Raw genomic sequence first — 243,793 nt, 5'->3', positions numbered from 1 at the left:
GCATTTATATTTAAATATAAATATAAAATGAATGTAATGTCATAATGTTATAGGCCTACAGCTTTATTAAAGTTCTGAAAACGATTAATCAACATTGAGAAATTTACGTTTCAGACAAAAAGTGGACGGTTCGTATATTTTTGACCAACAAAAATAGTTTCTAAAAGAAACTAGAACATAAAGTTTGGCAAACACACACACACACACACTAAAAGCCGCTTTGAAACAACGTAGCCTAAAAGTGGAGCGTAGCCACTGAGATTTCCCATCCCCACTCTGCTCTCTCTTCGCATTACTCGCAAACTCAAGTGTAATATTTATATAATAAATAGCAGCACTATTTTTTGAATGCCATAAATTGTAATATTTAAGGGCTATAGCCTATCATTTAAATGATCTGTGCCTTTATATCTTAATTTATATTGAGCAGCAACTGACTCTCAACTAATTCACCAGCGTTTGTATGTTTGCAAATAATTAACACATACAAAAAGTCGATAATGTACAGCAAAAATATTGTAACCCCTCATAAAAGTAATGAATCTGAAATGTTACCCTCACCCACCCTCTACATGGGTGAACGTAATGACTAGTCTAGTCTTTCCACTCTGTTTTAGTGGACGGAGTAGAACCAGAGTAGTAGTACCAGAGTAGTAATACTGACAGTAGTACAGTAACGGTAGTACAGTTATAGTAACAGAACAGTACGTATTGCCAAAGACTACAGAAATATCATTGAAAGAAATATCATTGCTAACAGCGTGTCAGCGTGCCAAGAGCTAACAAAATAACAGAACCAATCAGAGGCGCGAATGCACAGCACGTGATCGAACATTGGGCTTCCACTAGAGTGGCTTGAGTCGCGTCTGTTAGAGCATTCTTTCTTTGTCGTTGCTGTACTTGTAGCTGCTTGCCGTTTGCTTCAATAACAACACCCGCCGCTGTAACAGCGTGGTTTACCTCTAAGGTCAGCCTGGATTGTCTTGAAATTTCTTCTGACAACGTAACTATTAAGGTAATAAACGCCGATATGTTCTGTAGGTATCGTCTGTTTTTCGAGAATGTGACGTTTTCAGGGGATTTTTTAATGAGAAATAGATACGCCGCTAGATAACGGGTCTCGTCTAGTCTAGAGGTATCGTTCTATTCCAACGCAGAATGTCTTGAAAACTGTATTTAAAGTCTTTTGTCATATAGTGTTGTGTTTATAAGGGGGTTTGTCTAGAGGTATATCAAAATGTGTGTGTTTAAGTAATGGAAGTCCTTTAAGCTTTGTTAGTGTTGGGTTAACTTCTGCTCACTTTAAAATGGTAACGTTAATGATGCTCTTTGTCACCATATAAAGTTACCTTTTATACATTAAACTGGTATGAAATGCATCTGAAATATGTTGATAACATTTTGTTGATTATGTAAATGTCAATTCTACACATTAAGTTTTGGTTTGATTTGGTCCATTTGTCTTCTGGGTTTCAGCTAACGTTACATTTATAACGTTCACGTGCAGCTATACGACAGACATATCAACAGATATTCACAAAATGTTTTAGTCAATTTTGGGCAATTTGAACAAATTACCTAAAGTAAATAATCCCACAAGGCTGTGTCCCATAACATAGTATGCTGTAACATTTGTGGGCATTATTGACACGTGCAGCACTTTTAAGCTGACTAGTAGGCAGCACATTTGGGTTTTGAGACACAACCACAGTGTCTTGTTCTTAGTTTATGCAGTTTAAACACTTTCATAATCAGATGAAGTTCAACATGAAGTTCCCACTTGACACAGCTTTGAACTGTTCCGTTTCATCTGTCTGTGGTATAAACAAAGAAATATTTGATCTAAAGGAAACAATGTTAAAAAAGAAGCTTCTTTTTAGCTTGTTTGGACCTGTTGCAAAAAATGATACATTTGTTTATATAGGCTTACCAAAGTAAGGGAAAATACCAGACAACTGTAAATCCTTGGGAAAAGTCATGGGAAGTAATCAAATCCTAAAAGTCAAAGAAATGTCTATAGTAAATGTAATTATTATTTTCTAGTAGGGCTGTCAAAAGATTAATGGCATCCAAAATAAAAGTTTGTGTTTACAGAATATGTGTGTGTGTACTGTGTTTAATTATTTTGTATATAAATGCACACATGTATATATTTCAGAAAAATATGTTATTTATATATAAAATGTTTATATTTATATAAAATATACATTATATATAGGCTACATTCAGTCTATATACAGTATATACATGGAAATATTTCTTAAATACACATGCATGTGTGGGTATTTATGTATTAAAAATAATTATACACAGTACACACACATTATGTAAACACAAACTTTTATTTTGGATGCGATTAATCGTGATTAGTTGTTTGACAGCCCTAGTTTCTAGTTATGCCATGTTAATCCTCTAAAATATTAAATTGGAAAAAATATTACTGTAATGTAGACTAAAACTTGCTTGTAAGTCATTGTGAGCTTATAATTTTTTTTTGTCTGTATTTTCAATGAAACAAAAAGGATTTTCTTTATCCAATATTCGCAGAGGACTGGAAAGGTCATTGGATAAAAAGAGTGGTATATATCTATACATATATATATACATTTTATTTTTGTATTGTTTTGGAATTGTTTACAGTATGATATGATTATGAAATAGTTTTATGCAATAGCAGACAGTGGGTTGGCTGTGATGGACAGACAGAGTCATGATTATCTCCAGATTGTAACCAAATTTATCCACTCAACAGGCTGTGACATTCTGGAAGGAGGCTTTATGTAAGGCTTGAGCAAAGGTAATTTAGTTGTGTGTAAACACTGAACACTAGAGTCCTTTGGCTTCACAGGAATCCAAGTGGCCCCCATGAAAGAGACTGTTGTAAAACTGTCCATAATAAATTACAGAAGCACAGCGACTTCCAACGTCCGCTGTGTTCTGAATGTTTGCTTATCTGTCTTGTTAATATGATTGCGTCTCTGTGTGTGTGTTTCTTTTACCTTATCTTGATATTGCATTATGTTTATATGGGTCAAAAAAATTCTCTTCATTCTTGCTCATCTGTTGGCCTGTTCCTGAGACCTGAATGTGAGGAGCAAATTTTACGATTAAGGGACCTGGGTAGTAGCGATTGTCCACAGCATGTTTTATGCATCAATCTCAAAAGGCACTAAAGTGAGATTAAATGTATTGAATAACTGTTTTTGTTCTGTTTGCTTTGCAGAGGCATCATGGAGGAAGAGGAGCACTTTGTGAACATAGACCTGAACGATGACAACATCTGCAGCATCTGTAAACTAGAAACGGACACAGGAACGCTTTCCTTCTGCCATGTGTGCTTTGAACTGAGCATTGAGGGTAAGAATAGTTTTTGATAAAAGCATTTTAATGTCCTCAACTTGCCAGTTCTGGGTCAGATTATGCTAATTATAAATGAGTAAAAACTTCTTTCTTCATCCGCCCATGCATATCCCCCTCATTCATGTATTAGCGAGCCTTTTGTTCCGCTGCTTCGTGTGCTGCTCAAAAAAGTGAACTGGAGTGTTTGAAGTGCCACTTTGGCATCTAATTAACGTTCAGCTTATTAAGGGTTGACTAGTGTTTCCTGAGGGGCCTCATTGGAGTGGCACCTTTGTTCACTGCAGCTGTAATTTTTTGCTCTGAACCTTCCCCAAAAGAGCACTTAGTGTTTCAAATAGTATTACATCGTCATGGCAGGATGTAGGCATCTTGGGTATAAATAATTTTCTCTGGAATTGCATGCCTTTGTTTGGAATTTTCTGCCGGTAGTTTCTGTAATGTGATTCTCAGGTTTCAGTTATGAAGTTATGAAGGAATTGCTAAACAGGAAGTTTTTACTTGTAGATGTGGATTCTGAGGTTTGGGAGCATGATTAGACATTAAGGTAAAGTGTCTTTTTTTTTTGTTGATGCTCAATATATCGAGACCATATCTGGTTTTGTCTGTATAGGTCAGGATTGGATGTTTATTTGTGCAATATAATTGTTTTATACTCACTTAAAGTAAATAATAATGATAAAGAATTGTTAAATATAATCTTTAGAAAACTCAAAATGAATGTCAATTTTCCATACTCTGTGTAATAATGTTGTGATGAATTAAATTTTTGCTGTTAAAACAAATTTTTTTTTTCATTGCTAATTTTGCTGCTTTGTGGCTTTTTTTTATGTGGTGTCAGTTAGAGCTGCACAATTCTGGAGAAATTGAGAAAAAACATTTTTACAAACGGATCACGATTCTGAACAGACAACTAAACAAAATAACATGTAATTGACTAGAGGTTCTGACAAAATGTTATTTGCTGCAGTCTTTCAAATGTTTAATTAATCTAAACAAATTATTTTAATAAATGGTTTGAATGAATGATTCAATGATTCACATATAAACACTTTACTTGTTTCATTACTGGATGAATTAGCGAGTGAATTTTGAGCAAATCTCTTGAATGAATGATTCAATGATTCAATGACAAATTACATTTTTAACAGTCACTTGTCGCCACCTGGTTGCATGAAGATGTAATGATGCAAACGTTATTTGAAGTGCCAAGTTACTTTCAAAAGATGATTTTTGATCTCTACCGTAGAGTGTTTATATCCAAACTAAACTTTTATCCCAGTACTGCTGTGATGATATTGCGATTACCAATTAATCGTGCAGCTCTAGCGTCAGTTTCAGTTACTTACATGATTATCAGGTTTCACAGTTGGGACTTGGGACTAGGGACTAAATCTCTAAACAGGAATTTTTTCAGTTTTAGGAAAGGATTCCCAGGTTTGTGCCTAAGAGGACATGGGATGGGAAGAAAAATTGTTTCAGTATTGCATTTGCTCCCAAAAAAGTATTACATTCCACCGAGAAATTTTGTATTTGCTCACAAAACCACTGAAATATAGTTTTTCCTCCCATCTCATATTATTTCCATCTACAGTTTTGTGAGAGAACTCAACAGTTTTGCAAGTGAATAGACGGAATGCTTTCAAACGTTCTCGTTCATGTTTGTTTTTGCGCTCTCTTAGCGTCAAAGGTTTCTATTTATAGCGTGTTTTTACAAGCATTTGTAGCCAATCACAATCTGTTGAGCGCATGAACCCAGTGGCCTATCAGATGTACTAGTCAGAAAGTTAGTCAGCATCTACTTAACACTGCTAAAAATTCATGAGGTTTTGTTTTGTTCAACGCGAGCCAAATGCTCATGAAACCTTTGATTTTAACCAACACGGTGTAAAGATTCATTGTACAATTAAGACAGCTTTTTATTATTATAAATATAATGGGATTTTTCACGAGTGCAGAATTCAGTGAGCTTGCGCTTTAGAGATTGACAACCTTTCGTGCTCTTCTATTTATATGTGCGATTGAATAAAAAAAACTGCGACGACTGCTGACCAACAGACGAGACAAAATGGGACACATTTTTAAAAAGTTCTTAATTCAACAGTTTTTGCTCTGGTACTGAAATGGATATTGAGAACTGCGGAATTTTACTGGTATTGAACATTCTGGAACCGTGAAAACCCTAGTTAAAATATGATGATTATTGGTTAATCAACTATTACATTAAAATGATAGTTGCATAGGTATCGGCCAGAATTTTCTCCAGTGTTTCTCTAGTTTTGTTTTTATTGTGGCTTTATTTTCTAGCATTGATTCAATGTGTCACGTCCTGCCAGTAAAGGCCTGTACGTTCATTCTGTGGTTGTGTTGGGTCAATGGCCAATCTAGGTCAGGTTGTCAAAGTATGACTAGTGGATTCTATTACATACCTGGGAACTATGCATAATGACCGTTGCATTTGTAATGTCAGATGTTTGTCTGCTGGAAGCCTTGTTGTATTGTGTAACAGTGTGGTGTACTAACAATGTCTCCTGAGAATCTCACTTGAAAAATAAACATCATCATCAGTCTTTTTTTTGTACCTCCCTTCCTGTATTTATTCTGTTTATTTTTGTATTCTTCTACCTTGAAATTTCATTTTCAATCCAGACCATCTAAAAAATTAGGGATCATTCAGACAGGCTGTCACTTTTGCAAATGCTTTTCTGTGATTTATCTGCTTATCTGTGACATGCATAATCCCAGTTTATGAGGCGTCAGGATTTGAGCTGGAGAAGAAATCATCTGTGACTCCGTTGAAGGGCTGGGTCCACTCACAGCACTGAGCTCACGAATTAGACACACTGAATATTCATGCCTGCGATAGAAGGTTACCGCTCTTGAATATTTAATAAAAGAGTGCATGAGTGATCTGGCCAGGCAGCCCACAATCACCCAGCCATGATGGTGAACTGCAGGCAGTGGTGTGTGTCATGAGTGATTCACCACAGAATGGCAGAGTGTTGCACAACAGCACTTGTGGACCCATGAGAGGGTACTGACAGGCCTGACAGTACTCGCTCACAGCCAGGTTATTCCTATTCTGATTGGCTGTTTGCCACTGAGTTGCATTCTCTTCCCACTAACAATACGTTCCAACATTCCCATCGTGGGTAAACAAGCACAAGCTGACTGTGCATGTTTAGACCTGAATGCTCATTTGCCCACACCTGCTCTGCTCGCACACCTGCATACCCTCAATAAAACATTCTGGCTTCCGAAGTAACCAAACTTGTTTGTTCTTCATCCCCGCATTTTTTTCCAAATATGGGGTAATTGTTTTTGGTTGAAATGTTTTGTTTGTAGCAGAAGAGGTACTTTCAGTGGCTAATTTTAACATATGGCGCACATGTTGTGCAGTTCTCCTTTTCTGTTTCCTCAGAGCTGGTTCTCCAAGCACAGAGAGAAAGAAATTACGACACAAACAGTTATATTATAACGGTTATATCTGTGCTAGGGATGCACCGATTTGAACATTTTTGCCAGTACCGATAATTCTTTATATTTGAAAGCTGATAACCGATATATTGGCCGCTAAATCTAAATCCAAATTTTATGTAATTTTTAACCCTTTCACGCGTACGATCACACCGGTGTGATCAGTCTTGGCTGGTCCCTGGAGCGTATGATCACACCGGTGTGATTAGAACGGTCAGTGCATCACGTGATCAACTGCTAAATTCAAACGTGCTTTCGCGCGTTGGCTGGCGCTGAGCCAGAGACGGACGCACTCAGTGCTGTCATATATCACAACTATTGAGTGTTTTCAACCACATAATGTTTATTTTAGGTTTCAGACATTTAAATACAAATAAGTACTAGCAAAACAATGATTTTGAGTTTGTAAAATACACACTGATGTCTATGGAAGCGGCAATATTAATCCTTTCTATTATAATAAGACGACACATTTTATTCATATCAGATACACATTGTGAAAGTAGCTTTACATTCGACCCTATTCTTCTCCCAGTTCACCGGCCACTTACTTTCATGTATTTCGTGAGAAGTGGAGGAATTGACGTGTTGTAATCCAACAGATCCGATTCTCTGAACTGTAAAACAAACTAAAATGGCGCCGCCCATTGTGCATACAGCTCCACTAACGCGATCGTTATAAAGATGTTTAAACAACAAAAACCATCCACTTGCACATATTTGACAATCGGAATATCAGTGTTTCATGCTATAGCTAATACATCTGTGAATATTTTTAATAAAAAAGGAAAAATGACATAAAAGCAGATCATCACTCATTCAGCGCTGTGTTGTGGTTGTGCTGTCACGTGACAAGCAATGACGCGTCACCATGGAAACATTAAAGTGACAAATTCTAAATAACTGTCGCCTTGAAAAACTCACGCTGGGGGGTCAGTTAGAATATTTTTAAACATAAGAGCCTGATTAGAAAAACAAAGTCTGACCATTAAAAGCCATGTCCTAAGCACTTCTACATATATATTAGTAGACTGCTTTGTTAGCGGTCTAATTAACTCAAAAGAAACGGATCCTTTATGAGATGAATCAGATATTTATAAAACATAAACATAATATTACAGCTTATATCTGCACAAAATGACACGAATGCACAAGTGAACTTGAACTAAGTTACATGCTAGTCAAAAGGTGTAACTCCTGTTGTGGATGCACTGTTCCCGTAACAACGCACTGAAACACGGCAACTAAACCCAAAGAATTCACAGCGTTTTATTACTATAGTGTTTTCATTATAATGTTCTGTAGGCTATTTGACAGTCCCAATCATAGTCATTAATGTCGTGCATTGCTGTTTGAGCTGCATTCGCTGAAGCTAAAGATGATTGCCGGTGTTGTACCAAATTTTAACTCACTCAAAGTTATTTCCCCCTCGTTGATGCCGTTACCTGGTTGCCTAATCCTAACCCCATTCCCACACCTGATCCTAAACCTACCAATACTGGGGACTCAGGGGGGGTAATAATCTAGCGGGGGTTAGAATTCGGCACAACACCAAATTTAACACAAGCAAACTTAACTGTGCTTGTCATGAAGGTGTAACTCTGTTGTTGATGAATAGAATGTTCAAAAGAACAGCATTTAATTTAAATATTTTGATCAATTTAATGCTTTCTTGCTGAATTAAAGTATTAATTTCTGTATTCTGTCATTTTAGCTTATATGTTTCAGAGACGGAGAATTGGCTCTGACAGATGCAAGCCTGGCAATAGAAATATTATAGAATACGATTTCTAACATTGCTTCCTTATGCAAAGCTCGTTGCCATGATGCTAGTGTGTTCTGGGTGGTTGCTAGGGGTCAAAGGAGCCTAAGATCCCAACCAAAGTCCCTTTAAGGCAAGTCATTTCACTCAGCGTCGGCGGCCATCTTTGAAACGCCTCTCTGGAGCTATTTCAGTCATGCATGTACAGCTCATATCTCTTTGAATGGGGAAACATAAAATTCTCCAAAGCTATTCACCAAGCTTATGAATAAATTCCGTATTTGAAATCGCCAGTGATATCTGACAACAACTGTCTCATAAATTTTGTTTCCAAATGCTCAAATCATGACAAAAAAACATAATTTTTTTTAGGCTTGACCAGCCAATGCGCAGAACACTGACTGTTTCTATAGCAAGCTTCTAACGGCAGCTGTGATGCAATTACTTTATCAATTGGCGCGGTTAGCTCTTTTATTTAGAAGGCGAGACTTATTCCACCATACCGCGCATTGCACTTTCTCCCATTCATAGTCATATGAGTGCACAGTCTTTCTATACTTAAGTCTTTGTCCCAACTCTCTTGATATTCTTGTCCTTAGATCAGGCTCTGGTCCCACCGTTAATGAGAGTCTATGGGATTTTTCCCCCCCTCACCAAGTCTATTGTCGGATTGTGTAGACAAGTAACACACCTCTCCTCACCAAACTGCAAGATTTAAGGTATCATGTTCGTCTTTGTTTTTTCAAGGCCATTCTATTTAATGGTTTTATTCTCATCACACTGTAGTGTCAGACTCTGCCCGCTCTTCTTTTCCACTGGCCCTGAAAGACCTTGAAGGCTGGCTGGTTTCTTGCTCTGCCCACTCACTCAGGACTAACAGTTTCCCCGCAGCAGACACAGGCCGTCTCTCTCATCCTCTTACGTAAGAGCAGTGGAATGTGAGCTTGCGTACATCAGCCCGGTGAATGGCTGGATAACTGAATATTCCAGACACTTGGATCACAGCACAGATACAATGCTGAAACTCAATGTGTCGTTTGTTTGCTTGTACTTGTGTGCTCGAGATGTTTCTAGTTTTTCCTATGCTCGCATATGTATATTGACTATCCGAACTGATGGATGTAAGTGATAGTACTCTAATTTGACCTCTTGACACTAAAGTTACATGCAGTCTGCATGGTGGATGAGAGCTGATTTGCTGACTGCGCTTTTCTTGCTCGGCAAGCTTTCCATTTAAGTAATGCTTCTCCATGCTCCATAGTAATCGGAGGCTTTCAGCAATATTTCTGCCCTTTGAAATGGAGGCATTAGGGAAAACACATCCTCATAGGTAATGTAGGATGACAGTATTACCTTCATAAATTGCCTCACAGCAGGTTTATTCCAGGATATGCACATGGGAAATGTTTTACACTGTTCTTGTTTTCAGCATTTGGATGCTGCGTGGTCTACTTTCCTAAAATAATGCATCAATGTTCAGTTCACTATTATACTCAACCTTTGTGCTCTTTATCTTTTATGTAAGCAAACGCTGTACATTGTAATGCCTTTTTTTGTTTTAATGTTTATTGCATGAACAGACCTTTATGTAGGGCTTATGAAATCAGTTTTATTTTTTCCCAAATTCCTTTTTCAGTTTTATATTTTATGGATTCAGTTTTACATTTTAGTAATAAAAATGGACGTCTTATGAATTTCATTCATGAAACATATTTAATACACATTTATTATCAAAACAATGGTAATTAAATCTAGGCATAAACCATCCTTTAAAATGTAGGGAGGGGGGAGGGGGGGGGGGGGGAGCAAAGTGTTGCACAAAAAAGGTTTACTGTTTGTTTTTATTATTATTACATTAGTACATTCTACTGTACAATAGTGATATATTTTTTTCACAATTTCTTCAAGTTAAACCAAACATTTATTTTGATGGTTTGTCATAAAGACCTTTGAGTTTCTATGTCTTTATGATATGACAATAGTTTTACAAATGAAATGGTGAAATGTTGGTGAAGTGACTCAGAGCAGCTCTGGAGATAAAGTTCATGTGTTCATGTCCTCATATAGTGAGTCACCAGACGCTGTTAACACCACCAGCGTTAGTAGACTTTTTGCGCTTTAATATTTACAGTAATGTCATTTGATTAATTGTACTGTCCTACTTTTAATTTATTCATCCAAAAGTTGCCTAATTCCGTGACATTATACTGTAGATTCCATTTATTATTGGTTTCTGCATTTTCAGCATCCTTGCCTTTATGGTTCTACTCGTGCCTTGAAGAGCTTTTTAATCCTTACTCTGGTCTGTAGTGATTGATTGCTTCTGTAGGAGCAGTATATATGATTTATGAACAGCTATATTTATTCTGTTGTGGGTGACGTGACTCCTCCATGTCAATCACTGCAGCTGTTGACTGCGCTCCAGTTTTGACCATGAGGTGCTGTTTTGGGCATGGCGGTTTCACTATTACCCCACGTGCCCATTCCCTGCATATAATCAACACACACACACACACACACACACACACACACACACACACACACACACACACACACACACACACACACACACACACACACTGAAGTGTGTCAAGGATCCAGTGTCCTTTCTTTATAAAGCAGAAGCAGCCCACATGATTGTGAATTAACCCACATGAGACAGAAAGAACAGGCTGATTCAGTGGCTGAATCATTTCATTTGAAGAATTGAAACATTTCTCAATATATGAACGACAGATTGAGAACACATTTGTAATTTTTTGCAGCGCACAATCATTATTTTTGAAAATACTGAACAAGAACAGTTATAACTGTACATTGGATTGGGGAGTACATGGTGTATTTGAAGGTTGTTTATGATTTAATTGAATGCTCTGTTTATCTAAAGTGAGAAATAACTGAGTGAAATGGTGATTTAATGGAACAATGAAAAGTCAAATGACAGGTTGCGCTTGATAAGATTACCGTTTCCATGACAGCGACCCCCACCTTCACCCTTGGTAAATCGGCTAATCTCGTTGGTGCTGTTTCTAAGTAGTAACACGGATTACAATGCCTCCTTTCTTTTCTCTTGTCTCAATCTCCGTTCCTGTCGTTCTTAGCGAGACCCTCTTGCTTGTTGTAGTTGTTGTTGTTGTTGTTGAGGCCAGAGTATTGCACAAGCACCATTGAGTATTTCATCACTAAAGGGTTTGATTCAGAACACTTCTTCTGTCTGCTTTCAGACACCAGCTAGATATGGAAATCAGTTATTTGCAAGTTGACACAGATTTTGTGTTTCGACTACATGCCTTTTTTAGAGGTTCTTGCTGAGGCGAGCAACACTTTCGCTTTTCCCAGCAAGTGTTTATGAATGTATAGCTGTATACTACTGTAGTATATGTGTGTGTATGTATGTGTGCATCACAAACAATAATAATAAATATTCTAATAGTAATATTCTAAAATTATCATTCTTGTCTATAAACAACAACAACAAATGCATATTTGAATATAAAAAAATAACTTAAATGTAACTCCATGACATTTAAGTTATTTTTTTATATTCAAATATGCATTTGTTGTTGTTGTTTATAGAAAAGAATGATAATATTAGAATATTACTATTAGAATATTTATTATTATTGTTTGTGATGCACACATACATACACACACATATACTACAGTAGTCAACATTTGAAGTGGATCAAAACCTTTCATCAAAGTTATACATGAATTTTGAACAATACCCGTTCTTGTCAAAGGACAACTTTGATTAACTTTTTTTGATCCACTTCAAATGTTGACTACTGTGTATACACACACACATGCCGGTATATATAATCCTTTTTGTTGAGCCTTGAATCAGTCAGTGATGGTGATAGAGGAAATTAAATATGAAAGTTGCATTTAAAATCTTATGCATCACATACTTTTTCAGGGTCTTGTTTGCTAGGCTCATGACTCATGACAGTAATGATTTTGGGGTTGTACTGGCTTATGGTGAAAGTGTAGTTAAAACGCTCAGAACTCCTTGTGCTCATGTTTTCTGTCAGCCAGTCGTGTGTGTGTGTGTGTTCTAACCTTCAGTACCTCTATTTATAATCGCACTCTACAGTGTTCTTTCCTGTTATTCAGACTTCGCTGTGAAGTGCAGGAAATTGGTTTATTGTAAGACGGTGAATGAATTTGGCTTTTGCCTCCTCTCAGCTGTGAGCTGCTCTGCTTAAGAAAAGCACAGCGAGTCAAGCTAAAGCAAGAAACCCAAAGTCTTGAGTTTAGTGGTACATTGTGCGTTGACATTACTGGAACCGTGTATGTGGTGAGGGCTCCTCAGCTCACAGTTATCTTGAAGCAAATGAAACCACCGGTTATGACTAATCTACTGTTTAATGCTGCTTCATATCGGTTTATTCTTAAAGGGATAGTTCAGCCAAAAATGAAAATTCGGTCATCATTTTCTCACCCTCATTTAGTTCCAAACTTGTATGACTTTCTTGGGAACACAAAAGATGATATTTTAAAGAATGTTTCTACTGTTTTTGTCCACACAGTAAAAGTCAGTGGACTCCCTACACTTGACCTTTTTTCTAAAAAAGAAATCGAAATCGTCCCGGATTAGATGAAGTCAGTGAGGTGAATTATAGAACCAGATCCATGTAAACTAGATCAAATGATTCATTGAAAGATCTGACGCATCAGAATCATTTTGTTCATGAATAAGATGTCGCTGCTGCTCTTATGAAGTAAAGATAGGGCAGATTATTAGGTTTTCAGTGGAAAAAGTTACAGTTTTCATTGATTTTGACTCTTGTATCCTTTTGTTATGACAGCAAAATTTTAAGACACCATTGGCATTCACAAATCTTGATTCCAAAATGAAAACTTGAATCGAAAACCACACCAAAAAAATACTAACCTATAACTAATATGTTCAAACATTACTAAAAGACCAGTAAACAGTCAGTTATAAAATAAGAACAAAGCACAAATAAATACTAGAACAATTCTACAAATGAGATAAATAGTGCTTTAAGTTTTTTGGGGCCTGGCCATTGGGCTTTCGTCGTGTTCCACAAAAGAAAGAAAGTTATATGGAAAACATAAGAGAGTAGCCTAAATAATGGCAGAATTTTCAGCTTTTCTTTTTAAAAGCAAATGAGTGTGTGTCTGTCTTTGTGCATCCCACAACAGTCTCTGCTGACATGATTACAACTCAAAACATGTTTGAACAAAACTAAGCTCTGACACAAATGGCACATCCTAACGCAAAACCGACACATAAAGGCGCCCAGCAGCACTCGTTCTGTGCCTCTGTGTTTTACTTGTTCTTGGCCTACTTTAAGTGTTTTTACTCTGCTTATCAAGGACCCAAAACAGGAAGTGATGTTTTCAGGTGCTGATTTGCTCAAAGATGTATAGATGCTTCTGTTTCAAGCTTGAGTTTTACAGTGTTTAAAGGGCGTTAAGATGTGTACCTCTTTTAATCTAGCAAAATGGGCACAGTTGTTGTCATGTGACTATATTTAGAGAGGCCCATCATATACACCTGATAAGCATTTTGATATACTATGTTTAGCCCATGACAAGCAGTGGATTGCAAATATCTAAGTGTGTCCTCCTTTGTGTTTTATACTAGGTATATCCAGCGCCACCCTGCTGCACTCCAAGTCATTACGTGGGCATAGGGACTGCTTCGAGAAGTACCATCTCATCGCCAACCAGAAGCTCTCCCGTGCCAAGGCCTCTCACAGCGCATACGAGGGCGTGAAACGGGCTCTGAGCCAGCGGATCAACCGCATTATACAGTACACCCAGAACAGAGACTCCTTAACCGCAGAGACACCTGGGCGCTGGGGGGCCAAACAGATTCTGTGTCACTCCCAGCAGGGCGGTAGGAAGCTCGTGCCCCAGTCGGATGCTCAAGTTCCCCGCTATGCACCGCGATGGGCGGATGAGGCGTCAATGGCAGTTTCGGAGTATGGGAAATCCATGCTGAACTGCCACTCTGCAGAGGAGCTCGGCCTCGACCTGCTGCAGGGACCACGCCAAGGATTATGGGCTGGAGAACAGCAGAACCGAGAGCAGAGGAGACACAAAGGACACAGCCGAGAAGAACGTGAGTATTTATGATATATACGCTATCGTTCAAAGATAACAGTAGAGATGTTGCAGAACATTTCTATTTCAAATAAATGCTGTTTTTTTTTTTTACTTTCTATTCATCAAAGAATCCTTAAAAAAAATGATCACGGTTGCGACAAAAATATTAAGAAGCACAATTGTTTTTAACATTATATGAAAATGCCTCTTGTGCACCATACCATATTAGAATGATTCCTGAAGGATCATGTGACACTGAAGACTGGAGTAATAATGCTGAAAATATAGCTTTTCTATCATAGGAATAAATTACATTTGCAAATATATTCAAATAAAAAAGTTACTTTAAACTGTAATAACATTTCACAATATTTTTACTGTATTTTTGATAAAATAATAGTGCATTTGCTATGCTTTTGTTGGCATTACAAAATCAAGCAACATAGTGAATGGTTTTGGGCTCGCTTAAATTCTCTCAGTAACGTCTTTGACAAAGTGAAGGAGAGAAATCGATATCCTCACCATTAGGCTTTTATCTGACGCTTTGTATCTCTGCATCTTTCCCGTCAGTACAGTCCACAAAACACCAATAAAGGGCAGAGGTCACAATCTAGACCTTGATTTCTCTCTCCGTTCTTCAATGTTTGTCTCCTTTTTATCTCACCCAAAGAAATGGCTTCAGTTAAAAACAGATATGTCATCAGGGTCACAGCACATGCTTTCAGGGTCACAGCACATGCTTTTCAGAGCCGCACATCTGATTAGAATGCTTCTCAAGGACTGTTATAAAGTCATCTGCCTTCAGCTGTGAAAGGAGATGTTTGTCAGTTAGCGAGAGAATGATTTTCATACCCACTTTATTGTTTGTGTTTCTGTTTCAGTGGTGATGATGAGTGTGGAGGAGCTTCACCAGCTGAACGAGCAGCTGCTGTTACAGATACAAAGTGAGTTTGATCTTAAAACCCAAAGCTCACCCAAATAAGGAAAATATGACAGTTTTAATTTTTGGGGTGAACTGCTCCATTTAACCTAAACGCATACTGTATGGAAGAGTGACTTGATATTAGTAATAAAAAAAATTAAAAAATTGTTTTATCCCTTTGCAAAATATGGTATGTCATGACAAAAAATGATGTGGTAGATAATTTATTCATCTTGTCAAGGCTCAACAGTATCGCTTTCCTCCCGCCCAGTTTGCACTGAACCTGCCAACAGTTTATCTAGCCCCAACACTTACTTACTTGCCTATTTATTTGTTTGTTTATTGACTTTAACAGGTCATTATTTACTTTCACATTTCATTAAAAAAAAAGTTTTTACATTTAATTAATTATTTAATTAATTATTTCTTTTTTTATTTACTTTATTTTATTTATATTTTCATTATATATACACTACCGTTCAAAAGTTTGGGGTCAGTGAGAATTTTATTTTTATTTTTTGGAGGAAAGAAATCAATACTTTTATTTATCAAGGACAGTAAAGACATTTATAATGTTACAAAAGATTCTATTTCAAACAAATGCTGTTCTTTTGAACTTCTTATTCATCAAAGAATCCAAAAAAAAAAAAAAAAAAAAACTGTACAACTGACAGACCAACAACTGTTTCAACATTGATGATAATAATAAATGTTTCTTGAGCATCAAATCCTCATATTATACTGATTTGTGAAGGACCATTTGACACTGAAGACACTGACACTGGTGATGCTGAAAATTCAGCTTTGATCACAGGAATAAATTACACTTTACTATATATTCACACAGAAAACAGCTGATTTACACTGGAATAATATTTAATACTATAACTGATTTTTGTTTTATTTTTAATCAAATAAGCGCAGCCATGGTTAGCAGAAGAGAATTCTTTTAAAAGTATTTAAAATCGTACCGACCCCAAACTTTTGAACGGTAGTGTATATATATATATATATATATATATAATATTTTTTATTTATTTCCTATAAATTAATAAAAAGATTAAATGTTACTTTTAACATTTTTCTTTACAAAGATAATTTGCAATAATAGAAGTAAATTCTGCAATTTTTATAATTATTCAAGGTACTCATTCATAAACACTTTTTCTGGAAAATGATGGCATACATTACTGATTGGTGTGTAATTTTCAACTCATTCTTACTGATGCCAACAAGACTATTACAAGTTCTGTAACTTTGATAAAACCTCCCTCTGTATCGGTCGGATTTAAAGTTGAAACATTTGTCTTTTTGTGACATTTGGTAGCAAAATGTCTGTTTAAAAACTAGTTTATGTAAACAGTTCAAGTCAATTCTGTATAGTTTTAAATTGTTTTATGCACGTTTTTCACATTGACAAGTTTGAGGTTGACATTTATCCATTTTTTGTATTGAATAAAATATGTAAAAAATAAATAATTAAAATTGTTTTTCTTTTTGCTTATTGCACTTTTGAGATATTTATCTAGTTAGTTACTATTGATTTTTTACAAACATAGCCTTCAAATTGGGAGAGTAAGGATTATTTTGATGTATGGCATATGAAAATGCTCAAAAGAATGACAGCACAGCATGTAAAAATACAAAGATATACTCTGGTGGAATTGTTCTATGGCAGGTCATAAAGGGTTAAAGTCCCCCTGCAGTCAATAATTGTATCCCTTAAAACTAATCTTTGATGATCAAAATGACATTTAAATGTTTCTCCTGTGAAAATAATTTCTTCATGCCTTAAAATAGCTTAAATGTAACTACACCCTTGCTTCATTTAGTATAGATGGATTCATGAATATGCATATTAGCCACGCCTCCATTCACTCACAGCAGCTCAGAATGCCTGATCCACTCAATCCAGTCAACTTTACTGTAGTAAACGCCTGGTGTAAAATGGCAAGGTTTAATTCAGCCATGCATGTTTGAACCTGAAACTGATTCAGAAGAAGAAGATTTTACAGGCTTGTCTACAAGTCGATGGATTAGAATGGTAATAATGCGTTTTATGTATCGCTCTCTACAGCGTCGGACATATAACGGTAATCGATATGATTAGCCTTTGGCTTGACTGTTATTAAACAGCTAATAATGTGTTGCTAATGTTACCACGTTCCCGTTCACATCTGAGAGTCAGACGGCTGCCTTCTAAAAATCAGCATCCTTTGAACATCATAGAAAGTCACTGGAGAAAAGCCATGTTGACGGGATTGGTCACATGTTTGTGACGGTAGGAAACGGGGGTGGTTTCCAACTGTGTTTTTGAGACTGTCTCAGCAATGGTGTTGACTGGTGAATTTGCTTAAAGACAAAAACTTAAAGAAAAAAATCATTCAAAACAATAAAAATTGTAAGAGACAGTTCTGCACTCTGGCCAGCTGGCTATCCTTATTATTGAGCCCTGCTTATGTATATTTCAAGTTGTTTATGTAGGTTACCATTATTCTTGAACTAATACACACTCTTTGTTTGTCCCTCAGATGTGTTTGAGGAGCTCTCTGTAGCTGTGCAGGAGAAGGACTCTCTTTCATCAGAGCTTCATGTACGGCACATAGCCATTGAGCAGCTCTTCAAAAACTGTGCCAAGCTGCCGTGGCTCCAGATCGGGCGAGCCGGGGTCAAAGCTAGCAACAACCCAGTGGAATGAGACCTTTTTTGGGACAACTGAGTCCCCCAAAGACCAAAAAGAAACCGCAGCTCCAAGCAGACTCTTGCGGAAGCTCAAAGCTAAAAAAAACGCACGGAAACGCACACACTGTGCTAATGAGTTTAATGTCACCTCGCTGAATCTTCAGCTGGACTTTAAAAAGCGAAAGGGTTTTGCAGGCCTGTTCAAAGTGTTTCTATGCAGAATGAGGTGTTTTTAAAACCTTACAAAGACTCTTTTTTTTCTTTTCCATTCATTTTCATATGTTGCTTTTTCCTCCTCATATCACTGTTTACTCTCTACACTTGATCATGGGTGGTTAATAGACTTGGATCAGTCTGACAATGTTCCTCCTGCACATTCGGGCTTGCTGATTGGTTGTGGTGTTGCTGTGGTAACTGTTGCTTAGTTAACAGTTTTTCCCTCCCTATGCTCATTGCAGTGGAACTTGTTAATGACTATGGTTGTTCTGTTACTCTTTATTTCTCCTGTTGTGCTAAGATACGACATAAACGCTTTAGAGGAAGTTTACATTTCTTTTATTGCACTCTTAAAGCTGTGTTCTTCAAATTGACATTTCATAGGTGCATCACAACATTTCATGGGTTATTATGATTAAGAAAATAGCAGTTTGGACATGAACGTTTCAGCTGGAATGGTTAGTTCACACATGTTAAGCACAGACCTAACTTTGATTTAGGCTTAATTTAGTGCTGGGATTAATATTGGAACGATACGAATGCTTAACCAAAGCCTTTGTAACCTCAAGGTAACTATTTCAGTATTTATTTTATGACAATTATTTGCTTGCTACAAATATTTAAAACCAAATTTGACTTTTTTGAATGGTTTTCCTTTCCGTAGTGTTGTTTTCTTGTGGTATTAATAGTATAGTTTCTTACATTTAGAGAGTGTGCATAAAGTGAAAGTACAGTCAGGGGAAAGCTGCCTTGATTTTATTCAGACTGTGTCACCATCTGGTGGCCATTCAGAGAATCCTGTCCACTTGCCGCCCTGAAGTGTGTGCATGGTTCTGTGTCTATTATTATTGTTCTATGAAGTCTATTATCTCTAGAATCTTTTAAAAAAATGTAAATCTCAACATTGTTTTAAGGAATCAGCTAGGTATTTTGAATTATCCGTTCTCTTTATAAGAGATACACATTCGACTGACCCCTCTGGGGTTTCTAAGAATATTTTAGTTTCTATGAGTGAGTTATCTATCATTCTGGTTATGCTCTGAAAGGTAAAGTCAGAAAACTATAGCTGTGAGTTATTATGGATGAGTTGTGGAAAAGAAGCAATATGTGTCTGAAGTGTCAGGTTTGGTTTCTTTGTGCAGTTTAAAAGCTTTCTTGAGCTTTCTTATGATTCACTCTGTGATTTGTCACAGGAGGTTGGAGTAAATGAAATGAAATGAAATGAAGCACACTGTCCAAATCGTTGTGTGCTGTGGAGATACTGAATGAACTACGTGAGCTGGATGAGATTCATGTTTGTCTTGAGTGTGTTGCATATGTAGGCCATATGTTAAACTTATGTTGGCGTTAATGATGTCTTGTTCTTTTTCTCTTAATTCATTATTGTGCTATTATTTTGCTTTTTGTTTTTCCAGTGGTCTGTGTTATGTGACATTTAAAGTGGTTTATGCAATACTGTTTTGTTAGCGGATCTTCCCATCAGTGTGGACGATTTCTGGATGCTTTTGTTTGGAGTGATGTGTACATTTTCTTTAAGGGAATGAATTAATAAAAATATTTTTCCTAAACCTGTGTGATTATTTGCCTTTAATTCACTGGGTTCACCAGCAGCTGATATGGTTGTTTCTAAAATGTGCCCTGGACTATCCGATACCTGGTCTTAAAGCTCTTTAAGTAAAGTGAATGGTGAAGTAAATTCATTATGCTTGCATTTTAAATGGTTTGCTGAAAAAAGTATTCTTGAAATATTGTGCTGAACACAACCAGATGGTTATTGCTTGAATGACAAAATATGTATACATTGATAAACATCTTTCAGTTTGAACTGACATTATATTTACATGCATACATAGTTTGAACATCAAACAATGCCTACAATGTGTTTCTAGGCAATTTCTGGCCAGGTTTAATTCATTCTCTACTTTTGCATACCCCATTAAAGTGATATTTCACCCCAAAATAAAAATTATGTTATCACTTACTCCCCCCTCATTTTGTTCCAAGCCTGTATGAGTTTCTTTCTTCTGTTGAACACAAAAGATGATATTTTGAAGAATGTTGGTATTTACTTTCATAGTTCTTTTTTTTGGGTGTCAGTTTGGCTACCGTCAACTGTTTGATTACCAACATTCTTTAAAATATCTTCTTTTGTGTCCAACAGAAGAAAGAAACACACGGGTTTGGAACAAAATGAGGGTAAGTGATGACAGAATTTTCATTTTTAGATTAACTAACTAAACCCTTTAATAACAATAAGAATTAAATTGTTGTTCATAATAATGTATTATTTAGATCATTTAAATGTTTGCTGATTTGTTAATAAGATAGACATTCAAAACCTAGCTCTGCATTTTGCCATATTTTTTTTACTGTAACCCATAATTTATTACTGATCCCCCCACAGAATGTTTGTGTCATTTTGTTTGCCATTTCTCTATTTTCTGATGACATGGGTGGCTTGACCAAGTTACCGACGTTTTAATGTAGGAACAACATCTGTAACTTTCGTATTTGCGGAGAGAACTATGTTTGTTTACCAGAGTGAATTTTTTATATCGTGAACAGAAATTATTTTTTGTTTTACGTTTTTGAGCGGTTCCGCGGTGCACCTCTTTGGTTCCGCCTTCAACACGCGCGCACACCGGAAGTTTGGATTTTGTTGTTACACTGGAACAAAATGGCTGCTGTGAGTTTTTTTCATTGAAGGCACTGGAACATTTATTCCGCTTCTTGCTTTGGATTTCCTACCTGTGGTGATGCAACTCGATTGGCAAGTCAGTTTCAATGTTTGTCGCCATTGTCACGTTATGCCCCGCTCTGTCAGGTGGTCGTGTTGTGTGGGTTTGTGCATTTTAAGTGAGCTGTTAGCTGTGGTTAGCCAGTCTGTCGTTTGCTGGAGCTCCAGTGCTGAAGTTTGTCTTCTTCTTCTGGCATAATATTCCTCTGCATTTCATAAATGAATGATATGTATTGCCATTGCATCCTTTAACACATACTTTGTCATCATCCTGCTGAATTTCACCACATTTGTTTCCCAGATGTTGTGATTGCATATATACACACAGATGCATAACTGTCTTAATGAGCTGAGTTCATGTCTCATACTTTATTTATTCGCATTCATACACTTGTCATTGGATGTCTGGGGTTAAGTTCTTAATGGCAACTGTCAGCTGACAGATAAATGCACGCGTGGAGTGTGTTTCTGAACTGTCTCTCTCTGATCTCAGGGCTTGAATGGTGTGTTTGTGGAGGTGACAGTGTTGGTGTAACACATCATCGCCTCCTGTCACACAACAACCACGATGGTAAGAACTTCAGATTTGTTTTAATTATGTATTTATAACAGGATTGGATTTTATTCAACATTATGGCATTGATTTGATAATATTTGACATTTTCACTGATTTGTTTGGACAATATGAGAGATTTGCCCTGCCTCTAATGTTATGCATTTTCATTTATCTTTCTTCCACAGCAACAAGTCCTAGAATATGCATTGGATCGGGCTGAGGTATACTTTGAACTTATTTCTGTGTTGTTTTATACTGTACAATTTGGTGTTTATTTTGTATCCATAATATCTGTTCATATGGCAATAATGTATTCTTCTACTCTCCTATGACATTATGTCTTGTTTAGTACATTGTTGAAAGTGCTCGTCAGCGACCAGCAAAGAGACGATCGTCCTCGAGTGGAAGGAAATCCTTATATCAGAAACTTTATGAATTGTACATTGAAGAGTGTGAAAAAGAACCAGAGTTGAAGGTAATCTTCACCAGCTATAACACACAAACACATTTATGTTTTACAGTAACTTCAAGACTAGCATTTCAATGAAGTAGCATTTCAATTTTATTTCCATTTTAGCTTAGTAAAACCAGATACTTAATGAGAAAACTATGGTGTGATTTTATACATTTTTATCGAGTCGTGTTATGGAATATAATAGTGAAAATCGCGGAATGATATTACGGATTGAATATGTGTGTGTGTTGTAAATAACAAAGTCCTTACTGCCCTCTTTTTGTAGGAACTGAGGAGAAATGTGAATCTACTTGAGAAACTGGTCTCACAGGAGTCAGTCTCATGTCTGGTGGTCAACCTGTACCCTGCCAATGAAGGATATTCGCTTATGCTTAGAGGAAAAAATGGATCTGGTACTGTCTGCTTTTTATTTGTTTATTATGCTTAGCTCATCATGCTGCTTGTTATTAAAGTCTTGCCCGAGCTGATGTTTTTATCCCGACCTATAAGATTCAGAAACAATCCGACTTCGCTATGAAGAAGGAGAGTTACTGGAGTACCTGGATGCTGAGGAGCTGCCGCCCATCCTTGTAGACCTTCTAGAAAAATCACAGGTTAGTAGCATCACTGAACTATTTTTTTTTAATGTGTAATTTCTTCATGTATTTTTCCATTTCATTTTATGCACTTGAAAAATCTGCCCTGACATTTTTTTTTATTTATTATTATTTAAAAATATTTATATTTAATTTACCATTACCATTACCGACCCCATAAAGTTCAGAACAGTGTTGTTATTGTTAACTAAAACTATTATTAAATAGTTTTTCTTAATTAGAATAAAGCTGAAATAATGTAAAACATAAATATTGTGTACACTTAAAAAACGTAAACTAAATTAAAATGTTTCAGTTGAAGAACTATAATTACATTAAAATAATTTAAAGCTTAATAGAAATATTAAGAAAGTCCAAAAACAAATAAAATATGACAAAAAGCACATAACAAATCTCAAAATATAAAAAAATGGAAAAAAAACAATACTATTATAGTATATAAATAATGCTAAAATAACACTGGTGCAGAATTGATTCAATGTGTAATTTTATTTTCATTAACCTCCATTAGTTTTTTTATTACATGCAGTGTTACTGATGCATAAACCAGTGGCTTAGTTTTGTTTTTCTGCTTTTGTTCTGTCAGGTGAACATATTTCACTGTGGCTGTGTCATCGCTGAGGTCAGGGACTACAGACAGTCTGGAAATGCAAAGATGCCGACCTACCAGAGCCGGCACATCCTGCTGAGACCCACTATGCAGGTCAGTAACAGTCCTGATCCATGACCAGCAGTCTCTGAGAAACTTGAGCTGAGTATTTTTATTAAGCTGTGTCTCTTCTCTTCTCCAGACCCTGATCTGTGACGTTCATGCTATGACAAGTGATCACCACAAGTGGACGCAGGTGATGCGACTGCATAGAGCATTAAAAGTGACAGATTCACAGCTCAGTATGGAGGAGGCATCAATTCTCATGTGTTTTGAATGTGTTTATAGGATGATAAACTTCAGCTGGAGAGTCAGTTGATTCTGGCAACAGCAGAGCCTCTGTGTCTGGACCCTTCCATCTCTGTCAGCTGCACTACCAACCGTCTGCTCTACAACAAACAGAAGATGAACACACGATCCATGAAACGGTGACGCAGCTTTTCATTCAAATGCATTCTGCTTTTTGTATACAGTACTGTTCAAAAGTCTCCTGTTCTCACCAGGGGTGCATTCATATTTGAGTATATTTTATTCCTTTAATGGCAAAGCTGAATTTTTAGCATCATTACTTCAGTCTTCAGTGTCACATGATCCTTTAGATATCATTCCAATATGCTGATTTGGTGCTCAAGAAACATTTCTTATTATCAGTGTTGAAAACTGGTTTAAAATATTTGTCGAAACCACAAAATTTTTTTTTAGGATTCTTTAATGAATATAAAGTTCAAAAGAACAGCATTTGAAATAGAAATCTTTTGTAACATTATAAGTGATTTTACTGTCACTTTTGATTTAATTTAATGCGTCCTTAATAAAAGTATCAATTTCTTAAACAAAAAAAAACATTTTTCCAAGACTTTTGAATGGTAGTGTATATTTGCATGTTCCTTTCATCTGCTGTTCAGTGTACAGCATGAACTGCATTTTGCATTCAAGGAATTGCACATACCCACAGAGCTTATGTAGATTTGCACAGAGTAGATTTTTTATTGTGTGTTTGTGGTTAGTCACCACCTGTGAACTGAAAACCCACTGCTGTTATGATCTCTCATTGTATTGTTGAGACTTAAAGGAATGTGAGTGGGGTTTTTTTCACCAACATGTGCTTTTGTCCTCGCTCTGTGGAGCCAACAAAAACGGTAAAGTTGCAGTTCTTTTAGCTGCTTGAGTTGAGTGCAAGAACCTCACGAGAATCCGCCCCTCTGTACTGACAAGAGCTAAATAAGAGGGTCATTTCATGTAGTTTTACCAAAGTTAAAGGCTTCAGAATGTTGTAAGAGATCCTGAAAACTTAAAAGCAAAATATCAAATCCATCATATGTCAGTTATGCATCATTCCATGCTAATGGAAGTCATGTTTCTCCCCTCCGCAGGTGTTTTAGGAGGCATTCACGAGCAGCTCTGAACAGACAGCAGGAGATGATGAGCCACTGCCCCGCACTGCCACAGCTCCGACTCCTGGACTACCTGCAGAGGAGGAAAGAGAGGAAACCTGCTCCCTCCATAGACCTGAAGATCTCCAAAGCTGGGAATGTGAGTCAAAGACGCAGACATGTTTTCATTTCTGTGCTGATTTTGGGGAAATTAATTTAAACCTGGTAAAATATGTACACTACTGTTCAAAAGTTTCGGGTCAGTTACAATTGTTTAAAATTACTTTTATTCAGCAAGGATTCATTAAATTGATCAAAAGTGACAGTAAATACGTTTATAAACAAAATATTTCTATTTCAAATAAATGTTCCTTTCGTTAAAAAAATCCTGACGTTTTTTTCACAGAAATATTAAGCATAATAATAACAAGAAATGTTTCTTGAGCACCAAATCAGCATATTAGAATAATTTCTGAATGATCATGTGACACTGAAGACTGGATTAATGATGCTGAAAATTCAGCTTTGCCATTACATGAATAAATTACATTTTAAAATTCTTTTAAATGAATCAACAGCTATTTTAAATTGTAATAATGTTTCACAGTTACTGTATTTTTGATCAAATTAATGCAGCCTTGGTGAGAATTAAGAGACATCTTTCAAAAGCGTTAACTCTTTTGAACGGTAGTGTATTTATTATTAATCAAATGTCCTGTTTAAATAAATACTTAATATTCATTCCGAGTTTTGGTTTGGTCTTTATCACTAGAGTGGGTGTTTTAGGTGTTTAAATCACTCTTGTTTCTCTTGTAGTGTGTGGACATGTGGAAACAGAACAGTTGTCAGCTGACCGTCCCAGCAGAAATTGACGTGAGTTGCTGACTGTAATGCAGTTAAATGAACATACAGTATCACTCTCACTTCAGAAAAATGACTTGAAATCTATAAATTTTACTGTCTTGTGGCCTTCAGTGTTCTGTTGTGGGATGTTTGGAGGTTTTGTCCTGTAGCCAAGTCTGTGAACATGAGTTTTTCTCTCTGCCTTCAGGTAGAGAAATATGCAGTGGCAGAAAACTCAGTCAAAATAGAAGACAATCTGCCCACTGTTTGGCCTGCACAGGTAACAAAATTGTGTGAAAATTACATAGGAACTAGACTGTACATGAACCCTGTAAAATGTTGTTTTATCTTTGTGACATGTTGTCTTTGTCTCTGAACAGGACGTGAGGGACGACTACATTTTCGAGTGTGAGATGGGAGGCCAGTCTCAAAGAACAAAAGTCACTATCTTCCAGTCTATGGGCGACCCGCTGGTGTACGGGAAAATCTACAGCGCCAAAGAGTCCAAATCAGAGGAGGAAGTCACAGACCTACACCTCATTCACCCACCGTAAGAAAAATTTATAAATTTTCTTATATTATACATTACATTTATATGCGACCAATGGGAGATGGGGAAGTGTCCAGGAAAATTACTTTTACTCTCCGATGAGAGTAGGTTTGCCTGCTCACGTACCTGATCTTTTTTTCTTTTTCTTTTTTCTGTGATTTGTAGATTTCTCATAGGTTCAAAGACAGACGGTGATCGGTAAGTATGGGAGCTTCATTTTGTCGTTTGGTGTTGTTGGGTTTCTGGTCTTAATAATAATAATAATAAACTTTATTTTCTATAGCGCCTTTAAAAGTTACATCTCAAAGCACTTCACAAAAATAAGAAAAAAGAAAAGAAAAATACAACAATATAAAAGAAAAGCATTCATAAAGAAGTACATTCAAATATAAAATACACATATAAAATATAATTGATATGTTATCAAAACAATGTGAACATTCCTGTGCTGCAGGTTTCTGACGCAGTATAAAGAGGTGTATGAACGGGACGTGAAGTGTCAGGTGAAGATGTTGCACAACTCGCAAAGCCAGCTCTCCCCTACCAGGGAGAACGAGGTGAGACACTTTGTATAATGTATATATCTTACTGTTTCGACTGGTTATAATCTGATTTGGATCAGGTTTGTAATCATCTAATGTAACTATTTATTTTGCAGTTCATGCTATAGAAAAATAGATATGAGGCAGATATGCTCTTTTTCTGCCTATCTAAACCAATCCCAAAAGTGATTGATTATAGATTTATGTGCTAGATATAAAAAATGGGTACCAAAACAATTGCATGTGGCTAAAAAAAAACAAAAAACAACGTAAATTTTATGACATCCATGCATCATCCAAGATCAGACCATTTTGATGGCTGTTTGTTGTTGATACAGGCTGATGGTTTCTCAGCGCTGGTCCAGTCTTCGGTTTTAGGAAAGGGTGTCAAACACAGACCTCCTCCTATCAAACTGCCAGCCGGCTCAGCCTGCGCCTCCTCAGGTGAGACAGACTTAATGTATGATGTATGATTATTTTATATGTTCATGTATGTGTATAAATGTCCAAAAACATTTTCCCTGAAAGTCCGAGTTATAATCGTTTGCAAGAGCGTGATTATAAACACAACGGGGCTGTGAAAGTGGACGAGGGAGTAGATGAGTTTGCCTGTTTGGCTGACGACGTTTAATGTCCCCCACAACCTCTGTAGTCCCATTTAGCCACTTGTTACACAAGTAAAACACCTTTTAAAACACCACAAGAGGATATTACTGATGTACTTTATATCATAGAATAAAAAGTGAAAATATCTTGAGCATGTTCACCACAGACCTTATTTCAAGCATTCAACCAAAAGCCCATAAAAAAAAAAACCTTGACATGAGAACGATGAAATCGGTTATGCTAAAATGCTAATTCATTTCTGGGTTTTGGCCCACAAAAAATGTCATCTCAGGCACCCCTTTATAAAAGACCTTAGTCAGATTAGATGACGACATACAGAATTGAACACGGATAAAAACGAGGCTGTGAGGAATAGACATCTTTACAATGTCATGCACTGTATAAAGGTTCTGGATCACGTGATTTTCACAAATCACAACTTTGACAGCTGTTTTATGGAGTTTTTGTCCACTGAAAGTTTTTTTTCGCAGAGATATTTCGTCGGCTGAACAATCGGAATGTTGTTAAAGGGTTACTTAGTTCACCCAAAAATGAAAATTCATAAAACATTTAACATTCATCACACATCAGTTATGGTAAATTGAACCTCAAGCATGATAGTTTGACATGCGAGAACCAATGAGGTTCATTCTCGTGTTATGCAGCATGTTGGAGCTTTCACAAGAACCAGTCTATAGATTGATGAAAGTCAAAATTGCCTGGTCAGGTCTTGATCTCATTCCCCTCCTTCTGTCTGTCACAATATGTTTTTGTCTCTCCACTTTAAAAAGTGTACAAACAAACACTCCGTCCTGTTGTCTAGGAAACCTGTACAGTACACAGGCCTCCAGCGGCCATCTCAAGTGCCCGACTCCTCCACCCTCGAAGAATCAGTCGCTCTCCCGGAAACACTCCATGGAGCTTAGCCTGCTGTCCCCTGCTACTCTCTCGCCCATGCAGAGTGAGTAACTTGAGTATCCCTCCATCCACAACCACAAAGCTGTTACTGACTAGGGCTGCGTGATATATATCCAAATAAAATTGATTTGGCAATATGGCTTAGTGTGATTGTCAAATCCAGCAGGCTGTGATAAAATATTAAATAAATATATATGCCCCGCCACCTCGTCAAAATAGAAGCTCAATGGTTGACGTTTCAAAAAGAAGAAATTAAGATGTAAATATTGGTATTGAAATTTAATAAAAACTTACTCCAATAATCTTCGTTTTATATAACTTTTTCTATAAAAACTTTTTGTTACAGTGAATCTTTTCCTAAATCATTCTGGCAAAAACGGATTTTGCCATTAAAAACTCTTGAGTAAAAAGTAATTTTTAAGCTTTAAAAAATAAATAAATAATATGCAGAAAACAACAAAATTACCCCCATTCAACTCTAGAATGATTCATTCTTTCCAAATTTTGCCATTTAAGCCACCTGGTGAAAATTTGTAGCCTGTAATTTTTTTATACATGCAGTCCTATCACTGCTTGTAGCCATATATTTGTTTATTAATTTTTCAACCTTCTTTTTCCTCTGATTGTCATCCATAGGATCAGGTACTCCCAAGCCCGCTACACCCACACCCACCAACACGCCGTGTTCTACGCCACACCCTGCCGATGTTCAGAGTGCCACGCCCTCATTAACGCCCACCCCTCAGGACCCCACCCTCCCACAGCAACCTACCCTGCTGACTCCCTTCACCCAGCAGCAGATGGCCCTGCCCGTCATGACTATTCCCCTGCCCACGTCCAGCACCACATCTTCACAGGTCATGACCAACCCTGCAGGGCTGAACTTCATCAATGTGGTGGGCCCAGTTTGGTAAGTGACATGAAAAAAGGATTTTATATGACTAAAGCCGGGTGCACACTGTATGATTTTATCCACAATTTGGCCGTCTGAGACAAATTTTACAAATCCTAAAATATTCCTCTGATCCTAGGCTAAAATCTGTAATCTTAGGCTACAATCGAACGTGTCATGGTTTGATGATGTTAAACTCGATGAGTTTTCGTGCGTTTGTCCATTTTTGACTGTCGTACAGTCCGACGTTGACAACTGAGATCCTACTGTGGGACATGGCTTACTGCAGGGATCATGTTCATACAGTCTGACAAGCAACAATTGTAAAGGACTATTATATTCACCCGGCTGAACCTCTCTTACACACAGCAGTCCACAGACCCTGATGAGCGGTTCTAACCCGATGCTGGGTTGTAGTCCTGGGACCCTGGCGTCTGGTATACCCCTGAGTGGACTTCTGCCCTCTGGTGGTCTCATGTCTGGAGCTCTGCCTGCCATGCAGCCTGCAGCTCCAGCAGGTAAACTTCTCCGTCATTTGCTCCCTGCATGGTCAGATGTTCATCAGTGACTTTTACAAGTTATCCGTCACTATTGTGAAGATTAAAATGTAGGAGTGTAACGATACCCTCATGTCACGAATCGAAAAATATCACGATACTGAACTCATGATACAATATTATTGCGATACTCCAAGATATATGATTAAAGGTTAAAACGCTAAATTTGGTTCAATTGTGGGAGTAAATGAATAGGCTTGGACTTGGTGCTGGTAACCCAATGCACAGGACAATGGTGACACCAGAATAAAAATATTCATGATTCTGAAGCTGAAAATACAGAGTTATTTTAGATGAATATGCTTGCACAGTAATTTTTATTTTTGGTGAACTATACACAATACATATTGTCACTATCCATGATACATATTGTTGCATTTTTGTATTGCGATATATTGTGACACGATATATTGTTACACCCATATTAAAATGATTACACCCCTATTAAGATGTTAATGTTGTCCCAGCAGGTGGGCCTTTTGGCCTGAACAACAGCCAGGGACTGCGACCGCTCAACCTTCTTCAGGTGAGGGAGCTTTTCCTGTAATGTAATGGGTTTTGTGGAGATGATTCTCTCATTCCCTCCCATTTATATTTGTGTTTCCCTTTCTTTCAGCTCCCTACGGGACCACTGATTTTTAACTCTCTGCAGCAGCAGCAGTTGTCTCAGTTCTCCCCTCAACAGCAGAGCAGCCAGTCGGCCACATCCAGCCCCCAGCAGCAGGGGGAGGCCGTGAGTTAGACACAGTGTCCATCATTTTACACTGCTTTCATTATTCTAGTAATCTTGTGATGTGGAGGATTAACTAAGAGTGTGACAATCTGAATAGTAATTGAGTTGTCCTGTTTGCATCAGGCTGACCCGGGTCTGACGACAGAACAGGGACTGACCGCACAACAGACGGCAGTCATCAATCTCACCGGAGTGGGGGGATTCATGTCCCCTCAGGCAGCAGGTACAGACTCATGCACCGGATACATGCATTTCACTTCTCTGCTACTCCCCTTACTGTTATTCAAGTCCATCTCTAGTCCAGACATCTCTAACAGACACTAACACAACGAGTAGACATACTAATGGATTTAGATTTTTGTAGTGTGTCATACTAATCTCAACGTAGATCAGTCGAAGTTAATCAGACCTGTTTTTTTGACTATTTGGTTTGTCATTTGATTAACATGATGGTGGATGCCACTTTTCCTTTTTGCTACATTCTACCTTTTATTTCCTGTTACCTCCCTCCCCACCCTATTCTTTCTCTCTCCCCTCCTCCTCCACCCCCACCCCTCTGTCCGTGGTAGTGCTGTCCCAGCTGGGTTGTGGTCTGGAGGGGTCCGGGCCCAGCATACCGTCCCCGAGGCTCCAGCAACAGCACCAGCCACAGATCCAAGTAATGCAGCAACTTTGACCTCATCCACCCATAGACATGTGTATATCAGACTGACCTTTGACCTCTTGACATGAATTCAAAACCGACCCTATTTACTTTCTTAAAACACCTTTCTGGTCTTATTGTGCATGATTTGTCAGTTTATATTATTCCAACGTGATTCATAATCCTTCATCAAATTATAATAACTTGTTCCAGCTCTGAAACACCTTCTCTTTTTGGCTGACATCACTTACGCACATTGTACGCACCTACTTTTTATGAACCAATCCGTTCTCAATGGATTAAATAAGGTGCCGCCCTACTTTTTTCCCCTTGTTGAATATTGTTACACTCTGAAATACGTTACATTACACAATTATAAAACGTATAATTATCACCCTAAAATCAAAGGTTGAAAAAATATTAAAAAAAAATTTTTTTTATTATTTTTTTTTTTTTAAGTTTGGGGTCGGTAATTATTGTTTTTGAAAGAAGTCTCTTCTCACCAAGGCTGCATTTATTTGATCAAAAATACAGTAATATTGTGAAATATGTTTTCAATTGAAAATAACTGATTTCTATTCTAATATAATTTAAAATGTAATTTATTCCTGTGGTGGCAAAAATGAATTTTCAGCATCATTACTCCAGTCTTCAGTGTCGCATGATCTTTCAGAAATCATTCTAATATGCTGATTTGGTGCTCAGGAAACATTTCTTATTATTATCAGTGTTGAAAGCAAGGTTTCCACAAAAACATTAAGTATCACTATGATTTTTAACAATGTGTCTTTAGACTCTTTACCCTCACTTTTGATCAATTTATTTGTCCTTGCTGAATAAAAGTGTTAATTTCTTTAAAAAACAATTTACTACCCCCAAACATAGAGTTTTTTTTTTAAACATAGAGTTCAAAGGTCTGGTGCAAGACTGTGGATCAGTCTGTTATATGATGTCTATGCATTCATTCTTTAGATTAAATGCTCAAGACTACACAGCTAAACACTGTTTATCACATCAATAGTTTCTTTCCGGGCTTCTTCTGTTCTGACCAATGTGTAAAGCTTGCCGTGTTTGAGTAACCACTCTTGTCTAAGCCTTTACCAACATCTTTGCATATAATGTTGAGCTTGTGGCATATCTCTTAACAGCAGCTTGAAGCATGTTTTTATAGCAATTGAGATATATTTCAAAAAGGATTCATCAGATTTAATTTGTTTCATTGATAAGCATGACTCATTTGTGTTGTGCTTGTGTTATCCATCACACACATCTGACCAGTAACAAGCCAAACCCTTGCACTAGTCCCAGCTGAGATGCGAGTTGAAGTTGCTGTCTTACTGACACCAAACAAGAGCATGGCTGTGTGTGTGTGTGTGTGTGTGTGTGTGTGTGACAAAACAACAGCTGCATTGCACTTTTACTTTTACTGCCTTCCTTTTCCATCGCTACTGCTTGATCCTTTCCTGTTCTTCACAGTTTGTCGTTCCCATTATTTCCCCATTGAATATACCATCCCTCCCTCTTTCTGCCTCACTCAGCTTCTGCAAACACTTTGATGTCTGTCCAGCGTGTTGCTTCCAGAATGGTGGTTTCCCTTCAGCAGTTCTGCTTTAGTTGAAACTCTTCCATTATCTGAGCCAACAGGAGGGGCGACACAAACACGTTAAGCATGTAATATTGTATACAATGTACATTACTAGCTAAAGGTATTTTGCGAGATATTTGAACCAAATCAGTTATCAGATGACGGTAGAGATGTTTTTATCAGTATCTGTCGATATTGGATAAATGTTTGTGCATGCTCATTTCCCATTAGATTACCTTTGCTGTCCATCTTTAAAAACATGACTAATTTAGTTACTGTTAAATGTCATCTTTAGCAAATCTCAAAATTAATATAACTTTTTTGAATACTGTACACTTATAATGATGTGATGCCTAAATTTACTTGTAGCATTTAATATGATTTAAGTTGATAGTGTTTTATTTTTTTATTTTAGACCTAATAGAATTAATCTGTCTTTCGCCATTTGTCTGTTATCACTACAGAACTTGAAAATAATTATTAGCTTATCGATTAGATTTTTAATATTGTTGCATCCCAAATTTTGCAATAATAGTAAAGGCATTAACTCATCTTTTTAAAAGAAAATTCATATGCAAGCACAATATACACTGCTGTTTAAAAGTTTAAGGTGAGATTTTTGTAAATGTTTTGATCTCTTATTCTCACAAATACATTTATTTGATAAAAATACAGTAAGAACAGTAGTATTGTGAATTTTTTTTCTCATTTTAAAATGTAATTTATTCCTGTGATGGCGAAGCTGAATTTTCAGCATATTTTCTCCAGTCTTCAGTGTCACATGATCCTTCAGAGATCATTCTAATATGATGATTTGGTGCTCAATACATTTTTTTTTAATCAATATTCAAAACAGTCATGCTGCTTAATTTTTTTATGGAAACTGAGACATTTTTTTCAGGATTATTTGAATATGAAGTTCAAATGAATAGCATTTATTTGCAATATATATATTTTTTTGGTAACATTTTAAATTTCTTTACTCTCACTTTTTGGTCAATTTAATGTGTGCTTGCTGAATCAAAGTATTAATTCCTTTCAAGAAAACAAACAAACATTTAAACAGGAGTGTATATCTCTTTAAAACAATTAAATAATTATTTAATATTTGATTTAAAAAAATTCCACATTAAGTTATTTAAATTGTACTATTTAGAGGGTGTGTTTGATGATCGTCATAACGTTGAACTCCTTGGCTACATGTAGGAAATGCTTCTGAGACACAGCTGCTGTGAGAGGGGACTCTTGGTACGTTTTTAACTGCACAAATTCATTATCCGTTACTTTCCCTTTCGCACAGTTGCAATTCTTGCAGCACCAAATGCAACAGCAGCAAATGGGTATGGCAGTGGGGGCGGCACAGTCGGCGCTGCCACGGCAACATTCCGTCAACCAGCCAAGAAGTAAAAGGAAACGCAGCACGCCACAGCCCCTCCCCAAATCATGACCTCCGGCCCACCGTGAGGACGTCAACAAACGGCACTGTGCTTGATCCGCAGCATTTTATGGACTGACTGTGGCTCAACCGGACTAAAGTTAAAAAAAATTTAACGTACATAGGGGTGCAGGAGTTACCCACCTGACCTCAGGCCAGAGGACTATTCGTATTACATCGAGGACATTTAGAGCAGGGGACCTTAGAGTATTACCATATTTTTTAAAGAAATACAAGACATGAAATGAGACAATTCTTCTTGTTGGGTTCCCTACGGCATGCTGTCTTTATTCTCCTTCCAAATGGCCCTTTCAACGAGAGCCTGTTCGGCTCGAGAGGGTGGACCCTACGCACACTAATAAGGGCCGTACAGATGTGCCTCAACTTTACCATTATGAGAAAACCTTCTCTCTACTGCTGGATGTCAGATTGATGGGCTGCCTTGTCCCAGCATGCAATTACATGTGCGGTTTTTATATGGCACATTTTAAAATGGCATTTTGTTATACTGAGGGGGGAGTTGATGTATATTCTTATTGAGAAAAAAATCTAAACCATGTGAGTGGATGACATTTCTGAACACTGAGGCAGAATTTTTGTAAATGATCTTTGTCGGCAGTTTTATTGTGATAAAAAAGAAAGTATATATTGACAGTGAAAAATACAACTTTTAGATAAAAATGTCACGACTGTGTGTGTGTTTATTTCGTCGTCTTCATGCTCCCAATGACTTTGTCCACTAGTTTGCTGATCTCTTTGTTTCTCGTTATGGCTCGATTGATGCAGTGTTGTAGTTTCTCACCGGATAACGACGTCCCACCTAAAGCAAAACATTTATATTTAGTTTTTAAATCTACAAATAATATTCAACCAAATCTACAGACCACAAAAATTCAATCTGACGATGCTCATCTACAATCTTGACACCTTTGACAAAGTGACACTTTGGATCCAAAATAGGTCATTTATGTGATCTGTGTAGATTTGATGATTTTTGTTTTAAATTGATATGAGAATCGTTTATAAGTCAACTAAAGAGAAGCTTTGAGGTCTCAGCAATTTTTCCGCCAAAATAAAAGCTCTATGGTTTAGTGTTTGAAAGCAAAGAAATTAAGACATTAATTAAATAAAATTCTATTATTATGAATTACTCATTATTTTACAGTACAATAGCATTTCATTTATATTAACGCATTTGGCAGACGCTTTTATCCAAAGCGACTTTTTATAATTTAACTAAATATAGTCAAGGGGGAGCTATGCTCTCTCTTTGTCATATGGAAGCTTGTCATATGGAATCTTGTAATTCTAAGTTTATATCTCGCAATTCTGACTGCTCACATTTCTGACTGATTTCTGACTGACTGATTTATCTCAAAATTCGAACTTTTTTCTTACAATTCCTTGTTTTATATCTCGCAATCCTGATTTTATTTTTAGCAAATCCGATATTCACACAATTTCAAATTTGTCTTGCAATTCTGACTTTATTTCTAGTAGCAACCCAAGATTCTCAATTAATTCTGATCTAGCAACCCAAAATTCTCATATTCTAACTTTTTTTCTTGAAATTCCATGTTTATATATCTCACAATTTTATTTTGAACAATTCTGAGATTCTCACAATTCTAACTTTTTTCTCACAGTTCTGACTTTATTTTTAGCAATTCCAAGATTCTCACAATTCTGACTTTTTTCTCGCAATTTCGAGTTTAGATAGATACTCACAATTGCAAGTTATAAAGTATGAATTGTGAGAGATGAACTCACAATTCTAAGAATAAAAGCCTGGATTTGTGAGAGAAACTCACAATTGCAGGAAAAAGTCAGATTTGTGAGAGTCACAATTACCTTTTTTTTATTCCATGGTGGAAACAAGCTTCTATAATGTTGCCTTTTTCACCCTGATGATATTGCATCCCTGGATGCTGTAAATAACCTGCAGTTTTGTGTCAAATGTCTTGATGTTCACCTGGTTTGTGGACGGCACAGAGTCGATCCTCCTCATCTGTTACCACAGTCATTAATGCTGTAGACAAGCTTTCCTCTTCCGCTGTGGGGTCGACGATGATGATGGAACTGCGAAAGGAAAAAGTGTCCGTGAACTCATTCTTGTCATTTCTAAAGAATTTTATATTGATCTGAGACCAGTGTTCTCGTTTTTAATTATTATTAAGTTAATTTGGCTAAACTAAATAGCGTATTGTGTAATAGAGAAATATGTTAATTACTCATCAAATACTGCAAACGATGAGCCAACTGGGTGCCTGCTGATCTTCAAGTGTCTCTTCTTCTGGATGTCAACTTCTGCTAAATCTGTCTCTTTGTTTACAGTGACTTCAGGAAGTTGGGCTGAGAAATTGGAAGTGTGTTTATTAGTCATCATAACAGCAGGAGGATAATATATTCAGATGGAGTGCTCACCGTTCTTTAAAGCTGCCAGCAAAACTATGATGCAGGCGTCAAGTAAGTTCCCATCGTAATCCAAACACATAATATCACAGTACAGCACCCAACAAAGCTAGAAAATAAGTGATAAATGATATTTTTAGAGTATATTTATTAAAGATTCTATTATAAACACACACATACATACATTTTATATATACATATTATATCTTACCTTAGCTTTTTCAATGCACAATTCCTCCATATTTATTAAGTCTGAACTGCAGAGCAGAAGAGAATAAACAAGAATTAAGTAATAATAACAATCATAATGTTTTGGCTTGACCAACATTATTTGCAGGCTTGCAGCTAAGATTTATAAGAAAAACATTTTTCCTCTTTTTTGACAACCAATCAAGTTGCTTTTACCCACAAAGAAATGGTATTCTTGAGTTGTACCTCTCAATGACATCTGCGATAAATTGGCTGGCTGCCTGAGCCTGTTCTCCTGGTGGTCCGGGTCTGAATCTAGACGAGCACAGTGGAGGCAGGTCTACATTTGGGACTTGGAGACCAAAGAGGAACTTCATTCAAAATTTCATTCAACACCCCAATGTATAACATTTGTCAGTTACCCAGTTATAATTTACCAATATATCCTTTATTTGGAGCATCAGAGGGTGGCGTAGTTAATTCCTGCGAGAACAAAATGCTGTAACTTCATTATCCACAACCATATCATAGCTTTTAGGAAAATAAAAATGATTCTTACAGCTTTTATCCCACAGATTACTGTGGTGTTTCCAATTTTCACCATTGCTGATCCATCGGCTGTAGATATGGAGCCTAGAAAGACACGTTTATCCAATATTATATTTAATGACACCACTGTACTTCTAAAGCATTGAAAATTATTCTGATCATTTTAATGTGTTATTCTACAATATGCATCTAATACTTACTAATATTTAAGGTTGTGGGTCTAAACTCTCCCAATTCTCTTCCATCTGGACGACAGTTTTCTTTCTGTTGAATATTAGATTAAGATAATTGATTATTAGATCAACATTATTACCTGCTGTGTTATAAGTTATAACACTGAATCAACTTCATAGCTGACAGAAATCAAAACGTTGATTAACTCACCAAAAAGCTCCTGTGATATTCAAGAGGCTCTGCGGTTCTAAAAAAACAAAACACACACTCAATATTTACGTTAAATACAGCGAAATCACAATCTCACTGTCCTGAAAACCTCAAGTATATTAAATAATTATTAGTTATTCAGATAAAATCTACATATGTAATTCACGCTGTATTGTAATTGACTTACTTGAAACCAGCCGCCATGATGTTTAGAAGCACCACGTGAAACCTGCAGTGACGTAAAGAGTTGAATCTCCCGTCCTCCGCTCCAGTGGGGGGCGCTAGTGCTGTTTTCAACCTCCCGCTCTGCTCTTTCTTCGCCCGCTGTGATGATGTGGTTTGTCCAGGACGACTTCCGCGTAGGTGTTTCTCAGTGACTGGAAGTAAAGTTCAACAACAGAGATTGAACTATTTATTCCGTAAATTAGTACGACACCCATTCATATATGTCCCGCCTCACGGAGTCTCAATTTAAGGCTGCTCTGTATGAAACTGTAGGGTAGTTTAGCTGTGAACTGGTGAGCTTCCCTGCAGTGATATGTTGACTGGGAAATGGATGATGGATTTCTGTGTATGTGAATTATTGCAGTTTTCGATGGTCCTGGCTCTGATCGTCTTACTTTTGGTAAATTTATATCTTATCATTTTTATATTATTTTGAAAGTTTTTATAATTTTAATATTATTGTGGATTTGTTGGTTTGTTACTGATGTATGTATGCTCTTAGTGACCTATCCATGCTGTTGTTCTTATTATTTGTTAATGAAAATGAATTTGCAATGAAATTGTTCTTTTGAAATACTTCTGTCACACTTCTGTTGAGCTACACCGATTCATCCAGTTGAACTAGTTACTCCTTTGTGTCACACCTGTTTGTTCTTGTCTTTAGGTTGTTGTGATTGCTCATGTCAGTGCTCAGGTGGTAGATCAGACTCGCCATGAGAAGGAGAAGCACTATTTGACTGCAAAGGGCAAAAAAGAGCCTTTTCCCAGTCTGATGGACCCTCCCTCATTGGAGCTGTCTGTGGTTGTCCCTTCCTATAATGAGGAACTCAGATGTGAGTTATGGTGATGATATATATAGTTTGAGTTAAAAACCTCACTGAATCCCTATGGCTCAAAATCATTAACCTCCTCTTGGCAATAAGAGGATTTATATTGGTAATGTTTGTCTCTTGTTTTATCACACAGTGCCTGCTATGATGGATGAAGCCATGGAATACCTGGAGAAAAGACAGGTGCTTTATTAATTATTTTTTACATTTCTATTATGAAACAACAGGCTTATTAGTTCTGTTTTTCTGACTAAAATGTTTGTGATAATGATTGTATTATAACATGTGTACTTTAAATACACCTTTAAAAAAAAGGCATACATTTATAAATAAAAGTGTAAACATATCTGAGTTCACCTATGAATCCAGGAATGATGCCACACGTTTTTTTTAATCCTTATGGATGTTACTGCAGACTGGTTGTTTTTCCAGCATCTTTGAATGTTTCACCACTAGATGGCATTGCTGTAACTAAAGTGACTGTTTAACCCAATTTGTCCTCTTGTTGATTTTACAGAATGAGAATCCATTATTCACATATGAAGTTATTTTAGTAGATGATGGCAGCAAAGACAAAACTACAGAGGTAGTTTTACGTCTTATTGTTATTATTAATTATAATATATCAAATGAATAATATATAACGATCAAACTGAATGCTTGATCATATGTATCCTCAGGTTGCCATGAAATACACAAAAAAGTATGGAGCACAAAAAGTGAGAGTTCTGACGTTGATGAAGAACCGTGGAAAAGGCGGTGCAGTTAAAATGGTAATAATGCAAAAAGCACCCAGTCCTCCTTGTGCATTGTCAAGCTCAGCTAAAAGTCTTATTTTGCACACACTAAGTTCAACAGTTGCTATAATGTTGTTGTATTTGTCTCTGCTCAGGGAGCACTAAGCTGTCGCGGGAAGCTCATTCTTATGGCTGATGCTGACGGAGCCACTAAATTTGCTGACATTGAAAAGGTGGAAGAAGCTCTTGAGAGCATCAGTGAGAAGCCTGTGAGACACCACTTTTTGTAAATATAAATAGACATGCAGCAAATAATCTCAGAATAGTTGGTATGTGGATTACATATTTGTTTGAAGCTTAACCAGGAGCTGGAGTTATCAAATTACTTGCAGACCTTTCCTTGCCAAAAGATCTCAGAGCATCTAAAAATGTTTTCCTCTTATGTCAATGCAGGATAACATGGCGATCTCCTGTGGATCCAGAGCTCACATGGAAGAAGAATCAGTGGCTCAGGTATTCAGCGTTTCTCAAATATATTGAAGCATAATAGCTAATGTTCATGAGGAAATTGCCAGTACGTTTGCATTTTCAGTCTTCTGTTTCTTCTTGTTGCAGCGGTCAATGTTCCGAACGTTTCTGATGTATGGATTCCACTTCTTGGTGTGGTTCTTTTGTGTGAGGGGGATTAAAGACACACAATGTGGATTTAAGCTCTTCACTCGTGAGGCTGCCTTGAAAACTTTCTCCAGCCTGCATGTGGAACGCTGGTAAGGACGCTTAAAAGTTGAAGAGCTTTATAATAAAATTCCCCAATTATGATTAAAAAAAATATATATATATATTACCTTTGATGTAGTGTAATATATAGCTGTTTGTGAATGTAAAACGTCTGCAAAGTTTCAAAGATCGAAGTGCACGAAAATTGGAGTTATTGTCTCCCAAAAGAAAGAACAGATTGGGAACTGCCCAAACGAGTCCTCAGTAATTCCGGTCTTACTTCCTGCTCGAACCTATGTAGGTTTGTAACAAATTTGCATAATGCCAGCCTTTTGTCTTTATTGTCTGCCTGCAGTTGTCTACTACTTTGACCCTCCCTCAAACACTGTAGCTGTAACTGAGGCCTGGAAGTGTTTGATTTGTGTTGTCGACATGTCGATGCGCTGCAAATTCTTTTTGCATGCACTTCAAAAGAATGAGGACTTGGGCTCGACACCAACTTTACTGTTCGTATCACCTATGTATCAAGTGTTGAGGAAGCCCGGAGGCCTCTGGGCTGTTTCGTTTCCAACCGTGCTTGTAAGCGGTAGGCCAATCATAACAGACTGAGTCATCTGACCAATCAGAGCAGAGTAGGCTCTCGGAAAGGAGGGGTTAAAAGACAGAATCTATTATCAAACCGTTCAGACACTGTGATAAAAAAGAGGTCATGCTGCAGTGTATATTATGAGAAAATTGTGTTGTTTTTTTGGCCTCGGATGCATAATTGTAGACTCCAAAACTAAATTAGGAACCTTTAAAATATCATAATAGGGGTGCTTTAAGGCATCTGCAACTTTTGCAAATATAGCATCAAATTCCAAAAAGTACTTTGTTTACTTTTATAAGAACCTTTTATTATTATTTTTTTATTTAAATTTAAATTTTAACCTCTTAATTAAAATTAAAAAATGTGTCCTACAGGGCATTTGATGTGGAACTTCTCTACATTGCTCAGTGTTTGGACATCCCTGTATCAGAAGTGGCTGTTAACTGGACAGAGATTGAAGGTTTGTGCTGTCAGTTTTGAAATATAATACACTTAAAGCATAGGCAATTAAAATAATTAATACTCTGTCTTTTTTCTAGCAGTATGTGTCTCAAAAATGAAGGTTATTTCCACTATGAGCTAATGAAGACTTGTTTTATTGCTCATTTAGGGTCAAAGTTGGTGCCGATCTGGAGTTGGCTACAGATGGGCCGGGATCTAGTCTTTATCAAACTGCGTTACTTAACTGGTGCCTGGAGGCTGGAGTCTGAGAGAAAAACTCAGTAGCTGTTGTTACTGCCAGTGTGCTGCTCGTGAGCTAACAGGGGCCGATGGTTAAACGCAGTCCTTTGCCACAAATGAGTGCACTGCGTACGCAATCAGTGAACAGCATTAGCATTTCATTATCACTGACCGTGCCGTGACCACATAAGGGGATTGTCCTTGTATTTTTATTTTTTTAATGTAATATCGCTGTTTTTCATGTTTTTCTTTTACATACTATTGGTTTAGAAATGGGGCAGATGGTTCTTGGCCAAATAAAGAAAAATTATAATCAGTTAGCGTTTCTGCATTTACAAATAATTTGAAAATGTTGCACAGAACCAGATGAAGACAAAATGATGCAGTTTTTACAACACTTTAAAACATTTTTTTATTATTAAACAAGCTTATTTGAAAAACACATTGATTTATGCAGAACATCAAAGTATAATTTCTGGGCTTGATTTGTAGTTTTTTTTTTTTTATATATATATATGTGGTGTGCTGTGTGCTTAAAATCAGTGCCAACCAAATCCATTTTTAACACACTCATCCACACATATAAAGTTTAAAAACACAGTTGACCGACTGAAATGGTCCATGGCAGGGCCACAGCTAGGGTATCCGGGGCCCAGGTGTGGGTTGTTCCTGTGGGGCCCCCCTCATTTGACATTGCGGGGCCCCCTAAAAGCCCGGGGGCCTAGAATCTTCACCTCCTTTCGCCCCTCTAGCGACAGCCCTGGTCCATGGTCTGGCGTGTACTCAGTCCTTTTTAATGTGGTTTACACAATGGGTTGGCTCTGCACCCTGGAGAGAATATCCTGTTTATCCTCCCTTTCTCTCCACCAGGAAGGCATTTGTTCTTAGTCAGCCACTCTATCTTGTCAGCCACTCTAAAAGATGGTGTATTTCAATATTTTCACTGATAAATTATTTTTCAAATCAGTTATTTACGCAGCTATATATGTATTGTATTTCTCCCTTCTGCTAAGCCCTAAATATAGAGGCTCGTCAGTAATTTATATTATGTACACGTTATGATCCTGTGCACCTTGATTGAAGAGGATCATTTTGCGGTGTCCTTTTATTGGAAGCGAATTCCCCCTGCCAAACTCATTTGATCAAAGAGAGCACTAAATATGCGAGCTGTCATTATCGGGAGTATTGTTACGTTCCCCTGCAGTTGTTGTAAACTGAAAATGTCAAACTTCTAGACTCTCTGTCGCCATCCTGGCTTGCGTCATTAACTGGACAAGTCACTCTACGCACACAATCGACGTGTATCCATCCGCGCCGAGGAGCGCACGAGAAGTAGGGCTATCGATAAGCGCTGGCGATCCGCCAGTCTGTCACTAAATATTCTACTACTTTCTACTTTAACTTTATCAATATTCTGCTTCCAATTTCTAAATATATAACAGGTAAATGTTTAGAGAGAATAGAGCTTTTTTTATTTTTATTAACAACTGTTTTTTTCGTTTCACCTAAAATGATTTAATTCGAAAACGGTTAGTTTTAATCACAGTGTACCGTTGTAATGACTAGGTTGTGAGTTGGGTTGACCTAAAACAATTCTAAACACCCCTTAAATGTAAAAAGGTTGGACGGTGTCTTAAATGTACGTATTTTAACGTTACACCGACAAACGTTTCTGTCGCCATTAAAATATTAGAATTTTAGTGAGAAGGCGCTCGTGATCAGACGTTGCGTTCCCTGTAACCATAGCAACATTTGGCTGCTCGAGCATCCCAATCTCTATTGGGATCGATATCCGACGGCACATCGACAAAACGTAATACTGACACCATTTATCACCAATTTTGATACAAAAACGTTATAATAGTAATTTTTGTTTGAAGCGTTTTTGAATTTTAAAGCGCGCGAATTCCTCACAAATTCCTTTGAAACGTAATGTTAGACCGCTTAAAAGTCACTGAATAATCGCACACTGGGAATGATTAAAAATTAAAGTCATGAAAACATCAATAAAAAAAAGAAATACTTTGACACAATCACTTTCCCTTTACAAAGTAGGCTATGCCAAAAAAGGTGCATTCACTTCCTGTAAAAGAAAAAAACAGCTGTCTGCGCTTGTCATCTGTCACTGAAAGCAAATTAAAAGTGAAACGCTGCTGCCCACAATAAGCTGTTTTCCCTCAATAATTGGCCTGTGAGTGAGTCTCAGGCTGTTCTTTTGAACGGGATGATCCCTCTGTGTGTCTGACGTCCTGGGAGAGTTCCAGGAGCAGCGGATGAATTCCGCACGAAGGCGCTGAGGCTCCAGTCAGACTGACGCCGCGGCTCTCGCTCCATCCAAACACACGCGCTGAGCTACACCTCCAATCGGCGCGAGATTCAGCATTCGGCTATTTTGCGGAACTACGCGGATTGTTATTCGACTTGTCACAAGAACAAGGTAATGGATGAAACGTGTTATATATATACCACTTCTGATATTATCTAGAATTTATTTCAGGACTTAGCTAAAAAGTAAAAGTTTTATAAATGATGAAAAATTAAGGCACGTGTCTTTTTTCTTTTTTAACTTTATTTTGTCTTGACGCTGTATTTTTTATTTTTCACGTTAACTTGTTGCTTCTCACATGTTAGTCCATATCACGCGAGGCTGTGTAAACAGACATTATGCCACTTGCTGCTTAATGATGCTGCTCCCGTGATACGTTTGTGACAGTTGTGTATACCTGGAATACTTTAAAAAAAAAAAAATAAGTGCCAAATGTAGCATTTAAACGTTTCTTAAAGCAAACAAACAAAGTGAAGTTGAGGGAAAGGATGTGTATGTGCGTTTGCGGGGGAGTTAGGTGATTAAGCCTATCTCAGCACTCAGACTGCCAGACGCCAGTTTCATAAGGACACACTGCCTTTGAGAACAGAGCAGATGTATTCACCCTCAATTGATCTGCCTGCCTGTGCCTATTTGAAACTGAGCCATGATTTCATACGCTGCTATTAGTCCTATATGGCCTCATTAATCTCATACGATTATTTGATTTAGTTAGGGGTGTGTTAACACCTCTGGTATTGCATGCAATAATATTTTCAGAAGCTATTATTTGAATAGACTTGGCCAAAGATGGAAGCAAGCCTCTCTGGTTTCAAATGCTCAAACAACGGGATTGATTTTTAGCAGATCATTTTCTGCATCAGAAAGCCTTGACAGGAAAGGGAGAGGACGAATAGGTGAGGTCCAGCGAGAGACAGAAGGACCTGTTGACTCAGAAATCTCTGCATGCACTGTGAAGCATGATGTAAAAGATCTCGAGATCTGCACATGAATGTGTTGTGATTACGCCCTAATAGGGTGAATCTCACAAAACATGTCAAGAATATGTTCATATCATATTTCACCCCAAAATCATAAGGAAGAAGTGTTATATTTTGCTTACAGAAAATGGTGCCCTTTAGCTTAAAATTTGATTTGATTTGGACATTGTTTGACATTATTTTTCATAACAATAAATGCACATTTTCTTCCCTAATTAATTGTTATTACTGTAATGCAAAAGGTAGGCTATGTTTTACTAAATGCTTAAATAAAAAATAATAATAATAAAGATAAAAAATAAATTGTAAGTGTTTTATGTCAGTTTTAAAAAAAAATATTTGTTAAATATTTTTTATTTTATTTTATTTTTAAAAATAATTTAAAATAAAATAATGATTTCTATTAATTTAATCACACACACATCCACATACATACAATTCTGTGTGCATATATATATATATATATATATATATATATATATATATATACATACACACAAATCATTTTTGTATTCTTAAAAAATCATTATTTTAAATTCTTTAAAAATTAAATAACTAAAAAACATTTAACAATTATTTGAAAAATACTGACATAAATAATTTTGTTTATTATCTTTATTATACAGTATATAGCCTATAATTATTTATGTTTATTTTAATAAATACAAATTAAAGGCAGTTAAAAATACTGACACAAACAATTTACAATTTACTTATTAACATTAAATCTGACATTCTTTTTTGTTACTTTCACCAGATAAAAACTGTTGACAGCCTGACGAAAACATCCCTGTCTGGTGGGTTTATTTTACACCCAGCTGTATCTTGGCTGTAAAGTAATAAACTAAGGCTCCTGGCTTGAAGTGATATAAGACAGATCTGCCTTGCTTTTAGGAAAAAATCCGGTCCCCAGTGTCGCCCCATCCCACGATGCACTCCACCACATCCATCACTTCCCTCTTCTCCTTCACCAGTCCAGCTGTGAAAAGGCTGCTGGGCTGGAAACAAGGAGACGAGGAGGAAAAGTGGGCGGAAAAGGCTGTCGATTCCCTTGTGAAGAAGCTCAAGAAGAAGAAAGGGGCCATGGAGGAGCTGGAAAAGGCTCTGAGCTGTCCTGGCCAGCCCAGTAAATGTGTGACCATCCCTCGATCCCTGGACGGAAGGCTCCAGGTGTCCCACCGTAAAGGTCTGCCACACGTCATCTACTGCAGGGTGTGGCGCTGGCCGGATCTTCAGTCCCACCACGAGCTCAAAGCGCTGGATTGCTGCGAGTTTCCTTTCGGCTCCAAGCAGAAGGATATCTGCATCAATCCATATCATTACCGCCGTGTGGAGACGCCAGGTGGAAATCAATACGCAAACCACTTTTTCTTGTTTTCTTCCATATTGATTATAGCTTTATGCATTAGTGAAAAATCTGTTAGTAATCTTCTTTCTCTTTTTTTTCCAAACAGTTCTACCCCCAGTCCTTGTGCCACGTCACAGTGAGTTCAACCCCCAGCACAGCTTGTTAGCAAAGTTCCGGAATGCTTCCCTACACAACGAGCCTCTAATGCCTCAAAATGCCACTTACCCAGACTCCTTCCCTGCAATGCCCTGTAGCTCGTTTTCTTCATCTCCTTCCAGCTCTTTAAACCAGTCCCCCACTGCACACAGCTACCCAAACTCTCCCAGCAGTGGAACCGACCCTGGGAGCCCCTACCAAATCACAGGTCATTATTAGCAAGGATTTCTCAAGCATTGATGATTTTGTATATTAGCTCTCTTATAACTTCCTTGCATGAAATGTAATGCGATTGAATTGCATACATTCATACATCTTTGTCATTCAAAAACATTGTTCTCATTGCACAGCAGAGACACCTCCTCCACCCTACAGTATGATGGAGACCCCTCCGTCTGAGGATGTGAAACCAGAAGAGTCCTCCAACCCCAATAAACTCATTCTGTCAGCCCCTCATAGAGGTGACACTAGACTTGCTGTGCATTATGTATGTACTTTGAAATGTGCAGTACCAGTTAAATGTTGTGAACACACCTACTCATTTGTTGTTATTATTAACTGAAACTAATAAAAATACATTTTGTTAAGTGAAATAATGCTAAAATAAAATATAAATATTAGATAAAAAATGTAAACATAAATGGGAAATATTGATTGAAATAAAGTCATTAAAAATGATAAATGATTAAAATTGAAATAAAAAAGCTAAATAGATAAAAAGAAAATGACAAAATTCTAAATAATAAAAACTATAATAGTATATACATAATACTAAAATAACACTGCTCATTTAATAATATTACTTTTTTAATTTTAAAGAAGTTTGAATAATTATTATAATTCTATGAGAGTGGAAGTCCACATCACAGCAATAATGACACCGAAACAGAGAAACGATATCATTGGAAGCATTTTCAGAACAATGTTTTTTTCCAGCTAATGAACCATAAAAACATTGACAGCCAATCAGAATACAGAAGCCTTAAACCCCAAGCTAATGCAGTTATAAATGAACGACCTAACCATTGTTTTTATTTTGAAAATAGAAATTATCAGACTATATAGATGTCAAATTGGTCACACAAGACTTTTTTGAAAGTGGAAGATTTACCTTTATGTGATTTTTGTTGTTGTTGTAAGTCTTCCTTCACTATAAAGCATTTTTGGAATGTCCTGCTTTAAATGGTATTAGGCAACGTTCTTATACAGAGAGTTCATTAATGGATCTAAGATTTTTAAAATCAGGTGAAACATTAATCTAGTCTGGTGTTTCCAAACAATGAAAGTGTTGAATCACAATGCATTTTATATTAAAATGCATCATAAATATGGAATGAGACCTATGAGGTATAATATTACATGGTTTTATGAATGCCTTTTTTTTCTTCAGACTTGAGGCCAGTGTGTTATGAGGAACCAGAATACTGGTGTTCAGTGGCATATTACGAACTGAACAACAGGGTGGGTGAGACATTCCACGCCTCTTCCCGAAGCATCCTCGTGGACGGCTTCACAGATCCCTCCAACAACAAGAACCGATTCTGTCTCGGATTACTATCCAACGTCAACCGGAATTCTACCATTGAACACACTCGCAGACACATAGGCAAAGGTTTGTTTAAAGTTTTACATTTTTTGCATTCCTGTCTTTGTTGAGGGTTTTTGGATCTGAAATTGTTGCTTTGAGAAGATCAAGCTGATAATGGTCTTCCATCAGTTGATGCAATTCCAAGAGAAAGTAATAAAATAAAATAAAAACACTGTTTTTATTGCGCCAGATAGTGCTGGTCAGTCAACACTTTAGAAACCCAGCGAGAAAGATAAAGTCCAGACTATCCAAATGTTGGTTTTTCTCAGGGTGCTGGATGAACGTCACTGTGCCAGTGTTGAAAAGACATTAAGCGTTGCCATAGGTTACAGCAGTGAGAGAGAGAAGTATGCAGACACACACACACACACACACACACTAGTAGGCACAGAGTTCCATCTACTTGTGTGAGAGATCCTAGTTGGAAGAGCGCCAAGGACAACGACATAATCCAGATCAGGATGCTTCAGGAGAATGGAGATTATTAAAGTTTCCGCTTGGCACGTGATAAAACATGATGAATGCTGGGTTTATGGATAATGATTTCTGGGATTTACCAAGTTCGAAGGTGGTGATATACTGTTTTTGTGTGGACTTTGAAGTAGTTCACAGTTGTGTTATAAAAGCCACTTTAGAATTGTTGTTATACTGTATGTTATTTTTTATTCTTTTTGTGGACCTGTAAGTGTATTTAGTCTCAGTTAAATGTGCGACTAGAAACATGCTTTAAAGCCTTTTCTCTCTTCTGTTGTAGGTGTGCACTTGTATTACGTCGGAGGGGAGGTGTACGCAGAGTGTCTGAGTGACAGCAGTATTTTCGTTCAGAGTCGGAACTGTAACTACCAGCATGGTTTCCACCCCACCACCGTCTGCAAGATCCCGAGTGGATGCAGCCTCAAGATCTTCAACAACCAGCTGTTTGCCCAGCTGCTGTCGCAGTCGGTAAATCATGGCTTCGAGGTGGTGTATGAACTCACCAAGATGTGCACCATCAGGATGAGTTTTGTCAAGGTAAAAAGATTTATATATATGTGGCATATAATGGCATATACAGTAGCATGTACAGCCATATAAACCCTATTGGGCTGCTAATAAAGGTTATGTAAATCCATTACTATTGATTCACTAGAAAGAATCGACTCATTAGAGTCTTTCCTTTGGAAACCAGTCTACACTGGTTGTCCTGAATGCGTTTGATTCACTTAAAAGAACCAGCTCATAAAAGTCCTTTGTTTACACCTGCCCCTTTTCCACCAAAGCATTTTGAGAGCCGGTTCGGAGCCGGTGCCTACTCGCGAACCAGTTCTTTGTGTTTCGACAGCCAAAAAAACGGTTCTCGGCCAGGAAAATTGGTTCCAAAGCGGCACCAACTCTTTGCTGGACTAGAACCATTCTTTTACCACGTCATGCTTACGTTGGGGGCTGGGGGCGGGTTACTGTGAACAACAACACGACGGGAATGGGAAAGCTAAGACGTATGGCGACGTACACAGTGACGTAACGACGTCGTTCGCTGGGCTCTCTAGTCAGTGGAAAAACAAACAGGTTCTGAGAAGGTTCGCAAGTTGAACCAACTTTGAACCAGCACCAGTTCCGAACCAGTTCTTTTTTGGTGGAAACGAGGTAACCGAGAATCAGTCTACACTGGTTGCGCCGGATGCGTTTGATTCACTTTAAAGAACAGGCTCATAAAAGTCATTCGATTTGGGAATGAGTCTACACTGGTTGCGCTGTATGCTTTTGATTCACTAAAAAGTATTGAATCATAAGAGTCTTTCCTTCGAGAATCTGACTACACTGGTTGTGCTATATGCTTTTGCTTTTGATTCACTAAAAAGTATTGAATAATTAGTCTTTCCTTCGGGAATCTGACTACACTGGTTGTGCTGTATGCTTTTGCTTTTTGATTCACTAAAAAGCTTATAAATCTTATTAGATTTATTTGTTCAGAAATCAGTCTACACTGGTTGCGCTTTCAATAGTGGTGCCATGTCGATTAAGTAGGCTAGTGTATAACTATGAAACTCTGTCAGGGAATTTTAGAAAGGTGTTTTAGTAACGTTTTTAGAAAGAATTTTAGTACCAAACGGTTCTACGTGCGAGAATTTTAAATAGAACCAAATAAGTACCTGTTCTCGATACCCAAACCTAAACTCTATTCTCTTTTTCTTCAGAAAATGCAAAAATCTGCTTGATTTTAGTTTATTCTAAATATAAATATAATAATATACAGTATTTTATATAAGACTGTTGTCAAGTTTATTACCTCCAACAACAAGGTTACAAAGTTGCTGTTTAGGACTATCGCAAATACAGAGAGTTCATAAACGTCAATCACAAGCCAACAGCTCTCTAGGTGGTTAGCAGTTTCAAATAGAAAATCTTCTAAGTGTTGCTATGCAAATGTAATATGTAGATATTCTAATCTTTGGCTTTCTGTTGGATGTTGCTCTGCCAAAACACTGCAATCCCATAGCTCTGGAGTTCTTCGGTTACCGACTGATACGACATGCGCTATATTCCCTGCTTGATTTGTATGTATGCGGACACATAACAAATTGTTTGTTATTATTTCTGTTAAAATACTTTATGAATGCAATTGCAAATTAGTTTTTGGAAAACTAGTATGCATTTATTTTCCCCAACTCCTTTTGGTGCTGCTAGTGGATCACAAATACTTGTATTATTGTAGTTTTTAAAAACATATTTCGTGCTTAAGATGTTTTGTAAAGATGCTCAAGTATTGAGGCTCAAATGTCTCCTCTTCTCAGGGCTGGGGAGCCGAGTACCACCGTCAGGATGTCACCAGCACCCCCTGCTGGATAGAAATCCACCTGCACGGGCCCCTGCAGTGGCTGGACAAAGTTCTGACCCAAATGGGCTCTCCGCACAATCCTATTTCCTCTGTGTCCTAATGCATTACAGGACAAGGGGAATATAGTTCCCCAAAAGACTTTTATAGCAGCCCAAGACACATAAAGCTCTCTCTCTGTCTTTTCAGTGGATGTTTATGGTACTGGTATAGAATCAGCCAGGAAATATCATGCTGTTAAATAAGCAGCTGTGTGGTTAGATAAGTGTTGCATTGTTTAAAAAAAAAAAAAAAAAACTTGCTATTTCACAGTATGTAGTAGCTGAGATCAATTCAGATAGAATTGCTGTATTAGGAAGCCAAAGAAGTATGTTAGTAGACAGGTACTTGTTCTGGAAAAGTTTTATTTGTGTCATATTTGTGCCTTCTATAACATTTCATGTTGTTTTGTTTTTTTCCACTCGCGTTAGCTTTCTTGTTTTTGTAATACAGAAACCTCTCTTATATTTGTGCCTGATTGTTTTATGGCCATAACACAAAAATGAAATTTAAAAACAAAACACCAGAAGTCGAAAAATCCAACTACTTTGTATTAATGCAAAAGCTTTAAAACTACAGGTTATCAATTTTCACAAGATCAATACAAACTTCCTTTGCTTATTGAGCTTACCCCGTCTTTAAAATAATAAAGCTGATTGAACAATTCTGTGTGTATGCTGTGTCTTTCAGCTACACTGTCAAGATGTGGCTAAAAAGGTCAAACTAAATTGTAGCTTTCACTGACGACATTATGATGACATTAACAAACATTACAGATTAGATTAAGATCTCTAAAAAATGAATTTCTACAGCTGCCGATTCATATTTTCTATCATTAATTTAAAAATACTAAATGATACAAATGAGGCTAGGATGGCTAGTCAAACGCATTATTGATATACAGTAGATTTAGCTGCCAATTAGTTTCATGATATCAACGAGCTTGATGATGACAGCAGTATTTTAGATCGATCGGGTCCTTGTCAAACATCCCAGTTTTCAGAATGCAGTGTTGATAGTCTTCACACCATCAAGGACAGCTGCAGGTCCCACACATAGAATATTCCCCATTGAAAATTTCGGTGACATTGTGACCGCATTAAATCCTCAACAGGATGAGTAAAGCATCTTCAGACTTCAGAAGTTGTGCTGTGTTTGAGCCCGATTCTGTGTGGTCAGTAAACGCTGCTGTTGCTGAAGGAAGCTGATGACTTCTGGACTCCTCAGAAGAGACTGAAACCCCAAAACAACATAACATCAGCTAATGCTAAGTCACTTTGCTAAGAAAGAATATTCAGTTAAAATAAATATTAATGACATTTGTCACATATAAAATATGCATATATATGCAGAATAATTGATATACAAATCAATCAATTAAAAGTAAAAAAAAAAGGAAGCTAGGAGGAAAACATCAAATGAAACTTCACAGTATATACGTATATGTATATACACACACAGACGTATAATATATATAAATATAATAATATATATACACAGTATGTAAACAAAAACTTCGTTAGATTCGATTTGAAAGCACACACACATATATATATATATATATATATATATAAACAAACATATATATATATACATATATAAATATAATAATATATATATATATACATACACATATATATTACGTAAACAAAAACTTTTGTTAGATTCAATTTGACAGGACTAATATATATATATTTTTTTTATTGCACATAATTTTACATTAACCTTTTTGATTCTGAATCCCCCCCCCCCCCCCCCCTGTATAATATGTGGATGATATACATTTATTAATATTAAGAAAAAGAAACTTCATTCAAATTTCATTTTCCATTTTTTTGCATGGCTACATGAATGATGCATTATCTACTCTAATACCCACACACCTCTGCACCCACTGCATTAGGTTACCAGGGGGTGTACAAGTAAAAATCCTCTAGCTCAATAAAGTGTTTTAATGCACTCACCAGTCTCTTCTGGTTCAGCACCTGCTCAATGAGGGAGGGTCTGGCTGGCCTGTCTCCTATGGTACCCAGCCGTTGCTTAGTAACGGACACAGGCCTCTCCTCCGTACCCTCCTACACATCACGAAAGACAAAACAGTTTGAAATTAAGCTTATAAAGTTGGGACCTTAAGTTCAAGCTTAAACTGAGACTGTTGTTTGTCCAAACGTTTCTTACGTCTAGTTTTCCAGTTGACATGGCCTGGTCGCTTTTCTTCTTCTTATACTTGTCCTTGTACATTTTATTCCGGTGTTTTTTGCACATCCAGGGTTTCCTGGCTTTGGCCACCTGAGTCGTGGTCTCCGTGCAGCCGTCATAGATGCAGGTCTTGGACACGTTCTCGCTCTCTCCGGACGTCTCGTCGTCGTTGAGCTCGTCGTCTCTCGCCTCCGGCACGTCGCTCTCGTCGCCCGGGTCTTCCGCGTCGTACGGGAAGTTCTCCTGGTCTGACGGGGTGGTGGCGCTGCTCTCCGCGGGTGCGGGGGTTTGGCTGTCTTTACCCGTGTTTGCTAAACTAATATGAACGCTGTCGTTCATGTTGTCTTTATTAGAGTCCCACCTGTCATTCAACCATACGGACCAGACTTGGCACAGAATACCTTAGTTTAAAACGGATTTTATCTGTCTGTTATTAAAATACCGCATTGTAAATTGCAGTGACCCAATAAATATAATCTACCTGCATAAAAACGGAGGAAAGGAATATGAGCTTTAAAGGAGGTCACAACAAAAACAAAACAGTCATGGCCGCTGCAGAAAGAGACTCGCCTCTGTGTGTGTGTGTGTGTGTGTGTGTGTGTGTGTGTGAATCAAATGGATGTTTCGCCCTCTACCGGCACCAAACTGCGATGCAGACTCACAGACACTCCCAAAACACTGGCCCTAAACTACATTTTCATATGTAGGCGACACTTAAATATATGAATGTCATTGCATTATATAACAAAATATCAAACTAAATTGCAGACGATAGCGCAAAAAGCCAACATGTCTACTCCGCTTATGGAGAGCATTCTGACATACCTGTATGGCAATCTGTCCCCAACAAAAATACATCTCAAGTTCATGTTGTTCATCCAACATGTTACAGGCATGTTAAAGATACCACCAAGGAACCATCTAACCCAGCACATAACTGCTGAGATCTCTAAAGTGTTGGGATCTCAGCTCTAGTTTCTTTCCAACAGCTGTCAGACAGCTTTGTAAACATTCCTAGAATAACCATATCACTCCTCAGGACCACTTTATGATTTCTCCTTATTTATCTGTGTTGGATCTCAGTTTGGGTTTTGTATTATATTGGAGATTACATGTTTATATTGTATGCATCGTCCATTGAAAATAGTAGCTATTAGTTCAAATGGTTTTATTGTGTTTTACATAAAAGCCCCTTTCCGCCACATACGGAAAAAAAAGTAATGACATGAAAACTTGATTTCTTTATCATAATTGACTTTTTAATGTAACAATTAGACTTTACCTCAATTCCGACTGTCAGTTTCGACATTAGCTCATAATTACAACTTAGTTTGTCATAATTTCGACTTATCTCATAATTATACAGTATCTTATCATTTTTACTTTTATGTCATAATTATGAATTTACCAAAGCATGATTTTTTTTCAAGGTATTTTATTGTCATTACATGTTGACACATGAGAACAAAATATGTACTCAGGACCAGCACTGTAATAAAAAAATATAAATAATATAGGCCTACCTACAATAAGTTTAAAATAGTTTAATAGACTACATTTAGAAATAACTTAGTAAACTAAAAATACCTGAAAAGTAAAACCTATATAATAAATAACTAAGCACCAAGTTTTTAAAAGCAGTGCATCAAATTCACATATAAACCAGAGCATCATTATGACAAGGCACAATGAATAAGAGGGATACATGATAAGGAGAGATCAGTCACTATAAGGCAGGGATTTCATGAGTCTCACAGCCTCTATAGTAAATGCAAATAGTATTCTTATGTGGCAGACATGCGGTTCCATAGTTTTATTCTGTTCTGTTTTGTCCTAAAAAAAAAAAGAGCCAATATAACAATAAATATTTTGCTTTTAAAAAATTAAGACAAAGTATTTGGACATTGTCTGGTTATCAAACATTAGTGGACCCTGTCCATAGTTAGTGTGACCTGTGTGAACTTGTGAAACTGGCTTCATAAAAATCACTATAAGAGCTTAAGTTGGTCAAAAGTGCATGCAAAAGTGAAGATCTATTTCTGCTATATTTTATTAATTTCTAATACAATGACATTTATAAGAGTGCCTGAAGTTTCCAACTAGCACTAAAATAAAAACGGACTGCATAATTGTTATTATGCTAATATAAAATATATTTGTATTGCACTGTTTTCAATGCATTTTTACTAATGATTTTTCTGTTCTGTAACTTTTTTGCATGGTGAATGAAAGACATGTTTCTTATGCATATTTTATGAGCAAATCAGATTTTATTCAAGCCTTCCAAGAGATGACATGTTGTATTATATTATAAAGGATATAATACTTATGTATATGTAGGCTAAGTGTAATCATATTGTCAAATATATATATTTTTAAATATGAGAGACAGTATCATGGCAGCTTTTCTATTTACAGTTCATTATGTACGTTAACATTTTTCCAAAATACAAGGCCTTTATGTCAATGCTTCAATTCAGTCCATCTGGAGGATCTTCTGTGGGTCTCAATTGTTACACAGTTGTTTTATACTGTTGACAGAATTATTTAATGTAAAACCTTAACTTAATAATGAAGCTGATAATGAAATTTATAATACGGATAAATATTTAATTATACATCAAAATGACCTCTAAAATATCTCTAAATTTCTAGTTTATCAGTACATTCAGACATGTGTGTGATCCTTCTCTCTCTCTCTCTGCTAGGACAGCGAGGACACTGTTGATCTCTGTGAGGAAACACTGCAGATCTCCATGTTCGTGAAGGAGCTCCCGGCCTCACTGCTGCATTCTGGGTATGAAGAACTAGAGGATATGATGTTTTTCAGCCTGTGGAGAGCAATGATCAACAGGGTGAGCAGGAAAAGCAGCAAGCTGAGGAAGATGGAGACATAGACATAAACATTGGCAGTTCGTCCATATGAAGCAGCGGCCGCCCCGGTAGAAACAGATGTAGGGCTGAACCTCAGGAAACTCTCGCTGTTTACTCCCGTACCATTCATCTCCTCCACCGACCCATCCATCCCAGACATATCTGATGGATTTGGGAATCTGTTGGGAAGATAGGATAAGGATAGATCAATTATTTAAGTCTTATTATTGCTGACTTAATTTGCTATTTTGTAATTGAAATGATTACTATTATTATTTATTATATAGGATTGTGTGATCATATGATCATACAGAAGGTATTTGAAAGTATTACTGGACACATTAATGTTGTTCCATTCACACTAATTGTAATCATAATAGTTAATATAGCTAATTGTAATTAATAATTTTTTTAATCATTATATTATATTATGTTACAATATTAAAATATATTATAATACCTATTTTTATCATTTGTTTATTATTTAATAATTCATTTTAATTTTAAATAATATTTATAATTAAATAATATATTAGACTATATAAAATAATATACAATTTTTTTTAATATATGTATATTAGGATTAGGATTGTGTGATTACATGATTGGGATCTTAGATTAGATATTTGAAAGTATTACTGGACATTTTAATTTTCCATTCACACTAATGGCCTACTGGACCATTGATAGGTCAAACTTTAATATGTTTATTGCATTTATGAAATATTTAATAATTTATAAATGTGAACAAACAACCATTTATTAAATAGGCCTATTGAATTTTTTTTAATAAAATGTATTTATTATGATTACATTATATTATAATTAAACAAAATATTCTAATATAATATCAAAATTATTTTACTATATAATATAATAATTAGTGCTGTCAAATCGATTAATTGCCATTAATCACATCTAACATAAAAGTTTGTATGTGTGTGTGTGTGTGTGTGTGTGTGTGTGCAAATACACACATATATTATATATTTTATGAATTACAAATATTTGATTAAAAAAATTATTTAACGGCACTCTAACAATAGTGATTGTTTAGCATGTGGGACTGTGCTATGCATGTTCAAGAGTATATTGCTCAATAAACCACCACCCGTTGGGTGATAAACAAGATATTCTGGAGTCTGTGAGTATAAAGACCAGAATATAACAGGCACTAATAATAATATAATTTTAATAAATACTTAACATATATTATAATATTGTTTTTTGAGAATACCTTACAGCCGTCAAACTATTTTTTCCCAAGACAATTTCCAAAGTGCAACAGTGCACAATCTGTTGTCTTACACTTCATTTTATTAATCTAACAGGCCAGTCATATTTAATGAGTTGAGCCACCAGAGTTCACTGACTATTTCCTTTTCTGACCTCTGTCTTTGATGAATGTTGAATTTTTACTGTTCAGAAAAAACAACAACAACAACCAGAACACTTAAATACTTCAGATTGAATGTGAAGAGGATGATAATCACATTTAATTATGCTTTTTGTATCCAGGCAACCTGCATATCAGTGGGCTCATAAGCTGGTGCAGCTTGTTGTTAGGCCATCGCCGGTCCATTAGGACTTTGGGGTTGGTCACACCGGCTCAGTGGTGCACACAGAAGGTCAGTCTGTTGTTTACACAGCCTTCATACTCACACCTCATGAATAATTGATTGAGAGGTGCCTGAGCAGGAAAATGTCACAGAGTTTCCGAATTTAAAGAGAACAACATGCCAAATCATTTGTTTGACAGGCTGTCGGTATCAACAGTGCTGTTTTACAAAGCTGGTTTATTTGTGGTCTACAGTACATTCTAAATCTGATCTATAATTGGAAGCTTACCAACAAACATTCAGCATTGAGCATAAAAGTCTTTCATATTTATAAGCTCATATGACAGACAGCGTTACATGATTCACATTTAGTTCTTCCCCTGAGACGAGCACAATTTAGTGGAGGTCACCTCAGCTGTGCGAGAATCCTTTTCATATCAATTCATAAGAGAGCATGTGTGCATTAGTGTGTAAATGAGCTGCAAATGAGCTGTCACCATCTGATTTCAAGACACAATGTGACTTTTTATTATGTGTTCTTTCACATTTGTAGTTCTTAATCATTGGATGATTCAAGAATATGATTCATGGAATCTTTTTTTATTAACACTTGAATGTAGGTAAGTTTCATTAAAAAAAGCTGAACAAAAAGTTGAAGAAAAAAAAACCCCACGGAAAGCCAGGAAATTCGATCAATGGCCGGGAAGCATATTCTCATAAATAACAGAAAATTCCGTCAATGGCAGGAAAGAGTTCAAATTGATGGTAAAACTAGTTCTGTTTCATTCCTCCTGACCACCAGAGATGGTGCTATATTAGTGGATAATCACAGCGCCAGCCAGATAGGTCGAAAAACATGTGACTTCATTGGTATGAGGGAATATTATGCCACTGCAGCTCAGAGCCCCACCTCTTTCGCTTTCTCGCATTTGGATTAGGTCATAGTGTTATCAATTCTCATCGTCAAGCAGCTAATTTTTCGTCCTCCCAAGCTGTGATGATGCGTTTTGCATTGGAGTGAATTCATACTGGATTTTCTCTTTACAATTTTTGGTGAGTTCTCGCACGGTGGAACTTGCTTCACCGTTCTATTCGGTTGCCCGTGCTTGTTTAGATATATCTGACCATTATTCTGAGTTGCTCTACGTGCTGTCGGATTATGAGCCGTCTGGGGACCGATTGTGTGTGTTCTTTCCACCGCAACAGCACAGTCGCTGTTTTTATTTTATTTTGCTTATGGGCTGTTACTGTATGGTGTCAGTTACCTCACGGTTCTAGGCGTGTCACCGTGCTGTTGACTAGCTTTTTTGAGCGTTTTGCATTTTACTTTGTCTTGTACTATCTGCCCGATGATCTTAACCGTGGGTGTTGGTCGAATTTGGAGACCAAACTCTATTTTCTCTGTTCCTTGCAGTTCATCCAGAGAGATTTTGCTATCACTCTTCGTGGTTGTATCAAGAGGGTTTCTAATTATCACAGTTCAAATGGCGTATCAGTCAATTTCTATTGCCTTCCCACTGAATTGCAAGCTGAATTTTCCTAATGAGCTTCTTCCTGACGATAGGCATGATCTCTGGCCATCATGCCTGGGTGTTCAGCATCTGAAGGAAGCACTTACGGACCCATGCCTGCATAGTAGCTTACTGTCTATGTCGGATAGACAGTTGTGTTTGGCGGGACTGGACCACAACCAGGAACCAGGATGCTAGTGTTTTGCAAGCAGATCTGAATTTGCGGCAGAGAGCTCAAAAGTGCCGTGCCTCAGCAGCTGGTGCTCCTCAGGCTAAGAAAAAATCTAGTGTTAGTGGTAGTCATTTGGGTGGGCACCTGTTATCAAGGAAAGTTGCTTGCCTTTCTTTAGACATGAAACGTCTCTTGCAAAACCTCCAACCAGCAGACTCAGTTCCTACTGCTGCTGTGGCTTCCAAAGAGGACGCTCACTCACAATCATCTAGCGAAGAGCCTACCTGAGACCCTATACTCCACATAGCCCCCACCTTGATGCTATGCCTGCATGTGCTTCCGACCGACACACATTTCCAGGATCATCTTTCCACTAAAGTTTCTGAGCTGCAGGACAAGCCAGTGGGATCTATGGTAGCTGGTGGTTCTAGTAAGGGCTCTCTTCATTCTTCAGGCACTGCTCCACCCCAGGTGGATGACACATTGGAAGTGCTTCTGGTGGCAGTGACCCATCTTGGTCTTGATGACTGCCCTACACATACTCTTCAGTTTATAGCCAAAAGGCGTTCCAAGACTGCTCGCACTCTGGCTTCAATGGCAGAAGCTGAATCCATTGGAGTGCGGAGTGTACCTGAAGTCGAACAGCTGGGACGTACTGGCTATGGGGAATGTGACAGAGAACTGGGATCTCTCACGGCAACGCTCTTGACTGCTCGCTGGCAGGTATGGCTTGCTCAGGCCAGATCGCCAGAGGATTGTAAAAAGACCTTGAGGGATCTACCCATCGTTCCTGGACTTCTTTTTGGTCCCGATGTATCTGAGGTGTTGAAAAGACTCATGAAGATGTCTTTGACCACTCAGCAGATTTTAGAATGCCATCCCAAATTTTAGAATGCCAACAGCACCTGCTCATCGGCGTTACATGCCTGTGCAACCATGTTTTCGCCATGACTGACTTCAGGGCCAGCAGAGATTTCCGAGTTCTGGTGATTTTGATGATGCATCTCCCCCATAGTAGTCCAGCCCCCACCGTTCTCCAGAGGGGTCCATGTCAGCTGCCCCCCAACAACTTCAAAAGGCCGAAACTTCAAGGCCTGAGATACTAGGGCTGGTGGTCGGACGTTATACGACACATCATCTGAGTTGCTGGGAGAGCACAGTGTCAGACCCTTGAATCTTGGCGACATTGCGCAACGGTTATACTCTGCAGTTCCACCGACAGCCCCCCAAGTTTTCGGGTTGCGTTCCATCAGTTGTGGTAGACCCGATTCATTCAGTAGCTCTCTCTCTCAAGAAATTCTTTCCTTGTTGGAGAAGAGAGCAACCAAGGAGGTTCGTCCCCTATTTCAGAGGGAGGGGTTTTACTCAACATATTTTCTGGTTCCAATCCAAAGCGAGACAGGGGTTTTCGTCCAATTTTAGATTTTGAGGTGACTCAACAAGTTCTTAAATAAGCTCCCATTTCGCATGACCGATGCTCTTCGGTCAGTGGCAGAAAGAGATTGGTTCACAAGTGTTGACCTTGCGGATGCATATTTCCATGTTCTGATTGCCATGCATCACAGGAAGTTTCTATGCTTCAGTTTCAGAAACAAGAGTTACCAGTTCAGCGTTCTACCATTTAGACCCATACTTATAGAGGTATCAGTGGAAAATGGTCAAGGGACCCGTTGATGGATCACATCAACCTTTGGGAGATGCGTGCATTTTTTCTGGCCTTAAGACATTTCCTTCTGGGTCTGGCGGGCTGCCACATGCTTGTACATTCGGACAACATGTCAACGGTTTTCAATCTGAACCACCAAGGGGGAACAAAGTCGGAGAGCTTGTTGCGGCTCACTCACAATATCCTCATCTGATCACTTCCACGGTTTGCATCACAAAGGGCTGCCTATCTGCCAGAGGTAGTCAATCAGGCTGTAGAAAGCTCTGTCCAGGAATTGGATAGATCAGGGTGAGTGGAGGCTCCACCCGAATGTATTTCAGGACATTTGGCAGGAGTTTGGATCCGTTTGCTTTAGAAAACACAACTCACTCCCTGTTGTGGTTTGCCCAGATGGAAGCGTCCAGTCCATTGGGGCAGGAAGCACTGTCACACAATTGGCCAGATTGTCTTCTGTATGCTTTTCCTCCAATTCCTCTGTAATGGGAGACACTTCACAGGATTGCTCAGGGCAGACACAGGGTACTTCTATCAAAGCAGAGGCTGTCATGATGGGTTGTTGAGGTTATTGTTTTGACCTATAATAAGGCTAAAACGAGTCGTCATTAATTCCATTCTCACTTCCTGTTATATACCTACATAACAATGTAATAAATTTGCATAATGCCAGCCTATGGTCTTCATTAGCTTCCAACATCTACTTTGATCCGCCCTAAAACACTGTAGTTGTCTCTTAGACTGGAAGAGTTTGGTTCGTCAAGAAGACTGTTTTCTGCGCTGCAAATCTACTTTGTGTGCACTTCCAAAGGATGAGGACTTGCTCTGGAATTGATATTGAAACACAGATGCCATCGTTCCTATCACTGTGTATCGAGTGCTGAGGAAGCCTCCGAAGCTGAATTTCAGATTTTTCCGTTTCCGACACGCACTGTAAGCGATATACCAATCACAACAGACTGTGCCATCTGACCAGTCAGAAAGGGTGGGATTAGAGAGACAGAATCTTCGAACAAACCGTTTTCAGACTCTTTGAGAAATGAGATGATGTGCATTGTATATTATGAGAAAATTAAAGTGATCTTGGATGCATATTGTAGGAGACCCCCAAAACAAAATTAGGAACCTTTAAAATAGCATAATAAGGGCACTTTAATGCATTTGACCAAATGAGACCTTATTGTAAAGTGTTGCCATATTAATTTTAAGAGTTGCAATTTTGCAAATCACTGTAACATTTATCACGGTGTTCAGAATTTGTTTTTGAGAACCCTAAAAATTATACACATATGCTGGACAAAACAAGTGAAGTATTTTTAGGCTGCGGTTCAGCTCACAACACTAAAACTTGCTATTTGTTTGTCCGCTGGCATTTTTCAGTCCCCTAAGCTTCATTGTGTGGGACGACAGTCGTCTGAGCCACAGCAAGCCCTAAGAGCCTGTGGTTAGAGTCTCATAAAGAGTCATGACTTATGACCACTTTCTTTTTTCTGAGTTGTGAGATGAATTCGTCTGCAGAAGCAAACGCTAGAAGACATGCAGCAACAAAGGGGAATCACACTTATTTTCCTGGACGTTTTCTCAGTCAACTTTATCGTTCCCCTAACCCGCTTTTCAGTTTATGAGTGAGATGCGATTCCCTGCGGCAATATAAATCATTCAATCCCTCTTGTGCTTTGCATGCAATTTCAGGAGAAGTTCAGTGGGTCATTTCAGTGTGCGGCTCTAATCTCTGTTTATGGATTTCTGTTGAGGGAAGCTTGTGGAAGGAGAATTTGGCTATTAAGAAAATAACTCAAAACATAAAACACCACAGAGGATGTCAATGAACGAGGGGAGCGGGGGATGGCAAAATACAGAGGGATTTAGAAAAAGACATTTGCACTGACTGGAATGGCTGATGACTATCCATTGTGATTTACCACAGGCAGATTTATCTCTTTAAATCACTTACTATACGATTACATAAGATAATTTCAATTAAGCATGATGACACATTTAAGTCAGTTTGAATATTAAATATTCCATGGCATCCCAGACACTTGAGTTTTTTGACATTCAAATTAAAAATAACTTCAACTTTTATCTTTTTTCTAAGTAATGAACATTGACAAGGAGAAATTCTGACCTTTCTGATGCAAAAAAGAGTCGTCGGCACTAAATCACAGAGCTGCCCGTCACGCTCATCTCGTGGTCCAGGAGAGAATTCCTTATGGGATTCCTTAAGCTATAGCACACACACGCTGAAATAGATGCCACTCGTGTTTGCACTGAGAGTGAGAGGAAGCAGGGTATTTGAATGCGCTCGGTCTGGTGGGCTGGTTCTCAACAGTGGGCTGGATATCGACTGTCCAGCTGTTTTACTCTGAATCCCCCTCCCTCTCCGTTTCATTCCTATCATCTCTCTCCCTTTCTTGCCACCCTCTCATCTCATTGACGTCTTTTCGGTTTCTTTAGCAGCTGATTTATGTTTCAATTAAAGACGAAAAAGATGTCTCGCTTAACTCATAAAAGATGGTACGATCGTTCTCGCTTTAATTGCTGTGATTGGGATTTGATTATCTCAGTGATATTACTCAGCTCAGCAGCTTAGACTAGATGACAGGCTTCTGTCTTGTCTTCTCCCATGGTGCCGTGCTCAGTCATTCATATCTGACAGAGCTAATCACCGCTCTCATCAGCATCATGAGCCGAGAGGCCTCTTGTAGACGTCTTTGTGGCGTTACTCTCAGATGTAATGAACACTCAATGAGACCTTTACCCAGGCGACATCACGCTCATATATTGTATGAAAGGGCTGTTCTGCTTTGTGAATTAAGCATGAAGGTTTTTGTTGAATTTATAAATGATTTAGTCAAGCTTAATCTTAAAAATGAAGGTTCTAAAAATGGCTTTTAACACTATGTCATAGAAGAATGTAACATGTAACAAGCACACTACAACATAAAGTGTCACCATTATAAAGTGTTACACATTTAAAAAATCTAAAGAACTTGTTCTGTATTTGTTAAAATCTCTTTGTTATCTCCTCAGTAACTGAATTTGTGACGTGTCGGTATGTCTGTCTACAGAGAGTCTGGCGCAGGCTGGCATATGGATGGAGCTTTGGATGCAAGCAGTGGGGCAGAGCTATGCATGTCAATAGGACAGAGGCGTCATGCCTCCTGGGAAGGTCTTATCTCTTCTGCTCTGTGCACTAAAGACACGCAACACAGATTATGGATCTGCGCAAAGCAAAGCATGACTCTCTGGCGCAGCTCGCTTTTGCTATTGTTTTGTGAATCATGAATGGGAATTCTGTTTCGGTAATAACAAAAGCTTGTGTTCTTAAGGCTCAAAAATCTGTCATCATTTACTCACTCTCATTTTATTCCAAACCTGTCGTTCAACTGTTTTTGTCAAGTCAATCTTTATTTGTATAGTGCTATATTGTTTCAAAGCAGCTTCACAGTGATGAACAGGAAAATAACGATCAGTGATCGTTCATCAAAAATAAGACGATTTCAAATTCTGCTTTAAAGCAGCTCAAAATAGACAATAGTGTCATTATTCAACTCAAGTCAGTTGATTGAGTTAAAGGCAGGGTAGGTCAATTTGAGAGAGAAAGCCATACAATATGAGGGTTTGGAACAACATGAGGGTGAGTAAATGATGACAGAATGTTCATTTTGGGCTTTTTCACATTCATCTGAGTATTCGCTCGCGGCTCGCATCATGAAATGTGCAAGGACGGGAGTTAGAGGGTAATATCTGCCTCTAGACATATTTTGGCGGCATTCCACTGCAGTTCAGATGCCCGCTGGGGATTGTGGGTACCCTTCCTGAGTCCTGCTGTGTCTGTCCTGTCTCTTGGGTCATTATAATTGTTCCAGCTAATGCCAGCGCTGAGGCACATGAGTGAATGCTGTTGGATTTTGATAAGAGCAGTGCCTTGGCTGATTTTTCCTCTAATCCATAAAACTAAAAATCGGAGAAGGTTTGTTATTCCCCTGATACAAGCGATTCAGCACAGCTTTGGTGCATCTGTTCCCATTGCACGCGAGTGTAGTTCGAATGTTAACACACGGCATTCGACGACAGGGTCGCCTGAAGGGTTTTTGATTAGACTGTGTGCTAACTTCAGGAGGAAAGGGTCGAATTGACAATGAATCATCCTCTCACCCCCGGTCTGCTCTACTGGTTTTGACAAGAATGGCATGTTTGAAGAACCTTTGTGGCAGACAACGGCAATGTGTCAATCAGGATTATCCTGTGGAATACTCTAGGCACTATGGGGAGGTTTACACAGTGGAGCATGTCAGAGGAATACTTTGTGGAGATGGCGCTCTCTCTTTCTATTTCCCGTTTTCTCCCAACTGAGATGATGCTCTTTGCATAGTAATCAAAGTCTCAGAGGTCTCTGTGTTGCTCAGACAGTATCATCTTTGAGTGGACTAACTTCCACCCTGTCATACAGGCACATACATGCTATGGTCATTTACATAGACAGATATGGATAAAAACGAACTAAAAAAGCAATAATTATAACTTCCAATTTAATTGAATTAAAAACTTAAGTGACTTAAATGGGTCTTTTTATTAGAGAAGTTGTAGAGTTATAAAACATTCAATAGAGAAATATATCATTTTCAACATTTATTAACTAAGATTTTGAAACAAAAAGACTAAAAATAGCAGTAATTACATGTTCCTATTTAATTGTATTTATTTTACACACAAATACTGTATGTTCAGGAATTTACATTTATGGATGTATACAGTAGTGGCCTAAAGTTGTGCCCGAAATTTGTTTTTATTGACCCTATACAAGTTCGATTTAAACCATCAAAATTTTTAATGTTTTTAAATATTTTAAATATGAAGGAAGAATAAAACACTAAGCTTGGTTAAGGTATTTATCTGACAAAATTATTTGGCAAAAAAGGCAAACTACAGCTACAGGTTTTATATGAAAAAAAAAAATGCATAGATGAGCTCAAGCATACATCAACAACAACATAATATTTTGTTGGTTCTCTCTTGTTTTTGCACGTGTTCATAATTTCTTTGGATGACAGCCTGGCCAAAAATTATTTCCGCACAATTTGCCTTATCACAAATAAAACAGTTGACTCCAAGCAAAACTATGTAACATTACTAAATCTTTAACAAATGTTTAATTTTTGTAATAAAGGATGAAGGCCGGACATCACTTTTGGCCACTACTGTGGATAAAAAACAAAAAATAGCTAAATCGTTAAAATAGTTCAATCAGATTTAATTTAATTTAAAAACTAAATTAACATTAAGTAAAAGGGCCTTACAAGCAATGCTTTTAATAATAAACTTTTTTTTTATTGCGCCTTTCCAAAACCCATGGGTCGCTTTACAAAGTTAGGTTAGGAATACAGTCTAATAAACATCCATAACAAAGTGCAGTTTACAGACCAAGAGCTGAAGAGTAATATTCAGAGAGAAAAAAAAAAGATTTTATGAGGTTTTTGAAAGAAAGAAGGGAGGATGCTTGACAGATGTCTTGAGGAAAAACATTGCACAACCTGGGAGCCACAACACTAAAAGACCTGAAAATTGTAATTTCTCCTAAGTTGTAGATCTATATAAAATAAATGCTTATTTAATCACTTATTTCTTTCTTTACACATTTGTGCAGACAACTTTAACCAAAGCAACTAGCACCATACAAGAATATGTTAAACTCCATTATATCTGCCTGCAGAGGTTTGGCACAGGAAAATTTGGTCTTAGCTGTGAACTGGCATCAACATTTCACAGCATATACGAGAACTGGAAATTTATCGCTATAACTCAGCTGTCGGTGGGCTGTCAGATGCAATACATCAAGATAATAGAATGGCAGGGATCCAATTCAATCTGCCTTACAGCATGCAGAACACTTCTGAAATTTACAGTCAAACTTCAGAAAATGTCCATATGGGTTATCAAATGAATCACTTCTTAGGGTGATTCCTTTCACAAACGCTGATTTTTGGCTAACACACGTCAGAACCCCAAGTTACATACGTCAGTACCGTGAGTGTTCATGGGCTACTGCATTCTCTGAATATTTTAGTGTTGATGTCATGTGTTTACTTGAGTGGGAAAAGAATCCTTCTGAAGTGTATATCCTCCTGAACTATAAGCACAAACCTAATCTCCAGCTCTGGGTTTACTGCTTGTTTATACATCACCTGATTCAAATCTCAGCATATCTTGCTCTGTAACACAGTTTACCCTGGGTGTCAGCACTCTGTTATTGTTGAAATTTCTCTCTCTGCAAGACAAAGACAAAATAACAGCGCCAGGGATGGAAAGAAAGAATTCATCATTTCCAGACAGAGCCTGTTTCTAAGAATAAACTCAACAATTGACAGCCATGTCGAGAGAGCCATGTTCATCTTATTCTCTGTGTCACAAATGAATGTAGACATTCAACCTGTAACTACTTATATATTGTCACTTGAAATGCAGAGTAAGCAGTTCTCCTCAGAGATAAAGGTTTACATTTGCACTAAATTCTCTGCTTGTGTTTGTTCTCAGAACAGGTCCGGTGGGTTTTGAATGCCTCTTTTCATGTGATCTCGTGGTGAGATATTTGTGCTTGAGATATTGAATTGAGCCCTGCTGTAGTTTATTGTAATGAGTTCTTTAATTGGATTTCTAGAGCCTTTGTATTGTGACACCTGCAGAGACTCGCATTTCTCAAAAGGTTCCTGGTCAAGGCCCATGCAGTGAATTGTTCAGTCTTACATCACATATTCAGAGCGATCTTCGCAGGAGTCAGACTTAAATGAGAGCCCACGCTGGTGTAAACATCCCCAATAGCGAGAAATGTGAAGCACATCTACAGCATTACTCAGCTTTGAATCTGGGTTGTTAAGAAATATCAAGCAGTGACAGCTGTGTCCTGCAGTGAGAAATGCTGCTATACTTCCTAATACACACACACACACACACACACATTTACAAACTTTCATGATAGATGCGATTAATCACGATTTACATGAAATGTACAAAATAAAAATAAAAGAATTATGAAATGTGATGTGTAAAAAAAAAAAAAAAAAAAATCGAGTTAGGCCCTAAATATCAGGATTGAATACAATATTTTATTTTGCATAATTTCCAATCAAGCTGTAATTTTTTTTCAAATTAGGCAAAAACATGTTTTTTTTTTACTGTGTGTATTTAGATAGAATAAAATAACCTACTAGAGCAAGACAAAAATGACCACAACATAAAGTTATCAAACATCTATTTTTTTATGTTATGGCAATGTTCATAGCTAGTGAAAATGAGATTTCATCTTAAATGTCATTGTGACAATAATTCAAACCTGTGTATAAATTCTTTACGTCGAAATTTTTTGTGTGTTATTTGTCAAATACGCATCATCAATACTGTCACTGAACAGCCAAGAAACGCGTTTCCATGGTTACCCAGCCATGTGACGAATCCTCAAGAAGATGCGAGTTTAATTAGCTTTTATTTGCTACACCTGGGGAAAGCAGCGGATCTAAATTAAGCCAAATATTTTAACTAGCCGCATGTCGATTGGTCATGTATATCGACATGCACGTATAAAGGGGTTAGAGAGACAGTCACAGTCAAAATACTGTGATCCATTTACTGAGAGTTTATTGGCTTTTTAGAGTTTGACGCAGTGGTAAAAAGGTTGGTTTCGACCGGTTTAGTTTTTAATGTCTTTTATTCAAATAGTTGTTTATAATTTGAAGTGTTGAACGGACTCTTCTTTTCAGAAGTGATAAAAATGGCTTCCCGTAGCTTCGCTCCTCTCTCCAGTCGTCAGGAAAACACGATAGGCCTGGGAAGAGCGGATGGCCTGCGCGCTCACAAGCCCGGGCAAAGGCTTGTACTCGGTGTTTTGACAGAGAATGATCAGCATAATCGAGTATTTGGCCAGGTTAGTGTCTGTCAAGGGTTTACATTTCTTACTCCAAAAGCGTAAGAAAGTGACGTTGTTTGTGTTTTTAAGATTTCATCCAAATATGAGTCAGCTTTTCATGCTGCATCTACTCGTGACGTCAACACAAACAGTGCTACACTTGGTGGCGATGAGCTTGAGCCAGTCGTGCAGTCAGCTGAACAGTCCACCTCATTCTTGATGCCTTCAGAGCTTCTCCTTGTAGATGATGTTATCCAAGATCTTGGCTCAGGTATGACAATCTATAAAAGTGTGAATATCACGATTATGAAACTGTTTATTGTTTTTAATATATATATTTTCCATAGTCACTTTAAAGCAGTGACTTTGCAGTCACAGCTATAACATAGTATATAATGCAATATTTATAACACTGAACCCAAGATATGTTTCTTTCTGTCGCTTCCAAGGCAGATCCTTATGGATATGGCTTAACTGTACTTCCTAAATATTTAGGGTCTTGCATGGATGCTTCTATGTGTTCATTGTCGGTGGATGCTTCCTCTGAGGACGTCTTGTGTGTTCCTGAGTATGCTGAGGACATCCACAGATACCTGCGTGAATGCGAAGTTGGTGTATTTACTCTTATCTGTGGCCGGTTGCATAAACCGTTTAGTCTAGTCTTAAAAGTTAGTCTCCTAAGTTTCTTCAAGTTAGTTACATAAGATTGCAGATTGGTCTAATTTCAATTGGAAAAGCTTGATTAGCCATTGTTAACTGCAAGTTGGTCAAACTAGTTCTTAAGACAGTCTTAACATGGTTGCTAAGTTTATGCAACTTGCCCCTGTATCTAATGCACTTTGCTTCTCAGGTTAAGTACAGGCCGAAGGCCAGCTATATGAGAAGGCAACCCGACATAACCAACTGTATGAGAATCATCCTTGTCGACTGGCTGGTTGAAGTTGGCGAGGAATACAAGCTGTGCTCGGAGACTCTCTACCTGGCTGTCAATTACCTGGACCGCTTCCTTTCGTGCATGTCTGTCCTGAGAGGGAAATTGCAGCTTGTGGGAACAGCTGCTGTACTCCTGGCTGCGTAAGTGATGAGCTATTGTCTTTAAGTGTTACCTAGTGACGTAACCGCATGGCCTGTTTCTGATTAGGAAATACGAGGAGGTGTATCCTCCCGAAGTGGATGAGTTTGTGTACATCACGGATGATAGCTACACAAAGAAACAGCTGCTTCGGATGGAGCAGCACTTGCTCCGAGTGCTTGCTTTTGACATGACTGTACCCACAGTGCACCAGTTTTTGATGCAGTACACTTTGGAGGAGCAGATCTGTGCCAGGACCGTCAACCTTGCTTTGGTGAGGAGAGGGGGGTATTTTTGTAGTTTTTTTTTTTTTCTAAATTGGATATTGATTTTCTTTTCTCCCTGCCCCATAGTTTCTTTCAGAGTTGAGCCTGCTAGAAGTGGATCCCTTTGTGCAGTATCTGCCTTCCAAGATTGCTGCAGCTGCATATTGTCTGGCCAACTACACTCTAAATGGGGCTCTGTGGGTGAGTCTAGCCTTTTTAATGGTTACGCTGTTTTATTCAGACAAACCAATTAAGAGTCTTCATGCTTAAACCACTATAGGTCAGGTGGTTTGTATTTTTAGTAAACCCCAAATACTTTCTCAAATTGTGTGCAATATGTCTAATCTAATAAAATGTCTTGTTTCTTACAGCCTGAGAACCTGTATGCCTTCACTGGTTACTCACTGGGAGTGATCAGCCCATGTCTGAAGGAGCTTCATAAGCTCCATCTAGGGGCTGCAAGTCGCCCTCAACAGGCTATCCAAGAGAAGTACAAGAGCTCAAAGTGAGTGGGCATTTGTAACATGGCTGTCTTGGTTTTTGCCCTAGCCCTAATGACTAATCCTGTCTTTCAGAAATTGTGGCGTGTCCCTTATTGAGCCTGTGGAGTCTCTGCCACTCCCTTGATGTTTTGGTGACCACATGGATTCCTTGGCCCACAAATGAACTGTAGCGCTTAAGTCTCTTGTAAATATTGAATGAAATTGATTTTTAAATGTTTTTTTTAAGACTTTTTAAAACGTGATTTTTATCATAGGTCGCTTAATACATAATGTAATCAAAGTTGTGACTTGTTTCTCTGTAAATCCAACATTATGTTGGTCTGAAGGCTGTACGCTCCCATTTCTGTAAAGATTTTAGATGAACGAATGGTTTTGTACCACTTTGTCTACCTTTCCTTCCTTAGGGTCTCATTACTGGTATACCATGTGTTTTACGTGTATACTGCATGCAATATCATGTACTCCATACTGTATTTCAATAAACAAAACAAGTTGCAGTGCTGCTTCCTTGGAGTCTTTTGACCAGTGTGGTACACTTAACCCTCTAAAGGACATTTATAAATGTGAGGGGAAAATTGCCTGTAAGACAATATTGTTCAGCCTAAATTAAGTTTTAGTAATGTATGATGTCCACCTTCAGCCAAAAATGTATATTTGCCATGTGCTGGTTTTTGGCAAAAGTGGAGACATTAGCAGCACCAGTTAGGTCACATGCTGTCAAGGCTCCATATAGAGTTCATTTTTAAACTAGAAAATGCACAAGTTCCTTTTGAAGAAATCTTGTTCAGTTCTAGCAGGCAGCACAATAGCCTTTTTGCCTGTTTTATAGAAGATCGAGGAAAAGCTGTACCTTTTCTACAAAGTAGTGGTTGGCAGTGCATCAGAAAATAAGGCCATAGTAAGTTTAAGATTGAGGATAGAAGCAGTGAGGGTGATGGCAGAGATTTAAGTCAGGCTTTTGGGTACATTTATCCTACACCAGTTTGAAGATGTGATCCGTACAACTATCCACTGCAAATTGGCCTCATTACACTGGCAAGCAGGGATGCTCCAAAAGTGATAGTCAAAACCAAGTTTTGTGTGGGGTACACAGAAAGAGTCTTGTTAATTTTCACTTGTGCTACAATCATTGATTTGGGATTCCAAGAGAAACTTTTCCTCTTTGAAACTAAGAATTATTTTCGTTATCCAGGCATTGAATTCAAGTTTTTGACCCCCCATTTGTGAGTTCCAAATGAAATATAGTAGCACAATATGAAATGTAATGTTAATAAAAATTTTTTTTAAGTAGTTAGTTTTTTTTAAAGACCCTTTCACTATTTTTCAGATAGTGAAAATGCACTTGAATGTGTGTGAAATTTCAGACAATTTGTCACAAATAATATACCCTGACAAAGTCAGTTCTAAATGACGGCAATTTAAAAAAAGGTCAAAGATCACATGTAGAAAAATGATTTCAGTCTTAAATATATGTAAATTTATAAAGTCTTTTTTTTTCTAGCTGTGATTACATAGTCCCGTATAAAGGGTTGATTTCCATGCGGCATTGTTTTATGGTAAACAACGACCTCTAGCGCTTACTGTGCGAATCCCGTCCCGAAAAGCAGGTTTAACTCAGTTTTATCCTTGCTGGTCAGTTTTTTTATTTTATTTTTTTATGGTTCCATCGTTTATTTAATCATTTAGGCTGTCTTATTTAGGCTTATATGACGTGCTTCACTTTAGAACGCTAAAATCTGTTTGGGTATGGATAGAGAAGAAAAGGTTTCGCCCTGTGATATTCACTTTATTCTTTCAGGTGTTTTTAAGTATTACACATCCAGTTTTTTCGCGCCTTGGAGCGCTATGACCAGAAGCGCTATGAACATTGTTTTAGTTTTTTCCCCCGTAATCTGGTTAAACCTGCTTGGTCACAAAAGCTGGTGGACTATTAATTGTACTTTCGAGCAGCCCGGCTGTCACGCTTTTCCTAAGTAGCTATCTCGTAGAGTAGACAACTTTAATAGTAACTCTTTTAGTTTTCAACCGCAAAGTCATAGCACAGTCATTTCTCTAAAGTGTCCTGGCATTGGAATGGAGTCATCAGATCCGGCTGAAATTCGAGCCATTCGCGAGAGCTATGCGAAAGCTCTGGAGTGTCTGAACACAGGGCTTCAGTGTGATGATGCTGGGAATAAGGAGCAAGCTCTTCTTCAGTACAGACTGGGCAGGCGGCATCTTCTCAGAGGGCTAGAGGTGAACACACAGGGCGAGCGCTGCGTCGGACGCGGCTGGGACGTCGCGCGACAGACGCAGCTGAGGATGAACGAGACTCTGAGCATTATCACCTCTCGTCTAGGGGTGCTAGAGTCCACTGCGACCCCGGGTCAGCGCCTTTACCCGACCCTTCCTGTCCTCCAGGACCCCCAGCCACCTAACACCAGAACACATCTCTCAGCTTCAGGAGGGGCCCCTGCTCGTCCTGCCTCCCCTATGGTGGGCTTCACTGTACCCAGTGAGCTTCCACCAGCCTACACTCCACAACCAACAGATGGGCACCTGTCACTCTCTCATGGAGGCAACAGGCCATTTCAAGCTGCTCAGCCCCAGCGTCAGGCATTCGCCCCAGTCAATCTCAGAGAGGTTGGCATGGAGGTTATGTTCTTGCCCAGTGGGGTCCAGATGTTCTTTGTGTCTGCTGAGGGTCATGTCAGCGCCCCTTCTTATCCAGGATACCTACGAATAATAAACAGCAGCCAAAACTCTGACAGGAGTGCTGGCTATGCCCCAGCCTACCTACAGGTAAATATTGTGTTTGGACAATATTTCTATATTCATTTGTATACTTTTTTTGGTCTTATTCACCAGCTGTGTTATTGTTAACTAAAACTAAAAATTGGGTAACACTTTACAATAAGGTAACTGTTCGTATACAGCATTTATTAATCTTTGTTAATGTTATTTTCAACATTTACTAATACTTTATTAAAATCTTGTTAACATTAGTAAATGCACTGTGAAGTAACATGAACAAACAATGTTGAGCACCTGTATTTTTTATTAACTAACGTTAACAAAGATTAACAAATACAGCAACAAATGAATTGCTCATTGAGTTCATGTCAGTTAATACATTAACTAATGTTAACTGTTACCAAAATTGTTTTAAAAAATCTGAAATAAAATAAAATATAAATCTTAAGTGAAAAACCTAAACAACTTAAACGAAAATGAGAAATGAAATAAATATTGAAGTAGCCTACTACAATTAATTAAATTAAAAATAAATATGGGAATATAAAAAAAAACGAATAAAAATGACAAGATTAATCAATCTAAAATTAAAATGAAAACTGGAAATAAAATATAATAATTAACTAAATATAATAATTGTGACTTCTCCTTGTTTTAAGCAGAAAATGCTTTGAATTCTGTTTGATTTATGCTTAAAATAAAAAAATGCAGTACGAAAACAAACTTATAAACTTAAGTCTTAAGCAATCTTTTGCAAAAAAAGATTGTAACTTTTTAATATATTTTTACTGGCAAACAAGACAAAAATATTTTTTGTGTGTATGAACTGTTAATATATTCAGTTCAAAGTTTCATCTTCATTTTTTTAAACTAGCATCACATCATATATTATCCACCCTGTAATTTTGCTGTATGTTTACCTTGCACACAAGAGAGGTCTTGTGATGATCACATGAAACTGGGCGTTTTTTTATTATTAAGAATTACGTCTATGTAGGGTTTGGTTATTCTTGAACGTCAACTCATGGCTGACAGCAAAATAACTGAAATTACTGTCATGCTCATCATGTTATACAATTACAGGCACACACTTTCTTGTGTGGGAGAGCAGAGAGAAGTAGAAACCTTGTGTTTTATTAAGAGAAGGATTGAGATTCATTAGGAATAGATCATTCGATATGTAGTATTTGTGACAACTTTTAAACTCAGGGTAGTTTTACTTTCAGTTGGTTTTTTATAGTAATTTATATCTGACATGGTTTAAACATGATTCACTTTCAAACGTCAAAAGGGTGGTTTTACTGCTCCACCTCTTCTTTCAAACCCGCAAAAGCCAGCCCAACAGGACTCTGTGGAGGTTATATCAAATGCTTTAGGTCTGTTTGGTTTATGCAGTGCTAGAAACAGTCTTGTTACAGATGAAGCCAGGGCTCTTTGTACAGAGTCAGTCTGCACGCTGTTTCAGCACATAGAAATCTCATTGAATAGCTGACTGTCGGCTCTGTGCAGTATTGGCAGATTTCCAGTTTGAGGGCTGATAGCTGTCCAGTGCTCTCTTTGCTCTGGGGCTTGATGTAGGACACGTGCAGTCCACTCTCTAACATAACTGCTGCGTGTGTCCCACTGTGGTCTTTTGTCCCACTTTAGCTGTCCAGAACAAAGGCTGGCATTCTGAATGGTTGCACAGCGCCCAAAAATATGCAATAAAATTCCAGTCTCATTTGACCCCAGTTTTCCCTCATATGCACAGTGACATCCAAATACACAAAATTAATCTTTATTGTAGTTTAAAGCAGGGTTTTCAAACGTTTTGTCGCTCAAGACTAAAAAATATGGCTGTCAATACAATAAATGAACCATGATAAATTATTTCTGATGACAGAATGATGATCATATTCTCATATTTTCTGTTCTTGCAGGCTCCTGGGGGTCCTTGAACCTCAGTTTCAAATGTTTTGGTTTAAAAAGATAAGGGAAAGATCATGTACAGCAAAAGAGACTCTTCATTTTGTGCTTGCAGGTTTGTGATCGGATCTACCCACTGTACCCTGACTCCCCAATCTTACTTAGCAACAAAGGTGTGTTCACATTTCCTGACACCACAGCAGCAGTGCCAGGGTCCTACGTCGGGGTTGTGCTGTCCTCAGAGCTGCCTGCAGCCGACCGGGATCGGTTCCAGCAACAGCTGTCAGTGTTGGCACAGCTCAGGGTCCAGGTAATCAAACTCAGAGAAGAAAAGTTATGATGAAAAAAAGACAAAATTAATTGTTTTATAGCTGTTTCTGAATCTATACATTTACTTTTGTATTACTTATAATGGTGCAGTTGTGTTTAACATTGCTTGGCAAAATCCAGTCATTTCAATAGGAATCCATGTGATCCGGAGTATTGTGTGAGGGCGAAACATTTTCCCGCATAGTTTTCTCTTTGGGTTTGAGGCGGTCACACAAATATGCTGCACTGATGAACAATAAGCTCTTGGTTTAAAGGGGTCATATAATGGTACATACATGATTTTACTGAAATGTGTGTTGGCAGTGCCTGTACACAACCATCATAAAATGATAAAAATCCATCCAGTGTTTTTTTTTTAAATCTCCTTATGTTTTCCCCTGCCTCAAATCAAGCCAGTTCGACCGTGTGACGTCACACGGTCGGAAGCCCCTCCCACGATTGTTGATTGACAGCAGCGTTTCAACACAGACCCAATCATAGTCTGCGCGGACCGGCGCGGTCATTGTTGATACGCTGGAGCACTGTCTATGAGCAGAATGGCGTCTAAGCGATTGTGGTGTTCTGTTCTTGGGTGTAATAACGAACACAGCAGTCATTTTAATGTTCCTAAATCCGAACCGCTGAAGACGCAGTGGCTGAGTTTGTTTTCGAAGGGAATATTCCCCACGAGCAACGTCAATGCTTTCATGTTGGCGCGAATCATTTCTCACCAGACTGCTTTATAAAGGAGGGTCAGTATAAAGCTGGTTTTGCTAAGAAGCTGCTCATGAAAAAAGGATCGGTACCAGCTATTCGTGTTCCTGCTGAACCTCCAGAAGAACTGAAGTGAGTGTAACGTTTTATTAACCTTTATATTAATATTTATATTAATCTTTGCAAAACGCTAGCTGGACGCTTCACAATGAATGCGTCTAAGGTTTACACTCAGGGTACATTACGGCATGTTTTCTATGTACGACGTTCTCAATATAATTCATAATCCCACGTCTATAATGAACAACGCGTTATGGTTATTGTGTTATTGTGTTACGAACGGTGTACGCACAGAACAGAGAGGCGGGCTGAGCAAAGCTCATTATCATTTAAAGGCATATGCACTGAAACGGCGTGCTGAAAACAGAGCTGTTTTTGACCAGGTAAAATAAGTGTTTTCTTACAATACTAATGAGAATTTTTTATTAAAGTATATTACAAACTTTCTAATTTAGACCCTAAAGAATCATATTAGCTTGTACAAAAATGGCATTATATGGACCCTTTAAAAGTGACTTCTGTGTGAGTCATGCTTCATGCATTACTACACTATTGATAATGGACAATGGACCTTTTTTTCTTGTCCTCCAAATTTCACAGTTTATGTGAGATTTGTAACAATACAAAGCTAATTGAAAATCGGCAAAGTTATCCTTTAAGTTTACTACCTCATACTGGTTATAACTGAGGCCTTTTTATTTAAGGTAGATGAAGAGAAAGGTGGTGCTACAGGAAAAGACACAAACCTGAGTGAGAAGGTTCCTCCTTCAGAAACATCTCTAACACAATCACCAGGAGGGGAGGAGAAACCTGTTCCTGTGTGGAGTGAAAAAATGTCAGAGAGCATTCTAGCAGGTCTGAACTTCACGATCAGAGTAAAGTAACCAAAACCTGGAATGTTTATAGGTATCTCATTGGATAACTGGGATTTTTTTTTTTTATTGAAGTAGAAATTGAGTAAAGTTGTTTGTCGTGTTATATTTTGTAGAATTGTTTAAAGTTCATACTTCTTATACCGTAGTATGCACACATTGAACACCTTATTGGTACATTTTAAAACTTGCCACTAGAGGCCACTCTAATACACTCTAAAAGAAAAACAAGTGATGGCGGTATTGTGATTTTTCCCCTACAGGGACCTCCTGGCTGGGTCGGGGGCTTGTGCGAGGAGCTGAAGTTACCGGTAAAGCAATCCAGAGAGGAGCAACTAAGCTACGAGAAAACATCACCCCAGAGGAGACGCCAGCAGAGGTCAGCCCCAAGGTCACCAAGGGCCTAAATGCAGCCAAGCAGGCCACTGGGGGTGCTGTGAAAGTCAGCCAGTTTCTAGGTAAAACAATGGCGTATTTAGTTTTATCACGAAATATTTAAAGCCTATTTTTTTTTAAGATGTATAACATATTTTGTTCTATTCGACAGTGGATGGTGTCGCTGCTGTAGCAGATAGAGTTGGGAAAGAACTCGCTCCACACGTGAAAAAACACGGAAGCAAACTCATCCCAGAATCCCTCAAGAAAAGCAAAGACGGCTGCTCCAAAATGGATGGAGCCAAGCTGGTGGCTGGAAGCAGCATACAAGGTAACCGAATAAATCGTTCAAATGTCCTGAAAGGCTTTTGCCATTTTACTTTTGTCCTGCTAAATAGTAGCTTGACTTAGTATATCAAATTTGTAGATTTTCATTTGAACTCGTGTTAAAAAAGCTAATTGTGTTATAAACTGCAGGTTTATCAACTCTCTGGTCAAGTCTGGAGACAGCAGCAAAAACTATTGGCAAAAGTATAACTTCAGAGACGGTGACTACTGTGAGGCATAAGTAGGTGTTTTTTATTTATTGCTCTTCAGGATTCAGGGTTTCTCTTCTGCTTTCCTATTATTCTTTCCCCCAGCCAAAAGCCTGCTACTCTTGTTTTTTGCTATACCTATTTAAACTTCATTGCTTTGGGAAATGGTTTAATTTACTATTTCCTGTTGCTTTTTCAGATTTAGGGGTCTAGGAAACCTCTTGGACCCCCCTAGCAGAATATAAATGGTGGCGGGTAAAAACACACTGCGTTTTCTTTGACTAATGCCAAGTTCTAACATACCCAAAGTGCCTTATTTTCCTGAGTTATTGACGATTCAGAAGTTGCTGAGAAGGCTCTTGTTCTTATTAACGGTCTGTCAGTGTGCTTTCTGAATTAAAACTGAGGTGAATGCAACATTTTGTCTGCTTACTGTGTTCTGTTCATTTTCAAATGTTTCACTTTTTTTTTTTAGAATCAATAGTCAGACAATGTTTAAACTTAACTGAATCACTCCTGTCAGGTCTTATAGCTCAGAATACCTCCATGTTTTGATCAGGTATGGAGACGAGGCAGGACAAGCTGCAAACACTGCAGTACAGTCTGCTGTCAATGTAGGTGTCACAGCATTTAATGTGGACAATCTGGGCATCAAGGGTGTACTGAAGAGCGCAGGCAAGCAAACTGCAAAAGCAATGGTGAAGGATGAGTCAGGAAGTGACGGAACTAAGGAGAAAGAAAAGCCACCTAAGAAAGGGCAGGATGAGAAAAAATAAGGAAATATTTTTTGTTATGAATTACCCTTTTTTGTGTATGTTCTTGTAGCACATATGATAATTTTGTATTGATAATGAGATTGATATTATACTGTGTAATGTTTACAGAAAGATGCACTTTACAAGATGCACTTTAATTCACATTAGTGAAATGTTCTACCTTTGTTACAGCCTTACTTACAGATAATATATTTATATTTTCTTAAAATATTCAGAGGGTTATATTTTTAGAAGGAAACAATTGCATGTAATTTAGGAAGTACATTTAGGATTTAGCACTTTGCACCCTTCAGATGCACATGAGTCTGTGCTCTTGCTGTTTTGGGCCATTCTTGTATAGCTCAAGTTAATCTTCAAGCAAGTGCCTCATTAAAGTTTACTACAAAAAAAAAATCATAGTAACCTTTCTTTTTTTTTTTTTACTGTAGCTGTATCTAACTGAAAAATCTAACTGGTACTTTTTGTAACTTTTGTGTACAACTGCCATAGTTGTAGGCTGATAAGATTGAGTAGATTCTTCATGCATACCTTCTATTTGATATGAATGTACATTTGTCAAACATCAACGTTACAGTGTTGTTGAAAATAGTAAAACCAGGTTAAAGGTTATTTAGGTAAGGTAACAGCATAGAGAATAGGGGCCAAAAGTAATGTCTGAGGGGCATGGGCGTAGGTTTGGTCTCAGCTTTGGTGGGGACATCCCATCTGACCCCCCCCCCCCCCCCCATCTCATCTCATCTCATCTCATCTCATCATATTGTATCCTGACCCCCGATACACCATCCTGTATACTGTCAATAAAGAGCTAGTATAACTGTATAATCTCAAAAATGCACTCTCAAAAAATAAAAACATGAGACTGTAATGCTGAACAACCAAACATTTTATTTAACATAAATTATTATGTATCTTCTATTCTATATCAAATTCTATTGATATATTCTATCCTTAAAAAAAAGCAAGTTTAACCCTCCTACCAGATATTGTTATTTGGATATTATCAAACAAATAATGATTCATTATATTTGAATAACCAACAGTGTTTACTTTTGCCTTTTTAACATTGCCAACATGTTTTTCCAGACATGTGTCTAGCAAGTAGGCTACACTCACAAATACATTACATAAACAGAATGTAGAAACGAAAAATGTCTGAGATGATCCACTGTTTATGACTGCAAGATTCTAAGTTAAGGTAGGCTAATTAACATTCAGTGACTTGCTAACGTCTATCATGATAGCGCGACTTCTATGAGTCTATCCGTGCTGCACACCCCTAATTAATGCTCCTAACCTTGAAAGATTGCAGAAGCTAGGTTTAACTGTAACAATATCCTGGGTAACCAGGATCAACAGTTAAAACTATTTTCCACAGTAGAATCTGCATTTGAAAGCATGGTCAGTCACTCACTACTACTGCTAGTTATTTGTGTGGCTATATTTTGCCTACTTACACTCTGCTTTATGAAAAAGCTTCGTATGTCCCCTTTCTTCTTCTTGGGTGACATAGCTGATCTACAAAGTACAAAAAGGGGCAAAAAACGGAATATTAAAATGTTTTACCCTGGCCTTTGTATTTGGCATGCAGAGAGACAGACAGCCCAGGTAACTTACCGTCGGCGTCGTCACGCGCGCACACACACACAAACACACACACGCACACACCACCCGCTCGCTGCCAGTGAGTGCAAGCACAAAAAGTAGTCCCGGCCCGCGCGTGTAGCCTGCCTGTCAGATACCCCGCCGCCAATCAAATTACGGCGTATCTTGTACTGTCGTCGTCCTGGCCGTTGGAATCGATCCAAATAGCAGCGCAAATATCAAAATAGCAGTTCAAAGGAGCTTGCTAAATATTGGTGGGGACAAATTTGTCATCTCAAAATATTGATTGGGACTAGTACCTAGCGTCCCCCCCTAAACCTACGCCCTTGCTGAGGGGGATATTTGCAAAATACTTGCTTTTAATGACACTTCAGGTTCTATTAAACAATCAAAATATTAGGAGTATGTTATATTGGGAAGAAGAATACACTAAACCTTGTTAAGGTAAAAGACACAATTATTTAGCAAGAAAGGAAAACTCCAGCATGATATAATTATATATGGGGTTTATTGTATTGTGCAAAAAAAAAAAAGCTCACAAGAAATAAAAGTAGGCTATACATTTTTTGTTTTGATTACAGCAAACAATTCCCCTGAGTGTTGACTAGGCAACTTTATGCATGTGTCCTGCTTAACTTCCTTTCAACCCTCCTTAACCCGTTTAATCCCAAATTTTTTCTTGCAACTTGAGTACATGCATTTTACTCCTTAGGCCTCCCGGTCAGGGGATCTCTGGATAATCCGTAATTCGTTTGTAATTATAAAACGAAAATACCGTTTTTCTGTTTTTTGTTTCAAAACGAAAAACCAAATAACCGTTTTTGGTGTCAGAATCAAAAAACGAAAAACCAATTAAAAACGGCCCGTTTTTCGTTTTTTGGTGATCATTTTATCGTTATTCCTTTTTGAACAAAGAATGAAGAGAGTCTTTAAACTTCAGTCTATTCGTTTTTCGTTTATAAACCAAAAACGGAAGTCACGTGGTCTATTCCTTTTTTGGAAGCGAAAGTAACCGGAAACACTTTCAAAATAAAAGTTGGCTAACTATAGTTAGCGATGTGATTGTAGACTAAAACTGAACTAATATAACGTTTTTTAGTACAACTAAAGTAGCACTGGGTGTGAAAAAAACACTTTAGTTAACTGAAATAAAAATTTAAAATAATAAAATAATAACTCTGGCTGTTAGGGAGAATTAAACATTTGTAAGACCATTGGTAACCTGTAACTTCAGATTAAGACTAGTGAACTCATTTTATATGTAGCTTAGGATAGCAGGTAGCCTATTTATTTATAAGTTTCTATTATTTAATTCACATTTTAGTTTTGTAACATATTTATAGCCCTTATTGCTATGTGGAAGCTCAACCAGCAGAGGTCTTTCTAACCCCTTCTGTGCACCGACTCTTTCTGTGGGACAACAGGCAACAAGGGTTTGACCTTTTGACTTGTGTTTATATCAAAGAGAAGGCAAGCACCGCTACCAACAGAAGCTAATCACTGAGTTTGAAGGGTGTGCAGAACTTCACCTGCCTCCCAGCTCCTCTTTCTATGGCACTATATCTGCTAAACACTCTCAGCTTCCACCATCTACTGTTACCCCTTCTGTGTCAAAACAAAACTCTTCCAAAACAAATCTATAAAGTTGTATACTTTTTATTTTCCTTTGCATTTTTCTCCAGTGTAATATAGCCTACTTATTATGTTAGTTAAGTAGATTAAATATTTTTTATGCAGCTTGTATTTCTCATTAGTTATATAGACCTACTTGTGTGTGAAACCAGACAACCAGCCAAATAACAGCAATAAACAGCTAACATAAGAAAACAACTGAGGGAGAATCAAAAGAAGAAACAGTCAAGCAAATTAAATAAACACAGCACAGCCATGAGAACAAGAATAACAACAATACATTCAAATAAATAACTTAATGAAAAGCATAAAGAATAGTTCTACCTGTGACAACTAAAAAAAAATTAAATTTGTTTGGGTGAATGTTCAATTTTAACCATAAACATAATAGTAGTATTGTTTGTTGGGCTGGTGATAAAGGAAAATCAACCACTAATTTGTGGCCTGGTCACTCTTTTTAACAGTTTCCATTACACTCCATTTAGTGGCACTTTTGTCCCACTATTTCCAACAGAAGCATTACTAGTGACACTGCTGCCGCACTTGTAGCACCAAAGTCACAATTAGTCTTAGTATACACTTATTTCAATATCCAATTCCACAAAAGTAGTGCCACAATTCAAAGATGTGGCTTACCATAAAACATGATGTAAATATCTGAAAGTGACAACAAGGCCCTTTTATGGTGCCGGAGGAAGGAGTGGTGTACTGCTTTGTCCTGCCAGTCCAGCATTTATTTGAAGAGAGAGTGATGGTAGGTGACTGGGGCCAGTCTTGCTACTATCATCAGTCCTTAAACCCTGCACACAGTGCACAGGCTCACATCCTCCAGGTATTGGGGAAATCTGGGAGGCCCTGACATGAGTACCAGGGAGAAAAACTAAATGATTTAACTTCACTTTTATTTTACTTTACACAAGTACCAAGAGTACAGAGCACTGCCTTTCCCTGGTGGTTCATCAAACAGAATTAAACCCAAAAAAGCATTAAAAGATCTGAAAGTCCCAGAGCTAGAGATCATTTTTGACTGAGTAATGCTAGGTTTCACACACAAGTAGGTCTACATAACTAATGAGAACTACAAGCTGCATAACAAATATTTAATCTACTTAACTAACATAATAAGTATATTACACTGGAGAAAAATGCAAAGGAAAATAAAAAGTATACAACTTTATAGATTTGTTTTGGAAGAGTTTTGTTTTGACACAGAAGGGGTAACAGTAGATGGTGGAAGCTGAGAGTGTTTAGCAGATATAGTGCCATAGAAATAGGAGCTGGAAGGCAGGTGAAAAGGTCAAAAGGTCAAACCTTTGTTGCTTGATGTCATAAATATGTTACAAAACTAAAATGTGAATTAAATAATAGAAACTTATAAATAAATAGGCTACCTGCTATCCTAAGCTACATATAAAATAAGTTCACTTGTCTTAATCTGAAGTTACAGAGGTCACCAATGGTCTTACAAATGTTTAATTTTATTAAGAGTTATTATTTTATTAGTTTTAATTTTTATTTCAGTTAACTAAAGTGTTTTTTTTCACAACCAGTGCTACTTTAGTTGTACTAAAAAATGTTATATTAGTTCAGTTTTAGTCTACAATCACCTCGCTAACTATAGTTACTTTTATTTTGAAAGTGTTACCGGTTACTTTCGCTTCCAAATAAGGAATAGACCACGTGACTTCCGTTTTTTTGTTTATAAACGAAAAACGACTAGACGGAAGTTCAAAGACTCTCTTCATTGTTTGTTCAAAAAGGAATAACGATAAAAATGATCGCCAAAAACGAAAAACGGACCGTTTTTAATTGGTTTTTCGTTTTTTGATTTTGACACCAAAAACGGTTATTTGGTTTCTCGTTTTGAAACAAAAAACAGAAAAACGGTATTTTCGTTTTATAATTACAAACGAATTACGGATTATCCAGAGATCCCCTGACCCGGTCCTCCCTAACACTCAAACATTATGCCTTTTTTGATTTTATGTTGGTTAAGTTCGTGAAATATTAGGTTTTATACTCGGTCACAATAGTGACCGGTGGGAAACAACATAGTCAGAATTCATTCAAATTCTTCAATTAGACCTATTGACACAATTCATTCCAAGACATCCAATATCTCGTTTTGGCATATCGTGAAGAAGGCTTAGTGAGGTGAAAAGGTTGTCATGTACAAAGTTACACCCTGGAGGAACTTCTGCTTGTTCGGCTAGACCCGTATGGGCTAGACCATGACTACACTTGGGCCCTGTCCTAGGCCAGTTTCAGGGAGATGTGTGTTGTGTTCACTCATTCAGTGCACTGAAGATGGGCCGTACGTTGTAGAAAGGGTTGTTTGTGGTCATGTGTGGGGCACACCAATTGGTTCTCATGAACATCTGCCCAATCCTCCATAATTCACCTCTGCATCGCCATTCAATAGTCTACTTGGCAAATGGGCTGTTTCACCCTGGTACTCCCTATCTGAGCCATCACTATCACAGTCACTTTCAATTTGGGGTGGGGGTGGGGGGGAAGGGGGTCACATACGTCAAGAAGGTCCAACACATTGACCGTTTCTGGGACACTCATCACTACACTGAACAAAATTATAAACGCAATACTTTTGTTTTTGCCCCCATTTTTCATGAGCTGAACTCAAAGATCTAAGACCTTTTCTATGTACACAAAAGGCCCATTTCTCTCAAATATTCTTCACAAATCTGTCTAAATCTGTTTTAGTGAGCAATTCTCTTTTGCCAAGATCATCCATCCCCCTCACAGGTGTGGCATGTTCAGTGTAGGATTGCCAAAACCTGCCAATACCAGCCAATACCTCTGTTTTCAATTGAAGCACTGTGTTATACTACCGGTCACAATTGTGACCGTAAACAAATTTACAAGTCTTACGAGCAAAATATATATGCTGGAGTATAATTCTCAAAATATATCAGTAGTAGACCCTTTAAAGAATATATGTACAAAATATGATAGTTCTATATGTAAATTAAGATGTTTTATATACTACTTTTTGTAGTAGTCTGAGGAAGACATCTTCTTCTAGATGTGCAAGCAGGAAGTGAACTGATCTGGTCATGTGACCTTTCACACTAGTCACATGACATTAATTGATTTTAATCAAGACAATCTATTTTGTCATTTAAAAGTTGAATTTCTTGCCCAAAGTCAATAAAAACATTTTTAGAGCTTCCAGAAATAAGAAAAAAGCTGCGGTCACAATTGTGACCGGTGGGATTAAACGGGTTAAGTTCGTTCTAAAGTTGAGCTTCATTTTAAGACCTGCATTAATTATCACAATTCAGGTTAATAATTTCCCAATGTTTTTTTTCAATGGCTTTAAGGTCGGGGGACTGAGGAAGCCATCGTGCCATTTTATCTAAACCCCACAAAATAATATCTTATAATATAGCTAACACCTGCCCCACAGTGATTTATTGAGTGGGTGGGAATAATGAGTACAAGCGTCGCCAAAAATGACGTTTGCACAATTTCATTGCGTCATCATGACAAATGATACAATTGGAAAGTGGAACGTTCCGAACGCGTATTAATTTTACACCCCAGACACAACTTCACAACATACAAAAAAATAAATAGTTTTTTTGTAAATAAAAATTTTTTGAAGTAAGATATGGACGAAATTAATTTTCCCTTGGTCGGACATCACTGGTTTTGGCCACAACCGCCACAACTGTGTTGAGGAGTGATCGCGTGAACAGTGTTGTGGCCGTTCGTTGCCATGGATACAGCGCAACAATCAGCATCGCATGACACAGATGAAAGTAAAACCCGTCCAGTACTCAGACTAAAGATGGGAGAAACTAATGTCAGAAATGATGAGTTATCCCAACTGCAAGCAGAAGTCGAGGAAGAGAGAGAGTTCAAGTAAGTCCAAACATGCAGTTGCAAATCGAGTTATTACACCCTCAATTAATTGTATGAAATCGTTTTATGTAGGGCCTAACTTTGTAACTTAAATCGTTTAGGGACATGTTGCAGGATTCGGTGTCTGACCTGAGGAGCACACTGGCTGATTTGGAGAAGAGACTTCACAGTGTAGATGGAGAAGGTCTGTACATGATCAAACGTACCAGGGCAGTTGTTCCGGAGAGTGAATTAGAAATGACCAAAATGATCTTCCCCAATATTTTAAAATTCTTGCACTGCTCTGCTGTAACTTAGCTACTCCATTATGCGGCGATCTTGTTAGGATTACAAAACGTTTTAAAAGTTACATTAGTATGGTTTACCCACTACCCAGCGGTCTAACTATGGAATTCCAAAGCTGCCAAAATAATACATTAATAAATGTACGAATAAATGTAATAAAAAAAAAAAGAGATGGCCAATCAAATCAAAGAAGGCGGGGTTAGCAGAGTGAGGTAAGCAAAACATGTAGCCTAACGTTAGTTGCCTGAGATAGAAATGTTAAATGACCAACGTTTTGAATTGAAAATATGCATTTATGTGATTCATGTAATTCCTAATTGAGTGTGACGAGACAAGAAACCTTTTACGTTTTCGACATAGGCATACAAATAAAAGTGCATGTGTGCACATGATTTGTAAACAGTTCAAATTATTTCCCAACTAGAATTAGATCTAGAATTTCTGTTTATTTATGCTTTGACATGTTTACGGTTACGGCCTTGCAAAAAAAGACATTTGACTAGTAATCTAAAGAGCAAAAATAATTAACCAAATTCATTGAGTAGCTAATTAAAGCTGAGCCGTATCCTCAATCTCCGATTTTGCATTCTGCTCAGAGAACGAGTGGAGGACCAGATATGAGACACAGCTGGAGCTGAACGAGCAGCTGGAGAAACAAATCACTGTCGTCCGAGAGAGACTTGAGACCCTCCGTAGTGATCCCGCAGGTAGCTTATATACACATATACATTTCTTTTTCAAAATTTTCTTTCTTTTTTGTGTGCCCATATATATTTCGTAATTTATTTCGTTTTTAGACCTCCTTTAGTGTGTCACAAAAATCTGCAATAATAGAAAGAAACACTTGGGGGCACCTGCTGAAAAAATAACACAAGACAGACAGCAACATTACAGTCTATATGGTTATAGTCCATGTCCACGGTTTCACATAGGCTACTTCATTCATGGTTTTCTCTGCTGGCTTTAAGTTCTCTTCATCTTCTTCATCCCGTGCTGATACAGAATGAAATATGAGGCAGGCCCAGGCAAGCTATATTTACAACAAAGAGCAGTGAAATGCTGTTATATTTATGTATTGCATACACACTGCACCATATAAGCCCATATATTTGTCTTACTCTTCAGATCGACTGGCTTCTATTCGCTCTTATGACGAAATGTCCGAGGTAAGCATTCCAGCAGCAACTTTTTTTTGCTATATATACCAAGTCCAAGTCGGTACCAAGTCGATTCTGAAATTTTAAAAACATAACGATACCAGCCTATCGTACCAAGCACCGGGTCAATCAGGATACCAGCTATGCGGCTGCTTTTAAAGGAGAACTCCGGCGCAAAATGAACCTTTGGTCTAATTACACATTGTTACCTAGTCAACCGTTATCTGAGATTTGTTTTCATGATTATCGAATGTAAATAGTTTTATCTCTAAAAACAGTTTAGCCTATAACGCTAGTATATTGGGCATAGTGTAATGACAAATAAAAATCGCTTGTTAATACCACTAACAAGGCTGAAAATAGACCCACACTAACACGGTAGCATAATGAGGGTCCCTACCTTCAAACCGAAGCATTGAGAACTTTGTCAGTGTCCAGACAGTTTAATAAGAAGATATTTTAAACATACAGTCAACTTCGCGTATACAGGCAGAATCCATCTTTGAAATACAGCCTTTACCAGTCGATCTACGAACGCCGATCCAAGTGCGCTGGTGAGAATGTGAACGAGCTATAAGTTGTGATAAGGTGAGCGCGAACAGCAGGCTTGGATCGGCGTTCGTAGATCGACTGGTAAAGGCTGTATTTCAAAGATGGATTCTGCCTGTATACGCGAAGTTGACTGTATGTTTAAAATATCTTCTTATTAAACTGTCTGGACACTGACAAAGTTCTCAATGCTTCGGTTTGAAGGTAGGGACCCTCATTATGCTACAGTGCTAGTGTGGGGCTATTTTCAGCCTTGTTAGTGGTATTAACAAGCGATTTTTATTTGTCATTACACTATGCCCAATATACTAGCGTTATACTAGCTTTATAGGCTAAACTGTTTTTAGAGATAAAACTATTTACATTCGATAATCATGAAAACAAATCTCAGATAACGGTTGACTAGGTAACAATGTGTAATTAGACCAAAGGTTCATTTTGCGCCGGAGTTCTCCTTTAAACAATCCCATGTGAAAAGTGTCAAAGGTTTCTATTTACAACTTGTTTTGCAGCGTTGAGCATTGTAGCCAATCACAGACATGTTTGTTGAGCATGTGATTGCAATGGCCAATCACAGGCTTTTAAAGGGTTAGTTCACCCCAGAGCCAGAGTTGCGACACGCTTTGATGTCGCCGCGACGGCTGTCACGTGGTTCATGTAAGCCCCATTAGTTCCAAAACATACGCGGGCTGTCATGTTCTTCTATGGACAGACAGCAGCGATTGGATTATTAAACGGTAAATATAAAATAAAACACACACCCAAGTACTTTTTAAGCTGTTATTGCATTTTGTTAATGTCAGTTTTGCATTTGGAGAGGCAGGGTGACAACTTAGATAAGTTTTAGGCTATTTTTTTGGAAGGGAAAGGCTTAGTGTTCATGTTCGCAATGGGTAGTACGTTAGCACTGGCTTTAGCGGCTCTAACTTAACTTTTCCTACGAACCTATGTCATTCATCTGATGATGGACGTCTCATGATATTTAGTTTAGCACAACTGGGCTGTATTAGGCTATTGATTCCCGTGATCTTGCTTATAAATTCCGATTCAGCCATTAGCCTACCTTCGTGATCACGCAAAGAGGTCTGCAGTGAAGTCCATTCAGAATTCCAACCAACACAAAATATAAATAATTACGCTGTGCATGTACAAATGAATGATTTAGGAGGGAAATAGACTGCTCCCATAACGTAGAAAGCAACGATATACAGCAATGTTCGGTAAATATTCAACCGAAAAATATTCTTCATAAAATTAAACCGGAGAGATAGTTAATGAGTGAATTAACTATGTTCCTAAATACATATAAGCACATGCATAACCCTCCCTAACCCATTTAAATAAATGAATTGTGTGTGTGTGTGTATATAATATTATATATAGGTTATATATATATATATATATATATATATATATATATATATATATATATATATACATATAAAATATTATTAAAAATATTATATATTATATACATCAGGTTACCAGTTAGCTAACGTTAGTGAAGTGTTGGTCACGTAAGCTATCGCTGCAATTAACCTATTATCTTCCAATAAACATTTACTAAAACTGGCTACATTAAATATAACTACAGACTAGATTCACGAGAGGTCGGCTAATGTGTGTAAAAGTAAAAAAAATACAGTAATTTCATTAATTTACCAGCGAACGTACTTCTGAAGCACTGAAAATGAATGGGGTTCAATGGAGAAACTATCAGTGTTTGGAACTATTGGCTGCTCCACGACACGCGTTACTTCCGCATTCCAAAGTTCCTATGGCGGTCTATGGGAGTGTCGCAACTCTCTCTCTATGGCTCTGGTTCACCCAAAAATGTAATTTCTGTCATTAATTACTCACCCTCATGTCGTTCCAAACCCGTAAACCCGTAAATTAAGATATTTTTGATGAAATCCGAGAGCAATAAACTCAACCAGCAATAGGCAGCAAGAACCAGGAAGCGCTACACTGTGTTTACTACGTGATCAGCGTTGGAGACTGACACAGAAGAGAAGAAATTATAGAATAAAGTCATTATTTTAGTTTGTTTATTGCGCACAAAAATGATTCTCCTCGCTTCACTATTTTAACGTGGTCTTTACTACCATTTGAACGTTGCAATGACGTTGCTGCCTATGACTGGTTCAGAAACCTCTCAGATTTCATCAAAAACATCTTTATTTGTGTTCCAAAGCTGAACGAATGTCTTAAGGGTTTAGAACGACATGAGGGTGAGTAATTAATGACAGAAATTTCACTTTTGGGTGAACTAACTCTTTAAGTTAGACAGAATCCTCAGAGTTCTGCACGCTCACAAATCGTTCCGTTATAACCAACTAAGTATAAAGACAATGTAAATAAGATAGTAATTGCGCAGTATAGACAGATTTTTTTTTATTATACAAGGGGTTTCAGTGAGTTTGAGCTCAACTGAAGTGATATCGGCTATTGATTATAAAGGGAGCGCTCTTTGCTCGTTTACAGTATAACCCATGCATAATTTGAATAAAACGAATCGGTTACCTAACGTAACCTCGGTTCTCTCTAGATGAGGGAACGAGTATTGCGTAAGCTAGCTTACGCTACGGGAAAGATTAATCTTTTCTGAGAAATTGAAGCCAAAAAATTATCCTATAATTTTGTATCCATTGTCAACGCAGTTCAGCTGCAGCAGACCATGAGCGGGCTAGCTAGCAGCTTATTGGTTCGCTCACAGAGAACTGCTTAAGCCTATGAGGAGACGCAAATGAACTCTCGGCCAATGAGAGTCTGACATGCTCTCATTGCGTCAGAGCCCGCCGAAACGGGCGTGGTCAGAGAGTCTAAATTCGCCTCCCAGGCTGTAAACTCTGGTTTTCATAGAATGAAGCGAGAACGCTAGTAGCACAAGCACGGCCAGGAACGCAATACTCGTTCCCTCATCTAGAGAGAACCGAGGTTACGTTAGGTTACCGATTCGTTCTCTTACGAGAGGTTCTCTCGTATTGCGTAAGCTAGCTTACGCAACGGGAACACCTGGTCAACGCCGTGCGTGCTAAGCATCCACTATGAGTCCCAGGGGAGACTCCAGGGAACCCTTATGAGTGGGAATAAATATATGTACATGTGACAAAGGCCAGCAGAGCGGGCCGGAGATTGTGTAGTACATAAGCACATGATAGAGAGGGACAGAGCGAAACCGGTCTGAGTGAATAACTCCCTATAGTGCAGCTAAACCAGAAGAGCTGTAACATACTAGACTGCTAGTAGTTTAGCCTGCAAGGCGGGAACTTCCAGATTGTAAAATCTGACAAAGGTGGAGGGGGAAGCCCATCCCGCTGCCACACAAATGTCATGAATGGAAATTCCGCTGGACCATGCCCACGATGAGGCCATGCCTCTAGTGGAATGAGCCCTGATGCCCAGAGGGCATGGCAGATCTTTTGATGCGTATGCGGCTGCAATGGCATCAACTATCCATCTGGATAGAGTCTGTTTCGAGGCGGCCAACCCTTTGGTGCGCCCACCGAACGAAACAAAAAGCTGCTCAGATCGTCTGACCGGAGCAGTGTGAGTAATGTATAATCTCAGGGCCCTGACCGGACACAGGAGATTAGAGTCAGATTCGCTATCGGATGCAGGCAGAGCCGATAGGGAAATAACTTGTGCCCTGAACGGGGTACCAATCGCTTTTGGGACATAACCATGTCTAGGTTTGAGAACGACTAAGGAGTCATTGGGCCCAAACTCGAGACAGGAAGCGCTACTGGACAGCGCGTGAAGGTCTCCCACACGTTTTACTGACGCGAGCGCGAGCAGAAAAACGGTTTTGAGCGAAAGGTATTTGAGGTCCACGGTGTTTAGCGGTTCGAATGGGGGGGCTTTCATAGCTTCGAGAACTATGGAAAGGTCCCAAATCGGCACCGAAGGGGGGCGCGGGGGGTTCATCCTTCTAGCTCCCCTGAGGAAGCGGATGACCAAGCCATCTTTGCCCAGTGACTGGCCGCGCCGGGGTTCAACGAACGCTGCGACGGCTGCCACATACACTTTGAGAGTGGACGGGGACCTGCCCTTGTCCAACATCTCTTGGAGAAAAACTAGCAAGGAAGGGACCTCGCATGACCGTCCAAATTTCTGTCGGTGCACCATTTAGAGAACACAGACCATTTAGACGCATAGAGCCTTCTAGTAGAAGCCACTCTAGCCTGCATGATCGTGTTTAACACTCCCTCTGGCAAAGCAACGGGTAGTCGTTGATCACCCATGCATGTAGCGCCCAGCGCTCTGGGTGGGAATGCCAGATCGTGCCGCGAGCTTGGGAGAGGAGATCTGCTCTGACTGGAATGGGCCACGGGGTTGTCTGTGACAGCTGAGTGAGCTCCGGAAACCAAGTCTGACCCTCCCAACGCGGGGCAATGAGGAGCACCGAGTGGCGTGTTTCCCTGATTCTCTGAAGCACCTGTGGTAGCAGAGAAACCGGAGGGAATGCATAAAGCGGGCGGCTGGGCCAGGTCTGGGCTAGCGCGTCCTCGCTCTTTGAGAAAAATATTGGGCAGTGGGTGTTCTCTTCTGAGGCGAAGAGATCCACCTCTGCTCTGCCGAATATTCGCCACAGCTTTTGGGCTGTAAGAGTGTGCAGGGACCATTCCCCGGGGGGAATGGGGTTCCTGGACAGACTGTCTGGACCGTCGTTCAGATGACCCGGCACGTGCGTCGCTCTGAGCGAGAGCAGGTGACACTGAGACCAAACTAAGATGCGTTCTGTCAGCTGGAAGAGATTCCTGGATCTGACTCCGCCCTGACGGTTTAGATAGGAGACCACGGCTATATTGTCCGAACGGATCAGCACGTGGTGACCGTGAATGCGCGGAAGAAAGCGAGTGAGCGCGTTCTCGACCGCCAGCATCTCCAAACAGTTTATGTGGAGGAGACTCTCCTGAGCTGACCAGGGGCCGAAGGCCGGTGAGCCCTCGCAGACCGCACCCCAACCCGTGTTGGATGCGTCTGTCGAAATGACTTTTCGGCGAGAAAAGGTCCCCATGGAAACGCCCCGCTGAAACCATTCTGCCACGGTCCATGGCTGCAGAGCTGTGATACAGGTCTGCGTTACCTTTATCAGCTGGCGGCCCGTGGTCCACGCGCGGTGAGACACACGGCTCTTCAACCAGAGCTGAAGCGGGCGTATGCGCAGTAACCCCAGCTGGAGCACTGCGGAGGCTGAGGCCATGTAACCCAACGCCTTCTGAAAAGTTTTCAAAGGTGTGAGTCTGTTCATCTGAAAAGATGCGGCGAGACGCTGAGCACGGCGCGCGCGCGCTGTGTTGACAGACGAGCCGTCATCGTGACCGAGTCTAGCTCTATACCCAAGAAGGAGATAGTCTGACTGGGTTGTAGTGTGCTCTTTGTCCAGTTGACAGAGAGGCCCAAAGCTTTCAGATGGTCGAGGAGAACTGTACGATGAGACAGTAGCTCTCTCTGTGATTGTGCCAAAATCAGCCAGTCGTCCAAATAGTTCAGTATTCGCAGCCCCTGACTCCGCAGGGGGGCGAGCGCCGCATCCATGCACTTCGTGAACGTGCGGGGTGCTAGGGATTGGCCGAACGGAAGGACGGTGTATTGATAAACCTGGCCTTCGAAGGCGAAACGTAAGAATGGCCTGTGAAGGGGATTTATCTGAATCTGAAAGTAAGCATCTTTCAGATCTAGTGAAATGAACCAGTCCCCCTGGCGCACATGCGCGAGGAGTTTTCTGATAGTGAGCATTTTGAACGGTCTCTTCATGAGAACTTTGTTCAGAAATCTGAGGTCTAAGATTGGTCTGAGGCCGCCGTCTTTCTTTGGAACCAGAAAATAACGGCCGTAGAACCCAGACTCGCTCATAGATAGAGGAACTCTCTCTATAGCCCTTTTGCACAATAGTTTTGCTATCTCTGAACGGAGCAGAGTCACTGCTTCTGGGTTCACAATAGTTTCTAGCCGCGCTCGGAAACGTGGAGGGCGGCGGTGAAACTGTAAGCGATAGCCTAGCCTTATTGTGTTTAGCACCCACTGGGAAATTCCCGGAATAGCTTCCCACGTTTGAAGCGTAACGCTAAGGGGTGAATGGCTACATGGTCCCCGTCGCTGCACATAGCGGGCTGCGCGGGCGCGCTCAGTGTTTATGACAGCGGGACTTACACTCAGAGAGGAGTTTAAGGGCCGTGTAACAGAGTGAGCAGAGGTGGGACGCGCACACGGGCTCGTGGGCGCGCTTATGCACTCTGAAACTCGAGCGGGTTGCGGGTTGGAACCGCTTTATGAGAGTGGGCTCTGTGAGAAACACAGAAACTGAAATGCTTTTGTGTATGAGTGAACACAGTGTTGTGGGCACATTTTCTACACAGGAGGCTTTTATGCTCTTTTTGAGATTTCTCTGGGTCGCCGTGAAAACGGCGTTTGTGCTCATGCAAGCGGGAAAGGGGACCGGCTTGGTAATGGCGGGGTACACTGCTGTAGTAGCCGCGTGAGCGGGGACTAACAGAGGGCGAAACTTTGACGGCGGTCCGGCCGCGGCGGGAGAGCGCCGTCTTTTCCTCAGCTGTGCTAGGCAGACTTCGAGTGATCAGGTTTCAGCGTGATCCTAGGCCGAGGCCCCCGGGGAGGCGGCGGTCTGTGGCGGCTGTCAGAGCGAGAACGAGGGCGGCCGCCCTGGCGTCGCTGAGAAGTCTGACTGTGCTGAGCTGGGCGCTGGGGTGGGGCTCGTGCAGGAGGCTGGTCATGTGAGCGGCCTGCAGAGGAGCTAGCGCGACGAGGCAGAAAAAGATTCATGGCCTGGGAGGCTTTCTGCACTTCAGAGAAACGGTCAACGATACCCGTGACAGCAGATCCGAAGAGGCCGGATGGAGAGAGCGGGGCGTTGAAAAAGGCGGCGCGCTCAGAATCTGCCATGTCGGCGAGTGTGAGCCACAAATGTCTTTCAGACACACAAATGGTGGCCATGCATTTCCCCAGGGCTTGAGCAGCAGATTTTGTAGCACGAAGGGCAATGTCCGTGGCGCTCCTTAAATCCGCGACTGAGGGGGGATTTTTTCCGCTCTCGTCCCATTCACGAAGTAAATCGCCCTGTAGAATCTGAAGGACGGACATGGAGTGGAGTGCAGAGGCTGCTTGGCCGGCGGCTGAGTAAGCGCAGGCGTGAAAGCTCGAAGTCGCTCTGCAGGCTTTAGAGGGAAGCACAGGTGATGAGCGCCATCTCGTGGAAGGCGGGCATAAATGTGCGGCGACCAGGTCCTCTACAGGGGGAATGGAGAGATAGCCCTTTTCTGCGGCTCCGTCCACAACGCGAAGCGGGGCGGAAGAGTCAGAGCGAGTTCTGGCAGAGAGCGGGGCATTCCAGGACTTCGTGAGTTCCGCGTGCAGTTCAGGCAGGAAGGGCGCGGCCCGTTTAATGACGGGAGTCGAGCGCTGGCGGAAGTAGCTGCCGTCCATACGGTTGATGGTCTGCTCGGGGGGAGGGGACCAATTGAGCTCGAGGCGTTCGACGGCCTGTGAGAGGAGGCGCACTAATTCCTCCTCAATTCCAGTGCGGGTCCCAGAGGATTCTCGGGCCGAGGAGGCGTGAGAACCAGACCATTCCTCACTGTCTGAAGCGAGAAGCGAACAGGTTTCCTTGATGTCCGCGGCGTCATGAGAGGCGACAGAGCGGCCACTCGGCGGCAACTGTACGTCCGTAAGCGGCGGAGAAGGAGAGCGGAAGGCGACAGGCTCCGGCGGGATGAACGCTTCCAGCTGGGGTTCCGGCGGCCTCTGAGAGCGGTCGTTTCTTCTTCAAGCAACTTTAGTGGCCTGAAGTCGAGTCCGCAGGGTCGACAACGGCATCTCCTCGCAGAGATCGCAGCCGCCATCGGCGAGGGCGAGCTCGGCGTGCTCCAATCCGAGGCAGAGAGCGCAGATGACGTGGCAGTCTCCAGTCTCGAGGGGAGCGCGGCAAGAACCTCAGGAGGATTTACGAGACATCTTTACAAAGACGCTCGGCTCTTTTAGATACAATACAATAATACAGGAAGCTTTTTCGTAAAAAGGATACAAATCCGTCGGATGGCGCTAGCTCGCAGGACGGCTGAAGGTGGCGAAGACGGCCGGCTTCCTCAGTCTCCCAGATGCTCGCTAGAGTTGCCTTTTCGCCGACGGCGGCTTCTCTCAGGATCAGCAAATGCGTGTAGCCTCGCTGAAGAGATGAAAATCAGAGTTTACAGCCTGGGAGGCGAATTTATACTCTCTGACCACGCCCGTTTCGGCGGGCTCTGACGCAATGAGAGCATGTCAGACTCTCATTGGCCGAGAGTTCATTCGCGTCTCCTCATAGGCTTAAGCAGTTCTCTGTGAGCGAACCAATGAGCTGCTAGCTAGCCCGCTCATGGTCTGCTGCAGCTGAACTGCGTTGACAATGGATACAAAATTATAGGATAATTTTTTGGCTTCAATTTCTCAGAAAGGATGAATCTTTCCCGTAGCGTAAGCTAGCTTACGCAATACGAGAGAACCTCTCGTAAGAGAACCTTTATTTTTATACTACTATGTACACACTGCAAAGTTTCAGCAGTGACAGTGACAACCGAATTAACCGAATTAAAATGCGGGACTGATTCTGAAATTGAGATGTTTGACAAGAAACGGGACAAAGAAAATATGATAGGGTACATTAAAATAGAATTGTGCAGCAATAAGTGAAATAGAACTGCCACATGTTCTGTTACCTGAAATGTGTAAACCTTGCTTTTCATTTTATTACAAACTTTTCATTAGATTTTTTTTTAATGCAATGTTTACTTAACTGAACAATATTTGGCTACATGCTAATGTTTTAATGTATTATTTTCTTATTTATAATCATTAATAGCATTAAAAATGAACTCATTTAATATATTTAATATTTTTTATTTTCAAATAGTTAAATAAAATATTAAAACAAAATGGTTACACTTACAATAGTTTTTGCTATGGTACTGAAATTGGTACCAATTTGACTGGTATTGGTACCGATTACAAAAATTTTGGTACCGTGACAACCAAAGAGCCCAACATATACACATCTCCCTCCCTCACACCCCCTTTCTGTGCAGCATGAAAGAGACGCTTCAGTTTATGCATCAGTTCATATACATTTCATTTTCAGCGGCTACTGTTGCGTGGTGCAATTGTTTCTCATTACAGCCTGGCTACCTTACTATGGTCCTCTGCCAAAGACGAGATTAAAAAAAAATCTGCTGAGACAGCCTGCGAAAAATATTTAATTAGTGAGAAGTAATCTGTAAATGAGGGAAGAGAAGTGAGAAAGATTTGAGTGAGCCATTCTACTGGGATGGGTTGATAATTGAACAGAAAATGAAAATGTTTGGGGTTACTCATGACCCCTAGCAAAGAACCTTTAACGAACCTTTAATTTTGTCCTAATTATATAATCATAAGAATGTTCATGTTATTTATGTCTTGTCTTAAGTCCATGTGCTGAGATTTTTTTGTGTTCAGGATGCTCTCAGACAGAGGCTGAAATTGCTTTCTACTGAGAAGAGCGGCCTTCAATCCCAGCTGATGGATTTCCAAATGAGAATTGTGCAGGAAGGAAAGGTGAAGCTCTACCAATCTTCTATTCAGAAAAATGCCCTCTAGTTATGAATCATCTCATATTGTTGTACACAATCTCCAGCTATTAATTGTAATGTTAATTGACATTATCATGAGGGAGTGAATGAGTCTAGATTCGGGCTGCTGAATTCCCCTATGCCTGTAATTATCTAATGATTATGCTGACATAAGAGTCCTAATTATTTCTTCATGCATGAACATTTTTTGTATTATTTACACAAGTGCCTTTATTATGCATTTTGTTTCTTCTAGACTTACCAGAAAGTCTACGAAGAGAGGTGGGCATATCTTACAGAGATTGCAAAGGTGAACCACACATTTAGAATAAAATTTGATCAGTTTTCCAGTTTGTTTGGTTTTGCTTTTATCCAAAGTGCTTTGCAGTGTAGGTATAGCCTGTGTCGTGTTGATAACTATGATAATGTGTCCTTAGCTGTCCTCAACAGTGGATATGAGCAGAAAACAGCAGATGGTTCTAGCCCGGAGGACAGCACTGGGTTCAGACAAAACGTAAATCTTCAAATGCACTGCACATCATCAAATGACGCCACTTTTGGTTCAGAGAAAACAATGTCAGTTCTTATATTTTCTGAAACATTTTCAAGTAACATGGAAAACCATGCAGAGTTTAGCCATTCAATTATTACAAGGAAACCAGAATGTGATTATCTCATTATGTACTTTTCACTGGTAGGTCCTACTTAAAATCCTGAGACTTGAGTATTAACGTAAAGAGATAGTTCACACATAAATTGTCAGTAATTACTTACCCTCATTCAAACCTGTATGAATTTCTTTCTTTTTTTTTCTTACCAACACTGGATTTTTTTCTAAATATTTTCTTTTGTGTTCTACAGAAGAAAGAAAATCATACATACAGGTTTGAATATATATGGGTAAATGTTTAGACTTTTAATTTCTAGGTGAACCATGCCTTAAACATTCAGAGCCTGGTTTAATTGTCTCATAAATATACAATTTACATATAAAGTGAAACAGATGGATGGTCTGTGGATGGATGGCGGTTGGGTACTTTTGAATACATCGTTAAAATGTTGGATGTCCTATAGCCTACCTTGTTTTTTATTTCCCTTTCCAGCAGAGGCCAGGAGGATATGATGCAACATTCAAATATGATGAAGGTGTCTGTCAAAAAAACACCTGCAAGAAGCCGACTCCCTCAATTAAAACATTAATGCAGTGCATGAATCCATCAATTATTGTTTGATTATGTCTTGAAAAAGTGTCATAAGCATTATTTTGGTTGGGCCACTCTGATCTCACTTATGTTCACTATAAATACTTTTAAATACATTTTTGAATTGTTTCTTGACTTGTTTGGGTTTTGTGAGCTAATTTCATCTCAAGGTAGTTTATTTAAAGGGATAGTTCACCCAAAAATGAAAATGATGTCACGAATTACTCTCATGCTGTTCCAAACCCGTAAGACCTTTGTTCATCTTCGGAACACAAATTAAGATATATTTTTTGATTAAATAGTAACAACATCGATAAAATAGTCCATGTGACTACCGTGGTTTAATGTTAGAAAGCAATGCGAATACTTTTTTCTGGGCCTTGAAAGTGGTGATTACATTGCAGTGCATGTAGTGAAAGAAAGAGTAAATAATGACAGAATTTTTTTTTTAATTAAGCTATTCCTTTAATTAAGTGTAATTTGTCATATCAGATGTTAATAATGTTATGATACTTATTCATGCTATTACTAAGAGTCATGATTAAGACAGTATCTCATAATTATGTAATTTCAGTATACACCTACATTACATTTAAGACACTGTTGTCGAAAATATTATTTGAATGATAAAAGAGAGTTTGAGCAATGGGTACAAGCCACATATGTTCTTTCTGAATCGTGACGGAGCTTCGAGAGCAGCCTCACCGGAGAGGAACGGGGCGGGGTGTGTGTGTGTGTGTGTGTGTGCGTGCGTGCGTGTGTGTGGGGAGGGATGGCTGTGCAGGTCTGCGGTGCGGGGCTGAATCTCAATGAGAAAGCGGCCAATGCAAGACACGGAGAGTGAGAGAGACAGACAGACAGTGAGAGAGCGAGCAGCAGCTGCCGACCGACCAGCCAGCCTCCTCTGCGGGACAACAAAGGAGGTGCGGGGCTCACATCACGACTCCTGTCAGCACAACTCAACATCTGAATCGTGACCATTCAGAAGAAATCTTGAATATTACCAACATCTTCACCTTTAGGCAAGTAAAAATGTCTATTTATTGTCTGTAAGAAAAATAAAATAGTCCGAAAGCTCGCAAATATTTTGACCTGTCTGTTAGAATGTTGTTTTGGTCATTCTAATTCATTTGAATAGTTCGGATTATCAGTTATGTCATTGTTAAATGGCCATTGACGTGACGTTCAATTTTGTCCGGATCTAAGTTATTCGAAAATATATTAAGAAATTCAACTCAAACAAAAATGACTTCAAAGTTTTTATTTCAGAATTAAAAGTAAGTTTTATATGTTTGTGCGCCGTAGTCAAACTGTCTATGTGATGTATTCTTGAAAAAAAAATATTTATTTCATTTAAAATAGGTTTTTAAATATTTTATTCACATGTTGATCTTTTTATGAAATGTTCAGGTAGAAAAAAAATCTCTTGATATTACTAACTAAAAATGAATTTGCTTCAAATAAAAAAAAATTACTTGGAAAAAGTGTTTAGAACTTTTTGGAAAAACACAAAACAAAACAAAAATACGATGAAGTGTTCATTTAGGCTACATGCACTTTTCACTTGACAGTAGGCTAAAATCTGTTTTAGAGTCAATAATCCAAAATAGGCTTTGTAAAAACGTATAGCCTATAAATAGCCTATACTATAGCCAATGAAAGCAATATGAATACAAAGACCTCATTCCAATAACATGGCGTGTTTTGAACTCGATCAAGGATTTTTAACATCGGTCCTCCTGAAATCAAGAAACAGCTATGCATTAATGTAGCACAATAATACACTTTTGCACAGGTTTCAAATATCATACGTTAGTGTTTTGCCATGTCAAATGAAGACTGTTAAAGACAACAGGATGACAGACGCAGGATTTAACGAGCTCCAAGAAACATGTAAGCTGTCATTAAAAGGTTATTTTCAGACGAGACATCAATTCACATCTAGGGTAGCCTATGTCACTGGGTTGAAAGAGCATGCAAGGATTAAATTGACTAGTTTGGTAACTTCCTTTTTCTACATTTAATTTTCACGGTTTAGCCCTAATTTGACTGGACGACATGGAGGAACATTTTGACGAGAGGGACAAAGTGCACCGCCATAGCCGAAGCGCGGGACGGGCGAACGGGCTGCTCAGCCCCACTCACAGCGCTCACTGCAGCCTGTACCGAACGCGCACCCTCAAAACTCTGAGCTCGGAGAAGAAGGCGAAGAAAGTGCGCTTTTACCGCAATGGTGACAGGTACTTCAACGGCATAGTGTATGCCATCTCATCGGACCGCATTAGAACCTTTGACGCTTTGCTGGCCGACCTGACCCGAACCCTCTCTGACAACGTCAACCTGCCCCAAGGGGTCCGAATCATCTACGCAATCGATGGTTCCAAAAAAATCACCAGCATAGAACAGCTGGTGGAAGGTAAGAAGTTCTTTAATGCTGCAGCCCATTTATGTTTTTATAGACTACTATAATCAACATTTGTAAATGAGTATTTATAGTAGGCTAGCCTATTTATGAGTATAGTGCTTCATGGGATTGTAGTTCTTTCCCACAGTCTTGTAGCCTACCCTTGTCTTTTTGTCTGAGTTTCAAAAACTTTTTTGCTTTAAATCAAAGTTTGTAGTGTTGTGATTCACCATAGCTGATTGGCTTGGTTCATGGCTTATAACTTTAACTAATTCTATTTTAAAGACCCACTGAAGTGCCTTGAAATGCAGCATGTGTTGATGTAATTTCCACTGAAACAGGAAGACAGGGTGGGACATAATCAAACAGCTCCTCCCCTTTTTTAAAGTAGCCAATAGCGTCTCGGTAAAGCAGCAGTTTCCTCCTAATCTCTAAATGTTTCTCCTCCTAATCTCCTCCATTTCACTTTAAAATATAGCATTCTGTGCAGAATTCAAATGGGTTCGATACGTTTTGTGTTCTGCGTCGACTAGCTCATATGATCCGGTCTGTGCTATCGTGTCTCTGAACAGGAGCAGACTGTGTGCGCGCTGTGGCGGTTCGCGTAACAATAATGTGAAACCAGACTTAATTTGCCCCAATGGAAAGCATATCTACACTGTCTGAGTTTTTCCCTATCCCCTATTTAGTGCACTATGACGAGCCATTCACCATGAAGAAGGTTAATGTAATAGTTAATGTGTGAACAAGTGACCGATTTTAGCTGCAGCTTCAGCTATTTATAATGTAAGCACACTAGCTTATAGATAACAGTAAGGCAAACATTCATACTAAAATTTTGATTTCATGGGGACTTTAAAATCCCTATGGGAAAAATTTATGAAAAAAAAACCTGGAACCAGTGCTGCTGAAAAAGGGGGCGAGCACTGTTCAGCATATCTTGGGATCATACAAAAAAGTATGTATGAGATCATAAAAATTCATACAAATTTGCAAGCAATTTGCCAAAATATAAATTAGATATGAACTGCCACGAGAGTGTTGACACGTCTCGAGATTGTTTTTCTATATCGCTGCCCCGCGTCTTAGTTTTTGTAATGCAGGAAGGCATGAATGGCTATTTTATTCTGTTACTGCAAATTGTTTTATGAGAGACTTAAATGTCTTGGTGGCTTGGATGCATTTGGTTTCTGTTTTCAAAATTAGAGCAGTAGATGTGACGACAAGGAGAAAAAATTAGGCCACTCAATGATGAGCATTTAAGTCTGCATGACTTTAACTTAAATCAATGCATTTTAACAGTCATGATGACAGGCAGTGCCTCGGGTCTTTATCCTAAAAATGAATGTCAAGCACACATCATTTTTATTGAAGATGTGTAAAATAAAACACATTGTACCACTATGTTCTTTTGATGATTATAGGTGAGAGTTATGTGTGTGGCTCCACCGAAGCCTTTAAAAAACTTGACTACTCCAACAACATCAACAACCCTAACTGGTCTGTGAATGTGAGGGCTTTGGGTTCCAGCAAGTGCCCAACATCTCTAGCAAGCTCGAAATCAGGACCGCAGTCCAAAGAGGGCAAAGACTTCATCAGACCCAAACTGGTCACTGTCATCCGCAGTGGGGTGAAGCCGCGGAAGGCAGTTCGCATCCTGCTCAACAAGAAGACGGCCCACTCCTTTGAGCAAGTTCTCACGGACATTACAGATGCTATAAAGCTCGATTCTGGCGTTGTCAAGAGGATCTACACCCTTGAGGGAAAACAGGTAGGATTGCTCATTTATTAATGGAAATCTTCATACTGGAAAATCTGTTTTGAGTTGATTCATTCATGTGATTTTAACTAATAGTTTTGTTATGTAAGCTGACCTCTTGAACTGGCACGGAAAACTTGAAAGGGTACTGGGATTGCACATTGGGAGTCCCAGATAATTGACATGCTAGTGAAATAAAAATGTTAGAAATGATTCATTTATCAACAGCTGAGTTAATCTTCCTACGTGATTGTAATCATTTGACTCAAACATAGACCTAAAAGTGTTATGATGAATTGTTCTTCTCTGGTAAATCCTTAAGGAATATCCCAGAAATATGGGGGCTCAACATCCAAACAATGTGGCTCTTGTTATTTAATCTCTGAAATGAATTCATACCACAAGCCTTGAATTATGAATAATGAAGTCTCATTATTTCAAATGCTACAGCAGAAATCTCTGCCTAACCTGCAGCAAGATTTATGGCAGATCGAGTCTAGTTTATGAATGGGAATCTGTGTCTTTGCCCACGCAGACTCAAAATGTGAGAACCGGTGTCTCAGAGCATACAGAAATAACTCATCCTCTCGCTTAAATTCCTCCCACCTTTTCGTGCCGCTCTGAAACAGCTGTGCCCTCCCCAGGCATGGAGAATGACACACACATGTGCATAACATACTCTGATAAATACTATGATATGCATATATACACATATATATATTATAAAAAATTATTTGATCATACACTGTAAATAACCCTCACAGATATACAATGCTGTTCAAATGTTCACTTGTGAAAGTGCTTATTTTCATCTTTTTAAAATAATTGAATGCACTGTTTTATAACAAATTATATTATCAGGAAAACATAAAGTGAAAAGTGGAATTCAAAAAAAAAAAAAATTATATTTGTATTTGGTTTGTCCGCTTTATCACTCAAGCTACATGAGCTTCAGTTTGAGAATGAGAATTGAGCATCATGTGCTTCATTGGAAGCAAATCTGACCTTTTGTTACAAAGGAGTCACATGACTAATGTCTCAAATTTGCTTATTTAATTATTAGCTTAGAATCTTAAACCTTTCTTATACATTTTACATCATAATGTTTCTCATTCAAAATCCTAAAACGTTCTATTCATTTCCAGGTTTAAGTTTAATTTGAAATCCCAGCTTTTCCAGTGTATGAGTGGCACTGTACATGAGCATCTCTGAACGTGTCTCTGCTCGGCCAGGTAAAATGTGCAAATAAGGAGACGCCATTTGGCTGAAATTCAATAAAAACGAATTAATCTCCACATGGATCTGTTACCTCTCTCCATTCATCTCTGTGCTGGCGGCTCTGCCAGTGTCTCAGATCTTCAGACTTCATCTTTTCTATTTGAAAACCCTCTAAATCACCTTGAATTTGGAAAACTGGAGCATAGACAGATTGGAATTGCAGATGCTTCATAGAACGTGGAGTCGTGCATAAGGCTTTTTAGAGTAGCTGTATTGAGTAACAAATATGTATTTAAAAAATAAAATGAAATCCTTTCAGTTGTTACATGAAACATGATTCAAAAAAGACATTATCCCTCTAGTATAATCTGATAGCAGAGGTTATGCAGTAAGGCATCAAAGCCCTGGTCACCATCCAGATAAAGTAAGAGCATTATGGCTAGCATTATTTTTAGAACGAGGATCGATTGGGCCCGAGGGAGCCGTCTATTGAACAAGCCTGGCCAGACACAGTTACAGGACACGGTTTTGTCCTGATACAATTATGAACAGAAGCAACAGAAACCAGGAAGGAGAGACAAAGGGAGAAAGTAAAAGGAGATAGCAGAGGGATCTATGTGGGTTAGAGAAAAAAAGATGAACGCATAACAAGTGAAACAGGAGGTGGAGAAGTTCAGGTGTACAATTAACAAAGCAATAAATGTAAAATTTCCTGTTTTTTGTTCAGTTTGAATGCAGGATCCAGGTGTGGAAGCAGATATGTCAACATTTATTGTTGCTGTGCTTTGTTTGATGAATTACTAAAGTAAACCTGAGTGTGTGGGTGATTGATGGAAATTCTAAAGCCATTTTTAGATAAGTTCAGTGTTGTTGAAGCATGAAGTAATTCATTATCTTCTACATAACAGGACTGTGCTGTTTTGTTTTGTGGTATTATATTGGTATTATATTATAGCCTTTTGCGCTTGGCTCATATTGTTTTGCCCAAAAAAAGAGAAGGATTTCTGTACATTTACATTATGTTTTATGTGCTAAGTGAGAGTTTGCTGAGCTGAGTCAGGATATTATTCAACAAACCATAGGTTTTAGCATTTTTCAGCTGTGTTAATATAAATGAACCTGCCTGTGCCCTATGAAAGAAAAATATGTATTTCTGCTTCCAGTTTGTGAATTAAATCATGTTTATCTCCTGCCCTGGTTCAGTATAATGTAAAATGTACTCCAAACAGAGATGCAAATTTCAGGGAAAGCAGAGAGAAATGCCTTGAGTTGATTGGAAAGCTAATTATAAATGCAAAGGATTGGAGATGGACTGAAATCTGATTACTCACATGGGAGGAACGTGATTTTAAAAATTGTAAATGTTTCTTCAAGCTACAGATCCTGTTGGTTACTTGGTTGTCGTATGGCAAATGTGTGTTCCTTCTGTTCATGCGAGTCTGAATTCATATATCCGACAACAGGCCTTGACGTCTTCGGGGATTTATTCATTATAACATCTTCCTCTAGCTCTGATGTCTGTAGCACCTGTCGTGATTGTAAAAATAGACATCAGATGCTAGAATGCATGTGAGACGCATGTAGCTGATGTCTCTATGTGGAAATGAAATGTGACCGAATGGAAAAAGCTCATGATCACGAGAGATCTGGGTTTTTGGGTCTTTGCGTGAGTCTCATGACACCTTTCTGATAACCTGTATAATGAGGCTAGAGACAGTAGATCAAGGTCTTATTCAATCTTATATAGTGAGACTTCTCTCTGGAGTTTTACTATAGGAAGTGAAGGATGGGTTGTGACAGGTTTTATGGTGTAAAACGCAGTGATGTTGTACCAGAATAGAGCAAAACATACTACGGCTCTGGATAAATGTGTGTGCTTATATGTGTGTGCTTGAATGCTGTGTGAGTTATCATCTAAGAGAGACCTCACTAAAAGCACTGTAGTTGGCATTTATAGGATGAAAATTGTCAGTGGCAAGCCTATTTAAACTATTTCTGGAGTGATTTTGTGAAAAAAGATCTGTGGAATTCTGTGGGTTATGTTGATTTGAAGATGATTTGTGTTAAATAGAGCTGGTAATACACTACCACTAAAGAAGTGTGGGGTCAGTACAGTTGTTTGACAGAAATCAATGCTTTTATTCAGAAAGGATGCATACAATTGTTCTTCGAACAATCATGAAAAAATGCATCACGGTTTCCACAAAAATATTAAGCAGCAAAACTGTTTTCAACACTGATAAAAAATTGGTGTCTTGAATGATTAGAATGATTTCTGATGGATCATGTGACACAGAAGACTGGAGTGATGATGCTGAAAATGCAGCTTTGCCATCAAAGGAATAAAATACATTTTAAAATATTTTAAAACCGAAAACAGCTATTTTAAATTGCAATACTATTTCACAATATTATTATTTTACAATTTATTTTTTCCTTGGTGAGCGAAAACCTTATAAAACATTAAACAATATCTTACCAACTGCAAACCTTTGAACGGAAGTGTACATTCTTATTGGCTGATAAAAGTATCGGTTTAATATCAGCAGAAATGATCAGATTAGCCCAAATATTTAATAAAGTTTTTGCGCACATATTATGTGCAGTCTTAGTTATTGGTATGAAATATGTGTTCATTAGTGATGTCCATGTTATAAACGCTCTTGAAATATAAAAACCAACATTGTGCTACAGTTAAACCACCTTACCTATTGTAACTTTTAAAACTTTTTTTTTTGGATAGTTTAAAGCAGCACTTAGTAGGAATTCCGTTTTTGTCAAACAGCGACCCCTAGAGTCGCTGTGGAGCACTTGTACTGTCGTGAATAGCACTCACGCAGAGATGGCTCGCACTCACGGCCGGATCCCCTCCCCCTGTACACCGGTACCTGTTCAGTAGGATGGACGCTGTAACGAGTGGAAATAAGGTATGGCCCCTTTAAGAGCTGCGTGCGCCCAACACCACATGTATACGGCGCCGGGTTATTTCTGTTTGATGCTCATTTTATCAGAATTTTATCAGATCTGTTTTTTTGCCGTAAAGCAATTCGTTACCTCGCGAGACCTGATATCACACGATACTTCCTAACACTGAGGCCGGCGGCTCGCCGGCCCAAAGTTGCAAGGGTGGTTTTGCGGCTCACAGGCACCAGGGGGGTGCGAGACGACCACCATTCAACACGAAATCAGTAATATAAACATTACAATGACTCCAAAGCTGTTTGGTTAAGGTAAAAAAGTTACTTAGTTCACCTTTAAATGTCTATTTTTAGCCAGATTTGCATTTGCGACACCCTAATGAGTACCATAGAGAGATGGGGGTCATTCCTTTTGACTTGAGCTAGTAACTAACCACCTAGTTACCACCCAGAACACCCTAGCTACCACAAAGCAACATCCTGCCAACCATCCACAACACATTAGTATCTCGGTAGGACAAGTTGGACAAGCATCACTAGTTTATTGATTGATTCAGGTGCTTTGCATATAGATAGTTCTGAATTACATACGTTTTCTGTGCCTCATCTGATTTTTCCCCTCAGATGGCCACTGACCTGGATCCATTTCTGGTTCTACTGAGTGCAGGCTCAGAGTTTTGCTTGTGGTGCAATGCTTCTGGAGGACACAGCTGACAGACGGAGCAAAGAGGGCATGCAGCTGAAATTCACAATTAACATGTGTCAGAACTAACCCGTTTACCATCGTCTGCAACCATGCACAGACTCTCACTCTTCTGTCCATCTTCACAGTGTGCGGTGTGTTAGCGCAGTGTTGGTTTGTCTTTCCTCACAAAGGACAGGACTTTGGACATGAGCTAAATTTATCCATGCTTTTTGCTCCCTTATGATCTCTCCTTACAAAGAAACTGATCACCCCCCCCCCCCCTCAACAGTTTCTATGACGATGTGATCCAGTTGCTTAGTAACGGCCTGAGCCTTTGTGACGTCACTGTGGGGAGTAGTGTGTGTCGGAGTGTGTGGGGAGTTCAGTCTGAGGGAGAGGTAGACGTACGATAAGTGGTTTAGGCCGCGGACATTGCTCTCTTGTTCTTATCCGTTAAGCCTATATTTACACACACACACACACACACACACACACACGCACACAAATAACCAGGCAGACGTGTCCAGCATACTGCAACTGATTCGTAATGACCTCTGGCATATGCTTCAGGCCCGAGACAGAGACATAGCAGGCGTGTAATCGGCAATCACTCATGTGTTCGCTCTTCCTGGGGTTTGCCGTACGGACATAACTGATTTTCCGCCCCATTGCATACGCACACCCTGCTTAATTTGCCATGTCTTTCAGTGTCCATTGTCTGGAGGGCCATTTACCCCCTCTCAAGCTCTCTTCACCTCTCGTCCCCCTCCTGTCCAATGAAAGGGCCAGATATTCTGCCTTTGGCATATGGTCTCGCTGTCCCCAGTTTTTGCAGTCAGCTGAATTTCTTTGTTTCCTAGTGAGTTAAACCCATATTAAAATCCAAATCTGGATTAACAACCCAATCTAGGACGGAGGTTTAATCTGGGTTTCAGGAATGTTCTCATGTATTGTATTTAGTAAAAACTAAAGAGGCAAATTGCACTTCTGTACTTGGTGCTAAATGTGCTGCAATAGCGCTGTGCTGGATTAAGAAAAAAACAAGTCATTGTCATTCTTTTCAGGAAACAGATTCCTTCTTTTCTACTGATTCAACTGATTCAGGTGCCTGGACTGTGTTGTAAGGGGCCATTCAGTCTAAAGGGGCCGTTTACAGAAACCGTTTCTGCTTTCCCCTGCGCTGCTTTTCCATTGTTTTTCTATATGTAAAAGTGCAATAGGTGGACGCATCTCGTATCTTTTGCAGCGTATCGCTCATGGCCCAGCGTTTTAAAAACATGGCACTCAAGTTAAAAAAGTTTGAACTTTTAAAGGGATAGTTCATCCAAAAATGAAAATTCTGTCATCATTTACTCACCCTCAAGTTGTTACAAACCCGTATAAATTTCTTTCTTCTGCTGATCACAAAGGAAGATATTATGAAGAATATGGGTAACCAAACAGTTGATGGACCCCATTGACTTCCATAGTATGGAAAAAAAAAAATACTATGGAAGTCAATGGTGCCCCACAACAGTTTGGTTTCAAACATTCTTTAAAATATCTTTCGTTGTGTTCAGCAGAACAAAGACATGTATGTGGGTTTAGAACAACTTAAGGCTTAGTTCACTCAAAAAGGAAAATCATCTGTCATCATTTACTATCCCTTTACATCTCTGCCCTGCATCTCATGTTTTAAACACGTTCTGTGTGAATTAGATGCTGCAAAAGACACGTGCGCAACGGTCAAACATGTCCGTCTATCACGTTTACATAGAAAGAAATTGCAAAAACACATTCTGGCCAAGTAGACCAGCCTGTTGCATTCTCTGGTAACTTTGAACTCACAATTGACTCATAAGATTAAGAATTGTGCCATGCAGATTGCTTTCGACACAGATTTTGTGAGCATGTTTGTGTTGTTACCTGATATGCATAATTCATTTCATAAACTTGGTGCTACAACAACACAGACAGCATTTGAAAATAAACTGCAGTGAATACCCCCCCCCCCCCCCACCACCACCACCACCACCACCACCACCACCACCACCAAAAGAAGTGCAGTTTTGGTTTAGCTCATCCATCCTCATTTATCCCGAGTATGCTGTAGCGTGTCAGACAGCGGGTATCTGGAGATCTGATTCTAGTCAGTCTGCTGCTTTTGCTGAGTCACTCCAACCAGGTGTTTGTATAAGTATGTGAAATTTTGTGTCAACAGCTTGTGTTGGGGCATGAAAGCACTGTGTGTGTGTGTGTTTGCTCTGCAAATGAGCTCTCAATGCAAATCATTTTAATGCGTGTCTGCTGCCAAAACCGCACACAATGGAAGCCAAAAATGAGGGGCATTTATATCTGTCTTGTTAACTCAAGCACCCCTACTGGCTTTCATTTTTTCGTGTTCTGTTTTTCTTTTAGACAAGTGTTGTGTATTGCATAAGTGTTGCTGCTTTATATGTTCTTAGATGACTTTGAAAATGATCTCTTTGAGAAACGCTCATAATTAATTCATCATTATCACACCCTTATCTTTTAATTTGTTCTGTAATAATAACATCCACACTGAACTTTCTAATAAAAGACTATCTGGTGAGACTATCATCAAAGAGAGAGCGAGCAAAACTTAGAGTTCTTGTTTGATCCTCTGAAGCTACTTCTTTTCCTGTAGCCTTTTCTCGGAGGACATGATTTTTATCGTTCGCCGCAGTTCTGTACTAACAAATGAATCCTAATCTCCTCCCACTTCTGGCATAGAATCTGTCTTATGTAATTGAGATCTTATGTAACTGCTCTTGTAGTCTGCCTGGCATTTAGCAGGCCTGATTTAGGAGATAAAGATGGCAGCTAATTCATCTGAAGAAGCTCCACATTATAGCAGACAGTGACTTTATTAGGGCTGTTCCCATGACTCCTGGTGCTCTTAAAGGAACAGTGCACACAAATATGAGACTTCTGTCACTGTTTACCCCTTATCATGTCAACCATACATGTTTTTCTTTCTTCCATGAAACATAAAGGAGATATTGGTGTAAAATGTCAGGCTGCTCTTGCTTTAAAAATTACAAAAAAAATCATCATAAAATGAACCTAAAAAGATGTCCATACAACTTCCGAAGTCATGCAATAGTTTTGTGTGAGGAACAGACTAAAATTTCCACTACTGTTCAACGTTGGGGATTTTTTAAAATGTTTTTGAAAGACGTCTCTTATGCTCACCAAGGCTGCATTTATTTGATCGGCTCTAGTTTACAGTCACATGATCTGTGAGAAATCATACTAATATGCTGATTTGGGCGTCTTAATATTTTTGTGAATGTGAAAAAATCAAACATAGGGGCATGCATTTTAATGTGCCATATTTTCAATGTTGTGAAAGCTGTCGTGTGATTTCAGAAGTGTTCACAAGTCATATGGACAAGTTTATAAAGGGTTAGTTCACTCAAAAATGAAAATTATTTCATTAATTACTCACCCTCATGTTAGTCCAAACATGTAAGACTTTCGTTCATCTTCGGAACACAAATGAAGATCTTTTCGATGAAATCTGAGAGCTTTCCGTCCCTCTGACGCGTCAAAAAGTTCATAAAGAGATCGTTAAACTAATCCATATGAATTGAGCGGTTTAGTCAAAATTTTCTGAAGACACTCGATCGGTTTATATGATGCACAGATTTAAAGGGATACTCCACTTTTTTTGGAAATAGGCTCATTTTACAACTCCCCCAGAGTTAAACTGTTGAGTTTTACCGTTTTTGAATCCATTCAGCCGATCTCCGGTTCTGGCGGTACCACTTTTAGCATAGCTTAGCATACATCATTGAAGTGGACAAGACCATTAGCATTTCTAAAAAAAAAATGACCAAAGTGTTTCGATATTTTTCCTATTTAAAACTTGACTCTTCTGTAGTTACATCGTGCACTAAGACGGACGGAAAATATAAAGTTGCGATTTTCTAGGCTGATATGGCTAGGAACTATACTCTCATTCCTGCGTAATAATCAAGAAACTTTACTGCCGTACCATGAGAGCAGCAGGCGTAATGATATGACGCAGCGCCTGAAAATAGTTCTGTTGTGTTGACGGAAGGTAGCCTATTAGCCTTAGTGCACGATGTAACTACAGAAGAGTCAAGTTTTAAATAGGACAAATATCGAAACTCTTTGGTCATTTTTTTTTGAGAAATGCTAATGGTCTTGTCCACTTCAGTGATCTATGCTAAGCTATGCTAAAAGTGGTACCGCCAGAACCGGAGATCGCCTGAATAGATTCAAAAACGGTAAAACTCAACAGTTTAACTCTGGGGGAGTTGTAAAATGAGCCTATTTCCAAAAAAAGTGGAGTATCCCTTTAATTTAGGCTTTTATTTACTATCCCTTTAAAGGTGCTTTTATGATGCTATTTTGTTCTTTTTGGAGCATGAGAGCTCACCTAAATTGTTTCATTTTATAGAAAAATAAGAACGTGAACATCCTGCCTTACATCTCCTTTTGTGTTCCACAGAAGAAAGGAACTCCTGGACCTAAAAGATGTACCCAACTATGTCAGGAGGTTCAAATTTGACATTATCAAATGTCAGGGCGTCAAATTCATCTTGCGTTTCATCTCATCCAAAAGCAATACAAGCTAAAGACATCAGTTATTTTGAACACTGTGCGGAGGCTTGAGGAACACTCAGATGGAGGTGGGCAATAATTCAATCTGTTGTCTGATAAGCTTCTTCTGCTTAAGGACCAGCCTGTTTTGATGAGACATGAGCCTCCCACGATCACAGTGCTGTCATGCAGCCTCATTTTGTCAGGCCTTCTTTTCTTCCCTCACTCCCTCTACGCACATTTACACACACAAACACCCACACAAACACGCACATATGTGTGTAGGATGGCTGTATATGAGCTTGCGGTGTGATGTTCTACATTTCTACCCCTACAGACTCCTTGCTGCTTTACACACGCACGCATGTGCAGGTCTGTGGGCGTCCACATGGGCTGAGGATGAGTGTGAAAGCATGAGCTGGCATCTCGTTGGATCCTTCATGTGGGTCACATTTCTTCACCTCTGTCATGGCAACAGATTCCACTCGTCCCTCTTGACCGGGACAACTAATCTGGGTCCCATCACCTGATACTAACGGGATTAACCACCAGTCTGGTACTCAAGACTTGCACTTTAACCCTGAATGAGTACTTTGAGAAAGTAAAGGAGGAGACGCTTTTGCCCTTGTTTTTGTTTGTGTTTATTGCTGCACTTTTGAGGCACTTGTTATTTCTCTCCACATTTGACTGCAAACATAGCTTGTTCCTGTCTCTTGCCAGCAAACACATGGTATAACATCTTGTGGGTCTATTCGCTTTGGCGATGGAAATGTCTCTGTTGCAGTGGTAGACGCTTAGCACCAAGGACAGCGCCGCTCAGGGTAGTGAGGTTACTAGAGGACTGTGAAATGCGCAGTGTTTAGAGTTGAAGTGTGTTTTTTTATGTTGAATATTTTCAACTTTCTCGGTTTAATATTCAGATACTAGTATCAGTAATCTGTTTGTAGGTTCCCTGAAAAGTAAAAACACTGGCTCTGATCAGCCTGACATAGCAACCCTGGCTCAACCAATGGCATGAATTTTGGGCGGGGCTTTCTGTTTGTCCAACCAATGACTGTTTGGTGCTGCTCTCACAAACATTTACATATTTTAGTCTCTCACTAACATTCATGTATTTGAAGACAGTTTAAATAAATAGTTTTAAAGGTCAACATGGCATAAAATGGACTGTTTTTATTTTCTTAATACACATTATTGTTCATTTTGTGGACCAGTGATATTTTAGTATTATTTATTTACTGTTATAGTATGCATTAATATTTTCATTCGTTTTTTTTATTAAATATTTTTCTTTATTTTTCATTTTATTTTATCTCAGTTTTTAGTTTTTTTAGTGCTTCAACTTGTTTTATTTCAGCTATCTGCCAAGGCAACATTTCACATTTTTGTTGTTCTTTAAGTTTAAGTTTTCATCTATTATTGATATATTTTATTATTTAAGCTTTGATTCAATTAACAAAAACTGTTTTAATAGCTTTAGTTTTAGTTAACTGGACTGTTGTGCACTAATCAGTGCAAATTTATTTTAAAGAAAATGGCATGGCCTATACAATGACTAAAATTGGAAATGCCAATTTAGGCATTGTTTAAAATAAAATAAAAACTTTACATTTTGACAGTACACTCAAAATTAGATAAATAATATCTTTCTTAATAATCCAGTGATCACTCTGAGAATAATGCAAACCACACTGTGTTAAAATGAAACCTGACTAAGAACAACTAAAACACAGGGCTATAAATACAGGGTTAGAACAAAGAAAACCAAGACACAGGTGAAACTAATACATAACAACAAGTACATAACCAGTAACCATAGAAACCGAAACTAAACAAAACAGGGAAACAGGAACTAAAGGAAGCAAAACAGTATATCAACATAAGAGTCCTTAGAACAAAACATAAACCTGACATAATGTAGGCCTACATTTAAGATTTATGTATTTGAATTGCATATATCTTTTATATGTATCTTTTACACGTTGTTTATTTAAAATAAACTAATACATTTCATGTGAATGAAACGGGAAGAAACAGGTAAGATTTCTGTAATAGTAGTAATAAACTGAATGTGTTTTAAATACACAATAACCAGATTCATGGTGATTCTAAATCATTTGAATAAAATTTATTTTGAAAATATGATTATAAATAAATCAAATAGATGCAAACAGTTAAAACTGTTTACCGCCATGGGTTAATATCATGACACGTCAAGATTTTGCAGTTAGGGGACAATATATTTTGTTGATCCTGGAACTACATTCCTTTCCGAAAATGTAATCATAACCATATCCCTAATCCTAAACCTAACCCTACCCATAAATTATGCCTAAAATCAGAGGGAAATGATAGGTGAATAACACTGATATAGAAGCACCTAAGCCTGGTTGTAAGCCTAAGCTTGACATAAACTTGACATGTTGCATTTGGTAAAATCAGGTTCTGCCATATATCAAAAATATCTGGATCAGCTTTCCCGCTTTCTCATACTAAAATAAAGGAATATTTTTTTACATCACCTTCATTTTGGATTATTTTTGGATATTTTTTTTGTCCTTCGTATTGTCCTCCTTTTTGATGACGGCATCGTGTATTTGTGCAGATATAACCCCGACTGGCCTCACTTTCTGTTCAGTTCCTCAAGTAGTTCCAAACATTTTGTACAGAGTTCTGTTCCTCTGTGAAACTTTCCTGAGAGTGATTAAAAATAGCATATCACAGTTTTTTTTCTTGCTGTATTAGCAGAGCCGAGGGTGAGAACAAGATGGAGCATCTGTACTGCAGCAAAACACTGCCTTGAAGAGACATCTCAAAACACAAAATGTAGTTTAATTTATTCAGTGGGGTCCAAAAGTCAAAGTCATTTTTCAGATTATTTTTTTTTCTTCTTCAAATTAGTTTTTTTCCCAAACAACATCCTAAATTCATCTTAAGTTGACATTTATTTTTATTTTACGGTATAGAGTATTTTTGTTTTAAACTGTGTTAAACTTCTATGTTAAAATATTATAATTATAATAATATTATAATTGAATTTAAATATAATATATATAATTAATGATTTGAAACATGTACTGCTCATGCTAAGGGTGCTGTCACATTTTGCCAACCTAGTTTTGTGCGTGAAAGAGTGATGGAAAATGTATGTTTGAGTGTTTTATTACTGACATTGAAGTTTTGAATCAATAAATGAGATAATCAAGTTTGCCAGAGCATTTCAATTAGATTTAGATGCAAAAATATGGCCAGTTTCATTGCAGTTCTTGTTTTCGTAGTGTATGTAAACAGCGACACCTAGTAGTCTCATAAATCATTGCACTATTTAAGTTAGGTAAATACTCTATTCTAGTAATGAATCTACCCCACACATATTCACAGGAAATTATAAAGAACAGTAAATGTTTAGAATAGACCTTATTCAGAGCAGCGCCATGACAGGAAAGCGAGGCTGTGAGAGATAGACTTAATGGCATACGCTGTAAAAAGCTGTATAAAGCTCCAACGTCACAGCTCATATTGTCTGGAGTTTTTTGTCTACTGACTTTTCTTGGAAATATGTTTTTTGCAGAGTTTCGTCAGCAGAACAATCCAAAAACACTTTAAATAACAGTGCACTGTGCAACCCACTGAAAAGAGGCATGTCTATCCCTCACATCCTCGCTTACGGTATTTCATTTTCATCAAAATGGCGCTGCTGTGAATAAGGTCTGTTGCTCTACATCAGCACAACAGAAGACAAATCCATCATGCGCTGCCCCACATTTTCCTCTAGATGGCGCAATTGAAGCATTGGGAACTAACTATCCAGTTACCTTTTAGGGGGAGACTGCCCTTCTAACCTGTAAAACATACCATTTTTATTTAATAATTTATGCTTTCTTTCAGGGAAAATAATGAAGAATTTAAAATTGTGAAGTTTATTGCATGCTTAATGGAAAATCAAACAAAAAAGATTTAATTTAACGTCCTTGCCAAACTTTTAACATCTCCATCAAAGCTGCTGTTCAGAAATAATCCATGTTATAAGCATTTAATCTTTGGATATCTCTGCCGTTTATTGTGCCAGCTTGATCACAAGTCTCTTCCACTTAGAGAAACAGAGAACTTCTGATCACAGTCGTTGCATAGCGAACTTGTTTTTACATTTCTTTGCGACATCAAAGCTACTTTTTCGCTCTGGGAGACAGCTATCTCCGTCAGCATGGGTTTGACGCTTTGCTGCTTCCATCTCTTACTTTCTCCCTCTCTCTCACCTCTTTTCGCACACCACCTTCATCCCAGAGGTCTTTCCGAGCCGTGGCATGCTGATGTGGAACTGTTTTCTGATGTCTTTACATCACCGCTTGGCGCTTGGTGAAAAACATCAGAAAAATTCTGATCCTTAAGGCCGGAGCTCCTGCTGTTTTGGACATATAGTTCTCAGAACAGTCTCTTTTATCCTCCTCTTCTTCTCTTTCTCGTATCTTAGTAGCCTACACCACATGTTGTAAACTGTGCCATGCCATTTAACTAATGTTGTTTGCGCCTGAAAATGCCATAAATTGATCGGCATTAATCTGTGACTTCTGTGACATTTAACTCTAGGTATTGAACTTTGCTACATAATTCATCTGTTTGTGCTGAATGATAGCCTACCTCAAATTGTGCAGCTTGTTGAGGAGAAGTGTGCTATTACATTTGCAAGCAATCAGACTTACAATTTGTTTTCTGGGTGCTTTAGCATGCTGCTAGGCACGTGTGTTCTGAATGGATTCAAAAATATCTTTAATTACACTGTCATGTCGTTCCAAACCCTCAAGACTTTCGTTCATCTATGGAACACAAATGAAGATCTTTTTGATGAAATCTGAGAGCTTCCTGTCCCATATTGACAGCTACGCAACTACCACGTTGACACTTCAAAATGTTCATAAAGGGATCGTAAAACTAATCCATATGAATTGAGCGGTTTAGTCCAATCGCTATATGATGATCAGATTTAATTTAGGCTTTTATTCACATAAACATTGATCAGCAAACAGAAGATCAACCGAACCTGCTTGATGTGCAACAAACCTCATTAGTTCTTGCAGAAGCTCAAACGTGCTGCGAAACACGAGAATGAACCTCATTAGTTCTTGCAGAAGCTCAAACGTGCTGCGAAACACGAGAATGAACCTCATTAGTTCTTGCAGAAGCTCAAACGTGCTGCGAAACACGAGAATGAACCTCATTAGTTCTTGCAGAAGCTCAAATGTGCTGCGTAACACGAGAATGAACCTCATTAGTTCTTGCAGAAGCTCAAATGTGCTGCGTAACACGAGAATGAACCTCATGAGTTCTTGCAGAAGCTCAAATGTGCTGCTTAACACGAGAATGAACCTCATTAGTTCTTGCAGAAGCTCAAACGTGCTGCGAAACACGAGAATGAACCTCATTAGTTCTTGCAGAAGCTCAAATGTGCTGCTTAACACGAGAATGAACCTCATGAGTTCTTGCAGAAGCTCAAACGTGCTGCGTAACACGAGAATGAACCTCATTAGTTCTTGCAGAAGCTCAAATGTGCTGCTTAACACGAGAATGAACCTCATGAGTTCTTGCAGAAGCTCAAACGTGCTGCGAAACACGAGAATGAACCTCATTAGTTCTTGCAGAAGCTCAAATGTGCTGCGTAACACGAGAATGAACCTCATGAGTTCTTGCAGAAGCTCAAATGTGCTGCGTAACACGAGAATGAACCTCATTAGTTCTTGCAGAAGCTCAAATGTGCTGCTTAACACGAGAATGAACCTCATGAGTTCTTGCAGAAGCTCAAATGTGCTGCGTAACACGAGAATGAACCTCATGAGTTCTTGCAGAAGCTCAAACGTGCTGCGTAACACGAGAATGAACCTCATTAGTTCTTGCAGAAGCTCAAATGTGCTGCGTAACACGAGAATGAACCTCATGAGTTCTTGCAGAAGCTCAAACGTGCTGCGAAACACGAGAATGAACCTCATTAGTTCTTGCAGAAGCTCAAACGTGCTGCGAAACACGAGAATGAACCTCATTAGTTCTTGCAGAAGCTCAAATGTGCTGCTTAACACGAGAATGAACCTCATGAGTTCTTGCAGAAGCTCAAACGTGCTGCGAAACACGAGAATGAACCTCATTAGTTCTTGCAGAAGCTCAAACGTGCTGCGAAACACGAGAATGAACCTCATTAGTTCTTGCAGAAGCTCAAATGTGCTGCTTAACACGAGAATGAACCTCATGAGTTCTTGCAGAAGCTCAAACGTGCTGCGAAACACGAGAATGAACCTCATTAGTTCTTGCAGAAGCTCAAATGTGCTGCTTAACACGAGAATGAACCTCATGAGTTCTTGCAGAAGCTCAAACGTGCTGCGAAACACGAGAATGAACCTCATTAGTTCTTGCAGAAGCTCAAATGTGCTGCGTAACACGAGAATGAACCTCATGAGTTCTTGCAGAAGCTCAAATGTGCTGCGTAACACGAGAATGAACCTCATTAGTTCATGCAGAAGCTCAAACGTGCTGCGAAACACGAGAATGAACCTCATTAGTTCTTGCAGAAGCTCAAACGTGCTGCGAAACACGAGAATGAACCTCATTAGTTCTTGCAGAAGCTCAAATGTGCTGCTTAACACGAGAATGAACCTCATGAGTTCTTGCAGAAGCTCAAACGTGCTGCGAAACACGAGAATGAACCTCATTAGTTCTTGCAGAAGCTCAAATGTGCTGCGTAACACGAGAATGAACCTCATTAGTTCTTGCAGAAGCTCAAACGTGCTGCGAAACACGAGAATGAACCTCATTAGTTCTTGCAGAAGCTCAAACGTGCTGCGAAACACGAGAATGAACCTCATGAGTTCTTGCAGAAGCTCAAACGTGCTGCGTAACACGAGAATGAACCTCATGAGTTCTTGCAGAAGCTCAAATGTGCTGCGTAACACGAGAATGAACCTCATTAGTTCTTGCAGAAGCTCAAACGTGCTGCGAAACACGAGAATGAACCTCATTAGTTCTTGCAGAAGCTCAAACGTGCTGCTTAACACGAGAATGAACCTCATGAGTTCTTGCAGAAGCTCAAACGTGCTGCGTAACACGAGAATGAACCTCATGAGTTCTTGCAGAAGCTCAAATGTGCTGCGTAACACGAGAATGAACCTCATTAGTTCTTGCAGAAGCTCAAACGTGCTGCGTAACACGAGAATGAACCTCATTAGTTCTTGCAGAAGCTCAAATGTGCTGCGTAACACGAGAATGAACCTCATTAGTTCTTGCAGAAGCTCAAACGTGCTGCGTAACACGAGAATGAACCTCATGAGTTCTTGCAGAAGCTCAAACGTGCTGCGTAACACGAGAATGAACCTCATGAGTTCTTGCAGAAGCTCAAACGTGCTGCGTAACACGAGAATGAACCTCATGAGTTCTTGCAGAAGCTCAAACGTGCTGCTTAACACGAGAATGAACCTCATTAGTTCTTGCAGAAGCTCAAACGTGCTGCGTAACACGAGAATGAACCTCATTAGTTCTTGCAGAAGCTCAAATGTGCTGCGTAACACGAGAATGAACCTCATTAGTTCTTGCAGAAGCTCAAACGTGCTGCTTAACACGAGAATGAACCTCATGAGTTCTTGCAGAAGCTCAAACGTGCTGCGTAACACGAGAATGAACCTCATGAGTTCTTGCAGAAGCTCAAACGTGCTGCGTAACACGAGAATGAACCTCATGAGTTCTTGCAGAAGCTCAAACGTGCTGCTTAACACGAGAATGAACCTCATGAGTTCTTGCAGAAGCTCAAATGTGCTGCGTAACACGAGAATGAACCTCATGAGTTCTTGCAGAAGCTCAAACGTGCTGCGTAACACGAGAATGAACCTCATGAGTTCTTGCAGAAGCTCAAACGTGCTGCTTAACACGAGAATGAACCTCATGAGTTCTTGCAGAAGCTCAAATGTGCTGCGAAACACGAGAATGAACCTCATTAGTTCTTGCAGAAGCTCAAACGTGCTGCGAAACACGAGAATGAACCTCATGAGTTCTTGCAGAAGCTCAAATGTGCTGCTTAACACGAGAATGAACCTCATGAGTTCTTGCAGAAGCTCAAACGTGCTGCGAAACACGAGAATGAACCTCATTAGTTCTTGCAGAAGCTCAAATGTGCTGCGTAACACGAGAATGAACCTCATGAGTTCTTGCAGAAGCTCAAACGTGCTGCGTAACACGAGAATGAACCTCATTAGTTCTTGCAGAAGCTCAAATGTGCTGCGTAACACGAGAATGAACCTCATTAGTTCTTGCAGAAGCTCAAACGTGCTGCGTAACACGAGAATGAACCTCATTAGTTCTTGCAGAAGCTCAAACGTGCTGCGTAACACGAGAATGAACCTCATTAGTTCTTGCAGAAGCTCAAATGTGCTGCGTAACACGAGAATGAACCTCATTAGTTCTTGCAGAAGCTCAAACGTGCTGCGTAACACGAGAATGAACCTCATGAGTTCTTGCAGAAGCTCAAACGTGCTGCGTAACACGAGAATGAACCTCATTAGTTCTTGCAGAAGCTCAAACGTGCTGCGTAACACGAGAATGAACCTCATGAGTTCTTGCAGAAGCTCAAACGTGCTGCGTAACACGAGAATGAACCTCATTAGTTCTTGCAGAAGCTCAAACGTGCTGCGTAACACGAGAATGAACCTCATAGGCCTATTTCACAAGATGGCCCCCGAGACCGGAAGTAGGGTAAACTCTTTTCCGGTGAAAGCGCTAGCAGTTACAGTCGGAGGACAAAGGCGGAAACTATAAGCGGTTTAGTCCAGTTGCTTACCTTTTTTATGGTGTTTATGTCAACCCAAAGAAGAAACAACCCTATTTATCACTTCACAGCTTTCCGTGTCTTACGGGTTTTCATGGAACAACTGGGGAGAGGTTAAATCACGCCAGACACAGACGGCAAAAAGACTTCTGGTCGCGCCGCCCGCCCGAATCGCCATTCATTTTCAAAATGGACTTTGAACAGCTTGTTTTCTCTCCCAGTCATTCATATAACGTTATCTGACAAAAGTAAGAATATCAGATGTTGTCCGTTTTGGTGATAGTTTTCAGGGAGTTGTGAAAAGATCGAAATTGGACAAATTCTTGACGTTTGCTTAGTGCTTACATAAAAAAAGTTCCATTCATTTTTGGCATGACACTTGATGACTAAGCTCACATTTAACGTTAATATATCGAAAAACAATAAATAAATAAATTGAAATGATGTCTGATTGTAGGCTATGAATTAAATCTAGTGGCTTTTGTTAAAAAAAATCATGTTATTAAGTGTTAGTCCAGGAGATTGCAGCAATCTTCCACTATTAGATTATGGCTCCTTTTTCATGTTACCATGAATGAAACTAAGAATTGTACATTTTTACAGTGAATTTGACCTAACGTTGCTAGTATGTCTAATAATGAAATTAAGGCAAATAAAAAAATATTTAGACTAAAAACATAAATGAAGTGATTGATTTTACATGTTTTAAAAAAAAAATCATGTTACAAAATAATATTTAACTGTCTGGGGTCCCCTTATGAAAAGAAAATATTCCCTATATGAATGATCAATATATGAAATGGTTTAACAGTATATTTGAAAACATACAGAATAATATATGGTGTTAATATATTACAATATATTGAATGAAACATGTCATTCAAGTCACTTTTTGCATAGAAACAAGTCATTTTCATATATTTAAACATGTGAGAATAGATTTACTAATATATAATGTAATTTTATATTCAGTAATACACTAAAAAATATATACAGGGATTAAAGTTATCCGTCGCTACGACGGACTTCCGTTAATATCAGGTTTCCCCCTGTCCTTATGTCTTAATCACCCTTTTCATTATTTTAAGGCCGTAAATATGCTTATATTTCTCAAATAGTGTAATAAATGTCTTAATTTTAGTTCGAATGGGTCGGAAGGACGAGGTGTTCACCCGCTTAGGGGGATGTGATCAAAGCCTGGACTGGAGCAAAAGCCCGTTCCTCTCTGCACAGAAGCGATCTGTTATCACTCCGCTCCTGATCCACTCCGGGTTTTCCAGTCCCACTCACGGGAAAAACTGCTCCGTGTTCAAACAACTTTAAAAATGATTCCAATATGTTTATTTTTTTAAACCACAAACGTCTGAATTTATAAGACTATATGTAACGGTTTGGAAAGTATTTTATACGTTTAATAAATGTCCCAGCTGCCCTTGCTTGCACAAGTAAACAGCAGGCCTGGCAAAGCGCACCCGGGTAAAAAGGAAAGAAAGTTACAGAAAACAACTTCTACAAACAATTTTAATTTGCCAACAGGTAATAATAATAAATAAAAGTGCATGACGTGCAAATCGGGTAACAATCAAGTGCAATATAAACATGTTTTGTCAGGGCATCAGTCCCGAACCGGCATCAACACTCCATTTCAACATCTGCTTCCTCCTTCACACGCGCCCGGCGTGATTTAACTTCTCCCCGGTTGTTCCATGAAAACCCGCAAAACACGAAAAGCTGTGAAGTGATCAATAGGGTTGTTTCTTCTTTGGGTTGAAACATAAAAAGGTAAGCAACCGCTTTTAGTCTCCGCATTTGTCCTCCGACTGTAACTGCTAGCGCTTTCACCGGAAAAGAGTTTACCCTACTTCCGGTCTCGGCGGCCATTTTTGTGAAATAGGCCTATTGGTTCTTGCAGAAGCTCAAACGTGCTGCGTAACACGAGAATGAACCTCATGAGTTCTTGCAGAAGCTCAAACGTGCTGCTTAACACGAGAATGAACCTCATGAGTTCTTGCAGAAGCTCAAATGTGCTGCGTAACACGAGAATGAACCTCATTGGTTCTTGCAGAAGCTCAAACGTGCTGCGTAACACGAGAATGAACCTCATTAGTTCTTGCAGAAGCTCAAACGTGCTGCGTAACACGAGAATGAACCTCATTGGTTCTTGCAGAAGCTCAAACGTGCTGCGTAACACGAGAATGAACCTCATGAGTTCTTGCAGAAGCTCAAACGTGCTGCGTAACACGAGAATGAACCTCATTGGTTCTTGCAGAAGCTCAAACGTGCTGCGTAACACGAGAATGAACCTCATTGGTTCTTGCAGAAGCTCAAACGTGCTGCTTAACACGAGAATGAACCTCATGAGTTCTTGCAGAAGCTCAAATGTGCTGCGTAACACGAGAATGAACCTCATTAGTTCTTGCAGAAGCTCAAATGTGCTGCGTAACACGAGAATGAACCTCATTGGTTCTTGCAGAAGCTCAAACGTGCTGCGTAACACGAGAATGAACCTCATGAGTTCTTGCAGAAGCTCAAACGTGCTGCGTAACACGAGAATGAACCTCATTGGTTCTTGCAGAAGCTCAAACGTGCTGCGTAACACGAGAATGAACCTCATTGGTTCTTGCAGAAGCTCAAACGTGCTGCTTAACACGAGAATGAACCTCATGAGTTCTTGCAGAAGCTCAAATGTGCTGCGTAACACGAGAATGAACCTCATTGGTTCTTGCAGAAGCTCAAACGTGCTGCGTAACACGAGAATGAACCTCATTAGTTCTTGCAGAAGCTCAAACGTGCTGCGAAACACGAGAATGAACCTCATTAGTTCTTGCAGAAGCTCAAACGTGCTGCGAAACACGAGAATGAACCTCATTAGTTCTTGCAGAAGCTCAAATGTGCTGCTTAACACGAGAATGAACCTCATTAGTTCTTGCAGAAGCTCAAACATGCTGCGAAACACGAGAATGAACCTCATGAGTTCTTGCAGAAGCTCAAATGTGCTGCGTAACACGAGAATGAACCTCATTAGTTCTTGCAGAAGCTCAAACATGCTGCGAAACACGAGAATGAACCTCATTAGTTCTTGCAGAAGCTCAAACGTGCTGCGTAACACGAGAATGAACCTCATTGGTTCTTGCAGAAGCTCAAACGTGCTGCGTAACACGAGAATGAACCTCATGAGTTCTTGCAGAAGCTCAAACGTGCTGCGTAACACGAGAATGAACCTCATTAGTTCTTGCAGAAGCTCAAATGTGCTGCGAAACACGAGAATGAACCTCATTGGTTCTTGCAGAAGCTCAAACGTGCTGCGTAACACGAGAATGAACCTCATGAGTTCTTGCAGAAGCTCAAACGTGCTGCGTAACACGAGAATGAACCTCATTGGTTCTTGCAGAAGCTCAAACATGCTGCTTAACACGAGAATGAACCTCATGAGTTCTTGCAGAAGCTCAAACATGCTGCGTAACACGAGAATGAACCTCATGAGTTCTTGCAGAAGCTCAAACGTGCTGCTTAACACGAGAATGAACCTCATGAGTTCTTGCAGAAGCTCAAATGTGCTGCGTAACACGAGAATGAACCTCATGAGTTCTTGCAGAAGCTCAAATGTGCTGCGTAACACGAGAATGAACCTCATTGGTTCTTGCAGAAGCTCAAACGTGCTGCTTAACACGAGAATGAACCTCATGAGTTCTTGCAGAAGCTCAAACATGCTGCGTAACACGAGAATGAACCTCATGAGTTCTTGCAGAAGCTCAAACGTGCTGCTTAACACGAGAATGAACCTCATGAGTTCTTGCAGAAGCTCAAATGTGCTGCGTAACACGAGAATGAACCTCATTAGTTCTTGCAGAAGCTCAAACGTGCTGCTTAACACGAGAATGAACCTCATGAGTTCTTGCAGAAGCTCAAACGTGCTGCTTAACACGAGAATGAACCTCATGAGTTCTTGCAGAAGCTCAAATGTGCTGCGTAACACCAGAATGAACCTCATTAGTTCTTGCAGAAGCTCAAACGTGCTGCTTAACACGAGAATGAACCTCATGAGTTCTTGCAGAAGCTCAAATGTGCTGCGTAACACGAGAATTAACCTCATTAGTTCTTGCAGAAGCTCAAACGTGCTGCTTAACACGAGAATGAACCTCATTGGTTCTTGCAGAAGCTCAAACGTGCTGCTTAACACGAGAATGAACCTCATGAGTTCTTGCAGAAGCTCAAATGTGCTGCGTAACACGAGAATTAACCTCATTAGTTCTTGCAGAAGCTCAAACGTGCTGCGTAACACGAGAATGAACCTCATGAGTTCTTGCAGAAGCTCAAACGTGCTGCATAACACGAGAATGAACCTCATGAGTTCTTGCAGAAGCTCAAATGTGCTGCTTAACACGAGAATGAACCTCATTGGTTCTTGCAGAAGCTCAAATGTGCTGCTTAACACGAGAATGAACCTCATGAGTTCTTGCAGAAGCTCAAACGTGCTGCATAACACGAGAATGAACCTCATGAGTTCTTGCAGAAGCTCAAATGTGCTGCGTAACACGAGAATGAACCTCATTAGTTCTTGCAGAAGCTCAAACGTGCTGCGTAACACGAGAATGAACCTCATTAGTTCTTGCAGAAGCTCAAACGTGCTGCGAAACACGAGAATGAACCTCATTAGTTCTTGCAGAAGCTCAAATGTGCTGCTTAACACGAGAATGAACCTCATGAGTTCTTGCAGAAGCTCAAACGTGCTGCGTAACACGAGAATGAACCTCATTGGTTCTTGCAGAAGCTCAAACGTGCTGCGTAACACGAGAATGAACCTCATGAGTTCTTGCAGAAGCTCAAACGTGCTGCATAACACGAGAATGAACCTCATGAGTTCTTGCAGAAGCTCAAATGTGCTGCGTAACACGAGAATGAACCTCATTAGTTCTTGCAGAAGCTCAAACGTGCTGCGAAACACGAGAATGAACCTCATTAGTTCTTGCAGAAGCTCAAATGTGCTGCTTAACACGAGAATGAACCTCATTAGTTCTTGCAGAAGCTCAAACATGCTGCGAAACACGAGAATGAACCTCATGAGTTCTTGCAGAAGCTCAAATGTGCTGCGTAACACGAGAATGAACCTCATTAGTTCTTGCAGAAGCTCAAACATGCTGCGAAACACGAGAATGAACCTCATTAGTTCTTGCAGAAGCTCAAACGTGCTGCGTAACACGAGAATGAACCTCATGAGTTCTTGCAGAAGCTCAAACGTGCTGCATAACACGAGAATGAACCTCATTGGTTCTTGCAGAAGCTCAAACGTGCTGCTTAACACGAGAATGAACCTCATGAGTTCTTGCAGAAGCTCAAACATGCTGCGTAACACGAGAATGAACCTCATGAGTTCTTGCAGAAGCTCAAACGTGCTGCTTAACACGAGAATGAACCTCATGAGTTCTTGCAGAAGCTCAAATGTGCTGCGTAACACGAGAATGAACCTCATTAGTTCTTGCAGAAGCTCAAACGTGCTGCGTAACACGAGAATGAACCTCATGAGTTCTTGCAGAAGCTCAAACGTGCTGCGTAACACGAGAATGAACCTCATTGGTTCTTGCAGAAGCTCAAACGTGCTGCTTAACACGAGAATGAACCTCATGAGTTCTTGCAGAAGCTCAAACATGCTGCGTAACACGAGAATGAACCTCATGAGTTCTTGCAGAAGCTCAAACGTGCTGCTTAACACGAGAATGAACCTCATGAGTTCTTGCAGAAGCTCAAATGTGCTGCGTAACACGAGAATGAACCTCATTAGTTCTTGCAGAAGCTCAAACGTGCTGCTTAACACGAGAATGAACCTCATGAGTTCTTGCAGAAGCTCAAATGTGCTGCGTAACACAAGAATGAACCTCATGAGTTCTTGCAGAAGCTCAAACGTGCTGCTTAACACGAGAATGAACCTCATGAGTTCTTGCAGAAGCTCAAATGTGCTGCGTAACACCAGAATGAACCTCATTAGTTCTTGCAGAAGCTCAAACGTGCTGCTTAACACGAGAATGAACCTCATGAGTTCTTGCAGAAGCTCAAATGTGCTGCGTAACACGAGAATTAACCTCATTAGTTCTTGCAGAAGCTCAAACGTGCTGCTTAACACGAGAATGAACCTCATTGGTTCTTGCAGAAGCTCAAACGTGCTGCTTAACACGAGAATGAACCTCATGAGTTCTTGCAGAAGCTCAAATGTGCTGCGTAACACGAGAATTAACCTCATTAGTTCTTGCAGAAGCTCAAACGTGCTGCGTAACACGAGAATGAACCTCATGAGTTCTTGCAGAAGCTCAAACGTGCTGCATAACACGAGAATGAACCTCATGAGTTCTTGCAGAAGCTCAAACGTGCTGCTTAACACGAGAATGAACCTCATTGGTTCTTGCAGAAGCTCAAATGTGCTGCTTAACACGAGAATGAACCTCATTAGTTCTTGCAGAAGCTCAAACGTGCTGCATAACACGAGAATGAACCTCATGAGTTCTTGCAGAAGCTCAAATGTGCTGCGTAACACGAGAATGAACCTCATTAGTTCATGCAGAAGCTCAAACGTGCTGCTTAACACGAGAATGAACCTCATGAGTTCTTGCAGAAGCTCAAATGTGCTGCGTAACACGAGAATTAACCTCATTAGTTCATGCAGAAGCTCAAACGTGCTGCTTAACACGAGAATGAACCTCATGAGTTCTTGCAGAAGCTCAAACGTGCTGCGTAACACAAGAATGAACCTCATTGGTTCTTGCAGAAGCTCAAACGTGCTGCGTAACACAAGAATGAACCTCATTGGTTCTTGCAGAAGCTCAAATGTGCTGCGTAACACGAGAATGAACCTCATTAGTTCTTGCAGAAGCTCAAACGTGCTGCTTAACACGAGAATGAACCTCATTAGTTCTTGCAGAAGCTCAAACGTGCTGCGTAACACGAGAATGAACCTCATTGGTTCTTGCAGAAGCTCAAACGTGCTGCTTAACACGAGAATGAACCTCATGAGTTCTTGCAGAAGCTCAAACATGCTGCTTAACACGAGAATGAACCTCATGAGTTCTTGCAGAAGCTCAAACGTGCTGCGTAACACGAGAATGAACCTCATTGGTTCTTGCAGAAGCTCAAACGTGCTGCTTAACACGAGAATGAACCTCATGAGTTCTTGCAGAAGCTCAAACGTGCTGCTTAACACGAGAATGAACCTCATGAGTTCTTGCAGAAGCTCAAATGTGCTGCGTAACACGAGAATTAACCTCATTAGTTCTTGCAGAAGCTCAAATGTGCTGCGTAACACGAGAATTAACCTCATTAGTTCTTGCAGAAGCTCAAATGTGCTGCGTAACACGAGAATGAACCTCATTAGTTCTTGCAGAAGCTCAAACGTGCTGCGTAACACGAGAATGAACCTCATTGGTTCTTGCAGAAGCTCAAACGTGCTGCTTAACACGAGAATGAACCTCATGAGTTCTTGCAGAAGCTCAAACATGCTGCTTAACACGAGAATGAACCTCATGAGTTCTTGCAGAAGCTTAAACGTGCTGCTTAACACGAGAATGAACCTCATGAGTTCTTGCAGAAGCTCAAATGTGCTGCTTAACACGAGAATGAACCTCATTAGTTCTTGCAGAAGCTCAAATGTGCTGCGTAACACGAGAATTAACCTCATTAGTTCTTGCAGAAGCTCAAACGTGCTGCGTAACACGAGAATTAACCTCATTAGTTCTTGCAGAAGCTCAAACGTGCTGCGTAACACGAGAATGAACCTCATGAGTTCTTGCAGAAGCTCAAACGTGCTGCGTAACACGAGAATGAACCTCATGAGTTCTTGCAGAAGCTCAAACGTGCTGCTTAACACGAGAATGAACCTCATGAGTTCTTGCAGAAGCTCAAACGTGCTGCTTAACACGAGAATGAACCTCATGAGTTCTTGCAGAAGCTCAAACGTGCTGCTTAACACGAGAATGAACCTCATGAGTTCTTGCAGAAGCTCAAATGTGCTGCTTAACACGAGAATGAACCTCATGAGTTCTTGCAGAAGCTCAAACGTGCTGCTTAACACGAGAATGAACCTCATGAGTTCTTGCAGAAGCTCAAACGTGCTGCTTAACACGAGAATGAACCTCATGAGTTCTTGCAGAAGCTCAAACGTGCTGCTTAACACGAGAATTAACCTCATTAGTTCTTGCAGAAGCTCAAACGTGCTGCTTAACACGAGAATGAACCTCATGAGTTCTTGCAGAAGCTCAAACGTGCTGCTTAACACGAGAATTAACCTCATTAGTTCTTGCAGAAGCTCAAACGTGCTGCTTAACACGAGAATGAACCTCATGAGTTCTTGCAGAAGCTCAAACGTGCTGCTTAACACGAGAATTAACCTCATTAGTTCTTGCAGAAGCTCAAACGTGCTGCTTAACACGAGAATTAACCTCATTAGTTCTTGCAGAAGCTCAAACGTGCTGCTTAACACAAGAATGAACCTCATGAGTTCTTGCAGAAGCTCAAATGTGCTGCGTAACACGAGAATTAACCTCATTAGTTCTTGCAGAAGCTCAAACGTGCTGCGAAACACGAGAATGAACCTCATTAGTTCTTGCAGAAGCTCAAATGTGCTGCTTAACACGAGAATGAACCTCATGAGTTCTTGCAGAAGCTCAAACGTGCTGCGTAACACGAGAATGAACCTCATTGGTTCTTGCAGAAGCTCAAATGTGCTGCGAAACACGAGAATGAACCTCATTAGTTCTTGCAGAAGCTCAAACGTGCTGCGTAACACGAGAATGAACCTCATGAGTTCTTGCAGAAGCTCAAACGTGCTGCGAAACACGAGAATGAACCTCATGAGTTCTTGCAGAAGCTCAAACGTGCTGCGAAACACGAGAATGAACCTCATTGGTTCTTGCAGAAGTTCAAACGTGCTGCTTAATACGAGAATGAACCTCATTAGTTCTTGCAGAAGTTCAAACGTGCTGCTTAATACGAGAATGAACCTCATGAGTTCTTGCAGAAGCTCAAACGTGCTGCGTAACACAAGAATGAACCTCATTGGTTCTTGCAGAAGCTCAAACGTGCTGCGTAACACGAGAATGAACCTCATGAGTTCTTGCAGAAGCTCAAACGTGCTGCGTAACACGAGAATGAACCTCATGAGTTCTTGCAGAAGCTCAAACGTGCTGCGAAACACGAGAATGAACCTCATTGGTTCTTGCAGAAGTTCAAACGTGCTGCTTAATACGAGAATGAACCTCATTAGTTCTTGCAGAAGTTCAAACGTGCTGCTTAATACGAGAATGAACCTCATGAGTTCTTGCAGAAGCTCAAACGTGCTGCGTAACACAAGAATGAACCTCATTGGTTCTTGCAGAAGCTCAAACGTGCTGCGTAACACGAGAATGAACCTCATGAGTTCTTGCAGAAGCTCAAACGTGCTGCGTAACACGAGAATGAACCTCATTGGTTCTTGCAGAAGCTCAAACGTGCTGCTTAACACGAGAAGGAACCTCATGAGTTCTTGCAGAAGCTCAAACGTGCTGCGTAACACAAAAATGAACCTCATTGGTTCTTGCAGAAGCTCAAACGTGCTGCTTAACACGAGAATGAACCTCATTGGTTCTTGCAGAAGCTCAAACGTGCTGCTTAACACGAGAATGAACCTCATGAGTTCTTGCAGAAGCTCAAACGTGCTGCGAAACACGAGAATGAACCTCATTCGAACATGATGCAGGGCAATTTTGTCTTAAATTTGTATAGCAATATCATACGAGTAAGAGTGCTGTTTCCCCGAGTATCTGTACGATTGCAAATGGGAAATTGATTTTATACAACAGTTCAATAAACAAGAAGTTAATTTTGTGTTACATTTTAGACAGAATATTTTCAATATTGTCTTTGCTCAATTTCGCCAATAAAAATTTAAATAAAGACACTGCAGAACTGTTGTACATCTCTGAGCAACACACAGCAGTATTTCGTTACTGAACGAATCCCGTGTTTTTTAACGAATCGAGTGAGCCAATAATTCAGTGACCCATTCATAAAGACTCATTGGCCCTGTCCCAAATGGCACACTCCGGACTTGTGGACTTCCTCAGAGTCCACCTGTCGGTGACGTCATGTAGTGCAGACCTATAGGGCCCTTAGCGTGAGTCCGCGAGGGCGCATTGAGAGGTATTTTTCTGAGACGGTCTGATTGTTGTTATAGACAGGAGCTACAGGTTCGGGGAAATATGCTGCCTATTGTTGTTGTGTTTACATATGACTCAGTAAAGCCCTGAAATTCTGTTCTATTCATTTAATGAATCATAATGCGATCGTATTATTCAGCCATGTTAACAATTGTCCGTGAGCGAAATCTCCTCCCATCCGTTGTCTGATTGGCCTTTCGCAAGGATTCCTGGGTAGTTAAAGTGCGTGGAGCCTGCATCTATTCGGGCTTCGTGGAAGACCGCTTCAAGGGTACAAAGGGGGCGCTACTGAGCACACTTCAGAGCGTTAAAATGCTAAATGGGACAGCCTACCGTAGACTCGGCGAGCACGCGCAATTTAAGTCCACGAGACCGAAAGTCTGCATGAAGTGCGCCATTTGGGACAGGGCCATTGGCTTCATTCCTGAATAAATCAGCCATTTGAATTAAAGGAATAGTTCACTTAAAGGAGTCATAACCTGTAATTTTCACTTTTCCACGAGAATCAATGTATGTTATGATTGCCTAACGATTATACATTGGCCGGGAAGCCGATATTCAAAAGTGAAGCGTTTGTTTACCCCAGTGTTCGTAAACCAGCCCACGTGCACGCGCACTCAATTACGAGATTTTAATTTCTCCCCCGACTTGACGTCAAGACGGGGCAGGATATACCATATATGGACACCGCAGACATATGCTGCAGGAAGCCCGCCCTGCCCCTCTACCCCTCATATTCAGTCAAGAAAGATGCAGAAATGTAGTGCACACGTGAGTTGCTCTGTGGTTGACTGCCAGAATCAACATTCAAATGTGTTTTCTCTACCAAAAACGGACCAAACTACCAGGGACCAGTGGATGAAATTCATTTTTAATGACGCTGTTCCAACAACCCTATCACCTGGCTCAACGTTAGGTGTTTTTTTATTTATTATATCTATGGGGTTCATTCACAACTTGCGCCATGATGTCATCTTGGAATGATATGCTGAAGTTACCTGCGGTGTCAAGCCCCCTCCTTCCTGCCACCAATCAACGCGCCCCTCATTTGCATTATTAAAATGACCGTCCACGACAGCCAAAATATCGCATCAGATCTCGCGAGACAATAATGCATTCAGAAATAAGGATCAGGGGAGCTCTGTGTTTATTTTTTTTTCCACTTTTCTTTTTTAGAAGGGCCTGAAAGACTATAATAGAGCGTGGGTATCCAAGGTAATACTAGGTTATGACTCCTTTAAAAATTAAAGTTTTTTTTTTAATTCTGTCATCATTTAATCACCCTCAAGTTTGAATTTCTTTCTTCTGCTGCACACAAAGGAAGATATTATGAAGAGTGTCGGTAACCAAACAGTTGATGGACCCCATTGACTTCCATAGTAGGAAAAAATACTATGGCATGCTTATTTGTCCAGTAGATCAAAAAGATCTGAAAAAGTCCATACATTTACCCACCCATAGATCCTCCCCTCAAAGAAATCAGGACAGAATTGGTTGAAATTTTGATTAAAATACCAGGTGTCTCCCTCGTCTGCTTGTGATCCGATCGACCAACACACATCTTAATAAAGTGTATCAGGTTACCAGGTGTAAATAGGGCCTATAGAGAACACATTAGAATCTAAAATTGTTTATACCCTCTTCCTTCAATACAAACCCTCTCCATCTGGCTCATGAAAAATCATCCGTTCTCTCCATTCATGCTTCAGGGGGCTAGAAATCATACTTTGTCATAAAACAGGAATAATTTCATGGTTCTTCTCTGAAAAGGGCCTGTGTATTCCCCATGTGTGTTTTGTGCTGTGCTCAAGGCTGATTATATATGCATCTGTTTACTTGTTGTCCCCTTGATTCATTGTCTGAAATGATCAATCTTTAAAAAGGTTTTCACTGCAGCCGTCCCCATACACGGCCAAAGGGCTGATGGGAAATGAGGCTTTTGCTGGTAGATCTAACTTCTTCTTGATTAGGGGCAATCAACAGTAACGGGGCTGGTGGTTACTCATCTTAAAAAGACATTAGAGATGTGCTCAGCAAAGCCTTCTGGGTGGTGATCACGACCAAACCACCTCATTCATTTTTGAAGGAGGAAGGCTGGATCTGTGATTTGGGCTCTCTGATCATTAGGGTTCCTGTCCTTAAGCCTTTGTTTAATAGACTTTCAGATGCTGTAGTGGATCTAATGCTGCTAATGACTTTCTCTCTTTCCAATCGCAGGTCATGTGCCTTCAAGATTTCTTCGGGGAGGAGGACATCTACATCGCATGCGGCCCGGAGAAGTTCCGTTACCAGGATGACTTCCTGTTGGATGAGAGCGGTAAAGAGCTCTTCAGTAGTTTCCTTTGTGTCCATTTCAACAAAAGAACACTACATGATCTCATCAGCATAAGGTCTGTGTGGATGGAATCTTCCACCTACACAGAAACTTTCTCTTTGTCCCATCTTGAATGAAGAACATCCTGTTACCATTTAGTTCATAAGCAACTTATGAATGAGTCCATTAAAAATTCATCACACAAATGTGGAATATAAAAGAAAGGCATATTCCCCCTTAACGCCTACACCAACCACTTCTGGGTTTTTGCCGTCTCCACGTAGATAGACAGATAGACCCCTCTCCTCTCCTCTCCTCTCCTCTCCTCTCCTCTCCTCTCCTCTCCTCTCCTCTCCTCTCCTCTCCTCTCCTCTCCTCTCCTCTCCTCTCCTCTCCTCTCCTCTCCATGTTTTCCTGTTGTGTTGTTGTCAGGAAATGAGAATCTGTATGTGGCTCTGTCTGGTTTCCTTTTATTAATAGTGTGGAGAGACAAAGGCTATGGCGGTTTGACTCTTCTGTGCTGATGTGAGCTCAGTAAAGAGCAGGCGCCCCAGTTTTCTGAAGTGTATTCGGAAGAGCTCTCTCTATTATTGTTGGAGGTTGGAGGTTTTGCCCCATAATTTCCTCATTGGATGTAAAAACTATCATCTATCCATCTATCTATCTATCTATCTATCTATCTATCTATCTATCTATCTATCTATCTATCTATCTATCTATCTATCTATCTATCTATCTATCTATCTATCTATCTATCTATCTATCTATCTATCTATCTATCTATCTATCTATCTATCTATCTATCTATCTATCTATCTATCTATCTATCTGCCATCTGTCTATCTTTCTGTCTCTCTGTCTGTCGATCTTTCCGTCTTTCTGTCTTTTTATGTCCATCCATCCACCCATCTATCTATATATCTATCTGACCGATTAATTGATAATTCTATTGAGTTATTACCTGAGGCTATTACCGAATTAGAGCTGCACTGTACAGAACAAATGTAATGAAGAATATCAGATGATTTATCACGGTGGATTAGAGCGAGTGCAGTCAATCATGAGTAGAGATTTAATTATGAAGGCACTAGTAGAGGGACACGTGCCGTTCTAATGAGTTTTGATCAGAGCCGAGAGGAACATATGAAGCATGCCGATGGCGAGATGGACGGAGCCAAAATGGCAGTCTTTGACGACAAAGATTTCCCTAAAGAACACATATTTAATATAATAGGAGCAGAATGGTACCCCATAACAAGCACTTTGTCAGTGATATCCCATGTTTGTTTTTATTTGATCTATAATACTCTAAGTTATTGTCGATTAAGACGATTATGTAAGGCTGTGATTAACAATTGAGAAAGCATCTTTTTACTGTATAAGGAGGTGATTTGTTAGTACTGGAGAGATAAGGGCTGAAACTTGCTCTCTAAATGTAACTCCATGGAGACAAAGAGTAGAGTGGCATCCTGCCCTTCAATAAATCCTGCCTTAATAGACTGTGGCATTTACTGTCATACCTGGTGTCACAGTTATATTGCTTTCTGAATATATTATGTACACAGAGTTATTGCAGCAAAAGCAAAAATGGGACAGATAAACACGGAGCATGCGAGAAGCTAAGCAGCACTTCGTCTCTAATGTAATCCCCAGTCTCTGATCTGTATTTAGGGTTAAGGCACTGCCATCTTTTTGATCACACTTGCATAAATGTGCTTCAACAAGCAGACTGTTTTTGAAGGAGGATTCATTTAGTGCTTCAGTTTAAGGATTATCTTCGGGAAGAGTTTGAGTTTTAGAGGACCTTTAAAGAGGATTTGAGATGGCAATCAAACTAGAGAGTCATTTGGTGGTGTGATATTAAAAACGATTTAAATAGTGAAAATTAAGCAATCAGCTAGTTGACAGCCTCATTCACTTACCCTCATGTCTTTCTTTCTCGTTCTTTCTTTCAGGACATTGGGGTCTAAACAACATTGGTCTCCCTTGACATTTTTCAAAATATCTTCCTTTGTTTCCGATAGATAGCAGAAGGGCAACATACCAAATACTAAAACTTTCTGAAATGGACATTTATTTTTCAGCTGCCAAATAGTAGTACTTTCATTCGTTTTTCAGACTTTTGGACTTCACTATGTAATGTGATTTTTGTTGTGTGACAGAGTGCCGGGTAATGAAATCAACGTCCTATGGGAAGATGGGGTCTTTAAACAGAAGCTCTCCCAGAAGCTTTGCCTTTTCCAGACGCAGCAAGTCTCCTTCTGGATCAGGTAATGATCATATGTGCATGCGGGTTTATGCAACAGCAAATGCTTCTCTGAATAGTTTCTTGTGGACATGTGAACTCCCTTCTCAAACATACTCTCTTTGTCGATTGAATATTTGTTAAAAGAAGATAATTAACTTCTCACATCAGATAAAAACAAAGTTATAGGAAGTCACGTGTGACAGCTCTCCGTGCAATAAAGCACCCCTCTGTGTGTGCACCCCTGGAGCGGAGTGTGTTTGCTGGCTTCGAGGTGGAATTGCATTCAGATATAGCTGTCTGATTCAGAAGGGCACATCCCGGTGGAGAGGAGTCAAAAGACGAGAGATATGAGATATTGAGGCACAGGGCGGGAAGTAGATGGGGTGATGAGAGAGAGAGAGAGAGAAAGAGAGAGAGAGAGAGAGAGAGAGAGAGAGAGAGAGAGAGAGAGAGAGAGAGAGAGAGAGAGAGAGAGAGAGAGAGAGAGAGAGAGAGAGAGAGAGAGAGAGGAGATGGAGGGGGTAGTGTGACTCAGTCTTGCAGATCCACATCAACTGTTGTGCAATGAATACTGTTGTGTGTGTGATCTGAATTATAGGCACTATGCGGTTTGCTTTTGTTCCAGTTTGCACTGGTGATTACCATATTCAAATGCCATGTTACAATACATGCATGCTACTCCATATTCCAAAAAGATAATAGAATTAAAGGTGTTAAATGGTACTTTGGATTGAATGCAAAGTCTAAATTGTACTGCAAACCAGACTGTGCATCAACTACTGCTTATTTATTCGATTTTAGGTATAAAGGTATGAATGAGTGTTTCCAGGGGTAAAAAATCAGCTGTTTATGGATAAAAAAAAAAAACGCATGCACTTCCTATTGATGCTTTACTGTGTATCTGTGCTCTAGTTTTCTAACAAAGACCGCCTTTGCGTCTTCACCTCTATAAGATGTGTGGCAGAGACGTCTAGAAGCTGCTGGTTGATATTTTTTTCCTGTAGCCGTTATATGATTGGCTTAAATCGTACCAGTTGAATCTCTATGAGTAGAGGTTTGGCTTAGAGTTCTATCCGGTCGTCATGGAGACGCCGGCTAAGGGAGCTGTGCCTTGGAGACAATAGAAGTGCCCATATATGGGCGTCCCTTCCTGTTTGGCAGGCTTAGTGGAAGCAGGCTCAGAGAGTGTGGCTCATCACTTCTAGTCAGGCGGCTGTTTCTCAGCAGACACTCACAGACGTGATCCATAAAAGCATGGAATCGGTTTCACTTCGAGTGATTGGTGTGCCAGTCATACATTTTCAAAATACAGCTCGTTAATCCTTTAAGAAACCCCGGGGTGAGGGAGAATGTGCCAGGTTTGCAAAGGTTTCATTACTGGTCTGGTTTAAGAATGAATTTACTGCGGAATTCATGGTCTGGTCTGCAAAGTTTGATGATAGTTTAGAAATAAAGTTCTAAGAAATTAAAAAGTTGTAGACATTATGCTGGGTATGTTGGTTCTTTCGCTGCCTGGGTTTTCAATCAGAAGGTCAATCAATGGAGGCTGTAATATAAAAAATTGAATTTTCTTAAATTCTAATGCCATTTCTAAATATTGTCTAATGTTCTTAACCCTATAAAGCCTACTGTATTATATTTCAGATTTTTAAGGTCTCTAAATTGTCTCCATGATCAAAATCTGTTGTACACTATCTTCTACATGACTTCTGATCGTTTATACTTTTTAGCAAGTAAAAGGCCTTTTAGTATAATTCTATAAATTTCCACATTCAAGTCGTGTCTTTTTGCTGTGAAATTTTTCATAATGTAAAAGCAAGAATAACTTTTATACTGTTAGTATTCATGTCAAGATGAAGATTTACTGGACTGTAGCAACTTATAGGTTTACTTGATTATCCATAGGCTTTTGTTTATCTATTCTTGCTCATTTTGGGTCTCAGTTTGAGCTCCATTTTCCAAATACTCCCAAATATTTTGATTTTTGTCTCAAGGTTCAATAAAGACCTGGTGGCTAACGCACTCACGGATCCAAAATAATGTTACTGTTACACATTTTTATGAACAGTTTACAACTGTTTTACGTTATTATTCGCCATTAATAAGCTGTGAAAAAGAGCTAATTTTGGCACTTCTATGTCAGAGGCGGCTTTATTATGTGTGTGCACTTCGGATGTGAGCCCGAAATCTGCGGGAATGAGTTATGTGCAATCCTGCGCCGAAATTCAGACCCGGTCATGCCAACACTATCCGGAGTGAATCAGACGACTGATATTTCAGTATGGATACATATAGAAATATTGATATTTTTGACAACACTACATGACGTTGCTGTGCTGTATGGTCTCAAAAGCTTATCGTTTGCATGTGTTAAGCATGGCGGTTTAAAAACAAGTGATTTTAACCCATTGAAATGCAATAAGCAGTGAAAGAGAACTTATTTCGCTCAAAGAGAACTCATTTCACTAAATGGAAGTGTATATAGTATACTCATTTACTCATTTCACGCATACAGGAAGCCGCTGCTCAGAGCGTTTAAGAATTGAACTTAAGCTTTTTTCAGCGCAATTGGGCTTGTACGGTTAAATACACAAACAGTACTTAGGTGTCAAAATGTCCGTCCTCGAAAACACATTTATGTCTTGTTGAGAGAGAAAACGCATATGTAACAGTATATTGAATCCATGCATTCGATCTTAAAGTGACCTGCTGTCGTTTGTGTCATTAATGTTAATCAAACAACAAAAAAGAGAAAATATCTCACTGTTCATGAGTAAATCACTTTTGAGAGACTTTAATTTATTTAATTAAATTATTTAATTTACACAGTGAAGATATGCAGTGATTTTTTTAAACATTTGATTACATGTAGTTCATTGTATAAATACAAATAGTTAATAAATTCTTCAGAATATCTTCTTTTATGTTCCCCAGAAGAAGAAAAAAGTCACAAGAGTTTGGAACGGCATGAGAATAAATCATGAAATCTTTGAATCATGAAATGATCCGTTATTTTTATATAATGATACATTTTTTAAAATAATTATTCATTAGATATTTTAAGATTCTTAATGAAAATTATTATTAAGTCTGGGTTGGTGGTCTCTGTAATGTTTAAATTGTTTGGGTTATTTAATTTAGTCTTCACCTGCAGCTAAAGCATTGAAAACCTAAGCCTTACACCGTCTTTATTTCTCGCTCTCCTACTAGGAGTCCCACACTGGTGTGGGCAGGTATATACTTAGTGGAGGCGTCCTGTACTTTCTCAGCAAGACCAGTGGACAGATATGATTGCAATTGCAATTTTGTAGCTGTTGCGTTGCTGTTTGGTTATTGTTACTTCTAGGTGGTAGCCAATGTCATTGTATTCACTGGTACCAGAACCGGTCATGCCGATGGTCAATTTATAGACTAAAAATTCCCGTCACTGAAAGGGTCAAACAGACTGGCTGATAAACAGGCATCTGCCTTTTAATCTGTCAGACAGCATAGGTCAAATGTGAGATATTTCTTGTGATGAATCAGATAAGTGATTTCAAGAAAGGTCTAGCATGTCCTTACTTTAAGTGTCTGTGAGAGAAGCTGCTCACTGTATGAGTGCTGTTTATATAATACACCCTGTCAGGCTAAGTATAGCACATTGATTTCTGTTTGAGAGTGGCCTGCACCCCTTTAAACACACATGAACGCACTTTTGGTGAATTTCTATACAAATGGCAATGATGTACTGTTTGTGTACAGTTACGAGAAGCCTTTTGTTTTTTAACACAACGAAAAACTGAAGCCCATGTCATCCTGCGAATTATTCACAGTTTGAGCGGTACGATCAAGTGTTGAGCATGACAACACATTTAGAGGTGCTTTAACAAAGGAGACACAGCGAGACAGACATAAACAGCCTCTCTCTGTCATATTTATCAACAACTGTGTGGGATGGCGGAGATGGTTCATTACAGACTGCATGTCTTTCTGTGCCTGTCCTATTTACTGAAGGCATCCTTCCAAAGGATTTCTGATCTATAATCTTAGGTCGTTCTCCTCACAAATTTCTGTTAAGCTTTCCTTTGAATTTGCACGGAGGAGCTTGGCCTTGTAGTCGACTGAATTTTTATCCGAGCAGTTTATCCAGAGAGTAAACTTTAATTAGAGCACCAGAGAATAATCTTTAATCAGCTTGAAACACCGCTGGCTGACTGTCCTCAGGAAATGCAGAGCTGCTCCTGTCACTCTAATTCAGAGACCTTGTTATTATTCTTACTGTGTAATTCTAGCCAGTTGCTCAGCTTGTTACTGACAAACCCACAAACAGCTCATTAACCCATTAGCATGTGCCCTACAGCAGGAAAACTGAACTATAACTTTCGTTAACGCATGTTTATTATTGTGTATGAATCATCGTTGCACGTATATTTTCTTCAAGCATTAAACACCAGAGAAAAAATCAATACAGAAAGTATCTTCATATTAACATAGTACTGTGCATAGGGTCCTATTTTTACAGACTTTTCTAGAGTGTAGCTAACATCCATTGAAATATAGTCATTCCAAGGTGAAACAAGTGAATACACTTTCATTTTTTTTTTTTTTTTGGAATAACATAAACTGAAAATTATCTTTTTCTATAGATTTTTTTCTTATAGTGTAGGCTGCAGGCTACTGGCTAACATGTACATTTATGCATCTGTAATTTTTTTTATCCAAAGTGACTTATGTATCGCATTCCATATTGCATATATTTTATCAGTTTATGCATTCTCTGGGAATCAAACTCATGACCTTGGCGCATGTTGCTAGCACCATACTCTACAGTTTGAGCCCTAATAGCAAAGTCCAAGTCAAGTCTCACGTCTATGAAGTCCAAGTCCAAGTCAAGTCTCAAGTCTCTGGGTCCAAGTCAAGTCTCAAGTCTTTGAGGTCCAGGTCCAAATCAAGTCTCAAGTCTTTGGGGTACAAATCCAAGTCAAGTCTCAAGTCTTTGAGTCCAAGTCAAGTCTAAAGTCTTTGGGGTACAAGTCCAAGTCAAGTCTCAAGTCATTGAGTCCAATTCAAGTCTCAAGTCTCAAGTCTTTGAGGTCCAGTGCTCGGTTGCATAAAGCACCTTAAGTGTAATTTTCCCTTAAAGTCGCCCTTATGTTTCCCTTAAACCTAAGGGTGTTGCAGAAAAATACCCTTAAGTGTTACTTAACGTTTTTTTTAAGTGAAACGTCATAAACACTTAAATGCTGTTTTTTCACTTAAGTAATCGTTAAGTGTTGCATAAAACCCCTTAACGGTAATTTCCCTAAGTATAACTTAAGGTTTGGAAATCGTAACCTTAAGAGTAACGCGGACAAAAATAAGACGACATGGCTGAATTTATGAAACCAGCTGAAGATCATAGGGAATAGGGAGAACCCTTTGGACCAATTTAGCCATGAAAAATTGTTGCAAGAATACCGATTTGATCGACGCGCAATATTTGACATCGCTATCAAACTAGACGGCTGTCTGTCTGTCATTACACGCGACTCGCATGTAAACTATCACAACGTTAAGTCAGTGCGCGCACGGAGAGTGTGTGGCCGACAAAAAATTCACAGGAGAACGAGCTGATTCTGTGTTTTAAAAGGAATCATGACAGAAGAAAACAGGTATGCTATGGAAATATACTCAGCTGTATTTCGAGACACAGAGCCAGAAGTGCATTCACAAAACCTAAACAAATGCCAAAGCATGAGACGGTGAACAACACAAACTGCCGCCACGTTCGGAGCTAACGCGGTGTTGCGTGATAGCGTCACTGGACTGACACGTGATATTCCGACATGTTAGTGTTTTGCGTATCTATGGCAACAACAGACTTTTATAACGTGAATCCAGGATCGCTGTCGTGAAACACTTAAATGTTTCCCTTACCTAAGAGAACCGTTTAAGAGATTATATGCAACACCCTTAAGTTATTCTCTTAGGTAAGGGTAAATCGCCCCTTAAGTATCATACTTAAGGGAAAAACTTAAGGTGCTTTATGCAACCGGGCACAGGTCCAAGTCAAGTCTCAAGTCTTTGGGGTACAAGTCCAAGTCAAGTCTCATGTCATTGAGTCCAATTCAAGTCTCAAGTCTTTGAGGTCCAGGTCCAAGTCAAGTCTCAAATCTTTGGGGTACAAGTCCAAGTCAAGTCTTTGAGTCCAAGTCAAGTCTCAAGTATTTTAGTCCAAATCAAGTCTCAAGTCTTTGAGGTCCAGGTCCAAATCAAGTCTCAAGTCTTTGGGGTACAAATCCAAGTCAAGTCTCAAGTCTTTGAGTCCAAGTCAAGTCTAAAGTCTTTGGGGTACAAGTCCAAGTCAAGTCTCAAGTCTTTGAGGTCCAGGTCCAAGTCAAGTCTCAAGTCTTTGGGGTACAAGTCAAGTCTCAAGTATTTTAGTCCAAGTCAAGTCTCAAGTCTTTGAGTCCAAGTCAAGTCTCAAGTTATTGGGGTACAAGTCCAAGTCAAGTCTCAAGTCTTTGAGTCCAAGTCAAGTCTCAAGTTATTGGGGTACAAGTCCAAGTCAAGTCTCAAGTCTTTGAGTCCAAGTCAAGTCTCAAGTTATTGGGGTACAAGTCCAAGTCAAGTCTCAAGTCTTTGAGTCCAAGTCAAGTCTCAAGTTATTGGGGTACAAGTCCAAGTCAAGTCTCAAGTCTTTGAGTCCAAGTCAAGTATCAAGTCTTTGGGGTTACGGTACAAGTCAAGTCTCAAGTCTTTGAGTCCAAGTCAAGTCTAAAGTCTTTGGGGTACAAGTCCAAGTCAAGTCTCAAGTCATTGAGTCCAATTCAAGTCTTAAGTCTTTGAGGTCCAGATCCAAGTCAAGTCTCACGTCTTTGGGGTACAAGTCCAAGTCAAGTCTCAAGTCTTTGGGGTACAAATCCAAGTCAAGTCTCAAGTCTTTGAGTCCAAGTCAAGTCTCAAGTCTTTGAGTCCAAGTCAAGTCTCAAGTCTTTGAATCCAAGTCAAGTCTCAAGTCTTTGAGTTCAAGTCAAGTCTTTGAGTCCAAGTCAAGTCTCAAGTCTTTGAGTCCAATTCAAGTCTCAAGTCTTTGAGTCCAAGTCTCCCTGTTTTGCTCAAAAATATATTTCCTTACGAAAGTACAATGATTTGTGAATGTTGTTTTGACTTTTATATTAATTATAGAGATGCACAATATATCAAATAAATTGGCCGATATTTGCATAATTTTTTTTCAAATTATCCAACAGATGAGGAAACAGATAAGAAACCCTAAACCCTGTTATCTATCTTTTTGTTATCTATATATGTTGTAATTTCACTAGAATCATGTCAATTATTGGAGTCTACAATGGGAATGCTATTTGAAAAGAAAAAGTCTATACGAATGTATAATATTGACTGTAACATAAAACTAATTATCAGCTATCTGTCTGCATCACTGTTTGTCTGCAATAAAAGCGTATGAAAAGTCATGTTTGTTTGTATGTTGGTGATGGAATAATTTTTTTTCATAGCCCTTATTGCATAGGAACTGATATTACTGTATCCTGGTCCACTTTGTCTTGCTCCTCTCTGAAAGCCTGTTGTGCATATCACATAGATGCACCATAAATAGAAATTTCATTAAAAATGATATCCACTGTGAGACAGATGCGCTTTCGTGAATGTACTCAGAGCAGAGCGCCGCAGAAGACAGACAGAACCACTATCTGGATGCTCTGTATACTTTAATAATGCAGTAGTGTGTTTATATATAGTGTATTGCATAATTTGTGTGTAAACTTATAATATGTTCGTTCTTATGCCATGTAAATACTTTACTTTATTTTTTTATATTTCCACTATCATTTCTCATTTTTTGAACGTCTCATATTGATTTCTAAAGCCACTTTTTTTGTAATGTCCATTCAAAGATTTACTCATCTGCGCCAATTATGTAATGTCTTTTGAACTGCCCTTCAGGCTTTTCTCTGCTCATATTTGTGTGATGAATTTAATAAAAAAGTTGTAATCAATTAAAAGCCCTAAAACATAATCATGTCTTCTGTGACAGATCGTAAGTCATTTCATATTCAGACAGAAGTTATTTCTGTTGAGCTGTAGTGGGAGTGTTAGATCAGGTCAGGGGTATGTCAGGGGAGGACACTCTTTTACGGTCCCCTTTGGATCATATCCTCGCTTTGAATTATGGACAAAGGGTCAGATGCAAACAGGGGATCAAACTGCACCTGGTGTGAAAAAGAGAGAAGTAAACAGCAGAGAGAGAGAGAGTGAAAGAGAGAGGAGAGAGGTCACATCACTGGATCCATCCTCCCACAGCTGAGCATGTTACACAAGAGCAAACTCAGAGTCATTTCTCTCTTTTCAGTGTCTAAATTTATATTTGTATTATAAACCCTGCTGGACTCATATCCCATACATAAACTATGGGCATTCTCCCAGCAGTCTCCTGCAATGCTGTAACATCCTAGGTCCATCGTTTATGTTTGTGTATTTATGGGGGAGTGCTGGAAGGGGGGAATAGATTCGACCTCAGGTTGGGTTATGAACGGGATATTTGATTACTTTCAGTCATGAAAATGGATGTACATTTGAGCTGTCAAACCTTACGCTCACAACGAAAACATTCATTATTATTCATGGTGTGATAAAATGAGGAACATTTATCAGAATCAGTTATTCTTAAACTGATACTTGGTCCCCAATCCAGTCCAGTCTTCAATACCTTCAATACCCCCCCCCCCCCCTTAAAGGGTTTTAAGGATATTTGGAAACCCTTGTCTCAGGGGGTGGGACAGCTTGTTTCCATTTCTGACAGGGAACTTTGAGAACGTGTTGGAGAACTAACCCGAAAATGAAACAGTGATGCATCATTAATTCGCATCAAATTAATGAAGCACCACAGATTGTGCTAATGAGTGTACTTCTTCCACCCAGTCTGACACACACACACACACACACACACACACACACACACACACACACACACACACACACACACACACACACGCACACACACACACACACACACATTAGTTTTACATATTAGTGAAGACAGATGAAGTGGTATTTATATTGAGGTGAAAATTTGGCCTTCATACAAATCTTTTGATATTCAAAGGAAAAATATGATTTGAATGTTTTTGAGCCTTTTAAATAGTGACAGACCTCTTAAAATGTCTTCACAAGTTTATTTTGGACATATTTCACCATATTTATAAGGAAAATTGCCAAAATTTTAACCTCACAAGTACAGCAAAATCTGTATGCATGCATTTCAAAGAGAACTTTGTCCATTAAAAAAACTATTCAGTTCAGTATTTTTGTTTTTGGCAGGAAGCCATTTAGAACTAATCACTTTCAATAATAATAGCCTGAACGCTGAAAGTATTGACATCTAACAAGCTATAATTGATCTTTGTGTCGTTCCTGTAAACACCACATAGATCACAAAGGGTCATGTTGACAAAGTGCTTTTATAAAGAAGCTTTTTAAAACATCTTAATATTCACTTGCCACCTTGTGTTATTCAAAAACGAAATAAATGAATCAATAGCTAAATAATCATATAAATGCCTGAAAACAAATAATACAAAAATGAATAGGCTAAATACCTGAGATCAAATAGGCTACTATTAACCAATTAAATAACGCCACATTTTAAGTAAGTTCATTAAAGTGATTTGGTCATTTGACATTGTTTTCACTACACATAATGAGCGAGACCTAAGAAATTACTATTTCATGTTAAAATACGGTAGTGTTTATGTTTGTATCTGGCCGTGGTTCGAGTGCCATTAAAGGTCTGTCGATGAGAAGATTCGGCGCGTTTCCACCATTACCTCAGCCCGCGCGCCTCCCACTTACCGTACTGCACTGGCTCAGGCGCGCGTCACAGCCACGCAAGCAGGCTGCGAGCCAATGAGCGATCAGCGGCTCACGCGCTGTACTCCGCTCTGCTCTCCGCTGCTCCATTCATTGGAATCCGCGCTCAGCGAGTGCTGCTGCTTTCTGCCACCTGGAATAGCACTGTGTCTCAAGATGCTGCAATACGAAGGTAGGAGAGGCGGATTCAGTGCTCTTTTGCGGAAACTGGCTTTTACTTTTCATGACGGCGATTGAAAGTGATGTTTATTCAGCTGGGTTTGATGCCAGAGCCAGAATGATTCTTATTTGAAATGTAAACATGTGAATCAGTATGTTATTGATTTCTGATTGAATTAGTCTATAGGGGCGGCCGAGTATAGTGTTGATGCACATTTTATTTAAACGTTTTAACCGAGTTTGTTTTTACGCTATGTCTCTCAAACTTGATATGATAGGCTATTCCCATAGCTATTTGTCTGCTATAAATAAAATAGTTTGGAAATCTACAATTTATCACTGGACTGTAAATGAATGAGAATTTTGAATGTTTATGTCAACCCTCTTGTCATTTTCAGCATTTGAACAGCAAGTAACATTGGAAGCATATATGTGTATGTTTTATATGGTGTTAATAAATATTAAATTACACATTTTTGACAGTAGCACCTGACATAATTAGTTTGGCCTAGTTCATGATTAATATTTTATCATTTTTATGTATTTAAAAATTCATTGCATGCAAATACATTGGTTTATTTCTGTTATACCTTCACTAAGCTTTGACCTTTTCCATTTATCCATACGCTCATAGCTTCTGCTTTTATTCAAATTTAAAAGTGAATAAGAAAGAATATGTTGCATTTAAAAATATATATTTATTTTTGCTACCCATTTCAATTTTGATGGTCTGTATAAATCACTGTTTTGACAAAGGATGTTTTTATGTCCTGGTGACATTGTAACAAGATTGTTAAACTGGCAAGGGATGCTTCCTAATCTGTGTCAGCAAATAGAGGCAGTGGCCTGTGAATATGAAGCAGCTTGGTGTTGACTGAGAGTTTGGATCTTCTCAGTGGCCTGTCGTGCAGTCATACCATGACTGATGGGCCTTGGAAGATGTGAGTGTGTAAGGATTTGTGCCACTGGGTGTGTGGCACTCTATCCAAAGATGATTTGTTTAGGGATGCGAATGTGGGAAGCAGGAGCAGCTGTGTGGGTGATTTCTTCTCTTCTTACTCACAGACAGGCTTTTTAAGATCTCACTTTTTGAATATAAGAGCGCTGGCAGCCTCCTGGGGCGCTTGGAATATTTGCTGAGCTTCATTCACAAACTTTTTTTTCTTCTTTTTTTTTTTTGTGAACTCAAGCATTTTCCTCTTTCCCCTTGTAGTGAATGGGACCCCAGCCAGTCAGCTGTCCACACCCCATTCTGCAAAGTCACCAAGTCCGTCTCCCACCAGCCCGGGGAGCTTGAAGAAACGCAAGGTAAGACAATATTCCCTCTTCAATCACCATAATACACACACACACACCATGTTTTTACATTAGCTCATAAAGATGATCCTCAGATCTTCTGCTTTCCATCTCATGGATTTGATATCATCTATCATCTAAACCCAATTCTACTGTGTTAAATCGTGTCCTTTATAAAGTTTTTACCCAGTATATGGCGTGATTTGAGTGTTTAGGGGCCAGTTGCATAAACATAGCCACTAACTTAAAACTGTGTCTTAAGAACTATAAACATACAGTAGCAGTTTATTACGGCTAACCAGTCTTACTTTTCAAATTCAAATGAAACCAATTTACCTTTTTATGTAACTGACTTAAAAAAGTTATGACCAGTCTTGAAGAAAAAATTAGATGACTAACTTGTAGTCTAAGCAGTTTATGCAACCAGCCACAGATCCTTCTCCACTTAGATAGAACATCCTTTTGCCATCCGCCACCATCCCGGGCACTATATAACACGCTCCTTCTATGTTCTCAGGAAATGGACAAGGCCCTCATTGACAGCACAGCTTAACTTCCCCACTTCTTCAAAGTGGTGCTAAGATCCAGTCAATCCTTAATCTGGGCCACCACTTTTGGAGATTTTATGTGCTATTTCTGTCTTTACTGGACTTTGAGTGTGAAAGTCCACTAGAATCATCCATGGAGAATGACTTCTGCTTGTAGGAGAGCAGGAATCATCAAGTCCAGGATCCAAAATTAACTTTTGCCATTGTCTGCCAATGGCGAGTATTTGAGAAAATTGACCATTAATACCACTAACACCGCAGTATATTACATGATTTGAAACAAATTGTATGAACTATAGTCATATTCTCACTGATGTAAGTGATGCGAGCGATTCAATATTTCTTACCTGCCATGAAGCTGTATTTTTCATGATTTCTATTTAAAAATATATTTAATTGAGGTTTTTAGCAATTTCCCCCTAATACCAATATTTCTTACCCGCCACAAAGCTGTATTTTTCATGATTTCTATTTAAAAAGTATATTGTATTTAGGTTTTTAGCATTTTTTCCCCTAGCAGTTTGACAAGCGAAATGATATACTTTCCCACATTCGCATCCCTAAACAAATCATCTTTGGATAGAGTGGCACCTATAAAAAATAAATGTGTGATTTTGTTTTTAATTTAATATTTTCATTTTTTTTAATGTGAGAAATTTCTCTGATAAGTGTCACCACATGAAGTTCTGCAGAAAAAAAACATGTTTCCTGCATTTTTCACTCAAGTACAAGTTTTTAATTGATTGAATCGGTCGGATCACTTACATTAGTGAGAATATAACTAGTTACGACAATTTGTTTCAAATCATGTAAAATACTGCGTTTTCTAATAATATTACCTGTCAATTGGCGAATAATGTTTTATTTACTGACCAAAACCAATTTTACTCACATTTGGTGCTTGGCGAGTGCGAGTTTTGGACCCTGATTGGGACTGTATGGTGGAGAAAGAGAAATTGCATAATACATGCTGTTGAAGGAACATGCAACTCACCAGTTCATTTTTTTCACCAAGAAACACATTACCATTGGGTTTCAGAGGCCGTTTTGTGTGTGAGTGGGAAGAGTTTGTGCAAGTGCGTTTCATAGACTAATGCAAAGAGGTTTAATGCAGTAGAAACTTCTCCTTTCCAGTCCTGAGTTTCTCTCAGGTAATAACATGAGCCTTAAACACTAGTGATTACTCTGACTGTCTCTCTCTTAAGAGTCTCTCTGTCTTCTATTCTTCCTGAGTGTCTGTCTACTCCTCCTCCTTCGCTCTCCATGACTAAGATGCACTACAGCATCCAAATGTTCACTACAGTATGTTGAGCTTTTGGGTCACTTCATATCCAGCTGCAGGCAGTTAAAGTTCTGTGTAGAGCCAGTGAATTCACATGCTGATATTGACCCAGTATATAGATTAATCAGAAACTGTTAGCCAGTAGCCACGATCAAACTGGAGCTTTACTCTGACCTTAAAAAAGGTTCTGATGGTGTCTCATAGAAAAACGAATTATTTACATTAAATGTGCAGCATGTGCTTATTTCTTTCCTGAAATGCATGACATTGCATCCTCACCGACATAAATAAGCAAATTATTGGCTGCACCTTTAAGAGCAAGTACAGATATGTTCAACTTTTTATATTCGAAATTGTTCCAGATTGCATTAGGATTGGCTAAACTTCCTCTTGTGGAAGAGTCTGACTTTTAATGATTTAGTGATTGAGTCGACGTGCCGGCAGAGAGACAGCGACTCTGAGCACTTTGTGTTCGCCCTCCACCCGCTAGGAAAGACTCTCACATTCTCTTCATACTTTTCACTTATCTTGCACCGCAGCCTGAGCTCTCGAAGTTGGATGATCTCTCTGCGGTTTGATTCTGTCAGATGGCTTTGCTCTCAGCTCATTGCTGTTGCAGAATGAGAATTTGGGACAGTCAGATCTGCCCAAAGCAGAGACGCATCTCAGCATCTTTACAACCATCTCCTGCATAAGTGGGTCAGGCTTTGAAAACCCCCCAGTGGAGTTTTGTGAATGAAGGAGGGAGAAAAAACATTTACATAAATATGATACAAATGCAAAAGAACTGAATGTTCTCTCCTAAAAGGCTCAGAAGAAGCAGACACTTCTTTATCTGGCTTATGAATTTATATGAGTCTCCGAATGTTGTTATTGCTGCTTTGTGGTTTGGTTAGTCAATTAGTTTGCAGTGTACGCAAATACATTGCTAATGTGTGTAATTACAGCAGTTCTCCGCTAGCAATCCATTCTCCTGAAAATCCAAAGATTACCCATTATAAACTTCTCTGATTGCTTATGCTACAGTTTTAAATGACCTTACTGCTTCCACTTGAATGATTTAAACACTGATCATTACTACTGATTTATTATTAATTGGCTTTACCGCTCAAGCCTGGGCTGTGTGATTGCATTCAACGCATGACCCACTTTCAGAAATGAGGCACACAGAGTGGAGGATATATACTGGGAATATATACTGTATGTGTGTGTGTGTGTGGCCTCTGTATCCTTAGGCATATCCCCTTCTTCGTCTCTCTTTTTTCCATGTACCCTCAGTTTCTCTGGGGAAGAATATGGAACACATGCGCATTTGATGCTATGGCGACAAATATATTTTTAATCAATGTCAAAACACATCTAAAACAGCAACGAACCCTTTCAACGTGTACTAATCCATCTCAGTCTGGGTAAACAAGGTTTAATCGAGATAAATGAGGTTACAATTTCATTTGTATCATAGCTGTGAGATTAAATGGACATTTTGTTGGTTGGTTAACTAGGTAGGCTGTGTGTTTTCTGTTGCGTAACATGAAAAGTGAGGCCATCAAGCTCAGCATCATTCTCAAAATCACACCTGTCTCTATCAGAGTTGAGTGCTGTTCAGGATTGAATTGAGAACGCATCTGTTCAGATTTGAGGTCGCAAACAGGATGCAGAATTCCTTCTTTCCCATTTTGTTGTTGTGATGGATAAAGTATTCCTGTTCTCGTCATTGCAGTTCCACATCCTGTGGGCGTGGCCAATTCAATTCAAATTTTCATAAAAACACATTCTTCATCATCTCTATGTAATGATGATGTTCCTCAATCTGTCTGTTGGGTTGCATGCTCCTCACATTTTCCTTTGGTGTTTTCACACCTGTATTTATTTTATTTATTTATTTTTCATTTTTGATGTTTAAATTACATTGTGTGTGTAAGTGTGCATGTGTTTTCATTCATTCCATAAACATTGATATCTCAAGTCAAGTGTTTTCATTTTTGAGTGAGCCATTCCTTTAACTGGTGACTTCATATTAATTTCAGAAAATAGACACCTTGTTTTCTGTCTGATACCATGTAAATATGACCAGTTCTTTTTCTCTGTCTGTGCTGTAGTTTTCTGTCCTCTTGTGTTCCATTGGTTCTCATAGTTTTTTTCTGTTTGTTGTACCTTATTGTTTTTGACTCTGCTCAGTTAAAATGTCCTGTATATCTTTGCTTTATTGTCAATCAAGCAGTTATCTTTGTTTTTCTATTAGTTTTGTATCGTAATCTAATTCTTAGAGTTTTTTTTATGTGTATAAGGCATGTCATTTTCTGGTCATTGTTTTTAATGTGTTATCTAGACTTAATTTTTTTTATCCATAAAGCATGCCATGAAACCATTCCATCATGTACGTATGATTGAAGATGCTAAATACATTAAACAGTGAGTCTCTTTATCTAGTACGAGTTCTTTACAAAATCATTTCGGTCCTCTTCTGTTTATTTGGGACAGTTTGGCTCAGAGTTGCTTTAATCACATTTTATTTATCCCAGACTTTGCGGATCCCAAACCAATTTTACTTTTGTACTGCACAATCGCTTTAATGATGGTCCTGCGTTTAAAAAACAAATGAATGCAGTCGGTCACAGAGTTAGTTAGATTACAGGTGTAGTTACCAAATGTCTTGAAGGGACTCTTGTGAGATTTTCTCACTTTGGTCTTAATAGAGTTGCAGCTAAGAAGCAAAACCTCAGAGACTCCAGAGAGAGGGAATGAGTAGCAGCGATCCTGATGAAAACATTGGATTAAATTTCCCTATTGCATCACCATCTCCACGAAACAAAATCATCTCAGACATTAAATCAGCCGTTCAAGCCATTATGTAATTAGTCTGCAGCAAAATGTCAAGAGTGACCATAAATGTAATAATGCGTCATTGTTATTGATACTGAGCCTGTTAATTGTTTCACTTATAAAGAATGGTCTGATAGCGTTACTGCAACACTAAATTAGGGATCATTGAGGTAAATTTGTGTTATGAGCATCATAATTGCACATATGCTGAATAACAGATTATACAACCGAGTAGGCCTACTTACATTTGCTTATGCACATTGATTTAACATAACGTAATATTGATCAGTGGATTCAGATCATTAAATTAAATGAGAGGCAAATACACACACAAAAAAGGTTTATTTTGTTTGGTTTTGCTCCAGAGAAATTCTGTGAAAGTCTGATTTGACCTAGCATTCAGCCAGGAAACAGGAAGATGCCTTATATGGGCTAGTCTCTGGCTGCTTCCTGTCTCGCAGAGGGAAAATATTATTAGTACACTCCAACAGTTTCCATGGTAACAAGAGTTTTGACAGCGCCAGGACAAACTGTGATCTGAATGAAATAGAAAAAGGATGCGGAAACACGCGCGCGCACACACACTCACTCTCTCGAGTCAAGCTCTTTCTGATGACACTTTCTGATAAACAGCCCAGCCTCGCCCGTCTCATATGCATCCACTCAAACTGACATTATCAAGCAGTGTGTGTACTGTAGGAGTGCTGACCCTCCCTGACCCATCCACTGTTTCGTCTCGGCATATTTGCGCTTCGTTCTCGCCATTAGCAGCAATACACCGCCGCCGTCCCTGAGGTGCGACCGGGGCCGCAGTCGCACGCCGCAACCGTCCAATCAAATCCATTTGAGTTCGCCCAACAGCCAGGAAAGCGCGGTGCTCCCGGAGACATACTTCCAATTACTCTCCGCGCGGACTTGAAAGGGTCCCTGCACCCTGACTGGCGGCAACCGGGAGCGAAAACCAATTTACAGCACAGCCAGTAACTCCGCTCACACTTGTGCTTCCATGGAAACTAGCAAAGAAACACTGATGTGCTAACTGTTTGCTGCTGTGTTTAAAAGTGAGAATGAGAGGATTGTGTCCCGAGCGTGCCGACCGTCCTGACGGGAATAGCACATGCGGCAGCTTTAGGATATCCAGCACAGGTAGAAAGTGAGCGAAATACCCAGGGAGCGGTTTATCCTTTTCAGTATTTTTAAAGTTAGGTGTTTTTTTTGGAGTTATTGTTCTCTCTCTCTCTCTCTCTCTCTCTCTCTCTCTCTCTCTCTCTCTCTCTCTCTCTCTCTCTCTCTCTCTCTCTCTCTCTCTCTCTCTCTCTCTCTCTCTCTCTCTCTCTCTCTCTCTCTCTCTCTCTCTCACACACACACACAGACCATATACTGCTGGTGGCCATGTGACGGCATCAAATTTTCATGTTGCGATAATTGCTGAAGCTTTTACCACGGTATACCGCATTATCACGATATAGAGGGTATGCGCATGACGTCACCGTCGGCCGGAGTAAATGCGGTCACGCCCACAAGTGGCAAAAAGACTGAGCGGCGTGAATGCCGTGAAAATCACACATAACACATCTAAAACGGGAAAGAGCTTTGCGATTGACTGTACAACTAGATTTGACCAGAAATCTGAGGTACTGTATATTTTTACAGACTGCAAAAAGCTACAGACCAGACTATATTCTGCATAATTGGATGTTTTTAAATAAACACTGACAAAAAACTATACAAGTTTTAGGGCTGTACGATATGATGATATACAGTATAACATTAATGTAAGTGATCACTCGGATTTAGACCTATCTATATTGTATTTATATAAAACGTTTACAGGCAAATTGTCTTCATTTATTTCCCCGGCGTCGAAATCAGGCACATATAAATGTCAGGAAACACGATTCCTGGCTGCATGTCAATATCCATGGATCACTGGATCTTTGATAAGTTGTAAGGAACACTATATCGAGTCCAACTTTTAGTTTAAACTGATAATAGTTTGTTTTACTCGCGTTAACGCAGTTTCCCCTATTAACTCCAGTCACGCAGCAGCTCTTCTGCCACTCAGTCCCGCTGAGGGGGGCGTGTTCCGGCCGGGAAGTGACGTTAATGCATTCCCTCTATTGTAAAAAGTTGCAAAAAAATGTTGTCATACTATAACAGTTTTAATAACTTTTTTCTTATAACAAAAATAACTCGGAACAAATACAATAAAGCTATACACAAAATGTTTAAAGTAAACAAATGTTTCAAACAGATTCAAGTGCAAAAGACTTATACAGAACAATAGATATCACTTTACAATAAGGTCTCATTAGTTAATGTCAGTTAATACATTAACTAACATTAACAATGAGCAATAGCTATATTTGTTAGTTATTATTATTTGTTAACCTTAGTTAAAAATGATTACACTTTATTTTAAGATATATTTGTTACACTGTAATTATACATTTAAATACTGAGCATTATTAAGTAACTATATACTTACTATAGGGTTAGGATTAGGGTTTGGTTTGGTTTGGTTCAGGGTTAGTTGCATGTAATTATGCATAATTTATAGTTATTACTAAAGGAACCGCGTGTAACAATAACGGTGTAAAATAAAGTGTTACCAACAAATACATTTGATCATTGTTAGATCATTTAGGTCCATTAAATAATACAGCTAAAACTTTTGATTTTAATAATGTATTATTAAATATAAATAAAAATATAAAATTGTTTAAGTTTGAAATTAAATAGCCTAGTCTTTAATTATTTGGTGATGTGAATGATGAACACCACTGCAAATACAAACATCTGAATGGCTGTTTGAAACTTTTAAATACTGTTCAGAAACAGAAAGTAGCGCTGCTGCTTTGTTTATGGGGTTACCGGGGTAACGACTGCATTTCTGCTGTTCGATCAGGGCTATCTAATGTCAGAGAGTGAATGTGCATTTTGATTCAGCACGTAGGCCTAATCTTCATTCATTCCGCCATGCTGCTCATGCTTGCTGGGCTTGTATACATCAGACTGCTCGCGCATACAGCGGTGTTGTGCATTTTAACGGTTGTTAAATTCTAAAAATCGGAATAATTCGTAATAAATAATTATTCATTTTGAAGTGCCCACCATAACAATATCGTGCATGCTAGTGGTTTCTGGTTTAATTGGATGTTCTCTTCCTCACAGGGATCCCAGCACAGCGGTTCCTCTGTGTCTCTGGCCTCTACCAAAGTCTGCAGTATGGATGAGGAGGAAGGTTCTGTGAGCGATGGTAAGAGATCAAGCGAAGCTGGTTTTTAGACAGTATTATTTTAGTATTATTTATATACTACTATAGTATTTTTTTAATTTGTAATTATATTTTTATATTTTGTCGTTTAAATTTGAGTCATTTTGACGTGTGCTTTTGTCATTTTTATTATTTACCATAGTTTAAAATATATATATATATTTCTATTTAGCTTTAAATTATTTTTATTTCAGTTTTAGTTTTGGAATGTTAGGACTTCAATCTAAAAAAATATAAACTAAAAATATAAACAAATATTTTTAATTTTGCCTTGGCTACTAACTAAATAAATAAATCATTTTATTTCAGCTTTAGCAATAAACGATTTTTTGTATAGTTTCAGCTTTAGTTAACAATAGCATCTCTAGGTTTGGAGTGACTGTTAAGCATCCATGAAATATAAATGTATTCAGACTTCCTTTCAAAGAGATCAAGGTCTACAGTAGATTTATGCTGTTCAAGAACTGTGATCTTATGCAGATATGGCAGGTTGATGAATTTATTAATGAGAAGGCCCTTTACTAATGAAAGCTTTATAGTTGCTCAGTGTTTGTCTGCAATGAAGGTCAACATTTGAAGGCTTTGCATAGGTGTTCATTATACAATCATTTCCGCTTCAATGTACACAGTGTTAGCCGACTGTAACACACTAATGAAAGACACATGAGGTGTGAACCAAATACATGTTTATCGTCTTGTTTTTTGAGCTGTATTCAAAGAGATTCTCAGACTAGGAATGTTGGTCGGGAATCAAATGCTTCCACTGCCTACAGAGATTTCAGTCATCAAAACAGATTCTGAATGAGGCCCACTCAGTCTTGCTCTAATTTTCTTCCTTACCGTCTGCAGCCGAGCCCTTGGAGGAGACGCCGATACCCACAGTCCCAAGCTCCATTTCAGATCGGTACAAAGTCGGACGAATGATCGGAGACGGGAATTTTGCGGTGGTCCATGAATGTGTGGAGCACTCGACTAGCAGGGCGTACGCTCTGAAGATCATCAACAAAGGCAAATGCAGAGGGAAGGTGAGATGTGAAAGATATCATTATGATATTGTCAATAAAATGCTTATATTTCTATTTTTTATGATGATTTATACAATATATGTTTATTCTGAATTTTTCTCCTGCACAGGAGCATATGATCCAGAATGAGGTGGCTATCCTAAGAAGAGTGAAACATCCAAACATTGTGCTGCTGATTGAGGAAATGGACACTTACAGTGAACTCTATCTGGTCATGGAGCTTGTAAAGGTGTGTACTATAGTATTTTCATGCACCTGAGGTGAAAACTAATTTTTGTTTTGTTTGTTCTACATGTCTTGCGGTGATCCGGATGAATTTTAGCTCTTGATGGTCCGTGTAATGGACACCCTGTGCAGTTGTGCTGCCTGAGTTGAACTGAGCGTTATTTTAAGCTGCTGCTCCACTTAACTCGACTCTTTGAGGGGATTTCTGCCATGCGAACGGCAAACCAGGCCACCATGAACTTTCTGCCTGTTGTGTATAAACTCCTTGACCTCAAGGAAAACTCTTGTGACGTAGATCATTTTCTGTATGTGGAAATACCACTTTGTTTTTAAACCGTTCCATTCCCAAACCTAGCTGTAGATGTGAAAGATTCCTCAGACTAGGGCTGGGCAGAATGATGATATACATCGTGAATACAATATAAAGGGTCCATCCACAGAGATTTTGCTATATTGTGTATATTGTAAACATAGGCTATCTATGCTTACAGCTCATTCACAAAAATGATGGCTATAATCTCTGTTCTGTTTATTATAAGTGTGCGCTGAAGTAACATTTTCTGCCACTACATGTGGACTTCTCTATTCTCGAATTAGAATGATTATTAAAACTTATCATATTTATCGTTCTTGGTGTTAATCGGCGTTTAAAGGGATAAAGAAACATGCTTGATAGGGGTGCAACGGATCAAAAAACTCACGGTTCGGATTGTTTCTCGGATCAGAGTCACGGATCGGATCATTTTTCGGATCAGCAAAAAAGACAAAAAGACTAAACTTATGTTTATTTGTCTTATTAACACTTTTAAATTATTAAATTAAAATATATAAAATCAACTTAAAGTGCACAAGGCATAATATCGTATTTTTTAGAGATATTAGGGGGGTTGACTGGTTGAGTTACCGAAACAGGCCAATCAGGATGCTCTCTGTCTTACATGCGCACACACGCAACAAGGTCTCTCGCTCTCTCCCTCTCTGCCGTTCGCGTCGTATGTTTATGCGCGCAGTATGTTCCGTCTCGCACGCGCGCTCTAGATTCCGGGAGATTTTAACTAATTTGCTGGCATCAGGGAGCCGCTATCGATATGCGGGATTTTTATAAGTTAATTTTTTTAGGTCAATTCAGCGCAGCTCCGGACTGTCCGGCCAAAATCCGGACGTATGGCCACCCTACTACACACACCGTCACGGTTTTATCCACTAACCTCTTTCCTTCATCATTATATTTGACAGGGAAGCCAAAATGCTCCCATATATGGGGATTTAAATGACGCGGGGCGTTCAAGCTCACGTCCTCCTATCGCCATGACCACGCTGTGGAGATGTGTGTGGACTAAACATGCTTAGGACACACGCACGCGCGCGCACACACACACACACCTACATTTTTTTTTTTTCATAAATCAATCCGCGGATCACGTGTGTGCCGAACCGAAGATATTGATCCGAACGGATCACGGATCAATGATGATCCGTTGCACCACTAATGCTTGAAGGAGAAAATAAAGAGCAAGAAGTGCTTGATGTTAAAATTATTTAGGGGTCGTTTGCACAGAACGCATTTTTGCAGATTTTCCATTGTTTTTCTATTTAAAACGAACAAGACAGACGTCTATGACTTTTGTGTCTTTTGCAGTGTCTCGCACATGCTTTCTGAAAACGCGGAGCTCAAGCTAAAAACTAGTATTTTTTTAAGTGATGTACTCGCTATGATTGACACAAGCGCGCTCAGAGAAAGCCACTTTCATACATCATGCAATCCCAAATTCAATTATTTCGCGGCATATTGCACTTAAACATCAAATAGACACAAAAATATGTCAAAATGGTTGTCTTGCCGATTATTCACATAGACACAGTCAGTTAACGTAAAGAGTTGGGAAAGAAATCGGATGTGCGTTGTATCTGTGCATTAGGTATTAACGTGACAGCAGCCTAATATCCCAGACAGCAATAGTGTCAGCCCAGATCCAGCCCACATCTGGACCGTGTGGAATACAAGTGTGCCGGATGTGGGCTGGATCTGGGCCGACATTATGTTGCTGTCTGGGATACCTGCTGTGGTCTAAGCCATAAATACCGGTATTAAACAAATTACAAAAATAAAAATACTCACTTCTCTTGGATGAATAACTTCAGTAGCATTAATACGAATCAATGCATATTTACTACAGTGAAGACAACTGTTCAATTTCTTACTATGTTCTTTGTTCTTATTTTTAGGGAGGAGATCTTTTTGATGCCATCACCTCCGCCAACAGATACACTGAGCGGGACGCCAGTGGCATGCTGTACAACCTAGCCAATGCTATCAAATACTTACACAGCCTTAACATCGTCCACAGGGACATCAAGCCAGAGAACCTTTTGGTAAGATTTCAAAACGCCATCCTTCCATCCATCCTTCCCTTCCAAAACATACTTCTGAGAGTGACATCCCGAGAAAATATCTCATGTCTAACTCTCAAGCGCTGTTGTTGTCACATCCTAAAGATCACCAGCCTCCACAAACGTGTGTTCCTGTGTACGTGTTGTGTAGAGGAAAGAACGGATGAAACTCATAGGTCTTGTGGGCTGGAACTATATAAGTGTGTTTGGAGAAAGAGTGATGATTGCTGCGAGCTCTTTGACTGAGTCTAGACCAGCCACCTACTGACTGACTGCATACGTGTGATATCACTTCTGCAGCGGAAGAACTGAGATGTGACTCACACTTTGACAGTTCACAGACTGTACTGTTCTCCAAGGCTGCTCTCGTACCAACCTTTTACCAGACCTCATTCATGAATCAATGGCTGATACGCACCCACTTCCTCTACTGATTTAAGAGGGAAGCGTTGTTTAAGGCAAGATACAGGTGAATAGGGTTAAACTTTTAACAAATAGATACCACCATACTTCAAGTACATTTAAAACAATTGTTTTATATTACAAGTTTTCTGAAATGTTATGAATAAATATTTAAATGAAGCATTATCTAAAAAAAAAAAAAGCACTAATTTGCATAAATGTCCAGAACATAAATCTGAACTTTAGATAAAGCAAGGCTCAAAATTCCTCTGTTTTTGTTGGCATATTAAGTTAAAGGTAGAGTTACAGTGGAGATTTCGAACATCTCTTTTTATCACTCCAAAAAAATCAGAAAATACTGTCAACAGCCAGAGAAATATCTTAATGTTTTTAGGAATAAAATATTATATAAATCAGGTGAATGTATATATGAACAAACCCCCTTGTAAAAACCTTCAGAATATAGATTGGAGAATGGTAATATTTTTGGAGTGGACAAATAGATAGTGAGTGTAATAAAATCAAATTTTAAATGTGTATTTTTTTTTTTTTTTTCACTGGTCAGAAAGAAGACAAGTTATGGAGGCAAAATATGCCAACATCTCTAAATGGACCTGTGCATTAAAACACCATTAGTGTCTTGCCTTAAGCCCTGTTTATGAGCTCTGGAATTTGTCTATAAATGCTGTGGATCTTACAAATGAAATGTGATCTGGTAGCAGTAAATAAGACCCTCTGTTCCTCAAATGCACTCCAGTGAGCTAGAAAGAGCCGTGCACTGGCTCACATATGCGCTCACTCAGTCTCAGTGTGTCGAAGGTAATCGCTTGTGGCTGGAAGCATACATGTAAATGCACCTAGCAATGCAGAATGAGGTTTTTTCATAATGCATCACTTTACATATTATATAACAACAAACACAAAGACAGCCAATCTTAGGATGCTCAATGGATTCAGCTCCTTTTTAGCATCAGTGGAATTTAGGTTAAAGACATTACATGCACAAATATCTGTTTATTTGAAGCGAGCGGGTGCATATTTTTGACACTGATCTGCACATTTGCTCACCTTGGGATTTTTGAGAGCCGGATATGTCATTCTCAAAGATTGCTTTGAAGGATCTAGGTTGATTTTGCTCCCAGCTCTAATATCGTTCTTCGCTTTGATTCACAGGTGTACGAGCATCAAGACGGAAGCAAATCGCTGAAGCTGGGAGACTTTGGCTTGGCCACCGTGGTAGACGGACCCCTGTACACTGTCTGTGGAACACCCACATATGTAGCACCAGAGATTATCGCAGAGACCGGGTGAATATTTTAGCATGTTTGCACAAATCTGGGTCATTGAATGTGTGATATTTTCATGGACTCGTGTGATGCATACTGTTGTGATTGTTATGATCATATTATTTAGAATTATAAAGCTGAAAAGTATTAAGTATAGAGCAATAAAACTAAAACAAGACTCTGTTTGTAGGTATGGCCTTAAGGTAGACATCTGGGCCGCTGGAGTCATCACATATATTCTCCTCTGTGGCTTTCCTCCATTTCGTGGGTAAGTTCAGTGTGTATGAGAAAATGTGGCTTAGGTTTATGTGAGATTATAATTTTTTATATTTTTAATGTTTTTATGTTTTTCGAAGTTGTTTAAAAAAAATCCTGTAATTGCCATCAAAACGGTGAATTTATCAGTAGATGTCAAAGATTCATTGTTAAATACATTCTTGGTGGTATGTAGTGCACTTTGAGTAATGTAATCAAAGCTGTAAGGTTATGTAAGATGGTATTGCGCCTCCCTGTGGTTATCTGTGGTACTATCCATGAACCAAATGCATCGAGCTCCCCCTGTTGATGTATATTTGAAGTCGCATTCCCTATTTCAGGAGCACTGATGATCAAGAAGCTCTGTTTGACCAGATACTGCTGGGACAGTTAGAATTCCCTCTCCCGTACTGGGACAATGTATCCGACTCAGCCAAAGTAAGTGGAGTTTGTTTGGAATAAATCATTATTAGTGGATTTTTCAAAAGGCAAATAACATTTCAATAAATAATATTGTTTTTTTAAAGCTACATTAAAAAAAAAAAGCTAAATAATAGGATAAATAATATGTGTTTTTAAGTAAAATAATATGATAATAAATAATATATGGGCTTGTTGGAAGCAAATTAATATGTTAATAAATAATATGTGGGCTTTTTAAAAGCAAAATAATATGATAATAAATATGTGGGCTTTGTAAAAGCAAAATAATATGATAATAAATAATATGTGGGTTTTTTAAAAGCAACATAATTTGATATGAAAATATTTTTTTAAAAAGCAAAATAATATGATTAATAATATGTGGGTATTTTTAAAAGCAAAATAATAAAATAATATGGTAATATGTGGGTATTATAAGAGCAAAATAATATGATAATATGTGGGAATTTTTAAGAGCAAAATAATATGATAATAAATAATATGTGGGTATTTTTAAAACTAAAATAATATGATAATAAGTAATATGTGGACTTTTTAAAAGCAAAATAATATGATAAGTAATATGTGGGTGTTTTTAAAAGCAAAATAATATGATAACAAATAATATGTGGGTTTTTGAAAAGTAAAATAATATGATAATAACAAAAAGCAAAATAATATGATAATAAATAATATATGAGCTTTTTAAAGCAAAATAATGTGATAAACAAAATGTTTTAAAAATCCCACATATTATTATCTATCTATAAATTACAGGACCGTTTGTCCGATGGATTTCAAACTTGACAGGTGTCTTGCTGCGGGCACGAGTAAGTGCAGTGCCGAGTTTGACATTGTTTGGATTATAAATGCAATAGATATCGTTAAATATATCTGTAAAAGAAGCACACATTGAAGTAAAAATAAACATTCTGACATTAGAGAGGGTTGGGGTTTAAAAATTGTGGTTTAAAAATAAACTTTCTGTCAGCTAAACATTAAGTCAGCTAACGTTACACTGTTTACTTCTGAAGTAAAAAAAGTATCGATTCTTTTCGAGAAATGTAGCGATTCTTTTCAAGGTTGTTATTATACATCACAATGGCCCTCATTTATCAAAAGTGCGTACACCAAATTTCCAGCGTACACCTGGCGTACACCCAAACCCACGGTGACTTTGAGATTTATCAATATGAACGTTGGCGTACGGCACGCTCAAATCCTACGCCAGCTCAGGAGGTGGTGTACGCACGTTTTGAGTTAGTGCGGAAATGCGCAGAAAAACAATTCCTAACACCACAAAACGCACTGACAAACTAACTGATCAACTGCTCAAACTGACATAACTAAAAGATATGATATATTGATATATGACCAACAACAACAACAACAGTAATTATAAACTTCAGTGTTTATTTTTGTGCAACATGGACTTCAATGTTTAATTTGTGTGACTTTACCAAAGCATTTGATTTATAAGCATATGTATTCCTTCAGTTGCGAGCCTGTGCGCTTTACCCTGACGTTTCATGGTTAGGCCCGGCAGGTGCGCACGGACTGAGTTCGGTAACGAAAGGCTTTCAATGACCAAAAAATAATTCAGACTGACAAAATAATAAAAAAAACATTCTTCTTCTTTTAAATAATAATAATAATACAAATAATAATAATGACATTCTTCTTCTAAATAACAATAAGCGTCATTAATAATACAAAGCATACTAATAATACTAAGAATAATATTACAAATTGTCATGCAATTATTAATGTGAATGAATGGTACTCCACATCACATCATCATCATCATCATCACTATTGTACACCCCATACATGTAACGTGATTCGAAATTGAATGCTAATTCAAAAGACGTGCTGTAAAATATTGCATTGTGATAGGTCATTTCGGCTCCACGTCAGAGAAGTTTCTCTTCTTTGCCGTCTTCCGTGTGTCCATGGCGTAAAATGAGGGCGTGGGGGAAGCGGAGACTTGAATATATAGGGGCGTGTTATTCTAATGACGATCGTTTTCAGCCGCGGGATTTATCAAGGGCAGGCATTGCGTACACCTGGATTTCAAAGGTACGCACAGCTTCATAAATCAGGCGGTGAGAGGAGTGTAAGCATAATCTTACGCCAACATATACGCCCGTTTCTACGCAAGAATGATAAATGAGGGCCAATGTACTTATACATTTATTACAGTGTTGTTATACATTCATTACAATGTAATTATACATTTATTACAATGTAATTATACATTACAGTTTTATTATATGTTTATTAAAATGTAATTATACATTTATTACAGTGTTATTATACATTTGTTACATTATTATTATTATTATTATTATACATTTGTTACATTATTTTGTTACATTATTCTTTTTGAAAAAAGTAGCGATTCTTTTTGAAAAAGTAGCAATTCTTTTTTTAAAAAGTAGTGTAAAAAATGTAATTATACATTTGTTACAGTCTTATACATTTATTACAATGTAATTATACGCTTATTACAGTGTTGTTATACATTTATTACAATGTAATTATACACTTATTACAGTGTTGTTATACATTTATTACAATGTAATTATACATTTATTACAATGTAATTATACATTTTATTACAATGTAATTATTATACATTTATTACAATGTAATTATACATTACAGTGTTATTATACATTTATTACAATGTAATTATACATTTATTACAGTGTTATTATACATTACAATGTAATTATACATTATAGTGTTATTATACGTTTATTACAATGTAACTATACATTTATTACAGTGTTATTATACATTTGTTAGATTATTATTTTGTTACATTATTCTTTTTGTAAAAAGTAGCGATTCTATTTGGAAAAAGTTGCGATTCTTTTTGAAAAAGTAGCGATTCTTTTTTGAAAAAGTTGCGATTCTTTTGGGAAAGGTAGCGATTCTTTTTGAAAAAGTAGCGATTCTTTTTTGAAAAAGTAGTGATTCTTTTTGAAAAAGTAGCGATTCTTTTTGAAAAAAGTTGTGTAAAAAATGTAATTATAATTTTTTTACTGTCTTATACATTTATTACAATGTAATTATACGCTTATTACAGTGTTGTTATACATTTATTACAATGTAATTATACATTTATTACAGTGTTATTATACATTTATTACAATGTAATTATACATTACAGTGTTATTATATATTTATTACAGTGTTATTATACATTTATTACAATGTAATTATACATTTATTACAATGTAATTATACATTATAGTGTTATTATACGTTTATTACAATGTAACTACGTTTATTACAATGTAACTATACATTTATTACAGTGTTATTATACATTTATTACAATGTAATTATACATTACAGTGTTATTATATATTTATTACAGTGTTATTATACATTTATTACAATGTAATTATACATTTATTACAATGTAATTATACATTATAGTGTTATTATACGTTTATTACAATGTAACTACGTTTATTACAATGTAATTATACATTTATTACAGTGTTATACATTTCTTACATTATTATTATACATTTGTTACATTAATATTTTCTTACATTACTCTTTTTGAAAAAAGTAGCGATTCTATTTGTAAAAAGTAGCGATTCTTTTTTGAAAAAGTAGCGATTCTTTTTTGAAAAAGTAACGATTCTTTTTTGAAAAAGTAACGATTCTTTTAAAGTAGCGTTTCTGTTTTAAAAAGTAGCGATTCTTTTTTGAAAAAGTAGCGATACTTTTTGGAAAAAGTAGCGATTCTTTTTGGAAAAAGTAGCGATTCTTTTTGGAAAAAGTAGTGTAAAAAATTTAATTATACATTTGTTACAGTCTTATACATTTATTACAATGTAATTATACGTTAATTACAATATATATTACAGTGTTATTATACATTTATTACAATGTAATTATACATTTATTAGTGTTATTATACATTTGTTACATTATTATTATACATTTGTTACATTATTATTTTGTTACATTATTCTTTTTGAAAAAAATAGCGATTCTTTTGGAAAAAATTGCGATTTTTGAAAGTAGCGATTCTTTTGAAAAAGGTAGTGTAAAAAATGTAATTATACATTTGTTACAGTCTTCTTATACATTTATTACAATGTAATTATACGTTTATTACAATGTAATTATACATTTATTACAGTGTTATTATACATTTAGTACATTATTATTATTATACATTTGTTACATTATTATTTTGTTATTATACATTTGTTACATTATTATTTTGTTATTATACATTTGTTACATTATTATTATTTTACATTTGTTACATTATTATTCTGTTACATTATTCTTTTTGAAAAAAGTAGCGATTCTTTAAAAAAAATTATTACGTGTAATAGTATTAATATACTGTGTAATAGTAGCCTATGCTATTCAGCAACTCAAACATACCAAACCAACAATTACTAAAAACACACAAAAACTGATTTTGCAATGGCATTGCACTAGTTATTAATAATTGTAATAATAACTTGTTTAATGTGGTCTTTGTGTTCACCAATTGAAGGTCATGAGTCTCAAATTGGACATCAATATGTATTTGTTGGCATTGGGGGTTTGGCAGTAACTCTGTGTCCCATCCGTGTCCTCAGGAGCTGATCGTGTCGATGCTGCAGGTGGAAGTGGATCAGAGATACACAGCGCTGCAGGTGCTGGAACACCCCTGGGTCACTGTGAGTAATTCAGATTAAACTCATCTGTATGTATGAACCTTTATTGATAAACTTTTAACAGACACAGTCTTAACACATGTAGTCCTCTTGTTTAATAACTACAGTAACTGATCGGATCAATGGCTGTTTCAGAATGACGGTCTGTCAGAGAACGAGCACCAGCTGTCAGTGGCAGGAAAGATCAAGAAGCACTTTAACACTGGGCCCAAGGCCAGCAACAACACCCCAGGAGTGTCTGTCATGACGGTAAGAACACACTCACACCAGACGCAGAATAAACATTAAAGACAAGACACAATGTGTGATGGACAGCCGAGGCAAAAAATTCAAACACTATTAGCTTACAAATGATGTACTTTACTAACAGTTGAAATAGACTACAGCTGATGATTTGAGTGTGTCTATAATGTTATCTGAGCTCCACTGATTTTTCTTCGCTTAGCTCGACCATGACTTTTCCATCCAGAGATCAGGGTCGTTGGATTTCTATCAGAACCCGGGCATGTTTTGGATAAGGTAACGCCATGTGTCCGCTGTAGCACGCCAGCCCCTGTCTTGTTGAACCCCAGTGAATCCTGCTCGTGTCATGATCAAAGATGGCTGCTGCGCTCTGGCCATCTACAGTCATTCAGCCCATGTGTGTGAACGTTCTCAGTTCAGAATGTGCATGATTTGCTTCAACATCATGGCAATTGACATTTTTATGTGCTCTTCACCCGAGTGTGCTGCTTGTGTCACTGTCCTGCTTCTAACCAGCTTCTCATGATCTTCAACCTTGTGCAGAAAAATATGTACTCAGCAACCAGTCCCGCTGTTGCCCACAATGTTTATTTTGTTAGTAGAAATTCACTTTTAATATATTTATGACATGTATGTATTAATATTAAATGTACTCTACTGTTCACAAGTTTAGGGTCAATAAGGTTTTTTTTGAAATTAATATTTTTATATTTAGCAAGGATGCAAATTTCAATTTTACTTTATTGTTGGAATCTCTTTCAAAAATTGATGAACAAAATATTTCAGTAATCTGTTCATTCTAGCATATGCTAGTCTTCTATTTGATGGCAAAAGTTGATATTCCTCATACAAAGGGTCAGACATAATAAGGGGACAATGTTTCAATCAAGGCAATTCGAATTTTGTAGCAGTAAATCAGCATAATAAAATGATTTCTGAAGAATCATGTGACACTGAAGGCGAGTAATGGCTGCTGAAAAATCAGCTTTTTCAGAATAAATAATTTTTTTAAATATATCAAAACAGTTCTTTTAAATTGTAATAATATTTCACAATATTACTGTATTTTAATTAAATAAATGCAGCCATGGTGAGCATAAAATACCTTTTTCAAAAACATTTAAACAGTCTTACTGACACCAGCCTTTTGAACAACAGTGTATTTACATTTAATTTGTACATTATTAATATATATTTTTTAATAATAATAAAAAATAAAAAATAATTAAAGGGATAGTTCACCCCCCCCAAATTTTTTTTAAAGATTTTTTCACCCTCATATTATTCCAATGTATATATAATGTCTACAGACATAATGTCCAAACAGAATGTCCAAGCTTTGACAACCATCCACTGTCTTTGAGTTTAGACATTCTGTCTAAGATCTTTAGGCCTGGTTTCACAGACAGGACTTATATTAAGTCTTAGTTCAATTAGGACATTTAAGTAAGTTTTATAAACGTGCCTGGGGAAAAAAAAACACATTACTGGTGTTCATATTTAGACAAAACAACGGCACTGACATGTTTTCTGACATGTCAGTGCAAGTTTGAAACATGCATTTTAGTCTGGGACTAGCTTAAACCTTGTCTGTGAAACCGGGGGTAAGTGTTTTAACTGACGGACATAATGCACAATTAGAACGACATGGCAAAATCTGTTGTAATTAAGACTAAAGTTCCCCATTTCCTCCATCAGACCACCGCTCTTGATAAGGAGAGGCAGATTCTCAGACGAGGACGCCACCCGAATGTGAGCGCAGCTCCCTGGACCACCCAGCCGACCTGTAGCCTCCACATCCCAGCCTTTACGCCTCGTCTGTGCCCCGGTCTGCACCTCGACCCCACGTCCCCCAGTCCATGTCCCTCTCCCAGCACCGCCACCACCAACACCACCACCACCTCCTCCACCACGCCCGAGTCTGAAGACTTTTCCGCCTGCTCCACGGAGACTGTTCGCTCCCTCTTCTCCCCTTTCTAGCGTTGAAAGGAAAGAGAGCGAGTGGAAGGGCACTAAAAGAGGAGAAGGGTTTATGAGGATTCGGAACGCGGCCGAGTGGACCGATGAACTGAACTGAACCATTTTGTAATCTGATCACATAAAGGTGCAGGGAACATGATGACCGTCAAGAAGGGTTTCTTGTTTATTTATGGTCATTATAATAACCTTTTCATTTATTTATACATATTGAAAACATATTCTTTTTTATTCAAGTTAAATAATGTCCTCTTTTTCTGTTGAAGCACCTTAGAAATGTGATGTTTTTATTGGTCCAGAAGGAAACTGTAAGGACAATGTAACTGATTAGCTATTGGCATTCCTGGTAATTAGTATCCCGTGTTCCCAAAAACCTTTCGAAGCAGACTGAAAAGGATTTGAATTGCCGATACCTGGACTTCCTTCCCTTAGTGGTTACAGTACTTGACGCACAGCACTTGTTCATACGTGAGATGGGGACCTTGTTTTGTAATCAGTGTAAATAATATAATTTCAATTATTTTGATATTGACAATATATTTCTTTATCTTATCTAGACAATGTAAGTCACATTTAACCATTTTTGCAGTTTTTAAGTATATGGAACATAAGCACAAATGCATTGTGGGAAAGACATAAGCAACATTCCGATACAGGGTCAGCTCTTGGAAATACAAATGCCGGTTCGTTCTGATTAATTCCATTTCATTAATGGAGGACATTTATTCAGTGGTGCTGTGTAATGAGTCAGGAGGTCAGATTAGGGTCGAGTGTTCCTGAAGTGCTGTAAGAGGTGTTCTAGTAACTCATAGCCCTGCTTACGGTGTTATTGTATTCTTTCATTAGTGCATGGAATACAGAGTGGCTCTTACATTATAATTTGAGACATTATCTTATTAAAAAATACAATTTAACCTCATTTCGTTGTTGTGTATTGACACTTGGTTGACCCCGTCTATCCATTTATTACTTTATTTCACGGTGACCTCCAGCCCTGCCGTCTCCTCACCACTAGGGGCCAATAGAGTCCGCCAGGTTCAGAAACACAACAAAGTAATATGAGAATACATTCTCCCTATCCACTGTAATTTTTAAAAACATTTTTTAACCTTTGTTTTTTAAGCGCCGGGGCGGCCATTGGTAAATTAAATGTGTCTGACTACTCATCCGCTTCCAATTATTTTTAGCTTTACAAAAAGCTTGTTATGCTCTCTTATACTGTCTATGGTTATGCTGCTTATATTGCAAAATGTTTTTTTTTTTTTTTTACATACTATTTTAATATATTGTCCGTAACTGTAAACACACTGGTTTATAGAGCAAATAGCTGTACTGTTTCTCCACTTTGTTTTGCTTTAATTATTCAATAACTTAGTCTCTGTAATTATTAAATTATAGCTGGATATAATGCGACCTCTCTCCCCCCATTTTCACTACCATAGCAAAAAAAAAAAAACTTAAAAAAAAAAACTAAAAGTGTTGTATAACACCCCATTTAACCTTCTGACGTCTTTTATAAATCACTTTTTGTCAAAGTTCAGCACTGTTTTCAAGTATGAAGTAGCAAGAGTTTTCAAAAACGCATCAGATCAGATCTACATGAATCATTATCACACAAATAACTTATTTTAAATTATCTCTAATGTAAACCTAACGCATATTCACAAACAAACCACAGTTGTTGTTTTTTTCAAAGACAGAGATATTTGGAAATGAACTGATAACGTGTATCACTTTACCCTCTCTCTCAGGCAACAACAGCGTTACATTTTCACTGACCATGACTTGCAATGAAAAAGAAATATATAAAGCTTATTTCTGTTTTTTCACTTGGACAGTGCTGTTCTCGTGCATTGTTTTACATTTCCCCTGTCTGTAATTTAATTTCATACAAATAATTGTAATGTCAAAGGCTGAGTGGTTGATATGTAGCCTACCAACTTGATAAAAAAATATATATTTGAACTAATGTAAAATGATAAACAAAAGTTTTAAAACAAATATTTCCTCATTTTTTAACAAATAAGCTTTTGATTATAACGTTTTATTTTAACAATAAAATATATTTGACCAAATAAGAACACGGATTAATGATGATGATAAAGCTGGTTAAGCAAACAAAACAAACAGTAATCGATATTATCACTATTAAAATGCCATTAAAGATAAACAATCTGTGCATGTGTATGTATTCTTTTCGGACATTTTGAACGCATCCATCAAAAAAAACAAAAAAAAACAAGAGTATGTGACCACTGAATAATTCATGACTGTCAAATGTTTAAAGAAAAAAAATACGAATACCTCAAAAAGATGTTTTGGCTTGTTTTATTGTAAATACGACAAAAAGGAAACAATTTTATTTTACAGTTATTGATCTATATATTGGCATGAATTAATATTTAAACATTTTAAGAGACACCTGTGAGATTCTGGCTTATTCAAGTTGCAGCAAATGCATGAAACAGCAGGTGGGGACTGAATTTAAAAATTACATCTGAATCAATCAAATAAATCATCCACCATTTACTTCCTGCCAATAAACTATTCCTCTCCTTTCCACAAACGATGCAGACAAATAAAATAAAGTAATAAATTAAAATTATATGCAATCATCATGATCAACTACATCTTGCAAAATAAATTAACAAAAGATATTTAGCAAATGTACAAATCAAATCAAATATACAGTACTGACCACTCACCTAGACTGAGACAGACCTGCATGTTATTTACCGTATGCGCCTCTGTCTCATCTATATTCACATCCAATGGCCAATGCCAAGGCAGAGCAACAAATTCTTTGCATAATTTGTTCATTTCTGAATTCCACTGAAGCTTCCAGCTGACTAGTAATTGCACCTCTGTAGTAAACCGACTATCATAGTGTTGCTGATTGAAAAAATATCCTTCTCACTCTTTTCTCTCACACTTTTTAGGAGGGGGATGGGAAAAAAAAAGTCTCAGTATGCGTGTGTGCGGATTTCAAATATCTTAATCCACGTATTAAACTGCGTTTCTGCAGTCACTCTTGGCTACAAGGATATTGCTTACTGTGGCTGTGGTTGTACAACGTAATCATCACATATGATTATAATATTAATTATTTAAATACAACAAACATCAATGCACAAATTATACAATGGAGAATGGGCTTAAATATGGCAGTAAACAAACAAAAAAATCCTAACACGTCGATAAATTATGGGATGTTACCGGTGCAAAGTGTCTGATACAAAAACTTTAACATTAATATTTTTTTTCTCTCATAAATAATGAAACGTGTGAGTGAGGGAGGGTTTCTTTTTCTTTTTTTGTTGCTTTTTTTCTCCTCTTTGTTTTCTTTTTTATGGCCCGCTTACATGCCTGGCTTTCCTAACCATCACAATATTTACATATATGACAAAACAATTACCAAATATACAAAGAGGAAAGAGAAGCTTGTTTCCCGTCAGATCAGTTCACTTCCTCCCTGTGAATCGGCAGGCCTTCATCATCATTTCGTTGGAACTACACAATATCTTACAGCAAGTCATTAATAAATTAAAGGTGATGGGATCTTCCGTAATGTAGAGCGAGCGGGAAGTATGATTTTTATCCCCTTGCAGTGAAGAACTGCGCCGTTGCAGTTCGTATTTACAAAGATTAAGTTCACCGTTGCGTCTTAATCTCACCCCAGAACCCCTCCCTCCCTCCCTCAACCCTCCCCTGCTGGGAACTGCGCTACAGTCCATCCAGTCCTGCCGTCCTCTCGGCTACGATCCTGTACGATGATCTTTGCAGACAAAAGGACTTTAGGCAACTCGTCATGGTATGTGGGGAGTGAAGGACAACCCTAAAGGTCTAAGTAACGTTAGAGATATGTCTTGTGTTTTCATCTGGGTTTGACTCCACCCGGGACTTACAGGGACACACCATCAACTGTCTAGCAGGATATGAACTCGACCCTTCTCACTGCTTCATCTGCGAGCCCTAAACAAGGTCCCTCTCTCCTCCTGTCTCTGTCTCAGTATCTGTTCTGATGTTCGTAGTGCCATCGATTGAAATCAATGTTAAACGCCACAATGCTGCCCGACGCCATCCCAGTGATCAAAGTCCTGCAAATATATATATAACATACATTCATTCAAATGATACATTTCCATAACATACATAAGTAAATCTATCATGAATGTTATGTATATAATAAAAGCACTAGATAGTTCAAATGACCTAATCCCCATAGTTGAGGAATGCTCACCTCTGGTCATGGGACAGGTCCATAGCCCTGATGCCTGCATCACATCCGGGGTAAATATACAGCTGCTTAAAGTCACAGGCCTGCCAGACTTCAACAACACCGTTATCACCTCCTGTTACCAAGTTCTGACCGTCACTGCTCAACAGAATGGCCTGAGGGGAAATAAAGTGAAGATAAATATGGAGACTGTTTCATGTGAACGTGTATTTGTTTCTGTTCAAACGTGTGCGTCTCCTCTTACGCGTGTGGAGTCATTGATCTCCATCTGGGCCAGGAGTTTTCCATTAATGCTGAAGTTACAGAAGTGTCCTCTCTCATAGTAGATGATACAGTGGCCCTCACTGGACACAGAGATCAGGCGGGGCTGGAGGCAGTTCTCGGGGCCCTCCAGGGCCCGCAGTAAATCTCCTGTGATGGTGTGCACCAAACATGGCCCCTCTGTAAAACAAGACAACATCAAGAACAGATCAATTCTGTCATCAGACAGCAAACACAGACATTTAAATAATTGAGAAATAAGAAAGTAATAAAAAATCATTTTTTTTAAATCGTAAATAAAAATCTTTAACTCTTTCCCTGCCAGCGTTTTTGATCATTTCCACAAGTTTCATGGCCCCCAGAATATAATGTCTGAGCATTCAATATATCAAAAGAAAGAACAGACCCTCTGATTTAGAAAAATAATATATACAGTATATAGTTTTTAATTTATTTAATTATTCTAACATAATGCATTCTTTTTTTTTATCAACACTTGAATATGGGTAAATTTCAAAATAAAAGTAGAATTTTAAGCAAAAAGCTGAGAAAAAAAATCACGTTTTTGTCAAAGACTATTCAGAATATGATCAAAACGAGTAGATCGAGTCCATGAACACCCCTAAAGCTTCACAGTCCCAGTTTGTCCTGGGTCGACATTTCATTCAGTAACATAAAGCGGTTTTGATTTATATGCCGTTTAATGTTGATGATCGTTTTATTTTACATATGCATATGATTACATATGAGATCGCTTGTTTCTGCATCTTCCTCGCACGTGTTTTGATCAGGAGATTCAGCACTCTTTCAGAAGTTGCGTAATAGCGACCCCTACCGTATTACAGTGAAAACAAGGAAAGCCGGAACATTCCGTCAATGGCGGGGAAAGAGTTAAGATTGCTTTAATGCCTTATCTGCAATGGTTTATATATGAATTCTCTTGCAAACCAATACTAGTCTGAAAATAGCCCATTATTCAGATATGCTATTAGTTAGACTGGTTCCTCTCCGACTGACCTTTGGCCCCACTGATGACAAGTCCCAGTTCAGCACACACTGACACACACACCACCTCATGGTCATGGCCTGTCAGAACCGCTCTGGGTGCTGGATAATCACCTACAATACAACACACGGTCAAGTTCTGGTTTCTTAAAAATCAACTCCGTTAACAGCCACAGAACTACAACTCATGTCATGGAATAAAGAGAGAAAATGTTAAAATATGTATGTGAAATCATATACACTACCACCCAAAAGTTTGGGGCGGGTAAGATTAAAAAAAAAAGAATGCTTTTATTCAGCAAGGAAGCATTAAATTGATAAAAAGTGTCAGTAAAGCCATTTATAGCGTTACAAAAGATTTATACTTCAAATATTTGCTTTTCATTTATCAAAGAATCCTGAAAAAATATATATATAATAGTCTCCATAAAAATATTAAGCATCACAACTGTTTCCAACATTTATAATAATATGAGAAATGTATCTTGAGCACCAAATCAGCATGCTAAACATGATGATGCTAAACATTCAGCTTTGCCATCATAGGAATAAATTACAATTAAAATAATATGAAATTAAAGCTATTTTAAATTGAAATAATATTAGTACAATATTACTGTTTTTATTGTATTTGTGATCACATGCAGCCTTGGTGAGCATAGAGTTCTGTTAATCAAAGCAATGCTCATGTGCACAGGCTCAGTTGGTTAAAAGCGTTGTGCTCACTGTTGTTGGGATTGTCTCCGATGATGTGGTGTCGCCCGCTCCAGTACCACAGCAGAAGGGTCGCGTCTCGTGAGCCGGAGACGATGTAGCAATCGCCCCCAATGTAGGACTCAGATCGCGCAAGACAAGTCACCACATCCCAGTGGCCAAACACGATCTGAGTGAGCTTCCCTGAATGAAGAGTGACCAGGTCAGCACATGTTCATTATAGTAAAGAGTGAAAGTATTTTATATGTGCTACTTGGCATCCGCAATCACCAAAGAGACACGCACCTGTCTCGGTGGAGTAAACACGGAAGCTCTTGTCCCAGAAACCACACGCCAGGATGTAGCGGTTGTCGGCTGTCACCACAAAGCAGTGCGTGTTGATCTGGATGCTTTGATCCACCAAATCTGTGATCTGCCTTTTAGTAATGCCAGAGTTATTGGCTGGGAAAGAAAACAGACCATGCATGATTATTTTGAGTATAAAAAAAAGACCCTTTCAAGGAAAATCTGTTTACTCGGCAGCCATATTTGCAACAATCCTTTGGGCAGCTATTTCGGGCATCCAAGACCAAATCCTATCAATTTGAATGGAGAAATCCTGAAATCTCAAAAACTGCTTGCCATACTCAAATTGAAACGACATATTTCAAATCAGCAACAAAGTCTGACACGAACTGTCCCATAAATGTTGTTTCTTATGCTATTTCAAGCATATATGCAACTGGAGCTTCTATTCCGCCATATTGCGTGTTGCACTTTCACACATAGGGCCCTATTTTAACGATCTGAAACGCAAGTATCAAGTAACTTTGTGGGCGGGTCTTGGGCGCTGTTGCTATTTTACCGGCGGGATAAATGACTCTTGCGCCCGACGCAAGTTTAAAAGGGGTTGGTCTGAAATAGCTTCATTATTCATAGGGGTGGTTTGGGCGTAACGTGAAATAAACCAATCAGAGCGTTATCCAACATACCCTTTAAGAGCAGGTGCGCATGTTGCATGGCGGATTGCTATTATAACGGCAGATTTACCAGGCGCGCGCCAGGAGCGGTTCACAGCCGAGGAGACCGACGTTCTTGTCAGGGCAGTGAAAGACAGAGAAGTAGTGTTGCTTTCGTCAACGAAAATTATGACTAAATATCGTCGTCAACGAACCTTTATCACGTGACGAAAACGAGACGAGACGCAACGTAAATGCTGGTCATGTGACGATGACTATAACTAAATGTATAATGCAATATCGTTGACGAATAAAACGAGACCAAATGTGGTTTACAAAATAAAAACTATGCTAAAATGTCTCTTCATTTTCGTTGACCAAAACGAGACGAGACGAAATGTTATTTAAGGTTATTTCGTCTCGTTTACTTGCATTATTATTATGCAGCATTTCTGTTTCGTGTGTCACTTCAGGGGCTGCATCAGATCGCACTGCGCAGACGCAGGCGACTTCACATCCTCAAGCCCCACTCGCGGCATTATGTGAGTTACGGCTGTTTTACACATACTCCGTGTGTAGTGCGTATGCGGTGCGTGTTGTGGTGTGTATGCAGGAGAAGCACACGCTATTGTGCTTTCACGTGTGTTGCGTTTGCAGTGCGCAACTGATCTACGGCTGTACCACTGAATCACAACATTTATTCTCTATTTTTTATTTCAAATCAATATTTTTAGCCTACATCCATTATGTCGCGTTGTTGAGGTAGGCTACTGTGTAGATCTCTGCTCTGCTGTTATGCATGCACGCATTGACGGACCGCATCCGCGTGCGTGTGAGCGCTCTAACCATATAGGCTCTACATGGGTGCGGGAAAAAATACGGAGTGTGAAACAGGCGTTAGCATAAACGACAACAAACAAAGTTAAGTCTGACACAGAGAAAGGGATTCGTCTTTGGGAGAAAAAGAAGACATGACATTTGGATAAACTTTCATTTCATCATGTGTGTAGGCTACTTCTAACATGTTTGGTTGGTAAAATAAATATGTTGTAAATTCAAATCAGAGCATTTTCAGTGTCTGGAATGGATGTATTCTTGAGTCTTTAAGGTAACAATAATATAATAAGATAACAGAAGATAAGATTGTTTGAAATGGGTTTGGCTAAAAGAAAATTTTGGTTTCGTCTATACTATAGGTACTTATACTATATTGACTGGGTTAAATAGAATACTAAAAAGAGACTAAAATACAATTTTCATTTACTAAAACTAGACTGTCTTTCGTCGACTAAAACTAGACTAAAATGTCATCAGTTTTCGTCGACTAAAACTAGACTAAAATAACATCAGTTTTGGTCGACTAAAACTAGACTAGACTAAAAAGAGTATGAATGTGACTAAAACTAATAAAAACTAAAATGACAGCTTGACACAAAGACTAGACTAAAACTAAAATTAAAACAGGCCGCCAAAAACAACACTACAGAGAAGTGACGTTGTATGGGGATGGGAGATTTTTTTTTCCCTGGTTCTTGACGGACAAACTGATTTGTCAGATGTCCTTATATACATATGTGTCTTGCCACTATTGCTCAAACAGTTCTGATCCGTCATTACTACAATTAGCCTGAAAAATTTGGGTAAATGTGTAAGCTAGATTTAGGCCTACATTTTTTTACATCTTCATGGACACCACAATGATTTCCCTCATGTGTTAATATTTTCCCTTGTTATAATGTATGATTTGCAAAAATAAAAACTGTTGCATCTGTGTTGATGAGAGAATCAAAGTGTATGCGCGTTGTGCACCCGCTACATTATGGGCAAGCATGCGCGCTTAAAATAGCATTATGAACAACGCGCAACGGAATTGTTTTCTGGAACTGCAAAATAGCACTAGGGAATGTTTGCGCAGAAACACCCCTCCTTTTTGCCCCGACCCGCCCGGGGAGCGCAAGTTCATTTCCTAGTTTACCGACGTGCGTCTGTGGAGGGAAAAGCCCGCTTTGCGCGGGTGCAAAATAGGAATGATACATGCGTCAGTGTATAAAGTCATTTGCGCCGGGTGCAAAATAGGAATGATACATGCGTCAGTGTATAAAGTCATTTGCGCGGGTGCAAAATAGGAATGATACATGCGTCAGTGTATAAAGTCATTTGCGCCGGGTGCAAGATAGGGCCCATATAGTAAAATGAGTATATTAAGAGCATCTTTGTAAGTCTTTGGTTTAAAGACACGCTTTATCAGTCTATCAACTGAAGTAATTTCAGAACTGTCCCTAGTGATGTAAAAGGTAAAAACACATGGACACATGACCTGAGAAACTCACCAATCAGAGAGTCCATCTCAATAGGGAGGTGATGAGCCTGTTCTAAAGAATATCCCGGAGCACCTCTGAGACCTGGACAAAACACACCATTAATCTTGTGTAAAAACAATAACAAAGACCTTAGACGAAGTGATATGTTGCGACTCACCGACTGTGTTGTGCCAGCGGTTGACGGCGAACAGCCGGCTGCATGTGACCGTGACCGCAGCGGGAATGCTGAGGTGAGGCAGCGTGTTGGCCGCCACGTGCGTGACGGGAGAGTTGGAGGGGAATTTTAGCACCATGATTACATCTTGCTGCATCTGGTCCTTGAACATCAGAGGACTCTGAGGAAGGAAACACTGATGAGCAGAAGAGAGAAAGAGGAGAAGGAAGAGGAAGGGAGGAAGAAGAAGAGGAGGAAAAGTAGGGAAGTAAAAGGAGAGAGGAAGGGACAGGGAATTAGAAAGGTAAATTACAATGGAGCAAACAAGGTGAAAAGCACAGGGCAGGATTCTGGGTAAGGATATAGTTCAGGATCAGTTTTGGGTTGGTTTGGACTGTCAGAAAGGGGAGGAGTTCGGGTGATGTGTATAACATCCAACCCTAGGCAGCCTCGCTAGGTGTAAAACCCGGTGTGATGTGATAAATCTATTGCATAATAATCTGAATTTTATGTACTACCTGCCAGTGATTAGCGTTTCGTATATATGAGGTCATACAAATTTGGTGCATCGCAACTAGTGAAGACAGTGTAATACTGATCTACATAAAAGGTACGTAATAAAGACAAATCATGATGAAAGATGTAATTAAATAACAAGAGACAATATTGATCTATTTAAAAGAGATCTAATATAGATATAATTGATAAAAGAGATGTAATATAGATCTCAATCTAAAAAAAAGTCTCACCAGGTGCATGGCGGAGCTGCGTGGAGGGTGAGGCTCTATTAGCAGCTGTGATGGAGCCTGTCCAAACGACTGAATCTGAGCCTCCGTGGACTACAGAGAGACAAAGAAGACACAAAACAAGCCGTTACATCTTTAGTTGACAGACATCTGAGCTGCCTCACATCAGACAGACATGGAAACACGAGCCGAGCACAGCTGTTAGCATGCTGCGTTTAGAAATGAAATACATAAGCACTCATTTTGGATGGAGGAGAGAAGGATATTGACAGGGGACACCATTAAAGACTGATGATCAAGATTCATCCATTTTTTTAAACCAATATTCTTATCGGTTCCAATATCAGGTCTACTGATGAATAACAGCAGCACTGCGCTTGTGTTTGTTAAACAGGAAACAATGGTGTTCACAGGTAAATTATTTCAGTATTTTAATTTGTTTAATAATAGTAGTTTAATAACAATACAATATTTGAATTTTATAAGAATTGCTTAATAAATTATTTGATTTTTTTAGATGTTAAAAAACAAGATTAATACCATTAAGCATTTTGTCAATAATTAATCTTAATTATTGACATTAAGCATTTTAAGATTAATTATTATTATTACTAAATTATTGAATGTGTAATATTTAGTGCCGTAAAATCTATTAATCGCAATTATTTGCATCTAACATAAAAGTTTTTGTTTACATAATATATATGTGTGTGTGTGTATATATGTTATTATATTTATATATATTATATACATTTCTGTGCACACAGTAATATACATATAATATATATATATATAAATATAATAATACATATACACACACATATTATGTAATCGCATCTAAAATTTTATGTTAGATGCGATTAATCAATTTGACAGCACTAGTAATATTTACTGTTTATGTTATTATAAAATGTAATGTTTTTGGCTGTCTTATTTAATGTTGTTTTATTTATTTGGACTATTTTAACTAAAATAAAAGTCAGTTCTGCATTTCATTCAACATACATGATTGAAACACTAAAATGTTAAAATAAAATAAATAATAAATCTGTATTGGGAAAATCACTATCTTTCAGAAGAAATAAAACAGTACTGGGCAATGTCTAATAGAAACCCATTAAAAAACAGCTTTATGTGATTCACACCCGTAGAACAAGTTTGTATATCAACACCCTCGGTTGAATCAATGCTCACTGACCTCTGAGACGAGGGGTCTTACCTCTCTGAGCTGAGGGTCTGTGATGGTGTCCAAGTTCACGGAGCCCTCGTAAGACAAGTAATGGAAAACGTTGAGAGCCCTTACGGCCTCCGGGCCTTTCTGCTTGTAGCCGAAGATGAGATCGATCCACTGGTGCAACTGACAGGACACAAATTCACTCTCCAGCGCCTGACACGGCAGAGGACAACAGGGTTAATACGGGGAACAATCAGGGCTTCAAAAAGAAATTACTAGCCTTGTAAAGGCTTCATGAGGTTCAAAGTTTATCTAGAGCTGCTCCGTTCAAGGAATTGGCCTCATCTGACTTTAATTCTTGACAGATTTGAGAAAATCAAAGGTTTCTTCCCAAAAAAAGTAGGGGTGCTCCGATCAGGATTTTTGGGGCCGATCACCGATCGCCGATTACTGGAAGCTGTATCACCCGATACCGATCACCGATTACAGGGTCTATTTGAAGACTACTTTTTATCATGTAGCATTACTTATTAAACTATATTTAACTAGAATGTACATTAAGTATTACATTTAAGAGAGGACAATGCATCATGAATTGACACCTGTGTATTTATTTGCAAGCAACATGTATTAACATAGCAGCTTGGTTATTGGGAGCAGCTTAGGGCTTGACACACAACTTTCCTGTGGAATATAAAATAAAATAAATAAAAGACAGAACATCTGAGTCTTTAAATTTTGCTTTAGACTACTTTAAACTAAAAACAGCAACAAAAAAGGCTATAGCCAAAATAATGTTTTGAGTCAGTCAGCCATCAGTCTTTATAATACACTTAAAGGACCACAGGTAGTAACCTAAAGTGCACAGCAAAAAAAACAAAAAAAAAAACTACCAACTTCTATATCTGTATCTATAACTTTGCTTTTTTCTATATGCTTAGTCAGATTTTGTGGGCATTTAGAGAGGAAGAGAGAGGTAGAGAAACCTTTTTTTGTGTGTGTGTGTGTGTGTGTGTGTGTGTGAAATAATTCCCTTGCAAAATTATTTTGAACAGATTAAGAAAGCCACCACTACTGGTCACATCTATGGTTAGATTGATTTTTTTTAGATCCAGCGAAGTCTGTCCCACCATGTACCTAATATAAATAAATAAAACATCTTCAGTTAACTAGCAGATCATTCATTTAGTTCGCTATTAAATAAGAAATCTAGCGCTAAAATGTGTTTTTGAACTCAAGCTGCGCGCTCGTTGCCGCGGCGATCAGTTGCATGGATACAGTGCTCTGTGCCTCGCGCAGTCTTCACTCGGAAGCGCGCTTCAATCTATCGCCGTTGCGGAAAATAAAACACAAACGTGTTCTTGCTTGATATAACTGATGAACATATTCAGTTTTGATGAGAGAGAAAAATATTTACGAGTGCGGATTAGAACCCGTAACCTCGGACACGCATGGCAAAAGATCTCCCACTAGACCATTGAAGAACTCGAACGTAAAATGCGGATCAATGGATTTATTTACGGGTTGAGCAGAGAGGCAGCACAGTTTGACAAGCGGCCGCGGAATGGTACACACATTGCAGATTGCTAATGAATTGTTTTCTTACACACCTTGTAGAATTGCCAGACCGGTGAAGCCATTTTTACCAGGGCGTAAAAAAATTGTCTCGCGAGTTTTGCGTCATCTGATCGGCTTTTCTGGATCGGCCTTTATAGAGACCGCCGATCACACATCCCAAAGCAATTATCGGCCGATTACGATCAGCGACCAATCAAGCGGAGCACCCTTAAAAAAAAGTGCTTAGATGCGCACACAATCTTTCCATCCCTCACCATCCTGTTGATGCGAACAAAATCCTCTGGTTTTTTGGCCCAGACTGGGAGTTCCACGTCACACACGGCCGTCCTGTCCTCTCTCAGCCCCAGGTCATATTCGCTGCTGTTCACAAACATCTCAGGGAGGTAGTAGAACTCAGGGATCAATTCCTGTCGTACAAACAAACACGTTGACTTCACAGCACAGAAACACAATCAGTTACAGCACCGTTTTTACCTAACAAACTTTAGCTCACCCGAACGTCAGACGTGTCCCTCTGGCAACTTCGCCAAGAGCGTGCGATGCCAGAAAACGTCCGGTCAGGATGGTCGAACTTGTTGTCATTACAATTCAAGGAAAATGTGGTGAAGGGTTCCTGTGAGATTGAGAAAGTGGGTTAGAGTTTCATAAAGAGCTTTTTGTTCAAACAATCAAGATTTTGAAGTCACGGGAGACAATACAATGAAAATGGACTATAGTGAGGACTCACTATCCTGAGGAGCCAGAAGAGATTGGACGCCGCGGTGGAGTAGAGGGATGTGTAATGATGGGGCGGAGTTCCGTCGTCCTCCCATGTCTCATAGCGCTCGGCATAGAACACGGCTCGCTTTGGATTCAGAGCTCCGATTGGCTACATTAACAGGAAAGAGAGAAAGGAATTCTGTTATTATACTAACCAATTGACTAATATATATATATATATAAAAACTATAGCTCACTTTGGATTCAGGGCTCTGAATGTTGGGTATGCTGTTATATTTAAAGTGTTTTATTTATTTTATGTACACAACGATTAAATGTTAACAATGTTAGTCAATATATTTTTTTAAATGAATACTTCTATTTATCAAGGATGCATTAAAGTGATGGTAAAGTCATTTATAATGTTACAACAATTTTTTTTATTTCAAATAAATGCCGTCCTTTTTATCTTTTAAATCCTAGAAAAAGTATCATGGTTTCCACAAAAATATTAAGCAGCACAAATGTTTTCAACATTGATAATAATCATAAATGTTTCTTGAGCACCAAATCAACATACTAGAATGATTTCTGAAGGATCATGTGACACAAGACTGGAGTAATAATGCTGAAAATACAGCTTTGCCATCATAGGAATAAATTACATTTAAAATAATATGAAAATAACGTTATTTTAAATTGAAATAATATTGTACAATATTACTGTTTTTATTGTATTTGTGATCAAACGCAGCCTTGGTGAGCATGGAGTTTTAAATATATTATATTAAATATATATTTTAAAATATATTAAAACAGAAAACTGTTATTTTAGATTGTAATAATATTTCACAATAATACTGTTTTTGACTGTATTTTTTATAAAATAAATGCAGCCTTGATCTTTCAAAACCATTTTAAAAAATCGTACCGACTTTTGAACAGTAGTGTAAATATAATTATATAACATTTAGATAAAATAAAATTAAAATGACTAAAACAAACAGGGGATTTTTAAACATTTTCTTACGATTCATACTAAATTCTGGGGGATTTATGTAGCTTTAAATTAGTTATGGTAAAAGACGGGAGTGGCACACCTTTGAGAGATCCCGGAAATTCCCAGGCAAGGTGAGATCCAGGTCCTCTGACTCATAGTTAGTCAGGACCCAGGGGAAGACAGGATACTGGTTCAGATCATTATAGGTCCTCCCTGCAAACAAATAACAACCGGGTATGCTGTATGAGAGCAGGTAACTTATTACATTTATTATATGAAAATATTAGATGCAACTGTTGGAAACTTATTTGTGCAGAAAATAACAATCGTACCTGCAATAGTGTTGAGGAACATGAGATACTCAAAATTTGAAATTTCCCTCCGCTGCCATCTCTGAGTCATATTAGATGATTTAAAGAGCTGTCTTGGCGTCGCCAGAGAGATCCGTCTATGGGAGAAACAGCCAAATAAAAAGGACAATCAATTAGCATTGGCTAATAACACATTTTACTAAATATTTAACTGTTAACTAATAGTAAATAAGAACCCCTCCTAAACTGATCTCATATACAGAACCAGTTTCAATATTGAAAAGACAACATCAAAGACCTTACCTTGCCTGAGGGAGGCCATAGCTGGTGCCAACGCCGACCCGAGGTAAACTGTACACTACCTTCTTTACTGTGGCCTGATCTGGGAAGTTGAACATGACGGACGCTGTGGAAATGATATGATGAAGAAAAAAAAAAAAAAGTTTTATTTATAAAACAAAAAACAAAACTTGAATTAAACACCAATTTGACTTTGCTGTTTGGCATGTTGATGTCTTACTCCTGTTGGCCATGAAGACCTCTAATCCAGTGTTTTGGAGAAGGTAGCGTCTGGAAAAAACTGCTCTGATCTCACTGAACATCCATTTCCCATGCAGACCCTCAGTATACGCCAACACCTGACAAACACACAAGCACAGCATTTAGATACAAACAAAGGAACTGTAAATAGCAAAGAAGACAGCGTTTGAGACAATAGCAACAGATGATCCTGAAATTCTGACTGGATAATATTCATGTCAACTGATAAAATCTTAAATAAAAAATGTAATCTCCAATGTAAGAAAAATGAGGCTATAACTCATAGGGTGACGTTGGCAGTGGCACATACCTTTGCATCAATCTTTTTGAAAGTTGGATCATCCTCGTCCACCTCAAAATAGATCTCGGTTGTGGTGATTGACAACGTCCCTCTAGCAACAATCACGGGAGCAACGAGCTGGGCCGGCGTGCTCAAAACCACCGGACCTGAAAGAAACCATGCCACACAATGAGAAATTCTACATTTTAAAGTCCTTAGTCCTGGATTAGTGATTACGGTTAGATTTTCCAATAGCTTGGGATTTTCTCTTTCAAGACCAATCAGTTTGATGCCGTAACAACATCATCTAGTTTTAAAAAGTGTCTTTCAGCATTAATGGTCTTTAAAAATTGGCGTGCCATCAGCTGATTTCTGTTATCAATATGTTATTTTCCTACAGCTTAGATATATGTCACATAGCATTTATAGCTCAGGTGAAATTCTGAGAGCACATGATCAAAAACTTTAACCCACATTTTTCACATTGAGATGAAAAGACAAAGACCTCTTTGATCAAACTGACTAAGAAACTATTCTGTAAAAAAGAAAAATCTAAGGGAAAAACAAGCTTATTCGTTTAATTAAATAATGATTAAATTGCCATAATATGTTAAATACAGTCAACGGCTCATTAAGATAATGAATAAGTGGCTAATTTGATAAGCGTTAATTGGTTAATTTAGCGATTCAGACATTCAATGTCAAAATCAGATGTAGCACTTAAGCTCATAATCACACTCTTGTGCGGATTCAGTTGAGATCTGCATCAAAAGGCGGAGGGGCTGGAGCTTGTTCGGGGCTGCAACATTAATTAGCATACTCGTTTACTGAAAGACCAAACTTGCCTCTTGAGATAAACACCCTCGGACGAAAAGCCACTAGGAATAAAGTACAGTTGAATACATTAGCACATGCATCAACAATACATCAAAGAACCAGCACACTAATGGTTTCCAGATAACCAGCTAGAGCGGCGCTGTTGGTGCAGGCTGGCCTTTAACACTCATTTGTTTAGCAGTGCTATGGCACCCTTACTATAGGATTTGAGGAGGCAGCTTGTGAGTAACAGCCTATTGTGTGCAGCAGCGACGCTGAATACCTGCAAGGTTGTCGATCTCTTTCTCCTGCAGCAGACTGACGGCATCATCGTCTCCTTCCAACATCAGCTCCGTCTCAGGGTTCTGACTGACCACCGAATGATTGCGGAACGACTTCTGGGACTTCATGCCTTCTTCTTCCTCAGGGCCTATACAAAAAAAAAAAAAAAAAGACATTTTATCTGTTTATTTTTATTTTTACATATTGTTCACAATTATAATGATATGTTTTTACCTATATATACATACAGTATATGTATATATATATATATACACACTGTGTAACACTATTTGTTTTTAATATGTACATATTTATCACAACTATGATAAATATGAACAAATTAATCTGTTACAAATAAAACAAACACTATTATTACTATAAGAATAATAAAATTGGTAAATATACAAATAGGTCAAAAGTAAGCTACAAATTACAGCAGTTTAATGTTAAATACAAACATTTAATGTATTTAAATAGCATGATGCTTGATTTTTTAACTTTCATTTCTCATTTCATAAATCTATGATAATATCAGACAGTTTCTTTAAAAAAAGTCTCGAATTAAAACATTACAAATATCTATTTTTTTCTGTCAAGAATATTTAAATAAAAATGAATGTAATGTAGTAATATTTGGACACACATCACTACATTTTAATGTCTATGATCATAGTAGAAGTGACACATTTGGACACTGTAAATTAAATTGAGGGGTTAAGGATGTGTTGTGGCTGACCGTATTCCTCCAGAGATTTGAGAGCCACGTCCGGGTGGGTGGAGCCAAAGGCATTGCGTACGAATCTCCGCCTCCTGCGCAAGTCATCCTCCCAGTAGTCCAAACGCCAGAAATCATGCAGCTGACTGAGGTGGTAAAGACAGAGAGAGAGAAGAAGAGGCGATGAATGGCCAGAAAGCAAGAGGGAGAAACAGAAATTCCAGTAGGTAAAGGTTAACAGGAAACTGTGAGATTGTGAACCTCTGTGACATGGTTCCCCACGCTCCATGTTTATTGGTCAGAATGTTGAGGATCTTCTGTTTCAGCTGGTTTGCAGTCACGTGATCTCTGTGCTTGGCGGCACTGATCAGGTGATCACACATCTTCTCCTCTTCCCTCCTGTCTGCAGCGTACTGGGCACAGTTGGACTATTGAGGAAGAGCAAAGGAAATGATCTTCACATGGTGGAGTCCCTTTTGTACTTCATGTATGATAAGCTATTAACCATGAACCTATGGCACAGTGATCCACATAGACTGACCGACCTCAAACTCGGCATGTTTGTGAACATCTTCTGCTCTCTGCCTGTTGAGGATAAACTCAGCCTCATTGGCGACACGGACAATGTGATCCTTCATGGCGTGACACAGAAGCCTGAAACAAAAAAACACTTGAAACATTTCAAATGACACCGATACCGATTATTTTTGTATCATTTTGCATAATGAGCATCTCCTTCCAATATATTGCACCAGTTCTCACAGAAATCCGTATGGAAGAAGTGAACATTGTTTTTGGTATGAAATGACTTTAAAATTCTTTTTAAAAAACACTTACCGCCCCTCATTAATAAGTTCAATGAACGCAAGTCCTGCGTTTTTCTGTATTGAGTTCTGCCATTCCTGAAACACCACAAAATAACCATTATGGAGCTAAATAAAAAATAATTGAGCTAAAAGCCAAAATGCATTCCTGAAATTCTAAATATGCAACGTGTAAATTGCTCAAATTCTACTGATTTGTGCATATTTTTATGATAATAAAGACATTGTTTGTGTCTTTTTTCAGAGTGGATGATATAGGTGCCTGATGTGGTTTGCTGAAGAGACGTACTGATGATCTTTCCTGATTGGCTCTTTGCCACATAAGAGAGTGATTATTGAGAAAGAGAGGCAGAATGCACTTAGCATCAGCTGCAGATGCTTCTAGAAGGACACACCACAGTCAGCTCCCATTACCTTCTGCTTCCTGCCAATCAATATTTAGGGTACAGTTTCGTCCCCTGAGCCACTAATGGAGGGCCTAGAGCTTCAGTAATACTATATGTGCTGATGGAGTGATGACGGGAAATAGAGGAGAGGGAGGGGAGAGGAGGATGAGAGGCCATCAAACATCACATGGGCCACTGCTACACCCTAAACCTCCAACTTTGAAGGCAGAGGAAGCCTGCTGAGATGCTGTAGTCAAATATCTAGATATTTTAGGAGAGTTCAGAGGTTCAGTGGGGTTCCTAGTATTAGAATCTGACATCCAGATGTAACTGTATGATCATTTTGTTTTTAAATGTTTGATTAGTGGTAAGAAAAGTGAAATTTCTCCTTGTGTAGATTGATGGCAAGTATGGAGCGCAGTGGATTTCCATGGAGTGTTTTAAAGGTAAGTGACAATTCTTCACTTCTAAACACTGTAAATAATTTCAAACTCTGTTAGTTAACCATATTCCACATAAAGACTGTGGAAAAAACAACAGGAATGCTTAACACTTGAAGTTTAAAGCAGCATTCCTGTAGCTCAGACTGAAAAGCATAGTGCTAGTAAAGGTCTTGGGTTCGATTCCAAGGGAATGCATGAACTGCTAAAATGTACAAACCGAATGCAATGTTAGTTGTTTTGGATAAAAGTGCCTCCTAAATGCACAAATGTAAGCTAATGGGTCTGGTTTAAAAGTATGCAGTGATTTCTGCGCTGACTTCAGCATGCTGTAGGGTGGGTCTGAAATCGGATCCTGTTTCGGTCCAGCTCAAAGACTAGCTTCAAAGGAGGCTCATGAGACTGGCAAAATGTTGCAGCACTGTGACCCTTTCCAAGATTTGAAGCCGTTTAAATGTAGTTTATTTTATTTGAGATTTGAATGTAACCTGTGCTGTATTAATCATGTAGTGGTGATAGAAAATAGTGAAAGTTAGTGGCTCTTTGGTGGACTTAAGTCTGAAGAATAAAAGGAAGTACTGTATAAATGAAATGATTGGAGAGAATAAAGAGAGAAATCTCACCTGTGAGCACAACAGCATGACAAGCTCCACTACCGATGTGCTGGACTTCATACAAACTAAACCTGTAGCAGTGCATTGACAGAAAACAGATTTTAGCATGCATATGTCTAAGAGATGTGAATAAATCTCAGTGGGTTCCAAAAGAAAGACCAAATTTGCAAAAATGCAAAACCGTTCTACATCAAAACGTTTTTAATTTGTCTAAAATCCTAAAGGTGTGTTTCTAGGTTTAAATTGAATCCCAGATATTCAGTGCAGACCTTTGAACCCCACTGTACATGTGTGTAACATAAAATGACACTATTTTATTTGGTTTAAAACTTTAAAGTGATACATCAGATATTTTTTCTAATTAACACATAGTTCTGCTTTAATTAGACAACAAATACAGACAAACATTAAACTGTGAGGAGGTCAAGACAAGGTGAGAGCACAGACATTAAAGCCTGACAGGACAACAGGGAGGGGAGGATTCAATAAAGGGGGAGGAGAGGAGAGGAGAGGAGAGGAGAGGAGAGGAGAGGAGAGGAGAGGAGAGGAGAGGAGAGGAGAGGAGAGGAGAGGAAATATCAGGAGACAAAAGACAGTGGTGGAACAAGAAGCAAAAGTGATTCACTCTAGATCTGGATTTTCAGATTTAGGTCTTCCGTTGATTTCAGACGAAATGAAGAGAGGGCATCCTCTCAGGACTCAACAATAAAGATGGCCTGATGAACCAGGCCTGGTGTGAGCAAGTTTTTGTCTATTTGATGGAATTAGCACTTGCCATACTGGGGCAGCTTTATTGCAAATTAAAAACAATTCTTTGTTTGTACTTCTTAGTTTATTTGTTGCATACATTTTGCTGTTCAGAAAATGCCTAATGAAAAATATAAATATATCATTTTCTGACACATAAAATGTTGCTTAACAATAGAAAACATCTACTTTCACATTTAAACGAATTTAATTCAACTGAAAAAAGGTTGAATTTAGGTCCACCGCAACTTGCTGCATAAATATTTAGCATGGTGGAGTTAATTATATGTAATTGGTAACACTTTACAATTAGGTCCCATTTGTTACTGTTAGTTAATGCAACTTTCATGAACTAACAATGAGCAATACATTTGTTACTGTATTTATTAACATTAGTTCAATTTTTTGTTTGACCCATGTAACCTTGTATTGTAATAAATAAGGTTATTTAAGGTACGTCTAACAGTAGTTCTCAGGTACAGAAATTGAATTTAAGTAATCAAATGTAAAATAACACTGCATAATCTTCACTGTACAAATTAAATAAAAGTTAATCCTTATTATAGTTTCAAAAATGTTATTCAATGAAGAGCAGGGAGTGATTTCTTTGTCTTTAGTTTGATTAACATTAAGAACACAGACAGCAGCAGGAATATTAGACTGTCACTTTAAGACTAATGCACGGATCCAATATAATGACACAAACATTCTCTACTGTTTACTTAAGCCATAACCGACTATGTTTACTTGGATACTCGCAAAGCCGGGAATTTTGAGATAAATGTGTGAATTTGACCGTTTAAATGCAGGGAGACGAGTTAATTTTATTATTTGCACGCTGTCTGAGACGCGCATGAGTTCTATTTCGCTTGAATGCTTAAATTGGCAAGGCTTGAAAGCGCGTGCAAATGATAAACTTTCGTGACCATAAAGCACTGGCCCGATCGCAACAATGACAGTTCAACTGTCCAGAACGTCTTTCACGATGAAAGGCACACTTGTTAAGCACTGAATGAATGGGTTCCACTGTAATATCGTGCAAGGTAAATAAGAGGATGACATCTAGTGGAGAAGACTAGTAATAAGATTAACGTCAATCATATTATGTTTAATGTTTGCAGAAATACATAAGGAAAAAATATAGATTTGTGGATTTTGAGAATCGATCTTGAAATCGAATTGACCACATTTTAAAAATTGATTAATCGGAAAACAAAATTTGTTTGCCAAGCCCCAATGTTGAAATTGATATGAACTAAGATTAAAGCTGCAGTCCGTAGCTTTTTTGGGGTTAAAAATGATCCAAAATACATATTTGAGAAAATACATAACCAGCCAGTGTTCAAAACTCTCTGCTTGCCTAAGCTCGATTCAAAGCGGTAAGCTTGTAATAATGTTTTTAATTCCAGTGGTACTGGTGGATTTCCACGGGAGATTCGAGCATGTCTTTGCGTCATTACGTCACATCTGTAGTACACATAAAGAAGGAGTCTCGGCTAGTAGGCTATATTGCGTGTGAGGATGCTGAAGGTGGAGATTTAGCCTTTTCTCAAAGCACTTGATATAATTAAACTTATCAATTTGATGGCGGATCCAGAAAGGTTCAAACGACAATCACCAGTGACAACTAGAGATTCACCCGCTGTAAAATGCAAAAGACTTCGTTCAGACTTCGGAGTGGCTACAGAAAAAAAGAGACTGGAACCGGGCCCATGCGAAAACAAGGATACATATCGGAAGGACATTACATGTAGTCACGGAATGCTTGCTTACGTTGTTAACATTAACAATTTGAGAACAAAGTATAATTTGCACGGTTTTGCGTGATATGATAACTTCTAAGCGATTGTTAGATTTAATCAGCGCGATTTACTGCAATATCAGAATCAGAACAAAAGTGGATGTTTCTTACTAGTTCAGATTACATTTTCCGGTGAAAATGATTATGTTGGTCATACTTCCAAAAAGAATAATCTGTGATTCTGAATTCCAGTATCCACACCGGCGCGGTGACTGTCAGCCTCACACTCTCCTCAAACATTGTGTTCATCCGCGCTGTGCCGTGTCGAGGGTGTTGAAGTACAACTCACGTAAAGTTGATAATTCCGCGAATGACTGCAATTGCAGATTTGGAACAGAGATGGCGACAAAGAGGAAAAACGCCGGACTGCAGCTTTAATAATTGCATTTGGAGTGTTTTTTTATTGTTAACAAATATTAACAAATGGACTTTATTGCACAGTGTTAGAATATAATTTGTATTATGAATTATACAATTTTTTGAAAATGCATGTTTTTGTTTTGAGGCCAGTGAAAAATGTATATATTATAAATCATTATTGTTGAGCCCTGTTTTTTTGGGCATCGTTTAAAACACTTTCTCAATGTTGGATTCAGCATGCAATTCTCCCTTCAGTTCCTTCAGCGTGTTAAGGTCTAGTAAGTCTACATTTTAAACATCCTTTGATCCTAAGCAGTTCTGTTGTTCTCATACCTGCTCTGGGTCCATGCACTCGCACAATCGTGTGTGTATGAGGCAGCCAGTGGACACACACACAGCAGACAGTGAGGGACTCCACAGAGACACCAGGTAGAGAGGAAAAGGAGCACTATACAGCACCTGTACCTTCTATGAGCAACTCCTGCCCATGACTGCCCAACAGAGTCCGGGAAAGGAAGGGAGCGAAATCCACAAAGATCTCCCTCAGCAAGGGGGCCACCTTCTCTAGCGCACGCTCCAATTTAGTCGTGATACTGCGGGTGGGAAAAGAAAGACAGAAAGAGAAGCGAAAGTAGGTCCGATTAGCTCCAAAATACAGAGACCAGTTCAAAATCACACTTCCTTTCAATTCCAGCTGGTTAGTATGTGACAAAGTTTATGCCGTTACGACTGGGTTAAAGCCATCCTACAGAAATTCAACCACAGGGAGGCAGAGAGAGCAAATGCTTAACTTATCATCCCCCTGTTATATGCACACATCACCCATAAGTGCCACTGCGCTTAGCTACAAGCTGTGTTAACCTGCACTAAGACTACAACTGCAGCGCCAGGGATGCAAATGACACCAGACTAGGGTGAGTGTGAAAGGTTTCATGAGGAAAAGAAGTCAGAGATAAAGGTCTGAGGACAAACGAGGAATGACTTTATGAATGACAATGTCTACCGAAACGACGAGCTAGCAGGGTTGATTCTGTCAAGTTTCTTCGTAAATATAACTGCTGGTTTGAAGCATGTATGCTTTTTATGGATTATCAATTATCAAACTCATGTCACATTAAATCCTCACCAGGTGTAATGCAGATGCTTTTCAGTACACATACTGAAAATCAGAGCCAATCAGAGCATATTTAATGTTTATGCTGCATTCACATCATGCATGAGCTACCATACCAGTTGCTTGTAGTAAAAACTTTTCACTTCTTTGTTGAACCTGTCATGTAAAAACAACCAAAATGGCTGCAGCTGGTTCTCTTTCTAAGGTCAGCTTATATAGGTCAACTTATTTAGGTGTTTGGCTGCCGACAACAAAGAAATGTTTGCTATTTTTGTTGAAGATTGCCATAGCAACTTACACTATGTACGATTTAAAAGTAGAATCCCATATTATCATCTTGTAATTACAGCAAATAATAATAAACGGAACAATTCCAATAGGGTCCTCACACCATCGGTGCTCGGGCCCTAAATATGTGAACACAGCAAAAAATACAGAGAAGTGGACCAATGAGATTTCGCATTGGGCGGAGCTACCCAGCATAATGCAATGTAATTAGAAAGCAAGCAAAATGTTTAGTTGCACATTACAGTGTTGTTATTGCTGACTAAAACTAAAACTGAATAAAAATAAATTTTAATAAAAATAAAAATGAAGGAGTTTAATTTAAAGTACTATAATTACAAAAAAAAGCTTAAATAGAAACAAACAAAAAAAATGAAAATGAAAAGAAAAGTATATAAAAATTACTAAAACTTAAACAACAATTAAAATGAAATCCCCCCCCAAAAAACTATAATAGTACATACAAATACAAAAATAACACGGGCACATTATGGCTTGTTTAGGGGGGAAAAACATTCAAATCGAAGAGATTTTATTTTTATGCTTGAAGCTTTATCGTGTCATACCTGGTTTGGACAGTGTAAATATGTACAACAAAGACAGAATCAAATCTAGCAGAACCGTTACGAATGAAAGCAGCAGTGGTGGTGTAGCAGGCCAGCTTGAAAACTCACATCCACCAGGAAAGAGAGAAAAAGAGGCAGAAAGAGATAGAGAGAGAGAAAAAAGACAGGGAGAAAGGAATGTAAAGCTGGTAGCACTGGGTAAGGGGGCCAGTTCAAGCTTCCTTGCCTAAGAAACTGTCCTGCATCTCTGGGGGCTGTTTGGAATCCTGTCAGCGAACTAAAGGATTTGAGTTCAGGAGGCGTCAGCCTGGTTCGCAGTGGACACTGGTCCACTTCACAAAAGGCACTGCAATACAAATGGGCACAAACAGACAGTAATGACTGTACAGGCATTCACTGCAGCTCTTAGTCTATAGTGTGACGTAATCCCTGTGTGTTGATCTGTGCCAAATCGAAGGATGATTAAGCCCCAAATCTTCCGTGTCATACATGCAAAGACACAAAAAAAAAAAAAAAAAAAAAAAAAAAAAAAATCAATTCTGTTGCATTCAAATTAGAATAGATAAACCCATCCATATTTGGCAGGAAATAGACTTGAAGCTATCAGTACCTTAAAGTGCATCTTTAGAAACTCACAAAGACCTCAGTATGTGTCTGTGAGGGATGTGTGTGGTGGTTACAAAGATACACAGATAGATGTAGGGAAAGTGTAGAGAGGAGGCAAAAGGTAAAGATAGTAAAGGAAATAATGGATTATCATTGGAGGAGGTATGCCAAAAAAAGAGGACGAGTGCAGGAAGTGAGGTCATAATGCATGATTTGTGGTTTTAAGCAACTGGATAAAGTGAGGGAGAGCACGGGGTGGAGGAGAAAAGGCTGAGCATGTGTGTCTGTGTGTGTGTGTACCTCATGCTTTCCACTGTATCTTCAGGCATGGGTGCAACGGTCTGCACCGCTGGGAGATTTTTACTTGTGGCACCGTTCACAAAGCTTGATGAAGAGGAGGATGAAGAAGAGGCAGAGTCAGTGGCACCTGTAAGACATAACGGACAAGGCACATTAAAAATAAAATCCTTGGGATTCATCTGTATATAGTGCTACCAAACATGCCTAACTACTGTATATCAAATGGTCACTACAAATAGAAAAATAGAATTTAAAATTATGAAAGTCCATGACATCACCAAATAGAAAAAACATCAACACATCACAAAAAGTAATATCACCGCCTAACCACCCAAATTAAATGGTATACATACATCACATGAACATGTAACCCGACAAAATTTCATATATACACTCTCGACTAGTGCGTCGTAAGATGATCTTAGGTAATATTCAGGAAGACTTGCCTGTTGTGTTGATCATGCTTTTAGGTGTTGCCGTGGCAGCAGCAAAGATATTGGGCGTACTTCCTGACGAGGGCACTCCACTGGTGGTGGGTGTACCTACTGTGTTCACAGCCAGGCTTCCTGGAGGGGGCTTCTTAACGGGAACCACCACACTCCTGTGAGTACACACACACACATTGAGTTTCCATGTTTTACGGGGACTTTCCATTGGCATAATGATTTTTATACTGTACAAATTTTATATTCTATCCCCTAACCCTAAACCTACCATCACAGAAACTTTCTGCATTTCTGCATTTTCAAAAAAACATCATATAATAAGACTAATAAGCCATTTTTCTCTTGGGGACCAAAAAAATTTCCCCACAAGGTCAAAGTCTTAAACCTATATAAATCTTAAACAAATACTTGTTTTACTCCCAAAATCAAACACTTGTGTATACACTACTGATACAAGGTTTGGTAAGTAAGTCTCTTATACTCACATGCATTTATTTGCTCAAAAAAACATTGAAATATTAGTACAATTTAAAATAACTGTTTTCTATTTTTTTTTTAAAAATATTCAGCATCATTACTCCAGTCTTCAGTGTCACATGATCCTTCAGAAATCATTCTAATATGCTGATTTGATGCTCAAGAAACATTTCTTATTATTATCAATGTTATATAACAGCATTTATTTCAAATCTTTTGTAACGTTACAAATGTCTTTTCAGTCACTTTTGATCAGTTTAATGCATCCTTGCAGAATAAAAGTATTAATTTCAAGTGTATACACACCTAGTATACACTCAAATCTGTTTGATTGCTATCCGGATATTTGGTGGAGTCAAAGCATTTCAGCCCATTCAGGGTGAAAAAGGGATTGTCTGATAATATATTCACCTGTCCTAATGAATTATTGACATTTAAGGAGCCTGTAAATGATGAACAGCATAATCTTATGTATAATTTATTCATCAGGTTCTCTTAATTGGGAAGAACAAAGGGGGTCGATGTTCGGAGGGGCTTTAGTTTGTGCTGTAGAGTATCAGTGGATCCCACACACTTGGCCAGTCAGTCTCTTGAGCCGTTAGCACACTATTGCACAGAGCCACTGGCATTTCTGCAGACGCCTGTGCGGTAATGAGAAGCTAGACATGGATTGCATTAATAATGAGAGGAACATCTTGTGCTTTCGTATGTGTAATTGAGGTGACTTTTTCTTTTGTTCTCGGGACGTCTTGACGGACCACATGTAAGTGTAAGCGCATTGATTTATGAGTGATTTATTGGTACAATCGCTCTGTTCCAAAATGTAGTCGCTGCCTCCGTAGGAAGTATTTAAGGCACCGTAAGCACACTTTCATAGCAAATGTTATTTCAAAGGGCAGGTGGCAAGAAATATGTCATTTTGGTCAAAGTCCATGGTTGCATATATATGCTTCAAAGAGAAGAGAACCGAGAATGCATTGCAAAACGCTCAGAAGGATGAAAAAACTAATCTAAGAATGATGACAAAGTAAAAGAAAAGTAAATATAAATAAATTTAACAACTATACAACTATTTACAGAAAATTTTAAAACTTTTTTGTACTCAATATCTGAGTGTGCTCATCTCATTAAGCATTGTGAATGATGTAATTCAATCATTTTGGGTTTTGTGTTTTTGTTACTACTAGATATGTACAAATTTTACATTTATACATTTTAAAATATATGTATATTACCAATATTACTAAATTATATTTTAATATTATATAATATTTTAATTCTATTTTTAATTCTATTTATATAATTTATCTTCAAAACATTTTAAAATATATACATTATTAATATTACTAAATTATATCTTAATATAATATATTATCTTTTTTAATTCTATTTATATAATATATCTTAAAAATATACAAATATATATATATATATATATACATATATATATATATATATATATATTTATATATACACTGTTTATATATGTACAACTTGTATTGTATTATAAAATGTATTATAAATATATATATATATATATATATATATATATATATATACACACACACATTTTAAAATATACATATCAATATTACTAAATTTTATTTTAATATATTATATTTTTAATTCTATTCATATAATTTATCTTAAAAACATTTTAAAATATATGCATATTTTAAATATTATTCAATTATTTCTTAATATTATATTATATATTATCTTTTCAATACTATATATATATATATATAATATTTATATATATATTATTAAACAATACTGTGTGCTAATAAGGTAACGGAACATGTACATGACAGATAAGGATAATACACCTTGAGTTATTTTGATGTGCTAGGCACTAGAGCCGCCCACCTGTCAAACGAGTGGAACTGCATGGGCAGCATAGCCGCAGCTTCCCTCTTTAGGGCAGGGTCAGGGTGGTACGGCTGGGGTTCGGGCCCTGCCTCTGCCCCCTCCACCGGAGCGGCCACCAAACTCTTCAGGATCTCCCTCACATTGATTCCCTTGTTGGCTTGGCTGATGCTGGAGATCGAGGCGGCCGGCTTCAGAACCTCCACGCCAAGAGGCGACTCCAGCAGGGACTCGCGGGACTTCCTCACCTCCGACGACAGAGTGCACAGCAACTCGCTCATGACGTCTGGGCCTCCAGAGTTCCCGCCCAATCCGCCGGGGTCTACACCCAGCTCGGAGCCGTTGAAAGCACTGGTGACCTGCTCATCCCCGATGCCGGAGTCAGTGTGAGGCAGCGAGCCCTCCAGGGGGAGATCCTCCAGAGGGGTGGCAGCCAGTCGGTCTCCACGATCTGAGAAGGAGGACGGGTTTTCTGTAGTTTGCACACACATACACTACTAGTCAAAAGTTTGTAATAATTAAGATTTTTTTTAAAGAAGCCTTATATGCTCACTAGGGGTGTAACGATACCCTTGTGTCAATATTCGATACTGAACTCATGATATGACAAAGACATATTTTTTTTCATACACAGTAAATTTAATTTTGGTTCAACTATACACAATACATATTGTCATTATCCACAATACATATTGTTGCATTTTTGTATTGCGATCTATTGTGACACAATATATTGTTACACTCTTAATGCTCACCAAAGCTGCATTTATTTGTTAAAAAATACAATATCGTGAAGTAGTATTATAATTTAAATGATCTGTTTTATATTGTAATATATTTTAAAATGTATTTTATTCCTGTGATGGCAAAGCTGAATTTTCAGCATCATTACTCCAATATTACCTTTTTACTGTATTTTTGTGCCATGGTTGCAGCCTAGGTGAGCGTAAGACTTCTTACAAAACATAACATTTTGACAATTATTCAAAACTTTTGACCAATAGTGTACATGTCAAAATGAGAATTCAGTAATTACGGAGACATTTCAGACATGTGCTGCTCACTGCAGTGTATGCCAACCAGTTCTTTCCCCACTGAATATTAATTCAAAATCACACTCAGATAAAGCCTTGCAATAATGTCTTGCCGGCTTAAATTGCTGAAATCCTCCCTGCGGGAAGCACTGCGTGACTATATAGCGTAGATAATTGGAGACTGTTAAGAAAAGTGGAAGGTGTTTGACTGTGTGATGAACACTTACTAGCATTTGTGGGGTGTTTAAGTGGTAAACGACTAAAAATACATACTACTGAGTGCAACAAGTTCACATACTCATAACGACTGCAGATGCTAAGTCAGTAAGCTCACCTGTGCTGGTGGGTGAATTAATCTCTTGTCGAATGCTTCTCCCTGATAGGCTGCTGGACCTGCAAATCTCCCGTTGTGGCTCCAGGATGTCCCGGTATTTGGACACCATAAGGACAGAGATGAAGTAGACAACGGCCAGAGCCAGAAACTGAGCCTGTTTGCTGTCATCCTATTGAACGCACAGCACAGTTAACAATCATTCTGTTCACGTTAACATACACGTTTTGCTCCGGCTCAGGTAAGTGTCTCACCACGTCTCTGAAGACGACGGCTCGGAGACGATTGATGTCCACGTCCTGCAACAGTCTGTCTGGGTCTTTGATGGGGGAAAGGTTACGCGGGACATTTTGTATGACAGTCTGCAGCAGAGAGGGAGAGAAAATCATGCGTTATACCGCAGCACATGCAGGACATACACTTCCTGTTGAATTACATACACAATTGCATACAAGTCACACTATGCGTTTCCGATGTGCATTCGATGGGTTTTCAGAGACTCTCTAGAATGTGTTTGTGTGTTTGTGCAGGTGTATGAGTGTATAACCTTGCTGGCGGACGCTGCAGTCTGTAGGTTCTCCTGGGTCTTGCTGATTGGCAGTGAGGTTTTGCTGCCTCTGTCTCTCTGCCTCTGCCTGCACTCCAGACAGTTCCTCACTGCAACACAACATACTGAGAACAGAAAAACACGTTTACTAGAACCTATGCCTTGATTAAATTCACATCACACATAATATCAAAAGATTGGGGTTGGTAAAATACTTTTTGTTGTTGAAAGTTTGTTTCTGCTCACCAAGGCTGTATTTATTTAATTAAAAATACAGTAAAAACTGTAATATTGTGTATATATTATTACAATTTCAAATAATTGTTCTCTATTTTAATATATTTCACCATTTAATTTATTCCTGTGATGGCAAAGCTGAATTTTCAGCATCATTACTCCAGTCTTCAGTGTCACATGATCCATCAGAAATCATTCTAATATCCTGATTTGGTGTTCAAGAAACTATAATAATTATAAATCTTAAAAAGTTGGTGTTTAATATTTTGAGGAAACTGTGATACATTTTTTTCATTATTCTTTGATGAATAGAAATCATTCTTTTTTTAATTAAATAGATTTTATTTTGTGTCATTGTAAAAGTCTTTACTGTCACAGTTTTACTAAATATAAGCAATCATTTCTTTAAAACAAAAAGAATCTTACTGAACCCAAACTTTTGAATGGCAGTGCACTGAGATGCACATCCTGGCTTTTTCTTTGTGCTTTGAACCCATTTTAAAGGTGAGGTGTGTATTATTTTATTAATGTTTAAATACTTTCTCTTATTCGGTCTTAATAATGGAGACAAACATATAAGTAAGCCATTTGAGCAGTGTAAACACTGCAGGTTTGTTTGTTTGATGTGAACTTCTTTTCAAACAATGGTTTGAGTTTTTTTTGCCACAGAAATTACACACTTTACCTTTAAGTTCCAAGGACCTTACATCGAAACTACTTTACTCAGTCAAGGAACATATTTGAAAATGCACATGGGTTAGATCCATCATACATACCTAATCGTAGACACTGGCGCATTAGTCCCCCTGACGACATGTTCTTTTCAGCCTCGATCTCGCTGAAATTGAGAGAACTGGCGAACACGAGCACGTCCACCATGGCCATCAGCCTGCTGAGAAACGTGACCGCCGTCTCTGACGACATACCTTGGGTCGCCTCCACATTCTCAAGCTCCGTCTGTGACACACACACAATCGAAGTCCAGATGTTTAGAAACATATCCCAATTAAGTTTTACGCACACACACACTATAAGACTAAAACACAGAGTAATGCTTACATCTATAAAGAATTTTACTGTTAACAATGTGCTGACGGACAAACAAATGTGTGATAGCAGCAAATCAATAATGCCAGGCAAACTTCACATGAAACATGCCTCTCAAACACATTTAAATGGCTGTGGTGGGGAGGAAGGTGCTGAGAAAACACCACACAGAGGGAAGTGTGTTCAAACCAGAGTTACACCCATTTGAGTGTGAACAGGCGGTGTTGATCTTTGCAGTGGTCAAGGAACACATCACCATTTTGCAACATCAATTTCAAAAGTTTGACATAGTTACATGGTGTATCACAAAGGAAAAACTTTTTGTCAAGTCAAAGGTCCATAAGAACAGACACCCACTGTTTTGTTTTAAAGAAATGCGGGATCTTTTAAGCAGAGGAAAATATTCTTTAAAAAGCCTATTTTGAAAAATTATAACTTTTAAACAGGGTGATGGAGATATGACCTACTACCAGACTTAAAACCCTAAGTGTAGTGACCAGTTGAGTGCAGAAAATAACACAATTGATGTTGAAAACTGGGAACATGCTCGTTGCTAAGAGACATAATAGTGGTGGATAAAGAGGTCACGCAGTGGTGCATTGTGGGTATGTATAGGAGCGACAGCTCAGACCAACCTCTGCCCCTGTGCCAGAGCTTCCTGGCAGGCTATTAACTTCATTGCTTTTTGCCCCTTTCTGTAAGCAAGAACCTCCTTGTGTCTTTATGACCAACACAGAGGGAACAAATGAAGTTGACATTTAATAAAGACCCTTATTAACGGACCAATAGAGCTGGGGGGTTTAGCACAGCACCACAGTATGTGTTCATTCATTTAATGCAATTTAACATCAGTATATGTGTCTTTGTGAAGGTTTGTCATGAATAACAGACTATGATGATGAAACACAAACATATGGGAGGTGTGATAAGCTGCTTTTATGAGATATGACCACTTAAAGTGATGATATATAGAGCATGTAAAAGATCAATACTGATTAGTTTGCATTATTATACATCCATAATCTCTTATTAATAATCTCAAACGCATTCAGTTTGTTTTACTAATTAAAAGAGTAAAACAAAGAGACATGAATATATTAATAAATAGTTAAAGAGACATAAATTACTATTAAATAGTAATAAAATATGTTTAAAATCATGTTCACTAACTACTAGCATGGGCCCATTTTGAAATCACATGACCAGCCAAATACAACTCACTACTTATTGGACACCTTTGCTTACAGAATAAATTAATCATGGCTGACCGCAAATATGACCGCATTTCTATGTAACTAAAAACTTGCATGATGCTGCACTTCTAATACCTCTATAGTCCAAGAAGATGGTGATATTGATCAGCACAACATAAACAACTTTAATACACAATTAATAACATTTCTGTGATTCAAATGAATGAATAAAGACATAGTCTGAGTCTGAAAAAGATGGAAATGATCTGAAATGGATCATACATTTTAAACCGTGGACTGTGATATTAGTGATATTAAATGTAATGTTAAAAAATAAATGTGAACATTAGAGAAGAATAAATTAATTGGAACTTACAGGGTTCGCACTAACCTTAGAACTCTGTACATGCAAAACAAAAAAGACAAAAAAAGAGAGAAACAGAGAGAGAATTAGAGGGAAGGGGGAAAGTAAGGAATTAGTGAGAATACAGACAACAAAAGGAGCACAAAAAGATGTCTAATAAAGAGTCAGTAAACAGAGGAAATTTCAGATAAAGCTGTAAGAATGCTTGCCAGAAATAAAAAGGTTAGGTTGCAGGTAAGATGTCAAAGAGCATAGGAGAAGAAAGTGGCAAAATTAGGGATTGTGTTCACATTTAAGATAAGAATCTCAGGCCAGGGAAAGACACAATTTGCCATCAGCAGCACTCAATGAAGTTTCTGTGTGTAAAAAAGTACTGATCTGGAGTCAGCACTCTTATTCTTGAAATACGTCCTGGTGATAGCACCTCATAAGTATAAGATGAGACATGCATTGTCGCCCTCATTTATAACTTTCAGCGATATTCGGGGACTAGAACAGGAACAACTTTTTTCTTCTAGAAGACTCTAAATGTTCCCATTACACCCCTTTCAACCAAAAAAAGAAAAACCTGCCACTAAAAAGTGGTTTTATAATTCAAAGATGTTGTACTGATGTGAATATCCATTAGAGGGCGATCATGAGCCACTTACAGATGGGGAGGTGGCAGCAGAGAGCAAGGGCAGGATCCCACCACACGCTATAATGATGTTATCAACCATCTGAGAAATGAGGTGGATGGTGTTGTGGACAAATATAATGTTCTCGTTACTGTTTACAAAGTCCATGACAGATTTCGTAGAGTGGCTGAGAGAAAGAGAGAACAAAGAAAGACAGCAGTGAGGCAAGACCATTTAAAAAGTATGCAACCTATTCATCTTTTCAGCATTTTACTGCCAAGTAACTCAAAAAATTTGATTATAACATCCTTGTTGATGGTCCTGGAACAACATTATTTTCAACCAATCAGGATTTAAGGATGGGGAAAGGAGTAGGGTTGGGGATGAGGATCAGGAATGTTTTTCCAGGACCAACTCAAGATGTTCATCCGGGAACACGCTGTCATTTCTGAAGGCCACAAACCCTCATACCTCCTCCACATGTGTACATCACTTTCCAGGGCGAACAACAAGTCGGTGAGAAGGCGCTGATGCATGGGCGACCACTTGAATTCTGGGATACGGAACATGGTAGTGCGAGGGCCGGGGCTGAACTGCCGCCTCTGTTCCTCTGTCATCGGCATGCCCCGGAAGCCCAGATCCACACGGAGGTCCCTCTCCATCTGACTCGACATACGTCCATGAAGAGCCTGCAGGAAAGCACCAGTTCAATCATTCATCTAAGCAACTGGCTCTTATTGCCTGTTAGTTTATTCTGCCATTAATTTGTTAATTTATTTTTTTATGGTTCTAAACCAGACTGAGGTTGTGGAAACCTATTTAAAGGGTTAGGTTACTCACCATCATGTTTTTGCAAACCCATTTAACATGTCTATCCTCAGTGGAACACAAAAGGAGATCTTCTAGATCTTCCCCTTGTCTTCAGATCCCAAATCTCAGTAGTGTAAATGTACCGGGTGTCCAATGCTGCTCCTGGAGGGTCACCTTTCAGCAGGGTTTTCGCTCCAGCCCCAATTTAACACACCTGTACCAGCTAATCATGGTCTTCAGGATCACTAGAAACTTCCAGACAGATGTGCTGGAACTAAACTCTGCCGGAAGGTGGTTCTCCAGAAGCAGGATTTGGCACCCTGTATATTGAAATATAGCACTTCAAAATGTGTTACGCAAGGTTTGACGACAATAACTCTTAATTGAATGTAATGCACCAGTTTTAAAATTCAAAAGTGTGAATGAGATTTCAGTGGATAATTATTTAAATCTCGGCCTGATCCTCACAGAAAGCTATTGTGTGATTTCAAAAAACCTGAACGTCATATGGACTACTTTACAGTGGGTTTTTAGTCATTTAAAGGTCTACAGCATCCATCCACATGTACTTTCATGATACGAAAAAGAACATCATAAACATCATGCCTAACATCTCTTTTTGTTCAGCAGAAGAGAGTAAGTCATGCAGGTTTGGTGACATAAGGGTGAGTAAACATTTCCAAGAGTTGCCATTTGTGGACAAACTATAAAAATGATAAATCAAAGAGAGAATGTGTGATTTGCACCTGTGTGGTGGCTGTGGTCTGAATTTTCTTCATTTCTTTGTCCTTTCCGTCGTCGGATCTCTCCGTGTCTGAAGTAGTGCTGGCTGCGTCCCCTCCGCTCTTCCCTGCCCTGGCCTCCCCGACCTCCTGCTCCAAACACTCTGCTGCCCTGGCTGCAGCCTGGGCCTCGGCCTCTGCCAGCGTGCTGATGTCCGCCAAGGTGCTCTGCAACTTAAACCCATCATCCTCTGCTAGGCCACTTGGGGTTTGAACCAGGTCTGAACCACAAGAAGTCATGTGAGCCAACAGGCTGAGGTCGTCACTGGCACTTGAAGTATGTGGAGTTGTTGAACAAGGGGGCTGTTCGGGGCTGGGCAGCACCAGGGGCTCTGTTGACGCCAATGAGGGAAGCAGCTTCTCGTCCACCTTGGGGAACAGGAAGCCATTGTTGCTGGGAACACTGTCCTTCTCATCTGCGAGTGTGATTAGAGGCCCCAGGTTCCCATCGTCTTCAGTCAAACCAACCACAACGCTTTCCTCCTCTTTGGGGACAAGGCTCCCATTGAGCTTGTGAACTGCTGCACAGTAGGCGCTGTCCAACAGCGAGTCTACTTCCACCAAGGGGCCATTCTCCATGCCCCCTCCTCCTCCAAGAACCTCCGGCGACAGATCCAGATCGTCTAATTTAACCTCTGTAGCCTCCACCTTCTCTGCTTTTATGTCCACCAGCAAGTCATGGACTTCCACGCGAACCCCTGCGACCGACCGTTCAGCTTCACCCTCCGGGCCTTTGGCTTCAGCCAGCAGGATTCGAGAGTCTGCGTTCTCTCCATAGTCCACCTCACTCTCCGGTGTTTGGGTCTGAGATGTGTCATCGATCTCGCGGATCTCTAGGTTTCCGTTGACAGTGGCGGGTTGGGCAGAAAGGCCGGAAATTGTGCTGACGGAACCTTTTTTCCCTTTCTTGATGTTCTCTTCCTCTTGTCGTTGGTACTCCTCATACATCTTTGCCAGGTACTCCTTGTGCGCTTCGTAGGTCACCTAAAGAGGTCATGGGTAGTAGTTGTGAGTGTACTTTGGTGTTGGTTAACTTTCCAAGCAGATATTTATCTTAGCATCTCCCCCCATTAGATGGAATCATTAGGATCATTGCACTTTATCCAATTAAGGAAAAACAGGCTGATCTGCATTTAACTAAAATCAGACGCTATTACCATGAACATGACCAAAAGACAAGGCCAGAGAGTGGAGATATAAAAATAACAACCGTTTCATCCTTCACAGACATAATAAATGAATTAAAACCATTAAATGTGATATAACGAAACTAAATATGTCAAGAAAAGGGATTAAAGCTGCAGACTGGCTTGCTCTAACCTTGGAGTGGGCGATGGAGAGTGTGTCCACCCACACACGCCAGCCTCCCCACTCGTACTTGATGGCATGGTAGAGCAGGATTCGGAATATGTTGTAGACCATTTCGGTGATCTTCTGCTCTTCCGGGTTCTTTGGGTTAATGTAGCCCAGAGAGAACATCCAGTCCTGCCACACTGAACACTGCAGCAGACACCTACACACACATTACAATGGTACCACAATGCCAATTTAGATGGAACGGACTAATTATTCACTCCAGCAGAATGTTAACTGAGTTAAAAGCTCTGTTTTTACCAGTGACTATTCTAATGGAAAACTAGTGGTTTTCAGAAGATACTGGATATTGCTCATTTTCCTCTATTTTTACATTTAAATTACCTTTGGGTAATCTAACTGCTTATATAATATTCCAAAACACTAATGACACATGTAATCTTCAGCAACTTTCAAAATCAATATCCATTTTCATACTGTACATTATAATGTTGTGATTCACTTGGATATTTTGTTTTGTTTTAATAGTGTGTGAAACTATTATGCAATGATAAACATTTTAAACAGTAATAAACTCTATTATTGTCACATGACCTAATTATGACCCCCCATGTTTAATTCATTCATGGAACTTCACTCTTCCATCACTCTTGCCATCTCAGATTCCCAAAACGTCTGCTCACTTCAGAATGCAGGGCTTGTTATGGAATAGAAAAACAAGCAGTCCCACTTCACCAATGCTAAAATATGCATTGCGATTTTGGTATGCAGTTGTAACCATGGCAGCAGCTGACTGAGTGGGCCTGGGTGCATGGTGCGCCATTGGCTTGTTTAGGATAAAAGTGCACACACACACACACGCAACTAAAGCTTGCTAACGAGCAAATAAAGCAAACCCGAGTCCAAAAGGTGAGAGTCAGGTTTAGTCTCTCTGCAGGAACCCATGAAACGCAACAATACAGAGAGAATGCCACTTTAAATCTTCATTCCTCAATGCATTATTTATGACACTAATTGAGTTAATAGGAGGGAGCGTCTTTCCCACTGAGAGGGAGACGCTAAATTCTTCTGATGTTTGCATACAGCTTGCATGTGTAAAAATATTGTAATGTCTGCATATGTCTGGGTGTCTGAGGGAATGTTTGTATGTACAAGGAGATTTGTATGGCTGTGTTTTTTATCGTGTGATTTTTTTATGTATGTTTATCTCTAAATATTTGGGTTTATTTGTATGTGTCTGCAGTGTTTTCTCAGAGGAGGTAAGGGAGGAATTGCCTTTCAAATTGGATGAGAAAAGTCTAAATATAAAATCTAAATATTACAAAATACTAATTGCAAATTAAATATGCTTCTTAAAAATATAATAGAATTGTTTGCTCATTGATATTCTAAGCTTAATGTTTTCTACACGAAAAACTGTGTACAACAAACTTTTACTTTTGACCAAAAAAAACCCCCGCAGATTTAGTGATCGCTACTAGTGTGTGAAAACGTCTTACCGTCTGTTCTCTCTGCTGTTGCTGAAGAGTTTGATCATATCGGACAGGAAGAGGCGTCGCACTTCCATCAGCTCAGCACTGGGGGAAGAGCTTTTAAGCAGCGTAGCCACAACCTTAAGAATCACTGAGAGAATCAAAAAGAAAAAAGAGAGGAAGATGTAGAAAGGGACAAGAGTTTGGACATTTAGACAATAGTTTAAACAAAAGTACAGAGCAGTACCCTAGAAATGAAACAAACAACGGACACGACACTCACTGGGGTTTTGGATCTTGACTGTAGAATCGGGTTCTGGGTGAGGCTTGTGCACCACCTGAGTGCAAACCTGTTCTGTCAAGATCTGTGTCAGACAAAATTCATTTGGATTAAACCAGAATTCAGTTTAATACACATTTTATTCAAAAACACATTATCATAATTCTTATAAATATATAAGGTAAGGTTTCAGAGAGAAAATTACATAACACTTAATAATAATAACATAAATAAATAATAACAATTAATCAATTTTGAAAACAAATTTGATTAATGTTATAAAAATATATATGCATCTAATTTATATTTTATTGTTATTATATATTCTATTCTATATTAATACGCCATATTCCTACATTGCATGGAACTATATTATCTGTTTATTAACCGTTTATTAAACATTAGTGTGTTACATAATCCTCTTTTACTCTTGCTAAAATCACTGCATGGACAGCCTCTTTTGGCTCATTGCTTTAATAACTGTGGCAACAAATATTTATAAAAAGATATAAATGATTACAATGGTTATAATAAGACTTTAAATTGCATTAAATTGCATTTTTCCATGAATATCAAGGACATGAATGTTTCTTGATATTGGACTCGGTTGATTCTGGTCAAATTTAATCATGGTGGTTGTAATCATACAACCAAATAGATCATTTCTACAATGTTTGCTTCGTTTTGCAAGATTCTACATTGATGTCATTCATGATAACTGCCATATTGCCTAGAGCGACAAAAACATAAAACAATACTGAATGCACCTTTGGAAATACATTTATAATGCATTACATATAGGCATCATAGGAAGTGTTGCTAAAAATATACACAGACAGGCTGATACCTCATAGAGCGTGTTGTAGGTGGTGATGGTCACAGTGCTGGTGTGCATCATTAGTCGTTCTCCGAGCAACGTGAAGAGGCTGTGTGTGTGCATGATCTCCACCTTCCTCCTGTACACAGACACACACACACAGAGCACAGGGGAAGTGAGATAAGAGGCGCATGTGCCATGTTGTTTGCGGTCACATTGGCGATGCAAAGGCAGGCATAAACTCCCTCACGGGTTCAATTTTACCCCCAAGTCTTCCACACCATTAGGATCAATGAGGAGATGTATGCTACTGGCACACTGATGCGATTAGAAGTGACACCACACTCCTCAAGGGCACACAAACACACAGCTGTCAGTGGCCCTCTTACAGCCTCTCGGAGACATCAGCATTCCCGAGCACATCAGTCAGGGGGAGGGGACGTGACAGCACAAAGACTGCCGGTCAAATGCATTTAATTCAACTCAGACACACAAAACACTGAATATGCAAATGACAGATTAATATGCAAATAAATGACATCAGTTCTGCAAGTGGGCGTGTCTAACATTAAGCCGAACTTCCTAAAAATATGTAATAACAGAGATAGGAACACTGATCTTTTTCTTTTTTTTTGTATCCTTTATGCATTTTTTAAATAAATGTTGGTTATTTTGACACCTTTACTCCTAGGGAAGTCAAGAAAACAGGAAATGTTAAACGAAGAAGATGAGGAAACAGGATCTGGAAATGACATTAACCAGATTTTATGTACGATTTGATGATAAACAAGCGGAAAAATGTCTTTGATTTTTAAATTTCATTTAATATGTAAGCAGGAAAGTAATGGGTGTCTAAATAATGATGTATAACCTTCGTAGCATCATCTTCTCTTGTCTAAAGCTCTGCCCTGCCGGACACACGCTCTGTCAGAGCGATTATTCTGGCAGTAGCCTGTGCGTTTAACACGTCCTGTCAGCTACAGAACACTCATTCTCTAAATGTGCTCCTGAAATGGCAGGTTCATGTGTCCGTGCAGTACGGTGTGAACTACAAAAAACACACGAATGTGGCTGTGTTGTAATCGAAGGGAGTATTTCTATTAAAGGTTATACTGTACCAGACTTTCAGAAATATGCTCTGCTGAAGCTCAAGAACTTAAAAGAAAATTAACAGCATGTCTAACAAGATAGAAATAAAGAGCTAAAGTTAGCCATTCAGACTTCAGATCAGTTTGGCAGGTTTTTAATAGAACTGTCAAAAATAAAGTGTTCAAATTTATAAATATTTAAAGCAAATAATGCAGCATTCATTTTATTCCCTTCTTGTCATTCTTTGGTTAGCGTTGCAGTATACAGTATGATCACACTATCTGGGTGAGTGAGAGAGAGAGAGAGAGAGAGAGAGAGAGAGAGAGAGAGAGAGAGAGAGAGAGAGAGAGAGAGAGAGAGAGAGAGAGAGAGAGAGAGAGAGAGAGAGAGAGAGAGAGAGAGAGAGAGAGAGAGAGAGAGAGAGAGAGAGAGAGAGAGAGAGAGAGAGAGAGAGAGAGAGAGAGAGAGAGAGAGAGAGAGAGAGAGAGCGCATCAGTCTATGCCTATCCAAAGATCTGCTTTCCTTTCTCAGTTTTTGATCATGTCAGTAACATGCTTGTCTCAATGATTCAGACACGCATGTGTAAGTGCGAAAATAAGTGTAAATATAAGTGTAAATACTTGTGATACTGTCGTTGTATCAAGAGGACCGATCGACACATAAAAACTAGGGGCACACTTTAGTTTAGGGTCCAATTCTCACTATTAACTAACTTTTAACTATGACTTTTGCCTCAATAAACTTAGTAAGGTAATTGTTAAGTTTAGGTACCAATAAACAGCCAATATCATAGTAATATGCATGCTAATAAGCAACTAGTTAATAGTGAGAATTGAACTCTAAATTAAAGTGTTACCAAAACGCCAAAAAGTATAGTCCCTGGAGGATGATGTCATTAAGGACCTGGCTTTTGTTATTTAAAAAGATTGTACAAAAGATTTGCATGCTGAAAAAATATTTTGGCACAGGAGAAAAATAAATAAATAATTATAAATAAATAATTATATATATATATAAAATTACTAAGAGAATATTTTGTTTAAAACATTTCGATTAGAAAAAAGTTAATATATTTTTAAAAATAAATGTATAAAATAAATAGCAAAAAAAGATAAAAATTTCTAAATAAAAAAGATTTCTAAATAACTTGCCAGTTTTTCATGTAAGAAGGCAGCCGGGCACAAAAGAAAAAATGGCATCATCTGTTCAAACCAGATGTAGTAAAAACATAATGAAGTAAAACATGTAGTGAAGTAGTGTAGTCAATTAAATTTCACCCTTATGTTCACTAACTGTGATAAAATAAGATTAAATATATGGAGCTTTAAAATTTCCACCTTCAAATTGTGAGTGTAATATTTTACAAAATATATTTAGACATATACAGTACGACGAGGCCATGAAAAATAACTGCATATTAGGAATGACCCAGCCAAGGTCTCTTGCTCCCTCGTATGCTAACATACAGCTTTATATGCTCATATACAATTCAAAATAGCCACACATCCTTCACACAAATGTTTTGATCATTAATACGCACTTGTGTCCAAGATGTTTCAGGAAGTAGCCAAGAACTTTTAGCGCTTGGACTCGTATACTCTCACTTTTGGAGGCCAGGAGCTTGTAGATGACTCTGAAAAGGAAATATCAAAGGTTCATAAATTGTAGGTTAATGTGTACTATCCCTTTAACCCTTTGGTTTTGGCACTTGCTATGTGAACACACACACACACACACACACACACACACACACACACACACACACAAAAAATGACCATTGGAAATGAATGGGAAACTAATTTCATCTAGTGGAAACCTTTGGTACTGCACCCAAACAAAATCTTACTGATTTTTTTGAGATAGCAAGCTCAAATTGGGAGCACAACTTGTTTAGATTCATGGCTTTGATTTTCTCACAGTTTTGGAGTAACTGGAAAATATGGAATTCATATAAAAATTGAAAATAGTATTTTTGTGCATTTTTCACAACAAGCGTAAAATTCTATAACTTTTTTTCAAGTTCACTTTTTAAAAACTTTGTTTCACTTCAGTAACAATCTGCCAAGTGTCATCTTTAAAAAGAGACCAAACTGAAGTCTGTGCTCCAAAGCATTCAATATTAATGACAGTAGTTGTAAAATTCATTTTCAGGTCTATCCTCAAAAAGTGAACAAATGGATTATAACTAATGCATAAATATAATTTAGTACCATCAAATAACCTAAACCTACTAAATATTAAATAAAAAAATGATCGAACTAAAAAAATAATACATCCATTTCATTGAATTATAATTTTTTTGTTGTAAATTTTGACTGCCAGGAAAAGACCACCAGAGGGTTAACCACAAAAAAAGATGAGAATAACTGTGATTACATATCTGAATCGATTGGCAGCCCTAGTAATAAAATGTTATAAGAGGAGGGCAGATCAAACAAGAATTCACAGGGAAGGCCGTTCAAATAAGCACTTGTGGTCCCTTGTGATCGGTTGTGAGGCAAGAGGAAATGTGATTGATGCAAATCTATTTCAGTTACATAACCAGACCATGCAAGAGCTGTTTTGCCCTGAGGCCTCACCGTATTCCATTCCTCTGGTCGAAGGCAGGGATCATGGAGGCGGGGTGCTCAGACATGAGTGCGACCAAGAGCTGAAGAACATCATGGATGTTTTCGTCCTATAGGAGAGACAAATGAACAAACAGACATTGAACCACACCAGAGTAGACGGTAATGATCCACTAGATACCCTTCAAATGTCTGGGTGTTATATAACCCTGCTCTTAACTAGCAGTTTTCAGGATTCATTTGGTGTTTTTGAATCAAATGGCTGCAGAGATGGTGCATTACAGCAATTTCATGGGACTCGATCAAAACATTAATGCAGCTTTCAGGATAATACTAGCGCCTTTCTGATGGACTCAAACACTTCTGCACTTCTGACACCTGAGGTGAACATTTCAGCCTTCCAGACTGATTAAAGCAGCTTGTTTTTCATCAAGAACATGGAGCATGGCCGGTTTGATAAAGGCTAAAGAAAATGAGCCCATAAGACCTTTTGCTCTGTTTATTGATCAGTTTTACCTCATGCATGGTTAGCAGGTAGTTCAATATACTCTGCAACTCATCTTCCTTCACTCCTCGGTCCTAAAAAAAAAAAAAAAAACACAAAATTAGATATAAGCAGACCCATTCTCAGTGTTAATTTTATTTTTTGATAAAAATGTTGGTAACACTTCACTTAAAGCCTTTATATATAATGCATTATAAAGTATTTTAATGCATTGTATGATCTCATGAGTAATTGTAACCACAGTTATATTACGTTATAATACTTACAGTATCCATTCATTGTTACACATTTGAAAAGTATAATGCATTAAACACATGACAAACAAGCCATTTTAGATGTAACAAGGAATCAGCGAAAAACTGCATTTTAAATTTGGTTCCAATTACTTATCAAAAGATATACTGCATTCAAATTTTGAAAATGTATAAACGAATGCAAACAAGTATCAAACATATGTAAAATATAAACATAAGATACAACAAGCGTTACTAGGTTGTGAATTATTTTATTAATAAAGAAATTAATAATAGTCATTTAAAAATAGAAATATCCACATTTTAAATTTGAACATTTCCACTGTTTTGCTTTGTTGATATTTGAGTTAAGGCACGCTTGCATGCTATGGATATCGGCTTTGAAATATTCTATGATGTTTTGCCTTTTGAATAAATACTTACATTTTTCTGTTTTCTGTAATTTCTGTTAATTAAGTTGGGTATTTTAAGGTTCTGAATGAATAGGAAATCATTTGATGTAGCTGGCAGCTGCTTTACATTGTATTAGTGTGAGTGAGTCTCAATGCTTTGTTTGGTGAAGTAAAGGGTGTTTGTGATGGATTGGGGCCACTATTACAGGCCTCTCACAACGCTAATAATTGCACAAAAAGCCAGAAAATGTGGAAAACGGGCCGAATATTATAGGAACAAAACAAAAAGGCAGCGGCTAAATGAATAAAACGTGCTGCTTGGCAACCACATCGTGCTTTCCAACACAGGACAATAGCCTAGAGTGCACACAAAACACACATTTCATCGTGTCGAGAGATGATCCATAAAGCATCTCTCTCAGTGTTGGCCCCATCAGGCCGTTTGTGTTGTTTTTAAACAAAGGCAAATAAACAAATTTCTACATGACTGCCTTACAAACCGGATCAAATTTCTGGGAAAAATGAGGATAAATTGTGTTATTTTGACAAAGCAGATGTGTCTTCTGGCTGTCACTGCTTGGGAACTAATGCATTTTATTCAAGCTGCCCGAATCATTGCAATGACATGTCAAATAAAATCAGTTTTGTAGAACAAAGTGATGCACTGATGCGCATAGCAAGCAAAGCAGAAATGAAATGGAATGTTACCATGTGTGTAAAAGATGTAACTCTTTTTCTAATTAAATGTATGACAAGTTTTATTATAAAGTCGAACTACAAAATATGCATCAGGAATATGATTTATTCCTATGCTATATAGTCTTTGATGAAAAAAATAGTAATATATCAATAATTGCATTCAAATACATAAAATGCTAAATTAAAAATAGTGTATATAATACTAAAATAATACTTTCTATAATACTTTTATAACACACACACATATACATATATATATATATATATATATATATATATATATATATATATATATATATATATATATATATATATATATATATATACACACACACATATATATACACATACGCACACATTTTAAAAATGTAAAAAAAAAAAAAAAACTTAAACCGAAAATCCATTGTGTTTTTGTACATTCTCACCTTGAGAATGAGCTGTTTGAGGAAAAGAAGCATGAACGCCCGCAGGGATATAATTTCCTTCTGAGAGGGCCGTGGACCATCTGTAAGAAAACACAGTAATTTACAACAATTACACCGGTTGCACATCTAAACTCTTAATAAACACCTGCGTATGGCATTTATATAAACCTGAGATGCTTAATATGTGCAACTACTAGTCATCATCAATGAACCAAAAAATGAGCAAAATGCCTTATGACATTTTTATTCCTAAGCCAATGTTGAAAAAAACACATTGAGCAGAGCTGACGTTATAAAATGTGTCACACTCTTTGAATATTTCCCAAAACTGACAAAAAAACAAACAACAACATGTTTTTCTAGTGACTCACATATTAATGAACAAACTAAAACCCGGAGTTTGTAAGGAATTACTTGTTTCATTTTTCAGGGGCGAGGGAAAAGCCGCAGCTCAAAGCTGCAGGTTTCATACGATGGGTTCAAACTGAATATAGTACAGTGACACACGACACACAAGAAAAACAGCACTTAAGACGCAGCTTAGGGAATACAAGAAACCCCATTTCCAAACCACACAACCACCTATTTCTCTTACAATCCCTCACTATCTTTCTCAAACAGACACAAACGCACTCCTCATCTTTTATTGAACACGCGGTGCACAGACGTTACAAACCTGCCATAAAAAATTCACATCGCTTCCTTTATGAAAAGCCGCAGCTCAGTGCATGCGTACGATGTAATGAACCAGGTCAGCGGCATTTCCCATCTCAAGCCATGTTCATCCCCACATCAAGTGTGTGTTGGTGTGTGTCGTCATTGCCCTTGTGCTGCAGTTCTGTACTCTGTGTGTAGTTACATACACAAGCGCACTGTGGCAGTGAGGATTTGTACGCTATGAACGTGGTCAAGGTCTATTTGTAGCCAGGTATATCCCTTGACCTTTCCCAGCTGCAGTGATTTGGTGCAGTGAGAGAATTGATGAGCGGGTGTGTAGACTGTGCTCTTCTAGAGATCTGGAAGGACAGATCTGTCTTGGGTCAGTGCATGTGTGTCTCACAGCATTCAGCGTGATGACCACCCCACAGCATCCCAAGGGTCAAAGCAAGGTCAGTTAAGACGATCAATCAATGCTTCCTGTTATCATCACAGATCTGTGGCATTTGCAACAATAAGACAAAATATACACTGTAAAAAAAATCGCTTCCTTATTTTTAAGTACAATCTACTTGGATATTTAAGTCATTTCAACTTAAAATCACATAAAACTGACTTAAAAAATAGTTGAATCTTGTATAACTTATAAAAAAAGTTGAAAATTGCTTAACTTATTTTGATGAGTTAAAGCAATGTAAAAACATGTGTTGTCATAACTTATTGATCATATAATTTTTTACAGTGTATGTCAATGACTTTGAATCCATGTAACAGTTATGCAAATTAATCCTTCGTGAAATGCAATTGGAATTAGATTAAGGCTGTTTTTGTTGAGCAAAAGTTTGTTAATTTACATTTATACTTTTACATCGCCTGGGTTTTAAAATCCAATTAAGACTAAACAGATTAAAAGGACTCAAAATGAACACTACAGCACATTACATGGAAACAAACACACTCTACAATGTGACAGACCCATGCAGCATCATGGGAAGGGCAACAGGGTTGCCATGGTGACACTGGCTCTGCATCTAACAGAGATAAGCAGCCACAAGTCACAGTGCTATCTGAGGTACACAGGGAAGGGAAGAAAGAAATGCAACTACAGACTTGTCTAAATGGATCAACACATCCGCTATCTAAATATAATAGAAGAGAATGGACAACATCCAAAAACTGAAAAACACGCACAGCTTTTATGCACACAGCAAAAAATGTGCATGCTCATTTACCCTATTTTTACATTAAAATTACTTTTGCCGTTACCTTACGTTCATCTTTAAAAGCATTCTAAATGTAATACTTGGCAAGTCTGAAAATTAATATGCTTTTCTCTACATGTATGTTATAATGTTGTGATGACTAAATTCACATTTAAAAAATTAGATTTTTGATTTGTTTTGCTTTTAATTTACATGTCTTGATCAGAATTTGAATATCAGTGCATACTAATATATAAAACATAAAAGTATAAGTATATATTAAGTATATAAAGTATATTTTATATAAAAATATAAAAGTAAAGGTTTAAATTCAACTAAATTCAATGTTCTTTTGAATGTTCTATTCAACAATTATTCTTTTTTCCCACAAAACTATTAAGCAGCACTACTGTTTTCAACATTGATAATAACAAGAAATGATTCTTGAGCAGCGAATCAGCATATTAGAATGATTTCTGAAGGATCATGTGACACTGAAGACTGGAGTAATGATGCTGAAAATGTTTTTAAACTGTAATAATATTTCACAAATGAACTGTTATTATTGTATTTTTGATCAAATAAATGAAGCTTTGGTGAGTATAAGAGACTACTTTCAAAAACACAACAAGTCTTACAGACTTCAAACTTTTGAACCTTAGCCGCCATCTTGTGATGCCTAAAATAAAACAATTGATATTTATTTCTCAGTGTTTTGTTTTTAATTAATTGATTTAGAAAAAAAAAAACAGTATAGAACTGTAATATTGGCCATTTATTAGTCATTGGCCATGACATAAAAATAACTATTGGCTTATTTGCATTGGCCAGAAGTTTAATATCAGTGCATCTTTATATACAATAAATTGTTCTATGCTTGGTTAAACAAGGAGATGATTGGGAAGCTAATGAGCAATTCTTCTGATGTCAGATAATTACTGCTGCAGCTGACAGTAAAACACCTCATGATGCTGTTAGAGATGTTGGATGCTACAAATCATTCACTTCAGACTTAGAGCATCACTACACCATCAATCTAACTCGGAGACTCACCTCTGGGAATGACAGCCCAGGATGGAGAAAGAGAGAGATGGCAAACAGATGGAAAAACTGACAGATTTTGCATGTGGCATTTGGGAAAACAGTAAGAATGAAGGAGATTTTGCTTCTTATGCACATACACACGCACACACACAGTTATTTTCACTTCTGGAATTATGGAATTACTATATTGTTCGTTTATGCACTATTTTGGTCTGTATGTATGTCATAAAAATAAAAATAAAAAAAAAGAATGAAGGAGAAACAAGTGAAAGAAAAACTACAGCGCGAGAGAAAATGAGACAAGTAAGAGACTGATAAAATGGGAAAGGGAGAGAAAAATGGAAAACAAGAGTGAGACAGAGAGAAAGTAATCTTGAGAGGAAAAACAAGAGAGAACAGAAGTCTGAGGCACAAAAGTGCACAGGATACGAAAATAGACTGAGACAGAGGGGGGGACATGGAGTGGGCTGTGTTTCAAGATTTATTCACACTTAATATTGCTAGCTGCCTTTTTGTAGACACACGCTCCACCCTTCCACAACCGGCTAGCATGTGTGTGGACTTCTGAACTGCTCAGCTGTTCCCAGAACGTGTATTTCCTCTGTGGTATATTGTTTTGTTCAAATCAAAATGAACATGATATCTCAAGATCTAGGGATTAATTTAGGACAATTTTGGTACCTGATCCTGTCCGCAAAGTGCAACAGTTCAGCGTGGAGTATAAAGGATCCACATATGGCTGTAAACACTGTAGATGCATGTTTGAGCACTCACCTAGGCCTTTAGGGGTGATACCGCTGCTTTCCAGAGGGTTGCTGGCCCAGTAGTAGTATTTGAGGGTGTGCATGAGCTGCAGGACCGTGCCCACTCTGCGGATGGTGCTGTAGATGGTGGCAGTGCCAATGAATTCGGCCGACAGGTACGTGTAGAGGGAAAGCTGAACCTGAGAAATGGAAAACACACAGTGGACCACAGTTTAAAATGGGCTGAAAGGGTAATAGTAAAAATGATCGTTCCAGTCTTAGATGCTGATTGGTCAATACAGAGTTACTAAAATACTGTTCTACTGGAAGGATGATACTTATTTTTTTTTTACAAATATTATTTTTTAAAAAAAATCAAATTTTTTAAATTACAAAATAATTTTTGTTAATGTATTAAAATAATTAGCTAAATAAAACATTTAATGAACTTTTTGTCCTTAATATTATAATATATTGTTTAAATTATTTTTTTACATTTTTTTATTTTTAAATAAAAACAATAGCAATAAGGCAGTTGTGAATATGTTATATTGTGAATAGCACCTTAAAATATAGTCACCACATACACTATGATTCAAAAGTTTTTTTTTTTTTATGTTTTTGAAAGAAGTCTCTTATGCTCACCAAGGATAAAAATACAGTGACATTTGAATATATTTTAAAATATCATTTATTCCTGTGCTGGGAAAGCTGAATTTTCTCATTATTATCAATATAAATAATATTAATAATCCATGATACATTTTTTCATAATTGTTTGATGAAAAGAACATTCATAAGAACAACATGTATATGCAGCAATATAATTTTTTTGTTACATTATCAATGCCTTTACTGCCACTTTTACTGCGTCTTTGCTGAATAAAAGTAATTTACCTAAAAATTCAATTCTTTAACCCCAAATATTTGAATGGTAGTGTATATTATCCAACTCTTCCTTTAGCTGGAACAACTGATAAACTTTCCAAGACTCAACAAATACGTATGAAAAACACATCTGGGTTACAGATTTTTCCCTTTTACAAAGTTGTTTCTGCAAGGAAAACGGTCCCTGTGTAAAAATCCGATTCTATTAAAGCCATCCCTTTGGGAACCTCACACATACACACACACTTATATCCCACATTTACACACAGTCACTTCTTACACTGATCAACATGGACATGCTAATTAGGCTCAGGCTTAATGAGGCTGCCGTGGAAACCACATTTTATCAGTGCATTTAATCTCATGTTGACCCAGCCTGCTGATTCAGGTCAATATCATGGAGACATTTCCCCTCAAACTAAATTACAGCTTTATATGCAAGCAGGTCAAAGAGAAAGCAAGACCACGAGGACCTCTTTATGACAAGCTGAATCCAATTTAACATTTTATAAAGGAAAATGTAAGTAGTGCCTGAGCAAAACTCGCTGCAATGCATTTACTAAGATGTTATGGTTGGTTTTTAATGAATTGTGAGGGATTTTAAAAAAAAAATTCTTCCTTCAGAACAAGGTAGAACATTAAAAAGTGTGAAAACTGCCTCAATCCGAAAAACCTGAGCTATAACTTCTTTACCAATAACCTCTTTCTTTTTTCTATTCAAGTAATCTTTCATATATCTGCTTCCTGTACTCCAACGTTCACTTTATCTCTCTTTTTCATTCCCTCTGGATGTTTCTTCATTCTCTCTATCATAAAGGGCTGTAGCTGCTGTGGGATATTCACTCCTCCGCATGGAATGGCGAGGGAACAAAAGCGGACGATCATTTCATCCTGCGGTCATGTTTCCCAGGTCATTATCCAATAATTGAGCCTGCCTGCTTTTGTAGAGGAAAGGCACTTTTTTCCAAATAAGTAAATCGAGTGCCTTTGAACGCAAAGCTTACTCACACAATTCACACCTAGTGAGCTTGGTGGATAAACATATCTAGAAGCATATGCTTTGAGCAATCATCAAGTACACAAGTTCTGCATGCATAATGTAAGCTGACTGCTCGGGTTACAATGTCATTAACACCTCACTTACAAGACCTTTAGTAGTTCCATTGTTCACAGATGGTATCAAGACTATATATCGCATCTATTGCAATTTTCACTTGTTTCTCTTACTGAAACAAAAAAAATTATGATGTATAAAATCTATACATTTATTTGAAAATGTAATTAAAACACTGATCCTGTGCATAGGTAAAAATACTTGTAAAATACATGTACACTAGCATTCAAAAGTTTAGCGTAAGATGCTAAGTTTAAATTACAATAACATTAAATTGACCAAAAGCGAAAATAAAGACATTTATTAATTTATTATTTGTCATAGAGAAGTTACACAATTTCGATTTTGAATAAATGTATTTCTTCTGAACTTTCTATTCATCTATGAATACTGAAAAAAATGTGTCAGTATCCATAAAAATATTAAGCATCACAACTGTTTTCAACACTGATAAGAAGAAGAAATGTTTTTTAAAGTGGAAATGAACAGTCTGTCAACAGGTTGAAGTACTGCAAATGTACCTTGCTACAAAAGCAATAGCAAAACATCTCTTTTTTTTTTTTTTTCATGGTTACATTTATCGTGTTTGTCGTATACCGGTAATTTTTGATTAGAGTGGAAATCCATTTACTAATTTATGTTAATTAGGCCGCTTCATTTCCACTTTAAGCACCAAATCAACATATTACAGTGAATGAAGACTGGAGTATATGGCTGCTGATAATTCAGCTTTGCCATCACAGGAATAAATGACATATACTGTATTATAATATATAGAATAGAAAACTGCTATTTTAAATTGTAAAAATATTTCAAAATATTACACTTTTTACTGTTTAATGCAGCCTTTGTGAGCATAAGAGACTTATTTCAAAACTTTCAAATCTTACAGACTTTTGGAAGCTAGTGTAACACTGCAATCCTTTGAAATATTATTTAAAAAGTAACACCAATGGCTAATCCATGGGGATTGCAACATTTAACAACAATGGACAGATGTGGAACGTGACTCTTCACGTGTGGGACGAGCTCACCTTAGCTGGTGTATGGATCCAGATGGCGGCATTAAACAAAACGTGATCACATAGCTGCTTCAGTAAAGGAGCTCCATGTGTCAACCCATCTAGATACTTGGCAAAGGACAGAAACTGCTCCAAAACCGCCCTGGTGATGTGCATCCGAGAAGACTGATGAAGAGAGAGAGAGAGAGAGCATGGGAGGTGAGACAGATAGTGTATTTCAGGCTTCTAACACTTTTTATTAACAGAAATGCTAGACAAGGGGACAAAAGATTTTTGGTTATGGGACAGGGCCACGATGCAAGCTATACTCAACCCTATATCACACAAGCAGTGCAAGTTTGAATCAGACACAATTTGGGCCAAATTAAATAAAAAATGAGTGGATGACTATCTTACCTTCTCTAGCAAATAGCCAATGACCAGGAAGCCTTTTCCACCCAACATCTGCTCCTGCATGGCTACTGAACTCTTCAACAACTCCACTAGGAAAGCGAGGAGAGTGGCACTGCAAGAGTAAATGGGAAAAAAAATGGATTTAAATATGTAGCTTTTGTGAGAGAATGGGATTAAAACACAATGTGTAATGAGTTTGAACCTGCATCTCTAACATGAGCACCAAGGCTCAACATATCTGCAGGACGACAACTAAATCACAGCTCCAATATTCATTACATTTCATATGGTAATTAAATGTTTAGGGACACCTCAAGGACAAGATCATATATATTTATACATAAAAAAAAAATGTACAGTACGCACACACACTCATAATGATGGTTCCCCTCCCTCCCTAGAAGCAATACTACCAGCGAGCACGAATTATGTCTTGGTTTCTTAAATGATGTTGTTGAGGTGATGAGATTGCTGATAAAATGTCTCTTTCTGAACTGCCATAAGCCGACGGATGGGCCGCTGACCTCACCCATCTCCCCGCAGACTGTAAACCCCAGCGGGGAACATTACCACTGATCGATACCCCACAGACCTCTGCTCCGCTGATTATGCCTGCCAGCTCACTGTTGATCTCTAATCTACTCGCCATGCCTGTGAGCTCACAGAGCAGAACCACACGGTGACCTGAGAAATGAGGGTACGGCCATACCAGCCTCCCATCCCTCCTTGAGCGGTCTAGTGTCTACATATTTCTCTCAAAATCCTACATTCTTTCTGTCACGCTCTATTTCTATCCGAGAATGACAGATTCCATTTATAATTCATGGCAGACGTTCCTGACAGTGACTGACTTGAGTTTCAGTCTACATTATGGCACCAACTTATTATCAAATGCAAAACTAGAAGCTTTGGACTAAAGTTTTGAGAGGGGCATGTAGACATTACTTCAACATTTACAATAATGACTGTTTTCAAACAGGTTTCTCAATAACGACTGGTGGAGTTTTTGAGAAATGGGTAAGAATAAGAATAAGAAAACCTTTATTTGTCCCACAATGAGGAAATTACGGTTTGCATCAGCAAAGACGGAACAGAGATAGTAAGTGTACAAGTAGCATAGACAACAAAGAAGTACCGTTCTCACAAAATAAAAACAGAATTACAGTACAGTAAATAAGACTAAAATAGACTATACCTTATACAATGTCCTGCATCATAATAAATACTGATAGTGTAAAAATATTATAAAAGTGCAATGCACATAAGTCAGATATAGCAAACAATATTATGCAATAATTGCACCTGAATTAGTAAAAATTCACTCAAAAAATTGCACAAAATGAAAATTATGGACAGATGTAATAATGGCACATGTGATGTAATATATTGCACAGAGTCAATAATGTTGAATAACTCCCCTAAATCACACCACTGGTTAAGCCAATGTTTCTGTGATGGTGTGGTTTGGATGATCAAAACAAACAGATCCAACAGAACAAACAAAGAACAAACAAACAAAAAAAGGCTTACTTTTCAAAGTTCAAAAAAAAAGTTAACAGTACCGTTCTAAAGTTTGAGGTAGGTAAGATTTTTTTATGTTTTTGAAAGAAGTCTCTTATGCTCACCAAGGATGCATTTATTTGATTGAAAAAACAGTAAAGCAGTAATATTGTGAAATATTATTACAATTTAAAATAACTGTTTCTATTTTTAACATACTTAAAAATGCAAATTATTCCTGTGATACCAAAGCCGAATTTCAGCAGCCATTACTCCGGTCTTCAGTGTCACATGATCCCTGAGAAATCATTCTAATATGTTGCTTTGCTGCTCAAAAAACATTTCCTATTACTATCAACGATGAAAAAAAGAAATTCTCACATAATTCTCTGATGAATAGAAAGTTAAACAAAACTTTAATGTGAAAATCTTTAAATAGAAAATCATTCTTTTGTAACATTATAAATATCTTTACTGTCACTTTTGATCATTGTCCTTGACTTTTGTCCTGGAATCTTAAAATGAATCTTACTGACCCCAAACTTTGAACAGTAGTGTATTTAGTATACTGTAGTATAGCCTCTGAATATTACAAAGTAGAATATTCTCTTTAAGATATAAATGTCATATTATCAATACAAGTAAAAAAAAAAAAAAAAAAAAAAAAGAAGATCTACTGAACCCTGAGAGTTGAAATTCTAAATTTAGCTCAGTGGATCTGCAGTCTGGATGGTCGATACTCACCAGACGGTCGTCTCCACAGGGCTGTCGTTGGGTTGCCTGTAGTCCAGCTGTGAGAAGAGCGGGAAAAGAACTTGGATTCCTCCAATGGAGTGGATGGCGCTGTGGATGGAGTGAGTGACGATAGCCTTCACATCCTGCATACACATGCAAAAATGACTTACGGTATTAGAAAACTGAATATAAAGCGTTTTCAGGAAAATCTTCATAGAAGGTTTATAGGTTTATGCATTATACGAATACACTATACAATATAATGTACATTATAATCAGTTATATGATCATGATAAGCAACATGTTGAGCCTAAAAAAGACATTTAGCCTTACAATATAGCACATTTCACACAATATAGCAGTCTCTCATACCGCATTGTGCTTATATTTTCTGTGTTACAACCACAATGTGTCAATGCCATTCCGCAAATTATAAATATACTGTTTGGAATTCTTAGATAATTTGCCTCATTTTAAGAGTGTCCTAAATAAATGTATGATTAAATGGCTATTTTTCAACAATTAAACACTTTTCACATAAAAATAAATAAATAAATAAATAGAGGAACAGGAAGTTACACCGAAACTGAAATACACATTTTGTTTAATTAATTATTCCAAATCATAAATATTTTTTTCAGTTCTGTCGCCTGTTTTTCAGTCCTCAAGAATCAGTGAATAACAGCAGTGATAAACATGATGTTATTTGTGTGTAAGATAAAAACCGACCTGCAGCATTAGGGCATGTGGCGAGTGCACAAATATGGAGGAGTTTTCCCTGGGCGAGGACTCCAGGCACAGCTGTGCGTCGGTGGCTTTAGCGTTGTAGGTGAAGGCAATGCTGCTGGCCAACTTCCCATCATACAAAACCTGCTTATGGTGCTCAGCCAGGTGGATGTCGCTTTCTGACTTGAACTTAAACGTGCTCTGTGAAAAAAGACAATTCAAGTTTGGTAAATGAGTAACATCCTTCAAAGTTCTCTTTCATTTTGCTTCTCTTTCAGCTTCTCTTGGCAGCGGGCTAGTGGAAAGCACCAGGGACTGGGCTGCATCCCAGAGGACTGATACTAATAATAATAATAAAAAAAGCTTTAATTACTGAGGCACAGAGCAGCCACACACACAGGCGTACATTATCTTAATGAAGCTCTGGCTGCAGAAATGTGCCATTTCACTAATGGCTCTGAGCGTGAGTGTATGCCGGTATGAGCATGTGTGTGTAAATGTGCATGTATCTCTCATGTGAAGCACTTTGTGCCACTAGTCATCTATTCAACTGAGGGAGTGAATGAGGGACTTACATAAGATCATGCAGAATTTCCTGACCGTGCATGACAGGATTTTCAACTCACCATTTAATTTGCTTTTCCCCCAAGATTTTATATATGGGATGTTTGGAAACTATTTATTTTGATCTTATTAGGATTTTTTTAAATGCATTTTACCCAGTGAACAGCCTTTGGGTAAGTGTTTTACTCAGATAAATGTGTAATTTAAAAGACATCCATCCATCCATTTTCCAAACCAATTGTCATATTGAGGATGCTGGAGCCTACCCCAGCATCTCAAGCCATAGGCAGGGAAAAATCCTGGACATGTGGCCAATTTAAAGACATGTAACAACAAATATACTGGATAGTCTAGTTATAAATAAATAAATACACAATAAATAGCATTGTTAAAAATTCATCCTCAAATAAATATTAATATACAAAAGTAATACTCAATACTTAATAAAATAATATTTTAATATAAAAAAGTATATTTGTAAAAGCCATCTTAAAGGGGTCATGACATGGATTTTTAAAAATTATTTTAATATGTTTTGAGGTTCACTTATAAAGCTAATAATGTTTTTTTGCACAAAAAAACAAATATGCAGAAAAACTTTTATTTTCAACCTTCATTCTGACCTTCTGTCTGAAATGATCTGTTTTAAGAGGCGGCTCCCTTAAGGCTGGTCAGTAATCGGCCACTGTCATAATTGGCTAACGCCATTGGAGGAAACAGTATCAATGCCTAATCGCTATAGCATGCGAGTAAGTATTTTGAAAACATTGTCCATATAAAACCGTCATTTACAGACAAAGCATTATGAAATCATTTACTTGCGTTTTTTCGATGAAGCTGCTGTCAGATCCAATACAGCTGACTGCTTCATCTATCAACAAAAGTTCTTTGCAAACTCTCCATTACACTGTGCCTCGTTTGCAAAACAAAATGCTCCGAACAAACATATAAACCTCTGACGCTATCCGGGACGCTATTAAAATAAACCATCTGATGCTGGGATCCTTCTGAAGTCTACAGAGACACCAACGAGCTGTTTAAACGGGACGCGTCGAAGCAAATGTTCTTTCACTCTTCCATTTGTCCTGTTGTCGACAGACTCAAGGGGCGTAGAGTATGTCAGAAACTAAAAGCACATCTGTTTACTGTATCCAGTGTAGACAGTGTCAGTGATTATAATGGAGTCTATTTGCTTTTGACACAACACTCATATCCAATATAGGCAAATGTCAGCCGTTAATAGGGGTTGGGGAAAAAATCGATTCTTAGATGCATCGCGATGCGGACGTGGACGATTCTGAATCGATTCACGAATGTCAAAAATCGTTTTTCAAAAAAAAAATTTTTTTTTTTAAAAAATATTTAACGTAATATTGACAGAACGCAAAAGACGGAACTCTGAAGCGCGGAAGTGCAGTGGCCGGACCGTCTGTGGCGTGCACATAACCAAAGTCCTTTTAGGCAAGTCATGCCACTCGGCCGCCATCTTGGCAACGCCTCCGGGCAGCTATTTCGGACTAACAAGACCAGGCTCCTATCTAAATGAATGGGCAGAGAGTCAGAACTGCAGTTTCACTGGTCACCGGGACATAAAAACTGCATGTATAGAAACAGCAGTAAATTATGATAAAAATCGCTGAAAAAGTTTGATGACTTTGCCCCAAAATAAGGTTTAAAAGGCCTTTTTCCCCACAGGTTATACTTTTACTACACATGCGCAAGGGTTCTCTCCCTCTGTCGTGCGCGCGCTACACAGTTTGAAGCACAGTATGTGCGAGCTCCTGCTCACTCGCTCTTAGGGGCTGTTTACACCTGGCCACTTCATGCGTTTTCTCAGATCGGATAGCTATCTGATTTATCAAAACGATTCCATTTACACCTGGTCACATCAATGTGTTTTTGCAAAACGGATATAAATCCGATCTTCAATTCCCGCGCTATATGCAGATTTAATGGAGTGCACGTCACCGAAAGCAACAGATATGAGCTGCATTTTATTGATCATCAGCTAATATCAAAATCAAAGAGAGCAATAAGAGAGAGCGGCAACAGCCCTGGTAAGATCATTTCGTTTCTTTACTTTTAATGAAGATGATTAGTGTGTTAAGCGTCTGCGACTTACTTTCACTTTGATTTGCGATAGTTTGCACGTTGGCTTGATGAATAGATGCTCATCTGCGGTAATGCGTGTTGCAGTAGCGTCGTCATATCTGACTATAACATGACATATAGCCTGTATAACACGCTCTCACACGTTTATTTTTTAGCATTTTTGTGAGGAGTGAAATTTACATATGTGGTTTCACCAACCAGATGCATTTACACTTGTCCAGTTTCGTCTGGAATGCGGCCCAGACCTCCTCCTGAAGTGGTTTGAGCAATCGGATTTAAATCCGTCTCGAATGCGTTTCGGAGGGCATTTACACCGGTCTTTTCACGATCGGATAGCTATCCGATCACAGAAAACGCATGAAGTGGCCAGGTGTAAACAGCCCCTTAGATTCCGGGAGATTCAAACTAATTTGCGGGCATCAGGGAGCCGCTATCAATCTGCGGGAGACTTCTGATGTCTGATATTTACACAACTCACACATACACTGCATATCAAATCTGCCGCCTTTTCAAACAGTAACGTATTTTGCGCTGTCGCAAACCTCAACTGTGCGCATGCGTCAGTGGAACCAGACGATAGGCTTAAATGTTTCCCGGCTTGACTATTAAAAGCAGACGATTGGCTTTCCAGCGGGAGGGGCGGGACATGTGCATACAACCGCCATCTTTGGCGTTACGGGTTTTCCCTATATAGTTGTATTAAGGATTGATGAAGTGGCATGTCTCTATATAAATAGTCTCTGACATAACAGAGACGCGATGGCTGAGCGCGAAATCCAAACACCCTCCTCGTTAATAGCTGATGTGTGGAAATATTTTGGCTTCTATGAAGTTGAAGGGGGAAGGAGTTGGACAAGAGCCACACTATTTGTAAGCTTTGTAGTATAAAACTAAAACATTTCGGAAACATGATGAAGCCATATGACACATTTCCACCCAGAGGAGGAAAAACACTCGGCTGTACCGGTCGTTGTTATATTATTAATTTACTACAAGTATGCTGCTAGTTCAGGCACACATTTATTTTCCTGTTGGTTCATTGCAATGTTAATAAAATATATTGTACGTTAATTCTTTATGGGTCGGTACTTTATAGTCACACACAAAAAACAAAACAAAAAAAAAGACTCAGATAATCGATTTAGCATCGAATCTCAGCCCTCTGAATCGTAATCGATTCGAATCTTGAGGTGCCTAGAGATTCCCACCCCTAGCCGTTAAGTGACTGAATGCCAGTGGGCGGGGTCTATGGTGTGATGATCTATTCGTCAATGTCTTTCTAGAGGCAGTCATATGCAAATATATTTGCCAGTGTGACATCACAGATCCAGCAATATCCAAACGAGATATTTTTGGAGCTTGATTAAATAAATGCTTTGTTTATAATGAGGAGGATGTTTCATTTAAGCTATGAAACTTGCAGGAAGTTGTAATGGTACATAGACCTCAAATGTGTCAAAAGATCAATGCAAGTTTGATTTCTCATGTCATCATAACCCCTTTAACTTAAAGTCTAAAAGACTGAATATTAAGCATTATAGGCAATAGTATAGGCATCCACATAAGCAATACAATCTGCAACTGCCTCACGATTCTACAGCAGCACTTCTGAACAGGAATGACAGATGTATTAGTAATGAGACCAGCACAAACACAAGTCACACACACACAGAGCAATTTTTCAAAAAACAGTACGATGCAAATAAGCCCTTGCACTGGCACTGAGATTCGCTGCAGTTTCCTCAGGACTAGTGCCAATGTGTCCACTTAGCAACACACTGACTGGCACTGAACACAGCATCAAAACTTATCTACCAGACACGCCTCACACACTCACTCCGGACCAAAATACACACAAACAACTAGCTTAAGTTTAACCAGCTCTCTAAATAGGGACATAGCTTAGCCTTCTATTATTTATAAACATTATTAAGAACAGCATGAGAGGTTTAACCAAAGAGTCTAAAGCACAGCGTGCTCTCAGCACACTAATTAAAGCATCAAAACTAAAACAAAAATCTAAATATGTCCAAAAATCAAGACCATGTAAGAGGGGAAAATATTAACCAATAATTTCAATATGGTTCTCTTCCCCGGTGTCATCCAAAGACTAATCCCATTGTATAAAATATTAACCAAATATGAGATAAAGCACATCATGCTGTCAGCATGCTAATTAAAGCATGAAAAAGAACAAATATATAAATATACAAAATATATACAGTATCTAAAATAAATATTTTTTACAATATAAAACATAAATATTTTAAAAAATAAATAAATAAATAAATATACAATAGTCAACTTAATTATTTTGACTAGTCAGTGGTTTTATGCCCGGCATATCCACCATCATGACTCATCTATAAAATTATAAATGTTTTCTCCCTGAGAACATTCCAAAAAGGTTTTTATCAGATTCATCTAACTTCTGAAGACATATTGCATCAGATTTGCATCCAAACCACAACTACTACAGGTCAGAATCACATACACTATGAAAAAAGACATTGTACAAGACATCTCCTTCATTGTATCAACTCAATGTTTTTATTTCAATGAACTTAAAACTTCAAGGCTACCAGGTTACTCACTTTAAGTTAAACCACCAATAACTGTTTACAGTGTGGGAACAGTGAGTAGTGAACACACACTGCAACACCCGGTGGTGCCCAGGGAGCATTTGGGTGTCATTTCCTTCCTGTATTGAGAATCGAACCTGTGACCTTCGGGTCACAAGTCCGACTCTCTAACCATTAGGCCACAACTGCACAAAATAAACCTGCTGCTGTAATGTCATCCAGCATTCGACACATGCCATTCATCTTGAGTCACGGAGGGCACAGCAGCACTGGCAAACTCAACCAGCTGTCCGGGAAACAGGTCACTGCTTCGACACCCATTGGCAGATATCCGATGCTGCAAAGCCAGCACACTTTTTCCTTGCCGTCTCTCTCTCTCTCCTTTGCTCGTTGCATTCCCATGAGAGGACAGCCACACCAGCAGCAGTGACAGAGACTAACAGCACTGGAATCCAGCAGAGCTTTCATACACTCTGATGAATGATGATCTATATAACTTAAACACACACAAAGGCGCCAGTCCAGACGGCTCTCTTTGCGACAATGCCAAGTGCCCCATACCTCACATGCTAATTACCACGGCAACACACAGCCAGAGAGCAGCTTGTTGGCTAACACATGCTGACCAGACATCTGGACTTCCTCTGGTACAAGGACCATATCAACTGGCTGCAGCAGCAATACACACTCACACCCAGACTTTCACAGACAAGCAGACAGCTAAGGACACAAACGAGCACACATTTTCCACATAAATTATATGCATCCTCTACATACTACACATACTAGTTTTGCAGTATGCGGTATGTGTGCAGAATCTGTCCATTTTACGCCCTGCTATATTTGCAAAAATGCATACACACTTGACCTTTATTTGAAGTGTGACTAATCAACCATGATTTTTAACATCTTTTCCTTGACTCATTATTTCATCAGACTTCCAAAAGTTGACATTTTCACATAAAATTGAATTAATAATGCAAAATAATTGCTTTTCACCAGATGGTGTTTATTCCAAAATGCAATCTATTGAGGTAAAGTGACAACGATGTAGCACGCTATTATTTGAAACGTTCATCTCTGCATAATGCGTACGGTTTCATATACAAGGAATTGAACTGAAAAAGCGATAAAATCAGAAATATTGAACGCTAATTACAGAATCTGTATTTAGTTTTTTTTTTTCAAATCAGCATATTAGAATGACTTATGAAGGAGTAATGATGCTAAAAATTCAGTTTGGCATCACAGGATTATTTTAAATTTTAAAATACATGAAAATAGAAAACAGTTACATAAAAATAGCTGTTTTAAATAGTAAAAATACTGGTTTAATTGAGTACTGTAGGTGTGCAATTCCTATCATATACCACTATTTAAAAATGTTGGGTAGTACAGTAGTAAACAATGCACATAATGCAGCGAAAAGCATTCCATTATGTTTCCATGGTATTCCATTATGAACAAGCAATTTGTTGCAATGATGCAGCACCTTAAAGGTAGGGTAGGCAAGCTATCTTTGAAAGCCAGAGACCCCACCCTCCCAAGAATAACAAAGTGTTTATGAAAAAAAATTGCCTACCCTACCTTTAACAAGAGCTGTAAGAGATTTTTGCATTACAAATCCACATCAACTTCTATATCAATAATGTAAAACATTCACTGCATATATCAGGTCTCTCTCCACTGAGGCATCTTCACGACAGAGCGTCAGAATGTTGTACACACATCAGAGAACGTACACACACACACACATCCCATGAATAATCCACACTCTCTGCTCTCTTGATTTTTCTTCTATAGCTAAAGTGAGCTGCAATCAGGCGCCGGGGAACTTCTAGCCGCGTGGGTCCAAGGATTAATAATTAAAAATCCCTCAATAAGTCCAGATGCAGTTAACTCTCTGTGCCAATAGAGAGAGAGAGAGCGGGGGAGAGAGACCGTATGACATGCATTGCTTTCGCTTTTAATTCTCAGATTTAAATCTAGACTTTCTGTCCCTGTTATCCTGGTTTAATTTAAAGGGTAGGTTCGCCCAAAAATTGTCATCAATTACTCACCCTTTTGTCGTTCCAAACCTGTAAGACTTTCTTTCATTTTCGAAACTCAAATGAAGATCTTTTAAATGAAATCTGAGAGATTTCTGTCCCTCCATTGACAGTCTATGCAACTACCGCTGTAAAGCTTCAAAAAGTTCATAAAGATCCTGGTTACATGTGACGGGTTCATAATCTCTTCTTAAAATAACCTGCTGGTTAGGCTAATAATCAGAGCCCTGTTAACTTAACACTCTGTAAGGCTGTACAAGTGGGCAATAAATAGTTACATATTTAAAAACATATAAATATTTTGCAGTTTTTTGATGATATTCAATGTATTTAGATTTTTAAACAACCATTGTAGCCTATTCAATTCAAATTCCTATTTTTAATGCAAGAAGTAAAAATACAGTGAAAATATTTTTTTTAAATTAGCCTGTAACTATATGAACACAAGGAATAAGAATAAGTTATCACTTTTATTTATACAAACTAATATAACAATAAAAGCAATATTGACCTAAATGTTGTTGTTGTTGTTATAATAATTATTATGTACCTTAATACTATTAATCAAATAAACATTACTGAACAAAAAAGTATTTACTTATTTTAAAAGAAATATGTTAAACAAGGACTTTGTTCACATTTTTTAATCGATTCACTGAAATGGACTGTTAGAACTGATTCATGGACATCAATCAAACTTTTATGACTTTCATTTATATGGACAAACATAACAATACACAGCAATTTTTACCTAAATATTACTAATTAACTAAATAAAGTATGAATCAAATAAATATTACTAAACAAAAAATATTAATCATGTTTTTACTAAAAATATTTAGTAAATGTCACACATTTTTGAGTGAGGATTTAAATGAAGTGTCAAAGTTTTGAATCCATTCACTGAGACGGATGGTTTGAACTGATTCATGGAAATGAATCAAACTGAACCAAACTGAAATGAACCAATACATTTTATATCAACAGCAAAATCAGTGTTAATACATTGTGAATATTAGAAATATCGGCCTGTCCTGTTAGGCAGCAGCCAAAACAAGCTGTGCTTTGCCTGATGAAAAAACAACACAAAGATTAGAACTGAGAGATGCTGTTAATCATCTGTCCATTTAGCCATAATGTACAATAACATCATCTGACTGAAGTAAACAAAAGCTGCTTATCATCAGATCATCTGACCCGGGTAAACAAGCCCTGTCCGCACGCTTCCTGTGAGCTTATCTTAAATTAGGGAGCCTTGCGCTTGGCTGGACGGAAACATTGTGCGGGAGATTTTTCAGTTAAGGGAGAAAAATCAAACTTGACGGCTTGGATTTCCCCTCAACTCTCTTCTCTGAAATACAGCTATTAACTGGTGGTCAGCCAGAAAGATGAGACAGCGATTAACATCACTCATCTATCCTTTACTCTTCGTTTTTATACCAAGGAGGGATTTGCTAAGGGTTCATCTACTTTAAGCGCTGCTTTGGCATAAACACTTCACCCCATCAAGCAGAAGCAGCAATCGGTTCCCACATGCATATAGACCCGTGAGACAGGCCCGTCTGAGAGGCGAGAGTCCGGTTAATGAACGAGAAAGAGAGAAGAGAGTGGAACATCAGGTATTATTAACAGATCTGTCAGGGAAATGTAGAGCCGGTGTAATGAGAAAGTACTTTAGCACAGCACACGTTTCAGGAATAGCTTTCTCAGCCATAGACAGACATGGACAGCCCAATGTCCGATCACTGAACTTCTCAGATATACTGCACACAAAACAGAGTGCGCAAATGCAATGCAACAGTCAGGGCTTGTATCAGTCCACCTGGAAACACAACCAAAAAACACACTCTAGTTCATAGGTGCACTCCTGATACGAAAGCTTCTGTTAACATTAGTTAATAAACTGTGAACTAACATGAATTTTTTATTAACTAATAATAACAAAGGCTAATAAATATTGTAAGAATATATTGCTCATTGCTAGTTAAAAAAAAAAGAAGTGAAAACTCTATGCCAAACTCTACTGAATCATCCCAGTGTTATTTTAGTATTATTCATGTCCTATAATAGTATGTATTAATATTTTTCATATTTTCAGTTTTGTGCTTTTGTCATTTATATATAAATATTTATATTATTTAGCTTTATTTTTATTTCAGTTTTAGTCATTTTGGCATTTCAACTTTTCTTTTAGTTAGTTGTTGTAATGGCAACATTTCTAACTATAATCTGGAATACACTATACAACTTTTTCAGAACGCTAGGCATCATAAACTTGCCAACTTTGTAAATGGTCACTGAGGAAAAACTGTTACGCATGTTCTGTTCCTCTTATTGGAACACTGCTAGATAGGACGGTTCACTGGTAGTAGGACAGCTTGGTTTCAGTAGCGATGCGCCATACACTACAATATGTGTTCTAAAATTGGCTCATAATATCGAACATGTTTTGATATCCTCCAACTGGATGGAATCATAGGCCCTGTTTACACTAGTGCGTTTTCGTTTTAACACAGTGTTTTAAAATGAAAATGATCCTTGTCCATACTGCCGTTTCAGAAACACTATCCCAGTACACACTAAATGGCTGAAAACACTTGTCAATGACCATTCATGCACACTGGGCATGCACGTACAAGTCTAAACAGTTGCCGATTGCTCTAATAATAGCTTGCCTCTTGCACATGTAGGCGGCAGCAGTATTATTAAATGCAGAGTTTAACTGCACAATAGCTGCTAAAACGGACAACAAAGTCAGCAAAGCTTGCAGTTCTGTCTCCATGTGATTGTTGACAGGGCCATAATCTGAAGCTAAAAATATCTGACTCTGTGCCCATCATACACTACGTGATTTTCTGTGAAATTTGCCAAATCTGACCGGCCAAAATCTGCAGACTGGCACAGACTTTCGCCACCATCTAGTTAACAAAAAACAACCTGATTCTGAATAACCTGATAAGTGTCTCTTCATCTGAGGAGCCGCATTCAAGTGACATTTGAGTGACTGCCCATGTAGAGCATTTCAAATCACTTAAGAGGTTTAATTTGAGTATGTACACTAAATAGAACACTAAATGTCTAATGTATAATTCAATTTAATGTTACACCGTATAACTATGTTAAAGGAGACGGGAACCTGCAAACATTCAGCGTAACTTTAATAATAAAATAAACAAACAACAAAACAAAAGTAAAGCGGCAGCCCCTCAAGGCCGACTGCCACATAAATTAAAACAAAACACCAACGTAAAGTCCCATGCCTGGTCCTTTCTCATTCTTTACTGTCATCAGTCTTCCTTTTATGCTTCGGAGCTCCACTGTGGGGACTCAAGGCCAGTGTGACACGCAGGTGACGCTCATTAACACTCACGCCACCGGCCTCGCTCCGTTCCCACGGGTCTCTCTGCCCTGCTTGCTTCTCGCCACACACTGCCTGTCAGTTTCAGAACTAATCCATCTGAATGTTCTCAGCATAGAGTGTAATTACGGCACAAAGTAATTGGTCACAAAACGCTAATTTTGTACTTCAACAATCAAGCAGCAAAGATGGAGGAGTTCCTCACCGCAGCGCAGCAATCTCCCTGTACAACTAATGACCATTATACATTCAGATACTCTCTCGGAAGAGATCTCAGGGGTTGTACCTTATATCCGGGTCCAAGCTGATGAATGGCAAAGATCTGTGCGGGGTTCAGCGCCTCACTGAAGACATAGACAGCTCCGAGCTGCCCACAGAACACCCGGTTAGCATCCGCAGTCTCTGAAGAGCCCAGGAAACATTTATCATAACTCTGCAGGATGGGAGAGAGGAAGAGAAGATAATAAAGATAAAGGAAGAAAAAAACAAAACCCCAGGAAGACAGACACCAAAAGTGGTTCAACAGATTTCTGAAAAGGCCCTCTGGAGTAGTTTACTTGCTATCTTCTTGCTATCATCTTGTTCTGATTTACTTTAGCTAGTCTAGTCACAAAGTACTTTAAAGGTTTGCCTTAGGGAAAGAGGGATACTATGGCTATTCCATATCTCTTTGATCTTTAGAGACAAGTGCTTATCTGAACAGATATTTTTTGGACCCTTCAGGTGCAATTATTTTTAAAGCTGAGGAAAAAAAGTTGATTGCAAGTTCATGATTTTGGCAACGGCGAGATGGTCCTGTGCTTCTTGAGGCTGTGTACGGAAAACAATGAGAACGGTGGGAAAGCTGCTAGCAGCACAAACACTTACATCATTGGTGTTGACGTGCCACGCCATGTCGCCGTAGGAAACCAGCTGGCCATTGACATAGCAACGGATTTCACTATTCCTCCAACGGTTGTAGATGTGGACTATGCTGATCATGTACCACTGCAGGAGAGGACAGGAAGTAGAAATAGGTATTCAATATTCACACAGCCAAGCATGAAAGGTAATTTATTTAAAATTCTTAAAGGTACAGTAGCAAACATGGTGTTCTTTATGCAAGAACATTTTCCACCTAAGAATAGAAAAACAAAATAAAAAGGTAATAGAAGTCAAACATATTATCATTTTTCATATTTCAGCATTCATATTTTCAAATTTCTTTCATATTTTTCAGTAGCACTGGTTTCAGAAGTATATTTATCCATTCATTTTTCAAATAGGGATTTGTTGCCAATCAGTAACGAGGTGAATCATAAAATTAGAAACTTTGATTTGAAGTATTTGAAGTTTTTTTCCGACAAAAAGAAGACTGTGTACTTAACAGTTTTACTGAGGGAAAGAACTACAATCCCATAAAGCATTGCGAACAGCATAATCAAACTGATGGATTACAAATGTTGAATTTATATATAAAAACAATGTATTTTAAGTTTATTACAACAACAACAATATATATATATATATATATATATATATATATATATATATATAAAAATATTGTAATATTTTGAGAGTGCTTCATGGGGGTGGGCGGAGCTAAAGAGCTATTTTGGTGTGTGTTGCTTTTTTGACTCTCTGATTGGTGTAATTCTCTGTACAGCATCATGGGTAATGCAGTTTTTCACCAGGAATTCCACTGTTAAACACAATTATTTGAAAAAATAACACCCTGTCCACACCAGAGGTAAGCGACTTGCGATTAGTGTATTGCGACTTTTTATTTCACAATTCTGACTTAATTTCTCAGAATTCTGAGTTTATACCTGGCAATTTTGAGTTAACAATTGCGATTGTTTTGCACACATTCTAACAGTTTTGAGTTTATATCACATTTGAGGGGTGAGTAATTTTGTGGATGAAAGGATCAGTCTGTATCGTGAAATGCATATTTCAGTATTTAATAATACTGAACCATTCATTCAAGCTTTGGACCAAGAAAATTCTGTGGAAATGACCCGGCCCCAAAATGAATATGTTCAAATAGATCAAGCACATAAAACATAACCTCATTACATGCTTCTAAACTGAGAGCTAAACTTACTAAAACAGAATCATTCTGTTTGATTGCAGCAATGCTAAAAGCTGTTTTGGCATATGAATTAAAGATCAGAGCCCTGACGTTTGAAAGCTTTCCAGTGAGGAATACAACAGCATGGATCATGTAAAAGTGTCAACCATGTATCGTAATTCTGTGGATAACTGTCATAACTGTGGCCCGTCACATATCAGGAGATTTAGATGATGCAAACTTCCTCAAAAGGCCTAATTTCCCAAATATCCTCTCCACCTCCTGAGTATGTTATTAAAACGTAAGGCGATATTAGCTGGGGTGACGGGGGGGAGGATAAGCCAAAATCTGCTAGACTGGAAATCCATCCCATAACTGAGATTTCATAGCTTTTAATGCCAGTTAAGATTTTACATAAATGCAAGAGAGGGCTGTCTTTGTCTTGACTAGGCTTTGAATTTTGCAAAAGCACTTTATGAATCACAGCCCTAGAGTAGTTTGCTGAACTTTTCTTCTGACCCCATGGTCTCTATTAACCAATAACAAGCTGTGAACAACTGAACTATTTAAGTTCTGGACAGATCTTTTAGCTCAGTTCAATTCAATTACATTTCTTTTTTGTTCACATCTCTGATCCTCTCTGATCCCTTGTTTCGACTCTTTTCTTCCCCTCTTTAATATCTAAGGAAGCTTAATATAAATCTAAGAGTGAATAACAAAGTGGTTGATTAAAATCCAGCCTTTTCGTCCCACCGCACTGTTTCAATAACAGAACAAAGTGCTGACTAATTGGGTTGAGTTGTGAAGTTCATTGTTAGACCGAGTACACATTTTCTCACACTAGCGTGTGTGTGTCTGGGCGAAGGGGGTATAGCTTGCATTCTAATTGGCACACAACCCTCCCTTGTCGTCCTCCTCGGTGAGCAGACAGGATGAGGTATCATATTCAAACATCCCTTGCCAAACTGATTTTCATTTGTCGTTTAACAACTCGTGCGACTGAGCCGAATTCATCCCACTGGGACAATAAGAGGAGCCAAGTTATCAAAAACCAGATGTTGATGTATCAGCCCAGCCCAAAAAAAAAAGAAAAAGAGTGATAAACAGACAGATATTGTGTGCTAAAGGGGAAAGGGATGCTATGGGAATAAATCCCTCTGGAATTCCCTTTGTTCCTTAAATGCAGAAGCTATCAAACCAGAAGGGCTTAAGGTATGCTGACTCAGTGGACATCAAATTTGTGCAAAGATAGATAGATAGAGAGAGATAGAGAGAGAGAGATAGAGATAGATAGATAAGAGAGAGAGAGAGAGAGAGAGAGAGAGAGAGAGAGAGAGAGAGAGAGAGAGAGAGAGAGAGAGAGAGAGAGAGAGAGAGAGAGAGAGAGAGAGAGAGAGAGAGAGAGAGAGAGAGAGAGAGAGAGAGAGAGATGTGGTTTTATACAGCTGCTGCTGCCAAGGGGCTCATACAGTTATTTGTGCTGATCGCCTGATCATTCACTTCCCAGATATCCACAGAGATTCCCAGAGAAATAACCTTCAGGACAATATATTTCATATTAAATCACCGTTTTAAGTCCGTAGAGAAAGTTTTGTTTTTCCATTATAATGTTTGTTGTGTAAAAAACAATGCTCTGTACAAATTGTTCCAGACAGTTACACTTTCACTTAATGTTTGTCTTCACCCTAGTATCCAATTTATCATATTTATTTGAAGTCGTGATGTAACTTGAAGTAGCGACAAATCTTTCTTCCAGATTGTAATTTACATCCAAGTGAAACCGATTATCGAAAATAATACATTGTGGTTCTTTCTTTTGGGTGTTGTTTGGATGGAGGCAGATTTGAATGTGGGCTTGCTGTTGATTACTCCAAATATGAAAAATAGTAATAGTTATGTCACTAATAAAAGAAAAGACCATATATTTGTACTGTAGTCTAGTTATGTCTACTTATGTGTGTAGACATGGCAAAACTCACCTTCCTGGGCTGGAAGTCGTACTTCACACAGTGTTGAAAACCTTTCCCCTTCGACTTCAGCGATGTCACAATTAAACAGTTCCCCACAAAGTGCGCTGAGTAACCAATCCCTTTGCTGGTTCGAAAACTAGGGGACAAAGAGGAAAAAAGTGATTTTATAAAAAAAAAAAAAAAAAAAAAAATATTAGTAAACAATGCCTGATGCTTGAAAAAAAAACCCACAATGCTTGATGCTTGGAAAAGAAAAGGCAATATGAAACAATATTTCAACATTTTTAATGGCAACTTGCCCCCTCCACAGGGTTTCATTCAATATGAATCAGCAAAAACAAACTCTAATTATATTCACAACATTCTCCCTGCCTCAAACAACTCAAAAACTTTGTTATTCAGTCCATGCTACAGAATAATCTGATTTCAACACTTTTTCCAGAAAAAGATTTATTGCACTTTTATAGTCAGACATGAAAACTATAGATATATAGAAAAATATAGAGGGAGGATGTCAGGCTTTATTCCTGGTGGGAAAACAAACATGGCTGACTGAGTCATTGGCAGCAGTGATTGCTGGGAGCGCTGGCTGCTGTCGATAAGGTGACTGGTTATCAGTCGGCGCCGTTTCTCTCGCTCTGCGCCGGCACGGCTACATAATTCTATGCTGAGCTCACCACGGTAACATAGAAACAGGATTACATGCTGATTTAAGCGAGGTCAGTGGCCCTCAGACTTTTGAAGTGGTAATCTATACCTTTAATGTCTCTCCTCCCTCAATACAGTGCAACCGCTGCTACCCCAACATGGAGGATATACTGTACATCATTTGCTGTTACAAATATTCAAAAAGACCACCTGGTGGTAATGCTGTTGCCACGGTGATGATGTAAAACCATTCAAAATCGACATTATTGCCTGAGGTGCACTGCTAATGCTAGGAAGACTGGACAAGATGTATGTATAGGTGTGTATATACACAGTCATGTGAAAAAGAAAGGACACCGTTTTGAAATCTATGGTTTTAAGTATCAGGACGTCGAAAATCATCTGGTCTTATAGAGGTCATACAATTAGGTAAATACAACCTCAGATGAACAACAACACATGACATATTACACCGTGTCATTATTTATTTAACAAAAATAAAGACAAAATGGAGAAGCCATGGGTGACAAACTAAGTACACCTTATAATTCAATTGCTTGTATAGCAGCAATAACTTGAAGGAATCATTTCATTTTCTGTATGACTTTATCAGTCTCTTACATCATTCTGGAGGAATTTTGGCCTGATCTTCTTTACAACGTTGCTTCAGTTCATTGAGTTTTGTGGGTATTTGTTTATGCACAGCTCTCTTAAGGTCCCGCCACAACATTTCAGTCGGATTGAGGTCTGGACTTTGACTGGGCCATTGCAACACCTTAATTCTTTTCTTTTACAGACATTCTTTTGTGTGCTTGGGATCATTGCACTGTTTCATTGCACGGTTTTGCATTTTGCCTGGTTTTTGTTAAATAAATTATGACACAGTGTAATATGTCATGTGTTGTTGTTCATCTGAGGTTGCATTTACCTAATTTGAAAACCTGCCAAGGACCAGATGATTTTTTATTATGCCCCGATACATTTTCCTTTCCTTTCTTTTTCAAATGACTGAATACTGCATATATATATACACATATATACACACACAGCCATTCTATTTACATTTCTATTCATGTAAAAAGGAACACTGCATAACATAATTATATATATGTGTGTGTAAATTCCTTTTGAAGAACTGCTGTTAGAGCCATATAGATATTCATTTTATTTATAAGCATGTGACTTATACATTTATATACAAGTCACATTTCACTACCGTTCAAAAGTTTGGGGTCGGTTCGATTTTAAATACTTTAAAAAGAATTCTCTTCTGCTAACCATGGCTGCGCTTATTTGATTAAAAATACAACAAAAATCAGTTATAGTATTAAATATTATTCCAGTGTAAATCAGCTGTTTTCTGTGTGAATATATAGTAAAGTGTAATTTATTCCTGTGATCAAAGCTGAATTTTCAGCATCACCAGTGTCAGTGTCTTCAGTGTCAAATGATCCTTCACAAATCAGTATAATATGAGGATTTGATGCTCAAGAAACATTTATTATTATCAATGTTGAAACTGGTTGGTCTGTCAGTTGTACAGTTTTTGTTGGGTTTTTTTAGGATTCTTTGATGAATAGGAAGTTCAAAAGAACAGCATTTGTTTGAAATAGAATCTTTTGTAACATTATAAATGTCTTTACTGTCCTTGATAAATAAAAGTATTGATTTCTTTCCTCCAAAAAATAAAAATAAAATTCTCACTGACCGCAAACTTTTGAACGGTAGTGTATACAGTAATAATCCAGTGCTTCCTTAAGGCCAATATATTGAGTGTATTCAACTCATACATCTACATGTCTTTTTTCTTGGAATCCAAATCATGACATTGGCACTGTTAGTAGCACGCTCTATCAGTTGAGCTACAGGAAATGATCATGTAAAATTAAATTACAACTGTGTATACTACTGTAACTCATTCTGCAGCCTTCGACAGAGTGCATCAACAGATCATCCTATCTGTTCTCTTGACACCAAGTATAATGGGGAACTGCACTCTGCAAGTACTGTAGGTCCTTCAGGGTATCTTGAAGGGGATTACCAATGTTTTTGTGCAAGAAAACTTGAGTAACATTAAAACCAGACTAAAGAATAAAATGCTACAGAAGTGTAGAATATAGGCCTTTTAACTTAGCACTGACATTAAACTAAAGGTCAAAACTAACAAGGATCCTCAGAGCTACTCTGTGAGGCATCTTCAGTTTACGCTACTGGTTTCCAAAAAACAACCCGAGGTTCTTCAGAGATTCTCTTATGACATTTAGGAATTTTGTGAATTTCTCTAGTTTGCCCTCTGGTACGGCAGGCTTTTTTTGGTAACTGGAAAATAGGGCAGGGCTCATCACTCCTAAATTAGCAGTCTCTTCTTGTGGGCCAGCCCTGTAGAGACACTTACCACTTCAAACAGAAATGGTAATATAATATTTCCTATGCACAGATCTCCCGTGTTTCTACCACGCTGAGAATCTTGAGGCTCACAGGTGTTGGTCTAAGTCGCTCAGAGATTATGCAGTCTTGGCATTTACATTATAATGACTGACCACTGGTCAGCATTAAGCCATACTAGTACCTCTGCTCTTCCTTAATGTATCATCCACATCATATACTCACCAGTATAAGTATGGTTTATCCTTGTCTACATTGATATTATTGAGTGGGTCCATTCGGAACCAAGTGTTGAGAGTGAATCCATTCTGGTAAGGCCACTTAGCAATGGGCGGCAAAGCAATGGCCTGCCGGGGGGCAAAACACAAGGGAATTAGAAGCTGCATATTTGCACAATTAAAACAACATTTGCAGAACAAGCTGGCATATAATCAACTGACCATTTTGTACATATTTGACCTTGGTAAAATGGTATTTAATACATACAATTACATACAATTTGCACTCTAATAACAGCATCTGTGGTGTAGTGTTGATTACCACGGACAATATTTTCAGATAATTTGAGATAACTCATTTCTCAGTTTGTACGAAACAAAGAAAAACATTTACACACTTACAGTGGAATCTGTAGGCGGAAATGTGAAGCTTCTATTTGTAACGAATATGATTCAATAAAAAAATGTTAATATACAGTATAATAATATATTAATATTATTAATATTTAATAATATAATTATTTAACATTTACATAATTGAAATGTCCAAATATATCATTTAAATACACACCATTCAAAAAAGTTGGGGTCGGATTAAAATACAGTAAAAACAGTAACATTGTATAAATATTGTTATATATAATATAATTTATTCCTGTGATGGCAAAGCTGAATTTTTTGTATCATTACTCCAATCTTCAGTGTCACAAAAACATTTTTTATTATTATCAATTTTGAAAACCGTGTTGAACTTCTTTTTTTTTCAGGATTCTTTGATGAATAGAAAGTTCAAAAGAACAGCATTTATTTGAAATATAAAACTTCTGTAACATTATAAATGTCTTTACTGTCACGTTTGATCAAATAATGCATCCTTGCTGAACAAATGTATCAATTTATTTAAAATTACTGATTTTGTACAGTAGTGTATACTGTACATATAGTATAGTCTAGTCTCTGCATATTAACCTGGGAAAGGAAAGTGTAGTGTAGAAAAAAAATGGTAAAATATCCCCTAAGATATAAACAGCATGATAAGTTATTATTGTTGTTTTTTTAGTAGGAGTTTTATAATCATAACACACTAGTCTAATGCTAACACTTATAACGTCTGGAATGATTCTACAAAAGCTTTATTGTTAAAGGTGTGGGAGAGTCTCACCGCCGCACTGCGTCCTGGGAAGTTGAAGAAGGTGTCGGGGCCGTGCCGCTGAGGCATCTGATTCAGCACTGATAGGAGCTTAATGGCGTGTCTTGGCTAAGGGAAACGGGACACAAGAAGGAAGAGAACAATTAAGAGAGAACATTTTAATTAGTGAAAGAGAGAGAGAGAGAGGGAGATGAAAGGAAATTATAATGAGAGAAGACTTTGACAACGGAAGAAAAGATGTATATGTTCATGACAGTCAAAAATAAAGGAATAAAATAATTAATGGTAACCATCATCAACGAGTCAACGACCCAAAAAAAAACACCTCTAATTTAGCCAATCAATAGCCTGTCCATCAGTCTTAACCACGGCAGCACAGTTGACATCGATTCGTAGGCAACCCCAAACAGATGTGTCCGTGGAGAGGACTGGCGGACAGGAGATCGTTGGCTGGGCTTGGAAGTCTCTAAAGGGAGCTGGCTAATGATCTGCACATATCAGATTTTTTTGAGTTTTAAGAACATATTTTAACATTCATAGTTTGATTCCCAATCTTCATGGTCACAAGTTAATAACCCTATAACAAATAAAATTTATAGCAACCATTTTTTTCATGAATCATTATTAATTAAAGGCCCACTGAAGTGCCTTGGAACACGCAGCTTTGTATGATGCGTTGATGTAATTTCCACTGAAACGGAAAGCTATGGCAGGATATATTGAATGGCTCCTCCCTCTTTTCTAATAGCCAATAGCGTTTAGTTTACCTCACAGACTGCAAGTAGTACTTGACAGCACCATGGAAGCGAATCTGAGCGCTGATGATGATACGCTGGATTCAATTTTAGAGGAGGTGTTAATAAATTCTAGCCATTTCATTCTTAACCAACCTACAGTTGGAAAACGGAATAAAACTCGAGCGTTTGTGCAACCGAACAAACATCCCCAACCCATATTGCCCCGGGACGTGTCAACGGTTGCTTTGGCCAGGTGGTGTTTATAGCAAAGGGAGCGGGACGCTTTAGATTCTAGAAAGCATTTGATTGGACAGAAGATGCATGCGATGCGATGAGAAGCTGAAGTCAGCAGTGATGTCATAAAAATCTGTGATCCATTTTAGCGGATGTGAGAGACTAAGTTTTGAATGCTTATATCTCCTAAATCCAAATCTTTGTTTTGGAACACACCAGCTTATTCATAACCTTAAGGCTAACATTTTCATACTAAAAGCTAAAAACCAATGAAAAATGTAAACTAACTAAACTTTTGACTAAACCTCATATCTCTATTGGACCTTCATAATGTCTGTCAAACCTCATAACTCCAACCGCCTCTATCGTGAATGAAGAAGTCCAGAACATTAGAAGTGAATTGCTTTCAGAGGC

General features: G+C 38.3%; 12 protein-coding genes and 2 long non-coding RNA genes across 32 annotated transcripts in view; 9 read left to right on the top strand and 5 right to left on the bottom strand.

Moving 5' to 3' along the window:
• The first annotated feature begins 858 nt into the window (after nt 1–858).
• On the top strand, nt 859–18,941 carry cunh21orf91 (chromosome unknown C21orf91 homolog). 2 transcript variants are annotated; one of them, XM_056239622.1, is made up of 6 exons: nt 876–1,015; nt 2,753–2,797; nt 3,224–3,357; nt 14,214–14,693; nt 15,559–15,621; nt 18,131–18,941. In XM_056239622.1, exons 3-6 carry the CDS (start codon nt 3,231–3,233, stop codon nt 18,295–18,297), a joined length of 837 nt encoding a protein of 278 aa, XP_056095597.1. In that variant the 5' UTR covers nt 876–1,015; nt 2,753–2,797; nt 3,224–3,230; the 3' UTR covers nt 18,298–18,941. The 2 variants fall into 2 exon arrangements, with proteins under 2 accessions (XP_056095596.1, XP_056095597.1); XM_056239621.1 differs by lacking the exon at nt 2,753–2,797 and having other exon boundaries at nt 859–1,015; nt 18,131–18,940.
• A 2,200-nt stretch (nt 18,942–21,141) lies between these two features.
• On the top strand, nt 21,142–34,414 carry supt20 (SPT20 homolog, SAGA complex component). 4 transcript variants are annotated; one of them, XM_056239602.1, is made up of 24 exons: nt 21,142–21,271; nt 21,728–21,805; nt 21,976–22,011; nt 22,140–22,265; nt 22,531–22,657; nt 22,755–22,858; nt 23,448–23,564; nt 23,653–23,706; nt 23,799–23,938; nt 24,884–25,043; nt 25,700–25,756; nt 25,935–26,006; nt 26,107–26,276; nt 26,442–26,474; nt 26,731–26,833; nt 27,157–27,262; nt 28,248–28,385; nt 28,979–29,252; nt 29,604–29,752; nt 30,262–30,317; nt 30,408–30,524; nt 30,648–30,747; nt 31,094–31,182; nt 34,053–34,414. In XM_056239602.1, the coding sequence occupies exons 2-24, from the start codon at nt 21,803–21,805 to the stop codon at nt 34,197–34,199; spliced, it is 2,478 nt and encodes an 825-aa protein (XP_056095577.1). In that variant the 5' UTR covers nt 21,142–21,271; nt 21,728–21,802; the 3' UTR covers nt 34,200–34,414. The 4 variants fall into 4 exon arrangements, with proteins under 4 accessions (XP_056095577.1, XP_056095576.1, XP_056095579.1 ...); XM_056239601.1 differs by having other exon boundaries at nt 30,259–30,317; XM_056239604.1 differs by lacking the exon at nt 31,094–31,182.
• Nucleotides 34,415–34,790: 376 nt separating this feature from the next.
• Nucleotides 34,791–38,012, bottom strand: exosc8 (exosome component 8). The gene is made up of 11 exons (XM_056239606.1): nt 37,909–38,012; nt 37,722–37,758; nt 37,538–37,601; nt 37,348–37,421; nt 37,226–37,271; nt 37,035–37,140; nt 36,811–36,856; nt 36,612–36,708; nt 36,419–36,539; nt 36,160–36,266; nt 34,791–35,007 (listed from the first exon to the last, which is right to left on the bottom strand). The coding sequence occupies exons 1-11, from the start codon at nt 37,923–37,925 to the stop codon at nt 34,889–34,891; spliced, it is 834 nt and encodes a 277-aa protein (XP_056095581.1). The 5' UTR covers nt 37,926–38,012; the 3' UTR covers nt 34,791–34,888.
• A 71-nt stretch (nt 38,013–38,083) lies between these two features.
• Nucleotides 38,084–41,893, top strand: alg5 (ALG5 dolichyl-phosphate beta-glucosyltransferase). Its single transcript, XM_056239605.1, has 10 exons — nt 38,084–38,346; nt 38,611–38,779; nt 38,913–38,959; nt 39,294–39,362; nt 39,457–39,549; nt 39,669–39,782; nt 39,967–40,026; nt 40,129–40,280; nt 41,194–41,279; nt 41,430–41,893. The coding sequence occupies exons 1-10, from the start codon at nt 38,260–38,262 to the stop codon at nt 41,543–41,545; spliced, it is 993 nt and encodes a 330-aa protein (XP_056095580.1). The 5' UTR covers nt 38,084–38,259; the 3' UTR covers nt 41,546–41,893.
• A 3,700-nt stretch (nt 41,894–45,593) lies between these two features.
• smad9 (SMAD family member 9) lies at nt 45,594–51,413 on the top strand. Of its 2 annotated transcripts, none has more exons than XM_056239619.1 (6): nt 45,594–46,148; nt 46,261–46,518; nt 46,664–46,771; nt 47,701–47,922; nt 48,653–48,909; nt 50,670–51,413. In XM_056239619.1, the coding sequence occupies exons 1-6, from the start codon at nt 45,737–45,739 to the stop codon at nt 50,811–50,813; spliced, it is 1,401 nt and encodes a 466-aa protein (XP_056095594.1). In that variant the 5' UTR covers nt 45,594–45,736; the 3' UTR covers nt 50,814–51,413. The 2 variants fall into 2 exon arrangements, with proteins under 2 accessions (XP_056095594.1, XP_056095592.1); XM_056239617.1 differs by having other exon boundaries at nt 45,595–46,148; nt 46,661–46,771.
• LOC130074095 (uncharacterized) lies at nt 51,097–51,778 on the bottom strand. Its single transcript, XR_008804408.1, has 2 exons — nt 51,519–51,778; nt 51,097–51,483 (listed from the first exon to the last, which is right to left on the bottom strand). It is a non-coding gene; the product is annotated as an uncharacterized LOC130074095 (long non-coding RNA).
• A 13-nt stretch (nt 51,779–51,791) lies between these two features.
• On the bottom strand, nt 51,792–53,537 carry rfxap (regulatory factor X-associated protein). The gene is made up of 3 exons (XM_056239616.1): nt 52,928–53,537; nt 52,714–52,824; nt 51,792–51,982 (listed from the first exon to the last, which is right to left on the bottom strand). The coding sequence occupies exons 1-3, from the start codon at nt 53,285–53,287 to the stop codon at nt 51,887–51,889; spliced, it is 567 nt and encodes a 188-aa protein (XP_056095591.1). The 5' UTR covers nt 53,288–53,537; the 3' UTR covers nt 51,792–51,886.
• A 1,972-nt stretch (nt 53,538–55,509) lies between these two features.
• LOC130074118 (serine-rich and transmembrane domain-containing protein 1) lies at nt 55,510–62,985 on the bottom strand. Its single transcript, XM_056239658.1, has 2 exons — nt 62,853–62,985; nt 55,510–56,001 (listed from the first exon to the last, which is right to left on the bottom strand). The coding sequence occupies exon 2, from the start codon at nt 55,980–55,982 to the stop codon at nt 55,653–55,655; it is 330 nt and encodes a 109-aa protein (XP_056095633.1). The 5' UTR covers nt 55,983–56,001; nt 62,853–62,985; the 3' UTR covers nt 55,510–55,652.
• LOC130074119 (uncharacterized) lies at nt 55,655–64,199 on the top strand. Its single transcript, XR_008804414.1, has 3 exons — nt 55,655–55,745; nt 57,341–57,454; nt 63,798–64,199. It is a non-coding gene; the product is annotated as an uncharacterized LOC130074119 (long non-coding RNA).
• A 4,200-nt stretch (nt 64,200–68,399) lies between these two features.
• ccna1 (cyclin A1) lies at nt 68,400–70,965 on the top strand. Its single transcript, XM_056239657.1, has 8 exons — nt 68,400–68,645; nt 68,718–68,898; nt 69,123–69,235; nt 69,478–69,701; nt 69,769–69,973; nt 70,053–70,166; nt 70,337–70,470; nt 70,541–70,965. Exons 1-8 carry the CDS (start codon nt 68,493–68,495, stop codon nt 70,590–70,592), a joined length of 1,176 nt encoding a protein of 391 aa, XP_056095632.1. The 5' UTR covers nt 68,400–68,492; the 3' UTR covers nt 70,593–70,965.
• A 1,385-nt stretch (nt 70,966–72,350) lies between these two features.
• sparta (spartin a) lies at nt 72,351–78,862 on the top strand. Of its 3 annotated transcripts, XM_056239665.1 has the most exons (8): nt 72,351–73,249; nt 75,222–75,416; nt 76,894–77,044; nt 77,325–77,519; nt 77,609–77,767; nt 77,914–78,004; nt 78,172–78,227; nt 78,532–78,664. In XM_056239665.1, the coding sequence occupies exons 1-7, from the start codon at nt 72,542–72,544 to the stop codon at nt 78,215–78,217; spliced, it is 1,545 nt and encodes a 514-aa protein (XP_056095640.1). In that variant the 5' UTR covers nt 72,351–72,541; the 3' UTR covers nt 78,218–78,227; nt 78,532–78,664. The 3 variants fall into 3 exon arrangements, with proteins under 3 accessions (XP_056095640.1, XP_056095638.1, XP_056095639.1); XM_056239663.1 differs by lacking the exon at nt 78,172–78,227 and having other exon boundaries at nt 78,532–78,862; XM_056239664.1 differs by lacking the exon at nt 78,532–78,664 and having other exon boundaries at nt 78,172–78,389.
• A 6,812-nt stretch (nt 78,863–85,674) lies between these two features.
• ccdc169 (coiled-coil domain containing 169) lies at nt 85,675–98,814 on the top strand. The gene is made up of 8 exons (XM_056239644.1): nt 85,675–85,867; nt 85,969–86,051; nt 86,749–86,859; nt 87,278–87,318; nt 97,345–97,443; nt 97,714–97,767; nt 97,895–97,971; nt 98,561–98,814. Exons 1-8 carry the CDS (start codon nt 85,722–85,724, stop codon nt 98,655–98,657), a joined length of 708 nt encoding a protein of 235 aa, XP_056095619.1. The 5' UTR covers nt 85,675–85,721; the 3' UTR covers nt 98,658–98,814.
• A 581-nt stretch (nt 98,815–99,395) lies between these two features.
• On the top strand, nt 99,396–168,361 carry dclk1a (doublecortin-like kinase 1a). Of its 4 annotated transcripts, XM_056239610.1 has the most exons (17): nt 99,438–99,681; nt 100,698–101,075; nt 102,488–102,834; nt 133,408–133,507; nt 135,667–135,774; nt 146,974–147,068; nt 154,884–154,968; nt 155,836–156,011; nt 156,121–156,240; nt 158,463–158,609; nt 160,203–160,336; nt 160,506–160,583; nt 160,912–161,008; nt 165,616–165,696; nt 165,829–165,942; nt 166,139–166,212; nt 167,635–168,361. In XM_056239610.1, the coding sequence occupies exons 2-17, from the start codon at nt 100,718–100,720 to the stop codon at nt 167,690–167,692; spliced, it is 2,172 nt and encodes a 723-aa protein (XP_056095585.1). In that variant the 5' UTR covers nt 99,438–99,681; nt 100,698–100,717; the 3' UTR covers nt 167,693–168,361. The 4 variants fall into 4 exon arrangements, with proteins under 4 accessions (XP_056095587.1, XP_056095588.1, XP_056095585.1 ...); XM_056239613.1 differs by lacking the exon at nt 166,139–166,212 and having other exon boundaries at nt 99,430–99,681; XM_056239611.1 differs by lacking the exons at nt 99,438–99,681; nt 100,698–101,075; nt 102,488–102,834; nt 133,408–133,507; nt 135,667–135,774 and adding an exon at nt 145,623–145,773.
• A 3,256-nt stretch (nt 168,362–171,617) lies between these two features.
• Nucleotides 171,618–243,793, bottom strand: part of nbeaa (neurobeachin a) — a 130,572-nt gene continuing 58,396 nt past the window's right edge. The window contains exons 4-59 of one of the 9 annotated variants that reach the window (XM_056239651.1): nt 242,421–242,516; nt 241,266–241,387; nt 238,017–238,143; nt 234,852–234,971; nt 234,271–234,417; nt 223,324–223,521; nt 222,604–222,737; nt 220,363–220,471; nt 219,979–220,131; nt 216,974–217,142; nt 213,297–213,376; nt 211,538–211,600; nt 211,034–211,131; nt 209,995–210,087; nt 207,395–207,503; nt 206,551–206,632; nt 206,295–206,418; nt 204,802–204,994; nt 203,446–204,465; nt 202,361–202,578; nt 201,923–202,076; nt 201,285–201,308; nt 200,351–200,434; nt 199,445–199,625; nt 198,432–198,556; nt 198,139–198,246; nt 197,888–198,056; nt 196,520–196,991; nt 194,174–194,328; nt 193,728–193,854; nt 193,048–193,167; nt 191,316–191,449; nt 187,958–188,019; nt 186,522–186,586; nt 186,230–186,338; nt 185,946–186,112; nt 185,706–185,830; nt 184,971–185,117; nt 183,902–184,038; nt 183,572–183,689; nt 183,355–183,457; nt 183,073–183,188; nt 182,841–182,953; nt 181,769–181,909; nt 181,535–181,654; nt 181,296–181,448; nt 179,509–179,676; nt 178,293–178,382; nt 177,547–177,739; nt 177,399–177,470; nt 174,416–174,571; nt 174,143–174,313; nt 173,429–173,530; nt 172,395–172,591; nt 172,154–172,305; nt 171,618–172,010 (exon numbers count right to left, since the gene is read on the bottom strand). In XM_056239651.1, coding sequence (XP_056095626.1) covers nt 171,920–172,010; nt 172,154–172,305; nt 172,395–172,591; nt 173,429–173,530; nt 174,143–174,313; nt 174,416–174,571; nt 177,399–177,470; nt 177,547–177,739; nt 178,293–178,382; nt 179,509–179,676; nt 181,296–181,448; nt 181,535–181,654; nt 181,769–181,909; nt 182,841–182,953; nt 183,073–183,188; nt 183,355–183,457; nt 183,572–183,689; nt 183,902–184,038; nt 184,971–185,117; nt 185,706–185,830; nt 185,946–186,112; nt 186,230–186,338; nt 186,522–186,586; nt 187,958–188,019; nt 191,316–191,449; nt 193,048–193,167; nt 193,728–193,854; nt 194,174–194,328; nt 196,520–196,991; nt 197,888–198,056; nt 198,139–198,246; nt 198,432–198,556; nt 199,445–199,625; nt 200,351–200,434; nt 201,285–201,308; nt 201,923–202,076; nt 202,361–202,578; nt 203,446–204,465; nt 204,802–204,994; nt 206,295–206,418; nt 206,551–206,632; nt 207,395–207,503; nt 209,995–210,087; nt 211,034–211,131; nt 211,538–211,600; nt 213,297–213,376; nt 216,974–217,142; nt 219,979–220,131; nt 220,363–220,471; nt 222,604–222,737; nt 223,324–223,521; nt 234,271–234,417; nt 234,852–234,971; nt 238,017–238,143; nt 241,266–241,387; nt 242,421–242,516 — 8,376 coding nt within the window. In that variant the 3' untranslated portion in view covers nt 171,618–171,919. The remainder of the gene's footprint in view (nt 172,011–172,153; nt 172,306–172,394; nt 172,592–173,428; nt 173,531–174,142; nt 174,314–174,415; nt 174,572–177,398; nt 177,471–177,546; nt 177,740–178,292; nt 178,383–179,508; nt 179,677–181,295; nt 181,449–181,534; nt 181,655–181,768; nt 181,910–182,840; nt 182,954–183,072; nt 183,189–183,354; nt 183,458–183,571; nt 183,690–183,901; nt 184,039–184,970; nt 185,118–185,705; nt 185,831–185,945; nt 186,113–186,229; nt 186,339–186,521; nt 186,587–187,957; nt 188,020–191,315; nt 191,450–193,047; nt 193,168–193,727; nt 193,855–194,173; nt 194,329–196,519; nt 196,992–197,887; nt 198,057–198,138; nt 198,247–198,431; nt 198,557–199,444; nt 199,626–200,350; nt 200,435–201,284; nt 201,309–201,922; nt 202,077–202,360; nt 202,579–203,445; nt 204,466–204,801; nt 204,995–206,294; nt 206,419–206,550; nt 206,633–207,394; nt 207,504–209,994; nt 210,088–211,033; nt 211,132–211,537; nt 211,601–213,296; nt 213,377–216,973; nt 217,143–219,978; nt 220,132–220,362; nt 220,472–222,603; nt 222,738–223,323; nt 223,522–234,270; nt 234,418–234,851; nt 234,972–238,016; nt 238,144–241,265; nt 241,388–242,420; nt 242,517–243,793) is intronic. The other 8 variants (XM_056239645.1, XM_056239647.1, XM_056239646.1 and 5 more) reach the window with 8 other exon arrangements.

This window comes from Rhinichthys klamathensis, unplaced genomic scaffold, assembly GCF_029890125.1.
Source record: "Rhinichthys klamathensis goyatoka isolate OS25496 unplaced genomic scaffold, OSU_Roscu_1.1 h1tg000569l_1, whole genome shotgun sequence".
NCBI classification, from domain to species: domain Eukaryota; kingdom Metazoa; phylum Chordata; class Actinopteri; order Cypriniformes; family Leuciscidae; genus Rhinichthys; species Rhinichthys klamathensis.
This window is presented reverse-complemented; position numbering and strand designations above follow the sequence as displayed.

What these genes read in the sequence shown, in the direction of transcription:
- ccdc169 (XM_056239644.1), top strand. Translation starts at nt 85,722, where the DNA reads ATGGATACAGCGCAACAATCAGCATCGCATGACACAGATGAAAGTAAA. An exon ending in TCACAGTGTAGATGGAGAAG is followed by an intron (nt 86,052 to 86,748) that starts GTCTGTACATGA and finishes CATTCTGCTCAG; the next exon opens with AGAACGAGTGGAGGACCAGA. An exon ending in GAATTGTGCAGGAAGGAAAG is followed by an intron (nt 97,444 to 97,713) that starts GTGAAGCTCTAC and finishes TGTTTCTTCTAG; the next exon opens with ACTTACCAGAAAGTCTACGA.
- ccna1 (XM_056239657.1), top strand. Translation starts at nt 68,493, where the DNA reads ATGGCTTCCCGTAGCTTCGCTCCTCTCTCCAGTCGTCAGGAAAACACG. An exon ending in GATACCTGCGTGAATGCGAA is followed by an intron (nt 69,236 to 69,477) that starts GTTGGTGTATTT and finishes TTTGCTTCTCAG; the next exon opens with GTTAAGTACAGGCCGAAGGC. An exon ending in CTCTAAATGGGGCTCTGTGG is followed by an intron (nt 70,167 to 70,336) that starts GTGAGTCTAGCC and finishes TGTTTCTTACAG; the next exon opens with CCTGAGAACCTGTATGCCTT.
- dclk1a (XM_056239613.1), top strand. Translation starts at nt 100,718, where the DNA reads ATGGAGGAACATTTTGACGAGAGGGACAAAGTGCACCGCCATAGCCGA. An exon ending in GAGATTATCGCAGAGACCGG is followed by an intron (nt 160,337 to 160,505) that starts GTGAATATTTTA and finishes CTCTGTTTGTAG; the next exon opens with GTATGGCCTTAAGGTAGACA. An exon ending in CAGGAGTGTCTGTCATGACG is followed by an intron (nt 165,943 to 167,634) that starts GTAAGAACACAC and finishes TTCCTCCATCAG; the next exon opens with ACCACCGCTCTTGATAAGGA.
- alg5 (XM_056239605.1), top strand. Translation starts at nt 38,260, where the DNA reads ATGTTGACTGGGAAATGGATGATGGATTTCTGTGTATGTGAATTATTG. An exon ending in CTCTGATCGTCTTACTTTTG is followed by an intron (nt 38,347 to 38,610) that starts GTAAATTTATAT and finishes TCTTGTCTTTAG; the next exon opens with GTTGTTGTGATTGCTCATGT. An exon ending in AAGAAGAATCAGTGGCTCAG is followed by an intron (nt 40,027 to 40,128) that starts GTATTCAGCGTT and finishes TTCTTGTTGCAG; the next exon opens with CGGTCAATGTTCCGAACGTT.
- sparta (XM_056239663.1), top strand. Translation starts at nt 72,542, where the DNA reads ATGGAGTCATCAGATCCGGCTGAAATTCGAGCCATTCGCGAGAGCTAT. An exon ending in ATGCCCCAGCCTACCTACAG is followed by an intron (nt 73,250 to 75,221) that starts GTAAATATTGTG and finishes TTGTGCTTGCAG; the next exon opens with GTTTGTGATCGGATCTACCC. An exon ending in GAAAGTCAGCCAGTTTCTAG is followed by an intron (nt 77,520 to 77,608) that starts GTAAAACAATGG and finishes TCTATTCGACAG; the next exon opens with TGGATGGTGTCGCTGCTGTA.
- supt20 (XM_056239601.1), top strand. An exon ending in ATGCATTGGATCGGGCTGAG is followed by an intron (nt 22,012 to 22,139) that starts GTATACTTTGAA and finishes TGTCTTGTTTAG; the next exon opens with TACATTGTTGAAAGTGCTCG. An exon ending in CATGTCCCCTCAGGCAGCAG is followed by an intron (nt 30,748 to 31,093) that starts GTACAGACTCAT and finishes TGTCCGTGGTAG; the next exon opens with TGCTGTCCCAGCTGGGTTGT.
- cunh21orf91 (XM_056239622.1), top strand. Translation starts at nt 3,231, where the DNA reads ATGGAGGAAGAGGAGCACTTTGTGAACATAGACCTGAACGATGACAAC. An exon ending in CTTTGAACTGAGCATTGAGG is followed by an intron (nt 3,358 to 14,213) that starts GTAAGAATAGTT and finishes GTTTTATACTAG; the next exon opens with GTATATCCAGCGCCACCCTG. An exon ending in AGGACACAGCCGAGAAGAAC is followed by an intron (nt 14,694 to 15,558) that starts GTGAGTATTTAT and finishes TTTCTGTTTCAG; the next exon opens with TGGTGATGATGAGTGTGGAG.
- rfxap (XM_056239616.1), bottom strand. Translation starts at nt 53,287, where the DNA reads ATGAACGACAGCGTTCATATTAGTTTAGCAAACACGGGTAAAGACAGC. An exon ending in TGTCAACTGGAAAACTAGAC is followed by an intron (nt 52,825 to 52,927) that starts GTAAGAAACGTT and finishes CGTGATGTGTAG; the next exon opens with GAGGGTACGGAGGAGAGGCC. An exon ending in TGCTGAACCAGAAGAGACTG is followed by an intron (nt 51,983 to 52,713) that starts GTGAGTGCATTA and finishes TTGGGGTTTCAG; the next exon opens with TCTCTTCTGAGGAGTCCAGA.
- exosc8 (XM_056239606.1), bottom strand. An exon ending in AATATCACAGGAGCTTTTTG is followed by an intron (nt 37,602 to 37,721) that starts GTGAGTTAATCA and finishes AATATTCAACAG; the next exon opens with AAAGAAAACTGTCGTCCAGA. An exon ending in TCCAAATAAAGGATATATTG is followed by an intron (nt 37,141 to 37,225) that starts GTAAATTATAAC and finishes TTGGTCTCCAAG; the next exon opens with TCCCAAATGTAGACCTGCCT.
- smad9 (XM_056239617.1), top strand. Translation starts at nt 45,737, where the DNA reads ATGCACTCCACCACATCCATCACTTCCCTCTTCTCCTTCACCAGTCCA. An exon ending in TCTGTCAGCCCCTCATAGAG is followed by an intron (nt 46,772 to 47,700) that starts GTGACACTAGAC and finishes TTTTTTCTTCAG; the next exon opens with ACTTGAGGCCAGTGTGTTAT. An exon ending in TCGCAGACACATAGGCAAAG is followed by an intron (nt 47,923 to 48,652) that starts GTTTGTTTAAAG and finishes CTTCTGTTGTAG; the next exon opens with GTGTGCACTTGTATTACGTC.
- LOC130074118 (XM_056239658.1), bottom strand. Translation starts at nt 55,982, where the DNA reads ATGTCTGGGATGGATGGGTCGGTGGAGGAGATGAATGGTACGGGAGTA.